Source organism: Geotrypetes seraphini, chromosome 6 (genome assembly GCF_902459505.1).
Source record: "Geotrypetes seraphini chromosome 6, aGeoSer1.1, whole genome shotgun sequence".
In the NCBI taxonomy this organism is placed as follows: domain Eukaryota; kingdom Metazoa; phylum Chordata; class Amphibia; order Gymnophiona; family Dermophiidae; genus Geotrypetes; species Geotrypetes seraphini.
The window spans coordinates 209,083,891-209,359,099 of NC_047089.1; the positions used below are offsets into that span (position 1 = coordinate 209,083,891).

At 42.6% G+C, this 275,209-nt stretch overlaps 2 protein-coding genes across 6 annotated transcripts; both read right to left on the bottom strand.

The window, feature by feature from the left end:
- Nucleotides 1-825: 825 nt before the first annotated feature.
- On the bottom strand, nt 826-65,669 carry HTRA4 (HtrA serine peptidase 4). 2 transcript variants are annotated; one of them, XM_033948840.1, is made up of 9 exons: nt 64,762-65,666; nt 45,544-45,643; nt 44,347-44,551; nt 28,535-28,729; nt 27,181-27,213; nt 23,043-23,157; nt 22,846-22,906; nt 6,720-6,815; nt 826-4,631 (listed from the first exon to the last, which is right to left on the bottom strand). In XM_033948840.1, exons 1-9 carry the CDS (start codon nt 65,174-65,176, stop codon nt 4,466-4,468), a joined length of 1,386 nt encoding a protein of 461 aa, XP_033804731.1. In that variant the 5' UTR covers nt 65,177-65,666; the 3' UTR covers nt 826-4,465. The 2 variants fall into 2 exon arrangements, with proteins under 2 accessions (XP_033804731.1, XP_033804732.1); XM_033948841.1 differs by lacking the exon at nt 28,535-28,729 and having other exon boundaries at nt 64,762-65,669.
- A 23,904-nt stretch (nt 65,670-89,573) lies between these two features.
- On the bottom strand, nt 89,574-214,951 carry PLEKHA2 (pleckstrin homology domain containing A2). 4 transcript variants are annotated; one of them, XR_004539966.1, is made up of 14 exons: nt 214,803-214,951; nt 212,261-212,312; nt 188,456-188,619; nt 184,298-184,354; nt 168,183-168,231; nt 164,848-164,945; nt 159,432-159,557; nt 141,326-141,454; nt 135,339-135,407; nt 134,923-134,993; nt 108,809-108,872; nt 96,240-96,317; nt 92,174-93,583; nt 89,574-89,588 (listed from the first exon to the last, which is right to left on the bottom strand). XR_004539966.1 is itself a non-coding variant. In XM_033950286.1 (13 exons), exons 3-13 carry the CDS (start codon nt 188,594-188,596, stop codon nt 93,236-93,238), a joined length of 1,230 nt encoding a protein of 409 aa, XP_033806177.1. In that variant the 5' UTR covers nt 188,597-188,619; nt 212,261-212,312; nt 214,803-214,951; the 3' UTR covers nt 91,611-93,235. The 4 variants fall into 4 exon arrangements, 3 of the variants coding, with proteins under 3 accessions (XP_033806177.1, XP_033806178.1, XP_033806179.1); XM_033950286.1 differs by lacking the exon at nt 89,574-89,588 and having other exon boundaries at nt 91,611-93,583; XM_033950287.1 differs by lacking the exons at nt 89,574-89,588; nt 214,803-214,951 and adding an exon at nt 214,379-214,747 and having other exon boundaries at nt 91,611-93,583.
- Between the last annotated feature and the right edge of the window lie 60,258 nt (nt 214,952-275,209).

Consider the following 275,209-nt stretch of genomic DNA (forward strand, 5'->3'; position numbering starts at 1 on the left):
CCAGGTTTGGAGCTGCAAGTTTGTGCATCTGTTACGAGTGTGCATGTGTGTCTGTTATGTGAATATATGTCCCATGCCTATGGTCAGAATGCAGCTGTTAGGCTTGGGACATACACCTAACACGCACAACAGCTGTGTTTAAAAAAAAAAAAAAAAAATTAATAAACTGCTCGTGAGCTCCAGCGATCTGGAGATGTACCGGGCCTGTGCAGAAGCGCTGTGCCTATTGATTTGCTCTTCTGCGTAGAAGTTCCTCTCCCTTTTACCAGGCTGCTTAGAACAAATAGCGACTGTATAATTTGCATGGTATTTATGCTGATCCTAGCCTGACAAAACAAAATCACTCCCAATGCTGTACATTTTAGGCGATTACTTAAAACTTACTTATTTGTGGCAGAGTATTACGGTTGAATGTTGACATTAAGACAGAGGGATGAAATGTGGAATTAAATATGAATCTGTTTTTATTGTTGCATGTTTGTAAGTCTGTTTGAGAATTAATTATGTTTGGTTTTTTATTATAACCTGCCTAGGCAGGTAAGAAATTTTTTGAAATAAACAAATAATCCAGTTTAGTTTTTTTTTTTTTACTGGGTTGTCAGATCTTTGTGCATCATACTCAGTCAGACCTGAATGAAAAATTGCACTCCAGAAAACTGGCATATAGCCTTAAAAAAAAAAAAAAAAATCTGTGTTCTGATGATAGGATTTATAAGTAATTGTGTTATGCAGAGGTCATCCAAAATACGGCTGTGCATCTAATTTTCAAGCTAAAGAAATCAGAACATGTAACAACATACTATCAAAAGTTGCACTGGCTTCCGGTAGAGGAAAAAATAATTTTTAAATTTGCCTGTATTTGTTACAAAACATTTATTATGGTCTTATACCAAGTTACTTTTTTTAGATCATTTTGAACTAGTAGAAAATAGATGTTAGTACTAGATACAATAAAAACCCAACAATTTTATTAGTATTCAAGATGACAAAAGTTAAGTTACTTGTAAATCAGGACCATGAATGTATACTTGTTGCAATACACCCTTTGTCTATTAGGGTAGCTGTAGATTACAATGAAACAATAGCTTTGTGGCTTGGGACATTCTTACTGATGAAGCCAGCAAAAGTCAAAACTCCAAACCAGTCATTTCCCTTTGAAAATCTAAATCGGCAGGGGAATGTGGGCAGAAATCTGCATACTGTAAACAATATGCATGCTTTCCCCATTGCTTTACATCTATGTAAAAAGTATGAAATGTGACCTTGCCCTCCCCATTAATATTAATGAAAATGATGCTTCAGTTCTGTCAAATATAGCAAATGTAAAGAAAAACACCTCCTCCTATAGACTGCAACATGGACTGGAAGGTAAACGGAAGAAACAGTAGTACGAGTTCTACATTTTTTTCTTTTTGCATTTGAGATCAAATCAGATTTAAAATAGATGCACAGGGCTCAAGGAAAACCAAAATTTCTAGAGCCCACTCTTGGTCTAATTTCTGGCAGCAATTCCCCAGCTAAAAGTCTGACATAATAGATGATAGCCAAGAGAGACAAATTGTCCCATCCAATCTGTTTTGTTGCTCCTGCCCACACTGCTAATGATATATCCCAGTTGCCAGGCACATGGCATTAGTTCATACATGATTATCACTAGTAGAATAATTAAAAAATTAAGATCTCTTTTTTAAACCTTTTAGCCGTTGTATCTAAAGTTAGACTTTGGGATATTTTTACAAAAAAGTGTTTCTGATTAGAATCAAGCTAAATGTGAAAAAGCCCATTCAGTTCCTATGGACGACTTCACATTTGGCACATGCTCATCTGTAGTGCTTCTTTGTAAAAGGAGCCCTTGGTGTCCTGTCCTTGCTTGATTAGTTTCTAGCCCTAGACAGGGGACCAAACACTATGGGGTCCTTTTACTAAGGCGCGCTAGTGCATCTTAGCGCATGCTAAATGCTAACATGTGCTAATGCATCCATTATATCCTATGGACGCATTAGCATTTAGCGTGTGCTAAGATGCACTAACATACCTTAGTAAAAGGACCCCTATATGATTTTAGAACAGCGTGATGAGAAAAGCCAGGTCCTGGACCGATGATTGAAAAGACAAACCCCTTGAATAGAGCAGCATTTGCAGTCCTATTGTGAATAGGAAAAAGGTGTCTGAGGTCTTTCCACCTTTGTCCAATATTTTCACATTTGATTTAAGTGATTTATGTGAAACTTTCATGCCAACTTAGGTTATGATATTTAAAAATTAAAAAAATATTTTTAGACATTCAAAAATAATTTTTAATATTTTAAGAATTATATACCCGTTCCACTTTTGATGTTTATCTTGACAATAGTCTGGTGGAGTAGTTTCTTTGTTTATTGTTTCAGCATCTGACTGGATCCAGCCCAGCTTGAATTGTGGATGTGAAACACTTGCTACTATCAAATCATCCTTAGCTTCAAGTGGACCAAAGCGCTTAAAGATTCCATTCATTAGAGCATCAGCAAGTGGGCTGGCAAATTTGAGTGAAGGCCTGATGGAAAAAAGATGTGCATGCAAGGAAGAAATCATTGGCAGAACTCCCATGAAACACTGGTCTTCAGCCTGTAGTGTGTCCAGCGCCATAGCAATCAGTTTCATTATCTTAATATACTCTGCCATGAATGGAAATTCATTTGAATGGAAAGCTGTTAGGGAAAGCTTCTCACAGATGTTACTGAGCACAGCTTCAGACTTCTTCTCCCCAAAAGAATATACTTTACCAACAGCATAATAGAATTAATTCCATCTAGTAACATTTGGTATAGCAAGTGTGGTTTCCAAAGTTTCATACACTATTTCAGCTGCCTGTGGACTTTTACTGCACTTGTTCCAGAGGGCACTGCATTTCACCAAGGTAATTTGCATCTTCATTGACCCCTTCTGAATCAGACACAGCAATCAAAGTTCATTGTTGGTTCTCTCTCTGAGAACGCCTTAAATGCTTTGATCTGTTGTTAGTAATTGTGCAGAGAACTTTGTCAGTGATAAGAAATTTTGAGTGGATCTTCTCGAGTGTGGATGCAATCGGGTCAAAAGTGTGTTGTCCTTGCAAACATGAACATGCCAGTACTGCAGACTTTCATTCCAATGTGCTGATCTCGAACCAGTGAGCGGTAACTCAAAAAAAGCTTCCATTGTAGGAGGTCCATATGTCAGCTGTTGTGCAAACTTAAGTCACAAGTGACAGTTTATTCTAAAGGTTGTCTGTCATCTTACGATGCTGGTCCTCAAAGTGTCCAGTAAGAGCCTTGTGAGTCGATACGGTTTTGCCTGGTTGAAGACCAGTGACCAAATGAATGAATTCTGGAACTTTAATGAGTAAAATGGCATGAATGGAAATTCATCGTCAATTGTTCTGCATGCTATGTAAACATTAACACAAAAGTAACTAGTTACTTAATTTTGTCAAAAACTAACTAGTTACATTGATAGTTACCTAAAACTGTAAATAGTTACTACCCAGCACTGAATGTAAGAGTAGAGAATGGCGGAAGATGTATTGTGTGATAATCATGTATGAACTTAATGCTATGTGCTTGGCAGCTGGGATATATCATTAGCAGATTGGATGGAACTTACCCTTGTGTTAGTCAGATGAGATTAAAGCGATGAATCCAAAGCTGCCTAGACTGGGGGCTTTAGACCCTGTGACTTGTTTTCAAAGGAATTCTGCCTATAGCAAATCACTTTATTGATTTAAGGGCCTTTATCTTTTACTAATTCTGGTTCTTGAAGGTAAACTCTAGCTTCAGCTAGTCTAGCATTTCTAACTTTAGCTCAGCTAATTAGATGCTACCTGGGTCGCTTAGATTTAACCCCTGTTTAGGAGAAACAACTATAGAAACCCAATATAAATATTTGCCCTATTTAAAATGCTTTTTTAAAGAATTTTATGATGGCATTACCAGTAACGTTTTACCATGGCTTTATGAATATAATACTGAGAAGAATTTTTATTTTTGATTGTCTTGGTTTTCCCCTATATGGTGCTCTGCTAAGCTGTAGAGCGGTTGGAATCTAACTACCCTAGCTCTCTAGCTGGTAATGACATATGAGATGAAAAAGTTGTTTGAACCATGATTTACCCCTTTTTGCTACCTTTACCCACTGTATCATTTCCTCAAGCATAATCTCCCCAACCTTGAGAAGTCCTGTCTGTCATATTAGATTATTAGCGCTTTTGCACAGGGACTGTCTATTGTATATTAAATGTACAGCGCTGCGTACGCCTTTCAGTGCTATAGAAATGATAAATAGTAGTAGTAGTTGTTGATAAATTCAGATTCTCCTATCCAGGGCAGTCATAAAAAGGAAGGAAAGAAAGAATGAGTAATATGCACTGGGCCTTCTTGAAAGCTTGACTGTTCCTGTAGAGCTGCCAGGAGGAGGTAAGAGAATAAGTTCTTAATGTTGTTGGATAAGTTCATTCAACTTCCTCTGGGACAACGGTCAAGATCACATCTTCATTTCCACGGCGTACTACAATAGAAAGAGTTTCACTGTTTTTCACAGCTTCACTCACATCTTCTGTGGAGGTCACTCTTTTACCGTTGATACTAATAATCACATCATGGTCCTTCATGCCAGCACTGCAAGAAAGAAGCCAAGAACGAATCATGCATTAGTTACAGCTATTTATAGTGCCTGAATATGGGAAATATTTATTAAATTCTAAATCATAGAGCCCAAAATAATTTGCATGATCTGTTTGCAATTGTACAATTCTGGAATATGATATGAGAAGTATTTCCAGGCTTTTAGAGTAACCAACCATTGTCCCAATGTTGGCCAACTCAACTAACAGATATGACAGATACACAAGCATTTGCTATCATTTCCCATGTGGGTACTGCATTTCACAAACCTGCATGTTAAGAAGCTGTTTTGAAGTAACGATAGACACCTTTTTAAAATTCTGCTACCGTTTTCAACTAGAGAGCCGCAAAGGAACGGGGCTGATTGGAATCTTGTGGAACCCTTGGGGATCCCGCAGGGTTCCCCCCAGGGTCGCAGGGATCCCACAGAGATGGAGGCACCTTGAGGGACTCCCATGTGTTACCTCCACCAAAAATCGCAAACCACTCAAAACCCTAAAGGACTTTGTGGCAATATAGTCCAAAATATATGAAACAACCAAAATTGGCCCACAGTCTATATTCGAAATCGAATATAATGTTAAATGTGAATATGTTGTTGAAGGAAAAGTTTGGAGACAATAATAATAATGTTGTCAATTTGGGTAAGTGGTCATAAATCCCTTAACCTCAAACGTCATTACTCCCATGGACCTTCAGTATGAGCCATAAGAAAGGCGCTCGATATGTCTCAAAGGCTCAGGTAGTAACCCGCGATGACTTTCATCATCCAAACTTTAGTCTGGATTGGAGTTACTGCCTCATACATCATGTATGGTCCATAATAAGGGAGACATGTATGGTCCTTATTATGGACCATACATGATGTATGAGGCAGTAACTCCAATCCAGACTAAAGTTTGGATGATGCAAGTCATCGCGGGTTACTACCTGAGCCTTTGAGACATATCGAGCGCCTTTCTTATGGCTCATACTGAAGGTCCATGGGAGTAATGACGTTTGAGGTTAAGGGATTTATGACCACTTACCCAAATTGACAACATTATTATTATTGTCTCCAAACTTTTCCTTCAACAACATATTCACATTTAACATTATATTCGATTTCGAATATAGACTGTGGGCCAATTTTGGTTGTTTCTTACCTCCACCAAGCCATGTGCAGCACTCCCAGCATGCCACACACAGCTGACTCAGAAGCCGTCTCTCCGACGTCAGAGGCAAGGCTTCCGGGTTAGCCACGTGCAGCATGCAGGAACCACTTACAACCCAGCGATGAAGGAAGGTTCACTTAGGGGCACTTGGCTGAGGGGCAGTGAGGTGAAAACAGCCAGCAGGGGGTATGTGCTTCTTCCTTTGTTTTCAGTGGCATTATTAGAGAGAGAGAGAGAGAGAACTTTGTTCTGTATTCCTAAGACCTACTTTATTTAGGTTTTTATTTTCATTTTTGTGATTTAAGTTTGGCTTTTTATTGAACAGACACTAGTTTTGAGCGCCTTAAGATCACATGCTATCATACCCAAATACGGGGCACTTCTCGGGAGAGGGGGGGGTGGCTTAATTAAAAAAAAAAAAAAAAAAAAAATCAGGCTGATATTTTTCGTGTGTAAAACACGCAAAATATCTGCACGATTAAAAAAAAAATTTTTTAGGCCGGCAGAAGCCCCGACAGCAGTGACAGGAGGCTGCTTCTCCTGTCAGGGCTCTAGCGATCCGTCCAGTTGATAGGGGGCATGTTAACGATCGTACCCATTTGCATGCAGGCCTTTTGTGAATTTGTCGGTCTGCATGCAATCGGAAACAGATCGGACACAGATTGGGAGTTTGTGAATCTAGCCCAATGTTTGATTATTAGAGCTTCAAGTTTTTGCAGTGTTATGAGTTAAGTAACATTAACCAAAACCACCTGAAATCTGGTCAAAAAGATAATCAAAAATTTTATGTCTACAGTTCATAAGTTGCACTATGTGTATGTGTAACCTAAGTATGTGTAACCTATGAATGGGTTTTAGCATAAAGGGGTAAATATGAATGCCTGTACAGCAGATAGTGCCTGGAATTCCAGCATCTTCCAGGCCTTACCTTGCAGCTGCTGTCCCAGCTATCACCTCAAATACATAAACACCAGAGTTCACATCAGGGAAGTCACCATCACGTGCTTTCAGCTCACGGATGAGACTAAATAAAAGAAACAGACAAATGAAAACTGTTGGACCTATACAGGATGCTTTTGTTTTCTTCTTCAAATGTAGTACAGTATTTGTTTTTCAAGATTGTTTGTTTCACAAAGGAAAACATCATTTCAGTATTAGGCTGGAAAAGGAGTCCACACCATGGAGAAAAGATACAAATCAAACATATATGTAAGCTATAATTTCCCTATGTTAAAGACCTCAATCCAAAAACCATATGGCCCTATGCCTTTAACACCTTCTAGCCTCAAATAAGAGAACTTCTACCCAGGAGAAAATCCCCAAGTTGAGAAGGTTATTAAAGACAAAGGCCAGATTCTATAAATGAAGCCATAGTTAGGTGCAATAATTGAGGCCACCTAGCGATACATAACTAAAATCCATGCCTAATCTAAAAACAATTAGCTTAAATAGCATGGTAATTGACTACATCATTTAATTTAATTGAATAATTACAAAAAAAAAAAAAAAATTAAATTGAGCATGGAATTCTATGTGGCACCTAGTAACGCCTATGTGGAGGCACTTTCTGATGCCTAATGACGCCTACCTGAAAAGTAGGCATGGTTAAGGGTGGAGAATAGGTGTGGTTGAATTAGGTGTCACTAGGCGTCTGAGGTAGGTGCCGTAAATTAGGCCAGTGAAAACCTGACCTAATGTAGCAGCATCTACCTGCTTAGACATTGCTAATGGAGTATAATATTGATATTTCTTGATCTTTTTAGCCAATACTGCCCTGATTTGTTTCCAAACTCAAAACATGTCTGTTGTGCCTGTCTTAACCTCCTTTGTGACACTAGCTTCTCCACAGCTTCACTATCCCACAAGTCTCGATTCATCTGCTGATGATCGTCTCCGGCAGTATTCAAATCTAGGCTAAAAGTCCACTTGTTCAAGGCTGCTTTTTAACTCCTGAAATCCAATTAATGGGGACTGTGGACCCAACACGGTCCGTGTTTCGACGACCCTGTCTTCTTCAGGGGTCCCAAAACAAAGTCCTAGGCAAAAAACTTGGATCAAACGCTAAAAACAGTGCTGTTTAAGTACGCTACACACCATTTTTAGCGTTTGATCCAAGTATTTGCCTAGGACTTTGTTTTGGGACCCCTGAGGAAGACAGGGTCATCGAAACATGGACCATGTTGGGTCCATAGTCCCCATTAATTGGGTTTCAGACATTACACTTCCCCCTCCCCATTTGCGGTTTCGGCAATCACTATTTCACATATTTGTGATTTTTTGGGGAGGGGGAAAAAAAGAAAAAAAACCCAGTTTAGCCTTCCCCCCGGCGTCCCAGCCTTACCTGGTGGTCTAGCGGGTTTTCAGGGTAGGAGCGATCTTCCTACACTCCTTCCACATGTAGATCGCCAATAGGAAATGGCTGTGGGGTGTTCCCGTCGTAGTCTCGAGAGACTACGGGAACTCATGGCAGCTATTTCCTATTGGCGATCTGCACGGGGCAGGAGCATAGGAAGATCGCTCCTGCCCCGAAAGCCCGCTAGACCACCAGGTAAGGCCGGGATGCCGGGGGGAAGGCAAGAGGGAGGCAGGGGTGGGTCAGAGCCGGACTAGACGATATTTGTGGTATTTCACCATTCGCAGTCCGGCTCTGCCCCTATCCCCCGCGAATCCAGAGGGAGAAGTGTATACTATGTGGATTAAATGACTTTTTTTCAAAATAAAAGCCTGCATCTTGAACATCTTCTCCCCAGTTCTCTTGTTTCTGGCTGTGTCTTCATCTCTGTGGAGCACCAAGGGTCAATTTTTGTTTGTTTGTGCTTTTTAACTCCTAACTTCTGCTCACTTGTAAAGTACCCATATCTGTGGTATCATTCCCTCTGTGAGAAATTTCCTAACGCCTATTTGTCCTGTTTGTCTGTTTTTAATTAGATTGTAAGCTCTATTGAGCAGAGATTGTCTTAGTACAGTGTTGTGTACATCTAGCAGCGCTATAGAAATGATTTATAGTAGTAGTAGAAGGCGTGATTCTATAAATTGCACCTAGCAGTTGATTGACAACCACACCGCTAGGCATCATTTATAGAATCTGGCCCAAAGTCTCTGCCTTTATCTATACAGAATGCTAGATGTATCCACGATGGGTAATGCATCAAGTAATGAATAAAATTGAAACTTGAATGTTAAGGTAGCTCTCAAGGTTCATCATTAGAAGATTTTAATAATTCAGTTAAATTACCCTGAACAAAATAATCAGTAGACTACTTTCCATCTTCCAGCTGCTATACTAGTGCCTATATATATATAATATAATATAATAAATATAATAAGCTCTGAAGGCAAGGAGGAGGAATCCATTTCCAAAACATCAGTAAAATAACTTTTCAACATTTCAAGGAAGAGTGTGTGGTGAATTGGTTGGAGCTACAGCCTCAGAACCCTGGGATTGTGGGTTCAAACCCCAACTGCTCCTTGTGACCCTGGGCAAGTCACTTAGTCCTCCATAGCCACATGGTACATTAGATAAGATTGTGAGCCCACCGGGACAGATAGGGAAAATACTTGAGTACCTGATAAATCTTGATAGGCGGTATATAAAAACCTAATAAACTCGAAGATGTAATAGCATCTAACTATATGGAAAATTGAGAAATAGCAAATTATTTTAATGACAAATATTTTCAAGTCTTTCAAACTTAGTTTCTAGTGTCAGGTAATTCTTGATTAGAATTTGGATTGGTATTTTCAAAAGTAACAGTTTTCTGCTGCTGCCTTTGAAATTTCAAACTATGATAATCTTAAGATGGCTAAATGGGTAGAAAAGGTGACTGTGAAAGCCAGAAGGATGCTGGGGTGTATAGGGAAAAGAATTGCCACCGGGAAACAGGAGATGTTAATGTCTCTGTATAAGTCTCTGGTGCAAATCAGAAACAGAAGTTGATCGAGAGCAATGGAGGAAAGAGGTACATGCTAACAAAAGGCTCTTAAAAGAAAATTGTTGAGCTTTTTACTCAGCTAAGGTTGGGCCAAATGTTATTAATACTAAAGAGTTATTTAGGTTAGTTTCTTCTATTTTTGATGTTGTTCATTTTATACAAGCTTCTCAATACATTTTTCCAACTTCAGAAGATTTAGCTTGTTATTTTAAAACCAGAGTAAGTAACCTAAGAGCATCATGTTTAAATTAAATTAAACTAAACCTTAACTTTGTATACTGGGTCATCACCAAACAAGGAGTTCAACTCGGTTAACAGTATAAAAAAAAACCCCCAACAGAATGAAAATAGAAAGAAAGAGCCAATAGGTCAAAGAAAAAAAAAAAAGGCTAAGAGTGATTTCCAAAATGATTTGCAAACAGAATTGTTGTTAGAGATTTGCAAAAAAAATTGAAAGGAGCTAGAGACCCAAAAAGGGGAATTCTTTGGATTCAGACTTTGCATGATAGCTTGCATGATCAATGTCAACTCTCCGAAAAGATGCTTGTTATTCAGATTTATCTTAGAATTCTTTTAAAAATCTGGATTGGGACCATCTTAGGAAATTTTATGTCAAATATGTGAATTCTTATTGCCCTTTAGATGTCTGCCCTACAGTGATAATGCAATCTGCTCGCTAAAATTTCAGAGAGAACTTTGGTTAACTTATATGCTAGATGTAGGCAAATTTCCCTTGAGAGACAGGCATACTATAATTAGGCTAATTAGAAATTCAAACGAATCTCCCTCGTTAATTTCTAATTATAGGCCAATAGCAGGTATAGCACAGTTACTTACCGTAACAGGTGTTATCCAGGGACAGCAGGCAGATATTCTTGACTGATGGGTGACGGTACCGACGGAGCCCCAGTACGGACAATTTTAGAGTGATTGCACTCTAAGAACTTGGAAAGTTCTAGCAGGCCGCACCGCGCACGCGCGAGTGCCTTCCCGCCAGACAGAGGCGCGCGGTCCCCAGTTAGGATAAGCCAGCTAAGAAGCCAACCCGGGGAGGTGGGTGGGACGCAAGAATATCTGCCTGCTGTCCCTGGATAACACCTGTTACGGTAAGTAACTGTGCTTTATCCCAGGACAAGCAGGCAGCATATTCTTGACTGATGGGTGACCTCCAAGCTAACAAAAAGAGGGATGGAGGGAAGGTTGGCCATTAGGAAACCAAATTTTGCAAAACAGATTGGCCGAAGTGTCCATCCCGTCTGGAGAATGCATCCAGACAATAGTGAGATGTAAAAGTGTGAACTGAGGACCATGTAGCAGCTTTGCAGATTTCCTCAATAGGCGTGGAACGGAGGAAAGCCACAGATGCTGCCATAGCTCTAACTCTATGGGCCATGACAGAACCTTCCAGTGTCAGTCCGGACTGAGCATAACAAAATGAAATGCACGCTGCAAGCCAATTTGACAACGTACGTTTAGTAACAGGACATCCTAATTTATTCGGATCAAAGGACAGAAAGAGTTGGGGAGATGATCTGTGGGGCTTAGTACGGTCTAAATAGTAAGCCAAAGCCCGCTTACAATCCAAAGTATGCAGAGCCTGTTCTCCAGAATGAGAGTGAGGTTTCGGAAAGAAGAGAGGCAGAACAATAGATTGGTTGAGATGGAATTCCGAGACAACCTTAGGGAGAAACTTTGGATGTGTACGCAGAACCACCTTGAAAGACTGTAAAAGGTGGATCCGCAACTAGTGCATGGAGCTCACTGACCCTCCTGGCAGAGGTAAGAGCAATAAGGAAAAGTACTTTCCAAGTGAGAAACTTGAAAGGAGTGGTAGCCAAAGGTTCAAATGGAGGCTTCATTAAGGCGGAAAGAACCACATTGAGATCCCAGATTAAAGGAGGGGCTTTGAGAGGTGGTTTCACATTGAAAAGACCCCGCATGAATCTGGACACCAAGAGATGAGCCGAGAGAAGTTTTCCATGAACTGGCTCATGAAAAGCAGCAATAGCGCTGAGGTGGACTCTGATGGAAGTAGACTTGAGGCCAGAGTCAGACAAAGAAAGAAGATAATCCAACAAGGTCTCCACTGCAAGGGAAGTGGGATCATGATGATGAAGAAGACACCAGGAAGAAAACCGTGTCCACTTCTGATGGTAACATTGCAGAGTGGCCGGTTTCCTGGAGGCATCCAGAATGGAACGAACGGGCTGAGACAAAAGAGTATCATGAGAAGTCAGCCCGAGAGAAACCAAGCTGTCAGGTGCAGAGACTGAAGGTTGGGATGCAGAAGGGTCTCCTGATGTTGTGTAAGCAGAGAAGGAAACAGTGGAAGAAGAAAAGGCTCCCTGGAACTGAGTTGAAGTAGAAGGGAGAACCAATGTTGCCTGGGCCACCGTGGAGCAATCAGAATCATGGTGGCTCGTTCCCTCTTGAGCTTGAATAAGGTTCTTAACATGAGAAGTAGAGGAGGGAAAGCGTAGAGGAACAGATTGGACCAATCGAGGAGAAATGCATCCGCTGCCAGACGGTGAGGAGATTAGAGTCTGGAGCAGAATAGGGGCAGCTGGTGATTGTGAGGAGCTGCAAAGAGTTCTATCTGAGGAGTGCCCCACTGAGCGAAGATGGACTGTAGCGTTAAAGGATCGAGTGTCCACTCGTGAGGCTGGAGAATTCTACTGAGCTTGTCCGCTAAGGAATTCTGTTCCCCCTGAATGTAGATAGCTTTCAGGAATAGTTGGTGATCTGTGGCCCAAGCCCAAATCTTCTGGGCTTCCTGGCACAAGAGGCGAGATCCTGTCCCACCCTGTTTGTTGATGTAGTACATCGCAACTTGATTGTCTGTGCACAGCAGGAGGACTTGAGGAAAGAGAAGATGTTGGAAGGCCTTGAGGGCATAAAACATTGCTCTGAGTTCCAGGAAATTGATGTGATGCTTCATTTCCTGGGCTGTCCAAAGACCTTGAGTTTGGAATTCGTTCAAATGAGCTCCCCAGGCATAAGGGGAGGCGTCGGTGGTGATGACAAGTTGATGAGGAGGTAGATGGAACAGAAGACCTCTGGAGAGATTTGAGGATATCAACCACCATTGTAGAGACTGACGAAGAGATGATGTCACAGATATGTGTCGTGAGCAAGGATCTGTCGCTTGGGACCACTGGGTAGCTAGGGTCCATTGAGGAGTGCGCAGGTGAAGACATGCGAAGGGTGTGACATGAATTGTGGAGGCCATGTGACCCAAGAGTATCATCATTTGCTTGGCAGAGATGGAACTTTGTGGGAGTACCTGCTGACATAGAGATTGGAGAGTTTGAAGACGGTTGGACGGCAGGAATGCTCTCATGAGGACTGTGTCTAGCACCGCTCCAATGAATTGAAGTCTCTGAGTGGGGATGAGATGAGATTTGGGTAGATTGATCTCGAACCCCAGAAGTTGTAGAAACAGGATGGTTTGGTTGGTGGCCAGGAGTACTGTCTGAGATGAATTGGCCTTGATTAACCAATCGTTCAGGTAAGGGAAGTCCTGAAGGTGGTGAGAGCGTAGAAAGGCAGCCACCACAATCAGACATTTGGTGAACACTCTTGGAGAGGAGGCAAGGCCGAAGGGCAGCACCTTGTATTGGTAGTGACAGTGATTGATCATGAAACGGAGGTACTGTCTGGAGGTCAGATTGACCGGTATGTGTGTGTATGCCTCTTTGAGATCGAGGGAGCATAGCCAGTCGTCTTGATTGAGAAGAGGGTAAAGAGTGGCTAAAGAAAGCATCTTGAATTTTTCTTTGACTAAGCATTTGTTGAGATCGCGAAGATCTAGAATTGGCCTGAGAGCTCCTGTTTTTTTGGGAACTAGAAAGTAACGGGAGTAGAATCCCTGTCCCTTTTGATCTAGAGGAACTTCCTCTATGGCGTTCAAAAGGAGGAGGGATTGAACCTCCTGAAGAAGGAGGGAAGACTGAGGAGTGTTCAAAGCAGACTCTCTTGGCAGACTTTGGGCCGGAAGGGTCTGAAAGTTGAGAGAGTAGCCGTGGCGGATGATGTTGAGGACCCATTGGTCCGAAGTGATAACTTCCCACCGGCTGAGGAAAAAAGAGAGACGGCCACCTATAGGTTGAGGTAGGTGGGTAGATGTGGTGATGCTGGCTATACCCTGGAGAATTAAGTCAAAAGGGCTGCGTAGATTTCTGCTGTGGAGGCGGCTTCACAGGTTGTTGCTGTGGTGGTCTAGGAGTCTGTCGTTGTTGTTGACGTTGACGCCTAGGTTGCTGGGGAGCTGATGGCAATGGACAAGCCACATAACGGCGTTGGTAGGCCGACTGCTGTCTGAAAGGCCGTGCCGGTGGAGTCTTCTTTTTTGTTTTGAGGAGAGTATCCCAGCGTGTCTCATGGGCGGAGAGCTTCTGGGTGGTCGAGTCCATGGATTCCCCAAAGAGCTCATTCCCCAGGCATGGTGCATTAGCCAACCGATCTTGATGGTTGACATCAAGCTCAGATACTCTCAGCCAGGCAAGGCGGCGCATGGCCACAGACATGGCCGTCGCTCTGGAGGTAAGTTCGAAGGTATCGTAAATGGATCTTACCATAAATTTACAGAGCTGGAAAAGAGAAGACGAACAGTGGTGAAAAGCCTGTCGTTTCCGCTCAGGAAGGTACTTTTCAAAGGAAGCCATGGTGGTAAGGAGATGCTTGAGATAAAAAGAAAAATGAAAAGCATAATTACCAGATCTGTTAGCGAGCATAGCATTCTGGTATAACCGCTTACCGAATTTGTCCATGGCTTTACCTTCTCTGCCAGGAGGGACAGAAGCATATACACTAGCCCCCGCAGACTTTTTAAGCGTAGATTCCACAAGCAGAGATTCATGGGGAAGCTGTGGCTTATCAAACCCAGGAATAGGGATTACTTTGTATAATGAATCCAATTTGCGGGGAGCTCCTGGGATAGTTAAAGGAGTCTCTAGGTTTTTATAGAACGTTTCCCTCAAGATGTCATGAAGAGGGAGTTTCAAAAATTCCTTTGGAGGCTGGTCGAAGTCAAGGGCATCAAGAAAGGCCTTGGATTTTTTAGACTCAGCCTCCAAAGGAATGGAGAGAGATTCGCACATGTCCTTCAAGAAAGAAGTGAAAGACGTGGAATCATGTTTGGAGGATGGATCAGGAATAGCAGGATCATCCTCATCCGAAGAACACTTACCCTCAGAAAGAAAAGGCTCTTCGGAGTCACCCCACAGATCAGCGTCCCTAATATGGGAGCTGCGGTCCCGAGACTCCGGAGTAGAGGGTTCTAGGTGTCGGGATTTGCGTGCCGACTTACCCGACCTCATAGATACGGTACCGGGAGATGTTATCGACTGCAATGGTGCCGAAGTCTGCACCGACTGATGCTGGGCTCTCGGCTCCGGTGCAAGGACTGGCATCGATACCGATGATGCCGAGTGAACCGGTACCGAAACAGTGGATGCTGACAGTAGGGGCTGCTCCACTGCCGGTACCGGCGGCTCAGACCGGACCGGGACCGGAAGGTTCGGTGCCAAGAGGGCAGGAAGGAGTTGTTGTAACTGCTCCTTGAGCTGCACTTGTAGGACGGCTGCAATGCGCTCATCCAAAGAAGGCACCGGTACCACCTTTTTCTTTTGTGGTACCTGCGGTGCCGCTCGACGCCCCGGAGATGAGGAGCCCGAGGTCGAGGGACTCACCTCGATAGGGGCGGAGCGCTTTCGCGGGCGCCTCACGGTCGGCAGGACTGGGCTCGCTGCAATCGAGACCGGAGGACGCTCCAGCGGGGAAGGCTTCTTAGCCGGCTTACCTGGGTGTTGCGACGCCGGTGCGGTGTCGACGAAGTGGGTGCCGACTGCAATGGGGCTGATGCCGGTGTCGATGCCGCAGGATCGGACATTTCGGCACCGAAAAGTAATCGCTGTTGTATCTGGCGATTTTTTAAGGTACGTTTTTTTAACGTGGCACAGCGGGTGCAGGTGGAAGCCTGATATTCAGGACCTAGGCACTGTAAGCACCAGTTGTGCGGGTCCGTGAGGGATATAGGCCGTGCACACCGCTGGCACTTCTTGAACCCTGGCTGGGGGGGCATGAAAGTAAAAACGGCTTCTGCCAAATCGAAGGCCGAGGCCTCGATGGTGGCAGTAGGCCCCGCCGGGGTAAACCGAAATGACGAGAAAAATAAAAAGTAAACGGTCGGGTTTTTTTTTTGGTTTTTTTTAGAAAAAAGAAAAGAAAGAAGGGAAAAAACTCCCAAAAAGGTTTCGCGAGCGGGAAGGCGTTAAGGAAAAAATTTCAACAGCTGTTGAAAAAAGCGACTTCTTAGCTCCGCGGAAACTAAGAAACTGGGGACCGCGCGCCTCTGTCGGGCGGGAAGGCACTCGCGCGTGCGCGGTGTGGCCTGCTAGAACTTTCCAAGTTCTTAGAGTGCAATCACTCTAAAATTGTCCGTACCGGGGCTCCGTCGGTGCCGTCACCCATCAGTCAAGAATATGCTGCCTGCTTGTCCTGGGATAAACCATTTTTCATTAAGTTAATGGAGGGTTTGGTATATTCCCAATTGCTTGATTAGATCAGCATTCACTTGTGCATCTATCTGTCCTCATCTTTCCCTGATTTACACCATATTCTTTCCAATTTATGTACTTCTCGCTTTAAACCATTAAATCAGTATCATACCAGCTGTCTGATAAACATTGTCTTTTCCTACATTCTTTCAATGGTGCAATATCGTTTAGAATCTGATTGCTAAAATTTTTTCCATCCTAGGATGAAATTTGGATCTAAGTCTTAGTTAGATATTAAGCTATGCATCCAAAATTCTACTGGGTTCAGTTGTCCTCTTGTCCAAATAGTTTTCTCTTTGAAATTGTTCCTTAGTTTCATTTTGGGTTGTTTTTTTTATCCAGCATAGTTCAAAATTACATAAAAGGTGGTCCGATCAAGGGGTATTAGTCCAGGTTTCACCTTTAAAACTTACACTGGGGGTAGTTGAAACATTGGAAAGAAATGTAATCAAATCTAAGTAGTGACCTTTCTGATGGGTTTTAATCAGAAATGGTTTGGAAAAGCCCAGAGATGTAAGGAAGGAAAGTAGATATGATAGAGACTTACAAGATCATGAAGGGCATAGAGAGAGTAGAGAGGGAAAGATTCTTCAAACTTTCAGAAAATAAAAAAAAAGAGGGCATTCGGAAAAGTTGAAAGGGGGCAAATTCAAAACAAATGCTAGGAAGTTCTTCTTTACACAAAGTGTGGTGGACACCTGGAATGCAATTCTGGAGGATGTTATAGGGCAGAGTACGGTACTGGGGTTTAAGAAAGGATTGGACAAATTCCTGCTGGAAAAGGGGATAGAGAGGTATAGATAGAAATTTACTGCACAGGTCCTGGACCTGTTGGGCCGCCGCGTGAGCAGACTGCTGGGCGCGATGGCCTCAGGTCTGACCCAGCGGAGGCATTTCTTATGTTCTTATCTCAATAAGGATTTCATCATTATATAGCATGGAGACTATTCTAGCATCTCTTTTAGATCATTTGTATAATTTAACAACAGTATTGGGGCTTTGATATTACAATTAGACTTGAGCAGTGCATTTGATCTTGTAGATCATAATCAACTACTCAGTTGTTTGGATACCATTGGCATTTCTGGCAAAGTATTTAGATGGTTCCAAGGTTTCCTGCATTCGTGTACCTATCAAGTTCACTTTGGTAACATACTTTGGTAACATACTTTCCATGCGATGTTCCTCAGAGGTCCCCCCCCCTTTGTCATTTACTTTTTAATATTTATTTGGCTTCTTTAGGATCTAGACTAACTAGTTTGGGTGTCAGCCTTTATAGTTTTCCGATTCCTATTTTTTCCTCATTATCTCAAGCTATACAGTCGATTTCTACTGCAATTACAACTGTTGAATTATCGATGAATGAGTTCAAGTTGAAGCTCAAATTCAAACGAAACAAAATTAATCTATGATACTCCATGTAAGAAGAAAACTGAATCGATCATGAAGTTGAATGAAACTTTGTACCTGATTATTACCAAAATTAGAATTTTAGGGGTCATGTTAGACCAAAATCTCTTAATGAACACTAATACTGATGCTTTGGTAAGGAAAAGTTTTTATAAGCTGTGGAAATTACAAACAATTAGATCATACTTTGATATTTCTTCTTTCAGACTGCTGGTGCAATCTTTAGTTTTGAGTATCTTAGATTATGCAAATTATGAATGCACCAATGTCAGCAGCATTATATACTGTATTAAAAGACCTTACTAATACTACTCCAACTTATACTAAAAATTTATTAATTCCAACAGCACAAAATTTAGCTCAATTTTTCATAGATAAAATTCCAAATTATCAGTACCAAAATTTGGTTACTATACTTCCACCACTATTCAACGATCTAACTTAGCTTTTAGTAGTTTGCGCACTTTTAAAATTCCTTCAGCTTGAGTTATATACAGTTATGTCAATAAAAACTAGTACATCATCATAAGATTCAATTCCAACATCAATATTTAAATGTGCTATTTCACAATTTAACGTTTTTTTTATTGTCCGTGATTTCAGAAAGCTTAACACAAAGATATGTTCTAACTTCATGGAAATTAGCAACCATTAGATCGAAGATTAAAGATCCTATTACCTCATCTAACTTGTGTTCAAATTATTGACCAATAACAAATACAGTGGTACCTTGGAATCCGAATGCCCCAGAACTCGAACAATTTGGAATCTGAATTTTTTTTTCTCTTCATTTTTGCCCCGGAAACCGAACACTGCTTTGGAATCCAAACACTGCTTTGGAATCCAAACTGCAAACAGTGCTCAGCCCAAAGCTTCCCCTCTGACACAGCTTTCTGTTTCTGCCTGGGAGGGAAGCTTTGAGCTGAACACCACTTGCAGCTGCCGTTGCCAATCTTGCTGTCATGCCGCTGGGGATCCCGATCTTGCTGCCTATGCTGCTGGGGGCCTGATCTTGCTGTTTCTTCCAGGTAGGCCCGATCTTAAGAACATAAGAATTTGCCTCCGCCGGGTCAGACCAGAGGTCCATCCCGCCCAGCGGTCCGCTCCGGCGGCGGCCCTCCAGGTCTATCACCTGTGCTGTGGTCCCTGACTATTCCTATAACCTACCTCAACTCCTATCTGTACCCCTCGATCCCCTTATTGTCTAGGAACCTATCCAAACCTTCTTTGAAGCCCTGTAACGTGCTCTGTCCTATCACAGCCTCCGGAAGCGCGTTCCACGTGTCCACCACCCTCTGGGTAAAAAAGAACTTCCTAGCGTTTGTTTTAAACCTGCCCCCTTTTAATTTCTCCGAGTGCCCCCTTGTACTTGTGGTTCCCAGTGTGAAGAATCTGTCCCTGTCTACCTTTTCTATGCCCTTCAGGATTTTGAAGGTTTCTATCATGTCTCCTCTAAGTCTCCGCTTTTCCAGGGAGAAGAGCCCCAGCTTTTTCAACCTGTCCGCATATGAGAAGTTTTCCATACCATTTATCAGTTTAGTCGCTCTTCTCTGGACTCCCTCAAGTACTGCCATGTCCTTCTTGAGGTATGGCGACCAGTACTGGACACAGTACTCCAGATGCGGGCGCACCATTGCACAATATAGTGGCATGATGACTTCCTTCGTCCTGGCCGTGATATCCTTCTTAATGATACCCAACATTTGGTTTGCTTTCCTTGAGGCTGTCGCGCATTGTGCCGACGCCTTCAATGTTGTGTCTACCATCACTCCCAGGTCTCTTTCAAGGTTACTTACCCCTAGCAGTGATCCCCCCATTTTGTAGCTGAACATCGGGTTCTTTTTCCCTACATGCATGACCTTGCATTTCTCTATGTTGAAGCTCATTTGCCACTTTTTTGCCCACTCTTCCAGTATCGTTAGGTCCCTTTGCAGGTCCTTGCAGTCTTCCGCGGTTCTAACCCTGCTGCAGAGTTTAGTGTCATCCGCAAACTTTATAACCTCACATTTTGTTCCCACCTCCAGGTCGTTAATAAATATATTGAACAGGAGTGGTCTCAGCACTGACCCCTGCGGAACGCCGCTCGTGACCCATAGCCAGTCTGAGTAGTGGCCCTTTACTCCAACCCTCTGTTTCCTGCCTGCCAGCCAGTTTTTGATCCATCAGTGGACATCCCCTTGCACCCTGTGGTTCCACAGCTTCTTAAGCAGCCGTTCGTGGGGTACCTTGTCGAAGGCTTTTTGGAAGTCAAGGTAAATGATGTCTATGGATTCCCCTTTATCCATCTGGCTGTTTATTCCCTCAAAGAAGTATAGTAAGTTTGTGAGGCACGACCTTCCCTTGTAGAAGCCGTGCTGGCTCACCTTCAGCTGTCCATTGTTTTCTATGTGCTCCCAGATGCTGTCTTTAACTAGTGCTTCCATCATCTTTCCCGAAACCGAGGTCAAGCTCACCGGCCTGTAGTTTCCTGGGTCACCTCTTGAACCCTTTTTAAAGATGGGCGTGACATTCACTATTTTCCAGTCCTCCAGTAACTCCCCAGTTTTTAAGGATAGGTTACATACTTGGCGAAGTGGTTCCGCTATTTCGTTCCTGAGCTCTTTGAGCACCCTTGGGTGGATGCCGTCCGGATCCGGTGATTTGTCACTCTTTAGTCTGTCTATCTGTCGGAGGACATCCTCTTGTCTTACCCCTAGTTGGACCAACTTTTCATCCTGATCCCCATTTATGGTCTCGTCGGGTTCTTGCAGAGTTTGTGGGATCAAGGAACGGATTAATCCAGTTTCTATTCTTTTCAATGGGAAAAATTGTCTTGGAACTTAAACGTTTTGGAATTCGAACGGGGTTCTGGAATGGATTAAGTTCGGATTCCAAGGTACCACTGTATATCATTTATTGTAAAAATCACTGAAAATACTGTTCATACAAAATTACAAGATTTCTTAAATAAAATCAATGCCTTACATCTAAATTGTAGACTTTTGGCTAACTTTCAAGTGGGTAATAGAGAAACATCAATCACTGTAGACAAGTACCTAGTTCACAATTTTTTAATAATTTTTTTTTTTTTTTACAGCTCCTCAGTAGGCTCTTACTCCTCTTGGGTGCCTTTCATGCCAAAATAGCATGAGCCATTTCTTCACCGGATCCTTTTATATATTTATAAATATTTTCTTTATTTCATTTTGCAACATTCAATAGTGCAGTAAATCCATAAAATGCAAACTTATCTTTTATAAATAATGTTTTCAGGGAGCGCCTCAACCGACATGATCATGTTTCATGTATCTTTCTTCAGGGTTGAGGCTCCCAGTATCCAAATTAGCAAGTTGTTTTTGCATTGCGTTCCACAGAATCTCATTTAGATAGTGCTTTTGATTTGGTAGAATATTCTATTCTTTTATCTCGTTTAGAACAGTGTTTCTCAACTTCTTAAAGCCAAGTACCTCTAAGCCTAACAAATACCAACCAAGTACCCCCGCCCAATCTCTGCCCCAGACCCCACCTCCATAATAATAGTACTAATTGTAACGCAATTTCTTCCATCCATTTTTCATATACACACAATATAATCTTATTAATACATAATGGTAACCACAAAATTAAAATTAAAAAAAAAACGCACATTGTACGCAGATTTATATGTGGGGTTTTTTTTTCAAAGAGGTAAGGCAGATGACTTTAAAATATGCAATCAGTAACAACTATAGTAAAATAGACAAATATAGAGCAAAATATAGAAAGCAGATATAAATTTACAAAACTGATCACTAAATTGAAAATAAAATTATTTTTTCTACCTTTGTTGTCTGGTGATTTCATGAGTCTCCAATATTTCTTCCTTTCTGCCGCCTGCACGCTTCCTCTCCATTCCCCATTCCTTTCCCCAACCAACATCTCTCTCTCTCTGTCCTTCCATATGCCCAACTTTTCTTCCTCTCTCCTCCATCCCTATTGGCAACATTTCCACCTCTCTCATCCCCCCGGATCATGTGCAGCATTTTTCACTACTGCCCACCAGCCCCATGCAAATTTTTCCTTCTATCACCCCTCTCCAGCACAATGCCACATTCCTCCCCCTTGCATCCCCTTCAATCTGCCCTCTCTACCACCATATCCAACATTTCTCCCTCTCATTCTTCTATTCCCCATGCATCTCTACTCACTCCTTTCTCTCTATGCCCAATTTTCCTTTCTTCCTTTCCCCATTTGCACCATCTCTCACTCACATACCCATGCCCATCAATTCTCCCTTTCTATTCCCTCCTCTGAAAGCCGCAGGCGCTGCCAGGAATCCCTGTCTGCCTCCCGTTGAAGCTGCCGCCATCAGAGATACCTCCCTGCCTACGTCTGCACGCCCGCTGCACCACCCCCGAAGCCGACACACTCCATCCCTCCCCCAGCAGCAACTCCGCGTATGGGACTGGACATGGCGCATGCAGCAACTGACCCACAAGCATTCCCCTGACGTCAATTCTAACGTCGGAGAGAAGGTTCTAGGCCAGCCAATCGGGGGGAAGGCTTGTGAATCGGCTACATGCGAGTCCAAGGTCAAAGAACATCATACAGTATAATACCTACCTATGAGCCTTCTCTGGAATAGCCCCCACGCTCTGGAATGCACTCTCTGAAAGGCTTCACTTAACCCAAGACTGTCTACTTCAGGAAACAGATGAAAGCTTGGCTCTTCAATCAGGCCTTTAACGGAAGAAGTAACTAACTTACTAGTCATATGCACACACACTGTAGCAGGACGTGTTTATCCACTCTTAACACTAGCTAAGAATTTTCAAGCATCACTCTGATCTCATATGCGTTGGCATTGAAATGTAGTGTATTATGCCATACTTTGATTGTAATCTGAATATTTTTACTGCTATAATTATCTTTTGCTTATGTCTGACTTATTCTTGCAGTACACTGGCTTGAATGAATTCCTTCAAAAAGGAAGTGAATAAATCCAAATAAATAAACTATAGAGTTGCTTCTCCTCTGTTTGTGCTCTGTTTTCAAAATAGGGACTGTATGACAAAATGGTGCTACGTTTGGCATGATTAATTGAGGAATGCTTCTGTCTCGTACTGCAGGTAGGCTGGAGGACTGAACAAAAATCCCAGTGGGATTTTGGTTTACATATATAACTCGTATTACTTACTTTGAAGATAGCTGCAGCATTCGAACACCCATGTACTTCTTCTTTGGAAGGGGGGCCTTTCCTGAAAAATAAAAAATATCAACATAACATATTCCCCAAGCGGTCTTAAATCTACATCAAATGAGTGAAAAGAACCAAGATGATATTTTGAACACAGTAGCTAGCACTACTGCTCTTTACCAGCATCTGTTACCTACCTTTTAATTGGCGATCATGGGACTCTGCCAAAAATTGCCGGATTCGATCAGAGGGAATTGCAAAGGATATGCCAGCAGTTACCTTCAAGGTGTTTATGCCAATCACTTCTCCATCCTGTTTATTAGAAACAAACTGAAGCATCAATAAAAGACCTGCCTTCACCAGGCGTTATGCTGTTGCGTCAAGAAATTAAATGTTGGCCTTATAAACCTTAACTGCCACCATATTCAATGTTTCTCTGAGAAACATTACAGATGTGGCTTCAATACTAGCGTCTTTTGGTCACAGCTCCCTAGCCATTTTTGTTATGCTGTTATATGGAATAGATATGTTACTATAGATTTTTAAGGTGCCTTTATTGTTGCTCTGATCTATGAGCCTCAGAGCTTATTTTAATATTACTCATTGCCTTTTGACTTTGGATCTTCTGCGGCTTCAACCAGGATTGAATGGACCAAAATGCAGCAGAAGTTAAAAAAAAGAAAAGCTACAAACTTGTGACAAGCTGCTCTGAGCTTCTCCATTCTCTCCCTCAGTTTTAGTCTTCCTGTTTTGATTTGTCATGCTACAGCATTCATCTTCCTTTTGTGAATTTTTAGATGGCCTGTATCAGTGTGGTGCAGTGGTTAGATCTAAAGCCTCAGCATCCTGAGGTTGTGGGTTCAAACCCTGTGCTGCACCTTGTGATCTTGCACGTCACTTAACCCTCCACTACCCCAGATACATTAGATAGATGGTGAGCCAACTGGAACAGATAGGGAAAATACTTGAGTACCTGAATGACTCATTTTCATAGCGTCTAGAACAGCAGAGACTGCCTGCAAATGGGCTATCTCTTTGCTGACTTTTTTCAGCAAAGTGTCCCCTGAAAAAGGCATCTTCTAAACGCCAAAACTAGGATCGTTGTTGAGACCTTTTGTTTTGAATAAAAACTTCATTATTGGTTGAAAAGACTCCCCCTTGCCTCTTCTTGTTGCTCTGTTTGTATCTCAAGGCGATGGGCTTGTCTGGCTGTTTGCCTACCTGAATGTAAACCACATAGGTATAAGTGGTTATAAATACTAAAATAAATAAATATGTTCACCTTCCAGAGAGATAGGAAAATACCTACTATACCTGAATATAACTGCTACTGAAAAAGGTGTGAGCTAAGTCCAAATAAATAAATATATTCAGTTAATTTGTTTTTTAAATTGTAAACTGCTCCGATACTGAAATAAAGAACAGTACATCAAACACCTGTAGTAAATAAATATGGAGGATCCAAACAGGTAGGTGCATGGATAGCCCTATAATGAGGCCAACTGAGGCAGATTCTTCAGACAGCACTTCAGAGAGTGTGGTACCATGAAAAACTGGTGATGAAAGAAATGAGCAGCAGTGGAGAACAGTAGCAAGGCAGCACATACTATATTTAGTGCTACTCCTATTCTCCAGCTGCCTCACAGCAAACTGCCACCACCTGCCCCTACACAGACAGTCCGACATATTCCCCCCCCCTCTTTCTGACACTCCTTGCTTTGTAGAAGTCACCAGGTGCCAACAGCAATTCATATTTGCTGCTTGCTGTCATTGACATCTCCTCTGCCGTTCCTGAGGAAACAGGAGGTTACATCACACAGCGCAGGTACAGCAGAAGGAAGATGGCGGCTGGCAGCAAACAGCAAATATGAATCATTGCTGCCTGGCAACTTCTGCAAAGCAAATGTTGGTAAACCATGGGAAGGGATTTCAGAGAGGAAAGACCCTGGACCACTTGTAGAGGAAAGGTACTGGACTGCACGGGGGGGGGGGGGGGGGGTAACAAAAGGAAAGATGCTAGATCTCGGATGCAGGAACAGGAATGGAAGGTGATAGGTTAGAATGGTGGAGGGTAGAAGGAGTGAGAGAGAGACATGTTGGCCTAAGGGACAGAGATGAGGGGGAGAGGTAATAGACAGCAGAAGACAGGAAGGAGGAGAGGGGGAGAAATACTGGACAGAAACAGAAAGGGAAAATGGGAGAAATAATAGACAACAGGAGGCAGGAAGGGAAATGAGAAGAAGGGATATACAAGAGGGGATTGGGGATGGAGAATGTTGGACAACTGGAGGCAGGAAGAGAAGCCAGAGGGAAAGATGTTTGGGGGGAGGGGAGATGAACAACAAGAGGCAGGAAGGAAAACCAAAGGGAGAGATGCTGGATAACATTTGATAAGGGAAACAAGAGGGCTAGACATTTGAATCAAGAGGAGGGGAAGAAGAGATTCTTGATGTCCAACATCCTTTCTATTTGCTAGCATCCCTCTTCTCTGTCCCTACAGGAGGCAGAAAGGGAAGAGAGACAGACATTTTGGAACTGGGGGTGGAGGGAAGAGGAAAAAAGAGGTTGAGAGATTGAACTCAAGGGAGGGAAAAGAGAGGGGGGTTAAGTTACAGGGGAGAGAGATACAGGGCCATGGGAAAGCATAGATGGGATAGGGGCATATCAGGCTTCAAGGGTGCGGGGAGGAAAGGAGACAGAGAGGGGGGAAATATGGGCTTCAAGGGTAGAGGATGGGATAGGGAAGGGAATGGTGGAAAATGTGGGAAAGGCTAAGGGGGTTTTCAAGCAGATAAGTGAGAGGATAATAGTGCAGAGGATAGAAATGTGATAATGGTAAATAGATGAAAGATAAATGGGAATAGGAGGCTGGGAAGGGGAAAGCTTGGGGGTGAGAAGATGGAAAGCTGATCGGTGAAAATTAGGAGTAGGGTGAAATTTGAGTGGACAGAGGCATAAAACAAAAAAGGAAGGAAAGAGCTAGAGATCAATATATCAGAGATAGATGTATGGAGGGAACAATGCAGGAGAGATGAGAACAGAAAAATAGACAACAGCCACTAGAAACAGAAGAAAGGCAGAAAAGCAGACAAAAAAAAGGGGACCAAGGTAAAAGAACTTGAAACTGTCCAGAAAATAAAGGCAGAAAAAAGTATTTTATTTGGAATTTATTGATGGAAACGTGTTAGTTTTGGGAAATGTTCATCACAGATATTTTTGTATTGTATTCAGTACAAAATATAATGATTTATGTTTTTATTTCTCTAGTGTTGCAATACATATTCAGTTTGATTTTTTGGAGTTTGCTGTTCAGTTTTTGTCTTCAAATTTACATTTATAATTGGTGATCTCTTTTTCTGTGTTTTATGAGAGTCTGTCTGTGTTTTGCAAGTGACTGAGGTATGCATTGTCCATCAGGTGTGTCCTGCCTGAGAAAAGGTTGAAAGTTGTTGCTCTCGGCAGCATTTAGAAAGCAAACAACTTATATTTCAAAATTTACATCCCAGATGCAGTAGAAAAGCCACACAGTCAATTTTGGGCGGAGCTGAGCCCAAAGTAGGCGGGCCTTTTCTGTTGGATATAATACAAAGGCATCTGCCATACACATTTCCCAAAGTTAACATATTTCAATCAAACTCCTTTTTTGTTTTCTGGAGATTTTTTTTTCCATCAAGTTGGTTCCAGTTTCTCTTTTTTCTGCTTTCCTGTCTTCTGCAAAATCTTCTTCAAATGGTTGCTGTCCATTGATCTTTTCTCGTCTCTCCTGTCCCATTCCTTCACTATAACTGCCTCTGACATATTAACCTTCCCCTTCAACTCTTTCCTCCCTTTTTTCTTTTCTTTCTAAGTTCACTCAAATTTCATACTTTCTCCCTTCTCTTCATCTTTCAGCTACCTATCAAATTTCCTTTTCTTCCTTCACCCACTCTTCTGTTTATTTCCATCCTCAATCTACTCCCCATTATCTGAGGTCCAGTAGGCAGGATATTCTCACATATGGGCAACATCGTCCACAGAGCCCAGCATGGACATGTACCAAAGTGTACTGTCACTTAAAAACTTTTAGCACTGTCCATGCCACCGGCAGTGTGTAGGAGGAACCGCTGCTGGCTGTGTATTGAAGGCAGCAGCGCTGAATGCAGGCAGGCTGGCTAGATACACTCCCAACCATCTTCATTTTGTGAGCTAGGTTATGGGATGGAAATTGCTCTGTGTTTTAAATTGTATTTATTTACTGTATTATTCTCTTAAATTTTTTTGTAGGCAAGCAGGAGGTAAATTAATAAATGAAATGAATAAAGGAGAAGATAAGATAAGTGCAAGGTTAAAACTTACCAGGTTCACTAAGGGCCCTCCAGAATTCCCATACTGCAAATAAAAAGAAATGGGTGTAAATGATTAAGCATGATTGGTGGCTCAATGGTATAGCTGTGCACAGCTATGACGGATCTCCAGCTGGATCTCTGAATTGGGTCTTCTGCTCATTTCAACTGGGATTGGGGATGCTGTCGATACAACTTTCAGTCTCCAGGGGAGAGGGGAGGGAGTTATCATAACTGACTGGATCAATCGACTTTTCCAATGTGAATCTCCTTTGTGCAGGAAAGTAGATATAGTAGAATAGATGATGGTGGATAAAGATCAATTAGCCCATGCTGTCTGTCAGGTTATTCTAGTCCACATTGCTAAGGGTATATTCCAGTTACCAGTCATAGAAACTTGACCATTTGTAGAATACGGCAGCATGGTTTTACTAGAGGTAGGCCTTGTCAAATGGACTTGATTAATTTCTTTGACTTGGTTAACAGATGTTAGAGGGAGAGTACTGAATACAGTGTTCTTAGTGTAACTACCCCCCCCCCCCCCAAAGAACAATCCCTGAGTTTAGGGTCATCAGTGATGCGGAACAGGGAAGACCCAGGTGGAGAACAAGCCTGTTCAGAGTGCTGCCACCACAGCTGTTTGGAGCGGAGGTATGTCAGTCTCACGGTGGGAGGGTTAGCGGGGTTCTGCTGCGCGGGAGATGGGAGGAAGAGATGGAAAGATGATGCACAAGGGGATGGGTGAGAGGGTCAGTGGGGTTCTGCACAGGGGATGAGAAGGAGGGATAGAAAGATGTTGCACAAGGGAGGGGTGAGAGGGAAAAAAAGATGCTGCACATGGAGGTGGGGGAGAAAATGCTTTCGCCGGCAAATTGAGCAGCACTCGTCAGGGATGGAGTCGGGAACATTTGGGAGGGGCTTCAGACTAGATCTTATTTTTGGGGTAGGGCTTATATTAGGAATACCTTTAAAAATCATGCTAGGGCTTATTTTCGGGGAAACACGGTAGACTAGTTGGATGCCTATGTTTTCATAGTCTTGGTAGATGGTACTTGGACAGTACCACCAAACTAACTTCAACTTTAGCATTCTACCTAAATGATTCTGTTTTGTATACAAACCAGGAGAAAATCCTTATTTGATCAGGCCTCCAAATCAGTTACTATTTTAATCAATCTAATGTGTTATAATCTTGTAAAAGTGCAAGAATTTTAATGCTATGTGATCCAAGGCATGAACCTGTGAGAGTCCAATATGTTCTGGAAGATATTACAAAGAAGAAAAATGGATGACGAGGAAGTGTTACATAGTTCATTATATGTTAACCTTTCTATATCCATTGTACGGACATTAAAGGAAGTGCTTACATTGATGATGGCATCTGTCTGAATGTAGTCCATGTCGGAGTCCTTCAGCCCCAGCTCCTTGCCTCCTCTCTGGGTGGTGCTGATGATTCCTGTCGTCACTGTGTTCTGTAAGGAGAAGGGACTCCCCAGGGCCACCACAAACTCTCCTGGCCTCAGATCCGAGGACCTACCTAGCAGTAACACTGGAAGGGAATTCTGTGTGAGAGACGAAAGATGTCATCTCCCTTTGAACTAGCCCTGCAACCGTCATACTTTTTGCTCAGCATCTTACTAGGGACAAAATCAATAGTACTGACCCAGTTCAAGACAACTTGCCATCACTCTTAATGTGTTGTAACACTGTGACATGAAATTATGCTGTTGCAGTGTTTTGAGATATGTCCAATAATCCCCCAATTCTATTTAAAAAAAGACACTAAAAATGGTGTGCACAAATTTAGGTGCATACTGAATTTGCATGTGTAATTTGATTAACAAGCCAATTATTGGTGCTAATTGGATTTAATTCATATGTAAGCAGGATCTGCGCCTATATTTTTACATACAAATTCAAAAGGGGGTGTGGAAACGGGAGGGTCATGGGTGTTTCGAGGGGTATTCCTCCAAGTTATGCATGTAGTTATAGAATAAGAGGGGGATCTGCACTTAATTTAGGCGTAAGGATTTGTACCATGTTTTTGTTGGTGTAAATCAGGGGTAGGGAACTCTGGTCCTCAAGAGCCATATTCCAGTCGGGTTTTCAGGATTTCCCCAATGAATATGCATTGAAAGCAGTGCATGCAAATAGATCTCATGCATATTCATTAGGGAAATCCTGAAAACTCGACTGGAATATGGCTCTCGAGGACTGGAGTTCCCTACCCCTGGTGTAGTCATGCCTAAAGTTAGGCATGATTCCCGGTACTAAGCACTATTCTATAACTAACACATAACTTTGAGTGCCGTTTATAAAATAGTGTTCGGGGGAGGGGCAAATTTATAGGCACCATATATAGAATCTAGTCCAATATGTGCATTTGTATTTTAATTTTAAAGCCCATTTTCCCCCAGTACCATCCATGACTTCTCTATTCTTGGCCAGGTTGAGTGCATTCTAGAGTACAGTAAAACCTTGGATTGCAAGTAACTTGGTTTGCAAGACAAGCAAAACATTTGATTCAATTTTAACGATATACAAGCAAGGTCTTGTAATACAAGTACATACAGTATACACACGTCACATTATCACAACTGAGCCAATGGTTCTTCTCTCTCTGACACGGCAGGAGTGTAGTGACTGTTCTAAATGAGCAAGGTCTTTAAATAAAAGTACATATAGTATTTTGTATTAAAGTTTTGGGGTTGTGGAACGAATTATCTGAGTTTCCTATGAGGAAATTTGCTTTGATATACGAGTGCTTTGGATTACAAGCATGCTTCTGGAACTAATTATGCTCGCAAACCAAGGTTTTACTGTAGTTTTCTCCCTAGGCATCTCCTTGTTTTGCCATACCGTTTTAAACTGTAAATAAATTAGTCAATACTACTACCTTTCACTGAGTTAATGTCTGTAAAGGTTTTTATATATGCAACAAAGTGATTACAAAATAACACTTTGCATAAAGGGTCTCTTGTTATAAAGGCTCAATCAGCAATGGACATTTACAAACATTTGTACATAGAAAACCAACTAACAGAGGTAGTTACCTTTACAGCTCCAGTTTTATAAGGGGTATCTATAAAGTTACATTGTTGATATTCTATGACATCATTTCTAGGACAGGCTTTATCGTCCATGGAGCCCAAATGCCATCACACTAAAGCTTGAATCTGAAACGTTGGGAGTATAGTGACATGAAATTTAATTTTTGAAGTTGAGAGAAAGGCAGTTGGTAAAATGAGACCTATGGTGATGAGTGTCAGAAGGGGAGATATTGTGAAGCAAGCAATGATACACGTTCAGTATTAACGTTCAGCAGTAGTAGTTTATGTTTTGAATGTTTTATGATGCGCGATTGAGTTTAAGCACAAAAATAAGTTTTCAAAGTTATCAAATATAAGTAGCACCTATGTAGTCATCCCAATGAAAGATAAAATATATTATTGGAAGAGTTACGACAGACTGAATTACACATTTTGGTGGGCAAATGTTTGTACCACTTATAAGTATGAGAGAATAAATGCGGAATGCTTAGGGTTTAGTAATACATTAGGTAGGGTGTGGAGCCCATTGACTTCATTTGTTGCATCACAATAATTGTCATGTATCTCTCTATTTATTAGATTTCCTTACACATCCGAGGGGGTGGGGGTGGGGGGAGGGAAATGTATTTTGATTATTAAAAATTAATTAATTATAATATTGTAAGCACAGAATATGTCTTTGTATTAATAATTGGGAGGAGGGGGAGAAAATGATTGTTTTATGTGTTACTTGTGTTTTTATTAGTGCGTTTTATGGAGTGTTTATGATCAATTAATTGTATTGCACTGTCAAAGTTTGAAAATCAATAAAGATTTTTATTAAAAAAAAAAAAAGGGATATATTATCACAGTTCATCTCATATTAAAATCTTTGGGCCCTTCAGTTCCCAATCATTACTGTTCCATCTCTAACTTCTGCTTTTTTTCTCAAAATTATTGAAGAAAGAGGTATTTCAGCAACTCTCCTATACCAAAAAAGTTATGGTGCTTCATCCTAGGCATTTATACTGTGTCATGTATTATTATATTTAGACCCCTGAAGCAGGCATTTTTCTCTGAAACACAGCCCGTGTCGGGTCCCACAATAAACTGAAATTGATTTTCCTGCTCTGGATGGTCCTTGGGTGTTTTTTCTGATTTCATCTATGTGTGATGCACTTTGGCCCTCTTCTACATGTCTCTTCATCCTAGGCAATCAGGATTTTGAAATAACTACAGCATGGAAAGAGTTATAACATCATTACTACGTGAACTTAATTCTCATCTTGACAAACACATTATTCTTCTTGCAGTTTCTTTAGATCTATCAGCAGTTTTCAGTCTGGTTGACCATACACTGCTTGTTTCATATCTTGCATCTCTTTGGGGGGGGGGGGGGAGGTAGGTCTGTTCGTAAATGGTTTGCATCTTTGCTTTTTGATCATTATTTTAAAGTTGTAACTCAAGTCCACTTCTAAACAACACAAACTACACTGCAATGTGCCCCATAGTTCAATTTTGTCTCCTTTTCAATTGGCTGCCCTGATTTAATCCACATGCGTTTTCATTTTATATCTATGCCAATTATATCCTTCTTGTTTACCCCACTAACTCCCACTCCATTTGTTTGAAACCACTTGACTCTATTGGTTGAAAACTCATAAACCTGTACTGAATAAAGACAACAGTAATTTGCTGGTTTACAGGATCCCTTTGCTCAACCTACCCTCCCAGTTCCCCAATTAAAATTTCGGACGTTGTATTCACTCCAGTTACCCTTTTATTAAGGTACGCTAACCGATTTAGCGTGCGCTAAATGCGCACCTTAATAAAAGGACCCCCTTAGTCTTAGTAGATGTATAGGGTTACAACCTCTTCAACCCCACCCTAGCTCTGTGATGTAAACAAAATAAATGAAAAAGACTTTTCCTCTCTCTTTTAGATCCTAGTTCACGCTTCCTGAATTAACACCAACTCTGGCAGGATACACATTTCAAATCTGACATATTGTAATCACAAAACAGCAAATAAAATTATTTTTTCTACCTTTTGTTGTCTGTCTGTTAACTTGCTCACCAGGGTCTCCTGCCCAATTTATGTTTTCTTCTTTCTCCATGCTCACCATCCATCTTCCATCTCTGTACCTTTCCTTCTACTGCCATATCCAACATTTCTTTCCCATTGTCTCTCTTTCTCTCCCTGCCTTGTGCCCTGGGCCAAGCCTCTCTATTCTCCTCCATGCAGCATCTCTTCCTTCCCCCCCTCCATTATCATGTGCAGGATTTCTTTCTCCCCATGCATCTCTCCCTGCCTTCCACCCTATGTCCATCATTTCTCTCTCTTCTCCATGCATGTCTCTCTCCCCTCCACCAAATGCAAGATTTCTCCCTCACCCCTTTCTACTTCTTTGTTGCATCTCCCCATCTCCTCCACCTCATGTTCAACAATTCTTCCTTTCTCCTCTCTCCCCCAATGTGCAATAGCTTTCCATCCCTCCTAATCTCCTGTACAACAGTTTTCAGGTCCCTCCCTCCCTCCCATCACCCTATACAGCAGCCTTCCATCCCTCCATCCTATCCTCCTGCGCAGTACTTCCTGATTGACGACCCTCCCTCATGAGACATCAACTTTCGGGCCTCCTACAACAGCAGCATGAACAGCCTGACCGCCAGTGCTCCCTCTTCTCACATCATCAGTAACGCAGCAGAGGATAGGCTCCAGCGGAGAAGGCCAGGAGAAGCCTGTTCAGAGTGCTGCCTCTGCCTGCCAGACACCACACTTGCTGCTTTTGCTGGAGGTATTGATGAACAGTCCCTGCTGGTATTGGAATCTAAGGATGCAGTGAGAGCTGTAAGAGTGAGTCACACACTAACTGTGTCTCCAGAGGTACAGCTCCAGGGGGCGCTCTTCCTGAGCCCGTAGCCTCCATTTCCCTACCCCTTCACCCTTACCCTCTTGTGCGTTTCTCCTTGCTGTCTCATGGCTGGTCCTTTCCTGTTTCTGACCTGGTAACTGGTGGTTGCTTCCCTCTGGCGCCGCTAAGCAAAGAGGGCAAGCAGCAAGGTATTCTCTCATGGGCCAAATTAAGGTATTCACTCGCGGGCCGGATTTAATTACCCTGCTGGCCAAATTTGGCCTGCGGCCAGAGTTTAACACCCCTGCTTTAATACATTTTTCAAAAAACTCCATTTGGGAACACAGCTATGTGCCTTCTTTACAATACCTAATGTTGATCACATCACCCCCTTGCTGAAAAAACACCACTGGTTGCCAGTAGAACATAGAATAACCTATAAAATTGCCCTACTCACTTTTAAGGCATTCAGGCTTTCTGTCCCTGATTATCTTGCCAACCTGATAATCCTCTACTGTCCTAACCGAGTTCTTCAGTCCCCTGCTGGATGTTGATTGCAAAGTTCCATCTGCAGAATCGGAAAGAAGCAGAGATCATGTTCAAAATGTTTCCTCAGGTAAATGGTGACAGAATCCATAAGGGAAGAAGCGATGCTGTATCTCGTGCTCACAAATGGGGAAAATGTATCTAGTGCCCAAGTTGGTGCCCACTTGGGCAGTAGTGATCAAACAGTTTGGTTTGATATAATAGCTAAAGTGAAGGGCAGCCACACAAAACTCAAAGTCCTGGATTTCAAACATGCAGTCTTTAGCAAAATGAGGGAGTACCTGAAGAAAAAGCTGATGGGATGAGAAGATATAAGAGAAGTGGAAAAACAGTGGTCCAAGCTGAAAGGAGCAATAAAATTGGTCACTGACCTTTATGTACGGAAAATAAATAAGAGCAAGAGAAAAAGGAAACCGATATGGTTTTCCAAAGAAGTGACGGAGAAAATAAAGGCAAAACAGTTGGCACTTGTGAAATACAAAAAAAAAAAAAAATCAAAAAGAGGAGCACAGAAAGGAATACCAGATGAAATCGAAAGATGCCAAGAACATAAGAAGCGCCATCTCCGGATCAGACCCTCAGTCCATCAAGTCCGGCGATCCACACACGCGGAGGCCCCGCCAGGTGTACACCTGGCGTAATTATTAGTCACCCATATCCTTCTATGCCTCTTGTAGGAGATGTGCATCTAGTTTGCTTTTGAAACCTAGGATGGTCGATTCCGCAATAACCTCCTCTGGGAGAGCATTCCAGGTGTCAACCACTCTGCATGAAGCAGAACTTCCTGATATTTGTCCTGAACTTGTCCCACCTTAGCTTCATTCCATGTCCTCTTGTCCGTGTCAAATTGGACAATGTAAATAATTTTTTCTGCTCTATTTTGTCGATTCCTTTCAGTATTTTGAAGGTCTCGATCATATCCCCTCACAGTTTCCTTTTCTCAAGGGAGAACAATCCCAGTTTCTTAAGTCAATCCTCGTATTCCAGTTTCTCCATACCTTTTACTAGCTTCGTTGATCATCTCTGCACCCTCTCCAGCAGTTTTATATTCTTCTTTAGGTTGGGAGACCAATGTTGGACGCAGTATTCCAAGTGGGGTCTGACCATTGCTCTATAAAGCGGCATTATGACCCTCTCCAATCTACTCGTGATTCCCTTCTTTATCATGCCCAACATTCTATTTGCTTTCTTTGCCGCCGCCGCACATTGTGCTGATGATTTCAGGGTCCTATCTATCAGTACACCCAGGTCCTTTCTTGTTCGCTCTTATCCAGAGTTGCACCCGACATTCTATACTTGTATTCCTTATTTTTTCTGTCTAAATGCATTACTTTGCATTTCTCCACATTAAACTTCATCTGCCATTTCTCTGACACAAGTCTGACGAAAGCAAATGGCTAGAAATGTAAAAAGAGTGACAAAACATTTTACAGGTATATTAGTGAAAGGAGGAAGGCAAAAAATGGAATTGTGAAGCTGAAAGAAGCTACAAACTACTATGTAAAGACTGATGAGGAAAAAGCTAACTTGCTAAACAAATACTTTTGCTCTGTGTTCAAAGAAGAAAATCCTAGAGAAGGAATGCAATTGGCTGGCAAAGTTACACATGAGAATGGAGTGGATACTGCACCGTTTACACAAGAAAGCATTTATGAACAACTTGAAAACTGAAGGTGGACAATGCCATGGGACCAGATGGCATCCATCCCAGGATATTGAAGAAGCTCAGAGAGGTTCTGGCGGAATCTCTTAAAAGATATGTTCAATAACTCCTTGGAGACAGGAGAGGTTCCGTGGAATTGGAGAAGAGCAGATGTGGTTCCTCTTCACAAACATGGTTGCAGAGATGAAGCAGGAAACTACAGGCCTCACTTTATCTGCTGTCATTTACTATGTTATTATATTATGTTACTTCGGTTGTTGGAAAAATAATGGGACGTGTTGCTGAAGGAAAGGACAGTAAATTTTCTAGAATCCAGTGGGTTATAAGATCCGAGACAACATGACCTTATTAGAGATAAATGTGCCAAACAAATCTGATTGAATTCTTTGACTGGGTGACCAGAGAATTGAATCAAGGTTTGTGCGCTAGATGTAATTTACTTAGATTTCAGCAAAGCCTTTGACATGGTTCTGCGTAGGAGCTCTTGAATAAACTTGACAGGCAGAATTTAGGATCTAATTCTGTCCCTTCCAATAAAGGAGATAATGTAATATGGCCCATACTGATTGAAAAGTACCCGTTTGCTAGAAAATGGTTAACCATTGCTGTTAACCATGAAACGGCTTGCGAGGAGATACTACAGTAAATATAAGATGGAAAAGGATCTAGTAAACAATTTTTTTGTCCAAGTTTAGCACATAATTTCTTCAGTTGGAAATTGTCCACTAAGTCAAAAGTATGCCAGATTCTGTCAACTGGGACATCGTTTAAATTGTCTTCAGTATAAGTTGGCTCATCAACAGCTATCATATTTGGAAAAGAAGATCTTATTGTCATGATCTTATCATTTAAAAATTTTGCCAGTGAATCTGCTGATGGTTTAATACTTTTCTGTGTCATGTCAGATTCACAGGTAACAGTTTTCCATAGCCTAAACAAAGTTTTGTTCTGATTTTTGGAACCACCTATTTTGTTACCATAATAAGCTCTTCTAGCATTATTAAGGTCCCAATTATAATCCTTTATTTTCCTTCTCCAATTTAACTTATCTATTTCTGAATTACTTTTTTTCTATTTCCTTTCCAGCCTTCTACATTCCCATTTAAAATTATGGTGAATTGATGTATACCAAGGTGTTTTATGTTTATGAGTCACCACTTTTAAAGTGATTGGCGCTAAAGAATTAAACATCTTCTCTGATGTATCTTTCCATTTTTTAAGCAGAATATTGATGTTATAATCCTGTGCAGAGTTAGATAAAGTTGTCAACAATTGTGACCAGAAAATGTAAGCCTCTATCCTTTTCTTTAAAGCAATTTTTTCACTTCGTTAATTATCCTGAATTTTAGACATAAAAATGGGTACATTTAAACTTCTTAGGAAGTGATTGGACCATAATTGTTTTTGCCATTCTATAAAGATCGACTGATGATGCTTTAAATCTAAAAAGCTAATAAAATCTAAAGCATGTCCATGTTCATGTGTAGGTACTGATGGAGCTAAGGTCATACCTATAGAGCTCATAAAAGATTTAAAGTTACCCAGTTCAAGGCTGGAGCTCTTGAGACAGTCCTGGATGTCTGACTATTCCATCCTTGCAGCACTGATTTCAAAGGGCAAGATCAGGCATTATAAATCCCACAATGCTTTGGGATGTAAATTCAAAACCAAGATTGGCCAAAAACTCTCCAAAAAACAGTAAAACATATTTTTTAGTGTGTGCATACATTTGAAATTTACCATGGGACACCTGAATGTTCCCCACGGTAAGCCCTTTTAAGCTGTGGTAAGCATGTGCTTACTGCAGCTTGGTAAAAGGGCTCCTCAGTAAACAAACTTCATCTTTGTATTTTGAAGGCTGAGCAAACTGAAGGACAGTTTAAGCAATCGTTTTCAGATCAAGATAAAGAAGATACTGATGAGAAAAACATTCATCCACAGCTATTCATTACACACTGTGGTGGTGTAGGAGGAGGGGAGTTAAAGGGGGATTGACTTTGGTCCCTGAGGAGCCTGCAGAGTAACTGAGGCTGATTGCTGGCTGCAGGTGTTTTCCTCTTGTTGAATGAAGCCATCAACAACAAAACTGATGTTCAATTCATTCATCCCTTGAGAATCAACTATTTTGGAGCTGGAGATTGAACATTCATGGCCTGTGTTGCTGAGAAAAATATGAATGAATAAGTCCTGCACAAAATGCTTGATACAAAGGCTCAGAAGAAACACCTTGGTACATTTCACCTCCATAATCTTTATGGTAATATTGATGCAGGCTGTGTAGGATGAAAACTGATTGAGCCAATATTTATCCTATGTTGCCTCTTTTATGGGGAGGACAAAGCGACAAAAAAAAATAAATCTGGAAAATAAGGCAAAGGATTAAATCTTGGGATGTGAAAGATATTCATTAAGGATTGTATGATAGGTGTCTGGTATCTAGTGAATCCTATAAGGTATTGGAGTTGTGCATGTTCCCCCGCCCTCCTCCCAAACCTTTGACTCCTTTTCATATTTTCTATATTTTTAATGATTTTTTACTTTTTATCACATTTTAAATGCATATATTGTATGCACACTAGATAGATGCATAGGTAGCACTAAAAGCTTTTAAAGACATTTTGGATTAGATTCTATCAATAGCACCTAAAAATAAAAATCAGCATTGAAAAAAGCACTATTTTATAAATGACACTGAAATTTAGTTGTCCTTTATAAAATAGCGCTGGGAACCACTCCTAACTATAGGCACAGCCTTTTACACCAACTGAAATATGTGTAAATCCTCATGTTTCAATTAGGCCCAGATCCTCCCTTATTCTATAATTGTGTGCATGACCCTTCCATCACCAATCTCCCTTTTTGAAACTATATATAAAATTTAGGCACAAATCCCATGCCTAAATTTAGTACATAAACTGTAATTAAATCCAATAATTAAGATTAGTGCATGGTTAGCACATGAGCCCTTATCAACTGCAAAATAGGTGTCAGTAAGTGCTCATATGCTAATGGATATGCACTAATGGGAAAAACAGCATATGGCCAAAGATGGAAATGTTATAATGCCCTTGTATAACTATGGTATGGCCGCACCTCAAATACTGCGTAGAATTTTGATCGCCGAATCTCAAAAAAGGTACAGCGGAATTTGAAAATGTAGAGAAGGGCAATGAAAATGGTAAAAGAGATGGGTCGATTTCTCTATGAGGAAAGTCTAAAGCGGCTAGGGCTCCTCCACTTGGAGAAGAGATAACTCAGGGGTGATATGATAGCGAGGTCTATAAAATACTGAGTAGAGTGGAAAGGATAGATATTAATCACTTGTTTACTTTTTCCAAAAATACTAGGACTAGGGGGCATGCAATGAAGCTACTAAGTAGTAGATTTGAAACAAACCGGAGAAAATATTTCTTAAGAACACAACATGTAATTGAACTCTGGAATTTGTTGCTGGAGAATGTAGTAAAACCAGTTAACTTAGCGGGGTTTAAAGAAGGTTAGGATGAATTCCTAAAAGAGATGTCCTAGGGCCATTATTGAGATGGGTTGGAGAAATCCACTGCTTAGTCTTAGGATAAGCAGCATAAGTTTTATTACTTGGGATCTAGATAGGTAATTGGGACCTGGGTTGGTCACTGTTGGAAACAGGATACTGGGCTTGATGGACCTTCAGTCTATCCCAGTATTCTTATGTTCTTATTGCCAAAATAGAAAAATCAGTCATTTCCCGGCAGTACTTAAAAGTGGCCTTAGCACATGGGAAAGACCTGCACAGGGGTGCAGGTCACTTTACTGCTGCTTAGTAAAAGGGTTCCGTATGCATTTACCCCCTTCCTCCCATTTTATTAAGTTGTGCTGCCAAGCCGCCTATAGGAATAGAATGCTCAGAATTTAGCTTATGCTGCTTAGCAGCGCAGCTTGATAAAGGGGGGGGGGATTAATTTGTAGGTACATGCACAAGAAATTGGTACACAAGAAAAAAATGTTATGCACCCGTGAAATGAATGCATGCTATTGCACACCTATGAAAAAGTTCAGGACAACACATATATTTCCGATTTATATCCAAGGTTTATATCCAAGTCCAGTGAGTCAAATAACCAGATATATTAGCTGTAGCCTCATGATTTAATTTTAATTTTTTTGACTGTAAACATTTTGCTATATTCTTATTTCTCTCTCATTTTGACTTAAAAATGCTTTATTGCACATTGCCTATGAAAGGCAATTTATTAAATTCAATAATGGTATTGCAACTCATGTGTGGACTAAAATGTCCCTAAGACTTCTTTTCCAACAAGTGTACTTTTAATGAGTGCTAGTGTCTCAAGATGTTACCATGATTTAAGTTTCTTCCATAAATATTTTATGGTTTAGTAACTAACACAGGCCGTTTAATTTATTAAACAGGACTATTACTGAGGATCTTAGAGTCTACCACATCAGAATTTACTAGATAGATGCACAGGCAGCACTAAAAGCTTTTAAAGACATTTTGGATTAGATTTCATCAATAGCATCTAAAAAAAAAAAAAAAAAAAAAATCAGCATTGAAAAAAGCGCCGAGTGCTATTTTATAAATGACAATGAAATTTAGGGCTCCTTTTACGAAGGTACGCTAGCGTTTTTAGCGCACGCAACGGATTAGCACACGCTAGCCAAAAAACTACTGCCTGCTAAAGAGGAGGTGGTAGCGGCTAGTGCGCATGGCATTTTAGCATGCGCTATTCCGCGCGTTAAGACCCTAACGCACCTTCGTAAAAGGAGCCCTTAGTTGTCCTTTATAAAATAGCACTGGGAACGGCTCTTAACTATAGGCACAGCCTTTTCAGATCCCCCTTTATTCTAAAACTGTGTGCATGATCCTTCTATCACCAATCTCCCTTTTTGAAACTACAGTACAGTATATGTAAAATTTAGGCACAAATCCCATGCCTACATTTCTGTACATAAATTGTAATTAAATCCAATTAAGATCCCAATAATCTGTACATAAATTGTAATTAAATCCAATTAAGATCCCAATAATCTGTACCAATTGGCTTGTTCTTCAATTAAATTGCAAGCAAATGCAATTTTTAGTGTCTTTATAGAATTTGGAGTTTTAAGGATAATTCTATAAACTAGGCACTAACATTTTTGCACCCATTGTGTGTGTAAATTACTCTTAGGGGAATTCTACGCTACTGTGCAATGCAGAATTTGCACAGAATTCCCCACCTCCACAGATTGCACAGAATTCTGCCTTTCCCAGGCAGAATTCTATGCAATCTGCTTTTGCAGCACAGATATTCGCTTTCTGGCTGTCTCCCTCCCTCCCAGCATACTTACTGTACCAGCGTGGCAACTGGAAGAACTGCACAACCTTCTTTGCAGTCTTGGTCCCCAGCAGTTTATGTGTATGTGGCCTGGAAAAAAGGTGGGAGGAGCTGCAAAAGGTGGATGGTTTACATGGGGACGCTGGAAAAAGTTCATGAGGTGTGTGTGCCATTGAAATTGGGTGAAGATCTGTAGAAAGATATATGGGAAACTCCGGTGGTGGATGTACAGTGATACCTTGGATTACGAGCATAATCCGTTCCAGGAGCATGCTCGTAATCCAAAATGCTCGTATATCAAAGCAAGTTTCCCCATAGGAAGTAAGGGAAACTTGCTTTGATATGTTCCCCCCCTCCCCGAGGCCAGCAGCGCTACTCCCCCCCCCCACGAGAACCGGCATTGCTCCCCCCCGTGAACCGGCACCCTCCCCCCGTCATCAGGCACCCCCCCGCTGCCATCGAGCACCCCCCCCGCCGCGACCTGAGGTCCCCCCAACCCACCCGAACCCTCTTCTTACTTTTCTGTAGCCTTCGCAGCGGTACCGGCATCAGCATGTCCTGTGCATGCCGGTGCCTGAAGATCTGCTTCCTGTGCTGGGCCTGAGAGTTCACGTTGAACGTGAACTCTCAAGTCGAACGTGAACTCTCAGGCCCAGAACAGGAAGCAGATCTTCAGGCACCGGCATGCACAGGACATGCTGATGCCGGTACCGCTGCGGAGGCTACAGAAAAGTAAGAAGAGGGTTCGGGTGGGTTGGGGGGACCTCAGGTCACGGCGGGGGGGGGGGGGGAGGGTGCCGGTTCGCAGGGGGGGCGCTCGCAAATCAAAGCGTGCTCGGTTTCCGAGGCGCCGATTTTGCGAATGTTTTGCTCGTCTTGCAAAACACTCGCAAACCGGTGCACTCGTAAACCGAGGTACCACTGTATTTCATACCTAGGGGAGATGTCATCCATTATAATGGGGGAATTCTACACAAAAAAGTACAAATAAAGTGTGCAGAATTTTGCCGAATTTTCAGTTTTTTTGCGCAGAATTCCCCCAGGAGTAATAAATGTTTAGAATCCTTATATATATATATATATATATATATATATATATATATATATATATATATATATATATACTAGTCTTTAAGCCCGTTACATTAACGGGTGCTAGAATAGATGTGTGTCTTTATTTCTTTTTCTCTCTCTTCTTGGCCGCTTTCTGTCTCTTTCTTTCCTCAGCTGTCAACCATCACCCCTTGCCTGTTCCACCTGTCCAGCAGTAGGCCTTCTCCCTTCCTTTTACCTCCCCCTGTCCAGCAGCACTTCTTACCTGCTCCCCTGTTCCTCTTCCCTGCTCTGCCTGTCCAGCAGCACTCCTTTTCTCCCCCTAACCCTCGTCCCTGCTACCCCTGCCCAGCAGCACTCCTTACCTGTCTCTCTCTTTCTCCTTAGTGTTTTGTTATTTTTTTCAATCTGTCTCTTTAGCCCGCTGTCCTTCTGTAAGTGTCTGTGTGTCTCTGTCCTTGTGCACTGTTGTTTGTTTGTTTTTTTAAATCTCTGTTTAGCTCCTGATCCCCTCTGTTTCCATGGCAACCCTGTTCGCGGATGTGAGGGCCGTTTTGTGGTGCCGGGTCTGGCGGCGCCGTGTAGGTCGGAAGCGGAAGACGGGCCTCTGCATTTTGTAGGGCTGGGTCTGGCGTCGCCGTGTAGGGCGGAAGCGGGAGGCGGGGCCTCAGCACCGGCCGGGCGGCGTCTGGCGTCACCGTGTAGGGCGGAAGCGGGGCCTCAGCACTGGCCGGGCGGCTCGAGGCCGGCGGCGGACATGGCTGGCGTGGCATGGTGGAGGAGGAAAAGAGTTCGGTGACGTAAAACCCGCGCATGCGCAATCGTGTTTCCGCGACGGGATCAGGGAACACGATTTTTTTAGTGCGCATGCGCGTCCTACCATTTTATTATATTATATATATATATATATATATATATATATATGAAGGTGTGCTCTCCAGCACATATATGCCAATATACAAATACACAGACATCCGAATATACCCGGACATATGTTCTTTTTAGAGGACATGTCCGGGTGTCCAGACAGCTTTTCAAAACCCGGCACTTTGTCTGGGTTTTGAAAAGCTTCCAGCTCGGGACAGCGTCAGGAGGGCATCTGTGCAGATGCAACACGGTAAATGTTACACGCATGAGTGCATGTGTATGACATCATTGTGTCACACCTGCACATGCGCAGATGCTCTCAACGCGGCTCCAAGTAAAAGAAAAAGTTGGGGGGGGGATGAGGCTGGGCGGGGGGTGGGGCCACGGGTCCGTATTTTACAATAGTAAAATCTGTTAACCCCAGCAAACACCCACTTAACTTCCACAGTACATATTTGCAAAGGGGCATGCACAGGAATGGGTGAAACATAGGTGGGTCTCCACTTAGAAGCATAACTTACAGAATGTTGTACATTTCATGCATCACTGCCCTCATTTAGGCAACCACACATATTTAGCTCTTTGGCTGGTGTGGATGTGGGCACTAAAGGGTAGGCACACTGATCGAGGTTATGCTAGTATTCTAGAATGGAAGGCACCAGGGTTCCCTTATAGGCTCCTACCAAGCCCAGTTATAGAAGCACCCTATGTATTTTGTAATACATATAGACCTAGATTCACTAACCTCATTTTTTTGGGCGATCCGAGTGCGATCCGTGGCCGAGTCTTGCTGGGCGACTGATTCACAACACTTCCTGCATTCAAATTATCTAGTCAGAAGCACGCCCACAAACCGCTGTTGAGCGATCGGGACGCATGCTCCTTCCTTCTCTAACCTTCTCCCCTCACCCTACACACTGCAGAAGAGAGCCCAATGATTTGAAAGAGGATGGCGCTTTTTAAGCTCCTCTTATGGTGATACTGCCTCCATCCTAAATATACAGAAACTCGGGTTAGTTTTGACCTCGATGCTGCCTGCTTCTTTTTCTTTTTAGACTCTGGGCAAGATAAGTCCGCGCTTGCAAGTGGAAAGCTCAGGTGAAACAGTCAACGATGGCTGGGCTGGGAGCTTGTACTGCCTCAGCCTACATCACAGCTTTTATTCTTTTTTTCCCCCTGATAAAGGCATATGGCAGACAAATAAAAATATGACAAATAATAGCAAATCAAGCAAGTAAAGCAAACAGCAAATGAAACCATAAAACGTGTAATGGCAAGTCAAGAAAAACTCAGAAGAGGTAAGCAAAAGGGAAGAGCCATGTGGCACATATTATAAAGGAAGCATTGTAAAATCGAACCGTGCCACTGAACTGCATTGACTTATTATGGTGAGGAGTGTAACAGCGTGTGCAGGAGGAGGAAGGGAGAAGCCACAGCACTGGGTGGAGGGGCAGGCTTGCCGCTTGAACACACAGGCAAGCAGGGTGGCAGAGCAGTTTTTTCAGGGCTGGGATTTCAATGAGCGACTGGTCCTCAGCAGTTGCTTGGTTTTTGATCGGCCAGCCCAGTTGGTGTGCCTTAAATTGTTTAGTGAATCAAGGCCCTTCCTACTTTGCATGCCATTTACCCTAATTTGCATACGAAAATCAGATCGGGTGCGGAGTGAAATTAGTGAATCGGGTCGGAGGGAAATCAGGTGGCAAAGGGCTCACAAACGGATCGGTACACGATTGGTTTGCTTAGTGAATCTAGCCCATAGAGTGTAGCAGAAAGATATGATCCAAACTGAAACTGAATTTTAAAGATACAAATGAAATGCTATGAACTCTAATGATAAATAATATCTTACATCAGGTTCAATCTTAATAAGGGCAATGTCCAGCTTCTGGTCAATGTCCTTGACCTTTGCGTCATAATGAGTTCCATTCTTGACTTCCACCTTAATCCTCTGTTTGTTGTTGAGGACATGTGCATTGGTGACAATTAGTCCATCCTCTGACACAATGAAGCCAGAGCCACTGGACACGGCGATGTCCTGACCAATAAATGGCAGCCTGGCCAAGAGAAAACATAGGAGCATTTTAGCTTGGTGCAGGGCTTAGATGTTTTGTATGCAAACCAGCAAGTTACGCTAGCCAGACATTCTGACACATTCGATTCACCTCTTTTGTCAAGATACTTTTTATAAACATGAACAAATATAGCACTATGCTACCGCATGCATATAAGAAAAACAATCCCTGTTACAAATGAATTTAAAGACAGTACCTTAGCAAAAAAAAAAAAAAAAATGAATTTAAAAATTTGTCATTTAGGGAAGCTTTCAACCTAAATATAACATGTAATGTAATATATAGTATTAGAAAACAGCTTTCATTTTAAGGCTTTGTTCTATGGCAGAGCTTCCAAACTGTGGGTTGAAACTCCAAATGGGGTCACCAAACCTGGGTGGGCTCCTCCAGACGGTCACACAATTTTATTTATGTTTATTAAAATTTGATATACTGCCATAACATACAACTGTTCATGGCAGTTTACAATAAAATATATTAAAAGAAAATAACTCAATTAAAAAAGACAAGACCCATCTTAAACAGAGATATCATTTTACATTGCTGTTTGTGCAGATTAATTCCCTGCATCCAACCCAAAGAGGATCAATACAAGCAATCAATAAATATGGTCATTCTGAGGAATATCTTGACCAAATGCCAGATTGAAAAAAAATGTTTTCAAAAGGGTTTTAAAAGCTTTAAAATTCATCTCTAACCAAATCTCACTAGGAAGCTGATTCCAAAGACTAGGTGCTAAATAAAAGAACGCCTTTGAATGGATAAATTCCCAATTAGTCCTTTTGACTTATGGTAAAACCAACCTATTATCTTTTAATGATCTTAATGCTCATAATGGAGTATAGGGTAAGGTTAAAGAATTATGGCTGCTGCAGGTTAAACGATTTATGGGTCAACATGCCCCTACGATAGTGAAGTACTGGATATAAATTTTGAATAGGAGCAGCTGAGGTAACTTTTGAATTTCCGATTACCTGCGGAACAGTTCCAGGTGCACCACTGCAGGGGCAATCTTCTGTACCACATCAGCAATAAAATTAAACTTGTACCTCAGGCTGTCAGGGTGCTGGGATCCTGGAAGAAACCACAGTTGTTAACTGCCAGTTCTATAGTACCTTGATCTTGTTTCTGTTCAGTGCTGTAGGATTGTAGCATAAAGAAGCAGGGACCTTAATAGGATAATAAAAACTAGTTTCCTGAATGTAACAGGTAAACCAGGACTGGACCAGCCTGTTCAATCAAAACAGCGCAGGACAATTGGCCCCGACAATTCCACTCCATCAATTGCGTGCAACAAGTGCGCGCATGAAGGAAGAAGGGTTTTCAGGGCAAAATTGTAAGTGTAGGGGGGGGGGTTGCGGCAATCTTGAAATTGAGACCGCATCAGTATCCCCTAAACGAGAGAGCGTTATTGTAGTTGTAGTGGGGGTTCCCCCCCTTCCTGAGAGTGGAAGAGCTGGGTTTTGGGAGGAGAGCACGACTTTTAAGTGTACTGGGGGGTCCCCCCCCACACACACATACCCCTATAGTACAACAAAATTGACTGCACTAAAATAAATATAGTTATAATCAGTCAATGAGATATCCACATCAACCTCTCATGCAGTATCACTTAGGGCCTAAATAATTTAAGGCTTTCCTCCCATTCTCTGTCTACAGGAAATAAGGTTGCCAACTCACCCCATCTTGAGCAAATAGGCTGACCAAGAAATGGTTTTGCCCTATTGCATGCAGAGACCTGTAGCTTTAATTGTCCTATCAAGTCCCTTTGATAGTCAGAACTAGAAATCCATGCATATATGGTACAAAACAAAGATTGAATCTTCTTGTTCTGTTGATCTGGGCTGAGTTGCAATCCAGATTATAACTCAAGCCCTAGATCATTGTTTTTAATACAAAAGGATCCTTACCAGTATTTATTGATGCTAATAACGCTTTTAGACAGCTTTTATCAAATTGCCACATGGCTTGTGCACTTTTTTGATAATTCATCATGATGCATGAAGGATTGGCCTAATGCTTAGCTCAGGGGGCTGAGAAACAGAAAAGCCAGGGTTCAAATGCCACAGATTCTGCTTGTGTTCTTTTACAAGTCACTTAACCTTTCTTTGCTGGTACAAGGTTTGACTGTAAGCCCCCAAGGGATGGGGAAATCCACTAAGGTACAGTAAGTATGTCACCTTGAACTAAGGAGAAAATGCATGCACTAAATCCAAAATATCCTAAATGACTGGTTTCATAAGATCATAAGCAATGCCTCTGCCGGGTCAGACCTGAGGTCCATCGTGCCCAGCAGTCCGCTCACGCGGCGGCCCAACAGGTCCAGGACCTGTGCAGTAATCCTCTATCTATACCCCTCTATCCCCTTTTCCAACAGGAAATTGTCCAATCCTTTCTTAAACCCCAGTACCGTACTCTGCCCTATTACGTCCTCTGGAAGCGCATTCCAGGTGTCCACCACCCGCTGAGTAAAGAAAAACTTACTAGCATTTGTTTTGAATCTATCCCCTTCCGATTTTTCCGAATGCCCTCTTGTTCTTTTATGTTTTGAAAATTTGAAGAATCTATCTCTCTCTACTTTCTCTATGCCCTTCATGATCTTGTAGGTTTCTATCATGTCTCCTCTGAGTCTCCGCTTTTCCATGGAGAAGAGCTCCAGCCTCTCCAATCTTTCAGTGTATGAAAGATTGTGGATATCCTGAAAACCTGGCCTGCCAGTAGATCTCGAGACCGGACTTGGGCAGCCTTGACCTAAAGTTATCTGCCAACCCTAGTGTATGGGAGTTTGTGGAACACAATATAATTCTCTAAAGCTAAATACCAGCACAGTTTTTCCATTATCAACTATCTCTTAACAAACAACAGACTCCAAAAAGTTTTCACCAGGATTGGAAGAAATTCCACATCACATTTTTGCATATGAGGTATTTGCATAGATACATGCCATGAGGAAGAAGCTCAGCCAATCTTGATTTGGCCTTAGTTCTGGATCTGTAGTTCCAGTGTATGAAAAAAAAAAAACCCCAACAACCCAGAATCAAAAGTTCAAAGATGTGATTGTAATGTTGATTTTTGTGTGTCAATAAAAATGTAAAATGCAAAAAAAGAAAGTTAAAAGATATACCGTAGTACAGCAAAACCAGGACTGCCCCTCATGTCATAGTGCTATCTTGTCACCTTATTATAAGACAGGTATGTGTATGTTGGCAATTTCATTGAACACAGAGCGTCAAACACCTGTATGAAAAGGGCACGGCAGTGGGACCATGATAAATAGGAATAATCAAATTAAAATTTACCTATGGGGCTCAATCTAAAATGTCCAAACAACGGCCTTAAGTTGGCACTTGGACATCCTAATTGCTGGGAGTCCAAGTGTCAGTAATCAAAACCATTTTCCTGGACGTCTGGCGAGACATTTCATCTGCCGTGCGTCCAGAGTTCAAGGGGGCATATTGGGAGGTGTGTTATGGGTGGACTTTGGGTGTGCTTAACTTGGATGACTTGCAGCAATAATCAAACCTTTCCCAAAACGTCCTGGATGGAACATGATGTTCGCAGCTAGACCTGTTTTAGAAGCATCTAAGTGCAACAAAGGTACCCAAATTGACCATTGTACATTAAGGTATGCCCCACTCCCCACATTCCCCCAATGCTCATTAAACCCCTTCCACTGCTCAAAGTCTGAATAAAAAAGTACATGCCTGTCCCTAGAATAGCCGTACTTGGTATGGGAAAGCCTAGTAGAGCATCACACAGGTGTCTTAAGTAACCTGGTGGATGGGATAGTGAACCATAGGAGGACCCAGGCCTCTCTAACCAGTACATTTATGGTGGAAAGTGTGAACCCACTAAAACCCTACTCCAGGGGTGTCAAACTCAATCACATAAGGGGCCGAAATCTTAAACATAGGCTAAGTCATGCTCCAAATACTTAGGAGTCCTTTTATTAAGGTACACTAACCGATTTAGCGCATGCTAAATGTGCACCTTAATAAAAGGACCCCTTAGTCTTAGTAGATGTATAGGGTTACAACCTCTCCAACCCCACCCTGGCTCTGTAATGTAAACAAAATAAATGAAAAAGACTTTTCCTCTCTCTTTTAGGTCCTAGTTCACGCTTCCTGTCTTAACACCAGCTCTGGCACGATACATATTTCACATCTGACATATTGTAATCACAAAATAGCAAATAAAATTATTTTTTCTACCTTTCGTTGTCTGTCTGTCTGTTAACTTGCTCACCAGGGTCTCCTGCCCAATTTATGTTTTCTTCTTTCTCCATGCTCACCATCCATCTTCCAGCTCTGTACCTTCCCTTCTACTGCCATATCCAACATTTCTTTCCCATTGTCTCTCTTTCTCTCCCTGCTTTGTACCCTGGGCCAAACTTCTCTATTCTCCTCCATGCAGCATCTCTTCCTTCCTTCCTCCCATCCATTATCATGTGCAGCATTTCTTTCTCCCCATGCATCTCTCCCTGCCTTCCACCCTATGTCCATCATTTCTCTCTTCTCCATGCATGTCTCTCTCCACTCCACCAAATGCAAGATTTCTCCCTCACCCTTTCTACTTCTTTGTTGCATCTCTCCATCTCCTCCACCCCACGTTCAATAATTCTTTCTTTCTCCTCTCTCCCCCAAAGTGCAGCAGCCTTCCAGCCCTCCTATTCTCCTGTGCAGCTGCCTTCCTATCCCCCTGTACAGCACTTCCTGATTGACGAACCCTGTTATTCTGCCCTAGACATCCAAGTAGGCAATTAAAAAAAAAATATTGGATATCTAGCAATTCAGCATTTGAAAATGGACGTTTCTGTGCTTCCAGCTTTGGACATTAACGGGAAACATCCAAGTCAGACTTAGACATTCTTTTCGAAAATGGCTACATGTGTGTGTCTTTATGTGGCAGTGACTTTCTAAGCACTTTTCCTGGGAAAGGTTCTGCTTTGACTGGTATGATCAGTTCATAAGCCCACACATGCACCAGTTCCTGAAACAGGTATTTTGCCTGCGGCCACTAAATGAATCTTGTCAAGCAAAATCAATCACTCAGTATGCAGAGTATAAATGTTCTGGTGGGACTACTTCAGTCCTTGAAAGTGAGACCTCTATATATGTAGTTAATCCTATGATCTCTTCTTCCTCTAGGCATATGGGCTCCATGGTCTTAGCCACCCTACACCAGGTTACCTAGCCAAACACACATCTCTTGCATGAAAAATGGGCCTGACTATCCTGATTCGTCTTTTTTTTTTTTGCTTATCTCTGTATTTCTTTTCCATTGATATTTCCTGGTTTTAATTATCCCCCAAGGGTCTTTCTTTTCCATTGATATTTCCAGGTCTTAATTATCCCCCAAGGGCACCATTTTTTCCAAGGATATCTAAATTATATTTTCTCAATTTTCAAAGGGCAAAAAGGATTCTTGCAGTCACAACCTCAAAAACTAAAATTGAAATAAAAATGAAACATGAAATACAGGTTTGTCTCAGTGGTAATGTCTCCAGATGAGTTAATTTTGCACATATTATATCATGACAGTTATGAATTGCATCCCTAATGCAGGGTATATGTGGTATGAACTCAATCTCTCAAATGTATTATGTGCTAAGTACCATGTCCTGAGATGATGGAAATCTTGACTGTGTTTTTGCAATCAAATTTTATCCAGTGATGATATAAGCATGTTTGAGGAATCTGTGGAGAAGCTGGCAGGAATCCTGCTGGAACTAGGACTGGAACTGTAGCTGATGACTATTTGAGGTCAGTTCCTGACAGCTGAGTCCCAAAGAGAGAAAGGTTCATAAGGAATATTTACTCCTTTAATACAGAAAAACTAAAGGCCTCTTTTACAAAGCTGTGGTAGCGAGTCCTGGTGCGGCAAATGCAACACAGTCCACAGAATTGAATGGGCTGTATCACATTTGCTCAGCTGGATTCGCTATCATGGCAATGTAGAAGGAGCCCTAACGGTGGAATGGAGAAGTAGGTTTGTTTCCCACTGCAGGTTCTTGTTGCCTTGAGCAAGTCACCTAATCCTCCATTGCCCCAGGTATCAAAACTTAGATTGTGAGCCCACTAGGGACAGAGAAAATACCTGCATATAATAAATGTAAACTTCTGTTGCTGTTCCATAGAAAGGTGGTAAATCAAATCCATGACCCTAACCCAATGGACTAATCCATTCCTTGTTTTACCCCAGTGTATGCAGGCAATCACAATTCTGATTCTCCTCATAGGTGTAGTTTGAGGCAGACATGGGGGGAATTAATTCAGAATTAGCATCCACAGCAACTTCCTTACCCCCTCCAAAAAATGAGGAGACAAACTATATCTATGAGCTTCCCTCTGAAAACTTGAACTACATCTGCATGTAAGCAGTGGTGAAAATCTGAAATGGATCAGGATGACCTGAGGTGAGGCACCAATCCTCCTAGGATTGGCTTGGAAGTTGCAACCCAGTCTCTAATGAAGGTTTAGAAACATACCTCAAAGGCTAATGAACCTATACGGTGGATAGCAAGCAACACAGGAAAAATATTTGCTCGCCAAGATCAAATTCCCTACAATGTCTCTGTCAGACTTGCAAAACAAAGGGCTCCTTTTACAAAGGTGCGCTAGCATTTAACGCACGCACCGGATTAGTGCGTGCTACAGCGTGCGCTAGCCGAAAATCTACCGCCTGCTCAAAAGGAGGCAGTAGTGGCTAGCGCGCGCTATTCCGCGCGTTAAGGTCCAAGCGCGGCTTTGTAAAAGGAGCCCAAAATGGCAGTTTTAAATTTTGTATAAAAAAAAGCAGAAACTTTACATTTCTAATACTGTGAGCAGACACAATGTGTGGATTTTTTTATTTTTTTTTTAACTATGAACTAGCGTTAAATATTTTTCCCAGTTTTGTGCTCCTTGTGTATATTTAGTAGAATCGTTTAGGAAAATACAGACAACTCTTTCATGAGCACTACATAATATTGACAGCCCAAAGTCCTACTCATACAGAGAACATCTCTAGGGAGAGACAAACATTTTTAAGAGATTATGGGCTGAAATAAATGAAATCCCTGTGAGCTGGGTAGAGAATTCCCAGAATAATAGTGTAATTAAGAAGCTTTAGGGTTTGTAATTAGAACTTTAAAATGTAAAAGGTTTCAAAGATTTTCTCTGTGTGTCTCAGGGACAAACTTGGGGCCTCTTTTATCAAGCTGAATAGTGCGGGCTGGCACAGTAAATGCATCGAAGCCCGTAGGGACTGAATGGGCTACCATGGTTTGATAGAAGAAGCCCTTAGACTCTGAGTCCTCCATGGACAAGAAAATACCTAATGTACCTGAATGTACACCACTTTGATTGAAATGAAATGAACAAATTATCCAGCATTGCTCAAAAGAGATTTTTCCTAACCTGACTATCAAACGGAGGTCCAAGCAGAAGAAAGTACACTTGAAGAAACAACCTTATTTTAACATTTCAAAAAATTCACTATATATTCAATAAGAATAGCCTTACTGGGTTAGACTAATGGTCCATCAAGCCCAGTAGCCCATTCTCACGGTGGCCAATCCAGGTCACTAGTACCTGGCCAAAACCCAAAGAGTAGCAATATTCCATGCTACCGATTCAGGGCAAGCAGTGGCTTCCCCCATATCTTTCTCAATAACAGACTATGGACTTTTACTCCAGGAACTTGCCCAAACCTTTCTTAAAACCAACTACGCTATCCGCACTCACCACATCCTCTGGCAATGTGTTCCTGAGCTTAACTATTCTCTGAGTGTAAAAAAATTTCCTCCTATTGGTTTTAAAAAGTATTTCCCTGTAACTTCATCGAGTGTCCCCATGTCTTTGTAATTAGTCTTTGTAATTTTTGACGGAGTGAAAAATCGATCCACTTGTACCCGTTCTACTACACTCAGGATTTTGTAGACTTCAATCATATCTCCCCTCAGCCGTCTCTTTTCCAAGCTGAAGAGACTTAACTGTTTTAGTCTTTCCTCATACGAGAGGAGTTCCATCCCCTTTACCATCTTGGTCGCTCTTCTTTGAACCTTTTCTAGCATCACACTTTCTTTCTTGAGATAAGGAGACCAGAATTTAACTCAATACTCTAGATGAGGTCGCATCATGGAGCAATACATGGGCATTATAACATTCTTAGTCTTGTTAACCATCCCTTTTTTAATAATTCCTAGCATCCTGTTTGCTTTTTTGGCCGCCGCCACACATTGGGTGAAGGTTTCATCGTATTGTCTACGATGACACCCAGATCCTTTTCTTGGGCGCTAACCCCCAAGGTGGACCCTAGCATCCGGTAACTGTGATTCAGACTATTCTTCCCAATGTGCATCACTTTGCATTTGTTCACATTAAGGGCTCCTTTTACTAAGCTGCAATAGCGTTTTTAGCATGCGTAGAATTTTACCGCGCATTAAACCCATGCAGTTAGAACTAACGCCAGTTCAATGCTGGTGGTAGTGTCTAGTGCATGCAGCAATTTAGCATGTGCTAAAACCGCTATCGCAGCTTAGTAAAAGGAGCCCTAAATTTCAGGACAGTTACAGCTAAATGAAAGCTAGAAAACCAAAGCACTTATATGTTTGTGATTGTTTTCCTTTTTATTTGTTGCTTTAATTGTTTACCATTCTGTAGCCTCTTGGAAAGGTATGGCATATAAAAGAAAAAAAAAAGACAAGAAAATACTCTAATTCCATTGAGTTTCATATCTCAGCTTGAGTACAACCAATAGCCATCTTTAATGAAGGTTTAAGGAAAATCCCTTGTGTCCGACTTGGGGGTTTTCCAAGCGCAGCTCAAGGCTACATTGAGTTTCATTGTACAACAAAATTCTGCACATAGCATTAAAACATAGTGATCTGGGAAAGGGGAGACAAGGGGGAATGACATTATGTTAACACCATATGTTGTTCAGCTTTCACCTCCAATAGATGTGGAAGGAAACCAGATCTCATGTATAGAGCAGTGGACTATGAGAAGCTCATTAAAGATCATATAACACATATAACATGTATTTTACCAGGTGCTATGTAAAGCTCTTCTGCCAGTCAGATTGGCCTTGATGAAAACTGGAGGTTCTGCAGATTGTGAAAGCTTTAATTGAATTAAGAAAAAAGCGATCTAAAGGTATTGGAGCAGTTGTCCTTTTGAGCTCCTATGAGTCCTTTATATAAAGCAAACTCAGATCTGAAGATATTTTTGAACCTGGGGGTAAATCATTTTTATCAAATTGTAACAAAAACAATCTTTTTTAATTAACTTATTTTAATCTAGTATTAATTTAATTTAACAAATGTATATTCTGCTGTAACCAATAGTTCTAAGCAGAGTACAAAATAGAAAATGAATACAATCATAGCTAATACATATCCCATAGAGATGACTGTGATACAAATAAATCAATATATCAAAACTATTGAGATGTATCTTTAAACAGCAGCACGGATAGCCAAGAATAGGTCTTGAACAATGGCAGAAATAGCCTGTTTTCAGAGATTAGAAAAACTGGCAAATTGGGCAACAATATAATAATGGGTGATTTCAATTACCCCAACATTTAACCAACTGGTTAAATGTTACATCAGGGAGTGCTAGGGAGGTAAAATTCCTAGACGTCATAAATGACTGCTTCTTGGAGCAACTGGTTCAGGAACCGACACAAGGGGGAGCTATTGTAGATTTGGTCCTTAGTGGAATGCAAGGCATGGTACAGGAATTAACTGTGTTGGGCCTGCTGGGAAACTGATCATAACGTGATCAAATTTAAGCTGATACCTGGAGCGACGTCACAAGAATAAGCTATTGTAGTGGCATTTAATTTATTTAAAAATACCATCATGGAAAGCCAGACCAGATGTATTCCATGTATTAACAAAGGTGGAAAAAAAAGAGGAAATGAGAGCTGGCATGATTAAGAGGTGAAGTGAAAGAGGCTATTAGAGACAAAAAAAAACCCCAAAACTTAAAAGAATGAAAAAAGAATCCAAATGAAGAAAATAAGAACAGACATAACCACTGACAAGTTAGATGCAAAGCATTGATAAAGAAAGCTAAGAAAGAATATGAAAAGAAAATTGACAAAGAGGCAAAATCTCATAGTAACATTTTTTTTAGGTACATCAGAAAGCAGAAAACCTGTGAGGGAATCCGTAGGATCACTGGATGATCAAGGAGCAAAAGGGGTGCTCAGGGAGAATAAGGCATAGCAGAGAGATTGAATGAATTTTTTGCCACTGACTGGTTAACGTCTAATAGATTAAAACATAATTCACAGAAAACTTCTACAATTATTTTTTCTACTACCAAATGCCTACTAAAACTCCCATACTTCATTATGAATGGTCTTCCACTGTCCTACACATCATCTATTAAGATTCTTGGAGTTACCTTAGATCATTTCATTCACACATTTCTACTGTTGTCTCTTCTTCATTTTTCAAACTTTGTCAGCTTCGTTCTGTTTGGTCACTCCTAAATTACGGTTCTCTTCGGATTCTCTTGCACTCTATGGTCATTTCTAAGCTCGATTACTGCAATTCTCTTTTAGTTGGACTTCCTCAATACCAGCTTCGTCACCTTCAGCTTGTACAAAACACTGCTCTTCATTTCCTTTATGGTCGCTCAAAATATGATCACATCACTGCTTTGCTCAAATCTGAACACATGCTTCTGATAGCTTACAGAATACCATTCAAGTACAATGTTCTCACCTTCCAGATTCAGTCCTCCAGGCTCCCCTTATTTTTGTCTTGTTTTCTGACCACCTATTCATCCAATAGGAATCTTCGTTCCTCTCGCCAACATTTGTTATCCATGCCTTCCTTTCAACAGATATTAATTGTGATTCCAGTTTCTCAATTATGACTCCTATTTTGTGGAATCCAAAAGAAAACAAGCTGTGGAGAAACACAATGTTCTTGACTTTCCTTTATTTCTTCAAGATATCTTCGAACAATGGTAAAATTAGTCCACATCAAACATATAAAAGACTACTGTGACCCAACACGGGCCGTGTTTCAGCTGGCAAGCCTTTTTCAAGGGTCCTAAAGTCAGTCGTAAACAAGTTGTTGGTATTATGGAATTGAATTTCCAATCACGAAGGGTCCAAAGTGAAGAGCAAGACGAAAGCTGAACTCTGATACGCAGTAAACCTACTGGCCCCGATTCTGCAAAGTGCTTTAGGTGTGCTTTATATTTACGCGCCATATAGGCATCCCCAATAATAGACGTGATCTAATTTTTTCTGTGCTAGGCACCGGATAGACGTCCCTGCAATGTATTTAGTTATATGTAAAAATGTGTTTTTCTCTGATTTTTTTCTTCATTATTTCACGATTGTAAGCTTTACCATAATAAAAACAAAAAAAGTATCACAGTATGCAATCTTCAAAAGGATATTTATAATATTTTTCTTTCAGTGAGAGATACTGACTGGGAGTTGAACTGGGAACATCAGTGTAGAAGGGTGGAAGTTTAACCTGTGTGCTACACAGGAAGCTGCATAGCAATTGTAAAATTAGCTCCTAGAAGGAATAGCTGTTTGAGCATTGTTTGGATTTTAGATAGATATGGTTTGGGCTTCAGAAAGACGTTAGTCTGATAGATGTGAGTTCTATGGATGGTATTTAGGTAACCATGTAAGTCATCCTTTGAGCTTTGGGCATCAGATAGATGTTATTTGATACATGTTTCTCTGAATGGGATTTAAGTAGATTTGGGACCTTTCCAAAGTGAACTTCGGGGATTTTATTTAGTGATCCAGCCACCACATAAAGAGGACACATCCATACAAGCATATTGAATTTAAAGCTAGCTAAAGAAGCAATGTTATTAGCTAATTACAGCACATGAAAATCACAGCTTTAGGGTTTCTTGCTCCAAATAACACTTTCTTTCTCACTAAACATTGCTCCAATCAGCTCATTCATCAAAGCAAAAAAAAGCCTATAACTTCATTTGGCAAAGTTTAAAATAGAATAAAACACATTACAGACCTGAATGTGGCTTCTAGTTCATTGCAAATTAAGGTGTCTAGTTGCATAATGGTGACCTCATGGTGAGATCATCAAGGTGCACCTGCAAAGTACAATGCCACAATTAAAAGATGGGCTGGGAGTTGAACTCACAACCTCTGCAAGAGGAGCACACAGCTTTTACACATTGAGCTGCATCAGCTTCCAAATAGGTGGATGTGACTACCCTGTCATATCATAGCTTACTGACCTGCCTATGTATCATCTGCTTAGGAATGATATCACAGTTACCACAAAGAAAGAATTTCTAGCTCACAAGGTTAATGCACCTCCTGTATCCTCTCCAGGTGACTATGCTCCACCTATGCAAGGAACTCCTTGCTAGCAGCTCAGATAACAAATCCAGGTGAGAATGATATATTGCTAGCTACTTAGGTATCTTTATTAGATAAAAGCTCAGGCAGAACTGATTTCTTCTTTTGGACTCCCATTCTGTGTTATTGCTTATGGTGATTCTCCATTAACTTTTTGTCCCCCCTGATATCTGCCACAACTCTCTCCATTCCACAGGGTCATTAGCAGGTCTGAGAATTAGTGATGATAAAAATTGGTTCCAGGTGTGTTGGCTGAAAAACACCCATGCTGTTTGAAACTTTGGTGCCAGCAAAATGGATATGCAAGTTACATGAACATGTGGAACATATGATGTTGGGAAGATGAAAGCAGTGCTTTTACTCATAGAGCTAAAGGCAATTCTTTTTAGAGTCATAATTGTTAGGCATCCTTATTATAAAAAAGGAACAGTGTTTGTGCTTCTGTTCATTCTAGCTGTTATTCTGAGACTGTGCTGTGACATATTATCCCAAGACTTCTGCTTTTTATTTTTGCCACAGATCTCTAACATTTTCCCCCTTTTCATCTGATTTCAGGTTCCCAGAGTGGCTAATGACTCCCCTTGTGTTTCCGCAGAGGCCAGAGCAGGTCTGTTGAAACTGGGTTCAGCACACCAGCTTGCACCTGGCCAAAGCTCAAATACAAAAAGAGAAATAGGTGAGAATGATGTACTGCAACCTTTCTTTGCCCTTCTGATGAATTATATACATTTTCACAATATTAACATGTTTCACACTTTTAAGGGTGTAGTTATTGATGAATTTTTGAGAACAGTAAATTGGTGAGTTTTAGGCTCTTTTACAAAGGTGCGCTAAATCAACGCATGCGCTAACTATTAAAGCGTGCAAAGGATAACATGCACGCGTTAACATTTACCACATGCTTAAAGCGCTGTCGTTTAGGGCGCCATTAGCATGTGCTAAATGTTAACGCTTGCATATTGTCCTAGGGACACGTTAGCAGTTAGCGCATGCATTGATTTAGTGCACCTTTGTAAATGAGAGCCTAAAACTCACCAATAAACTTTTAATTTGTCTCAATCCATCTTCCTTTTCCTACAGCTTGCCTTCTTCTACCCGAAGCAGTTTATGGAACCTTAACAATTCTGCCACAGTAACAACTTGGACCTAGGAGTGGCTTATTTTGCATACCTATCATCCATCTCATCGAACTGCAGTTAGCTGATATTACACTTGCATGCTGCTTTCCTAGACTGTGCAATGATTCTAGATCAGAGGTGTCAAACTCAATCACTTAAGGGGCCAAAATCTTAAAAAAGGCTAAGCCGCGGGCCAAATTTTTAATTAAGATAATTAGGGGTTAATTAAGGTATTCTAACTGATTTAGTGTGCGCTAAATGCGCACCTTAATAAAAGGACCCCAAGTGACTAAAGCTTAGTCTTAGTAGAAGTATAGGGTTACAACTTCTCCAACCTCACACCAGCTCTGTGGTGTAAACAAAATAAATATTGTAATCACAAAACAGAAAATAAAATTATTTTTTCTACCTTTTGTTGGTCCCAGGCTCTGTCTCCTGTCCATTTGTCGTTTTCTTCTTTCTCCATTTTAACTATCCATCTTCCATCTCTATCCTCCCCTTCCATTTCCCTTCCCTCCCGAAGAGGTCTGGCATCTTTCCTTTTTTTGTGTCCATATGTGCAGCAATGGACCCCACCACCCCAAATCCACCATCTGTCCTTTTCTCAACTACTCTTTCATCCAGCATCTCTCCCTCCTTCCCTACCACCTCTCCGTTTCTCTTCCCAACTACCCTCCTATTCAGTATCTCTATCCCCCCTCCACACCATCCCTTGTGTCCAACTTCTCTCTCTTTCTGTTCCTTCCCTCTCTCCCTCTACTCTGTTTTATTTCTTCCCCACCCCACCCTCCACTCCACTCAGTCTGGCATATGCACATCTGGACCCCTTCTTCTCTCCTGCCAGGTACTTCTACACCAGGGCCTGCCCCTGTCCCAAAGGCCTGTATGTTTTCCCCCCTTCTTCTTCCCAGTCTCACCTTCAGATTTGGCCCGCCGTTCCTACCCTCCCTCCATCCCGGCTTCCTGGTCTCCTCTGGCCCGGCGGCACGAACCGCTGCTGCTCTTCACTCGCGTCTGCCTTCACCTGGTCTCCTCTTCAAAGCAGCCTGCTGAGGATCACTGGCCAGCTGTAGCGAACCTCGCAGGCCGCTGTCCACCTCCGTAGCACGTTCCCTCCGACACGATCCCGCCCCTCCTCTGACATACGGGATTGCATCAGAGGGAACATGCTACCGAGGTGGACAGTGGCCTGCAAGGTTCGCTCCACTGGCCGGCGATCCCCAACAGGCTGCTTTGAAGAGGAGACCAGGTGAAGGCAGCCGCGAGTGAAGAACAGCGGCAGTGGCTTGTGCTGGCGGGCCAGATTTGCTATGAAATTTAAAATGTTTGGTGGGCCAATTTTTAACACACCACAAGCCAGATTTGGTCCACGGGCCAGAGTTTGACATGTCTTTTCTAGATGTTCTACAATAAAAATCATAAACCATTTTTCATCTTGTGCTTATTTACATTGAGTAGCAGCCGGGCATTAGTGTTTCCTTAATAAGCACCACTTCAGCTACTTCGTCACATTGACCTTTGTCTTATGTAGTGTTCCATGATGCCCAGGCTGCAAAGGAGAGAAGCGGGGAGGCCCTTACGGGGCTGCAAAGGAGAGAAGCAGGATGGCAAACAGGGTAGCTGGCATGTCTCCTGCCTCACAGCCTGCAACCAGCATAATATTTGAGAAAATGAGATTATACGAGAGCTGGAAAAGATGAATAAGGTGCAACAAGGTGCCTTAACTTGGTGAGCCAGAAATGGCTTCTTTCAGTCAGGGGAGAAGTTTCCTACCCTGACAGCTTAAGATATGCTTAACTGCAGCCATTTCAGCGTGCTTCGGGTGCTCCGCTAAGGAGCAGCAAGCACGCTTAAAAGTAACAAACGCCTAAACGGAACAGTATAATCAAACTAGAATTGCTATGATTTTATGGCTTATTGTGTAGCACATTGGTTAGAATGAAGGTTGGGGTGTGAGCCTGCTGTGGGTTCGACTCCCTCATGTGCTTCAGCTGACACAATTCTCATTTTAATAAAAATTACAAGCTACAGACCAATCAAATCTAATTTTCATCTCAAACAGTACATTAACAATACTAGATGCAATCTATTCCAAAAGTGGAGTTTGCATTTGATAAAAACAGCAGTATTTGACTCCATGTCATATTTATTGAACCATACTTGAGATTCTGGCTTTTGAGACAATGAAAGCAGTGCTTTAAGCCATTGAGCTACCAGTCTTTTGTCTCAGTTAACTGTGATATGATAGCTAAGCAGATGATACCTTAGCACATTACTAAACTATGATATGACAGGGGAGTCAGAGAAACTGAAGTGGAAGATGGTGTAACTCAATGAGTAAAAATTCTGTGCTGATCTTGCAGAGGTTGCGAGTTCAATTCCCGGCCTGTCTTTTACTTGTGGCATTGGCCCTTGCAGGTGCACCTTGATGATCTCACAATGAGGTCAGCATTATGCAGCTGCACACCTCCCTTGGCAATGAACTAGAAGCCACATTCAGGTCTATTCTGTGTTTTATTCTGTTTTAAAGCTTGGCCAAATGAAGTTATGGGCTTTCTCTTTGTTTTGAAGAATGAGCTGATTGTAGCACTGTTTAATGAGAAAGAGTGTGTCATTTAGAGCAAGGAATCACTTTGGAAACGTCTAAAAACATCTCTCAAATAATGTCTATGGGATGTCCAGAGAAAGCTCATTGGATGACCTAGGCTGCCTAAATAGCATGTATCCTGCTAAAGCCTTTCAGGAGCTTAAATCACGTATATCTAAAGCCTATACAATGCTCAAACTCCTATATTTTACACTTCTTATAGGAGCTAATTTTACCATTACTAAACAAGTTTTTGTGTAGCATAGGAGTGAAGCTTCCACCCTTCTACGCTGATATTTCCAGTTCAACTGCCTTTCAGTCAAAAAGTAATCTTATACTTATTCTTTTAAACATGGCATACTTTGTGACTTTTTTTTGTTTTTATACTGTTGAAGTATACAATTCTGAAATAATGAAGACAAAGGATATAACAGGGCAGTGAGATCTACCTTGTTCTGTCTCTTAGCAGAATTAACTGCCATTCACTACCTATAAGGAGCAGTATAATCTAATATAATAAAATGCTAGGCCGCGCATGCGCAGTTCCTAAGTGTGTGCTGCTTTTCCGTGAGCTGTAGCGACACATAGGAAGTGCGCATGCGCGGCTTCTGGTCCGTCCTGCTGCTGCGTGTTCGCACATCACAAAAGCTTCCCTGCTCTCCACCTACCAGCCGAAGCGCGAGCAAGCTGCGGAAGTGGTGGTGGTGGTGGCCGGCCTCAGGTATCAGTTTGACGTTAGGATGGTGGGGTGGGGAGGCCTGCGGAGCCCAGCAACTTTCCACTGCCCGGGACCCGAGTCATTTGCCGCCGCCCCCCCCTTCCGTTCCCGCGGGCACGACTGGCGATTTAAGCAGCGTATGCATCAGTCTTCACACGCTGCTTCGGGCCCTTCTACTGCCCTGATTTGCTCCGGACGTGCCTGAGTAAATCAGGGCAGTAGAAGGACCCAAAGCAGCGTGTAAACACTGATGCACATGCTGCTTAAATCGCCAGTCGGGCCCGTGGGAACGGAAGGGGGGGGGGGGCGGCGGAAAATGACTCGGACCCGCGTTTGTAGTCGCCACTTTGGGAAGGGAAAGAGGTTAGAGGAAACGCTAATGCTGCTGTACAGGGAACTGGTGTGGGGGGAGGGAAATGGAAGGGGGAGGGAATGCTGCTTTGCACAGACAGACAGAGGGAGGAAGGGAGACAGAAAGACAAGAAGAAAGACACAGGGGCAGATGCACAGGGAACTGGTGTGGGGGGAGGGAAATAAAGGGGGAGGGAATGCTGCTTTTGACAGACAGACAGAGGGAGGAAGGGAGACAGAAAGAAAAGAAGAAAGACACAGGGCCAGGGACATATACAGAAAGACAAACAAAGGGGGCCAGGGACAGAGACAGACAGAAAGAAATACAGCGGGAGTCGTGTCAGGAGGGGTGTGGGATGGTAGTGGACAGCCAAGGAAAAAGAAAGACAGAAAGAAAGACAGAAATACAGAAAGCGGCTAAGGAGAGAGAGAGAGAAAGAAATAAAGACAGACAACACACACATATATTCTAGCACCCGTTAATGTAACGGGCTATAAGACTAGACAAATAGGAATTGCTATTATTGTATGGCTCATTGTCTAGCACAGCGGATTAGAGTGAAAGTTAGCGTGTAAGCATGTCACATTTTTTTCAAAATGCACACTGATGTTTCCAGATCAACTCCCACTGAAACTAATATATTATAAATATCCTTTTAAACATGGTATACTGTGTTTTTATTATCCTTTTAATGATGGTATAATTTGGGTTTATTATGTTAAAGGTTACAATCCTGAAATAATGATAACAAATCAGTAAAAAACACATTTTTATATATGTAACTAACATCATAGGGACGTATATCTGGCGTCTATATCAGAAAAAAGTTGATTTTTGAGTACGGGTATCGGACGCCTATCCAAATCCTAAGTAACGCCAATTGCATCTTGCGTCAAGTGGACGTCTAAAGCACGCCTAAAACTAGACACAGTTTACAGAATCGGGGCCTAAGGGAATTAACATGAGGGCAGGAAGAATGAAATATAAAATCCACCAAAGAAAAATAAATAGGGGAATAGGGAAAGGGAGAAACTAAATGAATTATATAATAATCAATCAAAGAGAGGGGAAGGAAAAAAACAACATGAAGAGCACAAAAAGATGTGAGAGATGCTATTGTATGCTTAGGTATGAAGGTGGAGCCTTACGACTACTTGTATGATCAGCATCTTCAGGGAACAGTTCTGCTGTGGATTTGTGGAAGGTAATAAATCTTTGTATGTAGTGCTGTGAAGTATGTGTGACATGTATATAGGGGATAGGGATTGGGACTTGAATACCACATTTTTCCAGTTATACAACCCACACTCAAAGCAATTTACATACAGATATTTCAAGCATTTTCCCTTTCTGTCCAGATGGGCTCACAATCTGTCTAATGTACTTGGGGCAGTGGAGGATTAAGTGACTTGATCAGGGTCATAAGGAGGAGCACAGGGTTTGAACCCACAACCTCTGGGTGCAGAGGCTATAGCTCTAATCACTTTGCCACACTCTCCTCCATGGTAAGTAATGTTCCCTTCATGTGTATATACGAGGTGGGAATGAGTATTGTCTTTTGCTCTAATTGTCCCCATTCCAATGCCTCTCTTTGAAATAAATGTAATAGTGCCCACAAGTTCACCAGAGCAATTACTGAGTGCACATTGGTCTTCTTAATAACTCAGCTTTGGTGAATGTGTCATTGTAGGATTTTTACTGCCGACTACTGCCACAATATAGAGAATGACATGGGGACAAATTTTTCCCCGTCCCCGCGAGAACTCATTTTCCTGTCCCGTCCCCGCCTCATTCCTGCAAGCTCCGTCCTCATCTGCACAAGCCTCAAACACTTTAAAATTATAAGTGTTTGAGGCTTATGCGATTAAGGCAGAGCTTACTGGAATGGGGGCAGGGCCAGCGACAGCAGCAAAACTCACAGGGACGGGATGAGGAAATTGAGTTCTTGCGGGAATGGGGACAAATTTGTCCCCGTGTCATTCTCTACCACAATACACAATTTCTATGAGAACCCTTTCAGCTTTTTCTCACTTTACTATATGTGACATGCTTCCTTAAGGGGGTCATTTTATTAAATTGTGGTAAGCGCTAGCACCTGCTTACTGTTTTATAGGTGGTAGAGGACATGTGCTGTTGTCCAATGGTAAATTTGCTTATCTGCACAAGTATACCACACACTAAAATAAGTTTTCTTAATTTTGTCTAAGGGGGTGTGTTTGGGGTTGAAAGTAAGCATGAAAGCTCTAATCAGTATGTGATTAGCGTGGACCTTTACCACCCATAAAATAGGTGTCGGTAAGGGCTCATGCGGTAATTCTTTTTAATGGCCACAGGCCAGTGGTGAAATTAGTGCTTGGCTATGAATTAGGAAAATGGGAAAGTTGCCCATTTTCTGACTGCAGCACAAGTGGTCTTAGACCTGGGTAAGCCACATGCAAGAGGTGTGCTGCAGCTTTAGTACAAGCTTGTAAAACATTTTCTATAATTAAATAAACGCAAATGAATTAATAAAACATATAAAGAGACAGTAAAAATTAAGGCAGCAAATGGAAAATTATGATATAAAATGGAATAAGAAAGAAAAAGGAAAAAATGAAAGATGGAAAACAAGGAAGGCGTAAAGAAAATTAAGGGGGAAGAGAAAAGCAAGAAATCATAGAAAATGAGCAAAGGAAACAAGAAAGCTAAGGCATTTAAATAATGACCAAAGAATAAGTAAAAGAAAAATGTAAAGGGGAAAGAGGCATTAAAAAAAAAAAGAAAACACGCAGAAAAAAAAACCAACTGAAAAAAACTAAAAAGGAGTCCTTTTACTAAACAGCACTAATGATTAGCACGCAAAATACTAAGAAGCCCGGAGAGGTATAAAATAGGCTGCTTAGTGCAGTATTTAACAGGTACTAATCGTTAGAGCACGCTACATCCGTTAAATGTACCTAAAAGAAGGTCAGAAACAAATGCAAACTAGGAAGGAAAGGGTGAAGGAAAGAGAATGACTGAAGGATAAAAGGAATAAAACTTAAAAAGGAAAGACAGAGCCATAAAGATGGGACAGACCCTTACCGGAGTCGCAGGGCCCGTTCTGGATGTGGATGACGGGGGGCCCCCGCCGGCGCTTCTCGGCTCTCAGCCGGCACAGGTTGCGGTAGGTGCGGCCGTCGCTGCCGCACACGGGCTCGGCCGAAACGCAGACGCACGTGCCGGGAGCGCGCCGCCGCCCGCCCGCTCCCGAGCAGCGCAGACCCTCGCCGCAGGCGGGAGGCTCCCGGGGGCCGCCACCCCCGCACGCCTCGCCCTCCGCCGCCGCGCACACCGAGCAGCAGCCGCAAGGGTCCGGCGCCTCTCCGGCGGGGCAGGGCAGCGGCAGGCGGGGGCAGCGCTCGGGCTCGCAGCGCTCGGGGCAGCTCGAGCTCTGCCGCCGCGACTCCCCCAGGGCGGCGAGCCACAAGCAGGGCAGCAGGAGTCGACACCACCACATGGGTAAATCGGGCCGGGAGATGAGCGGAAACTGTCTCTGACCCAGGGCAGTTGGGCTTGGAGAGCTGTTGGCGGGAAAGGCCGTTTCTTATTACTGGCGCGCGGAAAGGTCTGACCCGGGGAGAGCTTGTCCTAGCCCTCGAGGCATTTCCCTCTCCCTCAAACAGGGGGGCTTAACTGAAAAAGGATCTGCTTCTGGGGAACGGGACGAACGAGGGGCTAAGACGATCCACTTCCCTTCTTAAAGGTTCCAGCGGGAGTTCAATTTATTTAATACAGTATACAGCAAATATAAAATCAGGCGGCTTGTCAGCTTCGAGTTCTACAATGGGAGGAAAAAGGTCCTCACGATCTTTCCGCTTCCGCCAACAAACCGTGACGGTTGCGGATTCCCAACCGCCCCTGCACCCCACTCTGTTCCTCTGCCACTTTCCCGAAAAGGCTGCTGGAAATTAAATTGGGACAGGCAAGTTTTGCTCTTGGAAAGTGTGAGCCTTGCCCCTCCTTTCCTAATCCCACCCCCCCTGCACGTGCCCTTTGGGGGCTGAAGGAGGATGGAAATGCCATTAACCCTTTGGCGGAAGCATATCCAGCATCTAGAAAAGTAGGAATAAGAGCCAACTTTTCCAAAATGACTGGGGGGTGCTCAATTCGGCACAAATTAGGAAGTCCAACACAACTCATCGGGCTGTCTTTAAACAAAGAGCACAGCAGGGGATGCACACACAGGAAGGACTTGTGGGTAAAAGAAATGCTAGGGGTACCACTGCAAGTCCCATCGGTCTCTCTTGTTCCCCTGCCTATCCCAACTCATTGTCATAGTTTACCATCCTACTCCCAGTCCATCTACACCGCCTTCACACACTAGCCGATTTAGCGCGCCTTAGTAAAAGAAAACTTTACAAATAAAAAAATTCCAACCTTTATGTCTAGTTTAAATTCAGTCCTATGTATCTACTTGTTCTCTTTTTGTCCCTTCTTTTAAGTATTCTCTTCCAGTTTTCCTCCCATGTCATTATAATTTCTTTTTCCTCCATGTTCAGTATATTTGTCTCTCATCTCACTGTCTTCTTGTCTTACTCTCTCCTGCCATTTCTCACCTTCATGTCTGTTCTCTCCACCATAGCCCCCTTTCCCTCAGCCTTTCTTTTCCCAGTCCCACACAGTTGTTCTCCATCTCTTTCAGCTCCCATTGATCTGGAACTGATAGCTTCTTAAGGGGAGGGGGTGAGGAAGTAGTATTGAATTTTCTTGATAGGAAATGAAACACTCTCCCCCTCCTTTATAAAGCTGCGCTAGGGTTTTTAGTGCGGCCGCTGTGGTAACAGCTCCAAAGCTCATATAATTCCTATGGGTGTCCTAGCTGTTACCACTGCAACCAGTGCTAAAAACGCTAGCACGGCTTTGTTAAGGAGGGGGTCTCTTCAGTATTAATTATTAAAGACAATGGTAGATTAAAAAAAGATGTCAGCTTGGTGCAGAAAACTGCAATATATTTTTATAATGGTATATGCATATTTTCCTGTTTGTGCACATATTTTAATGCTGCAATAATTTGCATGCATGTCATTACAGTAATTTACTCCTTAGGGAGTAAAATATTATCTTAGTACATTGTGTATGAAGCTCAGCATAATTATAACTTATCCCAGGACAAGCAGGCAGGTATTCTCACTAGTGGGTGATGTCATCAGACAGAGCCCCGATACGGACATCTTGCAAGCATGTCTTGCTTGAAGAAACTCAGAAGTTTCGAGATGCCCGCACCGCGCATGCGCCAGTGCCTTCCCGCCCGATGCTCCGGGCGTGTCTCCTCAGTTCAGGTATCTAGCAGAGAAGCCAACCCAGGGGAGGTGGGTGGGATGTGAGAATAGCTGCCTGCTGTCCCTGGATAACAACTGTTACGGTAAGTAACATTGCTATATGGCTTATCAAATTGACTCTGAGTGAAGCACACACATCTCATCTCGTCATCTTCATGGAATGCCTATCTGACCCCTATTCCCAGATACAGGGTGTCAGGATACCTCCTCTTCTCCCTTAAGAAACTGGAAATTTTGTTTTCACGATCTTATGCAAGTTTTAATTTATATCAATGTATATCTTCTTTTTTTATCACTTAAGCCCCAAATGGTCTTTAGAATTGCATCAGGCAGTTGGATATAAGAATTCTTGTATTACAAACCATATTCCTTGAACATCTTATATAATGAGCCAGAACACATGTAAGACTTACCCTTTACCTTTTAGCAACAGACACCAGGGAGTATAATTTGCCTTCATCCCCTTATATTTATTTAGATTTCCCTCATCTCCTTAAATTTATTTATTTATTTATTTATTTTGATTGTCCCCAAAGAGCTCAGAACGGGTTACAGGTTAAACATACCTGGTATATATTTAACAGGTTACAATGTACACTAGATTTGCCATACTGTAATTTCAGTACAAGTTTCCAATACAAGTTTTTTCCTAGTTGGACACATATTAAGGATCTAATACTAATATACTTGTCTACTTGGTTTTAGGAGGTATATAAATGTGTATAGTCAGATACCCTATGTAGAAATTTCACTCCTGCTTTGTGTCATCCATAACATTTTAAATGAAATTAGTTATTGAGTGTTAATCCACAAGAATACCAAGAAATGCAAATCTTCCACCTGCAAATTCTCTGTTTTCTTTCTTGCTCCATTTACAAATTGAAAAAAATCCAAAACATTGAAGGCTGGAAGGGGCCCCAAGCACGTCTAGCCCCATGTGTATCTTTCCCCTCTGCTCTACATCCTTTCACTAAATCTATTTATTTAACATTCAGAACTTGAGAATGAAGTCCAAACCACAGTTTAGTTATATACACATTTAACTTCAGCACTGAGTCCTTTTGCACAGACCCAAGGAAGAAATGTACACTGAAGTTTTTACAGGGCAGAGGGGACCCAGACCCAGTCCCAGGACACCAATCAATCCCATAATTGCAATAATGGAGGCATAATACAGTAAACGTTATTTGGGTTTTGTTTTGGGGAGGGGGGGGGGGTTGGTTGGCACAGGCCCTTTACTGTGTTGTTAGTTTTTTTTTTCCAAAGAAATAACTTCAGCGGGAGAAGCACCTTACCTACTGTTGTTGGATCAAAGTCTGGCAATAGCACTCATGTGTTTTATTTATTACTAGTCATTAAGCCCGTTACATTAACGGGTGCTAGAATACATGTCTGTCTGTCTCCCTTCCGCTGACTCTCTTTCTCTCTCCATGGCCCCCTTTCTCTGTCTGTCTTTCTGTTCCTCTCCCTGCCCCTGTGTCTTTCTTTCTTTCTGTCTCCCTCCCTCCCGCTGTCTGTCTGTCATTTTCCCCCATTTTCCTGTGCAGCAGCATTTCCATCCCACTTACCTATGCAGCAGCAACAGCATTTCCCTCCTATCCCCCCCTTTCTTGTGCAGAAGCAGCAGCGGTATTTCCCTTCCCCTCCAAGTCCCTGTATAGCAGTAGCAGCATTTTCCCCCACCCCCCTTTCCCTTCTCTTACCACGATCTGGCCTGCTCCGTTTGGCCCCTCCCCCTTCTTTTAGTGCCGTTGCTCTGCTCGATCTGGCCTGCTCCTGACCCTCCCACCGCCGACAAACCTCTGGGCGAAGGTGAACGCCAGTCCCAAGTCTGAGCGATCCTCCCAAACTTGACCTCCCTTACCCGGGTTGCGTTAGCCAGTGCTAATGTGTGCAAGCGGCTGTAGCACCGGCTTCTCCACCCGGACCCTGAGCACGCGCCGCGCTCCGCCCCTTAGCTACCCGGAAGTACCGGGCTTCACTCGCCTGCTCCCAGTGGGCCAAGAGAGAGGGGGGAGTGGCTGCCGTGGTGATCTGGCCGACTCCCTGGTGACAGGAGCCGCGGCGGCACCTTTAAAGTGAAAAAATAACTGTGGCAAGGGAGCCGGCCAACTGGCAGTTCAAGTTGGAGCTTTGGTCTGGCCTGCTCCCTGCCCGCCTTGCCATATTGTATTTTTTTATTTGAAAGACGCGGCGGTGGCTCCTCTCATGATCCCCACCTGCGTCGGAAGTCTGACCCAGGCGGGGATCGTGAGAGGAGCCACCGCCGCTTCTTTCAACTAAAAATTACAATACGGCAGGGAGCAGGCCAGACTGAAGCTCCAACTTGAACTGCCAGTTGGCCGGCTCCCTTGCCACAGTTATTTTTTCACTTTAAAGGTGCCGCCGCGGCTCCTGTCACCAGGGAGTCGGCCAGATCACCACGGCAGCCACTCCCCCCTCTCTCTTGGCCCACTGGGAGCAGGCGAGTTCAGGTGAAAGGAAGAACTACATACCTGTTTAGCTCGTGGTTTTAAAGTTAGGCGGCCAGGCCAGGTCTTCAAAGCAGCTGCAGCCGCGGGTTTAAAGTTAGGCGGTCAGGTATTCAGAGCGGCAGGGGGAGGCAACCTTTTATTCAATGTCTGCCGGGTAAAGCGCCGTGCCGAGTAGAGGAAGCAAACGCCGTGGCAGGAGAGCAGGGAGTGAGTTTTTCCTATGCGGTTGTTTGGGGGGGGGGGAGGGGTTGTGAACAGGAAGTCGAGCAGAGGCGGGAGTGAGCTGTTCAGCTTCCCCTATCTTGGCAAACCGCTCTGGCGAAAATGTAGTGAAGTGCCGCGTGGGGCCGTAGAAAGAGCGGGGCATGCTGCAGTCTTGGCGGCCACGGACATACGGATCACGGAAGCACGCTGATAAGACTGCGCATGCGCCGCTTACGGTTTTATTATATAGATTTTCCTTTTAAATGTTTTATTCAATAACTGTATTCATCACACAATGAAAGCAAATCAATTTACAACATAATTTACAATAGAACAAACATAGATTACCTCCCAACATTCCCCTAACCTCCCCCATTACTACCCTCTTCCACCCAATCTCTATCAAGGAGTGATCTTAGCAGTAATCATAGCAAAACATCTAGTATTTTGATAAATCTGTAGCTTTGTACAGTTATCAGTTGTCATGAAGCGGTGAGTTTAGTCATTTAATACACAAACAGGCTTATATTCAGACCATGGGAGATCACCGATGATCTCCTGTGGCCACCAGCCTGTAACTTCTGGGCTATTTTTGGCTGGTCAGGACATAGCCAGGTATGGCAAAATTCAGTGGCTAGTCAGCTAAGTCTCAACAGCCTTTTAGGTAGTTGTCTTTGGCTGCCAAACATAGCTAGTGAGCCACCGAATATTGGCGGTGACTGGCCAATCCAGAGACTGGGATATTCAGCTGAATATTGGCAGAGAGCCAGCTATGTGGTATTTAGATGGCCATTTCTCGCTGTCTAAATAGTGCTGAATATTGGGCCCAAAGTCTTATTTTCTGTAATATCGTATTCATGGTTGGTAGTGTTGATTGTTTCCAGGCTGCTGTCAAAATTAATTTGCTCGCTGTAAATATGCTGATTACCAGCTTATGCTTCTCTGGATTTATGCCCTCAAGCTTAAAGTGCAAACGCAATATTCAGCTTTCTTGGACTATGCTATTTGTGCTATAGATGTTACCAGGCAACACACAGCTTCCCAAAAGAGCCACACCTTTGGGCATGTCCACCAGATATAGTACATATCCCCACGTGAATCACACTATCTCCAGCATTTTCCAATGCCATGTTTACAAATTTACCTCAATTTCATAGGTGTATAATACCACCTATTTAAAATTTTGTAACTATTGTCAATCAGGCCACTGGCTATGGATACTTTTAGAAGATATTTCAGTGCCTTTCCCCACTCTTTTATCATATATATGATACCTAGATCAATCTCCCATTTAGTCATATATGTTCTTATTGAGTAAGCTTTAGGGGCATTTTCAAAACACAAAAATGTCCAAAAATCATCACTTGGACATTTTTCCCTGCAAAATGTCCAAGTGCCAATAATCAAAATAAAGAATTTAGATGTTTTGTGGGACGTTTTGGGTGGGTTCTGGACTGGATTAGACTTGGACATTTTGCAGTGATAATCAAATCTTTTGCAGGATGTCCTAGACAGAACTTAGATGTTCTGAGCTAGACCTATTTTAGAAGCGTTTAAGAACCAAAAAGGTACCCAAACTGATCAGATGATCACTGGAGGGATTAAGTTAATCACGTGGAGGGTCATCATCAAAAGAAATGTCTAAGTCGCTATACACCCAATGTCGGCAGTGTCTAAAGTCCATTCTTGTCCAAAAATTCTTCCAAGTCAGAAATGACTAGAACAAGACCTTTTCGACGTGGGAGGGGCCAGCAAAGTGATGGACTAGACACCCAGACATGGCAACACAGTAATGGGGCACCTTACAGGGCACTGCTGCAAACTTTACAAAAAGAGTGTCATATACACATCTGACTACAACTCCCTTATAGGTCATGGTGAGCCCCCCAAAACCTACTAGACACACCTGTCTACAACCCCAATAGTCCTCATGGCTGCAGGTGGCACCTGTATGGCAGTACAATAGGGTTTGAGGAGCGCACATGTTCTACCATAAATGCAGTGGTTAGAGTGGCTTATGGGCCTGGGTCCTCCTCTCTATGGTTCACTAGCCCACCCCACACACTACTTAAGCCACCTCTGTGCTGCTCTACTAGGCTTTCCTATGCCAGGTGCTGATGTTCTGGAGGCAGGTATGTACATTTTTATTACAATTCTTATGGTGTTGTGGGGGTCAGTGATCACTGGGGCAGTGTGTGGGAGTCTGCAGTGCTTATCTGGTCACTTTGGATACCTTTTTGCCACTTAGACCTGGTTTTACATGGCCTAAGTGACAACATTCAGCTTCCGTCCAGGCAGCCTCATTAAACTTTCGGTTATACTTGCAGTACGACTAAGTTTAGATCAGCCCATGTCCCGCCCAAATCCCACCCTCACCACTCCTCCTAAAATGCCCCTTTTAGCTCTGGTTGTACAGCAGCACTGAAAAGGCCTAAGTTGTTTTCAGGTACATCTATAACCCGTTTTGATTATCGGCACTTGGATGACTTGTCTTTTAGATTGTCCAAATGCCGATTTAGGCCGGTTTTTAGATGGGTTTTTATTATTATTATTATGAGCCCCATAGTGATACTTAGGAAAAAGTTTTGGTAAGAATTACTTGAGATTAAGGTCAACTAGAAGATAGTTTGCTACCTTAGAACATATCTGTTCTGGGTTTAAAGTCATATACTTCATGACACCAGATCCTATTAGCAGAAAAAAGGAATAGATGCAGAGTTCTGGTGGGTCTTAAGACTGCACTTCTTACTCTAAAACTATTCTGAAAAAAGGTGGCAAACAAGATTGGGAAGAGTGTATGCAACAAAGAGGTGAACACAAGAGTGGTTGATGTGGGAATAACAAACTTATAATAAATCTTGATATGAGGAAACGGGGTCCTTCGCAATGGCCTCAGATCTATTTAGGCCAGGAATGATTGGGAAATGGGGGAAAAGGGAGAGGGAAGGATAAGGGTGGGGAATTTTGGGAAGGATGGGGGAATTTTGGGAAAAAGAGAAGAATCAGGCAGGAGGGAGTGATAAAAGGTAGTAGTAGTAATATTACTGAAACAGTATTAAAATCAATGCTATACATTTTGGGGAAGAAGACTATCTCAAAGCAATCTATGTTCTGCAGAAGTCTTCATTAAATTTTATTTGGAGCACCCCATAAAAGCCTACATGAAAATATACCCATGGGGCCTTGAAGGAAGATCACTTCGGTGTCTGTTCCTCTCTCCTCTCCTCCTCTCTTTCCACTTCCCTTCAGAGCCTGTTCCCCTTTCTCCCTTCCCCGCTTTCATCCAGCGTCTGCTCCTCCCTATCTCTCCTCCCCACTTCCATGCGGCGCTCCCTCTTTGAATGCAAGAGTGCATGTACTGAGTGATATTGGAGAGAGGCCAGGAAAAAATGTTTTGGTGTAAGCACCACAGCCTATGGATATCCTTAGCTGTCCTAGATTTACTCCATTATCCCAGGAAAAGCAGGCAACATATTCTCTACATGTGGGTGACGTCACCTACGGAGCCCCCTAGCGGATGTTTTCGTAAGCAGACTTGCTCGAAGACCTTCAGGCTTGCGATTGGCCCGCGCATGCGCGCAAGCACCTCCCACCCTGCCTAGAGCATGCGTGTCCTCAGTTCTCTGTTTTCTGCGGAGCCAGAAGCACTGCTCCCTTGCTTCACGCATTCTCGTTGTCCCTCTTGCACCGCGGCTTGTTTAGTTAGTTTCTGTTGAGTCGCTGTGCTCGCGTCTTTAATTTCCTTTATTTTTATTTTTTTCTTCAGTTCATATCGTCCTCTGGCCACCTGGCCTCGCAGGGCTGCAACCGTCTTTTTTCTTATGTCCTGGCCTCGTTCCAGATTTTAAAACTGTACTAAGTGCAATCGGGTTATCTCCATCACCGATCCTCATCGTTGGTGTGTGGAGTGCTTGGGTGCAGAGCACCGTGCTGAGTTGTGTCCCCGTTGTGCGACTTTACAACCGCAGGCTCTTCGTTGAAGGGTGGCCAAGATTCACCAACTCTTTGGCCCCATGGATCCTGCGAGACAGGCCTCGAGCACGGCCTCGACATCCTCGTTGGGCGCCTTGGCCTTGAAGTCCTCGGTCTCGAAGTCCCCATCAGCCTCGAAGGCTTCGGCCTCGGCCCCTCCTGCTACTCCGGCCTCGGGTAAGTCTCCTCTTCCCTCCTCAGGTGTACCGGCAAAGAAGCCTACCTCAGAGTCTCATGTCAGCGCCACCTTGTTGGCGTCTTCGAGACATCTATCTAAGCGTGCCTCCTCACGAGGTCGCCCCCGAAGGAGCGCACTGTTGCACCTCCGACCCACCTACCTTTGGTCTCGGTGCCTATGTTCGAGGACATGCTTAAGGCTATCATTACCACACAGCTTTCCTCTGTGGTGAGCCAGCTAGTCCCGACTTTGATGCCTTTGACCTCGGGTTCGACCCAGTCGCGGTCTGACCAGCCTGAGCGTTTCCTCGTCTCTTGAGGCCTCGCCCGTAAGATTTGTTGGGTTTCCTTGAGCGAATCTTTCTTCCCTGAGTCGCCGAAGACTTTTCGGGGGTCCAGGCCGGGGACCCGTTTTCCCCCGCTACTGCGGCGAGGCTTGCCTCTTCTAAAAGGCCCCGGTCTTCCCCGCCCTGTCGGGGCAGGTCTCCGACCTCGAGACCATCTACACACACACTTGTCCTCGAATTGGACTCTAGTGTATGTTCCCCATCGAGGCGATTGCCGGCTTCTAAAGAGCCTACTTCGAAACTGGTTGGGGAATTTTCCTATACCCCCTCTTCTCCAAGGCTTCACCAGCAATTCCCTCGGACTCCGGGGTCTTCCCCGGTCCATCTTGCATGGGGCTGTTCCTCGACGCCCCCTAGATGCCTTAGTCCAGGGGTGTCCAATGTCGGTCCTCGAGGGCCGCAATCCAGTCGGGTTTTCAGGATTTCCCCAATGAATATGCATTGAAAGCAGTGCATGCAAATAGATCTCATGCATATTCATTGGGGAAATCATGAAAACCCGACTGGATTGCGGCCCTCGAGGACCGACATTGGACACCCCTGCCTTAGTCGAACCTCTTCGGTCTCCCGTTCACGTTACTATTCCAGGGAAGTTTCTCCCTCTTTCTTGGCCGCACCCCGGTCTGGGTCGGAGTCTCCCCCGGAGGATGAATCTTCTTCTCGGTCCTCCTCCTTTTCTCGTTTCATCTCTGACATGGGCAGAGCTTTGAATTTGGATCTTCAGTCTGACTCCCGCTTTACCCAGGAATACCTGGCGGAAATGGGAGTTGACAATACGTCTCGTGAGGCGCTTCGCTTTCCGTTGCATCAAGTTCTCTGGCAGACGTTTCTCCGGAACCTGGAGACACCATATGCAGTCACGGCTATTCCCTCCAAATCAGAGTCCCGTTACCGGACTATCCTGGTTAAAGGGTTTGAAAGTGCTCAGCTTTCCCATCAATCTTTGGTAGTTCAGTCTTCCTTGAAGAAGTCTAACCCCTCGAAGGTTTACGCGACTGTCTCCCCGGGCAGGGAGGGCCGTACGATGGACAAATTTGGTCGCTGCCTTTACCAGAATTCCTAGATGATGAACCGTGTCCTTAACTACAATTTCATCTTCACGTCCTACCTCCGGTTCTGTATAGATGCCCTCCGCTCATTCCGGGAGGTCGTACCAGAGCCTCGACGTCAGGAGTTTCGTCTCCTCGAGGAGACCTTCTCCCAACTCCGCCTGTATATGTTTCAGGCCTCTTATGACGCCTTTGAATTGTCCTTGAGAGTTACAGCCTTTGCGATCGCCATGCGTCGCCTTGCTTGGCTCCGGATTGTGGATATTGATCCGAATCTACAGGATCGACTTGCCAATCTCCCATGTGTGAGTCATGAGCTCTTCGATGATTCCATCGAGGCGGCCACGAAGCGCCTCTCGGACCACGAGCGGTCCTTTGCGTCTCTGGTGAAAATTAAACCGAAGGCCCCTCTGGCTCGCCAATATAAAATTCCTCTCCAGAGATATCCACAAAAATCCACTCCTGCTTTCTCTAGGCCTCCTTCGAAATTGCCACTGCAGCAGCAGCGTCAACCTAAGACTCAGCCGCCGGCCCCGGCGAAGACCGGGCCGTCCTTTTGACAATTCCAGTCCGAGCCTTAAGCTCCCTTCCTCCTGGAGCCTTCCCCCTTCCCCAACGGGGGTCGTCTCTATCATTTCTATACCCAGTGGGAAAATCTTACCACCGACAGTTGGGTACTGTCTATCATCCGGAAGGGGTACTCCCTCCACTTCAGTCGCGTACCTCCGGACCTGCCTCCAAGAGAGTTTCCTTCTGCTCAGTCTCAGCTTCCTCTCCTTCTGCAGGAAGCTCAGGCCCTTCTTCACCTTCGGGCACTTGAGGAGGTTCCCACGGAACAGTGGAACTCCGGATTTTATTCCCGGTACTTTCTGGTACCCATGAAAACAGGGGATCTGCGTCTGATCCTGGACCTCCACGCTCTGAACAAGTTTCTGGTCCGGGATCGATTCAGAATGCTCACCTTTCCCACGTTGTATCCCCTCTTGGACGAGGGGGACTGGCTGTGCTCACTGGACCTCAAGGAGGCGTACACGCACATTCTGATACATCCGACCTCACTCCGGTATTTGAGATTCCGGGTGGGGGATCTCCATCTCCAGTATCGTGTTCTTCCCTTCGGTCTGGTTGTGGTGGCTGTGGTCCTGCGCCTCCGTGGCCTGAAGGTGTTTCCCTACCTCGACGACTGGTTAATCAAAGCGTCTTCTCGCAACGAAGTCCTGCGAGTGACAAGTCAGACCATCTTGCTCCTTCAGAGTCTCAGCTTCGAGGTTAACTTTCCCAAGCCTCACTTCTGCCTGTCCCAATCTCTCGAGTTCATTGGAGCGGTCCTGGACACGGTTCGTCTCTGCTCCTTCTTGCCTCAGCCTCGTCAGGAGGCCCTTATCTGTTTTTGCCGAAGGGTGACCCATCTGCCCTCGGCACTGGCTCGGCTCATGACGGTCCTCCTAGGTCACATGGCCTCCACGGTTCACATGACTCCTTTTGCCTTTCACCTCCGTATTCCTCAGTGGACTCTGGCGTCCCAATGGAACCAGGATCGGGATCCTTTCTCTCGATGCATTATCATGACTCCTTTATTGAAGAGGTCTCTCTGTTGGTGGATGCTCTCTTCCAATCTTTCCAGAGGTTTTCTATTTCATGCTCCTCCTCCGCAAAAGGTTCTCACGACGGACTCGTCGACCTATGCTTGGGGGGCTCATCTGGACGGTCTGCACACCCAGGGTCTTTGGTATCTTGCTGACCGCCTTTGTCACATCAATCTTCTGGAGCTTCGAGCGATTTTCCTTGCTCTGAAAGCCTTTTGTCACCTGCTTCGCGACCGGGTGGTGCTAGTTCGCACGGACAACCAGGTCGCCATGTATTATATTAATAAACAGAGGGGCACGGGGTCCAAGTCTGGGACCACAACATATTCATTCGAGGTGTCTACAGTTAGGGCCAGCGAAACTGTCTGGCAGATAAGTTGAGTCGTCTTCTGCAGCCTCACGAGTGGTCTCTCCACTCAGTGACCCTGCGTCAGGTGTTTGCTCGTTGGGGGACTCCGGACATCGATCTGTTTGCGTCACCCCTCAATCACAAGTTGCCCTGCTTCTGCTCCAGGGTTTACACTCCTCTCAGGATCGAGGCGGATGCCTTCCTTCTGGATTGGACGAACGAGTTCCTGTATGCGTTCCCTCCATTCCCTCTGATTCTGAAGACTCTCGTCAAGCTCAGGTCTTCGCATGCCACCATGATTCTGATAGCTCCTCGGTGGCCCCGACAGCCGTGGTTCTCCCTTCTGTTGCAACTCAGTTCCAGGGAGCCTCTTCCTCTGCCTGTTTTTCCTTATCTGCTTACGCAGAGTCAGGGTTCTCTGCTCCATCCTAACCTCCAGTCTCTGCACTTAACGGCTTGGTTCCTCGAGACTTAATGCCCTCGTTCCAGTTCTCCCAGCCTGTGCTGGATGTCCTGGAAGCATCTCGGAAGGAGTCCACTCACCAATGTTACCATCAAAAGTAGACCCGCTTTTCTTCCTGGTCTCTACTTGGCAGCAGAAGCCGCTGTCTGCCTCCTTATCGGCTGTCCTGGATTATCTGTTGCACTTGTCTGGCACTGGGCTCAAGTCCTCTTCGGTTCAAGTCCACCTTAGTGCCATTGCTGCTCTTCATCAGCCGATTGATGGGAAGCCTATCTCTGTTCATCCTGTGGTTTCCCGCTTCATGAAAGGCCTTTTCCACATTCATCTGCCCCTTAAACCTCCTCCAGTGGTTTGGGATCTTAACGTGGTCCTTGCTCAATTGATGAAACCCCCATTCGAGCTGCTAGCGCGGGCTCACTTGAAATATCTTACTTGGAAGGTTGTGTTTCTTATTGCTCTCACTTCTGCCTTTTGGGTCGGTGAGCTTCAAGCCTTGGTGGCGGACCTACCTTTCACTGTCTTCTATCGTGATAAGGTGGTCCTCCGTACCCATCCTAAGTTCTTGCCTAAGATTGTTTCTGATTTTCACATCAACCAATCCATTGTTCTTCCTGTGTTTTTTCTGAAGCCCCATTCTCACCCTGGAGAAGTGGCTCTACATTCTCTTGATTATAAACGTGCGCTGACCTTCTACTTGAAGCGCACTGCTCCTTATCATTCTGCTCCCCAGCTGTTCCTCTCTTTCGATCCCAATCACTTGGGTCGCTCGATTTCTAAGCGGACCATTTCTAACTGGTTGGCCACTTTTATCTCTTTCTGTTACGCTCAGGCTGGTCTCTCCCTGCCGGATTGAGTCATGGGCCACAAGGTCAGAGCGATGGAGGCGTCTGTTGCTTTCCTCCGCTCGACTCCCATCGAGGAAATCTGTAAAGCTGCCACGTGGTCCTCGGTTCAAATTTTCACCTCGCATTACTGTCTGGATACTTTCTCCAGGCGTGATGGCCATTTTGGCCAGTTAGTGTTGCGAAATCTGTTCTCCTGAATTTCCAACTCTCCCTCCATCCCATTCTGTTTAGCTTGGAGGTCTCCCACATGTAGAGAATATGCTGCCTGCTTGTCCTGGGATGAAGCACAGTTACTTACTGTAACAGGTGTTTTCCAGGGACAGCAGGCAGATATTCTTGCAACCCACCTACCTCCCCGTGGTTGGCTTCTTTGCTAGCTATCTGAACTGAGGAGACGCATGCCCTAGGCAGGGCAGGAGGGGCATGCGTGCATGTGCGGGCCAATCGCAAGCCTGAAGGTCTTCAAGCAAGTCTGCTTGCGAAAATGTCCGCTAGGGGGCTCCATCAGTGACGTCACCCACATATAGAGAATTTCTGCCTGCTGTCCCTGGATAACACCTGTTACGGTAAGTAACTGTGCTTTCCAGTATTCCTATATTGAATAAGAAGTGCACAATAACATCCACCAGTTCCCAATAACAATTACTCAGTGTATTTTCATCATCCTAAAAACTCACTGCTGACTCTTGCCAAGTATGCAATCTTTAGAAGATTTGGGTGTTTTGTTTTTTACTATACCATATATCTGTTCTGACCGGTTACAGTTTAGAAAAATGTTAAAGACCCAACTGTACTGTGTGTGGAGGCTTTTCTCTAAAATTTTGTTGTAGAGATATTTAATAAGAAACTTGAACTGTGATTATTGCACTATACTTAGTGAAGATTGACAACATATAGGGCTCCTTTTACAAAGGTGCGCTAGTGTTTTTAGCGCACGCAGCGGATTAGTGCGCGCTACCCAAAAACTACCGCCTGCTCATTAGGAGGCTGTAGCGGCTAGTGTGCCCGCTAGCGCACCTTTGTAAAAGGAGCCCATAATTTCCTCCAGTTTTTGATGCTATCTTTACTGGGTTAAGCTATTATGTGATTGTAATTGAAAGTATTTTCCATTTATGCTGTCTTTTGAACTATTGTGAATGTCTCATTTGTTAACCGTGTAGTTATCGGGGGTCTAGAAATTTTAGAAATAAATAAATATCATATTTCCTTATCTCCCATATAACATTCTTTACTATGTTCCTATACATTTATTTTTTTGTATAATAAATGCAAGATTTATAATTCTGTTTTATTCATCCCTATTTCCCCCATTGCTTCAGTGGGAGCCAGTTATTCAAAATGAGTGGAAAGTTAAGTCCAACACAAATTACCTTTCTCTGGATACAATGAAAGATTTTGTTTAATCTTTTGGGTGTATAAGAACCCACTGCATTCATAGATCTAGCATCTACGATCATTTCCTATGGCGTGTGCCACAGATGACATCAGGATGACTCAAAATATACTCAGTTGTTTTTAGCTTCTTGCCATTAAGTTGAACTGACTTAACATTTGGAACATATTTATTTCACTACTGTTCAATTCCAGATGCAAATGACATTTGAAGAGTGATTTTTAATTTTCAGGATGGGATGATGAGGACCAGGCATATTGTAAGGAATCAATATGTTAGCTCAGGGGTACCAAACTGCAATCCCAGTCAGTCATAACCTAGTTAGGTTTTCAAGATATCCCTAACGATATGCATGAGATATATTTGAATGCATTGCCTCCCACTGTATGGAAATATATTTTATGCAAATTCATTACTATTCACACTAGGAGTACACTTGAAAATCACTGCTTGTGTGTAAAAACTTTCCACCCAAAAAACACAAGTCCACTTTGAAATAAGTCAACTCCTCATTCAAAATAATATTTTGAAAAAATATGATGTGCTCAGACCTGTAACCAAAATGCCACAGGATAGGTAAGAGTTACCACAGGACCATCATAGCCACATCAATGTCCCAACCGCTCATGCCTTGCCACACTTTTACAATCTTTTTATCACCATCTTTTATATATACTCATATATATATATAGATATATATCCAATGTACTTATCTTTATAGTGTGACTGGCAGTTCTTCCATTTCACAGCTTGCCTTGCCATCTGGACATTAACACCCTATTTGACATGTAACACACAGACTCAAGAAAGAAGCCAAAATCAGCAAAACTCGAGTCAGAAAGAGTCCAATTAGAGGGTATGTTTCTTAAAAAAACTGAAGGCGCCATTATAACATGCCAGTCTTTCACCTACAGAGGTGCAGAGGGATGCCTACAGATGTCTAAGGCTGGCTGTATATGCCTCCATAGGTGTGACTGGCACCTTAAATGTAGGCCTTTAAAATGATGGTCTATATTTAAGGCACCTGTGTTAAAAAACAGCTACGATTCTACAAACCGTGCCGTTGCGTGATTGACACATGATCGGCAGCTGTTTCTTAGGTGGCTGCTAATACCAGCTCTGTTTATTTAAAGTAATGTTTATTAAACCAGTATGTCAACACAAAGGATACAGAAATCAAGAATATTTTGTTAAGCCACAATACCACTCCAAACCCCGAACCCTCCCAATCACCCCCCCCCCACCCCACCTGGGCAGCAGCAGCGGAAGCAAACATTCCCAAATGAAAACTGTCAACATAGGGGTAATACTCAAGTCATACATCCCAAAGTTGTCGTTGGACATAAGAAGTAAAGGTCAAACTAAATGGGTACCAGCATTGACGGAATAACCGACCCTTTTTATCTGCCATGTCCACAATGTCTTTTCGTTCCAGTAACATTTGCTGTAACATTAATGTTCTCCACTGTTGAATAGAAGGTGGTTGAGGTGAAAGCCACTGTGTAAGAATACATTTCCTGCCCATGAGCACAGTCTTCCTAATGAAAATCGCACACCCTGGTCTAGGTGGATGAAAACGGATTTGTAAAGTGAAAAGAAAACTGGGGTGCATCCTCCAGGAACATCCCCAAAGCTGAGCCACCGTAGACACCAATCGCAACCAAAATGCAGATACCAAAGGGCAAGTCCAAAACATGTGTCCAAAAGACGCCATAGGGTGCGCACATTTTCCACAACAATGTCCCGTGCTAATCCCCATTACCTGAGCTCTCTTAGGTGGATAGAAAGCTCGCAACAAGAACTTGTAATTGCGCTCCTTCTCCACCGAGGACAGTGTAGAATCATTCCCCAAACGAATGCCCCTACGTAGCATATCATCAGAGATAGGCACTTGAAGGTCAGCCGACCATTTCTGGGCTAGGGTAATGAAGTCTAGTTCTCCGGAAAGGTCCTGTAAGAACTTATGATAAATTTTTAACTGTATAGGGTCCTGTGCAGTAAGACAAAGAGCTTCCCGTAAACTGTTTTGAACATCCTCTCTCAATGGCACTGAGGTCAAGGTCTGCAAATAATGTTGAAGTTGTCGGTAAGCAAACCAATCCACAGGGGAAAGATGGAACTGAGTCTGTAGTTCAGCAAAAGAGGCAGGAAGACCCGTATCCCGGACCACTTGAGACACGTAGTGAAGACCCACAGCGGTCCAGCACCGGAAAACTGCAGAGTCCAAGCCAGGTAAGAAGTCTCCGTTACCAGCAACGGGGAGACAAGGTGTTGCACTGGGGGAAATTTTCAACAACTTACACAACCTAAATTGGATCATCAAAGGGGAAAAGAACCACAACGACGGCACTCAATTTCAAAAAAGGAAATTATGATGCCATGAGGGAAATGGTGGGAAAAAAACTCAAAGGTAACATAGGGAAGATGGATTCCGTAGAAAAAGCCTGGACCTTACTCAAGGGAATTGTGCACGAAGCGCAAAACCTGTGCATCCCCAAGTTCAGGAAAGGGTGCAAAAAAAATAGAACAAAAAACCCAGTGTGGATAACAAATGCAGTGAAGAAGGCGATAAGCGACAAGAAAGCATCGTTCAGAAAATGGAAAAAAGACAAAACAGAGGAGAACCAAAAAGTGCACAAAGAACACCAGAAGGAGTGTCACCGAGCGGTTAGAAAAGCAAAAAGAGAATATGAAGAGAGACTGGCAGAGGAAGCAACAAACTTCAAGTCATTCTTCAGATACGTCAAGGGGAAGCAACCGGCAAGAGAAGAAGTGGGACCATTGGATGATGGAGACAGGAAGGGAGTGGTAAAGGAAGAGAAAGAAATAGCTGACAGGTTAAATGAGTTCTTCACGTCAGTTTTCACGAGGGAAGATATAACCAACATCCCAGAACCTGAAGAGAGCGTAAAAGGAGACCAAGATGTAAAACTGGTCAATTTAGAGGTAAGCCAAGAAGATGTACTCAAGCAGATAGACAGACTAAAGAGCGACAAATCTCCAGGTCCGGACGGCATTCACCCAAGGGTACTCAAGGAACTAAAAAACGAAATAGCGGAGCCACTTCGACAAATATACAGCCTATCCTTAAAAACCGGAGAGATCCCAAAGGACTGGAAAATAGCAAATGTCACGCCCATCTTCAAGAAGGGCTCAAGGGGAGACCCAGGAAACTACAGGCCAGTGAGCCTGACCTCAGTCCCAGGAAAGATGATGGAGGCACTGATTAAGGACAGCATCTGTGAACACATCGAAAACAATGAGCAGCTAAAACCGAGTCAGCATGGCTTCTGCAAGGGTAGGTCATGCCTCACAAACTTATTGCACTTCTTCGAGGGGGTAAACAGCCAGGTAGATAAAGGGGAATCTATAGACATCATTTACCTTGACTTCCAAAAAGCCTTCGACAAAGTACCACACGAAAGGCTGCTTAAGAAGATATGGAACCACGGGGTACAAGGGGTGATCCACCGATGGATCAAAAACTGGCTGGCGAACAGGGAACAGAGGGTTGGCGTAAAGGGCCATTACTCAGACTGGAAAGGGGTCACGAGCGGAGTTCCGCAGGGGTCGGTGCTGGGACCGCTCCTGTTCAATATCTACATAAACGACCTAGAGGCGGGAACCAAGTGTGAGGTTATTAAATTTGCAGATGACACCAAACTATACAGCAGGGCTCAAACCAGGGGAGACTGCGAAAATCTCCAAAAGGATCTAACGCAGCTGGAAAAGTGGGCCGAAAAATGGCAAATGAGCTTCAACATAGGGAAATGCAAGGTCATGCACGTGGGGAAAAAGAACCCGATGTTCACATACAGAATGGGGGGAACACCGCTAGGGGTCAGTAACCTGGAGAGAGACCTGGGAGTGATGGTAGACGCAACACTGAAGGCATCGGCGCAGTGCGCTACAGCCTCAAGGAAAGCTAACAGAATGTTGGGTATCATTAAGAAGGGTATTACGACCAGGACGAAGGAAGTCATCATGCCGCTGTATCGTGCAATGGTGCGGCCGCATCTGGAGTACTGTGTCCAGTACTGGTCGCCGTACCTCAAGAAGGACATGGCAGTACTTGAGGGAGTACAGAGAAGAGCAACTAAACTGATAAAGGGAATGGAAAATCTCCCATATACCGACAGGTTGAAGCAGTTGGGACTTTTCTCACTGGAAAAGCGGAGACTTAGAGGAGACATGATAGAAACCTTCAAGATCCTGAAGGGCATAGAAAAAGTAGACAGGGACAGATTTTTCAAATTAAGGACCACCACAAGTACAAGGGGGCACTCGGAGAAATTGAAAGGGGACAGGTTTAGAACAAACGCTAGGAAGTTCTTTTTCACTCAGAGGGTGGTGGATACATGGAACGTGCTTCCAGAGGCTGTTGTAGACAAGAAAACATTAAATGGTTTCAAAGAAAGTTTGGATAGATTCCTAGAAGAAAAAGGGATTGAAGGGTATAGATAGGTATAGACCACTACTCAGGCGATGGGCCTGATGGGCCGCCGCGGGAGCGGACCGCTGGGCAGGATGGACCTATGGTCTGCCTCAGCGGAGGCAACTTCTTATGTTCTTATGTTCTTTTCCAAGCCTTACGCATTACAGGTAAAAAGGGGTGCGATTGTAACAATGGCAAATCTGGTAAATGGCGAGCATGTAAAAGATAGCTGAAATGATAAGGTCTAAAAGAGAAACATTCATTCTCAGGCAAGGAAAAACAGGTAGAATTACAAAACCAGTCATGGATATGCCTTAGTTGACATGCAAGGTTAAATCTTGAAACACTCAGCAGACCCAACCCCCCCCTGAGTTCTTGGCAACATCAACTTGGACAACGCTATCCTAGCCCGCTTCCCCTGCCACAAGTATGTGGAAAGGTGGGAGTTGTGTTGTGTTAAGTGTGTTGGTGTTAGCATAATAGGCAACATTTGCAATACATATAACCATTGTGGTAATATCATCATATTGTATAGGGCAATTCGGCCAGAAAGGGACAAGGGAAGTCTCCTCCAATTGTAAAGGGTAGTCGCTGTACGACGGAGTAAGGGCGAAACATTAATAAAATAAAGCCTGTCCAAGTCCTGAGGGATAACCACCCCCAAATACGTCAATTGGGAAGGGGCCCACTTTAAAGAAAAATCTCCCTGCCATGTCTGACGCACTTCAGGCGAAGTTGGCAGTGCCAAGGACTTCTGCTTATTAAGAACTAAACCTGAGGAGATGAAATTCATCCAGAAGTTCCAAAGCTCGCTGCAACGAACGTGATGAGAGGAAACCTCATAATAGAGCACATTAACCAGGCGATCCACAAATGTCATCTTGCTGTCAGAGGAAAGGTTTCCTCTCATCACTGCTTAGGATGTCCGAGCCATGGTAAGTTGAAAATAGGTTTGCCTTGGCAAAGTCCACCATGTAGACCCTGTTATAAGAGCTAATAGGAAAAAACTAAGACCTTATTAAAATGAGCAAAGGTGGAATTTGAACCGGGGAGTTTCAGAGGTCAGAGCTCAGAACAGGAGCATTACCATGTTAAGCTAGAAATGCTTTCTTGTGCTTATAGCAGTTTTGATTTGCTTATACCGCTTCTTATAGGCAGTTAATTCTGCTAGGAGACAAAACACTGCAGTTGTATATTATTGTTTCTTCACGATTTCAGAAATGTATACTTTACCATGATAAAAACTGACAAAGTATGCCATGTTTAAAAGGAGAAATATAAGATGAGTTGAACTCAAATTCTTAGCATGGAAGGGGGGAAAAGTTTATTTTTCTGCTATACAGCAAAGTTGTACAGTAATGTTATATTCAACTCCTATAAGAAGTGGAAAGCATCATCAAGGTGCACCTGGAAGGTAGATATGCCACAAGTAAAATACAGGCTGGGATTTGAACCCTCAAAGCCCAGAAGATTGGTAGAGTGCCTTTCCTCACTGAGCTACAGCACCTATTGCTCCAATGTCTCTGGCTCCCTTGTCATATCATATCTTAGTGAAGTGCTAAGGGAAAGGGAGTTTAGCTATAATGTCATAGTAGGCTGAGACAAAAGAGTGGTAGCTCAATGGTTAAAAGCGCTGCTTTCACTGAGCCCCAAACCCATATTCCCAAGTGTGCTTGAATGCATGTGAGGTGGAGCTCCATTTTTCTCACACGCTAATCTTCATTCTAAGCACTGTACTAATGGATATATGACTGCAAGTAATCTGTTCCGTTTAGGCGTCATACCCGGAAAAGTGGTGTTTTTTTGCCCTTACCGATCAGCGTCATTTGTGCTGCAATTCTTTAATACATATTTGATATTTGTTTTCTACTTGAAAACCTTCCAAATCTTTAGGCATTCCTTTGCTTAAACTTATTTGAGTTCATCCTGATATGATAGCTAATGAGCATAGACAGCTCAGTCAAGTATGATATGAAAGGGTGGTGAGATGGACCTAAGTAGAAGCAGCTGTAGCTCTATGTGTTAGGAGCCAGCCTGTGCTCCTAACATCCAGAGGTTGTGAGTTCTACACCCAGCACATCTTTTAATTGTGGCATACTACTTTGAAGGTGCAGATTGATGAGGTCACAATGAGGTCAGTTTTGTGCAACTGAAGACCTCCATTTTGCAATGAGGGAAGCTGAATGTTAAGGTGTGTATCTGTTTATTCTCTTTTTAAGTGCTGATAATGTGTGCTGATTTTTCTTTGCTTTCAAAAGAGAGCCGATTGCAGTGCTGTTTGTTGAGAAAAAAAGGGGGTTGTAAAAGCCATGTGTAAATTATATTATTGTTTGGGCAGAAATGTGGTTTGTTATCCATGCAATATAATGTGTTCCATTGACATTATATTTATTAGGACAGAGAAAAGATGAAAATTACCTATTCAAACTCACTATTGGAATTATTGATGAAAAAACACAGCGAACGTCTGCCTCGCGTCTAACAAAGAGCCGCAATTACGAAAGTTGAAACGGCATTGAAATCCAAGTTAGACCAGGGTTTCTTACGTCTACATAATACACGATATTTAGACGCAGGTGTTCGCTCAGGTAGCGCCTATCTAGCGTCCCCATTTGGCACGCCCACGGAACGCCCACGTCCAGAGCTGGAGACGGGACTATGCTTTCTATAGACGTCAGTCCGTCAACTACCTCTTAGGGACGTCTATGTGTCGTTTATTTCCCAATTAACATTAATTAAGACCCTTAACTCCGTAATTATTCACTTACTTCTGACGTCCAAAGCACGCCTAAGGTAAACGCAGTAATAGAGAATTTACCCCATTGTGTCTAACCGTGGCTCTTTATTGGAGGTGTCATCAATATACATTGACAAGTTTCTTCAAAATTTTGTGAAACAAACCATGGCATATATCCAAGACACCACAGAATTTCTTAGAAAACTTGACGATATACTCCCTGATTCTCACTCTCTACTGGTTACAATTGATGTATGTTCCCTCTATACTATCATTCCCCAGGATGAGGCACTAGATATCATCAGTAATACTTTGAAGAAAAGAAAGAACCCTAAAGTGCCCACGGAATTTATAGTGGAACTAGCTAAAATAGTTTTGAATGATAGTTTTTTTTATGTTTGAAGATATTCTTTTTCAACAAAAATCAGGTGTTGCCATGGGGATCACTATGGCCCCCTCGGTGGCCAATCTTTTTATGGACAAATTTGAACGAGACTGGGTATATCCCTCTGAACATTTCAAAAGGATTAAAATGTGGGTTAGATACATTGACAACATTTTTCTAATCTGGAATGGAGGAGAAAATGAATTGCTTCAATTTTTGTCATATATAAATACTTGTCATTCAAAAGTCAAGTTCACTTATACATATAGTGACAGGTTGATATCCTTCCTCAATGTTCAAATAAGTATTAGAGTTGGAAAATTTACAACGCAAGTTTACTTTAAACCCACTGATTGTAATTCATCCCTTCTCTCCATTAAAAGTAGTTTCAGCAGCCTATAAAAGGGCATACTATAACCATAGGGAGTCTTTGTTAACCCCCAGAAATGAGAAAACACAGAAAGTAGATGATCAGTGTCCTCACATACTCAGGGGATTGTCACAAAACTGTCCGGTCCCTGAGGAAACATTGGGAAATTTTAAAGATCGCTGGGGTGTTTCAGGATTTCCACTTGCGGATAGCTTATAGAAGAAACCGTAATCTCAGGGAAATTCTGTGTCCCTCCACGTTCCCTGATAATGATGTGGATGCTGGAGTGACACATTCTGGTCACTCTAGTTGTGAGTCCTGTCAGATGTGTAAAATAATGATCGAGTCTGACTCTTTCTGTAATCCTAAGGATAATAAAAAGTACTCTTTACGACACTCTTCCGATTGTAAATCACAAGGAATTGTATATGTTCTGCAATGTCCATGTAAGTTATTATATGTAGGACAAACCTCAAGAAAATTCACTATTCGATTAACAGAACATAAAAGTAACATTAAAAATAAAGTAATGGGGGCTCCACTGGCTAAACACTGCATAGAAAAAGATCATGAATTTTTCTCTCTTAAAGCGATTATCATTGAAGTTGTTCGTCAGAACAAACGAGGGGGTGACTTTAAACGGTACTTGGCCCAGCATGAACAGCGATGGATCAACCGTCTGGGATCTCTTGAACCTGGCGGTTTGAATAAAAATCTTGAATGGCAACATTTTTATTAATGTAATCTTTATTAAAATATTAACAGTAAGTTTTCTTTCAGGTTGTAATCCTCCCCGTTAAGGGTTAATGTCGGGTGAGATGATGTCAGAACGTCCCGGTATGTTGCCTAGTCAGCACGCTGAGGCACAAGTATAAAGAGTACTGCCGGTGCCATATTTCCTCTGTTTGTGAGCCTTTGACAACGATTAACGGAGAAGTAAGTTTGATCACTTTTGATTATAAGGAAACTATGAATGATAATATTCTTATGGTATGATTTGATTGTATATTCTAGATGCCTTAATGTTTCTGCCTCTGGCCCTGAAGCAGTGGACCGAATGTTATGTCCACGAAATGCTGGCCACGTCGGCAACATATTGGCAGTGAACAGGCTATATCTGAACCAGCAATGACAACGCTGAGATAAGTATTCAATATCTAGTTGTCAAATATTCTCTCCCAAACCATCAGAGGGGTGTATCCATAAGATTTAGTATAGTTTGAAGAAAATATTTAAAATAATTTTAAAAAAAGTACACATATTTATTTATTAAAAATTAATTTAAAAATAATTTAAGTGAATTAAAGAAATTTTCAGGTTTTTTGGCCAATGATTAGAGCAAGGAGCTGCTACGTTGAAGTCTCAGTCTGTGATAGGACTGTACGTATGCTCCTATTCTGAGGCCTTTTTCCTGAATGAGTAGTAATATACTTTGGATACATTCTGTCTGGAAGTGGTATTAATGAGTAGTTTAGTATAGTGAGTTTTGAACCACTTCGGGTAATTATATCTTGAACCCACATAAACTGGCCATGAAATCCACCATATCTAGTCACCAAGCATCCAATGCTGAATAAAAGTCACTTTCACCATTCAGTTTTCTCCCCATCTTCACATGTGGTATCTGCAGTCACCTTTCTGCAGAGCCTGTCTGTACTTGTGTTGTATTTCTGTCTCTGTCCTTGGATGGCTTTATATTTTTTAAGAATGAGTATGAAAAAGGAACATAATGCTTGGTCTATGAAATATTCTTGCCATCTTCCTGACTGTAGTAGGCACTGAAGATGCTGTGGAGAAGCCTGAGCTAAGATCAACAGAGGCCAAAAATGACAAAATACAGGTTTATATATAGTAAGTTTATGGTCTTAAATTTCAACAAAATAAAATTCTCGTACCATACAGTAGTTTCAACTTCTTGCCAGTAACTTTGTTGGGTGCTAATTTACAAGTGGTGTGTCACTTATGGTCCATATCATTAAGTTTCAGATCAATACTCTTAGATAGCCTTACCATATAGCTCCAGAAAAAGGAGGATGGATTGAGACATCTGGGTTTTACCTCCATTGAAAGCAATCGAAGTAAAACCCGGATGTCTCAATCCGTCCTCCTTTTTCTGGAGCCATATAATAACCCTGCTTTAAAGAAGCAAGAAACCTAACTCCATTCTTGCAGGGAGATCCAGCCCTGTTTTATTTTAACTGCATTACATACAAGGGACTTGTGGTTCATAGTTCCCTAAGGAAAGAAAGAACTACAAATCCATGCATGCTGTGAAACAGGAGTGAATCAACTGCTCTACAGAAAATGGAAGTGGTTGCTAACCTAAGAATGGTGTAAACTGGTTAATTTGAATGGCTCAGTCCTTTGGGCTGGCTAAATAAATAATCACTTAGGATTTGTGCAGGGCCTTTCAGGTAAATAGAATCTTAAAGTGCTTTAGCAATAATACTTCAAAAGCCCTATGAGGTTACCATATGGCTCCAGAAAAAGGAGGATGGATTGAAACATCCGGGTTTTACTTACATTACTTTCAATGGAAGTAAAACCCAGATGTCTCAATCAATTTGTCCTCCTTACTTCCATTGCTTTCAGTGGAAGTAAAACCTGGATATCTCTATCCAGCCTCCTTTTTCTGGAACCATATGATATCCCTACTCATGTAGCCTTTCCTGGAGATGGCAGCAATTTTTTGATACCCAAAGAGCAACAAAAAGTTAAAGCATGATGATGTATGTAACAAAGCTACCATGGCCAGTTCAAATGGATGAGAAGGGACAAAATTCAAGAATGGAGAATTAATACAAAATAAAGCATAAGAAGATGAGAGAAGAAGGGGCAGTAGAATGCATGTGATGTGTGAGAACAGGAAGGAGAAAGACTTGCAGGAGCAGGAAGGGAGTGGGACTTTATTCAGTTATTAGAAAAAAGAGAGACCAGACATCAGATAGAAGCAAGTATGAGCATTAATCTAAAGAGATCTAAGGAGATGCAGTAGAGTCTGTGGTACTGCAATCAGGATCAATGCAATGCTATTAGGCAAACCTTCAGCTTTGCCTCTCATCCCCTTCTCATTAGCTGTTAATTCCTACTACTAATCATTTTTATAGTGCTACTAGGCCAGGGGTGTCCAATGTCGGTCCTCGAGGGCCGCAGTCCAGTCGGGTTTTCAGGATTTCCCCAATGAATATACATGAGGTCTATTTGCATGCACTGCTTTCATTGTATGCTAATAGATCTCATGCATATTCATTGGGGAAATCCTGAAAACCCGACTGGATTGCGGCCCTCGAGGACCGACATTGGACACCCCTGTACTAGGCATACACAGCACTTTACACATTATATGCAGGTACTTACTCTATCTCCAGTGGGCTCACAACCTAAGTTTTTTTTGTATGTAGAGCAATGGAGGGTTAAGTGATTTGCCCAGGGTCACAAGGAGCTGCAGTGAGAATTAAACCTAGTTCCCCATGATCAAAGTCCATTGAATTAACCACTAGGCCAGTGGTTCCCAACCCTGTCCTGGAGGACCACTAGGCCAGTCGGGTTTTCAGGATAGCCCTCATGAATATGCATGGAGCAGATTTGCATGCCTGGCACCTCCATTATATGCAGATCTCTCTCATTAATATTCATATGCAGATCTCTCTCATTAATATTCATGAGGGCTATCCTGAAAACCCAACTGGCCTGGTGGTCCTCCAGGACAGGGTTGGGAACCACTGCACTAGGCTACTCCTCCACTCTAATTCTCTAGCTCAGGGGTAGGCAATTCTGATCCTCAAGAGCACAGGCAGGTCAGGTTTTCAGGAGATTTGCATCTCAAGGAGTCAGTGCATGTAAATCCATCTCATACATATTCATTGTGGCTATCCTGAAAACCTGACCTGCCTGTAGCTCTTGAGGACCGGTATTGCCTACCCCTGCTCTAGCCCATCTCTGCTCCAAGAACTTGATAAGTAAACCCAACAATCTGGATTACCACAGCCAGTGACGTAGCAAAGGAGGTTGGCGCCCAGCATTGCCGCGTTGTGCACCTCTCCCCCCTCTTCCCCACCGCATACCTCTTGAACATTTCACCGGTGTGAGCAGCATCTTCCATCTGCTGTTCACACTGGCTTCATTTCCCTTCTGATTTCATGTCCTGGTCCTGCAATCAAGAAGTAACATAAGAAGGGAACTGAGGCTGGCTTGAGCAATAAGTGGAAGATGCTGGTCTGTGCCAGTGAACATTTAAAGAGGTACGCAGGGTGGGGGCAGAGATGAGAGGTGCCGGCACCCCCCTGAAGATGGTGCCCCTTGCCCCCTCTCACTATGCCACTGATCAAATCATCTTTCCCAGATCAATCCTGCACAAAATGGACATCATACTTTGTTTTCAATACTTACATAATGAGGACAATTTCTAGGAGCTCTTTTTCCAACTAAATGGGCTGCTTAAAAATTGCCCACCCTTCCTGCTGTTAAAAGTACATGCTGATGGCTCTTCATGTAGCCATTGGGACCTATTGTTTTACTGTGAATGCAGTATTTCTGGCTGTCCCCAAGCTGCAATCCTAGGCAACAGACCAGTGTGCCTAATGCTTAAGCCAGCCCTAATTGCAATCAGCAGAAAAGGAAACCGGCTCTTTATCTCTGCCAACCCCTTTCTCATTTGGAGGCATTCAGCGCTCACATGAAGCTTCCAATGCCTCTATAGCCATCACCATCCAACGTTTTGTTTCCATCTTCCTTGCAGTTGTGTTAAATAAATTAATAAAATTAAACATAATTAAAGTAAAAATTACTTCAGCTATACTATTCACAAATCAAACCAAGGCCAGGTGAGACCTGTAGAAACCACATGAATGGGGAATGAGTATAATGTGGTAAAAGGGCCTCTGAAAGCTCTCAGTAGCACAGAGCCTCAGACACTTTTAGAATACCATTGCTTACACCTCTCCATGGTAAACTACATCCTTAACTTTGCAAGTATAAAGGAAAACACATTTTCTGACTCTGGGGTTAAGCAGAACCTTCATCTTCAAAATCAAAGGAACACTGTTTTGAATCTGTCCATGCCTTTACTCTAGGCCTTCAAGCACTGCTTAGGGGAGCTAGTCCTTAGGAAAGTTGGATTCTTTGAAAAACTGTGATAGCTTTTACTGGCCAAACACAAGAATTATCCCAAGGTGAAGGTGTGTGTGAGCTTCAGATCACAAAGATCTCCATTTTTAAACGGAGGTCTCTCTTGTCTCTCATACTATTTCATTTTAACAGAGGAATACAGCAGGCTTAACCAAATGAATGCAGCATAGAGAGATCTGCTTATGTTTAATGCTGTGTAGTACATAAGGTTCAAGTTATTGTTCAATCACACCAGCAGCATCCATGTCCATGAGAAAGCAAAGGTGGAAAAATAAAGTAAAACTAATCCTCAGCTTCCAAACAAGCAGTAAGTCCCAAGGCCTGTTACACATCTGAAGTCCGAATGGTTTCATCGTCCAGGCATAAGGGAAAGTGCCTTTCCTTCTCATGCTGGGGCTCAGACCTGTGCCTCAGCCGATTGCCCTGCATGTTTGCCTCCTCCGAGAAAGTGGACCCATAAAACAAGCCCTTGGGTGGCCCAAATGTTCCTGTAGTGGTGGGGTGCTTCTCCTCCCTCTGTAGCACTGGGGTCCATCGCTGCCAGGATGAGGTGACAGAAGGGGCTTTGCAAAGACTCCTCTTCTCTTCTCCAGCTTTCTTTACCCCTGAGGAGCTTGAAGGATAGGAAGCTCCAGGCTGATTCAGGGAATTAGATCTGCTGAAGGCTGCTTCCTGTAGAGACATGCACAGAACATGACACATTGGTCTGGTATGGAATTCAGTACTCATAACTCAAAAGTCAATGGCAGGGACCATTTATACACAACTTTGTATGACTCAGAAAGTTATGTGGAGTCAAGTTTTGATTCCCGTTCCCAAAGTTGCTAGTCACAACAACAACATCAGCAGCAAGAATGGGAATGTGCACTGAGAGCAAAGTTTGTGATAGTGTAAATTTGGTTTACACTAAAAGACCATACTGACTGGTCTGTTTTGATCCTGTCACACAGTAGAAAGAGAACCCCCTGCTTCCCCCCCTCCAATATAGTGTGTAACAGATATGCTTTGTGACATTCCTGTATATAGTTGTCTCAGTTTTTGTTCTGCTGGGATTTTTGAAGTTTAAATAAAAAAACAATGGTGATCATTTTTTTTTGTCCTTTGGGATGATCATAAACTAGCTATACATAATATATCTTTTCTAGAATGTGCACAGGAGTAACTCATTGCAGTGGTAAGCCTGGGCCCACCCAATCTGGACTCAGGCCTATCTAAAATTGTGGCACCCTTGCTGTGGCTGATGGGGGATCCCTAAACCCCTACTGTTGAAGATTTCCTCCTCCTCGGGCAGTGCTCTTCCAAATGGCAGCCGGCAGCACTTGCCTCGAGCTGACACCAGCACCAGTCCCTCTGCACATGCTCAGATTTTGTGCATGCGCGGCCTGCTGCCAGTGGCATTAGCTTGAGGCAAGTGCTGCCATTTGCCATATGGAAAAGCACTAGCTGCCTGAGGATGAGGAAATCTTCAGCTGGCAGGGTTTGAGGATCCCCGCCAGCTCAGGAATATAATATTTTTGGTTAGCGGGTTGGGCAGGTAATGGGAAGGGGCAGAGAGCAGAGCGAGGGAAAGGGTCAAATTCTGTACCCACCCACCTTGGGCTCAGGCGCACCCAAGATCAGCCGTCTGGCTATGTCCCTGACTCATTGACTGTGTTGTGTGTTTAGAACTGTGTTGCTGTGTTTGATACTACAGATCAGGTGTCAACAGCAAAACAGTCATGCTGAACCATCTTGAGGTAGTGATGTGTTTTGGGGATAATTCTGTATTGATTGCCTAAAATTAGGCACCAGGATGCTGCCCGCTAAGTGTGAATTCTATATCAATAATTGCATGTACAATTGCCATTATAGAATACTAGAGAATGACATGCGGACAAATTTTTCCCTGTCTCCATGGGAACTAATTTTCCCATCCCATCCAGGCCAGTTCTTTTCCTGTCCCTGCCCCATTCCTGCAAGCTCCATCCTCTTCAGCACAAGCCTCAAACACTTTAAAATCATAAGTGTTCGAGGCTTGTGCGGTTAAGGCAGAGCTTACAGGAATGGGACAGGGACAGCAGCAAAACTCACGGGAACAGGATGGAGCAATTGAGTTCCTGTGGGAACAGGGACAAATTTGTCCCCGTGTCATTCTCTACCTCTGACCATGCCCCTCTCACATCCATACCTACTTTCATTTTTGCACGATAGATTTTGCATGTATAGTTTATACTAGAGCATACCAATTAGTGGCAATTACATGTGTAACTGATAAATTACTTCCAATTAGATGTCCCGGTGTCGCTGTCCCCATCCCCGCGGATAACCGTGGGAAACCATCCCATGTCATTCTTTAAGGAGAAAGGGAAGAATCAGAGTATGAATCAGCACAACCACTGAGCCTCAAGCCTTGCATTGAAGAATGCTGATGTAGAAGGACTGAGGTTGAGTATCAACATTCCAGAGCTGAGATTGTGATGTCATAATGCCTCATTCCACCAATGCCTAAGAGCCAACCTCATCAGTGATTCACAATGGCTTCATTATCTTATACTTGGCTCACATAAGAATCAGAATATGAATGGGCTCTGATTCTTATGTGAGCTCCATCCCTAGCAGTATTCAAATCCAAGCTAAAAACCCACTTTTTTGAAACTGCTTTCAACTCTTAACTCCCACACAACTGCTGTCAGATCCTATACCCACTGTATCATTTCCTCTACCATAATCTCCCCAACCCTGAAATGTCCTGTCTAAATTAGATTGTAAGCTCTTCTGAGCAGGGTCTGTCTATTGTATATTAAAATATACAGCGTTGTGTCCACCTTTCAGTGCTATAGAAATAATAAATAGTAGTAGTAATGAGCACAATCACTGACCCTCAAGCCTTGCATTGAGGAATGTTGGTGTAGAAGGACTAAGGTTGAGATAGATACTAAAGAAATGACATGGGATGGTTTCCCATGGTTATCTGTGGGGACGGGGACGGTGACAAATTCTGTCACCATGTCATTCTCTACAGCCTGCATCAATGTTTGTGTAAAGTTTCTGCATCAGCCCCTGAATCATGATTCCTGCCTTCTGTTCTCTCATCCTCAAGGTGACATAAAGAAAAATCCAAAGGTGAATCCATCTAGTGTCATCCAAATCACTGTAAGTCCACATTTCCAACTCACTGTAAATCTATTTCCAGCTCATTCTCACTGCCTGACGAAAGATCAGGTTTATAGCGGTTTCCATAATATGCATTGGATGAATTATCAGAGTTATTGAAAGCTCAAATAATCCATCATTTCCTCAATAACTAATTTCATCAATACTAAGGGGAAAAATTAGCAGCCTGCCATACTTTGTAACGCATCTTCAGGGACTGGAGAGCTGCTCGGATTGTCCTTATCCAGCTGTTCATGTCTTCTGGACTGTCTGCCTGGAAAACGTCATAAAAACAAAGCAAGGTGTTATCGTCTACATACTTGACAGGAGAATCAGACTATACAACTCCCCACATCCCTTTCACTTAAAGCAGGAAGCACTGATTACTGTTCCAAAACACAATAACTATCACTTTTGCAGTTCTTCCTAATCTATCTGACCATGCCATCTTCATGTTACACCAGGCAGAATATTCCTGCCACTTGTGAAATCCCCAGGGCTGAAATGTTTTCATGTATATCTCAGCCAATGGCTCCATCAGTCCTGTATCCAGCCATAAGAAGTGGGTCAGACCAATGGTCCATCAAGCCCAGTAGCCCATTCTCATGGTGGCTAATCCAGGTCCCTAGTACCTGGCCAAAACCCAAGGAGTAGCAACATTCGATGCTACCAATCCAGGGCAAGCAGTGGTGTCCCCCACATTTTTCTCAATAACATACTATGGACTTTTCCTCCAGGAAACTGACCATACCTTTTTTAAAAACAGCTACGCTATCCAATCTTACCACAACCTCTGGCAATGCGTTCCAGGGCTTAACTATTCTCTGAGTGAAAAAAAATTTCCTCCTATTGGTTTTAAAAGTATTTCCCTGTAACTTCATCGAGTGTCCTCTAGTCTTTGTAATTTTTTGACAGAGTGAAAAATCGATCCACTTGTACCCGTTCTACTCCACTCAGGATTTTGTAGACTTCAATCAGATCTTCCCTCAGCTGTCTCTTTTCCATGCTGAAGAGCCCTAACCTTTATAGTCTAAGCTCATACGAGAGGAGTTCCATCCTCTTTATCAACTTGGTCGCTCTTCTAGTACCTTTATCTACTGTCTCCCTGTTCCTCAGTTCATGTTATACTCTCACTTATCCCCTTACCACCAGTCTCTTGAGCTGGTCTCTTCCTCAGAGCTTCTTCTTAGAGAGCTGTACGGGAATGGGGATTGAAGGACTCCCACGGCTATGGAAGAAGTTGCCAAGGGATTCCCATAGGATTGAAAGAATTTGCCATGGGATTTTGACTACACAGGTATGGGTTAGATTCCACTGGGGATGGGTGAAATTTCCGTCCCTGTGCAACTCTTTATTTCCAGTCCAGCCCCTCTTAACATTGCAAGCATTATTTCCAGACCAGTGCATTCATCATCCAGCTCTTCTTATACTGTGTGGCTCTTTGAAAGTATTAATTATACTGGTATCCAAAATCCTAGGCTGTTCTCAAAGTCTTATGAGGACAGTGCAGGCCTTGGCACAATGTGGATCACACGCTGCTAGAGCCACACAATGCAGGAAGAGAACTTGATCACTTTGATTCACTGCTCCACATCATGTGAATATCTGTACAAAAACAAGTACATTTTGCACTAATTCGGCATTGTACACTTGCAAAACATCCCCCCAGGCTTAATCATTTTTAAGTATCCAAGTATCACAGATAACTGTGCATGTTTCTAGATCTAGTGTCCTGTCTGCAAGAAAGGCATGGCATGACTTCCACTAGTAATGTTATTTATCAGTGAATGAGACCAGACTCAGAAGTGAATCCTCAGTCTTCCGGAGCAAATCCAAGCCCACAAGATTTTATCATAACCTGAAAATAAGCTCAGAGTGGATAAGCGTGTCTCTGCTTTGGCATCCTCCTTGAATGATTTCCTGCTTGTCGCTGTCTCCTTTCATAACTTCCTGCTACTCCATAAACATAGTGAGTGGGCAGATAGGGCAAGGGGTTGGTTGCTGGGACAAGGCCTGGGTTCCAGCATACAGACAATTTCTTGCTGACCACATTGAAGTATAAATAAACGTCTCTGACTACTGCTTAACATGGCACAAGGTTACTTTGTCTAAAACTATATTTCTTCAAGAGAGACAACACCTGCAACACACTGGATTACAATTTTTAAAAATATTACTTGGAACCCTCCCTAAGTGGGCAAAGCAAACAAATTAGACAACTACATAGAGAGATTCAGGCACAGATTCTCTCCAATAGAAACCCCCCACCATAAAAATACCTCCTGAGCAAGCCAAACATCAAGCCTGCAGACAAAGAAGCCTCTGAAGTCATTGTGTAGACACTTTTGGAAGTATCTGCATCTGAAAATACCTGCATTTCCATATGTAAATAGCATATACATGTACATGGCAATTTCAGAACACCACTATTTCTGCATGTAGATGTTTCGGCATGCGGAGATTTCAAAGGAATATAGCGTTTGAATATTTTTTGAGCAGGCCAAAAAATATGCATATAGTTCCCATAGTTCTACTGAGCAAGGACTATCTCTTAAATGTTTAATGGTCTAGTAGCGCTACAGAAATAATAATAAGTAGTAGCACAACTTTTCTACACAAGCTTTTGCTTCTACTCCAAATACCTGAATGTTGGGACCTACAGTATCCTTCAGTTAACTGGGGGCAAATGTGCTCATCTTTATGGTATCTATCACAACCTCAAAAAAGCATCTACTAGCGTTATTTTTCACAACTCCTTAATAGGCTCCTCTGGTGCATGTAGATTTTTAAAAATCCATCATATAAGTGTATAAGTGCTCCAGAAACAAAATGAGCCTATATACATGCCAAGACCAACAGTTTTGGAGGAAGCCTGAGCCCAAAGTGTGTGTGTGTGTGTGGGGGGGGGGGGGGGGGGAGAGGCCCCCAAGGCACTCTCGTGGCTATGCAACTGTTTGGCATAGTCATTCTGTAAATAATATCAGAAATGTGAATGTCCCAACCTGGGTGGTACATCAGGGCCATCCTAAAGACTGTGGAATGGTGCGGCCTTACAGGATGCAAGGGAGATGAGGTGCAAAAATTGCTCCCCTTCCCATGGTCTCCCCTGCTTGACTCACAGTGTAGTAGATAGGATAAGGGCACTAGGAAGCATCACACAAGGTGTGTTTCTGGCTTAGGATACCATTTAATTTCCCACATCAAGCACTTATACAAAATGGGGCTTTAAAATACATAGAAGGGCATAGACAGCTCTTGAATAATTTATACTAGAGGAAACTGACTGAAGCACACTAAATAACTGAAAAATTTCATCAACACATTTCCAAAGCAAGTACAGCTACTTGTCAAAAATCAGATATCAATCTCTTTCTCTTCATATCTTTATGCTATCTAAAATCTACAAATCCGGAAACCCTAGCAGACCAATTACATCCTGCGTGGTTGTCCAAAGGGGTTTTTTGAAAAACCAAGTACTGGAGCTCCAATACTACTTATCATTCCTGCATTGCAAACACTTTTCTGATCGGCACAGAGCAGCAGAGTAACCTTTGGCAAACTGGGTCACCTCATTTTGCTGTGATTTTTACCTCTAGAGGGAGCTGTTTCTCTTTTCACCCACTTCTCTAGAAATTGACCAGTTTTAGGGCTGCCTTGGTGATACCATATCTAATTGAGTTTTCAGAATTTCCTGCAGTGAATATGCATGATATATATTTGTGTAAATTTGATTAGTGTTTGCAAATTTATATCCTATATATTTATAGTGGGGGTTTTGAAAACCCAACTGGTTGTGACATCACCAATACCAGGTTTTGGAATACCTGTATTTTTTCAGGACCAGCTGATTTACCCCTGCTTTTTGCTTCACTGCCTATTCATCATGGTTGTCCTGCCTTCAGTGAGGGTAAAAACAGGGCTAGATTCACCCAAATGCATGCCGGGTCTTGTAGTCTTGTTTTTCTTAGAGGATGCATTTTAATAAGGAAATCAGAACTACGAGTCCCAGCATGCAACAGGGAAACTCATGACTGGATCAGTCTTGTCCCAAGAGTCTGGATATAGTTGGCAGCCTATTGTCCTGCCTTGAAAAACTAAACCAGATCCAGTTGGTTGCCAGCAACCCTTTTTATTACGTATTGGCCCTTTTGCTAGTAGTGAATCAGTTTACCTTGGCATTGGGGCCAAGCCATAGAGCTACAGATTCCAGCCCTGGTTTTCTACCCATTCATATAGTGACATCATCTAGTGCGTACCATTAGATTATATCATTCTGTTCGTTCTATTACAGAACCAGGGACTGATGCTGTAATGCTCTATATTTTACAAGTAGCCTATAATTTCACAACCACAGTGAGGGAAAGAAAGGAATATATTTAAAGAATAATAACCACAAAAACAATCTTCTTAAAATAGTTAAGGCTCGTTTAGATCCTCCTAGATAGTTCTATTATTAGGAATCCTTAAATGAAAGTAATGCTGGCAGAAGGCATTTTGAAACTGCTGTCTGTGCGGGTGTCACTTATTGAAAACAGAATTATTATTATTATTTTTTTACAATAAATCTTTGCACCCCTTTCAAGGGTGGGAAACAAGACACAGAATCGGGAAGGAGGATGGGAACTGATATGCTACTTTGCTGCCTTGGGCAACAGAGGGATAAGTGCTTTGCCTAGAGTGATAAGGCACCACAGTGGGAATTAAACCCAGTTGTCCTGGTTCTCATTAGACTGGGCAATTCTCAAAATAAATTTTGTTCATTCAGTGCTGCTGTCCAGCACTTTCATTAGTCCTTTAGTTGCTCACAAAACCAGTAAGACTTATAAATAAACTGTGTGGGAAGTGAAATTACTGAGGTTTAGTCAGTTTTTTAATTTTGTTTGCCTCATTGGTGCTCAGAAAACCCCCCACTCTGAACAAAACAGCATTCCACCAGTCAACAACTCTTTAATATGTTGTTGATTCTTCGCTTGTAAAACTTTTTGTTTTTAAGATTTTGTGGTTGGCATTAATGAGACAACAGAAGCTCAGCTGTAAAGATCCTAGAGCTGTGTGTGTGTGTGAGCTGAGCTCACTGCTCAGCATGGCTATTTCCCGACGCGGGCATTAGGCTGTTTTTTGTCATTTCGGGTGGGGGATGGTAGCGGCAGCAGCAGCCTGAAAAAGAAATCATCCTGGCCGGGTTCGGTGTCATGCTCCGGAGCTTCTACAGCCTTCCTATCTCCCTCTCCCTTCTACCTGCGGCTCTCTTCGGCAACTTAGCAGCAACGATCGACACAAGCTTCTGGCGTCGGGGCCTACCCTCTGCGAGTCCCGCTTGTTTCAACTTCCTTTTTCCACAAAGGTGGGACTCGTAGAGGGAAGGCCTCGATGTCGGCAGCTTGTCTTGATCACCGCTGCTGACGAGTTGCTTAAGAGAGCCGCGGAGCAGGGGGGTGTTGCCAGGTGCAGGTAGAAGGGAGAGGGCCAGATGCAGGACTCGTGGGTGAGGGAGGAGAAGAGAGAGGGGAGAGAAACAAAAGGAAATATTTCATACTGGGCTGGGCCGGAGTGGAGAGAGGGTGGAAAGATTCTGGCTACAGGGTGCATTAACAAAGGAAAAAGGGGGGAAAGCTGAAAATGGAGATAGTGACACAAAGAAGAGAAAGGGTAAGCAGGACCTTCTGAATAAGGATAGAGATACAGAGGGGACATGAAGAGGAGGTGAAATAGAGACATAGAAGTAATGCTGAAAAAGTGTGTGTGGGGGGGGGGAGATAAAGACATTGAAAGGGCAAATGGTGAATATGGGGTAAAGACAAGGACAGAGACAAATGAAGATTCTGAAAAAGTGGTGAGATAGGGATATAGGTGAGATGGACACAAAGAAGGGTGATGCTGGAAAATAGGTGGAATGGTAATTCTGACAGACACAGAAGGGAAATGCTGGATCAAGGAGAGATGGGGCTCAGGCTGGATGGAATGAGGAGAAATGCCTTGTTGGCCCGGAACTTCCTCTCCTACGTCAGAATTGACGTCAGGGAGCGGAATGCTGGTCAGCGCGACGCTTCTGCAGGGAAAGCTTGGGACAGCGGTGGCTTGGGGACTATTCCCCGATGGCGGTGGCAGCAAACCGAGTGGCTTGGGGGAGGGCACGGAGAAAGAAAGAAAGGGGGCAGACAGAGAGACAGAAAGAAGGGGGAACAGGGAGACAGAAAGAAAAAGTTGGGGGAGAGAATGAGGTCTGGAGGAGAGGAAACATACAGGAGGCTGAAAGAAAGGAAGAAAGATTGGATGCACAGTCAGAAGAAGAAAGTGCAACCAGAGACTCATGAAATCACCAAACAGCAAAGGTAGGAAAAATGATTTTATTTTCAATTTAGTGATCAAAATGTGTCTGTTTTGAGAATTTATATCTGCTATCTATATTTTGCACTATGGCTCCCTTTTACTAAACCGCAATATTGTTTTTTAGCGCAGGGAGCCTATGAGCATTGAGAGCAGCGCGAGGCATTCAGCGTAACTCCCTGTGCTAAAACCTACTATTGTGGTTTAGTAAAAAGGGAGGGGGTGTATTTGTCTATTCTCTGAAACCCTAGGGATCAATACTACAGGGGACTGAGAGAGCTCAGCCATCAGTAGTGAAAGGGATAGATTTGGGGCCTATGAGACATTGAGGCATAACCAGAAATTAATTTTTTGGGTACCAATGACTAAAATGGGTGGACACTAGGCACCCCATTTCTCTTCCCTCACTCCTTCTTCCTCCTCTACCAACATTTTTTTTTCAACTTTATTCATCACAAAACAACAAATCTAATAACTAGGATTGAGAGACATAGAAAGACAGAAACAGAATCCAGCATCAAATCTTAGCCTCTATAAAGAAACTCCTCTCCCCTCCAATACTTCCTTTTTCCCTTAGGATTTCTCCCTTCCATCTCCCTTTTATTGTCTGCTTTTATGGTTTCTGGGGTCTTTTTCCTCCTTTTGTGTGCTCATTTAATTCAATTGAACTGTATGCCACAGATCCAATGTGAGCATTGTGGTGTCTACAAGCTTTTGTGGATCTGATTTAATCTGAATTGTTTAGAGGTATTATATTTATATTCCCATTCCCATCCGCCCCCTGGAATGACACTAAATAGTTAAATGCATGTATACTACCGGTAGTACCAATAATACCCATAATATAGTCTGATTTAAATTCAATTTCAATTTACTTTCAAATTATCTTCAGATTGTGTTGTTAAACTCGTTTTTTATTCCTCAAATCAAATTAAAATAAAAGTGGTAAGAAAACTCTTGGGTACCTAATTCAGAGATACTCTTCTATCAATATTTTCAAGTGTGAGATGTTTTGTTAGGACATTTTATGTATTGTTATCCAGTTGAAATGGTATTATGGTAAGAGCGGATAGCATAGCTGGTTTTAAGAAAGGTTTGGACAATTTCCTGCAGGAAAAGTCCATAGTCTGTTATTGAGAAAGACATGGGGGAAGCCACTACTTGCCCTGGATCGGTAGCATGGAATGTTGCTACTCCTTGGGTTTTGGCCACTAACCTGGATTGGTCACCCTGAGAACAGGCTTGATGGACCATCGGTCTAACCCAGTAAGGCTATTTTTATGTACCCTCACAGGAAGGTAGAGGCTCATCTTTATAAAAGTATGAGAGGGGGTGAAACCACTGGTTTGGGGAAGACACTGGGAAGTGTGGTTGGGTTGGGGTGGGGAAACTAGGATAAGAGAATTGGCTGGGTATTCATAATTATATACATTCATGTTCTTCAATAACCAATTCTAAGCAGCACCAATAAAGTGCCAATATTGTGAGCCTATTGGACCTCAGTTATGGGGGAGTGTGAAGGCAATGGCCAAGGTGGCAGGTGCTGAAGACTTTCTAGGGATAGAGGCCCCCTGTGGTGGGAATGCTTAATAGTACATAGGTTTTGCCAGCAGGTTGGGAGAAAAATTAGAAGGTGGGACAGAAGACTGGGCAGGAGACCTTACAAAAAGTCTAGTGGGGCTTTTCGTAAGAAGAGAAGGAGAAAAAGCTGAGTTTCATATAGCTGCCCAATTAGTTGTGACATCTAAAATGTCCACTGATCCACAGTGGAAAGATACTCAAGGCCACAGTAGAAAGCTGGCTGAGAATTTGTCTAAAACTGCACAGACATGTCAAAAGCATTCTAGATTCAAAGGTTTGAATGGTGAATAGGAAAAAAATGTGCTAAATTTATCTATATGACCAATATGTTTACTCTTATCTTAGTAACATGTCTCTGACCATTTGATTTGTGCTTTTAGTTTATTATGTTATAATGTATAGTAAAACAGGTAGCAATAAAGATTATATTGCAAAAAAGAAAAAAAGAAAGGGGGGAGGGGGTTAAATTAACCTTAGTGTTCAATACAATAAAGGTTATAGAGGAATTGGGATCTGGGAATACCAGTTTATAGAATCCACTTGCTAAAATTAGAAATATCTTAGCTGGAAGGGGTCCCCAAGCCCCAACAGCTGAAGAAATCCAGAGCTTGATCTGTGTCAGTTACACAATGCATGCTGATTATTGGTGGGCTAGCACTGCTGGATGCTGATTTCGTGAGAGAACTGAGCATGCTCATGGTACTGGTATCTGTGAGAGAACTGAGCATGCTCATGGTACTGGTATCGGTGAGAGAACTGAGCATGCTCATGGTATTGGTATCGGTGGCACATAGTGATAGTGATGCTGCCGACTGCTGTAGTTTTTCAACACATAGCTGACGGGGTGGATTCTAAATTTATTGTGTATGTTATTATGTGTCCATGTGCTAAATTGTAAGTGGGCATGACAACAAGAAATCTTAGGATGAGAATGGTAGAACACAAATCAAACTTGAAAAGAGGCAGAATTAATAAGCTGTTAGTGGAACATTGTTTGGAGTTTCATCCTGGATTCGATGATTTGAAATGTGTTGTGATTTATGTGAAGCCAGGAAGCCAGGAAGCAGGATGCGGAAACTACAACGTGAGTAAATATGATGGATCGATAGACTGAAAACATTAAAACCTCAAGGTCTAAAACAGATTGAATGGAATGTATTTTTATAAGGTTTTGCTGAGAAATTCAATAAAATACCAAATGGCCTTTGTTAGATATTATGTGTAAAATGTTATATACTATGGGGCTCGTTTTCAAAAAAGAAAAATAATGTCCAAAAAGTGGCCTAAAGAAGCAGATAGACATTTTTCTCACTAAATCCTATTTTTGAAACCTATTTTCTAGATGGATATTTATGCTGTTCATATGCAGTTTGTCTAAATCTCAAGGGGGCAGGTTATAGGCATGGTCTGGGTAGGATTAGCGCAAGCTTATGGCGTGGACATTTAAGAATACATCTGGGGTACAGTTTTCACGTTTGGGGCTAGACCTGTTTTAATAACAGATAAGTGCCATAAAAGTGCTCAAACTGACCAGATGACCACTGAAGGGATGTATCATGGCACCCCCCCTACACACTTCCCTAGTAGTCACTGGCTCCCCTCCCACTCTCCCAAAATGTAAATGAAACAGTACATACCTGCCTGTATGCCAACTGCAGATATAATAGCCAGTCCTAGTAGAGTATCAAGCAGGTGTCTGGAGTAGCCTGGTGGTCAGTGCAGAAAAAGATACCCAGGCCCATATCACACTTTAACTACTATACTTGTAGTGGAAGGTGTGAGCTCACCAAAACACTACTGTACCATCATATGGGTGACATCATATGGTCCTCCTCCTCCGGGCAGGTGTGAGCTTTTTTGTGCTCCTGCCCGGAGCTGAACCGCTCGCTGAATGGCTGCCACCAGTTCTCGCGGGACTCGTGAGTACTTGCAATTACGTACATGCATTTAAGATTTTACTAGAGAATTTTTGTAAAGATAAATATGAAGTAGTGAACACTAAAGTCACTTATTTGCACAAAAAATAGGTCTGGGTATTGAATGATAAGTGGAACCTAAAAGTAGCCACTGTCGGAAAAAAAAGTGTCATGAGGTTTCTGAGATCCTTTTCCTCGTAATCAATATATTCAAATAGAAATTCAGGGGTCCTTTTATTAAGGCACGCTAACCGATTTAGCATGCGCTAAATGCTAAGGCATCCATTATATTCTATGGGCGCCTTAGCATTAGTGCGCGCTAAATCAGTTAGTGCACCTTAATAAAAGGATCCCTCAAATAGAATTTTAGGTTGTTCAGATTGGAAATGCAATTTATATCATGGCAGGTTGACAAGACTTGTTGTTTATGACAAAAGTGGAGAAGCCCAGGTCAGTCCAGACCAGTGGCATAGTAAGGGAGAGGCGAGGGAGGGGGGGGGGGGCGTCCACCTAGGGCGGTGTCGGCTCTCTCTGATATCACTTCCAGGTCCCACACCTAGGAAGTGATGTCAGAGGGAGAGCCAACACAACGTGGGCAGCAAGTTTGTAATGCTGCTTGTGCTGGGAAAATTAAAGAGGTACGGGGAAGGGAGGCATACACACGCAGCAGGGGGGGTCAGGAAGGAATGGGGAGACAGGTGAGTGGTGCCACCGCCACAGGGACCACTCACCCTCGCTATGCCAAGACCCAACTGGGGCTTTGCAAAAAGGGGAATGCAGCTGGGATATATGAGAGCTCAGAGATCAGAAGCAGAGTCAATGCAGTTGGGATGTCTGAGATTTCAGGGACCAGCAGTAACAGTGATGGAATTGGGAATGTGTGAGAGTTGAGGGTCCTGTAGCAATAGGGATGGAGTTAGTGTGTGTAATCCCTCAGAGTCCAGCAGTAAAGGGGATGGAATTAGGGGTGGGGTGAGACATCAGGATTTAACAGTAATGGAGGATAAATAGAGAGCCACAAGGATCTGTACTGGGACTGGTGCTACTTAATATATTTATAAATGATCTGGAAATTGGAATGACGAGTGAGATGATTAAATGTGTGGATGACACTAAACTGTTCAAAGTTGATAAGTTCATGCAGACTGAAAAATTGCAGACAGACCTTAGGAAATTGGAAGACTGGGTATCCAAATGGCAGATAAAATTTAATGTGGACAAATGCAAAGTGATGCACATTGGGAAGAATAACCCAAACCACAATTACCAGATGCTAGGGTCCAACTTAGGGGGTCAGCACCCAAGAAAAAAGATCTAGGTGTCATCGTAGACAATATGCTGAAACCTTCCACCCAATGTGCAGCAGCAGCCCAAAAAGCAAACAAGATGCTAGGAATTATTTAAAAAGGGATGGTTAACAAGACTAAGAATGTTATAATGCCCCTGTATTGCTCCATAGTGCGACCTCACTTTGAGTATTGTGTTCATTTCTGGTCGCTGTATCTCAAAAATGATATAACAGAAACAAAAAAGGTTCAAAGAATAGTGACCAAGATAATAGAGGGGATGGAACTCCCCTCATATGAGGAAAGATTACAGAGAGAGCTGAGGGGGAGTGGTGCAGAACGGGTAGAAATGAATCAATTTTTAATTTCATAAAAAATTACAAAGAATAAGGGACACTCAAAGAAGTTACATGTAAATATATTTAAAATCAATAGGAAGAACAATGTTTTCACTCAGAGAATAGTTACACTCTGGAACGTGTTGCTAGAGGATGTGGTTACAGTGGTTAATGTAGCTGGTTTTAAGAAAGATTTGGATAATTTTCAGGAGGAAAAGTCCACAGTCTGCTATTGCGACAGACATGGGGGAAGCCACTGCTCGCCCTGGGAACAGTAGCATGGAATGCCCTTGATTGTCATTTTGTGTCTAGTATTGTTAATTGTACAGTATATAGTGTTTATTTCATTGTTGGTTTTTAAATTATTTCCCTTTGATTTTGATCTGTTGTTAACCACTTTGATTTAACTTTTTGTTAATAATGGCGGTATATCAAATACAATAACTAACTGTAATAAAGTTATTCAACGTTGTTAAATTGCAAGAGGATTGTGAATAATTGCAAGAGGACTTTGTGAGACTGGGAGTCAAAATAGCAGATGACATTTAGGGCTCCTTTTACTAAGCTGTGATAGCGTTTTTAGCGTGCACAGAATTTTAGCGCGTGCTAAACCCGCGCTTCATGGCTAGAACTAATGCCAGCTCAATGCTGGCGTTAGCATCTAGCGTGCGCTAAAACCACTAGCACAGCTTAGTAAAAGGAGCCCTTAATGTGAGAGTGCAAAGTGATGCATGTGGAAAAGAGGAACCCAAACTACAGCTACGTGATGCAGGGTTCCACATTAGGAGTCACTGCCCAGGAAAAGGATCTAGGTGTCATCATTGAGAATACATTGAAACCTGTGGCTCAATCTGTTTTTACCACTTGGGATCTAGCTAGGAACTTGTGACCTGGGTTGGCCAATCTTGGAAACAGGATGCTTGGCTTGATGGACCTTAGGTCTGTCCCAGTATGGCAATTCTTATGTTCTTATGAGATGGAGTTGAGGTACGTGAGAGCTCAGGTACCAGCAGTAACAGAGTGGAGTTGTATTAATCCTCAGAGACCAGCAGCAAAGCTGAATGAAGATGGGGATTTTGAGACCTCAGAGACCAGCAGTAAAGGATATGTATGAGAACTTAGGGTTCATCAGTAAAGAGTTTGGAAATCTGAAAGACTAGATACTAACATTAAGGGCTTGGGTTAGATTTCACAATTAAAGATCCAATAGTAAGAGCTTTACACTTCTCTTGATTCCAGCTTATAATTTACACCAGGCCTTGATTTCTTCTGAAGTGCTTTAGGAGTGGTTCTGTTAAAAAGTCTCAGTAAGTTTACCTGAATATAGAAAGTCCTGGAGGTGGTTATTATTTCAAATAGGTTGTCCCTCATTAACAGGTCCCTAAAAATCAAAGAGAGGAAGGTTATCATGCAAATCAGGGTAAATAATTATTGAAAACACCTTTGCAGTGTGATAGGATAAGTCCATGCTTTGACTTTGGTCACTTGCTATGTTTATTTATTTAAAATGTATTACTTGCTACATCCTACTATTCTGAGCAAGTCACACTATAAAACATACATAATGTCTACACAAATACACAAAACATGTCATACAGCTACTCGAATATAAGTCGACCCGAATATAAGTCAAGACACCCAATTTTCCCCCAAAAAGGAGGAAAAATGGTTGACACGAATATAAGTCAAAAGGCTTAATATTCAAGTGTCCTGCCCTGCCAGGTTCTGCACTCAGCCCCTTTCCCTCCATTCCCTGCACTCGGTCCCATTCCCTACCAGGCTGTGACCCAAGCCCCTCTCCCTGCCAGGCTCTGAACACTGTCCCATCTTCCTTCCCTGTACTCTCTTCCCCCTAAAAAGAGCCAACCTCATCAGTGATGTCACAATGGCTTGATTGTCCCGTGCTCCCCTCTGCCTTCTAACCCAGCCATCAGATTAACCCTTCCCCTTAACTTAAACCACTTAGTGGTAGGCTGGGACAGGAGGGATCCCTCCCATCTCCTGCCCCGGCCGACACTAATAATTATCACCCTCCCTCCTTCTCTCCCTCGCATACCTGTTCCCTGGTGGTCCAGCGTGTATCCCAAGCTGAAATCCTCCTTTGTAAAGGTAGTAGCCAGCAGCCCACCTGGGACAGCACACAGGAGCGAGCTTTTCGTGCTCCTGGCCAGCCCTGCACCGCTCCTTGATAGGCTGCCGTGAGAATCGCGAATCCCGTGAGAACTTGCAGCAGCCTATCAAGGAGCGGTGCAGGGCCGGCCAGGAGCACAAAAAGCTTGCTCCTGCGTGCCAGCCCGGGTGCGCCGCTGGCTACTACCTTTACAATCTAAAGGAGGATTTCAGCGCGGGATACACGCTGGACCACCAAGGAACAGGTACACGAGGGAGGGAAGAAAGGAGGGTGGTAATTATTAGTGTCGGCTGGGGCAGGAGACAGGAGGGATCCCTCCTGTCCCGGCCTAAGGCAGGCCTGCAGGAAGTCCGGGAGGGTTTCAGGTGGTCACTGGGGGATGAACCGAATATATACCGGGACCCCCATTTTTGGGCCAATTTTTTGGCCCAAAAATCCCAGTTTATATTCGAGTATATATGGTATACATCATCATTAAGCTTCTCTGGTTGACATAACCATCCACAAATTGAAAGTATTTCAACGGTCCACCTATTTGAGCGTTCTCATGCTGCAAAATACAAAACTTTATCAGCCAAAATATCTCTGAAATAAAATCATTTTCACCTGCTTTCTAAACTGAACCGGACTATTAACATTTCACACCTCAACTGGAAGAGCATTCCACAGTATCGCTCCCTGACTGCTAACATCGACTGACGAGAGCTTACTAACCTCACATTTTTTTACAGATGGCACCTCCAGGCACGTGTTCTCAGAACGTAAAGACCTAATTGACTGATGTATTTGAAACAAAGATCTAACCACGCAGGGGCCACCATCCTTAAGGGCCTTAAAGATCACACAAAATTTTTTTAATTCGATCCTGCTGCCAGTGGAGATCACTGCCACCATAAGTTATTTTAATGGATGTAAACTGCTTTGATTTGTTCACCAAGAAAGGCAGTCTAGAAAATTGCTTAATAAACACAGGTCTTTCAGGGGTAGGCAATCATGAACACTGATCTGCTTGGAATTTCAGGATATCCTTAATAAATTTGCATTTAGTAGAATATGGTGAGAATGCTGTACCAATGGTTCCTCTTCCCTACCAAACCTAATATTACTCAAATTTAACTAGTCTGATAGTGTACCCAATGTAAAATATCGAACATGGGCATATAATTATATAAATTACCTGTTTAGTTGAACAGTCTATATGTGGCAGGTGCCAAGCTTTGGAATGGGTTGCCTGCAATTCTGCAACACTGTGCTGGGAGGATGAATTTTAAGAAAATGCTAAACACTCAATTGTTTTTTAGCGCATTCCTATGTTAGTTCTTTTCTTTTTTATGAGAGTTGTTTGCAATTGTGTCTATATGTGGTGTTTACCCTGTTATGATTGCAATCTTTGTAAACCGTATAGTTAATATACGGTATATACATTTTTAAATAAATGAGATCTCAAATAAAACATTTTCCCCTGTGTTTGGATTTACTATATTGAACACAAAAGAAAAGACTTCTCAGGAAAAGGATCACAAAAACAGTTTTGAAATAAAGTTCAATTGCTATAGAATACACTTAAGCATACACTCAGAATATGTGTAATCCGACCAAGAGCCGAAACTCCTATAGCCGAACCCACCGTCAACTTGCCACACGTTCTTACAACACACATATTTACCACACTGATAATGCCCCCTTATTTCACCACTACCACTAGCTTTCATCTCATTTTCACACTGATACAACTCAGCTAATTTTCTGCCCCTAGTAAATTCAAACAAAGGAGGGGATTGCAATTTAAGATGTAAACCTAAAATTCCCCAATGTCTCTTAATTGCCTGCTTAATTCTTATTGCTTTATTTGAATAAGGCAACACATCTGACCCTCAAGATACAACTCAGCGACTTTTAAGACCTGATACCGCTCATCGCCTGATGAGCACATGATCTTTCAGCTCGAGAATACCGTGAACTGTGTCACTTACTGTGACACATATGAACCCCTCTATTAAGGCGTTCATGCCAGTTTGACAATCTGCCTCTGATGGAAAGGAGAAAAGACCCATGTCCCAGAAGCTGCCCCTTTAAATACCCTCCCAGCTAGCCCACCCCCAAAGCTACCCTGCCCCTCACCTTTGGCGGGAGGCTCAAGTTTGGGCCTTTTTGCGATATGGAGCAAGTTCTCTGTGGAGTTTTCTTATGCCAGTGATAAGACTGAAGGCAGCTAGAAAGTTCTATATTTATGCTGCTACTTAAGTTTGAGGCTTTTTTTCTCCACGTTTGCGACTGCTAGATACTCTGTAGGTTCCTTCCACTGCCTGGCTTGGTAACAATTGAAATATAGCTGTGACATTAGTTTTTGTTACCTTTTATATTGGATTTGGTATGACAGTTAAAACATTCTCATGATCAAATTCTCCTTCATTAATAATGAAAAGGTCATGAAACTTGAAGGGAGTTTATATAATGATAAAATGCAAAGATATTACATGTTTAAATAATTAGTTTAATAATTGCCGAGAGAGTCATGTTGTGTAATTTTTACATTTTATTTAGTTGTTGTTAGTTTTGTACTTGTTTTATGGCATTTTATTATGTAATTGAGTGTAATCTGCCTAGAACATTTTGCAATAGCATGGAATAAAAACTATTTTAAAATAAATAAATAATTCCTCTCCAGTTCTGTTTCAAATAAGTAAATTCTCAATGTGAGAGTATCCCAAATTTGTTTCTTACATTCTGTATATGAGTTTAAGAAGAATCCATACAGTAGTCTGTTGTTTTTGTAGCTGCATGTTATAAATGTGAGAAAATGTCATGTCCCAAAAGACACATAAAATTTCGCTGATTCGTAAGCATAAGTTGTACCCTCAGAAAGGACAGCAATCCCCCTCCACATCCTCTTATCCAGCCTATTAATTTAACTTTGTGGGTGCCTTCCTGAGCCTTGACTGTAGATCCCTCCAAAATCAAGAATGGTTGAATTTCAGAAGTTGGGAAGTTAGGAAATACAAGTCCTGACCAACCTCTGAGAAAACAACTCGTACCTACAAGAGGAAAAATAATCTACACAAGATCACAAGATCCTGTAATTTTCACATGAACCTCTACACTGGATTTTAGATCCAAGTTGATTTGTGTGATTCTAGCCAATAATGTACTGTATATCCAAGAGAAGTCCATAAGCCATTATTGAAATGGCTTGGGAAATCCACTGCTTATTCCTAGGATAAGCAGCATAAAATCTGTTTTACTACTTGGGATCTAGCTAAATACTTGGGACCTGGGTTGGCCATTGTTGTAGAGAGGATCCTGGACTTGATGGACCTTCAGTCTGTCCCAGTATGGCGGCTCTTATGTTCTTATGTGAGTCAAGTATAGGACAATCAAGCCACTGTGACATCACTGATGAGTTTGACTCTTAGGCATTAGAGGAATGAGGCTTTGTGACATCACAATCTCAGCTCTGGAATGTTGCTACTATTTGGGTTTCTAGCTAGGTACTTGGGACCTGGGTTGGCCATTGTTGGAAACAGGATACTAGGCTTGATGAACCTTCGGCCTGTCCCAATATGGCAATTCTTATGTTCTTAAGCCTGCTGTTAGCATAACAAGGCTGCCCCTGGAGAAGAATGGATGTGGTAACCCCCGAACAGAGTTTAAAGTATTATTGTACTCTTGTCCTTAAGGCCAAGAACTCTTGCTTTGGGGGCTACATTTCTTGTTAAATTTGTAAGTTATCAAGATAAGAATTTTCTTTTCTTTGAGCCTAAACAACTTTTGGACTTTGTTGTATCAAAAGAAAGGTTGGTAACCATGTCTAGTGAAGTATGACCTGCCAGCTGGCTGTAATTCGGGAATCTAATGCCGTGACTTTAATTAATTTTCTTATTACCATTTGGAAGCTTATTTCTTTTCTTGATCTTCATTTTTGTGGACTAAATAAGATATACTAGTTAATGTTTCTTTATAAGTTTTATTGAATAGGATTTCTGGATCTGTAGCATCATGTAAAAACAATGCTTGTATTAAAATTGAAAATCTTATGAATAATAATAAAGTATTATTGTACATGAACATAGTTACTGTTTACTACAAAAGACTGTCTTTTTGAAACCTCTTGTGATTGTGACAGTGGGAATTTGGCTTCTCATGTCATTTGGGGCCTTTACAGGAAAGATTTCCAACAATATGTGGTTAATGCTGACCCACTTCAGATAGGAAACACTTCTTCAGACTTTTGCCTTTCTAAAATGGCTTTGATGCTTCAATTCAGAGACACTGGCTTACCAGACAGGTTTATGGAGGACTAAGGTCTGGGTGTGGCCTCTCACTGAAAGTGAACATGCTACCTGAACTGAGGCACCATGGTTAGATAGAGAAGAGAGTTCTACTTGCTGCACTGCCTATTTATTAAAACCCAGATTTAAATCATATACTCTATTGGATGGATTCTGAAGAAAGCTGACATCTTTGTAAGCCATCATACTGAATACTGGACCAACAAACCAGGTGCTGTAGGAGCAATCACGCAATGTAACACAGATATTTAAAAAAAAAAAAAAAAAAACCAACACCCCAGTGAGAGTAACTTACTTAAATATTATTCTATCAAATGTGTGAAGGGCAACTGACAGAAAGTTACCTCTGCAAACAGGACAGTACAGGAGCTTGTTTCTGGCCAGTTGCAGTAGGACAGGAGACAAAGCAGGCTGAGGACTGGTTTCCCCTCAACCCAGCGTGGAAAAATGGAGCCGACTGCTAACCTTAGCCAAAGGACAAATTTGGAAGGGTGGCCGGAAAACAATCACAATTCCCTGAAAAGCAAGTCCAATTCCAGACCTCAAAAGCAAACTCAAGTGTTATTGTTTTTCAAAGGGTAGGAGTAGCAGACATGCAGCATGGAGGAGTAATCTAATGGTTAGTGCAGTGGGCCAAGAACCAGGTGACCTTGTCTGATTACCACTGCAGCTCCTTGTGACCTTGGGCAAGTCGCTTAGCCTTCCATTGCCCCAGGTCCACTTAGATTGTGAGCCTACTAGAAAAGACGGAAAGAGAAAGTGTCTGCATATAATACACCAAACCCAATATAATGCTGAAGTTGGGGTCCAAGATATTTGACCGCATTATAAGTGAATCTGCATCCCTTCACTGCATTGTAAGCGGTACTGCATTATATCGAGCCGTGTTATATGGGGTTTATGATGTATATGTAAATTGCTTTCGATGTACCACAGAAAAGTAGGAAGCAGCTGGCTGAAAGGAAAACTTTTAATTTATTTCCCTTGAATTCATGGCATATATATATGAAGGAGAGGCAGCTAATGGGAAAATTAAAGGGGCTAAGGAGGGAAAAGTGATTGTGGGGTGGTCTCATGAAAAGGATGGAGGAGGTACTAAAAATATGATTCTTGTCATTTGTCACCACGATTTCCATCACCAAACCAAGCGAAAACTAAGGGCTCCTTTTACTAAGCTGCGATAGCATTTTTAGCGCGCGCACTAAACCCGCGCTACGCAGCTAGAACTAACGCCAGCTCAATGCTGGCGTTAGCGTCTAGCGTGCGTGCTGAAACCGCTATCGCAGCTTAGTAAAAGGAGCCCTAAAAGAGGAGTGGGGGAACCTGGCACAACCGTGAGCTCATAAATACAGACCACCCAGGGATACAGTATTCCTATACGTTATGCTCTGTCCATGCACTGTATATGCCCCCTTAAATTTACACACATTTGGCAGGTAAGTGAACACGAAAGAGGCATGCAAATGTGGGTGCATAGATTATAGATTGTCCTTTTGGATCCTTAGTAAGCCTTTAGAAACTAACTGCATGCTAAATTTTATTTATTTATTTAAAAACGTTTACCCTACTTAACACTAAACGACTCACAAAAAACAAACTCAATTGAATACACAAAAAACCAAACATAACACACATTACAAAAATCTGGTATTAAGTCATCACATGTTAACCCATTTGGGGGGCTGGAGGGGGGGGGGGGTGGAACCAACACAGCAATTAATGTGTCTACTGAAGACTCATTGTGGCCAGGGCGGGGCTTCGACCATCCATGCACATTGATACTGATTTATGCTAGTATTCTAAAATGGAATCTGAGCACCCAAATACTTGTATTGAACAGGCTCTCACCATGTGTCCTTGTCCACTTGCTCTGAACCACAGCCATTAGTGGTTTACAGAGTTGCCTTAGTCATTATATAGGCTGCCTTGTACAGTCACGATACAAGCTGTCCCACACAGTGATAAGAGCTAATTAGAAGTGCTTTTGATGTGTGCTACCTTACATAGTGACAAAGGCTCCCGAGGCAGGCCTGATAGACCGAAACACGTGCATGTTGAGGCTCGAGCCATCGCACTTATAAAGTTTTCAAATAAACTTGCACATCTGGACCTTGGTACTTCTCCACTGTTCGTCTTTTTGTGTCTGAAGTTGTGGAGATCTGTTTCCCTGTTTTGTTTGACGTAGAATAGGCTCTCATCATGTGTCCTTGTGTCACTTAAATGGAGGTGCCCCAAAATGCACACTAATGAATTCACATTCCTAATACCCCCACTTCCTGCAGTGCAGAATGAAATTCTGGAACAAATCAAGGTATATTAAGAGAAGGGGGGATCAGTGAGGAGTGCCTGCAACAGCAAAAAAAAAAAATAAAAAAAAATGCATCAGCAGTATTGGTACTACAATCTAAGTGTAGAGCCTGGTGTCCAGTGAATTATTTAAGATCTCGTTTACTTAAAAGACAGTAGATGCCCTACCAGCTCATGGAAGAACTAACATCAGTCCCAGCTTGTACCAGTACAGATGTGGTTCATTTGCTGCACGATCAAAGAGGCCCGCCTGCTGCAAGGAAGCCACAGGCACACGCCTTAAAACCTTACTGAACCAACTGCAAGCCACTTGGAGACTGTCCTAAATGCTGAAGATAAAGTGAGAGAGGCCGCAAGATCTGCTGTCAGCTGTGGCTGTTTGAATTCTCAGGGAAATTATAGCATGGCACCAAGGAAAACAAGGGACTTGTAGCTTTTCAGCTCTATGTGAACTTAGGAACCTGTCTTAATAGGTCACAAAAACATGCTGTACAAGACAATGAAAAACCACAGTCTCACGTCTCCCCGCCCCTGAAGAGTGCAAGGAGCATTTGCAAGACTGTGGGATGTCTGCCTTTGTCTGTTCACATGGGCATTTCTCAACAGACAAATAACAGATAGCACTGGTCTGACACGCAGTGAATGTCAAGAAGGGGTGGGGGTGGAGTGCAAAGCCAGACAGGACTTGAGCCAGCCACTACCAAGAGCCACACTTTCATTTCTGGGCTGGTATAATGTACAGAGTGAATGTACATACTCCCATTAATTAAAACAAAAGTCTGCTGATTTCTTGAATTTGGGTTTTAGATTTGTTGGCTCATCTCTCCAAACTTGAGCTTAATGCAAGTTACATGAAAGTATTTCCCTCTCCTCCAACAGCTTAAAGGTAAAGGGTCCTAAGGGGTCATGGATTTGATATACCACTTTTCTGTGCTGCAACCCAAGTGGTTTAGAACATAACAATAGTCTTACTGGGTCAGACCAATGGTCCATCTACCCCAGTATCGTGTCAAAAGTACCTGGCAAAAACCCAAATAGTAGCAGCATTCCATGCCACCGATCCAGGGCAAGCAGTGGCTTCCCCCATGTCTGTCTCAATAGCAGACTATGGACTTTTCCTCCAGGAATTTGTCAAAATCTTTTTTTAAGCCAGCTACATTAACCGCTCTCACCACATCCTCTGGCAATGCATTCCAGAGTTTAACTATTCTCTGAGTGAAAACTTATTTCCTCCTATTGGTTTTAAAAGTTTACAAATACCATATATACTCAAATATAAGATGAGATTTTTGGGCTTAAAAATGGCCCAAAAATGGGGTTCTCATCCTATATTCGGATCATCACCCGACCCCCCTCCCTGACTTGATGTAGGCCTCTGATAGGCCGGGACAGGAGGGATCCCTCCCGTCTCGCATCCCAGCCTGGCCGATACAAATAAGTTTTTTTACCTCCCTCCCCCCGTGTATCTTTTCAGTTATCCCTGATGGTCCAGCGGTGTATGGGCAGGACTGTGCTCCTGCCCTGCGCACCTCCTTCCGGGCTCAGGGCTTGCGGTGCACAGGCACGCAGGAGCAAGCTCCTTGAGCTCCCCTGTGGCCCTGCGCTTCTCGCTGAATGGTTGCCACCAGTTCTCATGGGACCTGGTGGCAGCCATTCAGTGAGAGGCACAGGGCTGCGCAGGAGCTTGAGAAGCTCGCTCCTGCATGCCCCGAGCCCAGGAAGTGCGCAGGGCAGGAGCGCGGTCCTGCCCATGCACCACTGGACCACCAGTGATAACTGAAAAGGTACGCGGGGGAGGGGGGTAACAAAAAAGGTACCCAAGATGCAGGGGGGGGGGATTTATTTATATCGGCCGGGCCAGGCCAGGAGGAATCTCTCCTGTCATGGCCTACCACTAGACCACCAGAAGTGGAAGAGGAGGTGTAACAGGGTGCAGAGCCTGGCAAGTAATGAGGCTGCAGAGCCTGGCAGGGCAGGGAAGGAAGGGGGCTGAGTACAGAGCTTTGCAGGGCTGGGTGCAGAACCTGGCAGGGGAGGGTGTGAGGGAGAGGACACTAGGTGCAGATCTTGACAGGGCATGGCACTTGAATATTAAGTCCCCGTCTTATATTCGAGTCAACCATTTAAAATTTTTTTTTCTTTTCTCCTTTTAGGGGGAAAAATTGGGGTGTCTCGACTTATATTCGAGTATATACAGTAGTATATGCAGGCACTTTCTCTTTCCCTAGTGGGCTCACAAACTAAGTTTTGTACTTGGGCCAGTGGAGGGTTAAGTGACTTGCCCAGAGTCACAAGCAGCTGCAGTGGAAATTAAACCTAGTTCCCCAGGTTCTCAGCTCACTGCATGAACTGTTTCAGGGCTAGATTTACTAAATTGGGAAGGAAAGGGGATGGGACTTATATACTGCCCTTTTGTGGTTACACGTTCAAAGTGGTTTACATATATATAGGTACTTATTTTGTACCACTAACATAGGTCCCAATGCATAAGATGGGACCTATTTATTAATAGGTAACTGTTTGTATGTAGGGTTTCTAGCTAATGCCCATAGGAAACTCTAGATTATGTAGAAAATGGTAACCAGAATGTTGACGGATATTAGTGGCAAGTTAGTGCTCATTCTGCCCTATGTAAGTGTCATTGGTTACTAATGAAGGAACATACCTTGTTTAAAATGACAGCTTTGACATTCAAGGGTTTATGGCAGGGATAGTGCAAGAGTACTGAGTACCCTAGGTGAATCTTACCCCACCCCACCTACAGCTTGAAAGCACTCTGGGATAAGGACCACTCCTCCGGATCCATAAGTCTGACTACTGTGAGAGTATGCTTGCACATTGTTCACCCCCACTACCTGTACTGCTGAAATGGCTTGTAGGTGAGAATCTGCCTAGCAAAACAATAACTGAGTTTCTAGCTTCAATGAAGCACTCTTGGTGCCTGTTGACATATGAGAGGAGAGTGTGGTATAGTAGTTAAAGCTACAGTCTCAGCACCCTAAGGTTGTGGGATCAGACTCCACACTGCTCTTTATGACCCTGGGCAAGTTACTTAATCCTCCACTGTGTCAGGTACATTAGATAGTGAGCCCACCGGGACAGATAGGGAAAATGCTTGAGTACCTGATTGTGGGAATGTGTGGCACAGGGGTTAGAGGAGAGTGTGGCACAGGGGTTAGAGCTACAGCCTCAGCACCCTGAGGCTGTGGGTTCAAATCCCTCACTGCTCCTTGTGACCTGGGCAAGTCACTTAATCCCCTCATTGCCCCAGGTACACTAGATAGAGTTTGAGCCTACCGGGACAGATAAGGAAATACGATAAAGTACCTGAATGTAAACCACTTAGGATATAAGTGGTATATAAATAAATAAATTTGTAACCCATTCTGAGCTCCTTTGGAAGGATGAGCTACAAAATCAAATAAATTAATTAAATTAAACTCTGCAGTGAGCACTAGAACATCAATACACCCACTGTAAAACTAAACAAGCCAGATTGATCCTGCAAGTCAATGCTTACAGAAAACCATGTACGGTACGTTACCTTGTACTTTTCATGGACACAGACACACCCTTGCCCAGTATAAGCAATCATAAACTAAAAATATAAATATTTAGACAAAAGTTAAACTGAACTGCCAAGAAGCCAAACTCTGCATACAATGCAAAACCACAAAAACAGTGATTTCAGCAGATCCAGAATACTGCGGCTAGGTTGATCTTTGCAAAAAGCAAATTTGATCATATTTCCCCACTTTTGGAATTAAAACTTTTGGGTTAAAACTTTTGGGTTAAAACTTCACTGGCTCCCAGTAATTTCCTAACATTTAAAATCTTGCATGGCACTCTTCCTCCTTAAATTCCTCTATCTTGGATTTCTGTGAGACCTGATATTACCAGATCTATCCAAAAGCTTAAACTCTCTTTACTTCGAAATTAATAAGCTTTGGAATAATTTTCCTGTCCAGCTGCGGAATTTAGGCTCTTTACAATTATTTCAAAAACATCTGAAAACTTGGCTATTCTCAAAAATGTAAATTTTGCTGCTCTATATATAACCACTAATTCTTAGTATGTTTTCCTTTTTTTAAAATTTCTTGTAAACTGTGCCGAGCTCTATCTTTATAGAGAAGATGCGGTATATAAGCGTGGAGGGGTATAATCAAAAGATATGTCTAAGTCCGTTTTGGGTCTACATCGCTAGTCGTCCAAAGTTGGCAGTGCCTAAAGTCCATTTCCGAAAAATACGTCCAAAATATTGTTTTTGAAAATCATCTAATTATACGTCTAGCTGTTTGATCGGCCAGACCGCTAAGTCATCTATCGTTATACCCCATTCTCATCCAAAAATTCATCCAAGTCAAAAATGCCTAAAACAAGACCTTTTGGACGTGGGAGGGGCTAACAAAGTGATGAACTGGACACCAAGACATGGCAACATGGTAGTGGGGCACCTTACAGGGCACTGCTGTGAACTTCACAAAAAATGGTGCCATATAAACATCTCACTAGAATTCCCTTATAGGTCATGGTGAGCCCCCTAAAACCTACTAGAACCACCTATCTATAACCCCAATAGCCCCAGACTACTTCAGTCACCTCTGTGCTGCTCTACTAGGCTTTCCTATGCCAGGTGCTGATGTTCTGGAAGCAGATATGCACGTTTTTTTTCTGATTTTTATAGTGTTGTGGGGGAGGGGTGGTCAATGATCACTGGGAGAGTGTGTGGGGGTCTGTACTTTGTGTCTGCAGTGGTTATTGGGTCACTTTGGACACATTCCAGGCACTTAGACCTGCTTTTACATCACCTAAGTCACAACGTACATATTCGTCTAGGCAGCCTCGTTACACTTTCAGTTATACTTGCAGTATGATTAAGTCTAGGTCAGCCCACGTTCCGCACAGATCCCGCCCTGACCACTCCTCATAAAACGCCCCTTTCAGCTCTGGGTGTACAGCAGCACTGAAGAGGCCTAAGCTGTTTTTAAATATGTCTAAAACCCATTTCGGTTATCAGGACTGGGACGACTTGTCTTATTAATCATCCAAGTGCCAATTTAGGTGGGATTTTAGATGTATTTCTGTTTCGATTATGAGCCCCTATTAAGGTTTTGTTTAGTTTAGACGGATGTCCCCTAATACTGTGCAAGATATAAAGATAGCAGATATAAATGTGAGAAAAAAGACATATAATCATCATTTTACAAATTAACAAATAGAAATAAAACAAAAAAAGTAAAATAAGAGGTGCTGAGTGAGGATCTGCTAAGGGGAAGACAAACTCTATTGGAATATCTTACCTGCTGGCATTCAAACTTGGTAAAAGGTAAAAACATGGACTTGAGTAGGTTATTTCATTGTCCTTCTCTTTTTCTTTTTTTTTAATTCAGTATTCTGCTTTTTCAGCAAAGCCAGTTTAGAGCTATATTAGGCTTTTTATATAAAAAGTGTTTTAGTCTAGATTGGTATTTTAGGTTGCATTTCAGAGCATAAGATAAAATCAGATTAGGGCACAGATAGCAATTGAGGAAAGCCTTTGTTAAGTGTTTAACATTAGTTTAATACAACTAGAAACAAGTAGCCATACAGAACATATTTTTTTGCAGAGCTCTTTTTAGTTAGGCATTTAAAAACTTCTCTTTTGTTTAGTTGCCTTTCAGTTAAACAATAGTGCCTGATTAAAGGGAAAAGTCAAAAGGTCAGGATCAGTGCAGGGTGACTCAACCAGGAGGTGTAGCTGTAAGAGAGATTTCCAGAGACAGAAAGATGTTGGCCTAGATTCACTAAAGCTCACCGATCTGGGCAATTCATGGGTGATCCGTGGCCAAGTCTTGCTGGGTGACCGATTCACTACAGTGTCCTCATGCAAATGAAGTGATCGGACACATGCCCCTTAGCGACCCCACAGATTGCTGCAGAGCGATCCGGACGCATGCGCAGACCATCCTCTTTGCCTGTAGTTGTGATCCGCGCATGCGCCTGCTCTCTGCACAAGCTTGAGGTCAAAATGAAAGGGGGAGGGGTGGCTGCACTTGCTGGCCCCACGAGAATCAATGGAACAGAACACGCAGTACAGCACCGCTTTAAACCCGCAGGTTAAAACCACAGGCTCGCAGAAGGGCAGAGCGGCAGGGAGCAGGGTGGCAGAGAGCAGGGTGCTTTTTGCACAAGAGAGATGTTTTATTTTGATGGTTTTATTTTGATACTGGGATTTCAGGGCTGCAGAGCTGGGATTTCAGGGCGGCAGAGAGCAGGATAGTCAGCAAGGACGTGAATGACTGGTCCTCAGCAGTCGCTTCTTTTTGGATCGGCAAGCCCAATCGGTGTTTCCATCTTCTGTTTAGTGAATCACTGCCTTCCTACTTATGCATGTTATTTCCCCTCATTTGCATGTGCAGATCGGGTGCGGATCGGATTGGGTAGAAGGTTAGTGAATCGGGTTGTGGGCGGAGAAGGCTCGCAAACTGGTCTGGACATGATTGGTGAGTTCAGTGAATCTAGGCCTTTCACTGGTAAGATTTTGCTGGGAAATTGTTATGTTAATCAGGTTTTCTATTTCGCCTTTACCTATTTAGTTCAAGGTCGGATTACATTACAAGAGGTTGGGTCAGTTACTCAGGAAGTTACAATGGACAGTTTAGTTTGGCATGGACATTCAATAGAGTAACTAGTACAGGTAGATTGGTATAATTTTTAGTACAGTTAGGTCATAGCATTGGTGTGCGGTAAGGGCTTTTAGGGGATTCAGTGAATCCCCAGCTCTATAGCCCTGCTTTTTAATTTTATGCTTGATACTGTTTGATTTTTTGAGTAGGTAGCTTGCTCAACCAGTCAAACTGTATCAAACAATAAATAAAGCAGGGCTTGTGGGCTGGGGATTCTCTGAACCCCTAAAACTAATAGATTATGCCCTATTGGAAACCATAGGAGGGACCTACCTAAACACTACCAAGTCTACCCACTGCACTCATACAGAGACCCACTCATTCACTTAACACTTAACACTTTTTTCTTTGTTTTGTGTGTTAAGTGAATGAGTGGGTCTCTGTATGAGTGCAGTGGGTAGACCTGGTAGTGTCTAGGTAGGTCCCTCCTATGGTTTCCAATAGGGGATAATCTATTAGTTTTAGGAGTTTTGTATGTCCTTCCTGAGATTCTCTGAACCCCACTGAAGGCCCTGACAGTATTGATCTGAATTAGATTGGCTAAGCAGCATCTGCCTGTTGCCTGCTCAACCAATAAAATTCCCTTAGGGCCAATAAAATTTCCAACCAATAAAATTCCCTTAGGGCCTTTAGGGGGTAGGGCGAGTTTAAGTAGAATATCTGCTTACAAACTTGAGAAAAAGGATTCCTAAAGCTAAATATATAAGCTTAGGAACTTATTTTATTTAAAGTTCTTGCTCACTTGTGCCACTTGTGGATTATTACCAAAAATATATATTTTTATATAGCGGAGAGGGTGTTAAAAAAATGACCGGTCCTAGGTGTTAAATATACTAGGTACACCACTGCATGGAGGTATGATCAGTGGTTTTGAGGAACTAGCCACTTATGAGTGAGTTACCACTCAAGCTCTCTGTGGTTACTTAAGATACCTCAAGGACAGTCTTATCTGGTATAGAAATCATGCTTTCAAAGAACCAGCATGCAGTTTGCTCAGAATGTCGCTGCCAGCTCGTTGGTAGGCTGCTCCAAATATGATCACATTTCTTGGTTCTACTAACCTTCACTGACTTCCAGTTGAATGGAGAATTAAATATAAAGCGATTTTGATCATTTTAAAGGATTTGAATAACAACACTTTGATAGCTATTACTGCTATTTTGCATGTTTATCATCCTTCCAGAACTTCATGATCTGCTAATAAAGATCTGCTGCAGGGGTGGGCAACTCCGGTCCTCGAGGGACAGAATCCAGTCGGGTTTTCAGGATTTCCCCAATGAATATGCATTGAAAGCAGTACATGCAAATAGATCTCATGCATATTCATTGGGGAAATCCTGAAAACCCAACTGGATTCCGGCCCTCGAGGACCGGAGTTGCCCACCCCTGATCTACTGGATGCGTCATCATTTCAGGCTAGATGAGGACAGGTCTATAATTTTTTATATCACAGAACCTAAGCTTTGGAATTCGTTGCCTGCTGATTTAAGGACAATGAAGAATTCTGTTTCATTTAAGAAATGATTAAAGATTTACTTGTTTAAACAGGCATTACAGGAGAGGTGTTTTCATACTTTATCACCTTGCATGGTTGTTGAGTAGTGAACTGAGGGGAAATTTGATTTCGTTAGTATTATGTTATCGATATGTCCACAGTATGATGATTTCAATTTGTGTTTTTAGATGCCTTTTACAAATTTTCTAAATCAATTTTGTTGTTTTATGGTTTTGTGTTATTTATGTCTATGTAGTATTCTTTGTTTTATATTATTATGCAATTTGTATGTTTTGATGTAAGCTGCCAAAAATGGTAGACTGTGACATTTTTCAACAAATAAATAAATGTTAGAATGTATCCTACAGACTTTTTGTTGAAAGGGTAAATCTGGTGCTTCTGAGCAGAAGCTAGAAATTACGACTCAGTGTCCCTCGTGTCCCTAGCAAGTGATAGAACTAAAGGTATGTAATATAGCTTTGGTTAAAGAAGCTGGCTGTACATTAGAGAGCTGCACAGGAACGGGGATGACGGGAATCCCGCGGGTTCCCCCTTTGGGTCACGGGGATCCCGTGGGGATGCCCCTTAGGGACGCGGGGATCCCGTGGGGACGCCCCCTAGGGTCGCGGGGATCCTTTGGGGACGCCTCCGAGGGTCGCGGGGTTCCTGCGGGGTTGGATCGCAGTGCACTCGAGCCGCGAGGGTAGTCTCCTCCTCCTTACCTGCCCTGTCGCAGCACACAGCCGAACGGAAGTCTTCCCGATGTCAGCGCTGACGTTGGAGGGAGGGCTTAAGCAAAGCCCTCCCTTCCTCCGACGTCAGCGCTGACATCAGGAAGACTTCCGGTCGGCTGTGTGCGGCAGGGCAGGTAGGAAGAAGGCAATGGCGTACGAAAGAGGGGGGAGGGGGCGGTCCGCCCCGGAGAATGTGCACAGCCGGTCAGGTCCCCCGATCGACCGACAACAGGCCCGGCCGACAAATCTCCCTGCCCTGTAGCCGCGAATCTAAATTACCTCTTACAGCAGCTTCACTACTCCAGCTGCTGTAAGAAGGTAATTTAGATTCGCGGCTACAGGACAGGGAGATTTGTCCGACCGGGCCTGTTCTGTTGTCGGTTGGGTGCGAAAGCGCCACAAAGGGAGGGAGGAAAGGTGGAGTGGAGAAGAAAAGACGCTTAAGGGGGGAGAAGGCCGCTGAAAGTACTGGGGAAGACAAAGGGGTGGAGAAGAACGCTGAAAGGACATGGGGTAAATGGGAGGAGGGGGGAGGAAGGATGCTGAAAGCACATGGGGAAGACAGAGGGGGGGGAGAAGGACCCTGAAAGCACTGGGGAAGACAAAGGGGTGGAGAATGCCACTGAAAGGACATGGGGAAAACAGGGGTGGAGAAGGCCGCTGAAAGGACATGGGGAAAACAGGGGGGGGGGGGAAGGCCGCTGAAAGGACATGGGGAAGACAGAGGGGGGAGAAGGATGCTGAAAGAACATGGGGAAGGCAGAGGTGGGAGAAGGATGCTGCCTGACAGGACATGGGGAAGATGGTGGGGGAGAAGGACACTGAAAGGAAATGGGGAAGAGGGAATGGGGAGAAGACGCTGGCAGGGAAGAAGACAGAGGTGCCAGACTATGGGGGGAGTGGAGGGAAAAAGATGGGTGCCAGACCAATTTGGGAGGGGGGAGAAAGGGAGAGGCACAGTAACAGAGCAAATGGAAGACACAGAGAGAAGAGAGGCAGTGGATGGAAGGAATTGAATGAGAACATGAAGAAAGCAGAAACCAGGCAACAAAGGTAGGAAAAAAATTCTTTTTTTGCTTAAGGATAAAGTAGTATATTAGTTGTGTTGATAAAAATTTATAAACATTAGAGGCTCTGGTAGAAACCCGTTTACAAAGTATGTATTCTTCCCAATTAATATTTCCAAATTAATAAAGTCTTTTTGCTTATTTTTAAATGGGTTTCTACCAGAGCCTTTAATTCAGTAGCATAATTAAATGAAATAACTATTTCTGTAGTTTATAGGGACGGGTGGGGATGTAGGGGATTCCTCGCGGGGACGTAGGGGATTCCTTGCGGGGACGGGTGGGGATGGAGGGGATTCCTCGCGGGGATGGGTGGGGATTGAGGGATTCCTCGTGGGGACGGGTGGGAGTCCTCACGGGGACGGGTGGGACTTTGGCGGGGACGGGTGGGATTTCTGTCCCCGCGCAACTCTCTACTGTACATCAGAAACTGGATAAACCTGAGGAACACAGTACAAGACAATTTGAGGTTTCTGAACTTCCCCATATGTCTACTATTTGACACCTAGTGGTATGCCCAAACAATACATTAAAAAGGTCTTGAGGATCTCAGATGAATCCAAAGACACAAATACAAAAAGGGGTGTTCACCTTCAATAAGCAAAGCCCAAGTACACCCTATATAATCAATGCACCAAAAAAGTCTTATATGACATAGGAATAGGCCTCAGAGTCCTGAATATCAGGCATTAAGCTGCTAAGTATGCTTGCAGGTCTAATTCTCAATCATTGGCCCAGTGCCTAGTCCCCCAAGATCTCTTTTGTCATACCTCTGCTTCCTGCTCACCGTACATTTGTCCCCTTATATTGTACCTGTTCCCTACTTACATATATTAATTGTATCTGTATTCGCTGATTGTGCTCATTCGCTGATTGTCCAGCCCTTCTTTGTTGTAAACCACCTTGAACTACTACGGCTTTGGCGGTATATAAGAAATAAAATTATTATTATTATTATTAGTCATCATTTATGATTTTTTAAATCATTTTAAAATTTTTTAGATAAATATCTTTTTTGTCTTTAAACTTGCAAAGTTAAATGTTCAAAAATAGTGCTTTGTTTTATGCTTTCAATTTTTATTATTACTTTTATTTATTTATTTGTTTGTATTTTCCTCACACCCTTTTCAGTAGTGGTTCAAGGCAAGTTACAGTTGTGTAATGTGATTTCTTAATGTTTTAATTTTTCTTTTTAAGACGCAGTGCAGCCACAGAACTTTCTGAGTCATTGAGTGCCTCCAGTAGATATGTTGCCAAGGATTTTCAGAGTGAGGCACAAGTAATGGTGTGACAAAACTGGTAGGATTTTGAGCTAAATTCTCTCCCTTTCTGTGTTAATTGCTCCCTCTTCTTTTTTAGGTCCCTGTTTATACTGTGCTCTGTCTCTAACAAAGCCATGTGAAATCCCATTTTGTAAAGGTCATTAAATTAGGATTGTAGACATTCAGGTCGAGATGTGCTGAATTCTGCCAGTATTTTACAAAAGGCTCTGCCAAATGGAGACTTTTGTAAAAGACATAGGTCTAGATTCACTAAGCAAACCGATTGTGTACCGATTGGTTTGCGACCCCTTTGCGACCTGATTTCCCTCCAACCCGATTCACTAACCTGTGTTCCGATCATCCTCCGATCCGCGCATGCAAATGAGGGGGAAGGGCATTCAAATGATGGCAGGCAGCGATTCACAAACAAAAACCCTGCAACACCGACTGAGCTGGCCGATTACAAACAAGCGACTACTGAGGACCAGTCGCTCAGGTCCTTTCCGACTGCCCTGCCTTCTGTCGCCCTGCTCTCTGCCCTGTTTTTTCTGCTTTCTTCCCCGATCTCCTACCTGCCCCGAACTCCTGCAGCCCCGACTCTCCCACCTGCCCCAAACTCCTGCAGCCCCGACTCTCCCACCTGCCCTGATCTCCTGCCTGCCCCGAATTCCTACAGCCCTGACTCTCCTGCCTGCCCCGATCTCCTGCGTGCCCCAAACTCCTGCCTGCCCCAAACTCTTGCAGCCCCAACTCTCCCACCTGTCCCGATCTCCTGCCTGTCCTAAACTCCTGCCTGCCCCGAACTCCTGCAGCACCAACTCTTCTACCCCTCCCCGCAGTGCAAGCCCGTGGTTTTAATCCACGGGTTTAAAGCGGGCTAAAACCATGAGCTCACAAAAAAGTTAAAAACAGTAAAAAAAAAAAAATTCTCTGTTGGACTCAGATGGTCTGCGCATGCGTTGGGATCGCTATAGAGCAATCCGGGCATACGGTTGGAGGTGTGTTTCTGATCACCCTCATTTGCATGAGGGTGATTCATGACTCAGCCCCCCGGACACGGATCGGATCCCTCATGGATTGGATCTGATCCGTGCCCTTAGTGAATCTAGCCCATAGAAGGATATTGGCAGATACATGTGCAACGATTTTACAAGGCTGCATGTAGATAAAAAGGGCAAGATCACTTAGCAACTTCCATGTATAAGTACTCACATTTCTACATGGATGTGCAAATTTTGCAGTTTCTACACATAAATGCTGGGACCTATTCAGCTGATTTCACAAAACTTTACATATAAGTAGTGACAATTAATTATGGAAGCCATGAAAAATTTGCTGTGTAACTTTTCAGGCAAAAAAAGAGAAAAGAAATGGAGGATTAAGAAAAACTATTCTCTTAATCCCCTTTGTAGCTGCAGAAATGCCTCGCTGCCAAAGTAGATTTTCCATTGTAAATGGATAATTTTGGCCTGCTCTGATTATTCTCCCTTGAAATCTCTGCTTCTTGACCATCTCCACTATTTACATATGCAACAGGTCTACACATGTAAATGCTATTATTTACATATGGAGAAGCGTTTATTTTACACATGGAGAAGCTATTTTACATTTTACAAATGGAGAAGCTATTATTTACATAAGGAGAAGCTCTCTTGATTTTATTGCTTTGCAATTACTGTCTCTTTCCTATATTTTTGCATTCACAGTGTAATTGGTAATTTTATTCTTTTGAGATGTTAAAAATATCTTATAAATAAAACATAGAAAACTACGGGCCCAGAAGTCAAAGGATTTTGTTTTTATGGTGGCAATTCTATAAATTGGTGTCAAGATTTAGGCATCCCAATGTCATTTCTTAGCACCAATTCTATAGTATAATGGCAGAATATCTGTACAAGAAACTGGCCAGATATCAACCTAATAGAGCTCTAAGATCATCTCAACGTGACCTAATTGAAATCCCAGGCTCAAGAGATATAAAACTACAATCAACACTTTTCATAATCAGTGACGTAGCAAGGGTAAGTGGCGCCCGGGGCGGTGGGGCCCCTCCCCGCACTCTTCTCCACCCTCCCCCGCGCCTTCCTGTCTCCCTGTGCACACGCCCACTTCCCTTCCCCCGCACCTTTTTAATTTTCCAGGTGAAAGTAACAGCACGAAATTTCTGCCCGTGTCATGTCGGCTATCCCTCTGACATCACTTCCTAGGCACGGGGCCCAGAAGTGATGTCATAGGAGACGACACCGATGTGGGTGGCAAGTTTGTAATGCTGCTCATGCAGGAAAAATGAAAGAGGTATGAAGGAAGGGGCACATGTGGACTGCAGGGGGGAGTGTCAGGAAGGAGGGGTGCAGAGAGGAGGACAGGTGCCTGCACCCTTTACGAAGACCATGCCCGGGGTACACCGCACTCCCTCGCACCCCCTTACTATGCCAGTGATAGGCATTACTGTAAGTTGAATGTGTCCATTTTTTATTTATAATGCTTCATTACCCTACAATTTCATAAGAGTATTTTATTAGTCTTCACATTTTATTACACATAAAATGCTTTATAAAATTATCCTCCCATACATGATTTATGTATATGGAGGATAATATAAAGCATTTTGACCCGGATTCTAGTCTAAACCGTGCTGGTTTTTTTAGGCACGAGCTGGTGTCCAAGATAAGTGAAAAATGCCATTTAAATGATGCTTTAAACTGATTTTCAAGGTGCCCACCGGTGCCTAGAAACTGGCTTCAAAATCATGCCTCCCTCCATAGGCGCTTTATGGTGCCTAATGCCACTGTATGTATGGTTAATGCTGGAACTGGCCTTAGGCGCGGTATATTCCTTACAGAGGCGTGACTCATGTCAAAGGCAGGTGCCAGAAATGAAGGCCTGGAAAACCCTGCCTACATTTCTGGCGCCTACCTATGCCGGAGGGGCAATTCTCTAAATGGCGCCATCACGTGATTGACACATGATTGGCAGCTGTTTTTAAGGCAGCTGCTGACAATGGTGCCGGTTAGAGAATCCTGGCCTTTGTGCATACTAAATAGGCCATTTTGGTCTTTATCTACCATCATCTACTACATTACTGTCCCCTCACCCTCAAGGATACTCTAACACCACTGATACTTCATTTTAATGTTCCTTCTGTTGTTAGATACGAGTCCATAGATTAAGGTCCTCTTTTATTAAGGTGCGCTAACAGATTAGTACGCACTAATCGATTTAGTGCGCGCTAAACGCTAACGCGTGCATGTTAGTCTATGGATGCGGCAGCGTTTAGCACGCGCTAATTCGATTAGTGAGTGCTAATCAGTTAGCGCACCTTAGTACAAGAAGGGGGAAATGGGGGAAAATCCAGGACTATATCTACCCATTACTTTATACTTGTGATGTAACCCGATATTTGGCACTGTTGCTCAGAAGCAACATGTGTCTTCTATGGCTCTTACGGAAGATCCGCATCTCCAAATGCCTGTTACTTGGCACTGTTGCTCTCGTTCAGCGTCAAGTTATGTAAAGCAGCCGTTTCACCATCTGCCAATTAAAGGGTTACTACCAACTTGCTATTTTGTAATCAGGTTTACTGTAAATCATTTTGTAATTAAAGTAGTTTATACAATGAAATGAATTACCAAATGACTCATTCTTAAGTGCTATTTGTAAAAAAAAAATAAAAAATTGAAAAGGCAGTGGTTTGAAATCTACTAAAAATAACCACTCGTTAGGCTCCTGTTTCTCCTCACCGTTATGCAAATGATATGTGCTGACTTCCTCCGACACATGCTGCACGCTGTCAGAGACCATCTTAAAAACAGCTGTCCTTTGCTACAGTAAAAGAAAAAGTCTTCCCTGGGAGACTTCTGCATCTGTGAAGAACTAAAGCAAAGTCCTTCTGACACATCTTTGTCACAAATATTCAATCCTACAGCTGGATCACTGCAGACCATGTATTAGACAGATCACTAATCTTTTCTTTTGTTATTATACTTATTTTTTTAAATGACAGTTTGTGGTGCTCCTTATTGCTCCCAGTACAGTCAGAACTTGTTTGCATTGAGCTGTGGTGCCAGAGCTTTCGCTTAAAATGGGGGGAGGGGAGGGAGTGCATCCCCAGTGATGATGTTCACTCAAAGGCCACGCAGGGTTCCCCCTAGAACCCTGTACTCATGCTGCTAAATCTGGCCACGAGTGTTGCCACGGAATGATGAGTAGGGGCTTCTGTGCTGTAATCACAACTCTGGCCAATACAGGAGACAGAAAACTAGACTAGGAACTGAAACCATGTCTTAGTGCTTACCACTCAGCTCATCGATGACCTCATGCATTTCTTAGCAGTATGGTTTAATGTATGCAGGCATTACTGTTATCATGCTGGACGGAGTATTGGACATTAGTAACCTGATTATACATCTATTGCCTTATCAAGATATGTTCTAGTGAAATTTCCCGAATGTAATCCACTTTGGGCCATAAGGAGAGTTATTGGACTATAAATGACACATTACTTTGCATTACATTACATTACTAAGGGGCATTGGTGTAGTGAGGGTGAGAAGCGCCCGGGGTGGGTAGCACCACTCCCTCGTCCTCTTACCTACCCCCATCCCAATGCGCTCCTTCCACGCCTCCTGCCGCGCACGCGCGCCTTCCCTTCCCCCGTACCTCTTTAACGTTCCCAGCCAGAGCAGCAACCCCAAACTGCTGCTTGCGCCAGCGTCAGTCTTCTTCTGATGTCACTTCCTAGGTGAGGGTCCAGGAAGTGACATCAGAGGAAGAGCCAACGCTGGTTGGGGTTGTTGCTCGTGCCGTGAACATCAAAGCGGTACGAGGGAAGGGAAGAGGCGCATGCATGCGGTAGTGGGGGGGGGGAGCGGGAAGGAGCAGGGGGGCAGAGAGAATGGGTGTCGGCAACCCCACCAAGACAGTGTGTGGAGTGGACCGCCCCCTACCCACCCCCTCCTTTACTATGCCTCTGCTAAGGGGTTCTTTTACTGAAGTGCATTAAGGTTTTGTACTTACTGTATGTTAGTTGAAAAACTGGTGCATAGCAAGCGCAGAACCTGTGCAAGAAATGCAGGGGGCATGTCCAGGATCTGCCCTGCATTTATTGTTCATGGCAGACACATACTGCAGTGCCAGAAAGTGTGAGTGCCTGCACTGTCACAACAGGTAATGCGGTACAGGCCTGTGCAGAAATGAATATGAGCAACAGAGGTCTTCTGCAGCAATGCTCTCCCCTCTATACTCCTCCTAGATATCCTAATCCCCTGACATACCCCTGATCACATCCCTTAAGCCTCCAGACATCCCTGATTATGTCCCTCAACCCCCCTGACTATCCTAATCACAGCCCTCAATTACCCCAACACCCCTGATCACAATCCTTTATTTCCCTAACATCCCTGAATCCCATCATGCTAAGAAGCCCTTCCCTGAACTCAAGCCCGATTAATATGTGATGCTGGAAACTCTCCCCTCACCCCCTGGCCCTCCCAACATCCCCAGGACTTACCTGGAAGTGATCGGGGGTGGTTTACTGGGCTGGGGAAGGAGCAGTCACATTCCACATCTGCTCAAATGGCTCCAGGAAGCAAAATGGCTGCATGATCCCTAGTAGTAGTGTCGCAGTTCTAATGCTAGGGCATATCCCTCCATATAAGGAGAAGGATGTCCTCTGATGGTAGTACTGCAAGACCATGGCTAGGAGTCATGGTGGCTATTGTATTTCTCGGAGCTGGATGGGGCAGGAATGGAGGGGGACCACTCCCTGTTCAGCTCACTATAGCACCACCAATCACCTCCAGGTAAGTCCCGGAGATGTTGGGTGGGCCAAGTGGTGGTGGGAGGGTTTCCAATGTCACATGTGAGTGGGTCTTGGATTCCGAGAGGGGCTTATCAGAATAATGGGATCCAGGGGTGTTGGAGAAACAGAGGGTTGTGATCAGGTGTGTCGGGTGCTTCAGAGTTGTGATAAGGGGTATGTCAGAGTAATAGGATGTAAAAGGGGGGGGGGCTTCAAACCATTGCCACTTGACCTGTATGCTACTGGATTGCTGGTAGCATAGCTACACTTAGGTCCTCATCTTGAAGTGGTGGGAGGTGCAGCCACACTCTTTGCAGTAATGACAGCTAGCACATAGTACTGACCAGCATACTAGCTGTCACAGCTGGCCACACCTCTGACCTGCTCATGTCAGGCCCAGCTCCCACCCCTACCTGCTTTTAGCAGGTAGTGCAGGTTTTGTTATTGCTCTCCTGGTTTTTAACACGTAGTAGACATTAGCATGTATCTGAACTAACATCTAACACTGTTTTCTGTTGACTCCTTAATAAAGATGATTACAAAAAAAAACCAACAACCTCATGCTGGCTGCTTAATACATCTTACTAAAAAGGCCCCTATATTGTCTACACAACTATTTTATTATTTTCCTTAAACCAATTATATTCTAGTATAGAAACTTCAGCTACATTATTCAAATATGCTTAATACTACTTTTAACAATTGTATTTTTCTGTAAATCTTTCTTGAAATAGCAAGAATAAATCCAGTTAGTGTTTTCCTCATCTGCTTAGCACCAGTGCAATTGGACTGTGGGTCTGGGGATTTTATGGCCTGAGTCCAGAACCTTCTGTTCCACTTGCAGGCCATGTACAATCTAGTTATCATGCTGCAACCACAGTCTCCACTTTCTCCACTGCCACCTGGATTTGGCTGTGGCTCCTGCCTCTTTCAACGTTTATCAAGTCAACTGTACACTCAATAGAAGCCATAAACACACCAATTCCTCTTGCTACTCGTTAGAAGAATCTTGCAACAAATGTCACAGAGTCACCAGAGTACTCAACCCAGAGTAATAAATTTATTTAGAGGTTCGCAAGGGGTATCAGACAGCCCTACAAACTGATACAGTTTGAAGGGGAAAGTTCCTCATATACCCCGCGGTTCCTCCTCCTCCGTATTTATGCTTTTTCTAGTAAATTTCTTATTATACTTTTTATATTATAATTTATTTTTCTACAAACATTGTAACTGCTGGAGCTGATTTAATAAATACTTAGCTTTCAGGGGATTGGTAACAAGGCTGAAAGCTAAGTATTTATTAAATCAGCTCCAGCAGTTACAATGTTTGTAGAAAAATAAATTATAATATAAAAAGTATAATAAGAAATTTACTAGAAAAAGCATAAATACGGAGGAGGAGGAACCGCGGGGTATATGAGGAACTTTCCCCTTCAAACTGTATCAGTTTGTAGGGCTGTCTGATACCCCTTGCGAACCTCTAAATAAATTTATTACTCTGGGTTGAGTACTCTGGTGACTCTGTGACATTTGTTGCAACACTCAATAGAAGAACACAGAAAGGACCCTGGCAATATGAATCCTAAAGTTAGAACTCCTATACCTCACTCCACTCCTCTTCATCTACATACACGCCATCTTCTTCCTTGTAATATAATAACAAGGTAAAAAAATATTATATTACCCAGATTTAACCAGACATTCATGGATCTTCTGTACATCTTTCAGTTGTATTGATCGCACAGGTTCCCTGTCCTAGAAAAAGACAGAAGTTCCAGTTGTTTATTTAATTTTTTATGCTGTTCTATCAGGGAAGCTCAGAACAGTTTACATGAATTTATTCAGGTACTCAAGCATTTTTCCCTGTCTGCCCTAGCAGGCTCACAATCTATTTAATGTACCTGGGGCAATGGGGGCATTAAGTGACTTGCCAAGGATCACAAGGAGAAGTGTGAGTTGTAGCTTTAACCACTGCGCCACACTCTCCCCTTAACTAGTTGGCCCCATTTGTCCATTGTTAGGTGGATGGGCAGTCTGTTAGCCTGGACAAACTGTTGGTTTGTACAATAAGATATGGTGTCTGTATGCTACCACATTTACCTGGTCACATTTGAAGTAACTGATTGAAAGGGCATCTAACACAAAGTACCGTCGCTTCCAGCTCTTTCTCTGCAATAGAGGAAAATATAAAAGTTTTCAGATATTGCACTGAATTGCTGGTATTGCCAGGGTCAACTCAAGGGACTGTGGTGCTCTGATCCCACTTTTGCACTGGTGCCCCTCTCTCTCACATCAGTGCCCCCCTCTGCCTGTGATTCAGTATCTCTCTGTCCACTCCCGTTCCTATACTTGCAACCTGGTACCTCACCTTTCCTCTCATCACCCCTCCCCTACTGGTGATAAATGGTACCAAAATCCCAGTATGGTATCTCTTCCCCCAGCCAATGGTCAAGTATTTATTTAGTTCATTTATTTTCTATTCCATTTTCCCGAAAGTGCTCAGGTTAAACATACATAAAATACAGTTAACAGGTTACAATATGACAATTACAGTACGCGTTTACCCCGTTCTACCTTCAAACTCCTGTGTCCAGCCCTGAGCATTCTCTGCTGTGAGCTTTCATACCAGAAGCAGGAAGTTGCATCAGAAAGGAAGGGATGTGACTGAGGGAAGGCTCTGGACTGGGCACAGGCAGCATTTGTGAATCATTGCCACTGCTGGCACTCACTAGAAGTTTGAAGGTAGACTAGGGAGAGAGGTTGAGAGAAAGGGGGAATAGTGGGTTGCAGATGGAGGAGGAGGGGACAGAGCGAGAGATATCAGACCAGGATTAGGATGTCTTATCATCACCGGTGCCCTAATCCAGAGCTCACCTTGTCCGTAGGTTGAGCTGACCTTGCAAGCATGAAGCTTATGAGTTACAGGAAAATGAGAAGTCCAGCAACACCCCCCCCCCCCAAATACCCCAATATTCTGTGACACTTTTCTGGGAAGAAGCAGCTCTCACCTGCATAAATGCCTCTCACCTGGATTTTCAGAGGCATTATCTGGACCACAGTGACACTATCCAGACAGTGCCAGAGGGTCCAGGAATGGTGTCAGGAGTTATCTAGGTACAAACCAATAATAGAGGCAGTAAAAATAGTAGTCCTAATTTGTTCAGATAATTATCTGGGTACCAGCACTGAATATTGATGGTACCCAGATAACTGATGACAGTTGCTTTAAACCTCGACTTTCAGGCCCTGATTCTATAAAAGATGCCTATAGTTAGGTGCCTGGATTGGCGTGCCTAGCTGATCTAAGTGCCTAACTTACCCCCTCCCCCCCTTTTATGAAGCTGCATTAGCATTTTTTATTGCCAGCCATGGCGGTAAAAGTTCTGACACTCATAAGAATTCCGTGAGCGTTGGAGCTTTTACTGCTGTGACCAGCGATAAAAAACGCTAGTGCAGCTTCATAAAAGGGGGAAGGGGTAATTTTTTTAAATTGGCTTAATCAGTGCTGATAATTGAAAACACATTAAAAACCAATTAAAAAAAATTAATTTGCTGGTAGGTGCCTACCACTTTGAGTTAGGCATCTATACCAAGGTGCCTACTGGCGCTTACACAGCAAGTATAAGAATAGCCTTACTGGGTCAGACCAATGGTCCATCAAGCCCAGTAGCCCATTCTCACAGTGGCTAATCCAGGTCCCAGTACCTGGCCAAAACCCAAGGAGTAGCAACATTCCATGCTACCGATCCAGGGCAAGCAGTGGCTTTCCCCATGTCTTTCTCAATAACAGACTATGGACTTTTTCTCCAGGAAATTGTCCAAACCTTTCTTAAAACCAGCTACGCTATCCGCTCTTACCACAACCTCTGGCAATGCGTTCCAGAGCTTACTATTCTCTGAGTGAAAAAAAATTTCCTCTTATTGGTTTTAAAAATATTTCCCTGTAACCAGTGGCGTACCTAGGGTATGTGGCACCCGGGGCCCATCATTTTTTGACACCCCCCCCCCCCCCATGTAAAAATTTTTTTTTTTGCAATAACCATGAAATGGAATAAATGGTCAGAATAGAAACAGGCAGTGAAAATTTTCTTTTATTGAACCTCATATATGTAACCATTATTCCAAACATAACAAAACATAAATTATGTCTAAATTGTCCTGACATTAGAAGTACATATGGAGTAGTTGCAGGCAGTGGCGTACTTAGGGTATGTGGCACCCAGGGCCCATCATTTTTTGACACCCCCCCCATCTATATGAAAAATATGATTTTTAGTACCAATCTACATATCGCACCACAAGAGTGTACCTAGGAAAAGGCTGCATCTTAAACACTGCAGTGAGCACTAGAACACCAACACATACATTGTAAAACTAAACAAGCCAGATCCCGCACAGTCAATTGGTCCTGTAGTCAATGCCAACTGAAAACTATGTCTTTTTCATACACACAGAACAGAGATACACCCTCGCCCAAAATGGAATAATCACAAACTAAAAATAGAAATATGTAGACAAAAGTTAAACTGATCCGCCAAGAAACCAGACCCTGGATACAATGCAACACCACAAAAAACAGTAACACATGTCCTCTAAAACAGTGCAAAATATAAAGACAGTAGATGTAAATTTGAAAAAACTGATACATAACAATCACCACTTTATAAATTAACAAATAAAAATAAAACAAATAATGAGATATAAAAAAATACAATTTTATTGGACTAATCCCCGTAAGCTCGGTCCCCATCCCCGCAAACCACCTGATTCCATCCACACAAGCCTTGAATTGTTTATATTAAAGTATAAAAAGAAACAATATTCTGTACAATTGTCAATTTATAAATCAGCGTCTTCTCCCCACTCTCTTCCCCATTTCCCTTCAGCATCCTCAGCCCACTCTCTCTCCACTTTCCTTCAGCGCACGCACATAAAAACAAGCAAGTAATTTTATATCATTTTCATTCTATTCATTCATAGAAATTAAAGTCTAGATAATGCCAGTCACATAACAAAACATGATTTTACAAAAATAATTCCCTGCAGTCAAGCCTGCAAGGATTATTAGATGTCTTTCAGCAGTTCCCCTCCCTCCCTCCCCCTTACCTTTGTGGCCAAGTCAAAATGATCTACCAACAATAAAATTTTAAAAACACAAAGCACGCTGTACGCAGAGAAAATGTTAATTATCATTTATATTCCGCGGGTTTTCAAAGAGGTCAAGGCAGATGACTTTATGCAATGTCACCTCAGTAACAAGTATACAAAAATAGACAAATATTCCCCCTCCCTTTTTACTAAACTGCGATAGCGGTTTTTAGCGTAGGGAGCTGCGCTGAATGCCCCACGCTGCTCTCGACGCTCATAGGCTCCCTGCGCTAAAAAACTCTATTGCGGTTTAGTAAAAGGGGGCCATAGTGCAAAATATAGACAGCAGATATAAATTTTCAAAACGGACACATTTTGATCACTAAGTTGAAAATAAAATCATTTTTCCTACTTTTTTGTCTGGTGATTTCATGAGTCTCTGGTCCTTCTTCTGATCCTTCTTCTTTCTCTCTCCCCCTGGCTCCCCTCTTTATTTCTGCCTTTCTTTCTCTCTCCTCCTGGCCCCCCTCTTTCTTTCTGCCTTTCTTTCTCTCCCCCTTGACCCCCCTCTTTATTTCTGCCTTTCTTTCTCTCCCCTTGGTCCCCCTCTTTCTTTCTGCCTTTCTTTCTCTCTCCCCCTTGCCCTCCTCTTTCTTTCTGCCTTTCTTTCTCTCCCCCTTAACCCCCTCTTTATTTCTGCCTTTCTTTCTCTCCCCTTGGTCCCCCTCTTTATTTCTGCCTTTCTTTCTCTCCCCTTGGTCCCCCTCTTTCTTTCTGCCTTTCTTTCTCTCTCCCCCTGGCCCCCCCTCTTTATTTTTTCCTTTCTTTCTCTCTCCCCCTAGCCTGCACAAAGCCATCGTGCCGATTTCTCCACTTCCACGATTCTTTCCCTACCCTCACCCCCAAGCCAGCAGCCGATTTCTCCCTGCTCCTTCCCCGATGTCCTGATGTCCTGAACTTCATCGGGCAGCAGCAGCATTCACAATTCACTGATGTTGCCCGCTTCAGGCCTTCCTCTCTGTCGGGTCCTGTCTTCATGAAAACTGGAAGTAGGCAGGACCCGGCAGAGAACAAGGCCTGAAGCCGGCAACAGCAGCGAATTGTAAACGCTGCTGCTGCCCGAAGAAGGTAATGGAGCACCGAGGCAGTCCGCTTCTCCCCCCTCCCAGCCGAACCCCCGCTGACCCTCCTATCTCCCCCCCCCCCCGTGAACCTTTCCGACCTTCCCAGCGAGAGCAGCAAACCTCCTTCGCGGCTTTCTCCTCCCTCTGCCGCGTTACTGATGACGTCATCAGTGATGCGGCAGAGGGAGGATAAAGCCGACGCTACTGGAGGGAGGTTTGCTGCTTTCGCTGGGAGGGTCAGAAAGGTTCACTTGGGGGGGGGAGAGAGATAGGATGGTCAGCGGGGTTTCGGCTGGGAGGGGGGAGAAGCGGTCTGCCTTGGTGCTCCAAGGCCTGGCGCCATTACCTTTTTCGATAATGGCGCCGATGCTGCTTTCGCTGGGAGGGTAGGAGCGCGATAGGGACCGGGCCAGCTGTGCACCCCCCCCCCTAAGGCGGCACCCGGGATGGACCTCCCCCTCGCCCCCCTTGGTACGCTACTGCCCTGGGGAAACAGCCTGCAACAAGATCGCGCAATGCCAGAGATTTTTGCCTGCTTCGGCTGTTTCCTCCGCCGCGGTCCCGCCCCTCCTCTGACATCAGAGGAGGGGCAGGACCGTGGCGGAGGAAACAGTCGAAGCAGGCAAAGATCTCTGGCATCGCGATCTTGCTGCAGGCTGTTTCCAGACGCGACACCCGGCGCAGGGGGGTTAACTGGACCGGACCGGGAGCACCCCCTCAGGGCTTGGTACCCGGGGCGGACCGCCCCCCCCGCCCCCCCCCTTGGTACGCCACTGCCTGTAACTTCATCAAGTGTTCCCTAGTCTTAGTAATTTTTGATGAAATGAAAAATCGATCCACATGTATCCGTTTTACTCCACTCATGATTTTGTAGACTTCAATCATATCTCCCCTCAGCTGTCTCTTTTCCAAGCTGAAGAGCCCATACTGTTTTAGTATTTCCTCATATGAGAGGAGTTCCATCCCCTTTATCATCTTGGTCGCTCTTCTTTGAACCTTTTCTAGTGCCACTATGGGCTCGTTTTATCAAGCTGCAGTATAACGTGCAGAATACCGCGCGTTAAACCGCCTGCCGTGCTAGTCACTAACACCACCATTGACGTGGCGTTAGTTTTTTGGCTTGCCGCAGGGGTTAGCGCGTGATGAAATGTCCGACGCGCTAACCCCGCTAGCGTACCTTGATAAAAGGAGCCCTATATCTTTCTTGAGATAAGGAGACCAGAATTGAACACAATACTCCAGATGAGGTCGCACCTTGGAACGATAGGGGCATTATTACATTCTTAGTCTTGTTAACCATCCCTTTTTTTTTAAGTTCAATTTTTTAAATTGATTTTAATATACAAGAAGTACAAAAAGAGAAATGTTAAATTCCTAGCATCCTGTTTGCTTTCTTTGGCTGCCACTGCACATTGGGTGGAAGGTTTCGTTGTATTGTCTATGATGATACACAGATCCTTTTCTTGGGTGCTAATCCCCAAGGTGGACCCTAGCATCCGGTAACTGTGATTCAGGTTATTCTTCCCAATGTGCATCACTTTGTATACATGGTCAGGGTGGATTTGGCCTAAATGGAGTGCGCCTAAGGATTTTAACGTCTAGTGGTGCCTATGACTGCTTAAACACTGCTAGATGCGATTTTATAAACAATGCCTAGTGGTTGATTGACAGCGCTGAACAGTACTTAGATGCAATTTATAGAATCAAGCTCTCAGTGCTAGTATCCGAATACAGCTGGCCAGAGAGTTTAAATATCATGGGAAAGAGTTCATTTTGCCATAACTGAGCAGAGTTTTATGCTGTAACCTGAAGACAATGATCACACTCCAAATAGCTCCTCAAAGCAGGCCTTCAACTTGCATTGGCAGCACTTACCACATTACCCTGCTTCACACAGTAGCCTCTCTTGAGAACTGGTGGTCCAGACATGGGAACGTGACTCTGTGAACGCCTCAGGGCAATGTGAGGACTAGGATAACGCCCTTCAAGACTTTCTCCTCCATTCTAACAGAGGAAAATGCAGAAGAGAGAAATTACAGAAGTATATTTTGTGACATTAAAGAGAGACAATGCAATTTTTTATTCATTCTGCCCCTAAATTTTGAGAAAATAAACACGAAACAGGCTTCAGCCTTTTCAGGTCAAATATTTTGTAAAAATGATATTAGAAAGAGAAGAGTTAGCTGAATTGGAGACTGTTTTTGGTCATCCTTCAGTATATCATGGAGTAGACCAGGTCTTGAACATGAAAATTTAATTCCACATGAGATGTTGTTTTTAGATTCCATCCTGTTTCTTCTATGGCTAGTAATTTTCAGATTTCTTCAAATTCAGTGGCAACACTGTTTAGCAGAGATGTTAAAAAAAATGGCTGAGAAAAGGGCAAAGAAAAGCCACTGGTAAAATGAAAAGTCAAGGCAAACTTATCTACTTGATCTGAAATTTTTTTTTTTATCTAACATTCCAGAACTAAATGTACATTTCAACTAGCTCTGCAGCAATAAAGGGGTCCTTTTATTAAGGTGCACTAACCGATTTAGCACACGCTAAATGCTGAGGTGCCTATAGAATATAAAGGAGTGGAAAGCCCATAGGATTAGTGGTGAATCTTGTGGCCTAGGATTCAGAGAGTAAATTTTTAACAAAGTGCCATGGATGAGCACCTACTTAGACGCTATTTAATAAAGAAGAGTTGGCACCCACTAGTGTAATCTACTTAATGTCTGCATACATTACAGGCACAGATCAATTTTCGGGTGGCCACGTCGTGAATAACGTCCATTACTGAGGGATTGTGCCCTGAGGAAACCCCTGTAGGGTGAAACATGTTGGCGACCTTATCCCTCTTGGTTAACCACCCAAGCTAAGTATATGCACTTTACAACTTTATGGAGCAGTTGCTTTTATTTAACATACTGAATATTTAAAAAATAACCACTGTAGACTTTCAATTACCAAATTAGTGACCCGATGACGATAGGGTGCATAAAGCCAAATGTTATGAAAGTTTATTGAACGTTTGGTGGCACTTCTGAGGGCCTGAAGAATCAACATTTATATAGAAGGTATTTAGGGGAGGTTGAATTGCACCATCCCTTCAATTGTGATTTAGAGTTCATCCTTCTATTGAAATCGTATATTGTAAGCCTAACTCAGGAATACATTACAGGCACAGACATACAGTATATATCTACCCTAACGGTGGTGTAAATGCCCACACTTATAATTTGCAAATTTGCACGTAAATTATAGTATACTATAATTTACCCATGTACTTGTGTGCTCTGCCCACCTTCCGTCCAAACTCAACCCATATACATGCTCACTGTTAAAATATGAACCATCATGTGAACATATGCATACCCCCCATACACCTCTCCCCCTTCCCCCCATTGTTTTAATAATAATTATAACAATGTAATAAATGAATTAAACAAAAATACAATTCAATTAATTCCACACATCCCTCCTATTCCCACCCCTACCCATGAATGAAAGGCGACATCAAGTACCGTTTTTTAAAGCACCTACATTTTTCTTTATAAAATGCTTATTTTTTTAAACAGCGTTTTCAACTTAAGTTAGGTGCCAGTAGGGTGCCATTTATAGAATATGGGCTAGAGTGCCACAGTTTTAGGGTAGTTCCTGAATGAAGGAGCAGGAGGAAATTACTAGTATTGTCTGTTAATTTAATGACTATTTGTATATATTTTATGACTGTTTGTATATGTATATGTTTTATATTACAGTACTCCCCCCAAATTCACGGGGTTCCATTCCGGAAACCCCCGCGAATTTTGAAAAACCGCAAATGCGTTTTTTTGCCTGTCAAAAGGAAGAGGAGGCAGGAGAGGGTAGCTGGAGCGCCAGCGGGTGAAGAAAATCACTCGCGTTCATCTCTGACCACCTCTTCCTGTAGTAAAGTCAGGCTACACCAATCAGGAGCTGCTTTGACACTGTATTTGTATATATATTTGTATATATTTTAATTTGTATTCAATGTTAATTTCATGCCAATTTATAATATGTGTTTTTCTTTACTGTAAACTGCTTAGACACCTTATAGGCCTATGAGCGGTATATCAAATGCAAATAAAGATAAAGATACTGGGACAATATAAAACATCAAGGAAGGGAAAAAGCTGACAGAAAAATGTGCATATGAAATTGCAAGACATTTACATGAGTATACTAAATTTAAGGCTCTGACACCGATCACACGCAACATTCTACCAAAGTCTTTGCTTACATGCCTTTTCTCTGGGAAATTTTTCCTTTTCAGTAGCTGACCAAAATATGCAGTACAGTGATACCTTGGAATCCGAACTTAATCCGTTCCAGAACCCTGTTCAAGTTCCAAGACAATTTTTCCCATTGAAATATAATAGAAACTGGATTACCGTATTTGCCGGCGTATAAGACGACTGGGCGTATAAGACGACCCCCCAACTTTTAGTTAAAATATAGAGTTTTGTTATATACTCGCCGTATAAGACTACCCCTTCTTCCGCACACCTTCTCTACCGCCCCGGGTGCAGCACAGCCGGCCAGGTCCCCTTACTTTTGTGGCACTTCCCCGACCGACCGACAACAGCATTAGAGAGCTGCACGGGGACGCCCCTAGGGTCGCGGGGATCCCGTGGGGACGCCCCCTAGGGTTGCGGGGATCCCATGGGGACGCCTCCGAGGGTCGCGGGGCTCCTGCGGGACTGGATGCTCAGTCTTCTGGATGTACGCGGCTCTTCTTCTCCCTACCTTCTCTGCTTGCAGCACAGAGCCGAACGGAAGTCTTCCCGACGTCAGCGCTGACGTCGGAGGGGAGGGAGGGCTTAAACAAAGCCCTCCCTCCCTCCGACGTCAGCGCTGACGTCGGGAAGACTTCCGTTCGGCTCTGTGCTGCAGGCAGGGCAGATAAGGAGAAGGAGAGTAGCCTCGCGGTACCAAGAGAGAGGGGCGGCTACCCCGCCCCGGTTGCAGCACAGCCGGCCAGGTTCCCTTACTTTTGTGGCACTTCCCCGACCGACCGATAACAGCCCGGGTCCGACAATCCTCCCTGCCCTGTAGCCGCGAATCTAAATTACCTTCTTACAGCAGCTGTAAGAAGGTAATTTAGATTCGCGGTTAAGGGCAGGGAGGTTTGTCGGACCCGGGCTGTTATCGGTCGGTCGGGGAAGTGCCACAAAAGTAAGGGAACCTGGCCGGCTGTGCATGCAACAAGGGCATGTAAACAGTACCCGGCGTATAAGACGACCCCCGACTTTGGGGAGGATTTTAAGGTACTAAAAAGTCGTCTTATACGCCGGCAAATACGGTAATCTGTTCCTGGGTCCCACAAACGGAAATTGTAACAGTAAATACACTAGATTTTAAGGTAAAATATTAACAAATATTCCAAAGCAGCATTCAGATTCTGGGGCAGAAACATACACATACAATGTGCAGGGCGTTCGGATTCCAAAGCAGAGTTCGGATTCTGGGGCAAAATTTACTACAAAAAAAGGTTTGGATTCCAAAACGAGTTCTGGGGCATTCGGATTCCGAGGTACCATTGTATTTTAAAATTCCACAACCATAGATGCTTGTGAGATTTCGGTACTTCATGTTCATTTTACTTGTGCTTTTAATATTTTTTAATTGAGGGAGTGAATAATACTATTTTTTTTTTTTGCTTTATATTATTGTTAACATGCATGGAGCTTTGTGGTTACGGTGCAAATCCGTATGTATGAAAATAGATAAAAAGATAAATAAAAATTTCTGGAGTCCCATGCAAGTGCTACTTCTGGACTACCCTTACTTTCACTTTTCACAATGCAACGAGGAAAAAAACAAAATTATCTAGGTCAATCCATGCAGCTAAGAGAGAAGACCAGGTGCTGGGTCTCTAAGCAGAAAGGAGGAACCAGAGGCCGAAGAACAGGAAAAGAGCAGAAAAAGGAAGGCAGCAGAAGAGATACATGCAAGGGGGACAACTCCTAGGGTGAATAAGAGAAACAGAATAGGAAGAAAGAATCAGGAAACACCAACTCCTGTTCAGCCTTCAAGTGTCCTCAGTTTGACTGCTGAACTATCCTCATAAAGATAGGGTTCCCAGATTTTGTAACGCTAAAATCCAGACATGTGGTTCCACCCCCCAACCACGCCAAGTTCCACCCCAGCCCTGTCCCATTCCATAGGATTACCTGGATATGTCCTTTTGAGGACATATCCAGGGGTCCAGACGGCTTTTCAAAACTCAGAACTTTGTCCGGGTTTTGAAAAGCTTCCAGTGTCGGGATGGCATCTGCAAATGCGCAGATGCAACGCGGTGATGTCATGCACACATGCGCGCAACACCATCTTGATGCATGAACAGGTTAAGGGGTGGGGCCCTCCAGACGTGACTCCAAACTTGAAAATCCAGGCAAACTGCTTTTAAATGGGCGGCTAAAAGTATCAAATATTTAGGGATTAATATTTCTTCTAGTCCTCAGTCACTCTATGATTTGAATTTCCCTCCTTTGCTTAAATCTTTGTGGGCGGACCTTGATAGATGGGAGGCCTCTTCTCTTTCTTGGTTTGGCCGCATCCAGAGTGTGAAAATGATGGTGTTACCAAAACTTTTATATCTCTTTCAAGCCTTGCCGATTCCACTTATGGATGCCTTTTTTCGCAGGGTCTCTAGGAAACTGTTTCAGTATATCTGGAAAAGTAAGCCTCCGCGGGTTCAATGGAGTGTGTTGCATCAATTTCGGGACCATGGTGGGATGGGTGTCCCTTGTTTGAAGCGCTATTATGTAGCAGCCCAATTGAAGGCATTTCTGACTTGGTGTAAAGCTCGCACTAAAAGTTGGGTCAAGATCGAACACCCGCATATTGATGATGATCTTTGTGTTGGGCTTCCTTGGCTGTCTCTGCCAGAGGCCCGGGCATTGCTACGAGGCTCTAACCCTTTTCTCGCCCTTACCTTCAACTTATGATCTTGTACTTGGGCTCGATTGCTCCTGGGTAGGTGTTAATTTTTATCTATGCCGCTTTGGGTGGCAGAGGGGTTTGTGCCTAGTCGCCTGGATCTGAGATTTAAAACTTGGGCCTTCCAGGGCCTTGCGGATCTGGGGGATTTTTTTGAGGAGGGTCAGATTGTTTTCTACTCGGACTTATGGGAGGCCTACGATTTGGAGGAAGCTGGATTTCTTTCGATATCACCAGGTCTGCGACTTTCTTTGGCGTAGGGCCCTGGGCGAGTTGTTGATCCCGGAAACTTTGTTGGAATGGGCCATGGGTGACAGTTGTGGTCGGGAATGTGTTACTCGCTTTTATAAGGCACTTACTTCCCCAAATGCCCCCCCAATTAAATATATTCAGGTTTGGGAGACTTTGTTGGGGCGGACTTTTGCTGCTTGATGGTGGGCCAATCTTTTCAAAAGCTTGCTGCATTCCTCAATTGCTAGCTATTTGGTGGAAAATGGATACAAGATGCTCTACCAGTGGTACCTTACACCAGTTCGCTTGCACTGTATTTACTCGCACACCTCAGACTTGTGTTGGAGACAGTGTGGGCAAAGAGGTACATTTTTGCATATTTGGTGGGATTGCTCTAAAGTGGCCCCCTATTTTTCATAGACCTGTTCGCAAATCTATGGGCAGTGCTTTATTGCAAATGCCGTATGGGGCGTTGCCGCGCTCCTTTCAGACCTTGGCTTTTCATGTGTTTACAGCTAGCAGACTGTTGTTGGCTGCACAGTGGAAGCAGGTTCACCCACCTACTAAGCAGCATTGGGAAAATTAGCATTTATTTTTCGTATGTCTAAATTGACAGCTCTCATGCATAATCGCCTCTCTCAGTTTTTGAAGGTTTGAGATCCATACATCAAGTGGTCATCGGCCTCCTAGTGGTCTCACCCAGCTAATTTGGTGGTCTCTAGTTGGTTTTCTGACCACAAATGGGATAGGGGGTTGGGGTGGGAGGGGCTGTGGATGGGGGTCATGTTCTGCTTTGGCCAGTTTTGTCTCGTACTGAAGAATCCCAGTATGACTTTTGGTGGGGTGGGGGGCTGTGAGTGTTAGGGTGGTTGTTTGCCTTGTTCATGGTTATGTATCTTTCTGCATTATCTCAATAAACTTTTGGAAAAAAAAAACCCAAAACACTTAGAGTAGTGATGCACTTTTAAAGTGGTCCGTACCCAGGCTCCGTCGGTGACGTCACCCATTTGTGAGAATACGCTGCCTGCTTGTCCTGGGATAATAACATTTTAACCCCAAAAAGAAAGCTTATTTGTTTATCCCAGTCCTTCTCCACCTCTTAAGAACATAAGCAGTGCCTCCACTGGGTCAGACCAGAGGTCCATCGTGCCCAGCAGTCCGCAAACGCGGTGGCCCAACAGGTCCAGGACCTGGACTGTAATCCTCTATCTATACCCCTCTATCCCCTTTTCCAACAGGAAATTGTCCAATCCTTTCTTGAACCCCAGTACCGTACTCTGCCCTATTACGTCCTCTGGAAGCGCATTCCAGGTGTCCACCACACGTTGGGTAAAGAAGAACTTCCTAGCATTCGTTCTGAATCTGTCCCCTTTCAACTTTTCCGAGTGCCCTCTTGTTCTTTTATTATTCGAAAGTTTGAAGAATCTGTCCCTCTCTACTCTCTCTATGCCTTTCATGATCTTGTAAGTCTCTATCATATCCCCTCTAAGTCTCCTCTTCTCCAGGGAAAAGAGTCCCAGTTTTTCTAATCTCTCAGCGTATGAAGGGTTTTCTATCCCTTTTATCAGACGTGCCGCTCTTCTCTGAACCCTCTCGAGTAACGCCATATCTTTCTTAAGGTACGGCAACCAATATTGGACGCAGTACTCCAGATGAGGACGCACCATCGCCCGATATAACGGCAGGATAACTTCTTTTCTTAGAGGAGGAAAAATGAAGTTCCACTTTCAGAAAGTAAACTCAAAAACAGCTAGAGCATCTAACATGCAATGTATTTTTTTTTTTTTTTTTTAAGTAACCAAGAATCAAACTAAACTTCCAGGCTCCTCTCTCCCACGGGATACAGTCCCCAAAATTAAAGGTTACATCCAAACTGCACAGAAACCCATACAATTTCCCTCTGAGGGTTGCAGTTTCAAAATAAATTGAACAATATCAGGTTCTGTGTGAAAATCCAAAAGGTATCCCAAGTTCTACTCAGCATTCTGGAAAAAAAAAATTACCCTCCTTCTTTAAGCATGGTATTCCCAAGCTTGGGCTCCTTAGTCTGCCCTTTTAAGTCTCCCTGGGATCCTCCATGTTCACTCAGTTCCATATTATTCTTAGATCACATAAGGTGTTCACTTCTCATACCTAAGCCTCCTGAGATTTCCCTTCCTCCTCTGTTACTTTGGCTACTGCCCCTACTTACTTATGCTTCCTAGCTAATAACAGGGCTTTCCCCTCCTATTTCTTATACCATTTGTCTAAAGGTAAGGGTTTGCCTTCACTTGTCTCAGTAAATCCTGTGTTCCTTAGACAGCCATCCTCAAGACAACCCTCTTTCAAGGAGAGCAACCACATTACAAAACAGCACTTCTCTAAAGTCAGTTCCACCTTGAATGAACTTCCTTCTCTTAGCTGTTTCCACATGCACAAAACCAAAGCACCAACTTTTCTGCAGTTCCTTTATCACTGCTAAAACTCTTCCTATTCCCTCTCAGGCAAGATAGAGCTGAGGTCCCCTTTCTTTAGATTTCTGTCAGGGCAGCTTTAAGGCACAGCTAGGGTTGCCAACTTTTTGACTAAGAAAAACCCTTATTCTACCCCTGTGCCCTGCCCCACCCCTTACCACACCCACTGTTGTACCCTTCTGCCCTGTTCCTCTACAGCAGTGTCTCGCAAACTTTTTCAAGTCGGGGCACACTAAACCTAGTGTCCTCAGCTCGAGACCACCCGGAGGTGCGCTGGCATCGGCGTGATGACATTATGCACATGCGTGACATCAGCTGTCAGCACATGTGCAAAGGCCCTTCAAACGGGCCTTGGCAGAAAGACCCGCTGGAGAGAAGGCCATCAGAAAGACCTGCGCTGGAGAGAAGGGCCGGCAGAGAGAAGAGGTGCCGGCGTCGGGAGATTGTTTACAGGACGTGCCTCTCTTCACATCCTGTAGACAGTCATCCGGCGCCGGCACATAGTTTGCAATACACTGCCTTAGTGTTTATGGAAACCGCTGAGAACTCTGAGTAAGATTCAGCGGTATATCAAATCTGAATAAACACAAACATAGTACTAATGTCCAGGATGGGGCAGAGGAATAGCCTGATAGGTAGAGCAGCGGGCTGAGAATTGGAGGGCCCAACTTCAAATGCTATAGCAGCTCCTTGTAGCTTTAGGCAATCCACTTAACCCTCCATTGGTGTGGAATGGCCAAGGATAGCACTGGCACCCTCACCCCATTTAGGGCCTACCATCAAAACTAATGCACTTTCAGCAACCACATAGGCCCAGAATGTCCAGGAGCCAAATAGCAACAACCCTACATATAGAAAGGCAGCACCCTATAACATCAATATACATCTTGGTCATAAGAACATAAGAGTTGCCATACTGGGACAGACCAAAGTTTCTAAGTGGCCAACCCAGGTCACAAGTACCTGGTAAAGATCCCAGGGCAAAAAACAGGTTTTATGCTGCTTATCCTAGGAGTAGTGGATTTCCCCAAGCCATCTTCATCTTAATAATGGCTTATGGACTTCTCCTTTAGGAAATTATCCAAACCTTTTTTTAAACCCTGCTTTCACTACATTCTCTGGCCATGAATTCCAGAGTTTAATTACATGTTGAGTGAAGAAATATTTTCTCTGGTTTGTTTTAAATCTACTACTTATTAGTTTCATCACATGCCCCTTAGTCCTAGTATTTTTGGAAAGAGTAAGCCATCTCATTCTGTAATGTCTATCTCAGCCTCACACTTTCTACACCAGCATTCTTGAATGAAAGGCTTGAGGGTCAGTGTTGTGCCCATTCATACTGATTCTTCCCTCTCTACTTAAAGAATGACTTGGGGATGGCTTCCTGTGGTTATCCGCGAGGACAGGGAAGGTGACAAATTTTTCTAAAATACCTGGACATCTTAATTCCATTCTCTATAGTCTATGTAAAATGGGGCTTAGAGTGTCTTATCTTTTTAAGACCCAAACTCCAAAATACTGGGTATTAGCTAGTAATCCCCCCTCCTTTTAGTAAACTGCAGTAGAGGTTTCTACTGCAGCATGAGCGCTAAATCCTACAAAGTTGCTCCGACGCTCACAGAATTCCTATGAGCGTCAGAGCAGAGTCGGAACATTTAACGCTCCAGGCCAGGGTATAAACCTATATTGCAGCTTAGTAAAAGGGGGTAGGGGGGGTGGGGGAGAGATTTCTCAGTTCTTGATGGTAACTATTGCTGATCTAAACAAGGAATGTCTCCTACCAGTCCAAGTACAAGAGTGTGCACTGTGAAAGCAATTTTCAAACAGGGAAATCTGCGTAGCTAAATAGTTCTAAAAATCTCTCTCAAAACTTTTGTTATAAATCTTTTGTGTGTGTGATTTTTGATTCCTATCTACAAAAGGCTATGATTTTTTTTTTTCTGTTTTGTCTTTTCTTTATTTGTGGTTTCAGTTGAAGTCCCTGACTTGTGTTTTGCTTTGAGTTTTGTGAGACTTAGGGGGGCACTGGGTTCTATTTGAAACCAAGTCTCACCCTGGTAGATACAGAGAAACAAAACGCTTCTGAAATAACCACATTAAAGAGGCTCTTTGTTATTTTGCTTTCTTTCTAAATATTGTTTCTGTGCTTTCTTTCAGCTTTAGCTGCCATAATCCTTTTCTTTGAGGACATTTCAGCTCTGAGGACCCTCACCTTTGCACACTATTGACTGAAATGCATCCATGGGCACATGTTTGTACTAGCGTCCAGGGCTGGTCTGCCACTAAGCAAACTATGGGCTAGATTCACTAACCCGTTTTTCCAGGGTGATCCGTGGCCAATCCTAGCAGGCCCAACAAATTCTCCAATCTTGAAAATTCAAGAGTCATCTGGCCCACACGGATCGCAAGTGTGCAATCCCGCGCATGCGCAGACCATCTGTATAGTCTGTGCATGTGTCAAGACACCTCCGAGATGTGACTTTTTTTGTTTTTTTACTTTTTGTAGCCCAGCGAGCCCGTGGTTTTAACTCCCTTTAAACCCGTGGGTTAAAACCATGGACTTATTGCGCATGAAAGGGCAGGAGAGATTCAGGGCAGCAGGCAGGAGAAAACCGGGGCAGAGCAGGCAGGAGACATCGGGGCAGAGCAGGGCGGCGATTCGAGGCCGAGCAGGCAGGAGAGATGGTGACGATCAGGGCAGCGATTCAGGGCAGAGCAGGCAGCAGACATCGGGAAAGAGCATTGGGGCGGCAGGCAGGACAGATTCGGGGCAGCAGAGAGCAGGACTACAATGGACCTGGAAAGTTGGAAAGACTGGTCCCCAGCAGTTGCTTCTTGGGTTGATTGGCCAGCCCGAAATTTCATAAGACCAGTGGTCCATCGTGCCCAGCAGTCTGCTCCTGTGGCAGCCCTTAAGTCCAAGAGCAGTGCCCTGAGTCTAGCCTTACCTGTGTACGTTCTGGTTCAGTAGAAACTTGTCTAACTTCGTCTTGAATCCCTGGAGGGTGTTTTCCCTTATAACAGCTTCCGGAAGAGCATTCCAGTTTTCCACCACACTCTGGATGAAGAAGAACTTCCTTACGTTTATACGGAATCTATCCCCTTTCAACTTTAGAGAGTGCCCTCTCGTTCTCCCTATCTTGGAGAGGGTGAACAACCTGTCCTTATCTACCAAGTCTATTCCCTTCATTATCTTGAATGTTTCGATCATGTCCCCTCTCAGTCTCCTCTTTTCAAGGGAGAAGAGGCCCAGTTTCTCTAATCTCTCACTGTACGGCAACTCCTCCAGCCCCTTAACTATTTTAGTCACTCTTCTCTGGACCCTTTCGAGTAGTATTATTTCCTTCCTCAAGTACGGCGACAAGTGCTGGACGCAGTATTCCAGGTGGGGGCATACCATGGCCGGGTACAGCGGCATGATAACCTTCTCCAATCTGTTCGTGATCCCCCTTCTTAATCATTCCTAGCATCCTGTTCTCCCTTTTCGCCACCGCCACACATTGCGCAGACAACTTCATCGGCTTGTCGACCAGTACTCCCAAGTCTCTTTCCTGGGGGGATCTCTCCAAGTACCGTATTCATGTATAAGATTTTTGTGACCGACATTCATCACCTTACACTTATCCACGTTAAACCTCATTTGCCAAGTTGCGGCCCATTTCTCGAGGGTGTTTATAGTCACATTGGTGAATCGCGTCCCTGTCTACTTTGCATGCGTTTCTCCTCATTTGCATGCAGGAGGGAAATCTGGTCACAAACCGATTGGTATACAATCGGTTTGAGACATCCGGATTTCCCCGGACATATCCTCCTTTTGAGGACATGTCCGGACGGGTTCTGGACAGCTTTTCAAAACCTGGCACTTTGTCCTTGTTTAGAAAAGCTTGGAACAAATCATTGCTGGGCAGGAGGGCATCCATGCATGCGCGAATGCCACGCAAACACGAGGTGAGAACAGGCAGCGGGGGCCGGGTGGGGGTGTAATGGGGCAGGGATGGGTGGAACTGGGCGGACCTGGGGGGCGGGTCTAGGGGGGGGCCGGATTTTCCAAATGGAAAAATCTAGTAACCCTATATACGTCCACCTAGGTTGGCAGTGTTCTGGGGTGTGAAAGTGTAGCACCAGCGTGGCTGGCAAGAAAGTAGCGGAAAAGCATTGGACCTTTGAGTACCCTTGTGCACTCAAGGCCAGCTGCATCAAGCTCCCTCCAACAAGAGGTTGTGTTGGAGGGGGCATAATGATGCAGGCCTGGAGCATGGGAGGAGGGTTTCATAGGCTCCAGGTGCTTTTTGAAGGACAAAGGGAGGGTGGCTGTGGCAGAGGAAACAGGGAGTTGCTGAATCTGTCAACAGTAGGAGCAGGGGAGGGAAGCAGAGATGCTGGACAAGGTGGGGGAGGGGAGGAGAGCTGTCGGACAAGGTGGAGGAGGGGTAGGAGAGATTTTGGACTATGGGGGTGGGGTGGGGGTAAGTAGGCTGATAGAGAAGGGGAGATGCAGGACTCACAGAAACCCAGCATGTGTGGGGCAGAGGTTTGGTCAGTGCAGTGGCAGTGGCAACCCTGGAAAAGTGCAGTTGACTACCTGACCTTGCAGGAGGATGGCTTCCAATGGTGAAGCTTGGGGACTCCACCAGCCAAAGCTGCATGTTGCGCCTAAATTGAAGGGGGCCCTGAACCCAAACTGAGGGGTCCACTGCATCACCCTGGGCTGACGGTTTGCCTAGGGCATTAGATACATTTGGACTAGTACTGCCAATGTTTATCTTGTCCACTTATGACAAGCTAATGTTTCCCATGAAGCTACACTAGTCTTGCTTACGAAACTCTAGAGCCTTCTTTCTGTTTAAAAAAAAATATACTTTTCACATGGTTCAAAACAAGCCTAAACTCCGTGATCACATTGCTAAATAGGCCTCCCATCAGCCAGTCACAAGCAACACAATTACCAATCTGTGGAAATATATTTTCCCCTCAATGTGTTTCTCCACACTGTACAACAGATACGGTATTTGACAGAGATTTACCAAAGATGTGTGATGTACATTTCATGTGGAGAAGTAGCCGAATGGTTGGTGCAGTTGCCTGTGAACTAGGGGGAAGTGGGTTTAAATATCACTGCAGTTCTTTGCGACGCAGGGCAAGTCAGTTCACCCCTCTATTACTCCAAGTACAAAATAAGTACCTTTACATACTAGTAATATGTAAACCATTTTGATTGAACCACAGAAAGGCAGGATATCAAATTCCATCATTTTCCTGTGCAGAATATTTGAGGAACTGCTCAGAATTTCACAATACAGAGGCCTGTCTGCATTAAGGAAACCGGTTGTGGATTACCACAATGTGCCTCAGAACTACATTTAATAAACTTTGGTACCACTGAGTATCTCCCACAGTGAAGCCACTGGCAATGAAATGATCAGACGCATCCTGTAAGAAGTGTGTTCTCACCACACTTCATCATGCCACCTACTTCAGTCAAATGTGAATTCCCATTGAGCAGTGCCAGTACAAAGACAGGTTGGATTTTAATGTGGATATCTGCTTCAGAAGGCTGAAATATTCATCCCTAATAACAACTGGGTGCACAGAATGGTTTCTGAATAATGTGGTGTGCAGTCAGCCTTTGTTTAGCTTTGATGGCTTTGTCCATAACACGGTGGGCATAACAGAAAAGGCCTCCATACACCCAGAAGCCAGAAACAGGGATTATCATATAGGACAGTGGCGTAGCGAGGGTGAGAGGTGTCCCTCCTCCGCCCTCTTCTCCGCCCCCCCACCTCCACACACTCCTTTTCCATCCCTTCCTTTCCCACCCCTTCCTCCGTACCTCTGTAACGTTCTGGTGTGAGCAGCAATCCCCAAGCCACTGTCACGCCAGCATCGGCTCTTCCTCTAACGTCACTTCCTAGGTGTGGGTCCAGGAAGTGACATCAGAGGAAGTACCAACGCTGGCGTGATAGTAGCTTGGGGGATGCTGCTTGTGCCAGGAACATTACAGAGGGAAGGGGTGCGCACATGTGGGTGTGGGGGCGGGGGGGTGGCGGGGAAGGAGCAGGGGGCATAAATGAGCATGGGTGCCTGCGCCCTCATGAAGACAGTGCCCGGAGTGGACGATCCCTCGCTTTACTACGTCACTGATATATGGTAAGCCTAAATGCACTGACTGATTTAGAAAGAGGCAACAGGTACTGACAAACACAACTGGGAAAAATAATTAATTTTCCACAGCACTGTTGATTCACTCCAAGTTTTACTATGAACTGAAATCATTCCCAGGCACTGCCTTTTAGCATTAGAAATATTTCTAGCTAGGTATATTCCCCATCCCCAACTTACCAATGAATGAGATCAAAGAAAGAAAGCAATTCAGTTTTTCAATGGTAAATCACATTCATTGTTAGAAGAGGTAACGGTGTTTAGATGCTTAGATTTTAATTTTGTTATCAGGAACTTAGCACTTAAAGAGTTAAGGGCTCCTTTTACAAAACTATGGTAGCGGCTGCTGCTGCTGTGGCAATTGCTCGAACGGCCTTAAGGATTTCATGGGCATCAAAGTGTTTGCCATGTGGCTGCTGCTACCACGGCTTTGTAAAAGTGAGTAGGTTAACTTGTTGGCCCACTGTTCTGGCAGGCAGCGAGATAAGGAGCAGCTGGGATCCCCAAACGGTGCTGACCTGAGTGAGCCTGCTGCATGACAGCCAGAGGGCACAGGATAGAAAGGAAAGAGTTTCACATCTGCTAGCACCTTGTGTCATAATTCCTAGCACTGACACACAGGAAGGATTGTGTCTTACTCCTCTCTTGTACTGAAGGTAGGAGTAGAATTGCCAGGTGAATCCTGATTTATCTGATCCAATCCTGGGTTTACCCCACTGCATGCAGGTACTTGTCTCTGATTTAGCATTTGCATGCCATACAAAAAGCATGACTACAAGTCCCTGCATGCAATGGGGTAAACCCAGGACTGGATCAACCCTGTCAGGTGAATCTGAATCCAGCTGGCAACTGTAGCAGGAAGTGAGAGCAGCTTTACCCACAGGATCCAAGCAAGCAGAGATAATCTCAGTCTAAGCTAAAGACCCCACATACTGCTTGTTCCTGTACTCACAATTCATTCATGGAGTGAATTTGCCTGTATGTGCATAATGTAGTTCAGAAGACATTCCCTACAGCCAGGCTCTGCAGAGAGCTGTGCCAATGGGTTCATAGTTGAAAAAGCTCAGGACAATCAAGCGCCGACAATACAGAGCAGACAATTGCGCGCAGGACATCAGCGCACCAGATTTAAACTTAATTTTAAAGTGTTCCGAGGGGGGGGGGGGTTTGGGGAGGGATCCCCCACAGTTAAGTTGGTACAGTTTGTGCTGCCATTGGGTAGGGTGTTGGGGGGGAACCCCCCATTATAGAGACAAGAGGCGTTTTTCCCTTTTTTTAGGGAAAAATGTCAATTTCCTCTGTAATGGGGGGGGGGAAGGTTAAGAACATAAGAACTGCCATCTCCGGATCAGACCTTCGGTCCATCATGTCCGGCGATCTGCACATGCATCAAGTCCGGCGATCTGCACACATGGAGGCCCAGCCAGTTGTATACCTGGCGTAATTTTAGTCACTTTCATTAATCACCTAAAAATTACTGGTCTCAAAAACATATCAATTCAAGAATGTGACTAGTGCAAAGTGAACACTCAGACCCACAACAAAACAAACACCTCTAATCAGTAACGTATTCACCTACCCACTAGAAATACTTCTAAACACTCTACTGCAATGCTAAAATGTTAATAATCTCTACTTTCAGCTTACCGGGACCAGAATTCCATCTTTCAAACAGAAAACGCTACTGGTGTCGGGTAACATGTCGGCAGGCCACGCCCCTAAAATACTCCCACACATCCGACGTCACACACACCACAAAAATCAAGGTTCACAATTTAAACCAATCAATCTCATTGTTAAGGCCGACGGGGGTCAAGGTGTGCCACTGAAATATAAATTTATGTTCATGGTAAAGCAAGAATTGCGATACATTCCCTGTATCTTTATATGCATGCATTAATACTGTATATTTCAATTGTTCTGCAGTATGACTCTTCTCAAGCCAATGGCTAACAAGGGGGGCTGACTGCCGTTTGCACCGAATATTGCTTAGATGTTCAGCAATACGAATCTTCACTACACGTCGTGTATGACCAATGTAATATAAGCCACAAGGGCATATAATGCAATATATAACAGCATGAGATTGGCAGTTAGTGCCAGTTCTTAAATAGAATTTCTTACCCCCCGAATTAGGAATCAATAATTGATCAGTGTACAGGACATGAGAGCAATAAACACACTGATGACATCTAACATGGGGACTGGTATGCAAATGGCTCTTGCCCCCTCTATGTTTGAGAATCTCAGCCATATTACTGCTCCAAGTAAAAGCAAACAGGGGACCTTCTCTCATGTACCTGGAGAACTGACCAATGTTTTAGAATAATTTGTTTGATGAAATGACTTTGGTTAGCCATTGGCTTGAGAAGAGTCATATTGCAGAACAATTGAAATATACAGTATTAATGCATGCATATAAAGATACAGGGGATGTATCGTAATTCTTGCTTTACCATGAACATAAATTTATATTTCAGTGGCACACCTTGACCCCCGTCGGCCTTAACAACGAGATTGATTGGTTTAAATTGTGAACCTTGATTTTTGTGGTGTGTGTGACGCCGGATGTGTGGGAGTATTTTAGGGGCGTGGCCTGCTGACTTGTTACCCGACGCCAGTAGCGTTTTCTGTTTGCAAGATGGAGTTCTCGTCCCGGTAAGCTGAAAGTAGAGATTATTAACATTTTAGCATTGCAGTAGAGTGTTTAGAAGTATTTCTAGTGGGTAGGTGAATACGTTACTGATTAGAGGTGTTTGCTTTGTTGTGGGTCTGAGTGTTCAGTTTGCACTAGTCACATTCTTGAATTGATATGTTTTTGAGACCAGTAATTTTTGCACTAGTCACATTCTTGAATTGATATGTTTTTGAGACCAGTAATTTTTAGGTGATTAATGAAAATGCATATATTACATATCACCTTTGATAATATGATTACCCTCGTATATTTGAGTAATTTTAGTCACCCATATCCCTCTATGCCTCTCGTAAGGAGATGTGCATCTAGTTTGCTTTTAAATCCTAGAACGGTGGATTCCGCAAAAACCTCCTCTGGGAGAGCATTCTACCCCCACAACCCCCCACCAACGGCAGCGGCAGCAGTACTAACTTAAGTGGGGGGAGGGGGGTTCCCCCCCTCCCACACCCCTTCGGAGCACTTTAAAATTAAGTTTAAGTCCAGCGCGCGATTGTCTGCTCTGTATTGTTGGCGCTCAATTATCTCATGCACTTTTGTCCCATCACCATGCCAATGGTCATGCCAAGATTAAATGGAGGTTATAGGGATGAAAGGTGAGAGAGGATAAAAGGACCAGGAGAAGTAACAAAAGAAAAGTGAAATCTGAACTAAAGTTCACAAAATATTGTACATAACAAGGGCCCACAGTGGAGGTGGGAGAGGTGGATGGGAGAGTCTGCAGAAGGTGTTTAACTATTCAGGAGATGGAGGGTCTTGAGCACAAGGAGCCCTCATGGATCTATCCTCATAGTAGCTGAAATATTCACAGTTACAGGCTCGCTTAAACCCCCCCAAAGATCTTTTCTTATTTTGAAGCATCACTCCAGGCACATAGCCAGAACTCATATTTTGGGAGGTTTTGACCCCAAGGTGGGGAGGGGGGGAGAGGGTGAAAAATTTTGTCACGACCACATACCTGAGCTGGCAAGGCGCCCAAAGCTCTGCCAGCAGAATGCCTTCCTCCTCACGGAGTCGGCACTCATCAGCACTTTTCCTGGACTGCTGCCACCGCGCAGACCAAGCTGCATAGCTGCTTGTTTTTTTTGTGAAACAACATACGCAAGGAAGCCCTCTCCTTGTGCATGTGCAAAAATTATGCAAGTGCAGGGGTGGGCCCTCCTCATGTATGCTCAGTTTCACAGAAACCAAGCATGTGCGGGGCAGAGGTTTGGCCAGTGCAGTGGCAACCCTGGAAAAGTGCTGTTGACTACCTGGCCTTGCAGGAGGATGGCTTCCAATGGTGAAGCTTGGGGTCTCCGCCAGCCAAAGCTGCAGGCTTTGCTTAAATGGGAGGGGGGCCCCGAACCCAAACTGAAGGGTCCACTGCATCACCCTGAACTGCCACTTCTGCTGAGTTATAAATGGAGGCCAGATAGGCAGAAGTTATGCCAGGGCTCAGCAATCCCTTAATCCTGTTTCAAGTCATACAGTGAAAAGTCTTTCTAGTTACCTGACTGATGGGAGTCTGGACTACAACCCCTCCAATTATCTCAGTTTTGTAGGCAACCTGCAATCTCTTGTCCTGAGGCACTAGAGAGGCAGTTTCTGTCTGAGGCAAACTACCACCTTTAGGTACCTAGAAAATTAAAAAATAAAAATAAAGGTATGTAGACACCCACCCAATCATAGATACATTTATTTATTTAATTTTCTATACCGTTCTCCCAGGGGAGCTCAGAATGGTTTTAACATGAATTTATTCAGGAACTCAAGCATTTTTCCCTGTCTGTCCTGGCAGGCTCACAATCTACCTAATGTATCTGGGGCAATGAGGGATTAAGTGACTTGCTAGGGTCACAAGGAACAGCCTGGGTTTGAACCCACAACCTCAGGGTGCTGAGGCTATAGCTTTAACCACTGTGCTATACAACCACACATGCTATAGTGTTCCTTCTCCGGTACAGAGCTGTGGTCATGATTAGCCAATGGATATTAACAAAGCTTTTTGTATTTGTTATACCTTTCCCAAGGCAGGTTACAATAAAATACATGCATAAGCAAAATCGCATACATTACAACAGATAAAAAAAATCAATATAACATAATAATAATAATAAAGTAAAGCAGGGGTGTCCAACCTTTTGGCTTGCCTGGGCCGCATTGGCCGAAAAAAATGTTTCTGGGGCCGCACAAATGGCCAAACGCTGCAGCAAGACAGAGGAGGGAGCTGGCAAGACGGTAAACACCCGGGGACAGCAGAGGAAAACACTGCATCGCCCTCGACCGGGGCCGCACAAAATACTTCACGGGGCCGCATGCGGCCCTTGGGCTGCAGGTTGGACACCCCTGATGTAAAGCCTTGTAAAATTATAAAGAGGCTACCAGCACCTCACCTCCAAAAACTTTAAATCAAATCCCATATTTCATCTTACAGAAAAGATGTTTCTTCAACATTTTCCTGAAACTACTCAAATTTGTTTGCTGCCGTAAATATCCTGGGAGCTTATTCTACTCCTGAGGATCCAGGCACGAAAACATGCTAGCTCTAGAGACACAGCTAGGCACAGTTATTTCACTGTCGGAATATGTATGTCAGCGCGAGTCACTGAACGCAACATACACTGCGGTTCATATGGCAGAATGCTATCCATCAAATGCCTCGGCACGTTATTGTGAATACAAAGATACACCATGACTAATAATTTATAAATTACAAATTATCTATTAATTATTTTCTCAATCTGCCACCTTTATTTACAGCCTTCCAAAAGTGTCCTATCTACCGCATTACATTTCTCACTCAACATCTCCCAGCTTGTTTCTTTGCCATTGGTGCACCAGCCAGCCTTAAACTTTGACTGTCAGAGTCAGAAGCAACCAACCTCCAAACAGAGCTATTCTGGGGTATACAGTTGCATAATATACCGGCTGAATAAATGCTGTGGCTACCCTGTCCCTTAAGGTTGTCTCTGCATGATTACCAGCAACTTTTTTTTCCCCTTAGAAATAAAGCAGCGGGGCACTAAAAATCACCACGCAGCACTAACCCCTTCCTTTACAAAGCCGCTTTTAACGCCAGCCGCGGCAGTAACAGCTCTGACGCTCATAGAATTCCCATGAGCGTCTGAACTGTTACCGCCGTGAGCAGTGTATTACACACTGGTGTGCCTCCTGAGATTTCAGGTGTGCCGCGGCACACTGGGGAGGAGGAGAGGCACCAGTGCCAGTGCCTCTCTGCCAGCACCTCTCCTTCTTTCCGGCCCTCTTCCCTGCTGGCACCTCCCACTGGTGTCTAAGGACCCGTCTGGAGGGCCTTGGTACATGCACGGATGTTGACGTAATTATGTCACGTATGTGCGTGACATCATCACGGCAACGTCCGCGCACTTCCAGGTGCCTTGAGCCGCGGCCACTACGTTTAGTGTGCCTCGGCTCGATAAAGTTTGCGGGACGCTGAGAGAGAGGCAAGGACTGAAACCCTGGAGTGCTACAGGCCAGCCAAGCTGTTGCACGGTGGCCCCAAGACCTATTGGTCACATAGAGCAAGCCTTTATAAAGAGGTGGTCCTGCAGACACATATAGGGCCAGATTGTATATATGGTGCTGAAAAAAAAATCACGATTGGTATTATTCTATAAATTGCACTTAAAGCTGGGTGCAGTTTATAGAATAAATGTAGCAGCCAGCCTTAGAACTATAATTTAGGTGTGACTTTAATGCCAGCTAAAACCTGTTATAAATGCCAGCACCTAAATTCTAGGTGGATCAGGCATACTTTACAACAGCGTGTGTAATTTATAGGCTCTTTTGAGATCAGTGCATTAAAATTTACACGCACAAATTTATAGAATATGCTTAGAAAGTTGTATGTATAAATTCTAATCACTGCTAATTAATACTGATAATTGCTTGTTAATGGCCAATTATTGGCACCAATTAGCTTATTAAACAATTAAATTGTGCACACAGTTGCGACTGCAACTTTAGTTGCCAAATATAGAATCCAGGGAATACTGTGCTCAGAGATAATACATTTCTAACAGGTGATGTTTAGAGTCACAAGACCCACGTGCAGTTTCTGCTGATGGTGTGGCATTAGAGAATGACACGGGGACAAATGTGTTCCTGTCCCCGCAGGAACTCAATTTCCCCATCCCGTCCCCATGAGTTTTGTCGCTTTTGCTGTCCCTGCCCCATTTCTATAAGCTCTGCCTTAACCGCACAAGCCTCAAACACTTAAGATTTTAAAGTGTTTGAGGCTTGTGCAGATGAGGATAGAACGTGCAGGAATGGGGCAGGGACAGGAAAAGAACTCACGGGGATGGGATGGGAAAATGAGCTCCCGCGGGGATAGGGAAAAATTTGTCTCCATGTCGTTCTCAATGTGGCATCTTAGCTGGTAAAATTTATGACTTGGGGGTTAGAGCAAGGAGGTCTTGATATATTGATTCACACTGAGTCACAGCTATAAAAAAAAAAGGCTTTGCATCTCCTGTCTTGTGTATGCTGTCTACATTTATTTATTTATTTGGATTTAGCTCACACATTTTTCAGTAGTAGCTTAAGACATTCAGGTGCAGTCGATATTTCTCTGTCCTCAGAGGTTTTACAATCTAAGGGATCTTTACTAGGGTTACCATATGGCTCCAGAAAAAGGACAGATTGAGACATTGTGATTTTACTTTCACTGAAAGCAATGGAAGTAAGGAGGACAGATAGAGATATTAGGATTTTACTTCCATTAAATGCAATTAAAGTAAAACCCGTATGCCTCAATCCATCCTCCTTTTCCTGGAGCCATATGGTAACCCTAGGCCCTTTACTATAATGTACTTAGGTTCTGATTCTATAATATCTGCTTAAAGTTAGGCACCGATATTGGCACCTAACTTAATTGATAAATAATAATAATAGCTTTATTTATATCCCGTCATACCTTTTCAGTTCAAGACGGTATACAGTATTGCAGTGAACAAAGTGGTTACAAGGTGTAGGTAGACCAATAAGTACAGGTTTGAAGCTAGTACATGAGTATCGGGATACTCATGTAGGATTAACTGATGCTGATATTGACACTCAACACGTTAGAATAGGCTTTAATTGGTCTTAATTGAAAGTTAAGCACCTAACTTGAAAAACTAGATTCTATAAAAAGAAGGCACCTAGCCCAAAAGCAACCTCCACTCAAAATGGATGTGGTTAGGGATGGATCATAGGCATGTTTTCAATTTAGGCACCTCTTTGTGAATAAGTTGCCTTTAGGCTCTGATATCAGCACCTAACTTTAGACTTAGAAAACCCTGGCTTAAACTGGGGATGCCTACTGTAAATGTTAGGATGCTGAGTGTGATTATATAATGGGCACCTAGGTTTTATAGAATCAGTGCCTTACTTTAGGCGGACTTTATAGAATCAGGGCCTTGGTGCATATTAATGCAGAAAATTACATGCGGCAAGTGGTGGTGGTGGGGGGAGATATCCATGTATTTTGTATTGCAGGACATGCGCTAATATTTGGTTTAATGCATGATATCTGTTACTAGTTAACACAGAAGCAGGAGGCAGTAAATAGTCCTGTATGAACTGTGTATTAATCAGTTAATGCATGTTAAGTGCAGCATGATAACTGACTAATGCTCCTATGCTTACTTTTCACCCATGCCACAGCCCTGGCACAAAAAACAATTCCCCTCCCCCCCTTTTACAAAACTGTAGCGTGGGTTTTAGCACCGGCCGTGGCAGTAACAGCTTCCATGCTCAAAGAATTCCTATGAGCATTAGAGCTGTTACTGCTGCGGCCGGCGCTAAAATCCGCACTAGGGTTTTGTAAAAGGGGGGATTAATGCCCAGTGTACCACATGTTAAATGAAACAATACCACAAAGCTCCTTAACGTGGCTTTACGCTAGCAGTTAATGCATGGTAAATCATGTGTTAGGTGTCTAATGTGGTTGAGTAAAAGAGCACTTAAGTTTGCACCTTAGGTGGTAGAAGGTTAAGTGATTTGCTCAAGATCACAAAGAGCTGTAGCAGGATTTGAATCTGGCTTTTCTGATTGCCAGTCAGGTGCTCTAACCACAAGGCTACTCCTCCAAATTTCAAAATTATTGAATATTAAAATAAAATAACCATCAAAGCAAGTGTTTAAGTTCTTAACATTTTCTTAAGATTTTATCAGCAAAGAATACCCATCCTCCCTTGTTACAACAGGATTTAACGCATATCAGTTATCAATCAGTCTACTGCATTAAATTAGTTTGGCGGGGGGGGGGGGAGTGTCAATCATAATTCCACTCCCCCACCAATACTTCAGAACATTAAACCTTCACAGGATGTCAAGATTCATATCCATTACATTCCAAACAGCTCACTCAATCACTGCTCACCATAGTAGATTTTAAATCACCAAATGGACTGCAGATTTTAAAATGTCAAAATAATAATAATAATTTTATTCTTATATACCGCCATACCAAAAAAGTTCTAGGTGGTTCACAACAAGGTGAGCTAATACATGGGATACAGATAAAATACAAATTAGAATAATGGACTTAAAAACAGATAAAGACAGAAAGCATTTACAATATAATGCAGAAAAGAAAACAACAGTTTAAAATTGGGGAAGCATTGCTGACAGTTTAAAAAGAACTGTTTAAATGCCAGCCAGACAGGCAATAAAACACCGGCATGGCAGGGAAAGAAGTAATACATAGAAAAGATAAAATACATCAAGTTGAATATAAGGAACTTGATTGAAAAAATGAATCAGAATGCAGCCTATCAAAAAGTTGAGTCTTTAACAATTTTCTAAAAATCAAGATAGGACAGTTCTTTTTTAATCTTTAAATACACCTGAATATCAATCCATGGGTGAGACAAGGTATTGATTCTGGGCATTCCAGTATAGAGGCAAGTAACACCACATACCGTGATCCTGCTGGCTCGATTTAAAGCCTCTACCCAGTCCTGTAGGTCTCTTTCATCACTGGCTTGTAGGAAGTACTTCTGTGATAATGCATTGATAACTGAGGGAGGGAACAGAAAAGAAATCTAGCTGAACACTCATCAGTCATCAAATAGAAATTACAGCCCAGCAAGTGACCTGCAACTGCCAGGAGACCATTCATTTGTGCTTTGGGGGTTGGAGCAAGGAGGTCTTGGCTTATTGATTCACACTGAGTCACAGCTATTTAAAAAAAAAAAAAGGCTTTGCATCTCATGTCTTGTGTATTGTGCTGTCTACATTTATGTATTTGGATTTAGCTCACACATATTTCAGTAGTAGCTCAAGACATTCAGGTGCAGTTGATATTTCCCCTTTCCCAGAGGTTTTACATTCTAAGGGATCTTTACTAGGGTTACCATATGGCTCCAGAAAATGGAGGACAGATTGAGACATCCACTGAAAGCTATGAAAGTAAAACCTGTATGTCTCAATCCGTCCTCCTTTTTCTGGGACCATATGCACTTAGGCTCTGATTCTATAATGTCTGCCTAAAGTTAGGCACCGATATTGACGCCTAACTTAATTGATAAATAGGATTAATTCATGCTGATATTGGCACTCAATAACATAGAATAGGCTTTAATTGGCCTTGATTGAAAGTTGGGCGTCTAACTGGAAAAACTAGATTCTATAAAAAGTAGGCACCTAGCCCAAAGCACTTCCACTCAAAGTGTTACTATTCAAGTGTTATTTATAAGACAAAGAGGGCCAACACCTCTTAGGGTGGTTATTTAGACCAGCGGTCATGTCCATTAGACCATGAGAGAGAGCAGATTCTGAGTTTCTCTCCTCATTCCTGTTTGGAACAACTGCTTAAATATTCTTGAAGCTGTAAATAAGTTGACTATGGCAGTGATTCCCAAATCAATATGTATAAGGTACCGTAAATTTGCATGAGCAGCCTTGAAAATCTTACTGGCTCTGTGTGTGTCTGCATCTGTGTGTCTCTGTGCATATCTCCTGGGGGTTAGTGTTGCGCATACCAAGACAGTAATGAATCTTGCTCCTACGCCAAGGTATACAGAGTATGATCTCAGTCTTTCAAATTTACTGCTAACACTCGCTATAGTACTTGCATCATGCCAAAGAGAACTTCATTCTGGAGTTCATAAGATGTTAACATGTGTAGGCAATTTATCCAGATGTTCTTGGAAATTCTTTCTAGGGAAGCCTGTGGCATCCAAAACAATTGGAAACTCATATTTTTGTCTCTTTCTGCCATGTTTTCTTAGACTCTGAAGGCCAGATTCTATAAATGGTCCCCTAATCACGGATGCCTAGTGACACCTAACAATTCCATATTGGACCCAAATTGAATTAACAACTTCCCCCCCCTTTTACTAAGCCCAATTTCCATATTCAATTTAATTGAATAACAAGCCAATAATTGGGTGCTAATAATCAATTATCAGCACTAATTATCATCAGTTAAAATTTATGCATATATTTTTGGGCACTGGGATCCATTCAAAAATTTTACGTGCAGTTCCAAAAAAGGGGTGTAACTAGGGGTGGATCAGGGGCAGTGGCGTACTAATGGGGTGGGGAGACTGCCCCGGGTGCCATCTTGGTGGGGGTGCTGGCACCTCTCTGCCCTCCCATGCAATGCTCGCACCCTCCCTTCCCCTTGCTGTACCTCTTTAAATTTTCATCAGTGCAAGCAACTTCTCTGACTTGCCGCTAGCACAGGCTTGGCTCCCCTCTGAAATCACTTTCGGGTTATGAGGCCAGAAAGTGACATCAGAGGGTAAGCCAATGACGGCGTGAGCAGCAGGCCAGAGATAGCTGTTCACACTGGCTAAGATTTAAAGAAGTACAGGGGGAGGGGAAGGGAGTGGGGGAGGAAGGAGCAGGGGGTGCAGAAGGAGTGAGAGGACTTGAGGAGGGCACGAGGGGGGAAATGCCACCACCCCGGGCGCCTCGTACCCTTGATATGCCTCTTACCTTTGCTACACCACTGATCAGGGATGTTCCTGAAATTTATGCACACTGATATAGATTAAGGGGAACCCACATGAAAACAAAGAAAAATGGGGAGACCCAATGATCCACAGTGAAAACAATCCACCGATGAAAACAAAAACAAAAACTGTGGATACAGATGTTCTGGAGATAATTTATTAAACACTGACATATAAAACCATGAAAATTCAATTTAAAAAGTACAATGATAAAAAATACTGTGATAAAAATCCAACTGGACCCTACACGAAACCAAACGCCTTTACAGGAAAATTTTACACCTGTTCCGTTCAATTTTGGTTTTTCCAATCTGGGTTTTTTTTTTAAATATTCTACATACCATCATCTGGGACCCCTGAGGAAGAAGTGTTTTTCGAAACACGGACTGTGTCGGGTCAGGTCCACATGAATACTAGGACCAGTTTTTGGATATATTTATTAGATTGATTTTATGTATGTTATATATGTTTTTATGATTTTTATTGAATAAATTCCTGCACCTTGTATATTCCACTGCAGTTTTGTTTTGGTTTTCTTGCTTCGCATTTTTTCTGCGTTTTTTGTTGGTTTCTTTTGTTTTGCATATATGGTCAATATGACAGAACACAAAGGAGACAGGGCACCAACACTGAACCTCCTTCCATTGGCTTATCCACAACACAGTGGGTGAGGTGGGAACACTTAAGACCCTGCTGCACAGGGCATATTTCTGGCTTGGGACACTCCTGCTTGCTCATTGTCAGGGTTGGCCTTGATTTGTAAGTGGACTAAATCAGGGTAGATTCACTTCAGTTATGTGCACAGCACCTTTGTGCAATGTCTGGTTCACCCTGCTGTGGGATCTCAATACTCAGAGGTACCTTCTAGAGCAGGGGTGTCAAAGTCCCTCCTCGAGGGCCGCAATCCAGTCGGGTTTTCAGGATCTCCCCCGATGAATATGCATGAAATCTATTAGCATACAATGAAAGCAGTGCATGCAAATAGATCTTGTGCATATTCATTGGGGAAATCCTGAAAACCCGACTGGATTGTGGCCCTCGAGGAGGGACTTTGACACCCCTGTTCTAAAGTGACTTGGTTTCCTCCTTCCCACTTTGATAGCTATTTATAGACACAGGGCAGGAAGACTGCTTTTGCTATGAGGTAACAAGCTTGGGATAATTTAGGTATATACAAAAATATAGCCTTTAGGAAAAGCAAACCTACGAACTGGTTCCAAGTACATCCTCACCCATTTTCATAACCAATGTTTTATTCAGCTAAAATAGTATAGAGAAGCACATTTCATACTCACCAAAGCAAAACTGAACTTTTGGCCTCTGTTTTGCAGTAGCGATGCTAACCTGAAAAATAGCATTGAAAATAAAAATAATGAGGATAATATTCAAGGAGTTAACTGGATAAACCATGCAATTTCAAAATTCTGGGCCACTAACCACTTAATATTGAGTCAGGCAACTTGAGATCTAACCACAGGCTAGCCGGTTAAAAGTAGGAGAGATTGGCAAGGATGATATAATGGAGTGGAAGGATATACAGAAGCAACATGGGTTGGTGTGGCAGGATAAGAGTGGATGGTATCTGGGAAGATTGAATGAAGACAGCTCACTATTTGAGATTTTGTGTAGGGCAGGGGTTCTCAATCCATGCAAATCTCTCTCATGCATATTTATTGTGGATATCTTGAAAACCTACTGGTTAAGTGTGTCCAAAGATCTGGGTTGAGAACTACTGGTGTAGGGTTACAAGGGAATAATTAAATGCTTTACCTGAATAAATTAATGTAAACCATTCTGAGCTCCCCTGGGCGAATAGTATAGAAAATTGAATAAATAAATATTGTGCTACAAAGGTACCCCAGAAGAACCACAGAGGAAAATGGGAGGAAAAGCTGAGAGAGAGAGGAGAGGAAAAACAGAGTGGGAAAAGATTTTTATAAATAGTAGTCATAGCTTCTTGCTTCGGGATCACTGAAGACCTCTGAGGCAATATCACTTGTCCCAGACTCAAGGACTGCAGGACATTTTTTGCAGGAAGGGTAAAAATGGAAGAAAGCCACACCCAGAAAACACAAAGTAGAATTTAGCATTTTAAATTTACTTCTGGCATGTTTAAAGGCACTGTGCAATAGAGCTACCCAGGAGTAGCAATTTTCAAAGACTTTATACACACCGTGCATGCAGGTGAAATATTTGGGGGTGTGATTAGGGTGGGGATTGCAAAAACGAATGTGGCTTTATATTTGCAAAAGAACAACATGTATTGTTTTAGATTTTAAAAAAAGGTCTGGCAGAGAAAGCAAACATGTGACTATGGGTCCTTTTTCTTTTAGGCAGTTAGTTACAAGTGAACAGATGTGTGTATGTTCATTTTAAAAACTGGTGCAGAATCTGTGCTCCCCCCCCTTAGGGCTGCATCAGGGGATTAATTAAACTGTAAAATAAATAAATACAAACCATATTACAATATGGGCTACAAAATCACAAAAGCTCTACCTAAAGTACCAATTGTGATATAAAACGTTACTTCTGAATACACAAAATCCATTGCTGACAATTAGACTAACCTGCATAAGAATTTTTACATACTCAGAAAGTGCTAATCCAAGATCTCATTTATCTGGTAGTAACTAAAAATAAATGCATAGCATGACAAATATTGCCAATTATACAACATTATTAAAAAAAAAAAAAAAAAAAAAATCAGTCAAGAAACTACTGAAGAATCAGTTCAAAGAGCAAAACCTCAGCTTAAACAGGAATAAAATAACATGTTACTGCCAGATAAATGAGATCTTAGATTAGCACTTTCTGGGTATGTTAAAGTTTTTATATTGACCAGTCTAATTGTCAGCAAAGGATTATGTGTATAAAGATAAGAACATAAGAATAGCCTTACTGGGTCAAACTAATGGTCCATCTAGCCCAGTATCCTGTCTGCACAGTGGCAAATCCAGGTCACAAGTACCTGGCCAAAACCAAAGGAGTAGAAACATTCCAGAATCTCAAAGAGTAAACAAGATTCTGGAACTCCAAAGAACAGCAACATTCCGTGCAGAATCCCCAAGGAGAAGCAACATTCCATGCTACCAATCCAGGGCAAGCAGTGGCTTCCCCCCTGTCTGTCTCAATAGCAGACTATGGACTTTTCCTCCAGGAACTTGTCCAAACCTGCTACATTACTGCCCATGACTGATGGATTACAAAGAAATGTATATTAGTACTAGAGCCCAGTATGTATCACGTTATGAAAAAATTCTGGTACTGAAACGTCTTCCACTATAACTATGGCAAATGTAACCAGTAAATGTACATTATGTACATTGGTATTAGATCCCTAGTGTGTGTCTAGTTAGGATAAAAACTTGTATTGAAAAAACGTACAATGTTGCGGATAACTATGGCAAATTGTAACCTGTAAACTCTATATTATGTTTACTGTTATTAGACCCCTAGTATGTATAGAATTAGGACACAACCTTGTATCATAAAATTGTACTGTAAATGTCATTCTGTTCTGCATGCAGTTCATTGAAATTGCATGCCATTGTTATTTTAATTTATTTTACTTTCTCAATACGCACACTTGTCCTTTTGTCCTTTTGTCGTATCCATCACAAATTTTGGCATAGCATTGTTCAAACACCATCATGTGTTTTTTAAAAATGTTTTTTAATAATAATTTTTTTATCTTTTATTATGTATATAATTGTTGTTTCATAATTTTAATTTTATATTATATTTGTGCCTAATAGGACCCCTGACGAAGGTTTGTCCAAAACACGGACCGTGTCGGGTCCCTTGATTGGTAAAAGGGTTTGCATATAATTACTTTGTCACAATAAATTTTGCCTATGTCTTCTACAGATCTGCAGTTTTGTTTTGTTTGCTTTGAACTGCTATTACCACATCCTCTGGCAATGTGTTCCGGAGGTGGGTCTTTAAAAAAAATAAATTTATTTTTATTAAAGTTTTCAGTAAAGTACAAAATAGCACAAGAAGGATAGCAGTACAATGGTAAATACAATATAAAACAGTAATAAAACAATCTACAAATCTGAAAAAAATCTAAATGCAGCTCTCAGAACCCCACACTTGTACCAAGATATCCACACACAATTAGCAAACAGTAACCCGCCCAACACCCCACAGTACATAACATGTCCAACAGATAACTAGTTTCAAGTTTATTGATTTTTTTAAATATTCTTTATTCATTTTCAAAATTACATTAAGTGTTAAATATATTCATTCAGATTAACATTAACTACATCACTTACAAACAATCATTGATATATTACATAAAAACATATCCCTTCCCTTTTCCCACCCCACCCACCCTTATATTCCATTATCATATAAAACATGTAATAATAAAATTCCCCCCTCCCTACCCCTTAAATCGATAAGTATAAGGGAAACAATTTCAAATTAATCTTTACAATACTTTGTTAATGGTTTCCACACATCCTGAAACTTCTTAAAGTATCCCCTTTGCAATGCAATAAACCTTTCCATTTTATAAATATGGCATAAAGAGTTCCACCAGAAGTTATAATTTAATCTCCTCCAATCCTTCTAATTATATGTAATTTGCTGAATGGCAACACCGGTCATTATAAGTAGTAATTTATTATTATTTTTAATATACCGACCATCAGCGGGTATCTAGCCGGTTTACAATAATATGCTAAAATAGAAATAAAAGCAATACAGTACTTGTAAAAAGTAATGATTTTAGGAAGGGAGGGAAGTGTACATTGAAAACATAGACAAGACGAACTTGAAAGTGAGGATTAAAGAGGAGGAAAGGGGTAAAGTTACATTATTTAGAGATAAAAATAGGGGGAAAAAAAAGGAGTTGAAAGGAAATGGAGGGAAAAAGGATAAAACTCCCTGTTGATTCTGCAGCAGGCTACCCAATCATCTCCGCAACCCTCCCCCACTCCACCCCCACCACCCTACTGGTAAACTTGTGTTCCGGAGTTTAACTATTTTCTGAGTGTAAAAATATTTCCTCCTATTGGTTTTAAAAGTACTCTGTAACTTCATCGAGTGTCTCCTAGTCTTTTTAATTTTTGATGCATTAAAAAATTGATCCACTTGTACTCCACTCAGGATTTTGTAGACTTCAATCATATCTCCCCTCAGCCGTCTCTTTTCCAAGCTGAAGAGCCATAACCTCATTAGACTTTCCTCATACGAGAGGAGTTCCATCCCCTTTATCATTGTGATTACTCTTCTTTGAACCTTTTCTAGTTTCGCTATATCTTTTTTGAGATAAGGCAACCAGAATTATACACAATACTAAAGGTGAGGTTGCACCATGGAGTGATAAAGAGGATTTTATAACATTCTTAGTCTTGTTAACCATCCCTTTTTTATTAATTTCTAGCATCTTATTTGCTTTTTGGCTACCACCGCACATTGGATGGAAGGTTTCATCATATTATCTACAATGACACCCAGCTCTTTTTCTTGGGTGCCGACACCCAAGGTGGATCCTAGCATCTGGTAACTATGATTTGGGTTATTCTTCCTAATGTGCATCACTTTGCATTTGTCTACATTAAATTTCATCAGCCACTTGAGGCCCAGTCTTCCAATTTCCTAAGGTCTGAGGGGAGATATGATTGAAGTCTACAAAATCCTTAGTGGAGTAGAATAGGTACAAGTTAAATACTTGCTTCTTTGTTTTGTAATTCTCCTGGAAATGTCCAGACTACTAATTTGTAATTCGCTTAGAACCGCAAGGCACAGGCGGAATAGAAATCACTAATGTAATGTAATGTAAGTAGATAGATTTTTCACTCCGTCAAAAATTACAAGACTAGGGAACACTCAATGAAGTTAAAGGGAAATACATTTAAAACCAATAGGAGGAATTATTTTTTCACTCAAGAGAATTGTTAAGCTCTGGAACGCATTGCCAGAGGTTGTGGTAAGAGCAGATAGCATAGCTGGTTTTACGAAAGGTTTGGACAATTTCCTGGCAGAAAAGTCCATAGTCTGTTATTGAGAAAGACATGGGGGAAGCCACTGCTTGCCCTAGATCGGTAGCATGGAATGTTGCTACTCCTTGGGTTTTGGCCAGGTACTTTGGCCATTGTGAGAACGGTCTACGTTTATGAATTCCTACAGCTGTCCACACTCTAATTATGCCACTGATTTAACTTTATTAGATTTTAATTGATCTATTTTATTGATTTTATTGTATTTCAGATTGACTGTTTTTTTTGTGTATCTTAAACATTGACTGCGTGCATTTTATGTTGTGAACCGCTTCGAATTTCTGGTATAGCGGTATATAAGAAATAAATTATTATTATTATTGGTCTGACTAGTAAGGCTATTCTTATGTTCTAGCAAAGCAATCAACGCTTTGTTACCATTTGGATCTTCTTATCTTTGCGAACTTGGATTTTCAGCTCTGACAAATTCAATTGAAAAAAAAAGAGAATGACTGTAGATGATAGATAATGAAATGCGTGTTTACTTGTCGACTATCAAGTCGCATTTTGAGTTAATATGCACTCAAAAACAAGCACACCATCACATTTATTAGCAATTCAATCTACTTAAAATTTTACCATTGTTATAATTACCTATACATAGGTTAAAGAACTTGAAATAAATAACTCTCAAATTTAATATTTTGTTGGTTTTGCAATTTTATAATTTCATTTATAATGTGCCGCAAAAAACATTTGCTTCATTTAGTGTGTTGGAGCTAAAAAAAGTTTGAGACACTGCTCTAAAGGCTCTTTCCCTTTCTCTCCCTCCCCTACCAGCGTTCTTGCTGAATCATTATTATATTTATACATGAAGCTCATATGCAGAACAGAAGAGTAGTTTCAGCTTCCACGTTTCAGAAATGGCCTCATTTATAAATTATAGGTTCTTTTTGGTCACAAAAGATTTATGCCAGGCTGCCCTCTTACAGAGTCATAAATACAGACAAGGAAACGGCTGCAAAACTTTATTGCAGGAGAAAAACTTAAAGTATTGCAGTGGAAAGAATCACAAAGGCTGCATGTAACAGGACCTTCAGGGATGTTTATTCTGACTTCGGAAATCACCGTAATAACAATATTGCTGGTTGAGGGGTGTGTGTGTGATTTCTTCTGTATTTTAGGGGATCAGTACTGATTCTTTTTATCTATAAATCCCAATGAATGTTTTTTTGTCAGCTACCACCTTTTAGACATAAAATTGATCAAAGAGAACTGTTTCACTCCTGTAGCCTGGATGTGTCAAAGCCGGTGACGGGACTAAATCACGCGAGACAACGGCGCGCCGACAACTGAGCGCAAGGTTGACGGAGCGCCGAAGAAAAGCACTATTTTAAAGGGCTCCGACGGGGGGTGTGTGGGGGGGAACCCCCCACTTTACTTAACAGACATTGCGCTGGCGTTGTGGGGGGTTTGGGGGGTTGTAACCCCCCCACATTATACTTAAAACTGTACTTTTTCCCTAAAAAACAGGCAAAAAGTTCAGTTTCAAATATAATGAGGGGGGTTACAACCCCCCAAACCCCCCACAACGCCAGCGCGATGTCTGTTAAGTAAAATAGGGGGGTTCCCCACCAACACCCCCCGTCGGAACCCTTTAAATAGTGCTTTTCTTTGGCGCGCCGTCAACCTTGCGCTCAGTTGTCTGCGCTCAGTTGTCGGCGCGCCATTGTCTCACACGATTTTGTCTATGAACCATCAAAGCCAGGCAGAAGCTCCAGGTGAGTGAAGAGGAGTCTGAGGACAGTCACAGATGGCAGAGCTCTGTCACCTATGCCCTCCTTTTTCTCAGTTGCAACTTGAGGCAAATTATACTCTGTTACAGTGGGTATTTTTCCTGTGCTTGAAGGCTTTCATTCTAAAACTGCATCTATGGTTCATCACAATCATTGTTCTGCCACGTTCAAATACAGTCGTATTTGAATGCAGTTCTTAAATCCCTTCCCTAATGTCTTTCCCCATCTATGTTCTTTTCATGATAAACTGTAGTTCTACCTATTATCCCTCCCCCCAAGTTTGTCATGGTTAATGTCTGTTGTTTATATCTTTCAAGATGCCTATTTTTATATTGTTAATCGCTTAGAAATTCTTTATAAGCGCTTTTATCAAATTTTAAATAAAACTTGAAACTTGGAAGGTTAAGTGACTTGCCCAGGATCACAAGAATCAGTAGAGAAATGTGAACCTGTCTCAGCTCTTCAGCCCTGTTCTAACCACTAGGCGACTCCTCCACTCCAGGAATGTAGTACAGGCAGTCCCCAAGTTACAGACGCCCGACTTACGTACGACTTGTACTTACGAACGCAGTTGCAGCTCCATTTGATTTCACTGAGCAGTGGCATAGACTTCTACACGTCTCCTGCAGCAGATTCAGGAGTGATGCATGACCACATTAAGAACAGTGTGTGGTTGTGCAAGCTGTACCTTAGAGCAGTGTTCTTCAACCTTTTGACACCTATGGACCGTCGGAAATAAAATAATTATTTTATGGACTGGCACCGGTCCGCGGATCGGCAGTTGAAGAACACTGGGCTAAGTCATGGCATCTCCACCCAATCTCTGCTCCAGACCCCGCCCCCATAATAGTACTAATTGCAACACCATTTTTTTCATTCATTTTTCATATATACACACATACAATATAATCGTATTAACAACACATAATGGTTAACCACAAAATTAAAATACACAAAGCACACTGTATACTTTTCAACATTCATTCCTACCAGCAAACAGATAACCCCATGCAAATGCAGGACTAAAAACTAAACGTACTAATAGTCACAAACAAACCCTAAGATGCAAGACTCTGCAAGCAGTACAACCGCAGAGGAAAAAAAAAACAAATGCATTTCTTCCTGAACAGACAAATCAATCACTAAATAAAAAAAATAAAAGCATTTCCCCTACCGTTGTTGTCTCTCTCCCTCCATGTGCCTTGCCTTCTGGCCTGCCCCCCGGTGTTAGCTTCAGGCCGGTCCATAGGGTCTTCGGGCTGGCTCCCTGACTGCTGCATTGCACAAAGCTGTGGGAAGTGGCTCCTCACGTGCATCCCGCGCCTCATCTGGAATCCTTCCCTCTGACGTTGCGACATCAGAGAGAAGGCTTCCGTGTCAGGTGCAGGCCGCGAGTGGGAGCCTTTTCTCACGGCTTTGTGCACTGCAGCACTCAGGGAGCCGGCCCGAAGACGACGCATTGATCGTACCAAGGACTGGCGGCTACATAACAATCTCTTGGGCCCAATGGGGGTGCCGGCCCTGTGGACCGGCAGAAAATTTCTGGGGACCGGCACCGGTCCACGGACTGGCGATTGAAGAACACTGCCTTAGAGGGAACACTGGAAGGGACAGTTGGCCCTTGTCAGCTGGGAGCAGAGGTAAGCAACAAGAATCTTAAAATCTACAGCTTCTGAGTTCCATGGAAATCTGACTTAAGAACAGTTTTAAAAGCTTAAGTCGTTCTTAACCCGGGGACTTCCTGTATCAGAAACTGTTGTAGCCTTTACTGATTTGTTTAGTTGTAAAATCTAAGAAATCTATCAGATTTTGAGAATCACTCTGTATGCACGCACTAATTCATCCATCTTTTTAGGAGCAGCTACACTTTAACCAGTTGGCAAATTGGCTAGGCAAAAATTATCCAGTCACTTGGGGGGGGGGGGGGGATGGGAATTTTTCAAAAGCAACTCCTGAAGTGATCAGGATAAATTCTTAATGTCCCCTGTGTCTCCACCACATAACAACCAGTCGCAAACCATACTGTTCATGTCTATAACTGGGCACCACAATTTAGGCATCTAAATGGCTTGCGCTGATGGTGAATTCTATAATGTCATCTGGACATCAAGATTCATAGAATATTAGTGAAACTTGGAATCTACATGTCTACATTTAGATGTGCTCAACGGCAGGCATAAGTGGGCGTGGCTAAATGTGGCACTTTAGATGGTGTATAAGTTTTAAAATAAATATCTAATAATAAATATTCTGTAAGTTAGGCACATAAATATTGGTCTTGCCCATGCCCCATTCATTACTTGTCCCCTGTGAATGCCCCTTTGCATTTATGTACTAAGGCCCTCTTTTACTAAGGCTCCTTTTACGAAGCCGCGTTAGCGATTTTAGCGCACGCAGCTTTTTTGCGCGTGCTAAACCCACGCTACACGGCTAGAACTAACACCAGCTCAATGCTTGCATTAGCATCTAGCACAGCCGGCAGTTTAGCACACGTTATTACGCGCGTTAAACCGCTAACGCGGCTTCGTAAAAGGAGCCCTAAGGTGCACTAACTGATTAGCGTGCGCTAAACGCTAACACGTGCATTTTAGTCTATGGACATGTTAGCGCTTAGTTTCAAGTTTATTAGGTTTTTATATACCGCCTATGAAGATTATCTAAGTGGTTTTACAATCAGGTACTCAAGTATTTTTCCCTGTCTGTCCCGCTGGGCTCACAATCTATCTAATGTACCTGGGGCAATAGGGGATTAAGTGACTTGTAAATCAACTAAGGTCCATCACAAACCCACAGATAGAAACACTTTTTTGCATTATACTAGTTGTCATCCAGGTAAATTGAAGGATAGTCTCCCAATTTCACAGTTCCTTCGATATAGAAGGAATTGTTCCACCTTAGAAAATTACAAAACTCAGGCTAAAGAGCTGAAATGTAAGTTGCAACAACGAGGATACCCAGAACGAGTACTGAAGGGTGCCTATACAAGAACCAGATATGCAAACAGGGAATTGTTATTAGAAAGGAAACCTAAACAAAAAGAGGAATGGTGCCCTACTTGTGTACTAACCTTTGGAGGAGGAATAGGAGAGGTGACAAAAATAATTAAAAAGCATTGGTCAATTGTTCAGTTACAACCTCTCTTTGCAGAGACAACTTTAAGGGTAGCCTACAGTCGCCAACGGAACCTTAAAGAAATATTATGTCCATCTGATACTGCTATTAGAATCAATTCAACAGAGGTGCACGGGGGACATACAAAATGTGGTAAATGTAAGACCTGTGAGACAACAATAGAAGTACTAGGTCACTTTCTCCATCCTCAAACAAGGGTAAGTTGGCGTTTGAAACATAGAACTTCATGCAACACGTCGTACGTGGTTTATGCTATAGTCTGTCCATGTTTGAAACTATACATAGGACAGACCACTCGATCTTTTCGGACCAGGATTGGGGAACATCGGAGTAGTTTGGCATGTAGAAAACTGGAGGAACCTTTGGTCCAACATTATTTGTCAGCGAATCATGTCTGCACAGAATTTCAGTGTATGGTCCTGGATCATGTGCCACTTACAACCAGAGGAGGAGATAGGCGACGGATCCTCATGCAGAAAGAACAGGAATGGATTTTCCGTTCGGACACCGAAGAGCCCAAAGGACTAAATGCTAAGGAAAAGTGGCACATATTTTTTTGACTTTGAAATGAACAACTTTATGGCTAATGACATCTTAACACAGTGATCATCAGTTTCCTATTCAAAGAATAGTAGTTGCAAGCCCTTTCAGACTATTGGATGATGCAATTAGGCTCCTCCCATGTGATGTCATATGTTAGTAGTATAAAACTGGGCGGTTCAAAGCGGCGGCCATCTTTGCCATTTGAGCGTTCATACATTCGCCGAGTAAGTAGAAGTACGGAGCGGAATATTCTGGCATTGGTCTTACTCTAATAGCGCTGTTTTTTGCATTATTTTCACAGGAGTCCAATGCCCTGACGCAGCTATACAGTGAAACGCCAGCTATCTTTATGTTGGCAGGAACGGACCGCAACAAAGAAAACAGAAGCTGAGAGATATAAGAACTCATAAGAACTCTCTGCCTAATTGAAGCTAAGTTCATTATCAGTTTTTTGAGAGTTTTTTTATATACATCATCTTGAAATTAGGCAGGAGGGGGAGAGTGCCGATGAGGTTAGTTCCCTATCTAGTGCTGTTGTATAGTTAATCAGTGGCAACGCACGGGGATCTGAGGCCTCTCCTCTATAAAGAACTTTAAATGTGTGATTAGTGGAAATAAGTCTGATATGAGAAAACTTCATCACTGTTTCTAATTAAGAATTTGAAAATTGAATATAAGGGAGGTATTTTTGTGGATTAAGTGACTTGCCCACGGTCACAAGGAGCAGCATGGAATATGAACAGTCATCTTAGCAGGGATAGGAGGGTGGCACAATGGCAGGGGAATGAGTGGTGGGGAAAGCAGGTGGCATATGCTATCTGTGTGCGTATATGTGTAACTGGGAAAACAGAGAGAAGCTGGGAGAGGCCGTTTGAAAGGAGGAATCTCCTAACTGCTGTGTAACTCTAGAAGCTGGAACTGCATCTCTCATAGAAATAGATTGGTCCATTTTGAGGGAACTTTATTTCACTGGCCCATTTTCAAATTCACTGTCTTTACCTTGGATTTTCCTTCAAGCCAAATTTCATCCTATTAGGTTTAATTTCACCGAACTATTTTGGCCCCAGACAGACATTCTTGACCCCTTATATTAATTTCTTACCAATATCCATTAGAAAAATTTTAAAAAGTGCTCACCTGAATTGATCTGCAATCCTTTTCTTATAAACTGCCTTTTCATGAAGAGATTCACCCCAAGCGGTTTACAATACATTGAATAATAATCAGCTACTCTTAAGATATTTCTCCTAGCTGTCCTGGCAGGCTGACAATGTAACTGTGGTACCTGGGGCAATGGAAGTTCCAGTGACTCGCCCAGAGTTGCACTTGAGCTCACAACCTTAGGGGACTGAGGCAGCAGCTCTAACCACTCTGCCACTCCTCCTTCGGGGGGCAGGTGGGGGTTTTAAGATGCACAGCAAAGCTGGCTGGTGCCAGTGACAGTAATCTCACCAGTTCAAGGTATCAGCTATGTTTACAAGATGCATTAACCCCACAAAGCTAGCTGTAGCGGCATCCGTTACTTAGGCCCTCTTTTACGAAGGTGCGCTAACCGGTTAGCGCGCATGCTTGTTAGTCTATGGACGCGTTAGCGTTTAGCATGCGCTAATTCAATTAGCGCGGGCTAATCGGTTAGCGCACTTTAGTAAAAGAGAGGGGTTAGTTCTGCTCTTCTGTCACTAAGAACAGAATATGCATTAGCTGTAGCAGAGCAGCAGCACTCCTAGGTGTCAGACCATGGTCAGATGACCTCCAAAAGGTCCGAGTATAGGCATAAGCTACATAGGAGTCAGTGGCGTAGTAAGGGTGGGGAACGGTCCAACCTGGGCGCCATCTTGGTGGGGGCAGTGGCACCCATCCGCCTTTCTGCCCCCCCCCACCCCCGCCGGCTTATTCCCCACTGCCCCACTACTGCGTGCCCCTTCCCTCATACCTCTTTAATGTTCACAGCGCGAGCAAACCCCAACCCGCTGCTCGTGCCAGTGTCGGCTCTACCTCCGATGTCGCTTCCTGGACCCGCGCCTAGGAAGTGATGTCAGAGGAAGAGCCGACGCTGGCGTAAGCAGCAGGTTGTGGTTGCTGCTTGTGCAGGGAGCGTTAAAGAGGTACGGGGGACGGGAAGGGGTCTGCGGCAGGAGGGGGCAGAGGAGCGAAAGGGAGTGGGGGTGGGGTAGCGGAGGGGTACCTCTCACCCTCGCTACGCCACCGATAGGGTTTGCAACCTGTGCCAATAGATCCCCAGAGTTGGTAAATGATGGCACTATGCATTTGAAGTATGGTTGTGCTAGCAGATATCTGTGGATTTTGGAACAAGTCTCCTTTACGGTTGCTCAGTGCCCCATGCTCCCACAGGCGGAAAGATTCCTCTCTGCATTTACTCCATCTCCCGCTGCCGCAGAAAGAGGTAGGTGATGTTATGCAGACAGGGGATGACGAGAATAACTGTTCACTCGCTTAAGAATCGGCCCATCATAGACACTCCAATGTTCTTAGCATTTACTGGAGAAGTGGAAGTCGGCAGATGATTTGGGGACCCTGTTCATCAACACCTACGGCTCTCTCTGAAATATATTCTAGTTTCTACATCTCCAGGACAAGCTGGAATTACTACAAGCATAAATGGTTTTGCCATTGAGCACTGCATGCCAAGCTACCACCTCCGATTACTGGCTCATAGGCAGACAGATCCTGGGACTCTTCTACACACAGATCTACTCAGACAGGGCTTTTGAAATTGGAAAAACTGTGACCGTCTTAGTTTTTTTTTTGGATGGGCGAGCTTACGTTTTAAGCTACAGGTATGAGAAGATGAATGCCGACATACTAGGGCATTCTAAGATATTTAACTTAGTTTGGGGCCCATTAACGTCTTTTGTACAATTGTTATAGTTCTTTTAGCCTTCTTTTGTTGGTATAATTCAGACACATCCGGGGGGGGGGGGGGGGGGGGGGGGGGGGAGGGGAGGGATATATCTTTAGGGCCGATTCCTTGAGGTAATTGTGGGGTAGGGGGGCTTATATTGTTGTATTGCTACTGATTGCATTTAAGGGCTTATTTGTTATTGTTACTGATATGAACAATGTGTTGCACTTTTTGTTAGTAATGAAAAATCAATAATGATTAAAAAAAGGGCTTTTTCCCCACTTTCATAATCACATTAAAAAAAATATATTTTCCCTCCATTCCAGGCAGAAATCAACAGCTTTATAGGATGACACTCTAGCCACATGTGATAGGATCGAATAGTGCAGTGGTCTACATTAATTTTTAAGCTGAAGGAAGGCCAATCTGACCAGTGTGTGTTAAATGACATCCATCCTCATCAGCCCACTTTTAAACTACATTGGGAGGGGGGGAGGGGGGTATCCTCAAGGTTATGAACATTTCTAAATGCATTCTCTTTTGTCTATTAAGACGAGCGTGCAGCTCTCCCCCCCCCCCCCCCTACATTCCCTTTTCTATCCTGAGCCTAGAGGCAGACTAGCAGAAAAAAAGAAAGAGAAAGACAGTGGGGGCCACCCTTGGCCCCAGACCTTGCATTGAAAAACACTGCAATAATGCAATGATAATATAAACTCAATCATTCTGTCACAAGAGCGCCTAAATGTACGTGCCATTTGCACACTTAAATTATAGAATACTAGCACTTACACACGATTGTTACAGTTTGATGCATAAGAGCTAGTTAGGTGCTAAGCAGTGTTCTACGATTTTACCACACAACTTGCATAGAGTGAAAACGCAAGGGGACATTCACATAGGCAGGGCATAAGAACATAAGAATAGCCTTACTGGGTCAGACCAATGGTCCATCAAGCCTGTTCTCACGGTGGCCAATCCAGCTCACTAGTACCTGGCCAAAACCCAATGTGTAGCAATATTCCATGCTACCGATCCAGGGCAAGCAGTGGCTTCCCCCGTGTCTTTTTCAATAACAGACTATGGACTTTTCCTCCAGGAACTTGTCCAAACCTTTCTTAAAACCAGCTATGTTATCTGCTCTTACCACAACCTCTGGCAATGCATTCCAGAGCTTAACAATTCTCAGAGTGAAAAAATATTTCCTGCTATTGGTTTTAAAAGTATTTCCCTGTAACTTCATTGAGTGTCCCCTAGTCTTTGTAATTTTTGATGGAGTGAAAAATCGATTCACTTGTACCCGTTCTACTCCACTCAGGATTTTGTAGACTTCAATCATATCTCCTCTCAGCCATCTCTTTTCCAAGCTGAAGAGCCCTAACCGTCTTAGTCTTTCCTTATACGAGAAGAGTTCCATCCCCTTTACCATCTTGGTCGCTCTTCTTAGAACCTTTTCTAGTGCCACTATATCTTTCTTGAGATAAGGAGACCAGAATTGAACACAATACTCCAGTTGAGGTCGCCCCATAGAGCGATTCAGAGGCATTAAAACATTCTTAGTCTTGTTAACCATCCCTTTTTTAATAATTCCTAGCATCCTATTTATTTTTTTGGCTGCCCCCGCACATTGGGCTGAAGATTTCATCGTATTGGCTACGATGACACCCAGATCCTTTTCTAATCCCCAAGGGCATGGGTGTTTCCCTCAATTATAGCACATTTATACTTGACACAGGAATGGTGTCAGTGGGTGCATCTAAATGTTGGCGTGTATATGCCAACTTATACTATAAAGGAAGATGGGTGCCCAGATCCCATTCCAGAATTCATGCTTAGCGCCCAGCATTTTGGCACTTAACCTCTGATGCACTTTGTAGGAATGACCCCTATGGAAGCAGTTCTGTAAGTGGGTGCTTCTTTCTAGGCACTCAGATGCTGTACAGTAGAAGCCTATTCCATAAGGGTATCTGGATACCCAGGATTCTGTTGTAGAATACTAACGTAACCCAGCATGAGCGTACCTTGCAATTAAGATCCTGCAGTTACACCAGCCATAGATCTGGCATAACTGCAGGTAGTGGTGTAGCAATGATGAGAGGTGCCCGGGGCAGTGGTGCTCCTCCTCCTCTGCACACACCTTCCCTGTTCTCTCCTGTCATGCGCGTGCCGTTTCCCTTTCCTTGTACCTCTGTAACGTTCCTGGCGCGAGCAGCAACCCCCAAGCTGCTTTTGTGCCAGCATTGGCTCTTCCTCCGATGTCACTTCCTAAGTGCGGATCCAGGAAGTGATGTCAGAGGAAGAGCCGATGCTGGGGTAACAGCAGGTTGATGGTTGCTGCTCGCCCCAGGAACGTTACAGAGGTACTGGGGAAAGGAAGCGGAGCACAAGCGCAGTAATGGGGTAGGGTGGAGAAGAGGACGGATGCCTGCACCCTCACTAAGATGGTGCCCAGGGCGGACTGTCTCCCTTACTATGCCACTGATTGCAGGTACCTAAATGGAGCATGGAAGCATGTAACTTATTCATTCTGTAAGTGATGGCATTGCCCATGCCCCGCCCATGTGAACTCCCTCTTGCATTTATGTTCCACGTGTTTAAGTATAACTTACCTATGAATGTGCCAGTGTTTTGTACATTTCTACGTTCAAGTGGTGCGTAGATGTGGACCCTTCAGCTATACTACGAAAATCACTTCAGATTCACTAAGGCTTTCGTGCTTTTTTGGGCTTTGACAGTTCCCCCATATTCAGACAGGAAGCTGCAGGCAAGGTAGCCTTGTACATGATTACCTAGAACAATTGCTTACGCCTACTACTTATGGAGAATTCAGGAAACGTCATATCTGTTCCTGAAATATCTAGGCAGCTAACCCGCACAACTCTTTCCCCTCAATAACTGATCCCTTGAGCTGTTATCACTAGCTTCCACCCTGTTAAGTTCAATCTATTTGTATCTTATTTTAATCTTTGTAAACCGCAGTTCAATCGTTGTAAACCGCATAGAATTTCACGGTCCTGCGGTATATAAACTGTTATTATTATTATTACTCCTTTTCTCTCTATACATGGTGCATAGTTGTCCCATCTCCCCATCACTGATCTTTGCTATCCACATGATCTCATATTTACCTTTGATATATAGGATAGTCGCAAAGACCCAACTGCTTCTGTTCCAACGGGCAAGTTCTGGAAGAGAGCATAAAAGCTAGTTAGATGGTTAGAGCAACATACCTCGTTCCTCAACATGCCTGAGAGCTTAGTGCCCACATGCTAGTTAATACAATCAATATTAGATTGGCAGTGATCGAGGCTTTGATCCTCCAGGGGAGGCTAGATGGCAGCATCTAGAAATCACATAGCTAAAGCTACAGCATAGGTGGAATGGAGAACGAGTGAGGGAATCAGAGAGAAGGGAAGGATTTAAGGAATGGGGTAGAGGGGCATGACTGTGAGTGAGGAACTAAGGGAGCAAATGAGTGAAGGGATGTAGGTGGGGGCAAGAGAGTGGCTGAGGGGACTGGGAGTGCCATAGGGTATAAATGAAAGAATTAGAGGAATGTTAAGGGAACAGAGTGAGCAAGGGGATTGCAGTAATAATTTAGTCTGGAAAATAATTTTAATTCTAGTTTTTATGTAACTTTTATTCTTTATTTTATTCTAGTTTTTGGTGGCAATGATTAGTTTTTATTCAGTCCTCTCCTAAAAAATTGTAGTTATTCAGTTCAGGAATCTCACAACAAAAAAATTTTAGTTTTAGCTTTCTTTTTTATTGAGAACAGACCAGACATATCACATGAACAATAAAACTGTTTGAATTTAGCATTTTGTTTCAGAATGCAAACCGTAACCGTAACCAATAGCACATGGCACAGTAATAGCACAGTAAGAAACAAAACAACACTGCAGGACCAGTGATTGGCTCAGCAGGAGGAGGCATGCAGTTGGCACTTGGGCCCACTTGGATCAGCAAGCATACAGATAGCAGATTGGGTGGGCCAGCACTGCAGGCATGCAGGCAGCAGATTGGGTGGGCCTAGGTGGATCACCAGGCACGCAGACAGCAGATTGCGTGGACCCAGTGGGCCAAGGCCAGCATTGCCCGCAGATGGCAGTTTTGGTGGCTTGAGTGGGCCAGCAGGCATGCAGTCTGCAGATCATAATGTGAGCAAGTGCAAAGTGATGCATGTGGGAAAGAGGAGTCAGAACTATATCTCTGTGATGCTGGGTTCTGTGTTAGGAGTCACTGCCCAGGAAAAGGATTTACTGTAGGTGTCATTGTTAAGGATATGTTGAAACCCTCAAGGTGAAGTGGAATTATCAGGAAAGGAATGGAAAACAAAGATGACAAGGTTAAAATGTCCTTGTATAATACTGTGCACAGTTCTGGTTGCCATAACTCAAAAAAGATATAGCGGAATTAGGAAAGGTACGAAGAAGGGCGACAAAAATGATAAAAGGAAGGGACGACTTCCCTATGAGGAAAGGCTAAAGCGGTTAGGGCTCTTCAGCTTGGAGAAGAGATGGTTCAGGGGTTGATATGATAGAGGTCTGTAAAATAATGAGTGGAGTTGAAAGGGAACCAACATACCGGAACCAGAGCAAATCTTCAATGGAAATCAAGCAGAAAAATTAACATCCATGGAAGTGAGCCTTGATGATGTACACAGGCAAATAGAAAAACTTAAAACTGACAAATCCCCTGGTCCGGATGGAATCCATCCAAGGGTTTTGAAGGAATTAAAGGAGGAGATAGCTGAACTACTGCAGCAAATTTGCAACCTATCCTTGAAAACAGGCATGATCCCGGAGGATTGGAAGATAGCCAACATCACGCCCATCTTTAAAAAGGGATCAAGAGGTGACCCGGGAAACTACAGACTGGTGAGTCTGACCTCAGTTCCGTGGAAAAGGGTGGAAGCACTGATAAAAGAAAACATCGATGAACATTTGGATAGAAACGAACTTCTGAAAACAAGCCAACATGGTTTCTGCAGGGGGAGATCGTGCCTAACTAACTTATTGCACTTCTTCGAAGGAATTAACAAAAGGATGGACAGGGGAGACCCCATAGACATCATATACCTTGATTTCCAAAAAGCCTTTGACAAGGTGCCTCACGAACGTCTACTCCGGAAACTGAAGAATCATGGGGTGGATGGAGACGTACATAGATGGATCAGAAACTGGTTGGCAGGTAGGAAACAGAGGGTAGGGGTGAAGGGCCACTACTCGGACTGGATGAGGGTCACGAGTGGTGTTCCGCAGGGCTCGGTGCTTGGGCCGCTGCTATTTAATATATTCATAAATGATCTAGAAACAGGGACGAAGTGTGAGATAATAAAATTTGCGGACGATACAAAAATATTTAGTGGAGCTGGAACTAAAGAGGAATGCGAAGAATTGCAAAGGGACTTGAACAAACTGGGGGAATGGGTGGCGAGATGGCAGATGAAATTCAACGTTGAGAAATGTAAAGTATTGCATATGGGAAGCAGAAACCCAAGGTACAACTATACGATGGGAGGGATGTTACTGAATGAGAGTACCCAAGAAAGGGACTTGGGAGTAATGGTGGACATGACAATGAAGCCGACGGCACAGTGCGCAGCGGCTGCTAAGAAAGCAAATAGAATGCTAGGTATAATCAAGAAGGGTATTACAACCAGGACAAAAGAAGTTATCCTGCCATTGTATCGGGCGATGGTGCGTCCGCATCTGGAATACTGCGTCCAATATTGGTTGCCGTACCTTAAGAAGGATATGGCGTTACTCGAGAGGGTTCAGAGGAGAGTGACACGTCTGATAAAAGGGATGGAAAATCTTTCATAAGCTGAGAGATTGGAGAAACTGGGTCTCTTTTCCCTGGAGAAGAGGAGACTTAGAGGGGATATGATAGAGACTTATAAGATCATGAAGGGCATAGAGAGAGTAGAGAGGGACAGATTCTTCAAACTTTCTAAAAATAAAAGAACAAGAGGGCACTCGGAAAAGTTGAAAGGGGACAGATTCAAAACGAATGCTAGGAAGTTCTTCTTTACCCAACGAGTGGTGGACAACTGGAATGCGCTTCCAGAGGGCGTAATAGGGCAGAGTACAGTACTGGGGTTTAAGAAAGGATTGGACAATTTCTTGCTGGAAAAGGGGATAGAAGGGTATAAATAGAGGATTACTGCACAGGTCCTGGGCCTATTGGGCCACCGTGTGAGCGGAGTTCTGGGCATGATGGACCTCAGGTCTGACCCAGGAGAGGCATTGCTTATGTTCTTATGGAAGATGTGAATCGTTTGTTTGCTCTTTCCAAAAATACTAGGACTAGGGGGACATGCGATGAAGCTACTAAGTAGTAGATTTAAAACAAACCGGAGAAAATATTTCTTCACACAGCGTGTAATTAAACTCTGGAATTCGTTGACAGAAATGTGGTAAAATCAGTTAGCATCGTGGGGTTTATAAAAGGTTTGGATCATTTCCTTAAAGAGAAGTCCATAGGCCATTATTGATATGGCTTGAGGAAATCTACTGCTTATTCCTAGGATAAGCAGCATATCTGGGATCTAGCTAGGTACTTGGGACCTGGATTGGCCACTGTTGGAAACAAGACACTGGGCTTGGTGGACCTTTGGTGTGTCCCAGTATGGCAATTCTTATGTCCTTATATCTCTACAGTCTGTTGTATCTCCCTGACCTGTGCCAATATTGTTATCTAAGCATGTGTGTGGCTGCTGGTGTCGCAGGTCTCAGACAGATAGAGTAGACTGCAGAGCAAAAAGGCAGCAATTTTTTTCAGCGTTAGCAACAGACACTTGACCTCAGCTTGAGTAGGAGGACCCGTAGGAAGAGAAGACACTGTGGACAGCACTACACACTTATAATTCTCATTCTACTGTAAGGAATTTTCATGAAGTGGAATTAATAATTTTAGTTCTTATTCTATTCAGGTCTTTAAATTGTTTATTCGTACACATTTCTTGTTCTTACAAAACATAATTTTTGTTCTAGTTCTCTAGAACTAATGACCTAAAATGTTCGTTCTTATTCTCATTCATGAAAGTATCCCTGGGGGATTGGAGACACTATGAGATGTAATTGAGGGAGCTGGAGATATTGCAGGCTGTGAATAAGGAAACCAGAGGTGCACAGGAGGCTGGCGAGCAAGTAGGTGAACCAGTTAGAGGAGTGAGGGGGTCAGAACTGAGGAATGGGATAGAGTGAGGAAGTCAGAAGAGCTACAGGGTGTAAATGAAGGGATCAGAGATGCTATCAGTTTGGCCTGGGATGGAATCTTACCTGGGGGTTATCCATGTACCATAGCAGAAGGCTGGCCTCTGTGTCCAGGATGAAGTATCGCCGTAGGAACTTGCTGCTATTCTCATTTTGCTCGATATCTAGGAACCCACAGATGCGATTCTGTCGATCCACATAAGGCATTCCTGCTTCCTTCTAGCATTACCCTGAAAGACAGGTACCTATTCTTAAATAGGCTGCTTGAAAGCACAGAAAAATAAATACCACTATGAAATGTATGGTAGAATTCTCTTATAATGTTTTTAAATCCTTATTAGAAGGCCAATAACATTTGCCAGGAACATATTGGAAACTGGTCAGACTCATTCATCCGTATAACATTATTTTTCCCTGTCTGTCCCGGTGGGCTCACAATCTATCTAATGTACCTGGGGTATTAGGGGGACCAGGTGACCTGTCCAAGATCACAAGAAGCAGCACATGTCAGAACCCACAACCTCAGTGCGCCAAGGCTGCAGTTCCAGCTCTTGCACCACACTCTCAGACATAGTATTATAGAAGATAGCATGGCAAACATTGTCTGGCAGGGATGGCATGGTAAAATGTAATATGATAAACATGGTATGGCAGAAACATAGAAACATGATGGCAGATAAAGGCCAAATGGTCCATCTAGTCTGCCCATCCACAGCATCTACTATCTCCTCTTCTCCCTATTGGCTAAGGCTCTTAACATTTGCATCTCCTCTTCCTATAGGCTAAGGCTCTTTGCATTGTGATGTCATAGAACTTTATGGTTATAGAAACATTGTAACACGATGACAGATAAAGGCCAAATGGTCCATCTAGTCTGCCCGTCTGCAGTAACTATGATCTTTTTCTCTCTCTGAGAGATCCCACGTGCCTATCCCAGGCCCTTTTGAATTCAGACACAGTCTCTGTCTCCACCACCTCTTCTGGGAGACTGTTCCACGCATCTACCACCCTTTCTGAAAAAAGTATTTCCTTACATTACTCCGGAGCCTATCACCTCTTAACTTCATCCTATGCCCTCTCATTGCAGAGTTTCCTTTCAAATGAAAGAGACCCGATTCATGCGCATTTATATTACGTAGATATTTAAACGTCTCTATCATATCTCCCCTCTCCTGCCTTTCCTCCAAAGTATACATGTTGAGATCTTTAAGTTTGTCCCCATATGCCTTATGATGAAGACCACATACCATTTTAGTAGCCTTTCTCTGGACTGACTCCATCCTTTTTATATCTTTTTGAAGGTGCGGCCTCCAGAATTGTACACAATATTCTAAATGAGGTCTCATCAGAATCTTATACAGGGGCATCAATACCTCTTTTTTCCTACTGGCCATACCTCTCCCTATACAACCTAGCATCCTAGCTTTCGCCATCACCTTTTCAACCTGTTTGCTTTTGAGATGAAAGTGAGCACCACTACTTTCAAGTCAAAGTCTGTTTTCTATTTCAAGATGGTTTGGTCACTGCTTCTTTGAGTGAAGAAGGCAAACAGTTTTGGATCAGGATGACATTTATTGCAGAGGCTAGCTGGGGCCAGGTGTTGCCTCAGGTCAGTAGTGAATTTGGGATGCATGGTATCCAGCAAATTAGAGGGCAAATTGGGATCTCAGCTTATAGTTGAGTCAACACATCTAACCCCTCTCCCCTCCTCCACAGTGATTGGCATTACTACTTACCAGCAAGCTTGGACGCTGACGCTGACACAGAAAAATCTGCAAGCAGGGCCAGTCGGAGCATTTAGCATTTATGCATGCTCAGGGAGCCAGCAGACCTCGAGCATGCACAGATGCTCAAGGCCTTGGACGGGCTTTGCTTGCAGCTATTTTTGCGTCAGTGTCAACCTCCAGACTTACCGTTAAGTAGAAATGTTAGTCACTTCAGGGGGTTTGGTGGGGGAAAGAGAGAGATGTGCTGGTAACTGTGGGGGGAGGGAAGAGAGAAGTGTCAGTCACTGTGGGTTGCACTGGGTGGTCATATCGAAGGAGGATGACATGGTCTGAGGGATGCCCAAAGCAGAGAGTGGGGAAGCAGCCTGATGTTTGCCACCAGAAATGATGGTGGTCCATGAGGAGGTGAAGGCTTCACTGGCTATGCAAGTCCCAAAGAGGGAGGGAAACCAAGTGAGAGTTATTCGATAGGAATGCCATTTTCCTTATCACTTAGCTTCAATACCACTGGCTATTCATAGACTGGTTCCAAATTGCAACACCAATTCACACATTCCAGTCTTCTTATTTTCTTTTTTATATGATCCTCAGAGGGCTAGAGAACCCTTTTGGTTTATGTGACACAAATCACAATAACCCGATCGTCATAGGATCAATATTTTGTACTTTTTGATATTTTTAACAGCTTTTTCATATTTTATATTTTTTTAAATACTTAACTTAGTATATATAGTTGATGTTTGGGAGCGCCTCTACCAACACGCACAATCTTGAAACGTGCGTGTTGGTAGAGGCACTCCCAAACATCAACTATATATACTAAGTTAAGTATTTAAAAAATTATAAAATATGAAAAAGCTGTTAAAAATATCAAAAAGTACAAAATATTGATCCTATGACGATCGGGTTATTGTGATTTGTGTCACATAAGCCAAAAGGGTTCTCTAGCCCTCTGAGGATCATATAAAAAAGAAAATAAGAAGACTGGAATGTGTGAATTGGTGTTGCAATTTTCCTTATCACAGCATTGTACTGAAGATCAGTCAATGCAGGCGAGAGGGAAGTAGGAGAGAGGTGACAGTCATCATGGAAGGAGGAATACTTGAATATAAACCCTCAACTTACATTCGAGTTAACATTTTCCCCTTAATTTTAGGGGGAAAAAGCCGATTCGGCTTATAACTGGATGATCTTATATTCGAGTATATAAGATAACGTGTCTTGGTGGAAGTTATCAATGTTGGATACTATGAAGGAGTGACGTTAGCAATGTGGTCTACTGTTAAGATGTGTTCCTTTACTGTTAACTCCCATTATTAGTACCTAAGAGTAGGTTTCATTGCAAAAAATGAAACTTGGGTATAATATCACTTCTTAATAGTAACCCATGTTGATAAGTATGCCCCCTAAATCTACGACTACTACTACTTATCATTTGTATTGCATTGCTAGATGTATACAGCGCTGTACATTAAAACATTCAAGCGACAGTCCCTGCTTAGTAGAACTTACAGTCTAACCAAACAAACATGATAAGTTGGGGGTTAGAGTGTTTCTCAGCACTTGGGGGTTAGAAGTTAAAAGCAGCCTCGAAAATGTGAGTTTGGGTTTGAATACTGCCAGGGACAGAGCTTGACATACTAACTCAGGCAGTCTGTTCCAGCCACATGGTGCAGCAAGGGAGAAGGAATATAGTCTGGAGTTGGCAATAGAGGAGAAGGGTACAGATAAGAGAGACTTGCCCGATGAACAGAGAAAGAAGTCCAGACTGAGCTGAATCAAAAGAACTTGCCCTCCCCCATCATCCAAGAGTCAAAATGTTTGTCCATATAGCATTTTAAATGTAGAACTTTAGTCATCAGAGTTAGATATGCTGCAGGTAACGCTCACAGCTGATAGAGCACCCAGGGCTACCAGATGTCAGAAGGAGTGGTGGGTGGGTAAACTTAGCCAATATTAGTACAATAGCCGAGATAGACAAATGATGGCTTCCAACAGTTACTAATACTGATTCAAGGCATAGAACATAAGAACATAAGTATCGCCTCTGACAAGTCAGACCACAGGTCCATCGTGCCCAGCAGTCTGCTCCTGCGGCGGCCCCCCAGGTCAGTGACCTGTAAGTGATCCTTTATTTAAGACATTTTGCCCCATATGGGTCAGTTCTGACTGACTGCAACTTTTTTTTTTTTAATCTTTATTAAGTTTTCAAAGCTAACAAAAAGAGCAAAACAATATATATACAAATAATAATAATAAATCAAATAAGCACTTATAATCAATGAGTATTCATAGAATAATAAAACTCCCCCACCCAATCAACATTTTCATCAGGGAATAAAATCCATTAATACAACTTTAAAAAGAGAGAGAGAGAGAGAGAGAAAAAAAAAAGAAACTAGTGGAATCCAATACGGAAAAATAATACAGAATCAGGACTTCTAAGCCTAGCCCCACTATTGCAATTATTGAATAATCTCTGATTGTATGTCTCTAGGAATGACTATAAGCATGTTCTTCAGGTGATTGTTTTGTCCAGCCTTGATTATTGTCCAGCCTCTATTCATTGAGGAAACACGACCACATCACAGAGGCATACCTCAACTCACACTGGCTTCCAATTTCGGCAAGAATTCTATTCAAATTCTACTGTCTATTATTTAAAACAATAAATGGCGACAGCCCAACCTTCCTGAACAACCGCTTCATCCAAACTACCTCAACTAGACATAGGAAAACCCACACTGCATTCACGCACCCTCCAATCAAAGAAGTTAAACGGAAAAAACTATATGATGGCCTCCTAGCCACAAAAGCAGTAAAACTAGACAACCAAATCTCCAATCTACTGACAACGACCCCAGACTACAAAACGTTCAGAAAAGAAATAAAGGCACTACTGTTCAAGAAATTCCTGAAATTGACTTAATACTGCAAGCACCTTCCCATTTCCCCGAAGCATCCTGATCTACTCTTTACCTCCCCTGGAAATTGCCAGATATCGTCTTTTGTAATCCGCCTTGAACCACAAGGTAATGGCGGAATAGAAATTACTAATGTAATGCAAAATAATGTAATTATTGTAACCTAGTTTTTTTTAGGGGTTTCTGTGACTACAATGCATGCTTTACAAGTAACCCAAAATTCTATTATTTGAACCTTTTCTGGGGTGGGAAAATATGATCATGTGTCAGTTTATTATATTAAACTTTATTGGCTTAAAATGGAATACGAGGTGCAATACAAACTGTTACTACTAATTTATTTGAGCATTCCTCAGCAAGCACCAAAATACTTGATTGATATATTTTACCTTATGCTCTGCTTCAGAAGTTACGCTCTGCAGGACACTGTGATTTATATGTTCCAACAAGGACAGAAATAAGGTTATAAACAACTAGAGTTTTTTCATGTGCCAGTCCAGAAAGAATGGACCAAGCTCCCAGTCCATATAATGCAACAAGGAGAGGCGAATATTTTTTAAAGACTATTAAAACAGAATATATTCTGTAATATGAAGTATGGGTGTTGAAAAACTGTTTATTCTGTAGTGCAGTGTATCGCAAACTGTGTCATGGCACACGTGTGCCTCCTGAGAAATATAGAAATAATTAATAATAGCAGTAGTAGGAGAGGAGAGGTGGTGGCACCGGCTGACTGCTTATAAGATGTGCCTCTTGCCGCGAGAAGAACGTCCTATAGGCAATCAGCCGGCACCAGTGCCTCTCCTTCACTCCGGCCCTCTTCCCTTGACCCCCCCCATGGTAGCTCAGGGCCTGTCTGAAGGCCCTTCATGCACGTACGTGATGTCGATGTGATGACATCATGCATGAGCATGATGCCATCATGATGACATCATGCACTTCCAGGTGCCTCGAGCCACGACAGTACGGTTAGTGTGCCGGAGCTCAAAAAAGATTGCAAGACACTGCTGTAGTGGAATAATGGATATTGTGAGAAGACGTATTTCTTGTTGATTGACTGTATATGGGTGTCTGTTATATATATTATTATGTATGTGATTTTGTGATCGACTATAAATAAACAAACTATAAACTTTAGTAGCTCATGTGACCAGAACATGATCATATCTAGGACAATCATTGGTATAGAAAGAGGGGAGTACAGGAGGCATCTGCCCCCGCCCTCGTATTTCTTAGCCACTCACTTCTGCCTGATATTGCTCTATTCTTCTCCACTTGAGCATTCTGTTGGGTAATGCAAAAAAATTACTTCCCCTATCCCTTGGAAAAATTATTCTCTACACTGCTAATGTCAATCCCTTCTGGTGACCCAAGCCTGCAGTGATCAATGCTCTCCATGCTTGGTGATCCCAGACTGCATGTAATCATTGCTCTGTTCCTTCTGTCTTTGCTGTATTCAAGTTTCAAGTTTCAAGTTTTATTTAAATTTGATGGTTCGCTTAATATTTCTAAGCGAATTACATAAATATATACCGTAGTTGGGATAAAACATTAAAATTAAATTAACATTACTACATTAAATAAGTAAACAGGGCAATATTAAACTGACAATACAGACATAATGGACAATACTGGAATACATTGGTAAAAACGTAAGGGAAAAAAAGTTACAAAATTTTATATCCTAATAGGAAAAAAAGAAAGTTGGTAGGGGAGGGATAAAACACTAGGGTCGGGTTTAAAATACTGAAGTTTTAAATGATCATGTAAAGGAAGAAATTTTAGAGGTTAAATGAAGCTTTGAAGAGGAATGTTTTTAAGTTAGTTTTAAATAAATTAAGATCTTTAATGTTTCTAATATACAGAGGAAGGGTATTCCAGATAAGTGGTGCCTTAACTGAGAAGATATCATGGCGTCTGGTTCCTATTATTTTCAAAGATGGGACCATTAATAATTCTTGTGTATTAGACCGAAGAAAACGATTTGAAGTATGTGGAATTAGAAGACGGTTAATAAACTGTGGTTCATTAGTAGTTATTGTTTTAAATACAAGTAAAGCTATTTTATAAGTTATTCTTTGGTTGATAGGTAGCCAATGTGAATCTATTAAGTAAGGCGTTACATGATCATATTTCTTTCCGTGGTGAATTAATTTAATAGCAATATTTTGTATTATTTGTAGTCGTCTTTGTTCCTTGCATGTAATATTTAATAACAATGAATTACAGTAATCTAATCTAGAAATTATGAGAGAATGGACTAAAATGTTCAAGGATTTTGACTCTAGATACTTAGACATTGAGCGTATTAAACGTAAACGATAAAGACAACTTTTAACAATATTATTGATGTGCTCCTGATAAGACAATTTTGCATCAATTGTTACTCCTAAGATCTTGAGTGATGTTATTAGTTCAATTGTAGTGTTTTCAATTGAGAAAGGGGTGGAGGGTTTTATGTCCTGTCTAAAAGGAAAAAATAAGGCCTTTGTCTTAGATATATTTAAAGCTAATTTATTTTGAGTAAGCCAGTTTTTAATTTTTTCTAATTTTTGATTAATTTGATTTATATCATTAGAGTTTTCTGGGTTGAAAGCATGAATTAGTTGGATGTCGTCTGCATATGCGTAGGTGGTAAAACCTATGGATTGGCTTAAGTTAAGTAATGGGGCTAGAAAAATGTTAAATAATAAAGGGGATAAAATTGAACCCTGAGGGATTCCATAGTTGTGAGAAAAAGGTTCAGAAGCAATATTATTGAAACGTACCATAGAAGTTCGGTCAGATAGAAAAGAAGTAAACCATTGAAGTGATAATTCGCCAACGCCTATAGATTGCAATCTGTTTAAAAGAAGGGAATGATCGATGGTATCAAATGCAGCTGAAAGATCAAGAGAGAAAAGAATAACGGAATTATGATGATCGAGATTGTATATGATATTGGTTGTAAGTCCGATTAAGGAATATTCAGTGTTGTGATGTTTCCTGAAACCCGTTTGGTTAGGGTGCAATATGTTGGTGGAATTAACAAAGTCTGATAACTGATTGAAAATTACTTTTTCTGTGATTTTTGCTAGGAAAGGGATGTTGGCAATAGGGCGGTAGTTAGTAGGGTCGTCAAGGCTGACTTTATAGTCCTTTAATATGGGAGTTATTATTGATGTTTTCCAGTTTTTCGGTACTGTTCCTGAAGTTAAACTTTTTTAAATTAAAGAATGAATAAACTGTCCAAAACCAGAAAAGTGTTTCTTTAAAATTACTGGGGGTATGATCTCTGATAGGGAACTCTTTAAATTTAACTTTTGGATAATTGTTTTGATTTCTGATAGTGTTGGGATATTAAAGTTAGAGCATTTAGCACAAGGAATTTTAAAAGTATTGTGTGAATCAGGGGGGTTGGTTGGATGAGGGGGGAATTTGTTTCGTATGTTAATGATTTTATTGCAGAAGGTATCCGCCAAGCTTTTGGTGTTATCAGTGCACAGTACTCTACTGAGCGGAGGCCCCCCTCCTTATTCTTATTACCTAATAGCAATTTGGTGTTTCTCTGCTGCTCTTTACAATTCAGATTATCGTTGCCTTCCTCATCAACCTACCACTGCTTCTCCCCCTCTCCTACAAAATGAACATTCCGAGCCCCAAATAATATGCTTCCCATGTACCTCTGGGCGTACTTTGTTCTTTTATCACTCTGGGAAACAAGTATCTGCACTTCAGATCTGGCAGTCAGCTTAAGACCCTTGATCAGCGCATTTCCCCCAGAGTCTAACCACGTCCTACCCAACCCTCTCTGTTTGCTTATTAAACCTATCCAATTTTCCTCTGAAGTTTAGATCGTCTTTGCCTTAGGGGATGCCCCTTGGTTTGCTGTTCTGCTATTTTTACTTTAAGATTGTAAGCTCTTGGAGGCAGGGACTTATTGTAAACTGCCTTGAATATCATTTGGTGGTGGGTAAAAATAAATTCAAAAAGTATAAATGGTTATGTATTGTCTTTTAATTTTATGTATGTACCAACAGTTACCCGTTTAGTAGATAAGCAGGATAGAAATTTTTAAAATAAATAAAAGATAAAGATAGTGATTATATTCAATCTGTTCTCTCCTGGATAAGGTCAACAATAGCAGATATGCTCCCCTAGTGTGGAACTTGAAATGAACAGCTCAGAATTCCGAGCTCAGATGTCTGCATGAAGTGACTAACCTGCCATTTTGTGGTAAATGTCTCAGCCTTGTAAGTCAGTGATAGGGCCAAATTTTCTGGTCCACAAGGAAATCCAATTTTAAGACTACCAACTGGATCCAGTTCTTGACTTCCTCCTGTGCATGCTGGGACTTGTAGTTTTGCTTTTCTTAGGGACTACAATGGGGAAAATCTGAACTACAAGTCCCTGCAAATCTGGATCTAGTTAGCAGCCTTAACCAATAGCCTTAGTCTTATTTAGCCTTAGCTCCCACCTTTTTCAGCAGTAGCTCAAGGTAATTCAGGTACACTTGATATATTTCCCCTTTCCTAGAAGCTTTATGAACTAAATTTGTACCTCAGACAATGAAGAGTTAAGTGACTCGCCCAAGATCACAAGACATAGCAGTGGGATTGAATCAGGCTTTCAGCCTGGTGCTCTAACAATTAGGCTACTCCTCCACTCTGGACTCAATACTAGGCTCTCAGTACTACCATTAATCATATAAGAGCTCTTTCTCATTCCTTAAATATTTTTTAATCTCCAAGAACAGAAAATGTCCTTTTTTCCTTCCTTCCTCAAAACGCTGTCTTTCTAGGCCAGAATTTCAGATGGTAGGTAAGATTGTGCTGGTATCTGACCCACATCAGCTCTGGCAGATTGATCTGGTTCTGGTTTTGCTTCATAGTGTCTCCTGAATTTTAATTTCAGTTTCTCTTAGAAAGGCAAGGACAACTAGGCAAAGCTAGGACGGATTTAGCCTGTGGGAGTGGACTCAGGATACTAAACCTACTCCTATTCAAGGTGCCAGAATGAGCCTTAGAGGAGGCCTTCCAATTTGGCCTGGTTTTCAGAATTTCCACAATGAATATGCATGAGATAAATTTGCACATACTACCTCTTTTCTATGCAAATCTGTCTCATGCATATTCATTGTGGATATCCTGAAAATCAGACCAGATTGGAAGACCTCTTCTCTAAGGCTCATACTGGCACCCTGAGCAGGAGGGGTCTAGGACGATTCAGCATGGATGTTTCAGTGCGGCCGTTGTAATGGTGAGCGCTTACCTTGCTGAATTTGTGAGGTTTGAAAGAGAGGGGGGGTGGAATAACCCCCTCGCCCCATTGGTGCTTCTTTCCTTTCCCTTCACCCATCCTTGGTCTTCTTCTCCTGCCTTCACATCATCTGGTGACTTCAAGGTTTGAAAGAGGGGGACATAGCTCCCCCCCCAGTGCTTTTTTCCTTTCTCTTCATCCACCTGTGGTCATCTTCTCCTGCCTCTGCATTATCTGGTGACTTCAAGGTTTGAAGGGGTGAAGGGCATCATCACAGATCAATCAGGCGCATCGTAAGGTTTCCCTTTATATTGTAACAGAAAGCTGTCCAGAGGGAAGACTTCCTGGTAAAAGGTTGACTTTAAGAGGGTGTCTTAATATTAAGAGATGAAACAGCCCACGCTGAAAGGGCTGTGATGAATTGTCCCATATTGAAAAGACTGCTCTGATAGGGCCATGCTGAATTGTCCCATTCCCAAGCAGGAGTAGGCTTAGTATCTCACCTGAGTTCACTTCCACAGTCTTCTTTCAGTAGAAGCAATGCAATATTGGGCTCCTTTTACGAAGCCGCGTTAACAGCTTTATCGCATGCAACTTTTTATCATGCACTAACCCCTGTGCTAGCTGAAAAACTACTGCCTGCTCAAGAGGAGGTGGTAGTGACTAGCGCAGCTGGCACATTAGCGCGTGTTAAACCGCTAACGCGGTTTTGCAAAAGGAGCCCATTGTGAAAATCATGAAAACCTATCACAATCATTTCCGATTCTTAGTCCAATCTCTGTGGCCCACGGGCCACATGCGGCCCCGTGAAGTATTTTGTGCAGCCCCGGTCGAGGGCAATGCAGTATTTTCCTCTGCTGCCCCCAGGTGTTTACCATCTTGGGCTCCCTCCTGTCTTGCTGCAGCATTTGCACGGCCCCAGAAACATTTTTTTTTTTGCCAATTCGGCCCAGGGAAGCCGAAAGGTTGGACACCCCTGCTTTACATAATACTGCAATTCGGTTAATCTTCAAATTGAAAAAAGGAGACAGAATTACACCATTTGATAAAGCTTCATTGGCTTCCCATGGAAGCCAGAATACGGCTTAAATTTTTCTGTATTGTTTAAGATATATCAAGGAGAAGCACTATTGTATATGGTCTCTTTTGACATGCTATTCTGAAGCAGGATTATGTGGCTTAAAACAGAATTCCCCATTTCGACTTCCAGAGCTTAGAGGATTAAAAAAACAAATTATTTACCTCCACTGTTGCTTATCAAACTGCAAAACTTTGGAAAAATTTACCAGTTCAATTAACTTCTGATACTAATTATAAAAGGTTTAAGAAGGCTCTGAACACTTATCTGTTTAATGATAAAGTAGTAGCAAATTTAACACCTCACCCCCCTTTTACGAGGCTTTTTTATCACCGGCCGCGGCGGTTATTAGCTACGACACTCATAGAATTCCTATGAGAGTCAGAGCTAATACCACCATGGCCAGTGATAAAAAAGCCTAACGTGGCTTAGTAAAAGGGGAGGGGGGGGGGGTAATGTTGATTTTAAGATTGTAATTCTGGACACTGTATCCATTTCTTTGTTGAGGTATTTGTGATATGTAATTAAATGGTGTATTGTATTTTACCTCCAAATGACCTTGTGGGCAGCCTTATGGAATCCTACTTTAGAGTATAAGTAAGATCCAGCAGATAACAATAGCTGCAGCAGCCTCTATGCTGGCCTGTAGAATTTCACCCTTTAATGCAGTGGTTCCCAAACCTGTCCTGGGGGACCCCCCAGCCAGTCAGGTTTTCAAGATATCCCTAATGAATATGCATGAGAGAGATTTGCATATAATGGAAGTGACAGGTATGCAAATCTCTCTCATGCATATTCATTAGGGATATCTTGAAAACCTGACTGGCTGGGGGTCCCCCAGGACAGGTTTGGGAACCACTGCTTTAATGTAAGCAGTAAGTCACCCAGATGAACCCCCTATAAGCTGTCTCAGGTCTCATTTGCCCCACTGCATACAGGGAGTTGTAGTTCTGATTTTCCCTAAGACTGTTTCTCAGCCCAGTCCTCAGGGCATACCCAGCCAGTCAAGTTTTCAGGATACTCACAATGAATATGCATGAGATAGATATGCATACCAAAGAGGCAGCGCATGCATAGTCACTGAGACCCTGACTGGCTGGATGTGTCCCAAGAACTGGGTTGAAAAGTGCTGCCCTAAGAGAATCAAAACGACAACTCTTTGCATGCAATGGGACAAAACCAGAATTGGATCAACTTCTTCAATACCCCTGGGGTGAGGTGGCAATCCTCACATTCATGGAAACTAGCCTTTTACTACAACTACGACTAGCATTACCACTATTTATCATTGCTATTGCACTAATACCATATATACAAGGGCTGTTCAAAAAGTATCAGACCTTTATTCATAAAAAATACTCATATTCAGATACAACAATCTTATACCAACCTCCTTCAAAGTAGTCCCCTTGGGCTGCTACACACTTCTTCCAACGGTTCTGCCACTGTCGGAAGCAACGCTGGAACGCCTCTTTGAGATTGCTTGCAACTGGTCCGTCACATTCTGCATGATGTCTTTTCTTGACTGAAATCTGGTCCCTTTCAGGGGCATTTTCAGCTTGGGGAAAAGCCAAAAGTCACAAGGAGCCATGTCGTGAGAGTAGGGAGCCTGAGGAATCACAGGTGTGTTGTGTTTGGCCAGGAAACTCAAATGTGAAGAATGGGCAGGTACGTTATTGTAATAGAGCTGCCAATTGCCCGCTGCCCACAGGTCCGGCTGTTTGCGTCTCACAGCATTACGAAGGTGACGCAGAACCTCTTGGTAGCAGTACCCCTTGGTGATGAGACGATCTTGCATCACCAGGGTCTTCACTTGATCAATGACAATCTCATTTCTGGATGTTGAGGGCCTACTAGAATGTGCTTCACTCTCCACTGATGTGTGGCCATCTCTGAAGCGGTTGTACCATTCCTTTATCTGTGTGGTACCCATTGCTTCGTCCCTGCAGGCCTGTCGAATTTTGTGGATTGTTTCCACTTGAGAATCGCCAAGCTTTACACAAAATTTAATGCAGTAGCGCTGTTCAACTTTTTCTGTCATTTTGTTAAAAATGAAAATCGGACAGCGCTCACTTATATTTCATTACTCATCGGCAGTCTGCCGGCGACTGACAGCTTCTATAGGCGGGAAAAAATTCAAGCATGCACATTAGGGTCGCCTTCATACGTGCACCAAACCATGCCTCCCCAGCTTTATTTGTTTACGCAAGAAAAATTAAGGTCTGATACTTTTTGAACAGCCCTCGTACTCAAATATAAACCAATCCGAACTTAAACCGAGGTAACCCTTTACCCACCATAAAGTAGGAAAAAAGGTTGACAAGTATAAACCGAGGTTAGAAATTTGGGTATGTGAGTGTCGTTTGTCAGGGATCATGCCATAAGTAATCACTAATTTTTCAGTTGCGGTTGTTTCGAGTCCAAAAAAGGAGAGTTGACAAATATTTTCCTACTTGGGGCCATGACACCAACCAAAGTTTCTGGACATCTATCCCCACCAGAACACCTGGCCTCAGTCACACATGCAGAAAACAGAATAAAAAAATCCTTTTCAAATACAAACCCACAAACTAAACGTACTATTGTACACAAAGAAAACCCTAATATGCCAGATTCTGCACACAGTACACTACAAAAGAAATAGAAAGAAATGCATTTCTTCCTGAACAGTCCAAATATAAAAACAACAGATGTAAATTTTCAAAATTGACATATTTCAATCACTAAATTGAAAATAAAACAATTTTTCCTAACTCTACAAAGACGCATTCAAAACTTGAACTTTCTATGAGGCTATCTTAATTTTAATGAATAAAATTGTTTTCCCTGTTTCTGTCTCTCTTTTCTTTAAATTAAATTGTAGCTCCGCCCTTCCCCCTTCTGTACTTGTATGTTTTGGTACACATCTTTATGTAATAAATACAGTCCGTCTTCCCTAATTTTTAACTGTACATCGCTTTTAAATTTGAAACTGCGATTTAATCAAACTTTTAATCAAACTTGAAACATGAAACTTTTGTTGTCTGGTGATTTTATTTTTCTGATCATCTTGTTCCGTCTGTGCTCTTAACTCTGTTTCATAAGGCCACCTTATGCAATTGCTGTTTCTTTCCTCTTCTTCACTTTTTGCTCTGCATCCTTCTTTGGCACTTATTTTCATATTCAGTTCTCTTCTATTTTTCTGCCTCCATCTCAAATATATCTTTCCAACTCTTCCCCTTCCTTCCATCCACATGCACCATCTCTTCCCTCTCTTCACCTTCCCTCCGTCCATGTGAACCATCTCTTCCCCTTCCCTCCATTCATCCATTTGCCAGTAATTAGCAAGTATGTAAGTGCTATTTATTGAATTTATTGAATAATTGTTGCACTTTTTATATGCTTATAAAATCAATAAAGATTTATATTTAAAAAAAAAAAATGCTCTGGAAGCTTACACCGGAGCTCTGTGCTGGGCTGGTGAAGAGTCTCGAGTGTCTGTGCATGCTCAAGGCTTGCTGGACTCCCTTCAAGAATTCCGGAGAGGGTGGGAGTGGAGGATACAAGTGCCAGTTAACAGGGGGAGGGGGGGAGAGATAGCAATATCAGTCATCGGGGAGATAGCATTACTGGTTATCAGAGGGGGAAGGTGGAAATAGCAGTGCCAGACATCTGGCAGTGTTGGTCATCGGGTGGGGAGGGATGGAAAAAAGCAACATCATCGAAGAAAGGTTTGAATATAAACCAAGACCCCCATTTTGGGGGTCTTTTTTTTTTTTGGCCCCCAAATCTCGGTTTATATTCGAGTATACAGTAGATGGTAGATGGATACAATGCTCTATACAAACACATGAGACAAGTACCTGCATTTCTAAGTCAGTAATAAATGCTTGTACTCAATGTGGAATTAGAAAAGGAGCCAATAGGATGACTTAAGAACAGAGACTTTGTAAGAGAAGTGACATTTGTAGAAGAGAAATTGTGTAACATAATTTTGAATAGATTGAAGGGGAGAAAGATGGTTCAGTGGGAGACCTGTGAGAAGCAAGTTTCAGTAGTCTAAATGGGAGTTGAAGAGAGTGTGGATAAGGTATTTATGTTATAGAGAAAGAAATGACAGCTTTAAGCAGTCTGTTGGATATGTGCAAAGAAAGAGAGGAGTCAAAGATGATCCCGAGGTTACAAGTTTACAAGACAGGGAGGATGAGAGTATTATCCATAGAAATAGAAATTGGGGGAAGAGGTGAGGCAGGTTTAGGGGAAAAGAGAAAAAGCTCTGTTTTGGCCTTGTTCAGTTTAAGATGGTGGTTGGACATCCAAGCAGCAATGTCAGACAAGTATGCCAAGAATTGGGCCTGGATTCCTGGTTACATTTCTGGTGCAGAGAGGTAGATCTGGAAGTTTTCAGTGTAAAGATGGTACTGAAGACCAAAGCCCCAAGGGAATAAGTATATAGAGAGAAGAGGTCCCAAGACAGAACGTTGAAGTATACCCACTGTTAGTGGGATAGCCGTATAGAAGGACCACCAGAGCATACACTAAAAATGTGATGGAAGTTAAGACGAAAACCAAGACATAACAGAGACCTGAAATCCAATTATAAGTGGTGATTAATAGTGTCCAAAGCAGCACATATTTATTTATTAGGATTTATTTACAGCTTTTTTGAAGGACTTCAACAAGAATAAGTCAAACATAAGAAATAGACAATTACAGCAGTAAAAGAAATATTCAGATTACATTACAAAGTATGGCATAGTATGTTATATCACAATGTCAATACAATGTGCAATAAAACATTTTAATAAATAGCACAGGGTGTAAGCAAAGAAGAAGTATATAGATAGAAAAGAGAGAGAGAGAGTAACAGAAGTTAGAAAATAAGGGACTGATTTGAAAAAAGTTGCACATTAGGTCAAACTGGTACTTGAAAATGATCTCATCTAGGGTAGGAGTAGATAAGCATGTCCTGCTATATAGTATGTGCAGCCAAGTGTCACTCCTTGTGTGTGTGACTAGCAAGTTAGTTACTTCTTCCATTAAAGGCCTGGTTGAAGAGCCAAGCTTTCACCTGCTTCCTACAGTAGGGATAGTCTTATGTTAAGCAAAGCCTTTCGGGAGTGCATTCCAGAGAAGGCTCGCTGGCTAGTATCACATTGTGTGATATCCTTTGGAAAGTGTGTGGTTAGGGATATTCCTTGGGAGGTCCTTAGTGACCTTGAAGGCATGTAGAGGGAGATCAAGAACTCTGGGACATACTGTAGGTGAAGAAGGATGAGGATTGAGTAAAGCACCTTGGATCTGGCCAGGAACAGGTCAGTGAAGTCTTTGGCAAGGGCTGTTTTGGTAGAATTTAATGAGAAAGAGCCATTATATTAGATAGTAGATCAAGAATAGCTTGAGCTGAGAGAAAGTCAAGACTGTGGCTGTGAACAGCATGTTCGAGTAGCTTGGATGTGAAAGGAAGGAAATGGAACGAGACTTGAAAGGTTGGTAGGGTCCAGTGAAGGTTTCTTGAGGAAAGATGTAATCGCAACATCTTTAAAGGCCGCAGGAATAGTTGCAGTGGAAAGTAACAGGTTGAGGAAGTAGGAACTATTTGAAGATATGGACTACGTAAGTTGAACTTTATTTTATATTGTTTTTTTTTGATGGATTGAATGTTGTTTGCACTGGGAACACTTTGTTTTTGGATTTTTTCACTTGGAGATCCACGCCTGGATGTTTTGCATCATTTCTGTCTTGAACCCTTTCAGAACGATTATCGATCAGTATATCTCCAGCTGAGAGAGAGATAAGTATCAGTACTGATTATTATCTGACACTGCAATGTTTTCCCAGCGATGGCTAATAGGTAGGGTTCAAGTGTTATGATGTCATATACCATCACTATCCAGGCTGGTATTTTATACTGAGCATTGTTCTTTCAATATATTTTTCTTTGTTTTTTAATGACATTTTAGATATTTCAGTGAGATTTTTCTAAGTTGTTCAGTAGGTTGAGAATATGACAGATAGGGAGATAGAGATGAGTACATGAGTGAGAAATGGGATCAGAGGAACAGTTAGTAAATTTGGAGGAGGACAGATGTGCAGTTTCCTCCTCTGTAATTTTAGAAATGGAGCAGGGGTGCTCTCTTGGCTGTGTTTAAGGAATGCCATGTCATCTAATAATACATCCGGCACAGAGGTTTCAAACAGTGCTCAAACTGGTGCTTCACTACAACAGCCAGCATCATACACCAGATTTCTGCAGCAAATTCAACAGCAGTAAGCTGCTAGAAATGAATGCAGATCTTGCTTGGATTCTGGGTCCTGTCTACAAAAGGAAAGCTAGCTTGCGGAAGAGTACATGAAAGCAGAGAGCTCACAGTTCAAACCCTGTATCACTGTGGCCTTGTCAGACTCGTATTTAATATTCCTGCAAATGAAGCCTGTTTCTAATTTTATTACTCATTGGTGGCCTTTTGATTGTTGAGACCCCACTCTTTGTGGTTTTTCGCATATACTTTCCTGGGGATTCCCTTCTTTCTTTCCTGTCCCTTGTCAGACCAGTGGCGCAGCCAGACCCAGTACTTTGGATGGACCCACAGTTAACTAGGATACACCCTTCCGCATCCCTCAAGACATAGATAGAAAAAGAATTCAGGTTTTTTTAGACCCATCCAACATCTCTCCCCTCTCCTCCATGGCATCCTGGCATCTGCCTTCCTATCTCTCAACCCATCCCTCCCCAGTATACCGTACAAACATCCCTGGTGCCTGCAGCAATTAATTTTTGCTGCCGTCTCTGGCTCTAAAGGCTTCCCTCTGTTGCATCCCACCAGACAGGAAACAAGAAGTGGTGTGTCAATGAGAGTGGGATGTGGCAGAGGGAAGCCGGGGCCGGCAGCAAAAATGAAATGCTGCAGGTGCCGGGACATCTGTTATACCAGGAAGGGATGGGTTGAGAATAAGAGGGCAGTTGCTGACATCCTGAGGAGAGAAGGCAGTGTGCTGCCACTGCTGGGTGAGCCTGTGCCCACCCATAGCTATGCCACTGTTTTGCAGACCCTTTCTTCATATTCAGACTTGGGACACTCCTAGCCAGTCAGGTTTTCAGGACACCTACAATGAATATGCATAAGGAAATACGAGGGCAAATAAAAAATTAAAGGCAATTGTTAAATTACACGATAACTGGAACAGAACTAGTGAAATGCAACATATGTACTTGTACATTGCTGTTGGATAGTTCGTTCACACACAGTGCAGTGCTTGGACTTTAGGTGTGTGGCAGCCACAAGGTCAGAAACATGGACACTCCATTTCAAGATTGCACCATCGAAGAACAATGTGCCGTAGTGCGCTTTCTCTGGGCAGAGGGAGTGAAACATGTGGAAATTCAGAATCGGATATTGACTCAGTATGGGCAAAGCACCATGAAATATCAAAAGGTTTATGAGTGGGTAAAAAGGTTTAAAGTGGGAAGAACAGGTGTAAACGACAAAGGTCGTTCTGGTCACCCATCAACATCGTGCACACATGAGCACTTCGACAGGGTGGATGCTTTAGAGAAGACTGATAGATAATGGTGTCTCAATTGGCTGCAAATTTGGATATCAGCTATGGTTCTGTATTTGCCATAATGCATGATGCAGGAAAGTCTGCGCAGGCATCACCTATATGGCAGTAGAGTAGGTTTTTGTTGGGTTTTGGTGGGCTCACACTTTCCACCACAAGTATACAAGTTAGAGTGAGTTATGGGCCTGGGTCCACTGCACCAGCTACCAGGTTACTCCAGAGACCTGCCTGCTGCTCTAATAGGACTGACCATAACATCTGAAGCTATCATGCAGGCTGTTATGTACTGCTTCACATCTCTGGAGGATAGGGGAGGGTCAGTAGCCACTGGGGTAGACAGGGAGCCACATTTTAGGTATTTATTCGTTATTGAAACAGGTCTACCCACAAATGTCCAAGTTTTGCCCTGGCTGTTTTCTGCAATGCACAAAGCAACAGAAACAAAAAGAGGGGAGTCCAATCTTGTCTGCAGTGAAAAAACCAACCAGGAAAAAACAAGCCAAAACTGCAGATAGCGATTTTTACTATTCACAGTGACTCTCGGCGTTACATAACATCAGTTTGGCTTTATTATATACATTTGTTGTGACATATGTTTTTTCCTTTTTCTACCATGGACCCCTGATGAAGGTTGTCCGAAACACGGACCGTGTTGGGTCCCCTGTTTGGTAAAAAGGTTTTAATATATAGTTTGGTTGTCACAATAAATTTTGCCTACATCGTTGTACATATCTGCAGTTTTGGCTTGTTTTTTCCTGTTTTCTGCAATGCTCCATTATTGCATAAAAACATTCAAACCATAAGTCTGTCCTAATCCCAACTAAAACATGCCCCCTTGAGATTTAGATTCATTTCAGACAAACAGCATAGAAAACTATCTAAAAATGTGTGGGTTTTTTTTTTAAAAAAAGGCAATTCGGATGTTTTAGCAACTAAAATGTCACTTTATGCAATTTTTTGGGACATTTTTCTCTTTTGAAAATGAGCCCCATAGTAACATAATCAATGACCCTTATGGCCAATCTGGTCTACCCAAGATGGCCAGAGGTGTACCTATAGCTGCATGCATGTGACACCCTTATGTCATGTTTAAAGTATTATTATTGATTCCACCCTCTTTCTATATTGGGATCCTTTGTGTTTATCTAATGTATTTTTGAATTCTGTTACCTGTTTTCTTCCCCACACACAGTCCCTACTAGGATGGTATTGCAGGCATCCACCACCAGCTCCAAGAAAAAGTATGTCCTGTTGTTACTGCTAAGTCTACCACCCTGCAATCTCAACTCAGGACCTCAAGTTTTACCACTTTTCCACCTCTGAAAAAGATATGTTTGCCTATCAATACTTCTAGTCTCCCTGTTATTTCTGTAGGTCTCATGATAAAGTTCCTCACGAGAGGCTCCTGAGAAAATTAAAGAGTCATGGGATAGGTGGCAAAGTTCAGATGTGGATAAGGAACTGGTTATTGGATAGAAAACAGAGGGTAGGGTTAAATGGTCATTTTTCTCAATGGAGGAGAGTAAACAGTGGAGTGCCACAGGGGTATGTACTGGGACTGGTGCTATTTAACTTATTAATAAATGATCTGGAAATTGGAACGATGAGTGAGGTGATTAAATTTGCAGATGACACTAAACTGTTCAAAGTTGTTAAAATGAATGCAGATTGTGAAAAATTGTAGGCGGACCTTAGGAAATAGGAAGACTGGGCATCCAAGTGGCAGATGAAATTTAATGTGGACCAATGCAAAGTGATGCATATTGGGAAGAATAACCTGAATCATAGTTACCGGATGCTAGGGTCCACCTTGCGGGCTAGCGCCCAAGAAAAGGATCTGGGTATCATTGTAGACAATACAATGAAACCTTCCGCCCAATGTGTGGTGGCGGCGGCCAAAAAAAGCAAACAGGATGCTGGGAATTATTTAAAAAAGGGATGGTTAATAAGACTATGAATGTCATAATGCCCATGGTGCAACCTCACCTGGAGTACTGCATTCAATTCTGGTCTCCTTATCGCAAGAAAGATATAGTGGTGCTAGAAAAGGTTCAAAGAAGAGGGACCAAGATGGTAAAGGGGAACGGAACTCCTCTCGTATGAGGAAAGACTAAAATGGTTAGGGTTAGGGCTCTTCAGCTAGGAAAAGAGATGGCTGAGGGAAGATACGATTGAAGTCAACAAAATTTTAAGTGGAGTAGAACGGGTACAAGTGGATTGATTTTTCGCTCCGTCAAAAATTACACTCGATGAAGTTACAGGGAAATACTTTTAAAACCAATAGGAGGAAATATTTTTTCACTCTGAGAATTGTTAAGCTCTGGAACGCATTGCCAGAGGTTGTGGTAAGAGAAGATAGCATAGCTGGTTTTAAGAAAGGTTTGGACAAGTTCCTGGAGGAAAAGTCCACAGTCTGTTATTGAGAAAGACACGGGGAAAGCCACTGCTTGCCTTGGATCGGTAGCATGGAATATTGCTACACCTTGGGTTTTGGCCAGGTACTAGTTATCTGGATTGGCCACCGTGAGAATGGGCTACTGGGCTTGATGGACCATTGGTCTGACCCAGTAAGGCTATTCTTATGTTCTTATATTTGTTCACATAGTTATGAATGTGCTCCTTCCCCTTTATTTTTACAATGTAAACTGCTTAGATTTAACATTGTTTTATATTTGTGGTTTATCAAATAAACTAAACTGAACTGAACCTTTCAGGTTGTTAAACATCTGTATCATATGTTCCCTGTCCCTCCTTTTCTCTAGTCTACAGACTTCTATATTTCAAATCTCTTTTCATACATCTTTTGGCACAAACCACATACCATTTTTGTCACCTTCCTCTGAACTGAAACGGAAACATGATGGCAGATAAAGGCCAAATGGCCCATCCCGTCTGCCCATCCGCAGTTACCTTTATCTCTTCCTCTCTCTGAGATACCACATGTCTATCCCACGATTTCTTGAATTCAGACAATTCAAGAATTTTTTATCCTTAGCTTTCAAAATTGAACACACAACTCCAAGCGGGGCCTTATCAATAAGCTATACAAAGCATCAAGCATTGATGTTCCATCTATTAAACAGATAAAGTTGGTTGGCATTTGGCATGCTTTATTAACCGTGCAGGGTGTAATTTTGTGGAATGCATTACCATTGGATATAAAGAATGCTACCAGTTTACTTCGGTTCAGGAAATCAGTTAAAACTTTGTTTTTCCAGAAATGTTTTGGTAAATGATTGAGCAGGAATTATTTAAGTGAATCTTTTTTTTATTGTGTTGTGTATAATTATTTTGGTAAATGATTGAGTTATGAAGAATATTTTTCTTTTGTTATAGCTTATGAAATGATTTGTTTTTATGTCTTTTTGGAGTTTGTGACATTGTTTTAATTATGTATGTTGGATTGTAGCATGCTCAGAATTGTTGGATGGTAGCGAGTAATTTTTTAAATAAATAAATTTTAATTAATTAATTAACACATTTCCTGTGTTAGTTATGCTTCTCTCTGAGCGGCCTAGCATCCTTTTGGCTTTAGCCAGTGTCTTGTCACATTGTTTTTGCCACTTTCAGAAACCTCTGATAAGAATAAGGAACACAGGAAAATTGCATATTGTTCTCTCCCAGAGCATTAATTACTTCTTGTATTTCATGTAAAGTGTATTTCCATTTATTTTATTGACATTCATGCCTAAAGGCTGTGGCAACACACACACACACACAAAAAGCTGTCACTACTAGGGTATCAAAATACAGTATATTGAGGAAAGGAATGAGGCAAAATGTCTGGCTACCAGTCAGGACCAATGGCCTGTCTTTAATTTGCAATTATCGTTAGTATATACATTTCAGCTGCAATGAGCCACTTCTTTTCCATCACAATATGATTTTAAACAAAATGATCAGTTGTTAACAGTGTTACCAACAGTCCAGAACAGTTGTAAAAAAAACAAAACAAAACCTTTATCTAGTCTGGATTTTGCTGAACAAGATTGGGAACACCAGTGACAAACAGATGCATTAACACTTGGGCATCCAGTCTGCACTCAAAAGCATACAAAATAGATACATTACTATCCAGTGTTTGCACTCACAGCGTACAGTGGCAAAATAGATACTTGTACATTACTATCCAGATATACTATGACAAACAGATTTATTTAAAACTTTTTTATACTGTTTACAAAAAACTAAATGCTTTACATCAATTAAAACATACACAAGCCATATCATAAAATCTAAATAATAAAACAATTTCTTCTCTTTAATTGTCAACTAATAACAATTGCAAACATGCAAACATGCAAACAATTGCAAACATGGTTAAATCGATTCTTTTCTTCAAAAACCGACTAATAAATCACAAAAATGCAATAACAAACAAGTTGAGTTTTCAACTGCTTCTTAAATTGAAACCGGTTTATATTGGCCCACCAGGGGCGTTCCACATTTTGACACCAACAAGTGTCAGAAAGTTATCGCTCTAGTTTCTGCATAATTTCCCTGCACTATTGGAATTAATAGCTTTTGATTTTCAGATCGTAAAGATCTATTAGGCTTATAAAGGGCCAAAAGTTGTCGAAAGTACCATGATGTTTGATGATAAATAGTCTGATGGACCACAGAAACAACGTTATGTTGCACCCAAAGTATAACCGGTAACCAATGTAATTGCTTCAGAATTGGCATAATATGTGCCATCCTGTCAACTCCCATTACTAACCTTGCTGCGGCATTTTGTACCAATTGTTTTACCATATGGGAATCCAGTGTGCACTCAGTGGCATACAATGAAAACAGATAAATTACCACCAGTATACCATAACAAAGAGGAACAGTACTATCCAGGTATCCAGTATGCACTCACCAGAATACTGTGACAAACAGGTACACTACCATATGGATACCCAGAGTGCACCCATCATTATACAATAGCAAATAGGTACACTTCTCCCTCCGTATTCGCTGTGATAGGAGATTAACAGAATTGCAAATACAGAAAAACCGCGAATAACTTTTTTATATGTTATTCACTGTTTTCTATTAAAAACCATCGTGAATATGGTGAAACCGTGAATAACATGGCGGGAGGCCTGGCCTGTTCCTGAAGGAGAGGCAAAACACGGTGAAGAAAGTGCTGGGAATCAGCGATTTTCTCTGTAAACACTTGGAATCAGCGACTTCTCTATGCAAGCTGATGTAATTTTTTTTTTTTGGGTGGGGGCAGCAAGCTAAAAACCGTGAATAATCGAAACCGCGAATACGGAGGAAGAAGTGTACATTAATATCTAGGTATCCAGTGTGCACTCACCAGAATACTATGACAAACAGGTACATTATCACATGGCATCCAGAATGTACTCACCAGCATACAGCAACAAATAGACAGTATTGTATGGGTATTCTCTGCATATCCGCTAGCAAGAAATAATAAATGGACATGTTACCATAGAGTTAACCTGTGCACACACATCATATAACAACAAATGAGAATGTTATTGCGTTGGCATCTTGTGTTCACTCCTCATTCTGCCGTGATGCACACAGGCTAATCATAGGTAATATGCCCATTCATCAGCACACAGTCTGTTAATATATGAATATCCAGTGTGCATTCACCACAACACAGTTACAAATGAGCATGTGCTCACTGTATACCCATCACATAACCACTGATGTCCCAGTATAATAGCCAGTTCTGCAGTGTCAAAGTGGCCTTTTGATACCATGGGCTGACATCGATTGGCACACCAGGACGCTGCTGTAATTCTATGCTGTGTAGGAACTGGCATTAGGTGGGAAGATGCCTCCAAACCATAACTGGGCATTTTGGTCAGACATTTCACAAGCTAGCAGAGGGAGAAACGAGCCTGGTACTCCACAGCTAGCAGACAAAGCCAACCCTAACACTCTTCATATTTGCTAGGGTTGGCTTTATCACACTGTTTTTGTTCTCCAAACAGTTCTCCAGGGGAAGGGGTAAAACGAAGACCTCACAGGGAAGGGGTAAAACGCGGACCTTACGGACCTCGCGGATCTAAAACCACACGTCCTTAAAAATCCAAAGTCCACGCCACTTTTGAGGTCCGTGCCACTTTTAGTCTGGCTCTGACAGAGCTCTATGGCAATTTAACTCCGACGGATCCTAGCATAGGGAGGGAAAAGCATTAGGATCCATCAGAGTTAAATTGTCATAGAGCTCTGTTAGAGCCAGACTAAAAGTGGCACGGACCTCAAAAGTGGCGCGGACCTCAGATTTTTAAGGATGTGATGTGCAGTTCAGATCTGTGAGGTCCGCGAGGGAGCCGGGGGCCTGAGCTGAGCTGCAGGGAAAGCGAAGGTGGACTTGTCAATGCACAGACCTTGGATTTTTAAGGACGTGCGGTTTTAGATCTGCGAGGTCCGCGTTTTACCTCTTCCCGACCTCACAGATCTTACCTGCACGTCCTTAAAAAATCTGAGGTCCATGCCACTTTTAGTCTCAGCATAGGTTATGGCTCTGACAGACCAGCTATGACCATTTAGCTCCGACAGATCCTAATGCTTTTCCCTCCCTAGGATGAGACTAAAAGTGGCAAAACTTTTGCCCTGAGGTCCATGCCACTTTTAGTCTCAGCATAGGTTATGGCTCTGACAGACCTGCTGTGACACTTTAGCTCTGACGGATCCTAATGCTTTTCCCTCCCTAGGCTGAGACTGAAAGTGGCATGGACCTCAGGGCAAAAGTTTTTCCACTTTTAGTCTCAGCCTAGGGAGGAAAAAGCATTAGGATCCGTCAGAGCTAGAGTGTCACAGCAGGTCTGTCAGAGCCATAACCTATGCTGAGACTAAAAGTGGCACGGACCTCAGATTTTTTTTAAGGATGTGCAGTTAAGATCCATGAGGTCTGCAAGGTCTGTGTTTTACCCCTTCCCATTCTCCGGTGCATTTTATCATTATCCACATTTGCCCTTTCTAACCTGTTACCTTAGGACCCCTATGGAAGACAGTTAAGTTCTTTCCAAATTAATGTGGATTTCACAAGCTAGCAGAGGGAGAAACGAGCCTGGTGCTCCACAGAGAAAATCAGGAACCATAAATCCAATCCTTCTAACCTGGTCGGTCCAGAATGTCATCCCTTAATTTTCAAGTGACTTGCATTCTAAGATCGATCAGGCCACCTGACACTGATGGCAGTGAACAAGAGGATCACAGTTAAACTAAAGAAAGGAGGCCGTCCCAATTACCTTGGGCCAGCAGGGGTTGGGGGAACTGCAGAGGCAGCCCTGGCTACCTAATGGCATAAGAGCACCAACCACAAGCTGCCATAGGAAGTGCATTTGTGCCAGGATCTGAAGAGAGCTGCGGTTTGTGATTGTGACAGTTGGGCTAGACTTGAGGTTTAGCAGAAGTAAAAATAGAGGAACCCCCCCCCCCCCTCCCACTCCAGTGGCTGCAAATGAAGGTTTAAAGGTGCTGTAGCCCAGTTGGGGCAGATCCAAACCTGGAAACCAAGAGAGGAAGCTACCGGGTGGAGAGCAAACTGAAAAGTGCCGGATGTTTGGCCCCGTGCCTCCTCGGCAGCCGCGGGCGCTCTGCAACTGGTTCCCTGATCCGAGGCTCCTCGCTGTCCCTTTACGTCTCGTGGTCGGGCTTGCCCGTGCATGCACTTTGCAAGACTTTGCATAGATCCTGCCCCCTCTTCTTATTCCACACAAAAGGGGGGGTCAAACCCTTAGACCTAGTCCTGGGCCATCTAGATTCCTTTTCTCCTCTTCTCCCCTTAGGGTCCTTATCCCCCCCTTCACACGCCGAGACGTGGGCGGAAAGGGAGCGAGGCTCATTATTTCCACTACCCGCCAGAGTCCGCGCGCGGACACAGGTTTCTATTTCCCGCCAGACCGCGCGAGCTTAGCGTGCGAACTTACCCAGCTGCGCGAGGACGGACGAGACGTGCGCGAGGGAGACGCAAGCAGCTGCCCTAAGATCTCCGCGTGCCCCCCATGTGGGACACTGGCAGGAAGAGCTGCTCTCTGCTCTCTTTCCTTTCGTTCTTTGGTTCTCGTTTTCCGGGTTAATTACGGCTCGGATTGTGGAAACCCAACCCCGGATATGAGAACAATAATAAGGGGGCCGGCATTATTCCCCTGTCACTGCGGGGGGGGGGGGGGGAGGGAGGTGAGCGGTCTAACATAGCATCGACCCAGCGCTAACATCGCACAGAGGGGTAGGGAACTGCACGAGGTTCTACTGGAGCAGCGCATAACATCTGCGGTGCACCGGGAACAGGCGCGGGGGAGGGGCGGCTCCAGCAGTGCAACATCTGCCTTGAGCCATTCTCACCCTGGGAGCTGAGGCAGCCTCTGAATTATGGAAAATTCAATGGAGGAGATGCTCGGACTCCCTGGAACGTGAAAGCTGTGGCTGTGTACAATGAGACTGCCTGAAAGAGGAACAAGCAGAATAAAACCTGTTACATAAGCAATCTCACTGTGGCTATGGGGTGTCTGTAAAGCTTCTAAAGACAAGCTTTGAATAATGCCGCCTCCCCCGCCCAAACCCTCCGAAGTGTCAGCTTACATAGCTGGTGTCTTAAATGAGAGGTTGGACTAGTCCTAGTTTCACCTAATTTCATCTGCGGGTTTGTATTTCCAGTTAGTTTCTCTATCCGCATAACATTATTTATCCCAGGACAAGCTGGCAGTCTATTCTCACATGTGGGTGATGTCATCCATGGAGCCTGAATGCGGACTGCCTCACAAGCAGACTTGCTTGTAGAAAACTTCAGAAGTTTTGAGTATGCAGCACCGCACATGCACGAGTGCCTTCCGTGTCTCTTCAGTTCCGTGTCTCTTCAGTTCTCAGTTTTCCGCAGAGCCGAGAAGTCCATCTTTGATGCTCTGCGCTGAACTTAGTTCGCTTCGTGCCTTCTCTTCACCACAATTCGTGTTTTATTTCTTTTCGTTATTGTGAAAAAAAAAAAGAAGAAGAAAGTTTTATTTTTTCATCAACTGACTGGTGGGGCCTTTCACGTGCCCACAGTCTACGGGCTTCGACTTTGCGGCGGCTATCTTCCCTTCTATGTCCCGGCCAGTCATGGGCTTCAAGAAGTGTAGCCAGTGCCAGCGTATGATCTCCCTCACTGACACACACCGCTGGTGTGTTCAGTGCCTGGAGCCTGACCATTGCCCAGAGTTGTAGGGACGCCATTCTGCCATTCTGAAACAGGGCGAAATCGGCACTCTGATTTCACCGCCCCTGTGAAAGAATTATGAGCCCCTGTGAAAGAATTATGAATTATTTCCATTCCCTCTCCCCCTCCCCTCATTAAGCAAGGAAAGTGTTAGCACTTTGTGACAGAATGCTGAGGCATTCTCCCCTCCTTTCTTGTCACAAGACCCCTGTCACATATTAACCCTTATCTTAATCAAAGCAGTCCTTATTTGGAAAGGACATCAGCTGACAGGCATTGAGGACGTGCAATGACTCAGGTTCTGTCCACGTGTTAATCAGGCCCTTGTCTAAGTGCTGAGTTGGAGAGTGATCACGAGGTAAAGCACGAGACAAAGGACAGGTGATCAGGAAATAAAAGCATGTACCTGTGTTTCCACCAATGTAAAAGCATGTACCTTTGTATCCACCAATCATTAGGTGTGTAAACGAGAGCGTTACTATGATGTTATTAGCTTAGAAGCATAATAAAAAGGGACTGGGAGCTAGCACCTAGCAGCGCCTTCATCCCAACTCTAAGACTGCGTGTGTGTGTGTTTCCTGTGTGACATCCCTACAAGTGGCGCCGAGAACAGGGACCCTCGCCAACCCTCGCCCTGCTTGCTTCATCTGACGATTAGACTTGGTGCATCTCATCCTCTGGGATCCCTTCGAGTAAGTATGGGCAATTCCCTGTCAGATTTGCAGCGTGCTCATGTGAAAGAGAGAGGAGAGCACAGCTCCCAGTATCCAGAAAAGGGATTATTAAAATTAGAAGATTGGTTTAGAGTCAGGAAAGTTTTGTATGCTGAGCCTAGGGCCTTGGCAGCCATATTGGTATGTGCCTTGGAGAAGGCAGGTACAGAAGCGCCTTCCAAGGTGGCAACGGTTTAATTAACTGTTCCCACCCCCCCCCCCCCCCCCCCCCCCCGACTATTCAAGTCAGAACACATATCCAAAAATCATACCTCCAGGACAGGTATCCCCAGCTCCTATAAAGAAAAAAAGACAGAAACACTAGCGCAACCTTTAAGTGCGTTTCAAGCAATGATAAAAAAGGCCAGAGAGGAAGGGCAATTAGCAGCAGAGGACATGAAAGATTAATTCAAGCCTATCCAGTCACATATGCCCAAGATCCTAATGGTCCAGGACAGATAGCTACTTATTGACCATTATCCTTTGCAATGCTGCGAGAAATTCGTAAATCTATTTTAGAGACAGGTTTAAAAAGTAATTTCACAGCCGGGTTATTTGAATCCATGGCTAGAGTGCATACTTTAATACCACAAGATTGGAAAGACATTATGCGCATGGTATTGACTACAGGTCAATATGTTATGTGGGATAGTGAATATAAGAGGGAGACTCAACGGAGAGCTTTACAGTCTGGAAGGCTTTATACCCCAGATCAGTTAGCCTCAGGAACACCAGTTAAAAGTTATGCAAGCATCAAACAGGGCCCTATATAGAAACCGAGCCCTATATAGAAATTAAAACCAGGTTACACGAAGCAATGGGCATTTTGGCAGCTGCAATGCAGAAAGGTTCCACTCCAAAGGGCTGTTGTGGCTGTGGCCGGGACACTTTGACTGCCTGATACTTGTCCAAAATGTAAAAAAAAACCCAAACAAACCAGGAGATGAGGTTAGAGGTTTGTAGATGCAGGAATTAGTTTAGTGGAATAGGATTTAGAAACTGCGTCTGCCTGAGAAGGACAGGACTGTTTGCCTGAGAAGGACAGGATTGTTTGCCTGCTTGTATGTGTGTTGGTTTTTTTTTTGTTAAATTTCTAGATTCTCTCTGACACTGTGGCTAGGGTCATTTTCTTCCCCAAACTACCTAACCTTTGCACTTCTTATCAAGTTTGTTGATAGGCTTCTCTTCCCAGGTCCTTTGTTTGCAACCCTTCAGTACTGATAACTTTGATGTTATCTAGGTTTGTCCAAAATTAGATATGAAGGATGTGTCCTTCCATAGCATTTGCTCACTCTGGTTAAGCCAATTATTAACTGGATGGCAGGGCTCACTCAGATGATAATTTAAACTTTTTTGACAGGTAATCTCTTTAAGATAGGAGCCTTCCACCGTGATATTAATGTTTAAATCTTAATGAACTTGCAATTTATTTGTGAAAAGAAAAATGTTTTACAGAAAAAGTGGGTAAGTGATTTAGTATCACTGACTGAACTTTCCCCAGATATGGAATGCCTTCCAAGATAATTGCAATTAAGGTAAGCTATTTCTGCATCATGTTATTACAAGAATTAATAGACTCCTCATTGATTGGACACAAATTAATATTTGTATATTAATAGAATTTTGGTACTTTGTTGCAAACAACCTGCAGATTTGATCTATATAACACCAGACATTCCAAAAGTGATAGTGATTATTACCCAGCATTTATTAATGCAATGGGTTAATAGGATTCAGGATAATATAGCACTTTCCTTATTAATCCTTCCGCAGAAACGTCAACCTATTGCAGTTTTAGGCCAGCCCCAGATCATCGGTTACATATAATGGAATGGATCTATTTACCACATACGCCCCCTAAGAATATCAGCTCTCCTCAATACATGTATAGTTCTCTAATTTGTAAGGCAAGCAAGAGAGCCTTAAACATTATGGGATCAGACTTGCTATCTATCACCATTCCCATTTCATAAGAGCAATGGGAATTTCTTTTTAAATCTAATGAGGAATTGCAAATTGCATTAACAAATTACATCGGCGTTGTAGATTTTCATTCTTCACTAAGCTTAACACCTATAATTGACGCGCTAACTGTCTATACAGACGGCCGCAGGACACACGGAGTCGTGCACTGGACCCAAGAAAATGCTTTTTGGGTCTTATTCACTCCTCTGCAACAATCTGCTCAGCGATCAGATGTAGCCGCTGTTATTCTTGCACTGCAAACCTTTTCCCACTGGCCATTGAACCTAATTACAGACAGTCTATTTTTTCGTAATTTAGTCTACCAGCTTCCTGGTGCTTATGTCACCCCATCAATTGATGACAACTTACTATCATTGTTTCTTGAATTACGCTCGTTATTGTCAACATGTAAACACTCTCTTAGTGTGTTTCACATTCATAGCAATCAGAATCTTCCTGGAGTCATTTCTACAGGAAATAATATTGCAGACACTGCACAATTTACCATTCCCATAGATAGTCATGCATTCTTCCATCAAAATGCTAAAGCTTTGGTAAAAATGTTTAAAATTCCCTTGACTCAGGCTACAACTATAGTTCAATCTTGCCCACAATGCTCACAGCTGCATTCGGCTGCTGAGTATGGGGTAAACCCCAGGGGATTTGCAGTAAATCAAGTGTGGCAAATGGATGTCACACAATATCCCCCTTTCGGAAAATGAAAATAGCTGCACGTTACTATTGAGACCTATTCTGGTTATCTTTGGGTACCGTCTCAAACAGGAGACACAACGACTCAAGTACATAATCCTATGTTACCATGCATTGCAATTGTGGGACAGCCAAAAAACTTTAAAAACAATGACCCTGCATATTCTTCCAATGCTTTTTCTGAGTTTTTCTTACAATGGGATATCCAGCTGATTCACAGTTTGCCTTATAATTCTACAGGACAAGCCATATTAGCACAGCAAACCTTACATTAACATCTTATTTATTAAAACAGAAACAAGTGAAATATGCCGTTCCTAATTTGAGACAGGTTCAAATGTCTTTATCCATTGTTTTATTCACTATTTTGTTCACTATTAACCATTTGACCTATTTTTCAGAGTACTGTCTCCTAATCCTGACTGGCATGGACCTGCTCCCTTAATACCCTGGGGAAGGGGTTATGCCGCTGTCTCAACTCCTACAGGATTGGTTTGGGTGCCGAGCAGACACGTGCGACCAGCACGCGCAGCCGCGGACATGCCACCTGTTCCAGTCTCGGAAACTACAGAAGAAGAAGGGAATGTCCTGGCATCAACAATTGCAGAATCCTATTCCTGAATTCGATTCCATCTTACAGAGACCACAAGTTCCCATACCACAGCAAGACGACCGGAAAAGAAAGTGTTATTCTAAGACTGATCCTGTGACTTGGGGACACGTTAAAAGCTTCCATTCTCACCTTGGAAAAGACTGATAATTTTCACATTAGGTGTGCAACTGTTGTGGTTTTCTTTTTTTTAATTTAACAAACTTGTACTATGGTTTAATACCTTTCTGCCAAAAAATACACCTACACCATGCAAGCTGTCTATAGTAGCACTGCAGATCTTCAGAGGATCCTCTCCATTTATTGCCATTATACCTTAATTTACCTTCTTTGAATTGTACTTCCGAAATATAATTATGCTTTATTGTGTAATCTCATGGGCCCATTATGATATTCTGTTAGCTGTTGTATTATTTCTTTATTATTGTCTCATGCATTGTTCTCAGAAAATAACTCTTTGTTTATCCCATATTTTTATGTACTGTAACACCTGTCGCAGGTAATAGGCACCTGTAGCAGTGATTTACATTTTTGATTATTTACTGACACATCACAAGTTCTTTTAACGATTTAAATTTAATTTGAGAACTTGGCCCTTGCACCACACTCAAAGAAGACAAAATCTGTCTTGTGTGTATTCATTGCTTGTATCACCTTCAAATGAGTTAACTGTACATATTATGCATATATATGGGCTTTTTAGGGTTTGCACTGGACATTTCTTCTTCATCTTAATGCATTTAATTCTAGGTTACTATGCCCGGCACTTCTGGGTATAGGGAAAGTAATCTTGAGGTTCTCTTATTTTAGGGACATTTAGGGATTTTTTGATATGCCTCACATATCTATTCAGGAACGCTAATTCATGCCAGACCTCTCAGTCTGGCTTAGGCAGATATAGGGACTCACATTTTTGATTATAATATATGCACCTTAGTAGTAATTATTGAATATGTGATAGATATGCGTGTGACGTGTTTGGGGTTCCAGACTGTGTGTGTGAGAATGTGTTTGATTAGGTGCGTGAATTAAGAACATAAGCAATGCCTCCGCTGGGTCAGACCTGAGATCCATCGTGCCCAGCAGTCCGCTCAAGCGGCAGCTCAACAGGCTCAGGACCTGTACAGTAATCCTCTATCTATACCCCTCTATCCCCTTTTCCAGCAGGAAATTGTCCAATCTTTTCTTAAACCCCAGTACCGTACTCTGCCCTATTACGTCCTCTGGAAGCGCATTCCAGGTGTCCACCACATGTTGGGTAAAGAAGAACTTCTTAGCATTCGTTTTGAATCTGTCCCCTTTTAACTTTTCCGAATGTCTTCTTGTTCTTTTATTTTTTGAAAGTTTGAAGAATCTTTCCCTCTCTACTCTCTCTATGCCCTTCATGATCTTGTAAGTCTCTATCTTATCCCCTCTAAGTCTCCTCTTCTCCAGGGAAAAGAGACCCAGTTTCTCCAGTCTCTCAGCGTATGAAAACTTGTGGGTGTGTCGTTATATTTGAAATGTGCATATACAAATAAAACATTGCTACCAACACTTTAGATTATGGAAACTTCCAGAGGCACTATTTGGAAATGGTTAAGTTAGCATCAAGGGGAATAGAAAAGATTTCCCAACTAACAAATTTTATGACTGAAGATGAAGTTTCAAGTTTATTAAAAATTTGATTAATCGCTTAATCTACATTCTAAGCGATGTACATGTTATTAAAATTACAATAAAAAAGGGGAATAATATACTAAATAATACTGAACACATTATTGAAAGAAAAAATACAAAACGAAACAAAACATGATACATAAGGAAAAGGAGGGGTAAAAGTTACAATATATGTTAAAGATAGAAAAAAACAGGTAAGGAAAATACATGAGGAAGGGAAAAAAACTGAATATTTCAGTAAAAGATTAGAGGTAAAAGAATTGTTATTAATTTGTGTAGAAAGGATTAAATAGAAAAGGCATCTTTAAAGAGAAAACTCTTCAGGTTACCTTTGAATTTTTCTATGTTTGTTTCTTCCCTTAGATAGATAGGGAGAGAATTCCAGATTTGGGGTGCCGAAACAGAAAAGATAACTTGTCGTCGAGTATTTATGAATTTAAGAGAGGGGACCGATAGCAGATGTTGTTCTGTGGATCTTAATGTTCGATTAGTAGTATATGGAATCAAATATTTGTGAATGAATGCTGGGGTTTTGAAAAGAAGAGTTTTGTATGTAAGCAGGCATATTTTATAAGATACTCGGTGGGTGACTGGTAACCAATGTGCTTCCCTAAGAAGAGGTGTCACATGGTCAAATTTCCTTGCTTTTGTAATCAATTTTATAGATGTGTTTTGAATAATCTGTAGGTGTTTAAGTTCCTTTTGAGCAATACCATTATACAGAGAATTACAATAATCTATTCTGGATAAAACGAAAGAATGGATAAGAATTTTAAGAGACTTTTCACAAAGAAATTGGGAAATAGAACGAATTTGTCTGAGCCTAAAAAAAGATAACTTGACGACACTGCTGATATGATCGTGAAAAGTGAGTTTATTATCAAATATAATCCCTAAGATTTTTATTTTTTTGACTTCTTGTAACGGGATGCCCTTGATAGTGATTGGGGAATTAATACTTAAATTATCTTTCCAGGGAAAGAGCATTATATTTGATTTATTTATGTTCAACGCAAGCCGATTGATATTTAACCAATCTGATATTTTTTCTAGTTTCGTGGTTATTGTTGAAATATCCAAAGGGTTATTAGTATCGATGGGATGTAATAATTGAATGTCATCGGCATAAGCAAAGACGTTAAAACCGATGGACTGACATAGAGTAAGAAGTGGTGCAAGAAAAATATTGAATAGTAGTGGAGATAATATTGAACCTTGCGGAACACCGTATGTTAGAGAGACATTATTAGAAATTTCATTATTGAATAACACGGAAGATGTACGATCGGAAAAGTAAGATTGAAACCAGGAAAAAACCTGGTCTGAAACACCAATAGATTGAAGCCTGTTTAATAGAAGCTCGTGGTCGATAGTGTCGAAAGCGGCTGAAAGGTCTAGTGAAATTAATAGAACTGACTGGTGGTGATCTAAGAAATAATGTATGGATGTGGTCATGTTTACATCATGGTGAAAAGTAGCCAGAACATTACCATGGGATGACATAACCATTTATACCCCCATAGTAGCAAATCATAGAAATCTGTCATGTGCTAGGGTGCAGAATTGTACTAGAAATTGCATTAAGAGTGGACTAGCTTTATGGAACTGTTAACATTTTATATATATTTCCTATCTTAATGCTCACCTTGTCCCACCTGCAGTATGTTCCTGCTAATTTAACACACAATACCCCATGCTAAAAAACACTCTGTCTCTATCACTCTGATAGTTATGTCTTAGCTGACAAGTGTGATTGTAATGTTAACTTGCTCTCAAAAGCTAAAATTATCTCTTTGGCTGTCTCTTTAGTTGGTGTACCGGGGATAGCATTATATAATTAAAAAACTTTACCCCGATTAGCTTGTGCATTGGCAAAAAACATCGATCATACCTCACACAGCACTTAGCTTGTTAAATCAAGAACAACATGAAATACAGACAGCTGAGTTAGACAACTGAGCAGCCATAGATTACATGAATTGGCCTCTAATATGTGTCAAGATAACTTACCAGAGTGGTGGAATGCTCTATGGTCTGGCCAGTGGTTCCAGTCATTTTTCAGTCTACTCATTGGAATAGGTCTTTTGATTACTCACTGTTGGCTTATTCAATGCTTAGAACTTAGAACGATCTTCAATGCTCTCAAAGCTTTTCAACATCTTCATGACCAGGTAGTCCTCATTCGGACAGATAACTAAGTCGCCATGTACTATTTCTCCATCTTTGCCAAGAAGCTCTACAGGTTTGGGATTGGGCAATCCTTCACAACATGTTCCTGAAAGCTGTCTACATTCAAGGAGAGAAAAACTGGATTCAATTTCTCGCCTCTTCATCACATTTTTTCTCAGTGGGGAACTCCTCAGATAGATCTCTTCGCTTCTCCCCACAACCACAAACTGCCTCAGTTCTGCTCCAGGATGCACTCTCATCATCGCCTCGAGGCAGATGCTTTTCTGTTGGAATGAATGAATCTCTTCCTGTTTGCATTTCCTCCATTCCCTCTCATTCTCAAGAGTCTTGTCAATCTCAAGACCAATCATGCCACCATGATTCTGATAGCTCCTCAATGGCCCAAGCAACCTTGGCACTCAGGGAGCCCTACCTTCTACCAGTTTTTCTGTCTCTGCTTACACAGTCAAGGATCTCTTCTTCATCCCAACCTGCAGTTGACACCTGACAGCTTGGTACCTCTCAACTAACTCCTCTTCAGTTTTCTCAACCTGTTCGGGACATTTTAGAGGCTTCCACAAAGCCTGCCACTACATAATGCTACAAACAAAAATGGACTAGATTTTCTATGTGGTGCATCTCTCAGAACAAGGAGCTTCGAGATGCCTCCTTGTCTTCCATCTTGGATTATCTTTTGCACTTATCTACCTCTGGCCTCAAGTCTACATCTATTCAAGTCCATCTCAGTGCAATCACTGCTTTCCATCAGTCTATCGAAGGGAAACCCCTTTCTGCTCATCCTGTGGTTTCCAAATTTATGAAAGGACTTTTTAATATCAAACCTCCTCTCAAACCGCCTCCAGTGGTTTGGGATCTCAATGTTGATTTTGCTCAATTGATGAAGCCTCCTTTTGAACCAATGGCTTTGGCTCATCTGAAGTATCTCACTTGGAAAGTGGTGTTTCTCATTGCCCTCACATCTGCTCGAAGAGTCAGTGAGCTGCAAGCTTTAGTTGCTGATCCACCTTTCACAGTTTTCCATCATGACAAGGTGGTCCTCCATACTCATCCTAAATTCTTACCTAAAGTGGTTTCTAAATTTCATATCAACCAATCCATTATACTTCCAGTGTTTTTTTTCAAGGCTTCATTTTCATCCTGGAGAATCAGCTCTTCATACCCTGGACTGTAAACGTGCTTTGGCCTTATACTTGGAACGCACCAAACCACACAGATCTGCTCTTCAACTTTTTGTCTCCTTTGATCCGAACAAGTTGGGACATCCGATTTCTAAGCATACCATCTCCAACTGGATGGCTGCTTGTATTTCTTTCTGCTATGCCAAGACTGGACTGCATCTACAGAGTCCAGTCACAGCCCACAAAATCAGAGCCATGGCAGCTTCAGTAGCTTTCCTCAGATCCACTCCTATTGAGGAAATTTGCAAAGCTGCCACCTGATCCTCGGTTCATACTTTCACCTCTCATTATTGTCTGGATGTTTTCTCCAGGCAGGATGGCCATTTTGGCCAGAGAGTATTACAAAATTTATTCTCCTAAGTTGCTAACACTCCCACCATCCCATTCTGGCTAGCTTGGAGGTCACCCACATGTGAGATTAGGCTGCCTGCTTGTCCTGGGATAAAGCACAGTTACTTACCATAATAGGTGTTATCCAGGGATAGCAGGCAGCTATTCTCACAACCCACCCACCTCCCTTGGTTGGCTTCTGTGCTAGCTATCTGAACTGAGAAGACGCGCCCTGTGCTGGGCGGGAAGGCACTTGCGCATGCATGGTGCGGCAGACTCTAAACTTCTGAAGTTTTCTACAAGTAAGTCTGCTTGCGAGGCTGTCCGCATCCAGGCTCCGTGGATGACGTCACCCACATGTGAGAATAGTCCTTGCTGTCCCTGGATAACAACTTACGGTAAGTAACTGTGCTTTCCCAGCAGTCACAGCAGGACTTCCCATAGGATCTCGCATTCTGACAGCTGTCCTTGGTTCTTGATCCTCCCCACCCTCCCTGGAGCATGAGGGTGCCTATAAGTGAGGAGAATGTACTGTATATGCCCTTTTAATACTGACACTCAAGTTCAATGCAGAATACGTATTTTTTTAAAAACACTATAGCAAATAGAGTACAGTGTAAACTATTAATACAGCACTATAAAAACATGAACATGCTAAAACAGAGCAAGTAACTAACAATAACATGAAACAAAACATGAGAAGTAACACAAAACTCCACATTTCCATAGCCTGCATGGGCAAAACCAGGTCACAAGATTGTCCTATTTTTAAATCCAAAACCAAAAGAAGGAAACTGCGGAACTGATGTTCGTGATGCCAGGATTTTATTCAGTTTATATATATATATAGTCCCCAAAACCCACAATAACTTGGAAAGTACGGACCCAAAGCGACCATGTTTCAACTTAACCGTCTTCCTCAGGGGACCTAAGGTAACAGTTTAGAAAAGGCAAATGTAGATAATGATAGCTGTCAGCCTCTGTAGCACGTTCCCTCTGCGGCGGTCCACACGGAAGATGCTGGGTTTGCCCTGAAACTTTTATTCACAAGTACAGTATATTTGTAAAATGGTTGGTCCCACTATATGTGCTAGCAAATACACACAATATTGCAAAAGGTGAAGTGGGGAAATATAAATAAGAGGCTACTTTTACTAAGATGCGCTAATGTTTTTAGCGTGTGCTAACTGAAAAATACGCAAGCTCTATGGAGGCGGTAGCGGTATATAAGAAATAAATTACATTACATTACATTAGCGTTTAGCGTGTGCGGCATTGTAGCACACTATAAAACCGCTAGCGCACCTTAGTGAAAGGAGCCCAAAGTAGTGCAAAAAAAAACCTCCACTTAAATGAAGCTGAGAGTCTGCTCAAATGGAAGAAAAGCCTCAGGTTTTATTGGCAGAGCCCAAGCTCAAACCACCCCCCTCCCCCATCATTGGCCAAAAAAAACTTCCATAGAGTGACAACTCGCTGTTGAGGTTTAAAATAATTGAGGACTGAGATATTTTGCAACTGAAACCACTGTGAGTGTTTAAAGCAGTCTGTTAAATTGCCAACGTTTCACGACGTTAAGTAGGGCCGGATTTAGATGAAAAGAGGCCTTAGGCTATTCCACTTATGAGGCCCTTTCACCTCCCATTTTTAAGTTTGTAAATTACATGAGAGATAATAAAATACATCATTACTGTGATATATATCAATATGTTAAATGAAACATGTTGTTATTGGTACTAACCTTTATAAAAAATGTGACACGGATAATAAATAAAAAAAAGTTGAGAACACTTATTTGGACATTTATTCTCAGCACCATGTATAGTTCAGTGTTTTAGTGTTCACTGTTTTTAGAATAGTGTAATTTTAATTTTACTAACAATTTGAATGTAGGCCCCTCTTGATCTTGAGGCCCTAGGCTGAAGCCTAGTTAGCCTATAGGAAAATCCGGCCCTGGCGTTAAGCCGTTTCTTCAGGGCTATTGTGACCTCACTTGGATTTTCACAGAGTGACAGTGTTGTGCTCACAATCTCACCAGGCAAATACACATACACTCCTGCAAATCAAATATACTCCTTCAAGCATTCCTCTATGCTGGCTGAGCCTTTTCTTAATTGACACTGCAGTCGAATTCATCCCCACCTGACCTGGATGTCTCAATTTCAATCTCTATGCTCTATACAAATGGGCCTTTCTGTTTTATTTATCTATAGCAGGGAGCGACAACTAATATACACAGAGGCCAAATGGATGCCAGCACTATCCCTAATGGGCCGCAACATTCTCGTAATGGCGAAATGCAATATTGATACTGGAAATGCACAGAGCTCCATAGGCCTCTGATAAATAAATAAGTAAAAATTGAACTAAAAACGTTGGAAACAAACTGCTGGGGTGACTGATTTGGTTCTGTGAATGTTATAGTGTGACATCTATGCTTTTTTTTTTTTTTTTTTTTTAAAAAGGCTTCAGGGCTTTTGCCACGTGGCAGTTGCTCGCACTGCTTTGTAAAAGAGGGGGGAAATGTTTTCAGAATATTTATTTATTTAGGTCCTCTTTTATCAAGCCATGTCAGGGTTTTTATCGCCGGCTGCTGTGGTAAAAGCTCCGACACTCATAGGAATTCTATGAGTATCGGAGCTTTTATCGCCGTGGCCGGCGATTAAAAAAAAACCTAACGCGGCTTGATAAAAATGGGGTCTTATATAGTTCTTTAGCCCATGCTCCCCATAGAGCTCAGGGTGGGTTACAAAATTTACTTCCGTAATAATAAGACATACATCATAAACACATAAAAGTCCTCATTAATTACAAGATAACCAAAACTCATGTTGTAATTTGCATCATGCCAAAAAAAGAGTGGGGAAGGGACACAGTCACCCAACTTGAAGGACAATCAATTTATTGATAACATATAAATAGCTAAAACATATGCAAAAGATAATGCAAGCTTAACAGAGAGGTTTTAAATCTTTTTTAGTACTGAACCCCAACACGGTCCATGTTTCAGCTTAGAAAGCCTTCCTCAGGGGTGTATAAAAGAAGCCGGCGCTGTTTGCCATGTTCCCAATGGATGACACCATGTCAGAGCCTGATCACAGGCTCAGTCAGTCGGTCGGTCGGTCAGTCCTTCCTTCCTTTTGCTAGCCTTGTGAGCAGGTGCATTGTCTTGCGAAAAGAGAACTCTTTTCCGCAGCTTCCCTCTCCTTTTTTCTTTCAGTGCCTCCTTTAATTGGCACAGCAAGTTACAGTAGTATTCTGCATTAACTGTTTGGCCCCTTGGAAGCTAGTACTGATCCCAAAAACACTGAGACCATAAGCTTTACTGCTGACCTTTGAGTGTTGAATTTTCTTGGCCTTTGAGAACCTGTTTTTTTTTAATTATTATTATTATTTATTTATCATTTTATAAATAATTATCAAGTATAACTTGCACAGAAAGCAAAAATTCAAGTTTAAGGATACATAGCCATAATCATCATATTAAAGTCTAAAAATCAAAGAAACAAATGAGTAATACATATCCATATTTTCAGAGAGAAAACAAAAAGAAAACTCCATTATATTACTTAAATTTTTAACTCAAGTCCACTTTGAGGATCTAGATGTACAAAGGACAGTTTAAATTAGGAAAAAGAAACAAATAATGCTGAGAATAATCTAAGCTGAGCTCAAAGTTCCCTAATAACTTCCCATCTAGGGCTAGATCTTATTGTCCTTTTCTTTTTCCAAGCGAGACAGCGACAGGAAGGTCACCAGCTGTGAAGGATCAAAGAAGACAAATTTCTGAGAAGAATAATATACTATGCATTTACATGGGTGACGTAAATAAAAAGTTGTCCCAAGGGCCAACACCCCTGGCTTTAATAGTAGAAATTCTTTACGACGCCTCTGGGTTTCTCTGGCAAGATCAGGATACATTTGTATCTGCATTCCTAAAAATGTTTTCATTTTATTTTTAAAGAAAAGTCTCAGTAACCAGTTTTTGTCCGGGGCCAATGCCACTGTTAATAATAGGGTTGCTGGGACTGTCTTTTCAATATTCGAGGATTCCAGAGAGCCTGTTGTTTTGTCTTAGAATCATAGTGGTGTAAACCATGCTTCATCAACAGTAACTGGTTGTTCCAAAGGTTGGCACCAGCTTGCTGAAAATGCTGCAAAATCAACTTGGAAGTGTCCATTCAATGCCATTTCTCATCAGCATTCAAACATATGAACACCCGCTTGACTGATAGCTTCTGTATACCTAACACATTCCCTGGATATCTTTAGTGTCTCAGCAATTGTTTTAGCCAATATTCAACAATCTGCCAAAATCAGGCCATGGACATAGTCAATAATTTCAGGAGTTGACACCGTTTGAGGCCTCCCAGACCTTGCTCATCTTCGGTCTCAAAATCTCCATGCTGAAAGTTTGCACACCACCTCTTCACTGTGGAGTATGATGGGCATTTGTCAATCAATGTCTGCATCATACATTCATGGATTTCATTTGAAGTTTTCATCTACAGAAGTAGGAACTTCATGATGACTTGGAGTGCCACACTTGAAAATTTCACACTTTTTGTTGACATGGTTCAGTCAGTGATCTGAAACATTCTCAAATCATAGCATTATGATTCTGGAAACTGGCACTTTGTAAAATAAAATGACACTCTTTTCAGCTACAGCAAAATAATGCTCAGAATTTAGGAAGTTGGTTGGGTTGAGAACTTTTCAGCACCCCTCATATTGTTTCATTTCATTGTTGTATGGGGAAGGGTGTTAAAAATTATCTGTTCTAGGTGTCAAATACACTAGGTACACCACTGTCTAGCTCTACTGTGATTGGAAAAATTAGGTTTTGACAGTGGATAATAAAACTGCGCTTCAGTCCACAAAAGGGGCACAGATAGTTGTAAAAGCTTCTATCATTTTTGAAACAAAAGGAAAACCATACTAAAGTAAGAAGTTGGTATCGTACTGTATTGTGTAACATCTTGTATGAAGACACTAATACAGCTAGTAGAGTGCTCAACCAGCCATGCACAATGTATGACACTATGGTTTGATAGTTGTTGGGTTGTTTTTTGTTTTTGTGTTTTTTTAAAATAATTTTTCTTCTCTGTCTCAAGAATGGCCAGTGAAGAAAGCTGCCGAGCAAAGGATGGTTGTTTTAGTCCGCTGAGAACATGCTGCACTATGCAAAAGTGGTTTGCTTTTGGTTGGTTATGCTGACATACCATTTCCAGCTTCTGTGCACTGCCTAAGAGGCCCCATTGAAAATGAACCACTTGAGCTATGAGTGCTGTATTGCTGCCAGATGGTATTTTGGTCTGCATGTGTTTTTACCCTCTTAGTTATTGCTCAGTGAATGTAGGATGTTCAGTACAGACTATGTGCTCTGTTTATGCTTTGACTTGACTTTGACATTTTCGGTGTCAGAAAGATCACCCCTTCCTCCCCCCCCCCCCCCCCCCCCCCCGCCTTCTCTCTATTTTCTGTTGTTCCTGCTGTCTGGTCACCATACCAAGCAGTAAACTGTTGTGAAGCAAATATTGCCAATGACTAAATGTTTCCTCTTTCTTCTCCCTTTGGGAGACTGAAGGGTTCCTCTTTTTTCTTATTTTTTGACCCAGCAGTTTCCCTATGCTCCTGTGGGCTGCCAGCTTAATTAGAACTAGCCTCTGCTGAGGTTACCCCTTGTTTCTAAGGGGTCGTGTCCATTATATCCTATGGACACTTTAGCATGCATTAGCATTTAGCACATGCTAATTTGTAGCGTGCGCTAAGACGCATTAGCGTGCCTTAGTAAAAGGACCCCTACGTCCTTCTATCTCGCCCAGCCACCCGCTATCCCTCTGGTTTGTATGGGCCCTGTGTCTGGTTAGTAGGGGGTCGCTGTTGTATGACCCTGGTACAAGGAGCATAAATATCGCCTGAGAATGAACCCCAGCTGTTTCCAGTCTCATGGGGGTTTTTGTTTTGTTGGTTTTTTTTGCTCTTATCCCACAATGATTCACATTTTAAAAAAATTGTTTTACATTACAATCTGCACTGCTATTATGTCCTGTTCCCCATTTCACCATGAAAGATAGAAAATGATACCCTTTTTCTAATTTTGCAGACAGGCAGAATGGAACTATTGCTCAATTTCTTATCTACTGTATTTTAAGCTAATTAGTCTACAGGGGCATGAAAAAAACCCATAATTCTTACAGCTTTTATGTGCAGAGATGTCGCTTCCTGTGGTTTAGGCATTCGCTAAATGCAGGTCTCTGTAACTTCTTTCAATTTTCCATTCTGAAGAAAATATTCAGCCCACTTTCCTTTACACCCAAATGCGATACAGTGTGTGTGCCCAGGGCTTCTTACCTGCGCTCTCATCAGGGACAGGAAAAGTCAGTTCTTGTTTCGAACTCCCATCCTATTGCTTATACAGTATGGGCTGGTAGTATCTTGTTTAAGAGAAACCAAACTTACAAGTCACTACGAGGAGCCAGAAAAAAAAAAAAGACCAGAACTGGCACAGCATGTCTCTGATGACCAAGAGTCAGCTGCTCTGATGTTAAAAAAAAAAAAAAAAAAAAGGCACCAAGAATGTCAGTGCAATACACGGATATTGCATTCATATGCCATGCTTGGTGTAGAACAGACAGGCCACAATTTGCAATGCTTTAAAGTCAATGCATGCTGCAAAGCTTGAGCATCCGAGGGTAATCAAGGAACTGAAAGGCGCTATAGCTGAACTGCTTCAACTAATAGCCAATCTGTCGATCAAATCAGGAAGGATTCCGGAAGACTGAAAGGAGGCGAATGTTATGCTGATCTTCAAGAAAGGTTTGAGGGGTGATCCGGGAAACTACAAACTGGTGAGTCTGACTTTGGTACCGGGAAAGATGGTAGAGGCGCTGATAAAGAACCGCATCATTGAGCACTTTGACGGACACAATCTGATGACCAGCCAGCACGGCTTCAGCAAAGGAAGATCTTGCTTGATGAACTTTCTGCACTTCTTCGAGGGAGTAAACAGCCAGATAGACAAAGGCGACCCGGTTGACATTGTATATCTGGATTTTCAGAAGGCGTTCGACAAGGTTTCGCATGAACGACTACTTTGAAAAATTGTGAGCCATGGAATTGAGGATGAAATACTCACGTGGATATAAAACTGGCTGGCGGTTAGGAAACAGAGAGTGGGGGTAAATGGACAATACTCGGACTGGAAAAGCGTCACCAGTGAAGTGCCACAGGGTTCAGTGCTTGGACCTGTGCTCTTCAAAATATTTATAAATGATCTGGAAATTGGTATGAAGAGTGAGGTGATTAAATTTGCAGACGATACTAAGTTATTCAGAGTAGTGAAAATGCAGGAGGATTGCAAAGATCTGCAACGTGATATAAACTCGCTCGAGAAATAGGCTGTAACATGGCAAATGAGGTTCAATGTGGATAAGTGTAGGGTGATGCATGTCGGTAACAAAAATCTTATACATGAATACAGGATGTCCAGGGTGGTACTTGGAGAGACCCTCCAGGGAAGAGACTTGGGAGTACTGATCAACAAGTCCATGAAGCCATCCGCACAATGTGTGGCGGCAGCGAAAAGGATGAACAGAATGCTAGGAATGATTAAGAAAGGGATCACAAACAGATTGGAGAAGGTTATCATGCCACTGTACCGGGCCATGGTGCGCCCTCACCTGGAATACTGCGTCCAGTACTGGTTGCCGTACATGAAGAAGGACACAGTACTACTCAAAAGGGTCCAGAGAAGAGCGACTAAAATGGTTAAGGGGCTGGAGGAGTTGCCGTACAGCAAGAGATTAGAGAAACCGGGCCTCTTCTTCCTTGAAAAGAGGAGACTGAGAGGGGACATGATCAAAACATTCAAGATACTGAAGGGAATAGACTTGGTAGATAAAGACAGATTGTTCACCCTCTCCATGGTAGGGAGAACGAGAGGGCACTCTCTAAAGTTAAAAGGGGATAGATTCCGTACAAACGTAAGGAAGTTCTTCACCCAGAGAGTGGTGGAAAACTGAAACGCTCATCCGGAGGCTGTTATAGGGGAAAACACCCTCCAGGGATTCAAGACAAAGTTAGACAAGTTCTTGCTGAACCGGAACATATGCAGGTAGGGCTAGTCTCAGTTAGGGCACTGGTCTTTGACCTAGGGGCTGCTTCGGGAGCAGACTGCTGGGCACGATGGACCACTGGTCTGACTCAGCAGTGGCAATTCTTATGTTCTTAGTGGCCTGAGTCAGGGTAACTAGGGTCAATTCATGCCGCAGCTCCTTGTGACCGGGCTAGTCACTTAACCCTCCATCACCCCAGGTACAAGATAAGCACAGTAAAACCTTGGATTGCAAGTAACTTGGTATGCAAGTGTTTTGCAAGACAAGCAAAACATTTTATTAAATTTTAACTTGATAAACAAGCAAGGTCTTGCAATACGAGTACATACAGTATTTTGTATTAAAGTTTTGGGGTTGTGGAACAAATCATCTGAGTTTCCATTATTTCTTATTGGGAAATTTGCTTTGATCTACGAGTGTTTTGGATTACAAGCATATTTTTGGATCGAATTATGCTCGCAAACCAAGGTTTTACTGTGCTTGTATATATGTAAAGGCAGTATATGTAAAGGCAGTATATCAAATCCCATCCCCTTTCCCCTATTTCTTTATTAAGATTTATTAACCACCTTCATGAAGAGATTCACTCAAGAAGTGTAGAACAAGTGTAGCTTGACATACATAACTTACATTGTAGTAACAGCAATAATAAAACGACCAAATGGTAACATAATGTAAAATTTTAACAGCGAATTAAACTTGGAAATAAGGAAATTAAACCATATTAACAACAATAATGTGATACAGCATCTGTAATGTACACGTTAAAACAGCACAGTAGAACATTCCTATAATAGAAATATGATACAATGTCAGCAGAATAGAAACGAAATAAAGCAGGCTAGAAAAAAAATCCCAGAACAAAAATGCATGAAACAATTAGTGATAAGATGTAATAACTCTCTATATCTAATTTTAGTTCATCAATAATATAATTTTAATCCTATTGTATTACAGTTTTAAACATGGGCCCTCTTTTACTAAGGTGTACTAACCGATTAGCACGCACTAATCGAATTAGCACACGCTAAACGCTAACACATGCATGTTAGTCTATGGACGCATTAGCATTTAGCACATGCTAATTCAATTAGCGTGCGCTAATCAGTTAGCGCACCTAGTAAAAGAGAGGGATAATATCCAAGGATCATTAACACATTCTTTAGAAATATTGAGTTTATTGAGTTTGACGTCAGAGACAGGATCGCAGCGGAGGAACAGCTCAAAAGCAAGTTTACAAAGATGCTGTAACCGCGATCTTTGCTGCAGACTGCAGCTATGAGGTAAACGGTGCGGGGAGGCCAGTGGGAACATGGAGGCCTTCCTGGGGAGGGGGGGTGCGCAGTCCTTCAGGGAGGCCAGGGGGGGAAACCGGATGCCAGGGAGGGGGGGGAAGCCGGAGACAAGCACAGCAGCACTTCCCGACTGACTCTCCCTCCTCCCCTCTAAAGCAGGTGCGGCAGCGGCCGGCCAGCAAGAGCAGCACTGCTGCTCCTGGTTTAGGGGGTGAGGGGGAGGGTCAGACAAATCGGGAAGCTGATTTTTTGGGGTTTTAAATCGATTTGAATCAATTCACCCAAAGTGAATCGGTGAACCGATTTGAATCGTGAATCAGGCAGCACATTTGCTGTGCTGGGACTCACTATAGTGGCTTTGTAAAACGGGGCCCATAGAGAGACAAAATGGGTAAGAAAAATGTCTTGGGATACAAAAATGTGGGTAGCTAGTTTGGGGGTAAATTATGCTGTAGATACATTTCAGTAAGCTATGTGGAACTGGGCTCAGGGAGGTTGTGGCAAGTCAGTCCTCATGTGGTTTCAGTGACTGGATAGTCAGTCATGGACATTACAAGTTTGGGAGAAGAGTCAGCCTTTCATTTGCTTCCTGAGAGAGAGAGAGTTTAATTTAGGCAAAGCCCCTCTGGGAACGAGGCTACTCCCAAAAAGACTCGCTAGTGGGTGTCACATCACATGATTTCCTTTGGTGAATGAATGTACAGTTAGGGAGGCTCTTTGAGAAGAATTCAGAAACCTTAAAGATGTATAAGAATACCTTATTCTTTAGATACTCATCTGTGGACTTTGAAAATCTGAGATTGGGTTTTAAATTTGGGCTAGCAAATTATCCAGTTCTGGGCTGGAGATTTTGAGACATCCTGGATTTCTGAGCAGAATCAAGGCACTACAAATCCCACTGCTTTGGGATGTAAGGTCAAAACCAGAACTGTCCCCAAACTCTGCAGCATTACGAATTATTTGGAGCTGTTGCTGTGTGGTTAGATGGATGTACAGGGCATTGTGATAGTGTAGCTGTGAGGTTATCATGGCTTTAGACCACTATATTCAGACTCACCTTCTCAGTATATAGAGAGAGATTTCATAGTTGCCACAGATGATATAAGTTATTTTTCAAGATTGCTTGATGAGTCCAGCAGTACCCCAAGATTCCTGACCTGCGATTTTAAGGGAGTTCATAGTTCCCAAAAGGGATCTGACATGAGGCACTTGTCCACTAGTGTTAGGGACTCACAGAACCTCTGTTTTATTTGGGTACAGGCAGAACTTGGATTTTTTTTTTCCCCCCTCTCTCCATTCCTGAGTTGCTATTAGATCGATAGTCAATTTAATTCAAGCTTTAGGTAGATCTGATTCAACAGGTATGAGTAAATAGGCATCACTGGCATAAACATAGGGCCTGATAGTCAAAAGAGTTTAACTGGGCAGGGGAGGCTCCTACCCAGTTAAACACTGCAGAGCAGGTCATTCCTGGATATTCTGCAGCACTTAAGCAGATAATGCTGCGAGATACCCCATCTGACCATCAAAGCACTAATTGGCTAGATTAGATGAGGTCTGGGGCACATCATGGACAGAGCCAGCACTTAACTGATCAGCCACAATATTCAGTTAAGTGAGTGGATAAAATTAGAGCAGCTGAAAGGCTGCCCTAACGTTATATGCCATGCTAGCTATTCATCAGTCTGTTCGGCCAGTATGCGGGCTAGCGTACCAGCTGATATTCAGACCAGTGCCCCAGCATTGAATATCCAGAGTTAACTTAGCCCACAGCTGAATACCGACCCCCATAAAAATTTTGTGTCTATATTAAGTAGCATTTGAATATTGATTTTTTAAAAATTGTGTATTACTTATATTCATATTGTTCTTGCTCACCATCTTGTGTGAATTTCTTCAAAGAGGCTGTAAATAAAATCTGATGAATACATAAATAAAATAACTAGGTGACAGGATGGTTCCCTGTGGTAAGAACATAAGAATATAAGAATTGTTGCTTCTGGGTCAGACCAGTGGTCCATCATGCCCATCAGTCTGCTCATGCGGCGGCCCTCTGGTCAAAGACCAGCACCCTAACCGAGACTATCCCTAACAGCACACGTTCTTGTTCAGCAGGAACTTGTCTAACTTTGTCTTGAATCCCCAGTTAAATCACTTTGAACATCAACCTAATAAGTGTTTATGTGTCTTTAAAAAACCCAAAAAACTAAGGGCTTATAATTGAAAGAGAAAAACGTCCAAAAACTGGCCTAAGTCGGCACTTGGACGAACATTGTCCAAATATGTCCAAGTACCGATAATAAAAACAGATTTTGGACGTATTTCTAAACGACCTAGGTCTTCAAAGTGCCGCTGAACGACCAAAGCTAAATGGGGTGTTTCAGGAGGAATGTCGAGGGTGGGAGTTGGGCGGGACATGGGCTGGCTTAGTCTTAGTCGTACAGCATGTATAACCGAAAGTTATACAGCCCAGGATCGACGGAACTTGGGACATTGTGACTTAGACCATATAAAACATGGTCTAAGTCACAAAAACTCACCTAAAGTCACCAGATAAGCACTGCAAACATGTAAACCAGACCCCCACACACTACCCCAGTGATCACCGACCCCCCAAACCCCATTAAAATCCAAATCACACCATTACAATTCAGCCTCCAGACCATCATCACCTGGCAGCCTGACATAGGAAAGCCTAATTGTCCAGCATAGAGGAGGCTTAAGCTATCTTGGGGGTGGGTTAGGGACTCATGGAGAGGAGAATCCATGACCATAAGCCCCTGTAATCACTGCATTGATGCTTAAACATGTGCACTCCCCTATACACCCCAAAACCATTTTTTACTGGCATATAAGTGGCTCTTGCAGCCATAAGGACTATGAGGGTGGTAGATAAGTGAGTCTAGGGGATGCTGGAGGTTGTTTGGGGGGGCTCACCATGACCTATAAAGGAGCTGTAGTGAGGAGAAGACATAGAACCCTTTTTGTGAAGTTCACAGCAGTGCCCTGTAAGGTATCCCAATATTTAGGTGCCATGTCTGGGTGTTCAGTCCATCACTTTGCAGACCTCTCCCACGTACAACAGGGCTTGTTCTAGGCATTTTTGACTTGGATGAAAAGTTGGACGAAAAAGTGGTATAAAGATGGATGATTTAGCGACTTGGACGATCAGATCGGAGGACATATAGTTAGATGATTTTCAAAGCAAAAAAAAATTTTGGACATATTTTTCAAAAATGTGTCCTAGGCTGTTTTTTACTTTGGACGACTTGCGACTTAGACGAAAACGGACTTAGACGTTCCTTTTTATTATGCCCCTCCACGCGTAAAGTAGCAGAAATCATTTGATGTAGTTCTTTTCTACTTCATATTTTGTGAACTGCTTTGATGATCTTGCAAAGGGCAGTATATAAAGTGTACCTTAATAAACATAAACGTAAATCACAGCTTGACTAAAGCACTGCCCATTTATGTCTGTCCAGAAGCATAAATGTTAGCATGTAAAATACACAGCATCCCCTGGATTCTATATAGGCCACCTAAAATTGGGTGCAGGGATTTGCACACTCAGTTTTGTGATCAGCGCTTGCTTTCCACGTGCTAAAAAACAGATTTGATTTTTTAGTGCTAGGGATGGGTCTGGAGGTGGATACTAGGCAAGTTCTATACTAATTGCTTAGTGCAGTTACACTGCCGTGCACTGATTAGCATGTGATTAACACATGATCCTTTATCACCTACAAAATAAGTGATGGTAGGGGCTCATTCAAAAAATAGAAAATAGAAAAAGCGGCCATTTTATCCATGCAGTAGAAATGGCCCTTAGCATGCAGGAATGACACACGTAAGACTGCCCTAAGACCACTTTTTACCAGAGTTTGGTAAAAGAGCCCCAGGGGGAGAGGGAATTGCCTAATATAGCTTATCTTGAACTACTCCTGAAAATGTGGGACCTGGATCTCTAGCTATTTCCCTCTGAACAAATGTTGGAATCCCACTTATTGTGCACAGTGTAGAAAAACAACTTACTAATATGTTGTAATAGAGATTCTTTCAAGAGAGTTTCTTTCAATGTTTAGGAAATAGAATTTCTATTAGAAATGTCTTAAGCCAAAAAGTCAGATATCTACAAATAATAACAAATTATTACATATAATGACTGGGGTTGCCATTCAACAAATTACATATAATTAGAAAAATTGGAATAGATTAAATTATAATTTTTGGTGGAACTCCTTATGTCATATTTATAAAATGGAGAGACTTATTGCAATACAACAGGGTTGTTTCAGGAAATTTCAAGATATTTGGGAGCCATTAACAAAGTATTGTAATGATTAGAAAAATCTTGTTTCCCTTAAATTTACAAGTTCAATTATGGGGTGGGAGGGAGGGTATTTTTATTGTTACATGTTGTATAAGTATTGATTATATGATAGATAAGGGTGGGGAGGGGGGAGATAAGAGAATATTATATGTATCATTGTTGATTATTAAGTGATAAATTTATGGTTATTTGTATGGATATGTTATCACACTTATTATAAGTTTAAAAATGAATAAAGATTAACAAAGAAAAAAAAAAAAGAAGAAATGTCTTAAGCCAGTGTTCTTCAATGCAAGGCCTGGGGGGGGGGGGGCAATGACCACCCCTGGAGACTTCTGGGGTGGTCCCCATTGTCATTCTAATTTTTTCTCAAGTGCTCTCTGCTTCTCTATCCAAGCTTAGATCAGAAATTGGATGGGAGGAAGAGCTAGAATGAATTTAGAAACACCCACCCCCAATAAAAAGTTTGAAGGCAGGTTGGAAGTGATGGACATGCCTTAGGGCTCCTTTTACTAAGCTACGGTAGTGATTTTTGCATGCGCTGCAGATTAGCACATGCTAACCCCCGCGCTATTTGGAAAAACTAACGCCAGCTCAATGGAGGTGTTAGCATCTAGCGCATGCAGGCATTGTAGTGCAGCTTAGTATAAGAAGCCCTTAGTGTATCTTCTCTGATTTGAATGCCAAGTGGCCCCAATATATAAATAAATGCTGGGCATTTTATTTTGTTAGGGGGGGGGGGGTGGGGGTGTAGGGGAGTGAATGGCTTGTTAACCTGTAAAATTCTTTGCAAAGTAATTTTGGCCTAGGAGGAATGTTTCCCAGCGACTACTCTAAAGGCTTAAACCAAGTCAGCCATGCTTTTTATGTAAAGGCAATGTCAGAAAAAAGAATCACATTGGATGTACAGTAGAGAATGACACGGTGACAAAATTCATCACCGTTCCCGTCCCCGCGGATAACCGTGGGAAATAATCCCATGTCATTTTCTAGTGTCTATTTCAACCTCAGAGATGTTTTGTCCAGTCATAATTTTGAACTTACGCCCAAAGCAGTGTGGAATTTATAGACTTTGATTCTTTTTGAGTTTAAATATTTCTATTAACTTTTATAAAACTATATAAAAATGCTAACAAAAATCATAATAAACAATATTACAAAAAATAATCTATAGAAAGGATACATATTCATTTACAAAACCAAAACTAAGACCTTTAATAAATAAAACACCTAGCTGCATAGCAATATAGAATAATGTAATTGTACATAATACTTTAAGTTGTTTCTGGGCTTGTATTTAATAGATCTCTAAACTTCAATATAGCCTCTGAGTCTACCCACTGAAATCTATGCTGCAGATCCTAAAATGCATCATGATAAGGGTTGTTTCTCGTGGTTTATATAGCGTAGTGTTTCACAAACTGTGTGCCGTGGCACACTAGCGTGCTGCCTGAGATTTCAAGCGTGCTGCGAGATGCCAGGGAGGAGAAGAGGCGCCAGCACTGGCTGACTGCCTACAGGATGTGCCTCTCATGACGATAGGCATATCCGGTAGGCAGTCAGCCGCCACCAGCGCCTCTCCTCCTCCTCCCCTCCTCCCGCCTCTCTTCCTCTCCGCATGTCTTCTTTTGCAGCACCCCCCACTGGCAGCTCAGGGCCCCATCTGGAGGGCCTCCGTACACATGTGGATGTTGACATGATGATGTCATGCATGTGTGTGATGTCATCACATTGACGCCTGCGCACTTTTGGGTGCTCTCGAGCTGCAGCTGCCAGTTTAGTGTGCCGCGGCTCGCAAGGTTTGCGAGACACTTCTTTAGCGGGACCACAACACTAAGACCTTGACTCTAATTACATTTTATGATCTAGCATTCTTTTTATGAATACTGTTTATTATCTGGGTTGTCATTTACAAGGAATCCTGATGCAGGCCCTTTAGCAGAAACACGGCCCGTGTCGAGTCACATGATGTGCCAGATGATTTTCTGTATGTGTTTTACTATCAGTTGCTATTAAAGTATTATATACAATTACATTATTCCATATTGCTATGCAGCTTAGTGTTTCATTTATTAAGGTCTTAGTTTTGATATTGTAAATGAATATGTATCCTTTCTAAAAATTATTTTTTGTAATATTGTTTAGTATGATTTTTGTTAGCATTTTTATATAGTTTTATAAAAGTTAATAGAAATATTTAAACTCAAAAAGAGGGTTGGAGTAAAGGGCCATTACTCAGACTGGCTATGGGTCATGAGCGGAGTTCCACAGGGGTCGGTGCTGGGACCGCTCCTGTTCAATATATTAATTAACGACCTGGAAGTGCGAACAAAATGTGAGGTTATCAAATTTGCGGATGACACCAAACTGCAGCAGGGTTAGAACCGCGGAAGACTGCGAAGACCTGCAAAGGGACCTTATGATACTGGAAGAGTGGGCAAAAATGTGGCAAATGAGCTTTAACATAGAGAAATGCAAGGTCATGCATGTAGGGGAAAAAGAATCCGATGTTCAGCTACAAAATGGGGGGATCACTGCTAGGGGTAAGTAACCTTAAAAGAGACCTGGGGATGATGGTAGACACAACATTGAAGGCGTCGGCACAGTGCACGACGGCCTCAAGGAAAGCAAACAAAATGTTGGGTATCATTAAGAAGGGTATCACGGCCAGGACGAAGGAAGTCATCATGCCACTGTATCATGCAATGGTGCGCCCGAATCTGGAGTACTGTGTCCAGTACTGGTCGCCGTACCTCAAGAAGGACATGGCAGTACTTGAGGGAGTCCAGAGAAGAGCGACTAAACTGATAAAGGGTATGGAAAACCTCTCATATGCTGACAGGTTGAAAAAGCTGGGGCTATTCTCCCTGGAAAAGCGGAGACTTAAGGGAGACATGATAGAAACCTTCAAAATCCTGAAGGGCATAGAAAAGGTAGACAGGGACAGATTCTTCACACTGTGGGGAACCACAAGTACAAGGGGGCACTCAGAGAAATTAAAAGGGGGCAGGTTTAGAACAAACACTAGGAAATTCTTTTTTACCCAGAGGGTGGTGGACATATGGAACGTGCTTCCGGAGGCTGTGATAGGCCAGAGCACGTTACAGGGCTTCAAAGAAGGTTTGGATAGGTTCCTAGAAGATAAGGGAATTGAGGGGTACAGATAGGAGTAGAGGTAGGTTATAGAAATAGTCTGGGACCACTGCACAGGTGATAGGCCTGATGGGCCGCCGCGGGAGCGGACCTCTGGTCTGACCCAGCGGAGGCAACTTCTTATGTTCTTATGTTTGAAGACCAGTTTTGGAAGGGTTTTTGGAAAGCCAGGACTGGTCTAAAATCTCCATCTTGGATCTGGGTGATTTAGCAGCCCCCTGAGATTAGCATGAAAGTACAATAAGTGCCTGCCCCAAAGAACTTCCAGTCTAAACATTTCCAGAATTCCTGCTGCCACAGCTTCATAATGGTATGTGAAACACATTCTGTTCCAAGAGCCTCTCCTTTTGGAGCCATTTTCACCCATCACTGTACAACTACATTGTTACATTTCTTTACCCACAACTGTTTTGCAATATTGATTTCTACTTAGGTCCTTCATTTGAGGTTTTGGACGACTGATTGCAGCCATTTGCAACATTTTGTGTAACTTAAGCCAAGCTGTAAAGTTTTAATGCCAGAACAATTGCAGTTTATTTACTATAGACAAACACTTTGTTGCCAGGACAGCTTCTATGTCAGTGTACACAGAAAAATCAGTGAGATAGTATCACAGTGGTAGAGAGGCATTTTACATCTGTCTGTACTAACAGAGCAGGAATGAACTAGAAAAAACACTTTCAATTCAGAGAAGAAACTTCTTCTTTTTTTTAATCTGGTGTTTTCTTTTGCAACTTTGAGTTCCAGCTCAGTTACTATGCTTTGAGTCTTTATTTGGAATTACCTGAGGGGTTTTATGCTACTTTTATAGCCATTCATGCTTTCAAGTTACCCACTTCCAGGAGGAAGACTTTTTATCCAGTCCTGGTTTTAAACTTATATCCAACAGCAGTGTGGCATTTGTAGTCTGATTTTAACTAGGAAAATCAGTGCTACAGGTCCCATATTACATCAGGAAGGGGTTGTCAGAAATCCAGGACTGGTCTAAAATATCACTCCTGCAACTGGGTAACTTGGGAACTCTGTTATAGCCCTGTTGTTGATATTAATAAAATGATATAACTGTTCTGCCAAGTTACCCAGATGCAGGAGAGAGATTTTTCTGGTCAGTCCTGGTCACTCCCAACGCAGTGGGGTATTTGTAATCACTGATTCTACCCATTGAAATCAGTGTTTCAGGTCCCATAATAGTTTATAATTTATATATTTATATTCTGCCTTTAAACAAGGCTCATTACAACCAAATATACACAATTAAAAAAATAACAAAACAAACATATCAAAAAACATCAAACTTGCAAATTCATATAAAAGGCATCAACCATCATACTTCATCTTACAAAACAGATGACGCTTTAACCATTTTAAAAAATTTACACAAATCTTTTGTTGCTTGATATATACATGATAATGATGACAGAAATCCAGGACTGGCCCCAAATTTCCCCTCTGAAACTGGGTAACTTGAAAGCTCCGCTATTAGTATCATCCCCCCTTGGTCTCTCCTTCTATGCCCCCCCCCCCCAACTTGTAGTGTTCAGCATCTCCCTCTTTCCCACTTCCCTCCTACTTTTGATCTCAAGGCATCTCTATCCCCCCACCCAATGTTTTCAAGCAACTCTCTCTTTCATCCTTTTCTTCCCTCCATCTCCGTTCTGCCTTGCAAAGAGTTTAACAGCTTGCTTCCCTTTCTCCACGGTTGTGACATGGCAGGCAGCATGTAGAGAAGAAGCATTTCAGCTAGTGCAGGGCTTTAATCATTTGCACATGCTGCAAGCCTGCTGAACTTCCCGTTTCAGAGGCCACAATAATGACATTTACTTCTGTTCTCTTACTACAGCATCACAGAGATGGCCACTAGTAGCCACGATGGCTACTCTTTAATGATTTCTAGAAGCTACTTTATCAACTCAGCGGTGCGCATCTCTTCTCTAGCATAGGCTCATAGAAGATGCAGACTGTCACTTCGCTTCCCCAGTTGAAGGAAGTCAAGACACTGAACACCTCAGGATGAAGGGAGGGAAGAAAGGAATAAGGGGGAATACTGGAAACTATAGTAGAGGTGGGGGAATAGAGATGCTGAGACCAAATGCTAGTGCCACCCTAGGTAGTTGCCTAGTCCACATAGTGGATGGGCCAACACTGTATCTATTGTATTTTCCTTTATAGTGTAACTGGGTACATACTCTCATACTATAGAGCTGGCATAAATACTTTTTTTTCTAGATTCAAGAACTATGCACAGTGGCATAATATGTGTAGGAGGCACTCAGGATGGTGTCGACCTCCTGCACCCTCCTCTCTACCCCCTGTGCCTTCACACCACACTCACGCCTTCCCTTCCCACCCCCCACCCCCGCATCTCTTTAAATCTTCACCAGTGTGAGCAACTTCTCCAGTCTGCTGTTTGCGCTGGCATTGGCTTTCCCTCTGATGTCACTTCCTGTACGCTAAGCCCACTTTTAGCATTTCCAGTAAATTGTTGAATTTCCTATTTATGAAATAATGGGCACACTCATTTTTCCCTTTAGAGTGTGGCTGTTACAGAATAAGCATTTACCGACACCTATTCTGTAGGCAGTATGGACCAGATTCTATACATGGCGCTGAGTAGCACCTACATTGGAAGGTGCTGCTTGGCGCAGTCGTCAATCAAAAAAAATGGCACCATTTATAGAATACATATCGTGACTCAACACGCATGTGTTTCGGCCAAAGGCCTGCTTCAGGAGTCTGAATGAATATCAGATAAAGGAGAATTGATATCACCCATTTGTTATTGCCTTGTTACCAATGTCCTTAATTTAAAAACATAAAGAAAATATATTTACATGTTTCAAAAAGGAACATATGCTTTTATTGTTTTACTAGTATTTAAGCCCGTTACATTAACGGGTGCTAGAATAGATGTGTGTGTCTGTTTTTCTTTCTTTCTCTCTGCTTGGCTGCTTTCTGTCTGTCTGTCTGTCTTTCTCTTTCCTCGGCTGTCCACCACCACTTCTTGTGTCCAGCAGCACCCATTCCTTGCTCCCCCTGTCCAGTAGCAGACTTTCTCCCTTCCTTTTACCTCCCCCCCTGTCTAACAGCACCTCTTCCCTGCTCCCCCTGTCCAGCAATAGGCCTTCTCCCTTCCTTTTACTCCCCCCCCCTGTCTGACAGCACTTCTTCCCTGCTCCCCTTTTCCAGCAGTAGGCCTCCCTTCCTGTTATCTTCCCCCGAGGAACCGCTGGGCCTGTTACACTGTGTCACAATGCTCTACGGAGGCTACCACAGCCTGGACTTGGACCCCGCCTCGGAGTCCCCGGCCTGGCTCTCCCCCTATAGCGCTTCCCGGGAGGAGTGAGGTCACACCAACTATAGCGTGGGAGCGGACGCTCTCAACCCATCCCCCGGGCCCACCCTGGGTTACAGCCGAGTACCCGACCCTTTACCTGCTCTTCTTGGTCTGCCCCGAATAAAGAGAGAGAGAGAGAAATCTGCAATCAAAAAAGCCTACTGAGGATTGCAGCTGGCTGTAGCGAACCTCGCAGGTGCTATGCACCTCGGTAGCACGTTCCCTCTGACGCAATCCGGTGCATCAGAGGGAACATGCTACTGAGGTGCAGAGCGGCCAGTGAGGTTCGCTACAGCCGGCCGCGATCCTCAGTAGGCTTTTACAGACAGAAGAGCCCTTCGGTGGACTGGATGGAGGACTGGCCCTCGATGCCTGGAGGAGCTGGAGAGCAGGGAGGTCCGTGTTAGCTGCCATTAGCGCGCATGCGCACTCCTGCGGCCACAGACCTACAGATCATGGAAGCACACAATTAAGAGTGTGCATGCGCGGCTAGGGTTTTATTATATAGATTGTGTACTGATGATTCTCTTAGCGTGTAAGCCTGTCAGAACTAATTATTTTGCCTTGAGTACAGATGTTCTTTCCCTGCTGCTCTAGACAAAGGCCTAGTTTGCATAATGTTCATGGCAGCCTTGTGTATTGCCTTAGCTGATTGGACCTGATAAACCTAGGGCTCTGTTTACAAAGCCATGGCAGCAATTCCCCTGCGGCAAATGCGCCAAAGCCCATTCAGTTCTTATGGGCTTCGGTGAATTTGCCATGGGAGAATCACTACTACAGCTTTGTGAAAGGGGCTAAGCCCATATCATAGCATTAATACAGGAAAACAGGCTTACCACAAAACATATTAAAGCATTTTGTGGCATTTTACTTTTTTTGCATGTTAAGTGCATGTTAACCATTTAAAAATATATATTTTTAGAAGAGGTGTCTTAAGCAGGTGGGCAATTCAGTGTTATCCTGCTAGTGTGTTACGATTAGTGTGAACTAACCAGAAAACGCAGTTAACATGGGAGCACTTAGTGCCCCCTAAATAGCAGGTATTAAGTACTCCAACATCAATTTTTTGCAGGTCGCATTTGCTATTGTCAACATTAGTGTATGATCTGCAATTAAAAAAAAAAAAAAACCCCTTCAAAAAAGTGCTACATCAAATCTGGACTTAATGAAAAGTGTTAAGAAAAATGTGGAATAACTTGCAAGTTTCATGGCTCCACATCATTCTCTTCCTGTCTGGGCTGAGAACTTTTCAGCTGCCCCTCATATTGTGATGTCATAATGCCTAAGAGCCAGTCTCATCGGTGATGTCACAATGGCTTGGTTTCCCTATACTTGTGCCCATTTGCTAGATGCATTTGCCTCATTGAAATGAAAAGTGCAGAGAAAAGTGTGGAATAACTTGTAAGTTTCATGACTCCACATTATTCTCTTCCTAGCGGGGCTGAGAACTTTTCAGCTGCCCTTCGTATATTGTCATGGTAGGTGGTTTAATTTCTTGCATATGCTATCTGAGGCTGGCAAATTAAAGGCCTCATGGAAAAAATAACATGAATATATTGCAACAAATTTATGAGCTGCTAAAAACCTTAGCATTAAAAGGGAAGCCTCTGTCAATTTAGCATAATTAGTTGGTTCACTGACATTAGATTTAATGGTTTTCTTTTAAATGTTGTTAGACTTGGGACATTTCATCAAGTCCTAATGAAAGCAATATAGAACATGACTTCATTTCAAAGCATGCTCAGCAGCAGCCACCACCCAAAAGCAGCTGCCACCATCAGCAGGCAGCGAAACATCAGCAGGTCTCCAGAATTTTTCAGCCCAGCACTGTGGCCCTTTTGAGGGCCATTGCAGTCATCAAAGAAGCAGCAGTCTAAGGACACACTGCCAGGAGTGCCATGGTGAGCTTGGTCACAGAAAGACTTGTAGGAGCAAGATTTAATGATACTATCTGAAAAAAATAAAAAATAAAATGTTTGTTTATAGAAATATAGAAAGATGAAATTGAGAAACAGATAAAGATGAATGAACCCCAAACAGTTTCTCTGCAAGCCTCATACCCTGCTTGATCCCAGACTGTACCCTTACTTTCCACTACAAATGATTCTCTAGGTTTGTTCTTAAATATAGTCAATGCTTTTTGTCCTAACAAAAAAAGGTGCCAGGTACTCACATGCACAACCATCCTTAAGAGGTGAGAGTGCCCCCACAGTAGCCACACACCCTTGCAACCAGCCTCAGATTCTGTGAAAAGGCAGTATGGCAATATTACACTAATCTTTACAAGATGCCACATATTTGGAAAAGAGTCCAAGCTGGACTGCTACATATCCTGAAAGGAGCAATCCAAGTCCAATATATGAGTATACTGTAGAAAAAGTCCTTTATTTAACAATACCTGATATGAGCCACGTTTCACCTGCACACGGGCTGCATCAAGGGTTTCAGGGCTACAAATAATCAAACCAATATTTTAAAAAATGGAAAATTAAAAATATAATGCAGACATCCAGATAATTTTGCATGTGCGCAAACAGTGTAAAAAAATACCATAATGTGTAAATGTACTGTAAATATACAGTACATGATAATATATTGTTTATTTGCATATACAGTATATTTATGGCACATGTAGACATTATAGGCCCCTTTTACTCCAATGCCTATTAAATTCCTATAGACATCAAAGCATTTACCACGCCGGCCTGCACTGCCGGCTTAAGCAAAAGAGGGGAATAATCTTTTTTATGTACATTGTTTGTTCACATTGGATCCCATGCACTATGCTGCAATCTGCCTCTTCAAAAACCTATGCATCCATGACCATGTTACTCTTGCATTAGCTTCCATGCATTGGCTGCCCATTAAGAAACGCTGTACCTTCAAGGCCCTGGTCCTTGCTTTCAAAACCTTCCATGAAACGATTCTGCACTACATGACAACCAAACTACACATCTACTCCCCAAAGTGACCACTGAGGTCCCAAGAAAAAAAATGACTGACCATACTTCTTGGCCACTCTCTCAAAGCTGAAACAGCCCGCAAATGCTTCTACTCATATTTCATACCCAGACTATGGCACACCATCCCCCCATCTGTTAGAACACTAGATGGACTTTGGAGCTTCAGGAAGGCCCTGAAAACCTTCCTCTTCACAAACCCAGTGCCTTAAGGACATGCATCCAGAAATGCCATTCAGAGTCAACACACCTGTACCACATACACTCACCAGATGCTACTTAGTGTATAGGTTTTATTGCCATGTCTATATTGTAAATTATGTCATCACTGTCCTGTCTCGATTATATTGTGGATGTACTTTGTAACCCGTTCTGGGCTCCTTTGGGAGGACGGGCTAAATAATTGAGCAAATCAATCAGTAAATATATGTGGTGTCTGCATTGTATTTTTAATTTGGTAAGTTTTTAAGTACTGGTTTGTTTGATTATTTGAAGCTTTGAAATCCCTGATGCAGCCCATGTTCAGGCAAAACATAGTCCACTTTGGGTATTGTTAAATAAAGGCCTTTTTCTATATATTGGACTTGGATCTACTCCTTTCTGCATCTGTTTCATTGTAGATCTGTCTAGCCTCATCTGCTACAAATCCCTACACAGAAATTGCATGTGAGAAATACAGTAAAATTGCCTTTGTTCACATAAGCCAAATATGGATAGAGCAATATCAACAACAGAATAGAGGGCTACAAATTAGAAACAGAAATGTGTAGATAAAAACTGAACTGGAAACTTCTTAAAGCTGGACTCTGCCGATAGAATGACCCTGGAGAAAGAAAAACAGAAATAATTTGTGCACTGTGAAAAATACAAGGATAGAAGAGATGCTACATTTTCAGATTCTCAAAACTGCCTTAGGGACAATAGATCAATTTTAGCAGGCAATTAAAAAAGTGCCTGATTATTGAGTTAATCCCTGATTTCCGTGAATGTGGGGTTTTACCTAGGAAAGCTGGTAGGCTTGGGGGGAGCGGGGGAGGGGCTGGGTGGGTGCTGGTGAGGGGGAGGGGATTAGTAGGGGAAGGGTTGTGAGTATGGGTACTCTAAGCTCTTTGGAGTGTACATTATTTTGAGATGGGCCCAATAGGCAGCAATAGTTCTTTTTAGTTAGGTAGATGGGAAGGGGTGGCAGGATATCCATTGTATTATGAATCATGGATGACCAAAATCTAGTGCTCTTCATAGAGGTGGGGATATTTTACTTGTTTGTAGATACTATGTGGGCCAACATGTTTTGTTCTGAGCCGTCCTATCGTTCGAGGAGGAGGGATGTTTAGGTTGTTCTTATGAAATTTGATGACTGAAATTTGCTACTTTATGATGGTTTTGTTTATCTGTTGTTGGCATTATTTGTAATTTTGCTTGTTGGATGTGCTGTCACAAATAAAATTGTTTCAACCTAAAAAGGCTGAATACGAAGGAAAAAAAAAAAGTGCCTAAAAGAAAGGCCTGAATTTACTGTTTTTAAAAACTTTTTTTTTTTTTTTTTGCTCTCTTTCTCATTCACTGGGAGGCTGGTTTGTGTATCTACCTCCCTTTCCATGCAGATAAACATAATGAACAGTGTGACTAAAAGGTACAATTATTTTTCAGGCAAATGTTTGACTAGTGTATTTCATGGAAAATATATTAATATTTCATCAAGACTTCAGTGTAGATAGGGTTACCATATGGCTCCAGAAAAAAAAAAAAGAGGATGAATTGAGACATCTGGGTTTTACTTTCATTGCTTTCAATGGAAGTAAAACACAGATGTCTCAATCCATCCTCCTTTTTCTGGAGCCATATGGTGACCCTAAAGGACACTTCTATCAAACTGTGCTAGCAGTTTTTAGCACAGCGAGCTGCACTGAATGACCAGCGCTGTTCCTGATGCTCATAGGAACTTTATGAGCGTTGGGAGCAGCGCAGGCTATTCAGTGCGGCTCACTGCACTACAAACTACTAGCCCAGTTTGATAGAAGAGGCCTTAAGTGTAGAGCAGTGGTTCCCAACCCTGTCCTGGAGGACCACTAGGCCAGTCGGGTTTTCAGGATAATCCTAATGAATATGCATGGAGTAGATTTGCATGCCTGGCACCTCCACTATATGCAGATCTTTCTCATGCATATTCATGAGGGCTATCCTGAAAACCCGACTGGCCTAGTGGTCCTCCAGGAGAGGGTTGGGAACCACTGGTGTAGAGTGTGTTTCCATCTAAGCTAGGATTACCACATGGCTCCAGAGAAAGGAGAATGGATTGAGAGATCCGAGTTTTACTTCCACTGAAAGCAATCGAAGTAAAACTCAGATGGGTTCTAGTGGTTCCCAACCCTGTCCTGGAGGACCACCAGGCCAGTCGGGTTTTCAGGATAGCCCTAATGAATATGCACAGAGCAGATTTGCATGCCTGTCACCTCCACTATATGCAGATCTCTCTTATGAATATTCATTAGGGCTAGCCTGAAAACCTGACTGATCTGATGGTCCTCCAGGACAGGGTTGGGAACCATTGGGTTAAACTGTCCTCCTTACTTCCATTGCTTCCAATGGAAGTAAAACCAAGATTTCTCAATCCGTCCTCCTTTTTCTGTAGCGGTAACCATAATCTACGCATTTTGAAAATTAGAATGATGGAACATTTATTGGGACACCTGGTAAAAGGAGAGGATGTGTTGAGGTGTGGAAATTAAGCACAAGTAACTTCCACAGTCTGTGACCACTTCAATATACCAGTCTGTCAATTACAGCCTGAAGACCTGCAAGCAACCACCTTCAAAGAATTAAGACTTCCCTAGGATTGTCCAAATATTCCAAGTTATCAGGGACAGGTTAAGTTGGTCCTAGTATTACATAAGTACATAAGCATCATTCTACTGGGACAAACCAAAGTTCATCAAGCCTAGTATCCTTTTTCCAACAATGGGCAATCCAGGTCACAGGTACCTGGCAAACCTACAAAAGTAAAATAGATTTCATGCTTCTTATCCCATGAATAAGTAGTGAATTTTCCTGTATACCCTTATAATGTTTTATGGACTTTTTCTTTTAAGAACTTATTCAAAACCTTTTTTAAAACCTGCTATGCTAACTGCTTTTATCACGTTCTCTGATAACAAATTCCAGATTTTAATTACAAACTGAGTAATCCTCACAAGAAAATTGTGTAAAATCGCATGAAGACCTTATGATTGGACATCTCAATGGCCATTTTTCTCAAAGGAGGAGGGTAAATAGTGGAGTGCCACAGGGATCTGTACTGGTACTGGTGCTATTTAACTTATTTATAAATAATCTGGATGAGTGAGGTGATTAAATTTCCAAATTATACTAAACTGTTCAAAGTTGTTAAAACGTATTCAGAATTTGAAAATTTGCTGGCAGAAGAGCAACCAAGATGATAAAGGGGATGACACTCCTCTTGTATGAGGAAAGGCTAAAAAGGTTAGGGCTCTTCAGCTTGGAAAAGAGATGGCTAAGGGGAGATATGATTTAAGTCTACAAAATCCTGAGTGGTATAGAACGGGTACAAGTGGATTGATTTTTTTAGTCTGTCAAAAATTACAAAGACTAGGGGACACTCAATGAAGTTACAGGGAAATACTTTTAAAATCAATAAAATGATTTTTTTTTTTAAAAAAAAATCAGAGAATAGTTTAGCTCTGGAACACTTTGCCAGAGGTTGTGGTAAGAGCGGTTAATGTGGCTGGTTTTAAAAAAAGGTTTGGACAAGTTCCTGGAGGAAAAGTCCATAGTCCTGTTATTGAGACAGAAATGGAGGAATCCACTGCTTGCCCTGGATCATGTAATGTTGCTACTATTTGTTTTTTTGCTAGGTACTAGTGGCCTGGATTGGCCACCATGATGACGGGATACTTGGGCTGGATGGACCATTGGTCTGACCCAGTAAGGCTATTCTTATGTTCTTAATATGGGCAAGTGCAATGTGATGCATATGGGAAAGAGGGGCCCAAATTAAAGCTACAAGATGCAAAATTTTACAGTAGGAGCCACTAGCCAAGAAAAGGATCTAAGTGTCATCATAGAAACATAATTTACTATCTCCAAAAGAATATGATTTATTGTAATCTTCTGTTCAGAATCTAAACTCTAGTTTTTATATTGTAGATAATCTGAGCATCCAAAAATTATTTTAGATTACTTTTCAAAAGAATTTATGAGCCTCAGTCCCACCACTCCACCGCATCAAATATCTTTCATAGCGGTGAGCTTTATGTGGTTATTTCCTCATCAGCTCTTTCTAATTTTTTAGCCCGTTTTTCTTTGTTTTAAATCCTTTAAAAGTGCAATGTACAATATAAAAATCATAGAAACATAAAACACGAAGGCAGAGAAAGGCCAAATGGCCCATCTAGTCTGCCCATCTGCAGTATCCACTATCTCCTCCTCTCCTTATTGGATAAGGCTCTTTACACCTGCATTGTGAGGTCATAGAGCATTATTATTATAGAAACATGATGGCAGATAAAGGCCAAATGGCCCATCTAGTCTGCCCATCTGCAGCATCCACTATCACCTCCTTTCCCTAACAGATTCCACGTGCCTGTTCCATACTTTCTTGAATTGAGACACAATCTTTGTCTCTACCACCTCTACTGGGAGACTATTGATGATAGGTTGAAACCATCTGTTCAGTGTGCAGCAGTGACTAAGAAAGCAAATAGAATCCTAGGAATTATTAGGAAAGGAATGGAAAACAAAACCGAGAACATTATAAGCCTATGTTTTGCTCCAAGTTTCAAGTTTATTAAGTTTCAAGTTTATTAGGTTTTAATATACCGACCATCAAATAAATATCTGGCCGGTGTACATTACAGTAAAATTTAAAAAAGAAGAGAAGTTAATATATTCTATATTTAGAGGACAAACAGTGTATATTAAAACATAGACTAGACAAACTTGATTGTGATGGAAGGGGTTGATGGTAGGGTAAAGTTACAATGTTGAGAGAAAAGGGAGAGAGAGGGGATGGGAAAAAGCATTAGGGTGGGGAAAAGTCTTTGAAGTAAATTTTTTTTTTTTTTGAAGTTAAATAATTAAAAAATAACTATGGAATAGATGCTAAACTGAAATAAATGCATCACGGAATAGAAAAGTCTTTAGGCCAATCTTAAATTTATCCAGTTGTTGTTCGTCACGAAGAGGTTGAGGTAAAGAATTCCATAGTGTTGGAGCAGTGACAGAGAAATTTATTTTCCGTGTGTAAAAAAAGTTTTTAATAGAGGGAATCAAAAGAAGATTTTGGTTTGTGGATCTCAGAGTACGGGATGAACATTGGGGGATGAGAAGTTTATATAGAAATGAGGGCAAATGAGAAGATTTTATTTTAAAGGTCAGGAGAATAATTTTATATGTAATTCGGTGGGCCACTGGAAGCCAGTGGGCATCTTTCAAGATTGGAGTGACGTGATCATATTTCCCTAGTTTGTAAATAAATACTCTCAGCCCCGCCTCCAGCCCCACCCCCCTCAACACGGTCACTTGTCGGGAGGGCATCTGCGCATGTGCTGGTGCGATGTGATGCTGCTGCACCCATGCGCGCATCCACACGACATCACTGCGTCGCATCTGCACATGCGCAGGTGCCGTTCTGACATCGCTGCTACCTGGAAAGCTTTTCAAAACCCGGACAAAGTACCGGGTTTTGAAAAGCCATCTGGACCCCCAGACATGACCTCAAAAAGGAGGACATGTCCAGGGAAATCCGGATGCCTGGTAACCCTACTCACACTGATAGCACTAATCACAGTCCATGTGCCCGCACCCCCTCCTCCCCCAGCTTGCATTTACTTCAGCTCTGATCTCCCTGTCACAATCCATATCTCTTCCTTCAGCTGCTCTTCCTCTCACAACCCATGTCTTTCAGATCTCATTGCCTGTGCCTACTCTTTCCTTCCCCATTGCCTCCCTCAGCACTTCTCGCCTTCTCTATGGTAGACTAAAAGCAGGGAGCCTGTCTGACCTACACTGAAGCTCTCCTCTGCTCCCTATTTGCCCATTGTTCAGACATTTCTTAGCCAACCAATAGGCTGCAGGTTCAAAGTGGGAACAGAAGCTTAGGGGATACCAACCTTCTGTCCTGCTTTCCCCTATGGCCTATTAGCTGGCTAAGGACTACTCCTAAGCTACTGGTCCTGCTTCCTTTGCAGCTTATTGGCTGGCTAAGGATTGTCTGACCAATAGGCTGCAGAAGAAGGCAGGAGCTGCAGAGACACAGCCTTACTTCCTGCTTTCCCCTACAGCTTTACATTGGGAATATTTCAGCTCTGATGTCTGGTTAGTGCTGGAAAGAATATTGGGGGTGCTCTAACACCCACAGAGCTGGCGCCTATGTTTAAGAACATCACTTACCTTGTGACAGCCTAGGAAAGCAATTCCAGAATAGATGACTTAACCAGCCAGCGACTGCCTCATTATCTCATCTGTCAAAATGCTAACCACTAGACTATCTATTCTCACCATTGGCTCTGCTTGATTAATGGTTTCCCTTCATCTCTGAAATACAGGATCTTTCCACAACGGAACCCAACAGCAGAATTTACTCATTTGTTGAAATACAGCAAGCCTTTTAGAAAAGCCACAAACAACGAGTTGGCTGTCCAAACAGTCCCATACAGCTCATTTTTACATTTTGATGGATAAATGAGATCTATATTAAAAAAATAAAAAGTTAGCCTCCAACTGGGACACATTTTCTAAGTTCTTCCACTGATAGCACATTAATCTCCAGAGATTTACCAGCCAAGCCTTGTAAACAAGTTCACCCATAGGACTGTTTTCTAGTCCAAATCTTTTGAAATTGCAGCTCGACTGAACCCTTTGGAAGATATGATGATACTCCTACCAAGCTGTAAGGGTGCATTGCTGCTCTTCCATCATGTCAGCTTGGGGCAGCAGCTGCTGGTAGGCGGACAGTAGGAAGAAGAAACTATTTTTCAGCTGTCAGACGTCATATCTTCTGGAACAAATTTAGATCTCAAATTGATGGAGCTAATTTTATGGGTGTTAGGCACTTTGGAGGATCTGTCCATAGTTCGGACTTCCAGTAGAAGTATTGCTTATGGAGGAAAGTAGATTTATTTTTGCTGATCTGTAATCTCTTTTCTGGGGCGGACTGACCATACGGGCAACCAGGCAACACCCAAGGGCTCAGAGCAGTTAGGGGCCCAGTGCTTCCTGCCAACTGTCTGCTACCAAGCTCGTGGCTTGCTCTCAACTCATCCCGCCTCCTTCCAACATAACTTCCTACTCCGGCAATGGTGGGATGCAGCAAAGAGTAGGCCGTGAGCTTGGTGGCAGCTGAAGGGAACTGCAGCCCCCTGCTATAGCAAAGGAAAAGGTATGGGTGGCCCAGGAGCTGTTCAGAAGCCTTATTGCCCAGTGGTTGAGAGGCCCAGGAGGCTTATTCCCTGGGAGAGGGGACACAGATGCCTATCAGTCCACCCATGACTCTTTTATAGGCTAAATTTAAAGACTATTCAGAGGTGATGCTCTATGATAACTTTCCAGATCACAATATGTCCCTACTGCTCTAACAAGAGTAAACCCCAAAAAGTCATATACTGCATGAGATTTTAGTTCAAAAGAGTAACCTGTACATCAACATTTCCCATAATGCCATTCTTAAATCAAAACATTAATTTTTATTTTTCCCCCTGTTTTCCCTCAGGTTTACAGCTGCTATTGAAGGAGCCTCACCTCTGCATTGACTGACAAGCACCAGACAGAAATGTGGCAGAAAGAAAACAGCAGTAATGGGCCATGGAGCTCTAAATGTGCTCGGCCTCTGCCAGTCATGTCCCCTCAGATGCGATGTGTTATGTTACAGGGGATGGGATGGGACCAGCAGACACTGCTGGGTCTCAAGAACCCTGCTACCATTTTATTTTTGCCTCAAGTCTCAGCGTAGCAGTGGTGTGGAAAGGGAACTGAGGGGAGCTGATGTGTGCAGAGGCAGCTAAGAAAGCAAATAGAATGTTAGGAATTATGAAAGGAATGGAAAACAGAATATAATGCCTTTATATTGCTCCATAGTGCGACTGCACCTTGAATACCGTGTGCAGTTCTGGTCTCTGCATAAAAGATATAGCAGAATTAGAAAAGGTACAGAGAAGGGCAACAAAAATGAAAAAGGGGATGGGACAACCATCCTATGAGGAAAGGCTAAAGAGGCTAGAGCTGTTCAACTTGGAGAAGAGAAGGCTGAGGTGTGATTGATAGAGGTCTAATAAAATACTGAGCAGAGCAGAATGGATAGGTGTGTACTGCTTGTTTACCTTTTCCAAAAATACAAGGACTAGGGGGAATACAATGAAACTACTAAGAACTAGATTCATTAAGGCTATGGATCGGATCCGATCCATGAGCAATCCGATCCAATCCATGGCTGGGGGGCAGATTCACAAAGCACCCTCATGCAAATGAGGGCGATCGGAATCATGCACCCAACCGACTGCACGGATCGCTCTGCAGTGATCCTGACGCATGCGCAGACCATCTGTAGATGGTCTGCGCATGCGCGGGCCTCCGTGCCTGGCAGCAGGAAACAAAACTTTTTTTTTTAACTTTAGGAAACACTTTTTTTTTGCAAGCCCTACTTTTTCTCGAGCCTGTAGTTTTAACCCGCTTTAAACTCACGGGTTAAAACCACAGGCTTGCACTGCAGGGAAGGGCAGGAGAGTCAGGAAGAATCAAGCAGGAGAATTGTGGCAGGTCAGGGTGGCAAGAGAGCAGGAGAATCATAGCAGTGAGTCAGGACAGAGAGCAGGAGATTCGGGGCAGAGCAGGGCGGGTTCATAGGGCAGTTTTATACACAATATACAATACATTTCTAGCAAAAAAAAGAAATAGAAATGTCTACCTTTGTTGTTTCCGCTTTCCTCTTATTCTTGTCATTCTCTTCCCTCCATCCACTGTCTGCCTTCTCTCTGCCTCTTCCATATGACATCTGCTTTATTTATATGCCTCTACCAGAAACTGTCTCCCCCAATTGGTCTGGCACCTATCTTCTTCCCTCCACTCTCCCCATGGTCTGACATCTCTCACTCCCTCCCCCAGGTGGTTTTTAGCATCTCTCTCTTTCCTCCCTTCAGATCTGGTATCTTTCTCCTCCTCCTCCCTCAATGCTCCAGTATCTCTTTCTCTTCTCCCTTCCTTTTCTGCTCTTCCTTCTGAATTTGTTTTCTACCTCTTCTCTATTTACTTTATAGTCCTCAGTTTCCCTTTCATTGTGTCTACCTACAGCTTGCCACTTCTTTCCCTCACCCCTTCCAGTATCTCACTAAATTTATTTATTCAATTTTCTGTAGACCATTCTCCCAGGAGAGCTCAGAATGGTTTACATGAGTTTATTCAGGTATTTAAGCATTTTTTCTGTTCCCCCAATCCAGCATGTGCGCTTTATTTATCCCCTCCTTCTATTTAGTATGTGCTTGCTCTTTCCTCTCCACTTACTGAACCAGAGTCTGCTCCCCTCTCTATCCTCTCCCATCCAGTGTCTGTTCCTCTCCCTCTCCCCCTCCACTTTCAGCGTCTGCTCCCTTCTCTCTCCTCCCCACTTCCTTCTAGCATCTACTCCCTCTCTCTCCTTTTCAACATCTGTTACCCTTCCCCATCTCCCTCCACTTCCCTTCAGCGCCACTGAACCTCTTCCGTTCATCGGGCCACCTTTCCCCCTTCCCCTCACCTTTGCGGATGTACTTCAGAGTTTTCTGTTTCTGAGTGTCCAGACACGGCAACATTCTCACAAGTCCCAAGCGACTGCCCCAAAGCTGAAACCGCAGATTCAGAGGGAGAAGTGTACTCAAGATGCAATTATTTGTAGATGCCTTTTTTAGACAATAATTTTCCTCTCTGCACAGTTGATGAATTATTCATGATTCTCATTATATAAGCTATGGTATTAGTATGTAGATATGATTTCTGATGATTGTTTGTGTGTCTGTTTTATCATGTTTTTACAAAATTATGTATGCAAATTATGTAAACCATTTATTTTAAACAGTATAGAAACTTAAAATAAATAATAAATGAATATGGGGTGGATTCTGTTCAGAGGTTATCATTTGGTTCTATTTCTGAAGGAGATGTTGATGTGGGTCTTGTCCCCCTCCTCTTACATAAACAATATTATGGATAAACTTGTAGGGCCTAATAGTCAAAGGATTTATGCATCTATCTTTGGCCTCTGAAAATTTACTATAGCTGAGCGCAAAATTTCTACTACAAAATTTCACTGAACTTCTACATTAAGGAGGTGGGTACAAAAGGGGTAGATTTAAAGCAGGGAGGAAAAGGGTCATGAGGTTAGCATTGGTTTTTTAGCACTGGGCTCATGAATTAGGCTCATATATCCAGGCAAAAGCATCGCAAACCTAAGATTAATAGTTAAAAATTCAGGAAGGGCTGTGGCTCACTGGTTGTGAGATTAAATCCTGGTGCTGCTCCTTGTAACCCTGGGCAAATCACCGAATCCTCCAGTGCCCACTGCTTTGAAATGCCAAAGCAAGAACAAAAAAATGGTTTACAAGTCCCCGTTCCCTTTCTTTTTGAAAAAGTATTAAATTTCAAGGAACAACAATGGATATATAAATTAAGAACAGCGGTTTGGTTTAAATGTACTTTTTAAAAATAGGGCACACATTTGGGAATCTAACTTAAAGATCCTAAATGTAGGAGCTCATTTTTTTTTTTCCTTGTGAATATTGGGCCCACAAGGAGCACAAGGCCAGTTCTCAGCCTGCCGTTCTAACCATTTGGCTGCTCCCGTTCTCTTCCACTTGATAAGCTCATGTACCTGAATTGGTAGAGCAGTGGTTCTCAACCCAGATATCTAAAATGAATATGCATGAGATAAATCTGCATACACTGCTTACCTTTTATGCCTATCTATTCCATGCCTACTCATTGTGGACACTGTGAAAACCCAACTGGCTGGATGTTGCCCCGAGGTCTGGGTTGAGAACTGTGGTGGTAGAGGACCAAATAGGAAACATGACAAAAAACATCTTGCAAAGACTGTACAGCTGTATCAAGATCCCCAAAAACAGGAGGTAAAAGCTAATGAACACAGTGTAGCAGCAGGGCTTTGGTAAATTCTCACTTGAGGCCTATATAATAAGAGATTGGCATTCCATTTTTTTAAACACTGGTATTCTTGCTCCCATGTTAACTTGTTTTATTGTACTTTGAATGCAATAATAATAATAATAATAATAATTTTATTTCTTATATACCGCCAAAGCCGTAGTAGTTCAAGGTTTACATTTACAACAAGAAGGGCTGTACAATCAGCGAATGAGTACAATCAGCGAATACAGATACAATTAATATATGTAAGCAGGGAACAGGTACAATATAAGGGGTCAAAACCAGACAGGAAGCACAAAGGTTCTCAGGAAATTAAGGATAATTCAGAATACAGCTGTTTGATTTATTTTTGGTTTAAAAAAGAACGTCCATATTATCGTTTACTTCATTGGCTGCCTTTGGAGGCAAGAGTATTATTCAAATTTTCCTGTATCTGCTTTAAGCTGATATCGGGATTGTCTCCAGCTTATCTTTTTCCTCATTTTGTGTTGCATAGACCATCAAGAAAAACTAGAAACTTCTACTTATTTGCTAATCCAAAAATTATTAATGGGTGTAGATATAAGACCTTCTTAGATAGGACCCTAGCATTTCAAGCTGGTAGGCAACAATCTTGGTTAGGTAAATGTATTCAGCAAGCTATGTTATCCTGTTACTGTTTTGCAAATTAGTTAAGACCACTTTGTTCGATAAGTTTATTACTTAGTGAGTTTTATTATTGAAATTCTATTTTACAAATATTTGTATTTTTATACTGTATTATTGTATTTCACTGATTGTACAGCTCTTTTTAGTGTAAACCGCCTAAAACTTTTGGTTATGGCAGTATAAAAGAATAAAGTTATTATTATTATTATTATTATGTGCCGCTCTGCAGTGAGAAAGGCTGCCATTCAGCAGGAGACCGGGCTGGACCACCACCATTTAAAAAAAAAGGTACCGGAGGTAGGGGGAAGTATATTTGCTCCATAAGACACACCTACTTTTACACCCCCTTTTGGGGTGGAAAAAGTGCATCTTATGGAGCAAAAAATACTGTAAGTATGACTCATACTTAAGAACGCAGTTGCAGATTCATTTGATTTCACTGAGCAGTACTTCCAGTGGCAAAGACTGGTACACTTCTCTTGCCGCAGATTCAGGAATGATGCATGGCCACATTAAGAACAGTGTGTGGTTGTGCATGCTGTACCTTAGAGCAGGGGTGTCCAATGTCGGTCCTCGAGGGCCGCAATCCAGTCGGGTTTTCAGGATTTCCCCAATGAATATGCATTGAAAGCAGTGCATGCACACAGATCTCATGCATATTCATTGGGGAAATCCTGAAAACCCGACTGGATTGCGGCCCTCGAGGACCGACATTGGACACCCCTGCCTTAGAGGGAACACTTAAGGACAGTTGACCCTTTTGTCAGCTGGGAGCAGAGGTAAGCAGCAAGAATCTTAAAATCTACAAGTTCTGAGTTACATACAAATCTGACTTAAGAACAGATTTTAAAATGTAACTCGTTCTTAACCCGGGGACTGCCTGTATCAGCAAAAGTACAGTAAAATGAAGATAAAAGAGGCTTTCTGGTCCAGTCTCCAATTACCTGGACTCCCAAAGGAGGTAGAGACTGCCCCACCAGAGAGCATCAAACACACCCCTATAGTCATAGGTGCCTGTTCTCTGGTTAATGAGCAAATTGGTTTATAAGTCTAGGGAAAAGCCATTTGTGTTGAATTTAGCCCTTTAATTGTTAAGAAAAGTTGATGCTGTGTCTAACACTTCTACATCCTTGATTTGCACTTATTCTAACATATTCCCCACTCAGCTACCAACACCCCTATGACAGGTAAGTGGATGGGTGAAAGAGTGGGATAATTAGCGATAAAGGTGGACAAGGTGTTGGCAGGGCTGGATTTACTAGACAAGCTACAGTTTAGAGCAGGGGTCCCCAAAGTCCCTCCTTGAGGGCCGAATCCAGTCAGGTTTTCAGGATTTCCCCAATGAATATGCATTGAAAGCAGTGCATGCACATAGATCTCATGCATATTCATTGGGGAAATCCTGAAAACCCGACTGGATTTGGCCTTCAAGGAGGGACTTTGGGGACCCCTTGTTTAGAGCAGTGTTTTTCAACCGCTGTTCCGCGGCACACTAGTGTGCCGCGAGATGTTGCCTGGTGTGCCGCAGGGCCCGGAGCTTACAGGGGGCCCGAGGCAGGGGCGCCAGTAGCTCGCCAAGGCAAAGTGAGTCGATCACCCAGGACTCACTTTGTCTTGGCGATCTAATCCACAGTTCTTCAACCGGCCGCAGGAAATTTTTGCCGGTCCGCGCAGGACCGGCAAGATTGACTCATTTGAACTTCCTGCCGGTCCGCGCAGGACCGGCAAGATCAGCATCGGAAGCGTGCGCTGGGCCGGAGAGATCTTGGAGAGCCTCCGACAGTGGCTTTCTCCCCTCTCTGCAGCTCTCCTTTACTTCCCAGCGCAGCGATTCACGAAGGCAGCCTCGGGGCTTTTGCTGAGTCGCGGCTGCCTCTGATGATGCAACTTCCTCTTTCCTCAGAGGCGGCGCGACCCAACAAAGGACCCGAGGCTGCCTTCGTGAATCGCTGCGCTGGGAAGTAAGAAGAGCTGCTGGGAGGGGAGAAAACCACTATCAGAGTCTGGGAAGCTGCTGGGCAGGGGAAAAAAGGGACAGCTGCTACTGGAAAGGGAGAAGGAGAGATGCTTCTGAGAGGGGAGGAGGGAAAGGAATCTGGGAAGCTGCTGGGCCAGGAAAAAAAAGGGACAGCTGCTACTGGAGAGGGAGAAGGAGAAGGAGAGATGCATCTGGGAGGGGAGGAGGGAAAGGAATCTGGGAAGTTGCTGGGCCAGGAAAAAAAAGGACAGCTGCTACTGGAGAGGGAGAAGAAGGAGAGATGCTTCTGGGAGGGGAGGAGGGAAAGGAATCTGGGAAGCTGCTGGGCAAGGAAAAAAAGGGACAGCTGCTACTGGAGAGGGAGAAGAAGGAGAGATGCTTCTGGGAGGGGAGGAGGGAAAGGAATCTGGGAAGCTGCTGGGCCAGGAAAAAAAAGGGACAGCTGCTACTGGAGAGGGAGAAGGAGAAGGAGAGATGCATCTGGGAGGGGAGGAGGGAAAGGAATCTGGGAAGTTGCTGGGCCAGGAAAAAAAAGGACAGCTGCTACTGGAGAGGGAGAAGAAGGAGAGATGCTTCTGGGAGGGGAGGAGGGAAAGGAATCTGGGAAGCTGCTGGGCAAGGAAAAAAAGGGACAGCTGCTACTGGAGAGGGAGAAGAAGGAGAGATGCTTCTGGGAGGGGAGGAGGGAAAGGAATCTGGGAAGCTGCTGGGCAAGGAAAAAAAGGGACAGCTGCTACTGGATAAGGAGAAGAAGGAGAGATGCTTCTGGGAGGGGAGGAGGGAAAGGAATCTGGGAAGCTGCTGGGCCAGGAAAAAAAAGGGACAGCTGCTACTGGAGAGGGAGAAGGAGAAGGAGAGATGCATCTGGGAGGGGAGGAGGGAAATGAATCTGGGAAGCTGCTGGGCCAGGAAAAAAAAGGACAGCTGCTACTGGAGAGGGAGAAGAAGGAGAGATGCTTCTGGGAGGGGAGGAGGGAAAGGAATCTGGGAAGCTGCTGGGCAAGGAAAAAAAGGGACAGCTGCTACTGGAGAGGGAGAAGAAGGAGAGATGCTTCTGGGAGGGGAGGAGGGAAAGGAATCTGGGAAGCTGCTGGGCAAGGAAAAAAAGGGACAGCTGCTACTGGATAAGGAGAAGAAGGAGAGATGCTTCTGGGAGGGGAGGAGGGAAAGGAATCTGGGAAGCTGCTGGGCCAGGAAAAAAAAGGGACAGCTGCTACTGGAGAGGGAGAAGGAGAAGGAGAGATGCATCTGGGAGGGGAGGAGGGAAAGGAATCTGGGAAGCTGCTGGGCCAGGAAAAAAAAGGACAGCTGCTACTGGAGAGGGAGAAGAAGGAGAGATGCTTCTGGGAGGGGAGGAGGGAAAGGAATCTGGGAAGCTGCTGGGCAAGGAAAAAAAAGGGACAGCTGCTACTGGAGAGGGAGAAGAAGGAGAGATGCTTCTGGGAGGGGAGGAGGGAAAGGAATCTGGGAAGCTGCTGGGCAAGGAAAAAAAGGGACAGCTGCTACTGGATAAGGAGAAGAAGGAGAGATGCTTCTGGGAGGGGAGGAGGGAAAGGAATCTGGGAAGCTGCTGGGCTAGGAAAAAAAGGGACAGCTGCTACTGGAGAGGGAGAAGGAGACGGAGAGATGCTTCTGGGAGGGGAGGAGGGAAAGGAATCTGGGAAGCTGCTGGGCAAGATAAAAAAAGGGACAGCTGCTACTGGAGAGGGAGAAGAAGGAGAGATGCTTCTGGGAGGGGAGGAGGGAAAGGAATCTGGGAAGCTGCTGGGCAAGGAAAAAAAAAGGGACAGCTGCTACTGGAGAGGGAGACGGAGAGATGCTGCTGGGAGGGGAGGAAGGGAAGAGAGTTACTGCTGGACAGGAGGCTGGGAGAAAGAAAGAAAGGGGGCAGGCAGGGAAACAGAAGGAAAGAAGAGAAACAGAAAAAAAGAAAGAAAGGTCAGGGAGAGAGGAAGAAAAAGTTGGGGGAGGGAATGAGGTGTGGAGGAGAGAAAGCATACAGGCTGATAGAAGGGAAGAAAGATTGGATGCACAGTCAGAAGAAGAAAGTGCAACCAGAAATCACCAGACAAGGTAGGAAAAATGATTTTATTTTAAATTTAGCAAAGTGGAGGCAGTATTACCACAGTTTTCAAAGGAATTTGCCCAAATAACTTAATAGTTAACTGGGTAAATTCCCAGAGATGAAAACTTCCCTTCACTTACTATGCACAGTTCTGAATTTATATCTGCTGTCTATATTTTACAATATGGTCCCCTTTTACTAAACCGCAATAGTGGTTTTTAGCGCAGGGAGCCTATGAGCGTCAAGAGCAGTGCTGGGCATTCAGCGCAGCTCCCTGCGCTAAAAACTGCTATTGTGGTTTAATAAAAAGGATGGAGGGTATATTTGTCTATTTTTGTATGCTATAAAAACCAAATACAGAGAGAGACTGAGAGCTGTTGACGAAGAGCTACGTGTGTGTCTTTCTTCCATTCCAGCCAGAATATCAGCTTTGTGTTCAGCCAAACAGGCCCAGGTTTCGCACTGAATAAAGTATTTTATAATTTTTATTTCATAATAAAGTAATTATAAAATACTTTATTTGTGTTTATTTGATTCCTATTCAAGAGAATTACTTTATATATAGTCAATATAGGCAGAGAGTTAAATTTTTTAACATTTTCTAATGGTGGTGTGCCTCGTGATTTTTTTCATGAAACAAGTGTGCCTTTGCCCAAAAAAGGTTGAAAAACACTGGTTTAGAGTATCCATGCATTGTAAACTTTTAAACCTAAAATTTATTTTCTGATTAATTAAGGGGGCAACCTCTTTAAATGTTAAAGCTTGGGAGTTTTAATCCAGCCCTGGGAGTTAGGTGAGGAAATGGATTGCTGACATAGTGGGAGGATTAGCGTGAGGATGGAGATAGGTGAAGATAGATTTAGGCTGCTCAGGGGTTCTTGAATCAGGATCTTAGGTCTGGGAATCTTGTGTCCGTTGGTCGCTGAATTGGGAATCCTATCACTTTCAGATTGCAAGTGACTGAATTTTTAACTTCCAAATAACGTTCCAGTGAAGTTAAAAACTAAAATTTGACTTTATCTCTTAAAAAAAAAAAAAAAAGTTTCAGCACTAAAGTAAAAGTATGCTAATTGTAGCTTAAGAAGAGGTGCTGAAAAGTTCTCAGCCCAACCAATCAACTTCCTAAATTCTGAGTATTATTTTGCCACTGTAGCTGAAAAGTGTTATCTTATTTTGTTAAGTGCCACTTTGGCAGAAAAAGAAATTCTATGTTTTTTGACATTGTTTCATATCACTGATTGAACCACATCCAGGTCATTATCTTCTGGGCTGGGCTGAGAACTTTTCAGCCCCCCCCTCTATCTTTCTGCATTGGAATAAATTCCATAGCTAGTCATTAGCATGAAAAATATGCTAAAATTAGCTCACTTCTTTATTTCCAGGTCAACACACAATTTTGTTGCACTTTTAGAGCACAGAATCAGTATTAAATTAATAGTAATAAACTGGGTAAGCTTAGCATAGCTCATTGCACCGGCCTGATCAAAGGAGATAGGCAGACTGCTGGAGGTAGCTAAGCTTGTACAGCTGACAGTGACATTTACCTGGCTCACAGCAGGCAGATAAACTAGAGCAATTTGGACCAAGTGGTTCTTACCTAGGTACAGCAGACTCTCTGTTAACCGGAACTCAAGCAACCAGCAAAAAAAGAAAAAAAGAAATACTCTAATACTTTAAATAAAAATGAAAATAAAATCAATTTCTGGCAAAAAAAACTTTAAGTGTAAATGTGACACGGCACACCTGAGTTCACCAACACTTTGCCTACCGGTAGTTTGTCTGGAACAGTTTATGGTATAGCATAGTATGGGGTATAGTGTTAGTTAGGCCTATTTTTATCCAGCATTTATCAAGCCCCATGGGTGCAGATTAACTGAGAGTCTACTGTAGTTTAAATTACTATGAATAGGCAACCTTTCATCCATGCATGCTTGGTGGAATGGGTAGATGTGAATTGCCGGTTCATAGACAAAACCGCCGAAGACAAAGGCGTGCGCCGACAACTGAGCGCAAGACGGAAGCGAGCGCTGAAGAAAAAGAGTGTTTTTAGGGGCTCCGACAGGGGGTTCTGTTGGGGAACCCCCCCCCCCACTTTACTTAATACAGATCACAGCGGCGTTGTGGGGGGCTTGGGGGGTTGTAACCGCCCTCATTATACTGGAAACTTAACTGTTTCCCTGTTTTTTAGGGAAAAAGTGACGTTTTCAGTAAAATGTGGGGGGTTATAACCCTCGAAACCCCCCACAATGCGGTGCGATTTGTATAAAGTAAAGTGTGTGGGGGGGGGTTCCCCCCACACCTCCCGTCGGAGCCCTTTAAAACAGTCATTTTCTTCGGTACGCACCTCCACGTTGCGCTCAGTTGTCTGCGCGCGCCTTTGTCCCGGCGCGCTTTTGACCTGACACCGAATTGCCTGTTTACCTTTTCCAAAAATACAAGGACTAGGGGGCATGCAACGTGTAACTCAACTTCTTCACTCAACTCTGGAATTCATTGTCAGTGAATGTGGTAAAAGTTGTTAGCTTAGCAGGGGTTATAAAAAGTTTGTATTATTTCTTAGAAGTCCATAAGCCATTATTAAGATGAACTTGGGAAAATCCACTGCTTATTCCTAGGATAAGCAGCATAAAATCTGTTTTACTCTTTTGGGATCTTGCCAGGTACATGTGACCTGGATTGGCCACTGTTGGAAACAGGATATTGGGTTTGATAGACCTTTGGTCTGTCCCAGTATGGCAGTACTTATGTTCTTATATTATTCTGTACTTACATGATGCTATGATTGTGGAACAGGCATCCGAGTACTGAGGGCAGGCTTGTGATCCTTGCTTGTAGCAGTCCTCCTCATTGGAAGCGATACAGCTGTAGCATTTAAGGGCTTTACCTTTGCAAGCAGAGCAGGATGAAACAACTAACTGAATTGTGCAGCACACTTCTTAGCATTGTCTTCTCTTAAAATATCATTACCAAAACCTTCCGGGGACTGGAATCAAGCGCTTTCCTGCACCCTTGCCCTGTGTCTCAGCATTGTGCTCCCCTGTCTGAACCATGAAATAATGCAGCATTTCCAGGGTTCAGCTCTACATACACACAAGCTGAGTAAAACCTGGCCTGTTTTTGCACACGTTACTAAATTATTAAATAACAGGAAAGCTTTTTAGGAAGAAACTACTGTACTAGTCAAGGAACACATGAACACACTAATAAGACACACAGCTGCACTTCATTGGCCCCGGTGAGTGGGATGAAGTTTGAGACACTGTGTCTGATAAACTAATAGTTCACTTGTTACAAAGTACATGTCTAGAGAAACTGATCTTTCATTGGACCTGTATTCAAGTGTCCTTACTTATTACTAGCTTAAGAGAGAGAGTGTGTGTGTGCCAGTGTTTACAGCATTTTTATTTCAACCTTTCTTGTGTCTGGTGGGTTGTTGTGGTATTGCTTGTATGATAACGTTCTCTGAGGCTAAGCTTTTGCTTCCCCAGTCATACCTGACATTGCTTGGTCTGTGTGTTTATCTGTCACATTCTCTACTATTCTGGGGCTCTCAGGTCCCTAGAAAAAGGAGACTGACACAATGAATGCAAATGGCGCTTGGAATAGCATCTGAGGTCTAGTCCTCCCTTTGCTGGTCATATCACTAGATTACATACTTCCTCCTCATCAAAATGTTATATATTTGCTTTCTTTTATTTTAAAACTAGACTTGCAACCTTAACTATATAGGAGTCCCCAAGTTACAGACACCCAACTTAAGTACGACTCATACTTATGCGGTTGCAGCTTCATTTGATTTCACTGAGCAGTATTTTCAGTGGCATAGACTCCTACACGTCTCCTGTAGCAGATTCAGGAATGACGCATGGCCACATTAAGAACTGCGTGTACGTTAGAGAAAACACTAGTAGGGACAATTGGCCCTTTTGTCAGCTGGGAGCAGAGGTAAGCAGCAAGAATCTTAAAATCTACAAGTTCTGATTTACATACAAATCTGACTGTGTGCCAGTTCTCCAGTCGTCTCCCATCAAACTACAGAGCTTATATCCTGGCTTAGCTTTTTTGTTCTGTTCCTGCATATTTTTATTTATTTTTCAAATTTGTATAATAACTTTATAATGAGATAATGTCTTGCTACTTATGTATATCATAGTTTAATTGATCTATTTCTTTGTATGTAATCCACTTTTGAACTATTTGTTGGCAATAGGAGAATATAAATGATTTAACTGTAACAAAGAACCCCCAAAAGTATTACAGTATTTAATGATGCCATACAAAGTGACCTTTCTAAAAAGCGACAGAAATAACCATTGCTATTCCAGATGAAGGAAGCATATTTATTGGAAAACTTGCCTAAAATATCTTAAGCGCCTTGATTCTGTTTTCTGTAAGCTCTTCTTCATTGACTTCCTAGTTCATATTAAAACTAAAATATGTTATCTGGTTGTTTTATTTTATCAGATACTGGTGCAAATCTTTTAGAGCTATATGAATAAATCCTCTCCTTATTCTTACACAAAATAGATGCATTTTTCCTTGTAGGGCTACCTAACGCTTTGCTTTGAAGGTGATATAGTCCAAGGATCCTCAAATTTATCCAGGTAATGCTGTATGAAATTTGGTTTTAGGAGTAACTGTTGGGAATAACGTGAGCAGTAGGTCATTTGCCCAAAGTCTGAGTTTAAATCCCAACAGGGGAGTTATGTTTGAACCAGTTTGAATCCAGAACCTATACCAAACCATTATAGAAGGTAACAGAAATATGTGAGCAGTGGAATCCTTTACGTCTTTCGTGGTGGGGGAGAGTCCAAACTATTAAAATGATGATTTTGCCTATCAGATTTTGTTATCAGATGGGTATGTTGCTGGGTTTTTTCAAGGGTCCTTTTATAAAAAATTAAATAGCATTCTTACAAAATTTATTTGGCTGGGTAAAACTCCTAGAGTTGCTTTGTATCTCTATAAAAGCTGATCTCAGAGGGAGGGGTAAATTTTCCCAATTTTTATAAGTACCATCAATCCTATATTTTGTGCCAGGGTATGTATTGGGTCCTCCCAGAGCTCATGGAAAAACTCCCAGATTGGTTGTGGTTAGAATGGCAATTCATGTCTCCTATACGTTTATGCTATGTTCTCAGTATCAAAATGCCTAGGTACTGTAAAGATAACAGAATATTAGTTGATACATGGAAAACATTGCGATATGTAAGTAATTTAACAACTATTCCAATTCACAAATCTACAAATCAATCTATATGGCTGAACTCCAAGATTCAAATTGGCGGAGAAAAGCTTGTCTGGAAGCATTGGATGATAGCAGGAATACATTTATTGGATGATGTTATCTCTAATGGTAAACTGCTTGAGTTTTCGCAGTTGCAACATAAATATGGCCTCAATAAATCAGAAAGTTTTAGATGATTGCAACTGAAGCAGGCCATTCAGGTGGGGTTCCCTGAGTGGAAAAACTATCAATATAGTCTGGAGTTCTTATGCTTTCAGGCGGACTTCCTGGGTCACCAGGTATAAATTGCTGACTGGATTTATTAAAAAGAAACCAAACACTGGTCTGAGAGACATTTGGAGCATTGAGATCAAGCATCAAATTTCTGCGTCTCAATGGCCACAAATTTGGACTTGGAGGATGAGATGTACAGTGTCAGCATCTATGAGACAAACATGTTTTTTTCTATTACATAGTGCATTATGGACCCCTGTTCGGTTACAAAAATTGGATAGCTCTAAGTCTAATAAATGTTGGAACTGTCATCTTGAAGCAGGGACTTTAGATCATTTATTATTCTATTGTCCATTTATTATGAATTTCTGAAAAATCAATTTGGGACCAAATTAATTGTTTATTAGAAAATCCAGTGGCACTATCATATGATACTGTATTATTTGGTATGTCAATGAGAGCAAATCATACATATCAAATACTAACAAGCTATTACTCATAATGACTGGGGTTGCCATTCAACAAATTACTAGTATATTATATAATATTGGATTTTATGGTAGGGGGAGATTTTAAGTAATGTGCAAATGATAGTCTGTAAGTGATATATGTATTGTTAATGTGAATGAATCTATGTAACACTTAATGTAATTTTAAAAATGAATAAAGAATATTTAAAAAACAAAAAACAAATTACTTATAACTGGAAGAACTGGAGTAGACTAAATTATAATTTTTGGTGGAATTCATTATGTCATATGTATAAAATGGAAAGAGTAATAGCAACACAGTGAGGATATATTAGGAAATTTCAAGATGTGTGGGAGACATTAACAAAATTTTGTAATGATTAGTTGTTACTTCTTAAAGTTCATTTTTCAGGGAGGAGGGGGGATTTTAAGTATGACATCTTATATAAAGTAATTTAATTACTTATTATGAAGGGGTGGGAAGGGAGGGAGATAAGATTTTATGATTGATATTATTGCTGAATATTAAGTGATATTCTCAATGTGCAAATGTGTTTATGTATTATCACACTTATTGTACGTATAAAAATGAATAAAGATTTAAAAAAAAAAAAAAAAAATCCCACACTGTTATTTCTGTAAGGGAGCCAGCCTCTGGCCAACTCAACTCATCCATCCACCTTTGCTTGGGTAAATGAAGGGTGGAGTGGGGGTGAGGATAGGGTCAAAATGAATTGAGAAAGCAACTTAAAACCAACCCACTAAGTCTGCCCAGTTGTCATACAATAGGCAGCCCCCATAAATTGTTCATAACTTGTAGATAGGGACCTCTCTTTTCCTTTTCACCGGTAGGGAATTAGCAGGAGATTAAAAGCTTTTATATCTCACCCTGTAGGGCATATATGGCAGGGTTTGCCTCTCATGCTAACTGTCCCAAGTGCCATTCAATGCCAGCTGGTCTTTTTCATATGTTTTGGTCTTGTGACCGATTGCAAACCTTTTGGTCATTTGTTGGTCTTTACCTGCAGACCATTATGTGACGGCGAATTCCATTACAGGCGAATGTCCTGCTTTTTTCTCAAATCTCTTCTTTGGGGTTGTCTAAGGGTAATTCTTTGTTAATGCAAAAAAGCTTCTTTATTGGCTAGGAAATGTATACTTTTGCTGTGGTGCCAGGAAGAGGTACCCACTATTACTATGTGGCAAAATGAACTGTTCACTCTGTTACGGAATGAATATTTGGATGTTAAGAATTGTGGACCTGGTCGTTGGAGAAAGTTCCGGGCTATTTGGGCTCCCATTTGGGATAGTTTGTCCCATGGAGCCCTAAGTATCCTGTTGAATTTCTTGAGTCTTGACACTGGAGTGCTGGGGAGGGTATAAAGTGGGATTGGGATCGGGAGTTGATTTTTGAATTGTCTTGTTGAGTTTCTTAGTCTCCATGCAGAAACCCCGCGGAAGACTCTCTTATCTTCTGTTTGTACCAATTTTGTATATGTTTTGACTGTTGTATTTTATTTGTAAGTGTCTTTTTCAAATAAAACAAATTTTAAAATTTTTTTAAAAAAAAGTTTTTATACACTAAAGGGCAAATTCTATAAGAAGCGCCCAAAAGTTAGGCACCTAATTAGGCATTGTTCAGCACAATTCAAATAAAATTGGGTGCTGTTTAATGAATCACACTGAGTGGAACCTATTTTGGAGGCGCCCAAGAAATAGGCCAGCTCTAGACACAACTAAAAGTTAGGCACCTAGCTGAGCGCATAAGCACGCTTAAGAGCAGTGATTCTGTAAGAAGCCACTCCCACGCCTACCGTGCACAGCGCCTATTTTATTGAAGGCCACCTAAATTTTTAGAGGCGCCTTGTTACAGAATTATGTTTTCTTGAGAGGCACCTAGGTTTCAATCAGTGCTGATTAAAAAGCTCTAGACACAACTAAAAGATAGGCGCCCATGCGAGCGCTTAAGCAAGCTTAAGAGCAGTGATTCTGTAAGAAGGCGCCTAACACATAGCCATGCCCACGCCTAACATGCATAGCGCTTATTTGTTTGAACGCCGCCTAAATTTTTAAAGGCGTTGCAGAATCACGCTTTCTTGATAGGCACCTAGCTTTCAATCAGTGCTGATTAAAAAGCTTAATTGAGCTTGTTCTTCAATTTAGATAGGCGCCTGTCTAGATGGGCGCCTCCGAAATAGGTGCCTAACTTTAGGCGCTGGTTAAAGAATATGGGCCTAAGGGCCTAATTCTGCAAATGTCGCTACAAGTTGGGTTCCAGCAGGCACCTAGTTTGTGCCTACCAGCGCTTGTGTTTTAATTGGTTTTAAGTTGCACGATAATTGGTTGTATAAATAAATAGAACACATTCACATAAATCGTATAAAAGTCAATATGGCTACAACATAAGTCAGAAGGGCCACCACTAGGAGGAAAAGCCTCAGACAAACCCTCCCACCACCACAACTGTGGTACAAGATGTTCAGGTGGAGAACCTCATCAGCGATAAACCTCCTGTGGGGCTTAGTAAAGCTCTGTGTTGTGCAATATAAATATAGATAAATAGCCAGTGGTTATGAATTAAAGTGCAAAAAATGACTCAGACTTATCTTTTTCAATGTGATCGTTTGTCAAGCCCAGTCGAAACACCAGAGATGGCCAGCGTTTCACATAATGCTGCCTCAGGATGTATTGTCCGATCGTGTGCTTTCAAAACGGTTGCACGCTGAATCGTGTCTTCTAATACATAAAGGATGGCTTGACAAATGATCACATTGAAAAAGATAAGTTTGAGTCATTTTTTGTGCAATTAAAAACCTATTAAAAAGAAATTAGGTGCACTAGGTGCCCTCCAGGACAGACACCTGGGTCCAGGATGCCTAGCGGTGCCAAAGCCTGGAAGTGGGAGTGTTTGGGGGGCTAACATCGGACTTCGGCATCACTAGGTGCCACTGGCCACGATTGTACAAAAACCCTAGGCATCGGAAATGTAGACGTGTAAAATCCTGGCCTACATTTCCGGCGCCTAGGGTCTTTGCTTGCCACAATTCTATAAGCGGCACCTGTCCGTGATTGACACTCGGCAGGCACCCGTTGTCCAGGCACCTGCCACATCAGGCTCTAGATGTCAAGTATATGCAAATTTATCACTTGCACATTTTTTTTGTGGATAGTCAGCAAACTCGAGAGTTTGTAAATCCTGGTACAGCCTTTCAAAGCTTGTCATACACACACTATGGGGCCTGATGTACTAATTTTGTGTCTGTGGGGAAAACGCTTACATGTCTATGATTCAAAAATAAGGTATTTGAATCACATTTTCTTCAACCCATATTCCTAAAAAAATGCTCTATTACAGTTTTAAGGGTTCATAGACAAAACCGCAGAAGACAAAGGTGCGTGCCGACAACTGAGCGCAAGACGGAGGCGCGCGCCGAAGAAAATGACAGTTTTTAGGGGCTCCGATGGGGGGTTTTGTTGGGGAGCCCCCCCACTTTACTTAATACAGATCGCAGCGGCGTTGTGGGTGGTTTGGGGGGTTGTAACCCCCTCATTATACTGTAAACTTAACTTTTTCCCTGTTTTTAGGGAAAAAGCGAAGTTTTCAGTAAAATGTGGGGGGTTACAACCCCCCAAACCCCCCACAACACCCCCACAACGCGGCACGATCTGTATAAAGTAAAGTGGGGGGTTCCCCACACACACACCCCTGTCGGAGCCCCTAAAAACAGTTATTTTCTTCGGCGCACGCCTCTGCACTGCGCTCAGTTGTCCGCGCGCGCCTTTGTGTTCCGTGGTTTTGACCTGACACCGTTTTAAGAATGCCTGAAATTAAATGGATACTAAAATTAGTCCAATAAAAAAAATTTCATCTACAACCCTTCAAAGGTAGCCCAGTAGTCTAATATACTTGATTTTTCCCGCAAGAAGAAACTTACTGTGCACAGCCAAAGAGGTGAAAATAGCCACAGCCAGCAGGGTCTTCATAGCTGAAACTTCCAAACCAGGCTATCGCACAGGAGCTGAAGGAGCAATGTGAGCATTAAAGCCTGCCTGCTAATGACCTTGCTGATAGGATCAAGTAGTTGAGGATAACATACTGGCTGCATTGGCTGGGGTTACTAGCACTGCAGTAACATACAGCAAGAACTAGTACCAAGGGCATGATGAAGATCCAGCACAGATAGATTCCAGCCTTCATGTTTTCTAAGATTTCACATTGCCCAACAAAAGATCAGGAACTATACAGCATGCCACAAAGTCTCCTTAATTTAATGTTTGCATGAGATTGCTTGCAGAGTGAGGGCAGTAATGCCTATTCTCATATACATGCTGCCTCAGTCAAGGATTCTCTCAGTAGACATGCGATATATTCAACAGAACGCTAAACCTTAGCACACCATCACACATGAAGATGGTCCTTATAATTTTCTGAAATATACTTTAGGTATAGGTTTGTGCGACTCACAAATGGAAGATTAGATTAGATTTTTGAATATTGCAGCTGGAGGTAAAGGTTCGAAGAACAGATTTGTAGCAAAGGTATTCCAAGTTTCAGAGATGAAATGTTCATGCTTGTGGTCAGATGGCTTCAGATAAAAAAAGGCTGGTGTTTGATCAAGGACTACAGCCAGATGTTCATGAGATGGAAGCAGAAATTCTGAGGCAAAGGATTCTCAGGGACTACAAAGGCTAGGGGAGAGACAAGAAGAGACCAATAGGGACAGAACTTGGCAACAGGTAGCAGAAATAGGTCATACCTTTGCAGACCCATCAGAGAAAAGGTTGTAGAGGTGACCAGGAAGTACATCAGTAAGAGAAAAGACTCGAGCTTAGATA

Excerpts from the sequence above, each read along its gene's own strand:
- HTRA4 (XM_033948840.1), bottom strand. The coding sequence starts at position 65,176 with ATGTGGTGGTGTCGACTCCTGCTGCCCTGCTTGTGGCTCGCCGCCCTG. Across the intron at positions 44,552-45,543 it reads CACCTGGAACTGTTCCGCAG|GCTGCCATTTATTGGTCAGG; the intron begins GTAATCGGAAAT and ends TCTCTTGGCCAG. Across the intron at positions 27,214-28,534 it reads AGACAGATGCCATCATCAAT|TATGGGAATTCTGGAGGGCC; the intron begins GTAAGCACTTCC and ends TTTTATTTGCAG.
- PLEKHA2 (XM_033950288.1), bottom strand. The coding sequence starts at position 188,596 with ATGCCTTATGTGGATCGACAGAATCGCATCTGTGGGTTCCTAGATATC. Across the intron at positions 164,946-168,182 it reads AAAAGTTCAGTTTTGCTTTG|TTATCAATGCATTATCACAG; the intron begins GTGAGTATGAAA and ends TCCCTCCCTCAG. Across the intron at positions 134,994-135,338 it reads GTTACTTCAAATGTGACCAG|GACAGGGAACCTGTGCGATC; the intron begins GTAAATGTGGTA and ends GTCTTTTTCTAG.